The sequence below is a fragment of the Abramis brama genome (assembly GCF_963993115.1).
Source record: "Abramis brama genome assembly, chromosome: 1".
Taxonomy (NCBI): Eukaryota; Metazoa; Chordata; class Actinopteri; order Cypriniformes; family Leuciscidae; genus Abramis; species Abramis brama.
This window is the reverse complement of record NC_139963.1, coordinates 26,038,882-26,253,049: the sequence shown is the minus strand read 5'-3', so window position 1 is coordinate 26,253,049 and position 214,168 is coordinate 26,038,882. Positions and strand designations below refer to the sequence as shown.

Genomic DNA, 214,168 nt, shown 5'->3' with positions numbered 1-214,168 from the left:
CGCCATTTTGAATTTACACATTTCTCATATTTGTGTTATTGCTACTATTTGTGTTATTGACCTTTCAGTAATACAAAAAAAAAAAAGACTTAAGATTATTGTGGGAGTATTTTTGTATTTTCAAAATACTAATTACTTGTATTTTATTTAAATACATTTTTCACATCAGTATTTTGTATTTTATTTTGTTACATTTCATGAGCCAGTATGTAGTTTGTAACAAAATAGTTTTTGATGTATTTGTGCCCACCTCTGTACATTGCGTGCACATAATGAAGTATTAAGTTTGCAGGCACAGCACTTCAGCATCCACTCCCTCACAGCTCAGTTAGCATGCTAGGTGTCTATACAAACCCTAGGGTTCATCGTATCTATCCTTGGCCAGTCTCTGAACTTATTTTGGGATTGTCCTGGGCTAGATTCATGGTGCTCAACACACTAACAGCCTAAGATAGTTGCAGGTTGACAGTGTACCCTGATACTGTGACATGCAAGGACAGATGCACTAGTTTGCATGTCTCGCACTGCTTTGACCACATTCGCCCTCCTGATCTTGCATGATACAGCACTCAAACCTTTACTGGCATTGACTTTTTATAGTGGTATAGGATAACAATGCAGATTTTATTGCTAATCTATGTTTGATTATTATTATTAAATAATGCATTTTAAAACAGCGTTTTACTTGCAGGCAGACCAGTACTAGTCACAATATAATATTGCTAACTTGCAAGGATTGGTCTACTTATGCTGTTCCATATCTAATCAACTAAGTTAACTAGAAGAAGACAGGTCTTCACAATGCATCATGTTGCAGCCATGACTGTAGTATCAGATTATGAAATCCTAGTAAACTCATGCTGGCATTGGTGACTGGTGCAATCCTTGGTTCCTCTGACTCAGCGGCGGTCATCTCATCTCAACTCACCTCACCGTTTTACAACCCACAGCAGCCAGTTTACAACCCCCTAATTGAGTCTAACAGGACTTAAGACGACACAATTATGGCAGTGTTAATTTATGGCACATAACTTATCTTGTATATTCTGACAGAATCAGAAGTTAAAGCGCTTTGTGCTTTGGAGGAAATCAGACATATGAAAACCAATGTTTTTCTAAGAATTACAGCAGGGTTAAAAGTATCAGAGCACTTTGAATATCAGTCCCCTCCCTCCCTCCCTTTCTAAATCAAAGTATAAAATATAAATAAAAATGTGGTTACATTTAAACGAGATATAGGTAAAACTTAATAAAAAATAAAATAAAACTCAAAATAGTATTTACTTGTACAGTTTACCTGTATACTATTTTCATCTCAATGTTTCTTTTCTGGAAAATCCGTATTTCAAACAGCATTGATGGAGGTCTGGAATAAGTGGACCATTTTGTTTTTCTGTGAGGCCAGAGCACCAACATTTGTGCATTAGCACACTGCCATCTAGTGAGCATTGCTTTTCAACAACAAGTCATCACCACCAAAGTTCATAAAGTAAATGGTCTTTGATATCTTTATTCATTTTTATAATTACTACAAGAAAAAAAATACATAACAAACGCATCTGCTTTAAAACAAATTAAGGTTAATGGTCATCACAGATGAGATTGGATGTAATGAAAAAAAGTATATTGAATATCTGTAATTAATTTTATTTTTAACCAGCTAATTTAAGCAAATATCAGACACTGAACTGCTTCATCTGATCTTCATACTGCTGCACTGGCAGATGGACTGTAAACATTGTGAACTTTATGGCACGCTGTACGTTTACAAATAACATTGATGGCAAAAATACCAGTTTAAATATATTAGTTTTAAAAAATAACAACTTACTTTTGTTCCTGCAAATTAGTTGAGCTGACATTTAAGACAATTAAGCCTTATAAACACACATGAAGCTATTGCTCGCTGTTATGCGCAGTGGATTATTGCACTGTGTTAATTATAGACGTCACATTGACAGCATACTAATCGAAATACATTTTTTTTTAAAAATCACAATCTAACTATTGGGAGACTTGAGTCTGCCAATGTCATTCTTTAAACGCTTCTACAAAAGTTCAGTTTAAGGTCATGGCTGCTTGGAAAACAAATTACGCTGGGAAGATTCCAGCAACCAGGCATTTTAGTTCCCTTTTGTAGGCACACTGACGTGACAAGCAGATTTACGTGTTGCAGATATACATGAGATGTTTACTACAGAGATATGGAATGTGTTAGGATGTTTTTCACAGTTTTAAAATGGCTTTGCAATCAATACTGGGCAATTAGGCTAATGACAGGTTACAACTACAGTTTATAGCAGGACAGTAACTCAGTTTTACACCCTCACATTTTAACAAGATCACAAAACATCAAAACAGAGGAAAAAAAAGAAAAGAAATAAAAATGTTACACACAAACAGCTGGAGGAGTGTATATACACATTTACACAGACACACAAACTTCTTTTGACTTCATAGCATACAGGTTCAGCGAGATCTGGATTCGGTCATTACATGGTCATGTGTTCTGGAAGTACATAAGAAATATCATCCCAAGGATGGCGGTACAAACCCTGCTTCAACCGCTTCTGGTCCAGATAATGACCTGCATAAAAAGAGATAAGGTTGTTTAAATTACATTACTTCATAACAGACACATCAGAGATCGAGAGAGAGATCGAGAGAGAGAGAGATCGAGAGAGAGAGAGATCGAGAGAGAGAGAGAGAGATCGAGAGAGAGATCGAGAGAGATCGAGAGAGAGAGAGAGAGAGAGAGAGAGAGAGAGAGAGAGAGAGAGAGAGCGCTCACACACACACACACAAACCTATGAATCCCATGCTGCGTCCCAACACAAAGATTCCATTCAGTGCTCCGATTTCCACAAACTCATCTGCCTCATCACTGTGCAAGAGAAAGAAAGTGCATGAAAGATCAGTCTTATCTTTACGACTATTTACATGAACACTTTTCTTCACTAGTATTATTATTGTTATCTAAAACTATTGAAAATCATTTTCGTTTATTGAAATAAAATGAAGTACGTTTATTTTCTAAAATTAACTAAAAATAGTTAAATAGAAAAATTAAAAAAACTACTAAAAAAAGACAAAAGCACATACAATTACTGAGACTTAGGGCATTTTCAACACCTGGCTTGTTATGAGTGTTTGTTTCCCGTTTAAGCATATAGGAACATGGCAATTGCGCTCGGATACGCACCAAAACAATCGTTCTGAGATCGCCTGAACGAGGTGGTCTCGTGACTCTCGTCCCAATTGAAAACGAGTTCAACAAACCAAGCAGTTTCAATTCATAATGGGAAATGTCATATAAAAAGCAGCAGTGTCTAATTCTGTAAGTGAGCACATTAGGTACACAGTTGAAAACCAAACTTCATCTCATTATAAGATGAAAACCTCTTCATCTTATAATGTTGTTTAATTGCTATTTTATTCAGAAGAAGCCTCCAATCCAGCTCTAACTGCATTATAAATTATATAACTGCATATATATTATGTTATATTTGTACACGTTAATAATTTTAAATCTAATTAAATATATAGAATTTATCAGTTAGAGCAGGAATGACGGCTACATTCGTATTGCGTGTGTCACGACAGCTACAGATGAAGCCACAATAAGCCCACGGAGTGAACTTGTCAATCCATCATGATGGAAGACGCAGAGGAACGTAAACAGGTGAACTTTGACCAATCATTACTCACATGTGACTTTCAATAAACACATTTTGGTAGGCTTTGAACTGTTGCCTTGTGAAAGATAACCGAACCAAGAAAAAAAAAAATGCAACATAGTAACAAATTAAGTCACTGTTTCGGAACAAAGCAAACAATATACAGGTCTGAACCACCCTTAAATGAAAGTAAAAAAAAAAAAGAAAAAAAAAAAAAGCGAATTTAATTAATACTATAATAGTATATAAATAATACAAAAATAACCCTGTTCTTTTACACAAGACGTTTTACTCCTGTTTTACTGACCGAGTGAAGCCGCCACAGTTCCTCAGCAGATCCACAAATGCCACTCCAATGAAACCATCAACATTCAGGATAAGGTTTGGTTTCTGATAGAAAGAGAGATTTTATGAGATTAAAAAAGCAATAACACAAAACGCTATACTTGAATTTTCATCACGTCACAAACAACATTCAATTACTACATTTATTCATATCTTTTTAGCATAAACAGATTATCATCATCTCATGTTGTTCTGTGTTTTTCCTTTTTCCTTGTTTTCCTTTTACAGCTGCGGTTCACATTTGCAGTTGTTCTGTGAATTTTCACTGTCAAAATCTAGCCATTTCAATAGGAATCCATGCATTCGGGAATTTTGTGAGGGCTCGACTCGAGTCACTAACTGCGTTTACATGGACCCTAATAATCTGTTTGTAATCGGTCGAAAAACAAGTCGATCAGGGTTGAATTGGCCAAATCCGGTGGTTGATGCTGGTTTAAAACTTTTCCAATCCGTTCGATAGGACATGTAAACACTTGAACGATCGGATTGAAAATTTAAACTGGAAAGTTCTGTGCGTGTGAAAAAACACAGAAATGACAAAATGGTGCACGGTGCACGGAACGAGCTGTTGTAGTTGAATATAGTGTCATAAATGACTGTCGTGTCACTCTTAAATTCTCCTTCCACTCATCGTCTGTGAAGTGGCGCAGGACAATGTTGTCCCATCAGTCCTTGCTTCGGACTCTCGTCCACAGACGACTTATTTTGGACGAGGGGAGGGGCATTTTACAGATTAATAAATAAAAGCAGCACGATTTGATTTGATTTGAAGCTTGTGACATATAACTGTGCACATCCACCCGATGGCTTTATTTAGTGTTCATGTAAACACGCTGTGGCGATTGACTGTTAATACCAGGTGTAAACGAGATCCAAAGCACATTTGTACCTTTGAGGTGGTGATCTTCTCCACCTCCAGAGCGTAGTCCAGCAGCTGAGTGGCAGGAAAATGCTGTTTCACAAAGTCTTTGAGGATCTGCACCCGCATGTCAGGATTATTGATCTGAAAATCAATCAATCAAGCATGAAAAGCAGTGTGAAATTGACCCATTTGCAATATAACACGTTTGCGTACATTTTAGATTTGTGTGTGTGTGTGTGTGTGTGTTGGTGTACTTACCGATTTTACCCTGTGTCCGATGCCCATAATGAGTTTGCCGTCTTTCTTCATTTTGTTGACAAACTCCATAGGCAGCATGCCACTGTCGAACGCCTTACTGAACTGCTTAGCAGCTGCGTCCAGGGCACCTCCAAAACGGTCCCCCTGAACACAAACAGAACCAGTGATGAAACAGATGCTCTTCTGATGCTAAACAGACTAAATGTGGAAAAGTCTTTCGTTTACGTACAATGGTCAGGAGTCCCGAGGTGAGGCTGGAGATCAGGTCTTTGCCAGCACGTGCACACACAATGGTGTTATGAGCTCCAGACACAGCAGGGCCGTGATCCGCCGTCACCATCAGACACATCTCGATGAACTGACATGCATAGCGCGGCAGCCTGCAATATGCACATGAAAATCATTTAGGACCGAGTAATTATGTGAGGTACTGGTGGTAAAGAGTGAAAGAAATCTAGCAGTTTTCAAAACAAAGCGTGAAACGCACCTCCTCTGAAACCAGAGCAGGCCGAGGGTGCCGCCCAGCCCGATCTCAGACTTAAAGACCTCAGTAATAGGCATGCCGGCGTAAATGAGCTCTTGCCCTCTCTCATCACAGATACTCGTCATGAAAGACGCAGGCTTGCGGATCAGACCCAGCTCCTACAGAGAGAAGGACATACAAATGACTATAAACCACCAGGCGAGACTCTAAGTGAGTGAGTATTTGTCATCCAAACGTATAATCTTCATACTCACGCGTGCCCAGGAATAATCCATCGGCACTGTGGGCGGAGGAACCTCTTTAGCAGGCACGATCACACCCTTGGCTACTAGATTATCATACACAGATCTATAGGATACACAAATATGTGGTTACAGAAGGCCAGTTTAAGTTGTTCAATTCATAAGTAGACACAGGACATACTTGATGAGTTCTCCTAGCTCATCAAAGCTCTTGGGCACAAATGCTCCTGCCTCTTCCAGAGATTTGTTTTTAGCCACTGCAGTCTCAGACGCCTGGTTAGCACAAGCTCCAGCGTGGCCAAACTGGACCTACAAAGTCAGGTTACAGTCAGTTAATTCAGCCATTAACAATTGAAAGAGGTTAAAATCATATTGGAGTCCTAAATAAGTCATTTGACCACATTATACTCAGTGCAAATGCTCAATACGTCATTAACACCTCAGAGGAGAACAGGGTGGCACAGGTTCCGATGCACCAAGAGACCACAGGTTTGGTGATCCTGCCTTCTTTAATGGCGCTGCAAATCTTGTACTCTTCATTTCCTCCAATCTGTGAGTGAAGAGAAGACCCATGAGTGTCATATTGCAGCCAGGCTCTGAGTTTTATAGTGACAGTAAACTCTTATTATGTTTAAAGGGGTCATGACATGAGAAACCAAATTTGCCTTGATCTTTTGGTATATAAGAGGTCTTTGTACCATTAAAACGTCCTGCAAGTTTCATAGTTTCAAGGATGAGTGGCTTTGGCAGAAAACTTTTGTACAAGATAAGGCCGTGTGGACTATTCTGGGCTCAACAACGACGACGCAAACTGTAAGTAATGTAGGCTATTTAAAACGTACTACTTTTTTAAAACGTTAATTGCAGTTTAATTCATTCTGAATAATCACCGTGTTTTTACTTAGTTTAGCCTACTTATTGTTTTCATGACCGTCATGTTCATGCCCCGTAGGCTATTAAAAGAAGTAGGCTGTCAAACTGACAAAATAGTTTCACACTTTCTATGTGGATGGGCTGATGCATTCTTAGTTGTGTTGATGGTTCATTTCCTCTGATTCCGACCTAAAAACATCATTGCAATCGCCATCGCCTCGCACGCATCACCCGTTACTATGGTAACGGTAAACACAGCTCCGCAAAATCCGCACGTTTTGACAAGGGGGCGTTAACAATTCTCAACTCTTAAAGGGGAAACACCCCCAAAACAGACTGTTTGAATCAGAGCATGAGAAACAGGGTGGGAAAAGGTCATAAATCACTCAATTTTAAACGTTTTTTGTCCAAAAAAACTATAGTAATACTATAATTGCACCTAAGGGAACATAATAAAAGAAAAGAAAAAAACATGTCATGACCCCTTTAAAAGGGAGGAAGAATGGTGTAAGTGGCTGAATAAATGGCACACTCACCTCTCCAAGCACAACGATCATCTTGACTCCTGGTGTGTCTTGATACCTCAACACGTGATCCATAAACACAGAGCCTGGATACCTGCAGGAAAGACATAAGCCGCAGGTTTAAACTCTCACGCAAAATGTTAAACTGATGAAATGCATCAAACTATTTAGTATCAAAGAGATGTTGACTTGAACACACACCTGTCTCCTCCGATGGCAACTCCTTCATAAACTCCATCTGTAGTGCGCGAGATGATGTTGTTGAGCTCATTGGACATTCCACCAGAGCGGGAGACGTAGGCCACGCTGCCCGGCCTGTACAGCTTAGACGCCAGGATGTTATCCAGCATCCCACCCGTATTACCAATCTTAAAACAGCCTGGTTTAATACCGCCGACCTACAGCATACACAAATTATTATTATTATTACTACTACTACTAATACCATAAGTTATACAAAAAAATCTATTATTCGTTCACTACTACTACTACTACTACTACTACCATTGTAGAAAAAAAGTTTATGTAAAATAAAAATAAAAATCTGTATTTTTATAAAAAAAATGTGTAGAATAAATATATATTTTACATTATGAATTACCATTATTAGTCATTTAATGACCAATCAAGTCATAAATTATAAATTATATATAAAATCTAATATTTATATAATTATTATTACAAATACTACTACTAATAATAATAAACAAATCTAATTTTGTATGCATTGTAGAATTAATAAAAAATATATATTTTTCTATTATTATATAATAACAACACAAATTTATAAATAATTTTTCCAATTGAGGAATTTCTGGTCTCCTTTAATTGGCCTGTAGATGGCACACAAACCTACCATTAATTCAACCAATTTGTCCCCAAAGTTGTTGTTGTTCTCACACACTCTCACACACACACACACACAGCCAGCCATGTTTATGTGATTTGTGAGGACATTCCATAGGCGTAATGGTTTTTATACTGTACAAACTGTATATTCTATCCCCCTACACTGCCCCTATCCCTAAACCTACCCATCACAGGAAACATTCTGCATTTTTACATTAAAAAAACCCACTGCTTAGTATGTTTTTAAAGCCATTTGAAAAATGAGGACACCCAAAATGTCCTCATATATCACCTATTTTCCCGAGTGTCCTCATTTGCAGGTGTGTTATCATAAAAATGTCCTCAGTTGTCATGAAAACAAACTCTCACACACACACACACACACACACACACACACACACACACACACACACACACACACACACACACACACACACACACACACACACACACACACACACACACACACACACACACACACACACACACACACACACACACACACACACACACACACACACACACACACACACACACACACACACACAGTTTAGAGTCATACCGTTGCAGGTCCAATGATAGTGACTCCCTTTTCATCTGCCATTTTGATGATCTTTCGAGTCATAGCTTCCGGGATACCTTCAGCTATGATCGCTATTGTGCGAATCTGTATATAAAAAACACAAACAATCAGACCACATTGGTTTGTGAACATGTATGGATTGGTCCACTGCTCAGCACAGCCACATGAATATATACAGTCAGCTGATGCTGATCTCAGACCTGTGGGTACTGCATGGTCTCTATAGTGCTGTCATAGGCAGAGCGGAGGGAGGCAAAACTGATGAGCACATCCACTTCTGGATGTTTCTTCATTGCATCAGCCATGTTCTTATAGACCGGCAGCAGGATCTCCTTATGGCCCCAGTAAAACTTCTGCTTATGGTCTCCACTGATTAAAACAGAAATAATGTGTATTAACATTAGATATAGATATGGGGTAAAGTGACATTGTTGAATAGAAATTCACTCAAATACAAGGTTTCCACCACTAGATACCACTCTATAATGACAGCCGTTCCAAACTAGGGTTTTAAATGCATTCATAGGACTCACGTGAAGGGGTAAACCATGGCTGCTACTGACGGCTCCTGACGTGAGCACACATAATCGAAGTCCAGCATGCCCTGCACCGCACGTGTCTGCATTCCCCACACTATGGACTTGGTGTGGTTACTGAACAGAGTGGTGCTTTTGGCTATAGAGATAAAGACAGGAGGACAAAGAGAAGAGAGAAAGAAGAAAAAAAAAACATTACAGTGCATCTGAGAGTATAACAGAAGGGAATGCTTTCAATACAGTGTCATTTCTTATCAACTAAATGTTCTGAGAAAACATCATGAACGTACAGAATATAAGCATAATGTGGGCTTTATAATACAAAATTAATCTGAACATGGCAGAATGTGTTAAAATTTTAAATAAGACATTTTAGGGCCATTTGAAGACCTGAGACTGTGCCATCCAGATTTTACACGCCAGAAGCCACTGAACTTATTTAAGGGATAGTTCACCCCAAAAAATGAGCCCATGATTTACTCACCCTGAAGCCATCCTAGGTGTATATGACATTCTTCTTTCAGATGAATACAATCGGAGTTATATTAAAAAATGTCCTGGCTCTTCCAAGCTTTATAATGGGAGTCAATGGGTATATATTTTTTGAAGTCCATCAAAGTGCATTCATCCATCTGGGGGTTAATAAAGGCCTTATCAAGTGAAGCGATGCATTCGTGTAAGAAAAATGTCCATATTTAAAACTTTATCGACTAAAATAACTAGCTTCCGGCAGACGGTCATACGCAAGTCAACTAACGCCAAAAGAGTAACACTTGACGATGTATGACGTAGATGAAGGAGTAGCGTAAGCTTTGACGCCTCTCGCGATGCAAACAAACAGGGCTGGGCAACCGCGTTCGTCATTACGTTGTGCGTTAAGTTCAAGTGTTACTCTTTTGGCGCAAGTTGACTTGCGTACGGCCGTCTGCCTGAAGCTAGTTATTTTAGTCGATAAAGTTTTAAATATGTATATTTTTCTTACACGAACGCATCGCTTCACTTCAGAAGGCCTTTATTAACCCCTCAGAGCCATGTGGAGCACTCTAATCATGGATGGATGCACTTTGATGGACTTTGGTGGAAAAATATACCCACTGACTCCCATTATAAAGCTTGGAAGAGCCAGGACATTTTTTAATATAACTCCGATTGTATTCATCTGAAAGAAGAATGTCATATACACCTAGGATGGCTTCAGGGTGAGTAAATCATGGGCTAATTTTCATTTTTGGGTGAACTATCCCTTTTGATGATTCGAGATATTTTTGCTTATGCCAGTAACAGAAGGTAAAAAGGTGGGGGCTTGCTTTACCAATTGAACCAATCATATTGATAGAAGGTGACGTGAGTTAAGTCATGACTTAGTCACGATGATCTTATTTGTTGTGTCTGTCTTTATCCTATAAAACCTGATGTATTATTGTTTACTGGTGGGATTCTTTTTTAAATTTGAGATCCTCCGGCCGTGCTTCTTCTTGGGGGAGATTCTCTGAGAACTGCTCGGGAACTCTTCCGGCCGTGATTAAAGCATTTGAAGGACATTTGCTGAAGTCTGTCTGTTTATTATTGCTGCGCAGCAAGTTAGTTAGGGGAACAAGCTATGGATTACTGACTCGGCCGACGTAGACCGCTAGAGTATAAATATTATTGGACGGGGACATCGACTGTAGACGAGACCCAGAGAAATTAACGTCGACTGTAGACGAGACCCAGGTAGACTTAGGTCAGGTGCGAAATAGAGAAAAATATACCACACCATCAATGATCAATAAAAATGTATTAGTAGTAATACGCATATAATAATAATATGCTAAGATGTAGGCCATTTACAGCAATGTAGCAACTTGCCACATTAATTCAGGATGTGCGGCCAGAGTTTACAATGAATGTGTTTACAACAGCTTTGAACATAGGACAGCCACTTAGAAGTGAGAGCCAGAACAATCCATTTTATTATCGAAATGTGTGTTTGACCTGAAGTGGCGCTGCCCAGACCGATCGGTGTATGACATCAAAGTACTGCGAGAGAGATTCAAAAGCATACAGAACTGTCTGCTCTCTAATCACTCTCACAGTACTTTGATGTCATACACCGATCGGTCTGGGCAGCGCCACTTTAGGTCGAACACACCTTTTGTGTCCATAACTGTTTAAAATCCTCCTAACATGGGTCTGTAGGGGGCGCACCAGCCTACCATAAATCTATTCAGTTACAGTGATTGCCTGCTCGTGAGAGTGTGGTCAAATTTGCACTAACCTGCAGGAAGTCCAGCACGAGTCTTTTGAGCTGATGAGTTTTCTGCTCCAGTTTTGACCTCAGAAAAAGAGGCTGATCTGGAGGACGCGGGAGTCTGGGAGCGGGAGAGAGGATAGTAGTAAGAAAGAGAATTATTTATTGGTCATAATGTGATTTTACGGTGACAATTAGGGGCACAAACAGCATATTAAGATGTGATCTCTAAAACCAGTGAAGAAAGACTCAACAGAAAACTTCACTTTACGAGGCTATTAGAGGTTTTTAATGCAAGCACACTGAAGGTAAGACACATAATCACTCACTGTGGTTCCACCGCTAGCGTTGAGAAGAAAGTTAGCGGTGTGGGCGGCACCACGAGGCTGTGTGGCGATTGGCCTGTGACCTAGTGCCATCCCAACAATAGCGGTCATGTGGGTCTCAGTGCCAAAAACATGAATGGGGATACCGGTGGTCTTTCCTGTGCACACACACACAGACAGACACACAGACACACACACAAAAGACATTAACATGAGATGAAGAACGGAACTGTTGATTTTTTTTACACAACGCGCACATGAACAAACTCACCAACTTCCCCCATCACTCTTAAACCTTCCTGGTAGTTTGGGCCACCACGACGGACAAATACAGTGACCTCATGCTCTTTCAGAGGGTCCTGGTAATCTTTGATAGCCCTGACGATACCCTGGTACATATAAAACAGACAAACAAACACATTATGGGTGTGGGTTACAATATTGAATGAATGAATGAATGAATGAATGAGGCACTTATATAGCACTTTCATATGTACTACTGTACACCCAAAGCGCTTTACAATCCAGTCAGGGGATCTCTCCTCAACCACCCTGTGGTGGCCTCACTAACACCTCTTCCAGCAGCAACCTGGTTTTCCCAGGAGGTCTCCCATCCAGGTACTAACCAGCCTCAGCCCTGCTTAGCTTCAGTGGGCAACCAGTCTTGGGCTACAGGGTGAAACGGCTGCTTGCATATCATATATATTCATATTCTGCTAATGCACTGCTAATGCTAATGCAATAATATTCATATTCTGCTAATGCAGATAGATAGCAAAAATGCACATGGACAGCATGAGGGACTCTCTGATCTAACCTTGAATGTTGCTGCTACGTTAGTGAAGTTGGCAATGCTGCCTCCAATGATCAGGACTTTACCTACACAAGAGAAACGAATGGTGACACATGGGATACCACAAATACATGAAACTTCTTTAACATACAGATTACAGAATGTTTCAGGTAACATTTATCACATGCCCTGGAATACAATCATGGTCTTAATTTTAATCAAACACAGTATATAATATATAGTAATGACCTTTTTTTCGTTCTGGTTGAAAAAAATAGATTTTTTAAGACTTAAAGGGATAGTTCACCCAATTTTTTTAATTCTGACATCATTATGGAAGTCAATGGCTACCATCAACTGTTTGGTTACCAATATCCTTCAATAAAAATATCTTCTTTTGTGTTCAGCAGAAGACAGAAACTCATACAGGTTTGGAGCGACATTAGGGTGAGTAAATGATTGACAATTAATTGACAATTTTCATTTTTGGGTGAACTATCCATTTAAGATTGCTAACACAAGTTAGTCTATCACTAAAAATACTTTTTATACTTTTTATTTTCTTATAGAGGAAGAGTTGAAGTCTGAGTGTGGGACAACCCCCCCAAAAATGTAATTCTTTCAAGTGAACAACTTTAACATGTCAACACTAAATATTGATAAAATCGGAAACGATTAAAGACAACCTTTAGACAAGAATTGATGTTAAAAAACACTTTAAAAATCATTCTAATCAGTGAAAGACTAATAAAGAAGCACTTGGACAACAAGACTATAATGAACGTACCATCAGGGTGTTTCTCACGGGTCATGAGGGAGAGGATGGTCTTAGCATAATCATATGTTTGTTGCTCACTAGGAGCTCCAGAATACTCGCCGTAATTGGCCAGTTCATTGACACCACCCAGGTCACAAATTGTATCACTATGAGTGAGGAAAATTATAATAGGTTAAACTGTTGGCTAATAGACACAGACAGACAAAAAAACGCATAACATCAAACATGTGAAGTTAAATGTAATGTCAAAAACATTTATCAGGGAGATCCCAATTAAATCACAAAATTGCAGAGCAAACAGAGCAAGTCAAATTATCCAGTAAATCTAGCATGGTTTTATTAATTTTTTTGTGAGCATAAATAAGAAAACATTTGGTTTCTTGATCCTCCAACTCTCAGAGGACAGCACATACGCATCCTAATTAGTCTTTCTCGCTCTATCTCCTCCCTCCATCCAGAGAGAAGGACAGATGCAGTAGTGAAACATAAACCTCCAGATAATAGTTATCAAGCATGGATGGGTAATGTCATTTAGCTCTCAGCATCTGGCTCAGACAGGTATCTGCTTCATCTCTCAGACCATGAAGCACAAGAGTTCTGCTCATTATACCAGCATTTCCCTTCTAACTGTCTCGAACTATAATTTTGCTATTCCAAGCTACTCTATTAAGATTTAGGATGAATATTTTGTCTGCATGACTTTTTATCTTCTGTGGAACACAAAAGATTATATTTTGAACAATGTCTTGATGTTTTTTTTTTTTTGTCCAAACAATAAAAAATAAAAAAAGTCAATGGTGTCCAATGTTGTTTTGGACCCCATTGACTTTGTGTGGGCAAATGTGTTTTCAAAATATCTTTTGTGTTCTGAAGAAGAAAGTTATACAGATTGAGAATGCCATTTTTGGATGCAATATCACTTTCAATTTAAGCAATTAACACTGAGATTCATCCATATGTGATCCATTTGCATCTATATGCAAACTGGACTTAACTCTTGAGTGATAGGTACCTGTACACAACAGAAGCTCCGCCGCCTGCCACCATGGTCCAGATCCGTCCACGAGGGTTCAGGAGAGTGAGTTTGAGGCTGGCGCCACTCTTAGCATCTAGATCAGCTATGTATGCCTCCTACAGGAAGGTTATAAAAAGGCTTTTATCCTGTACTTTTTTGTTAATTCCCATATAGCTGGGTTTGGTTACATCATTTGGTAAAAAAAAAAAAATCAACATGTAACATGAACATGTCAGTTCAGCAAAAGTGGATATACTAAGCAAATGCCATAATGACGCAAATAATTTGCTCATAAATGACAAAAAAGCAGAAACTTCATAAAATGGCTTGTGGACAGTGTTGGCAAAATAAGACTCTTCTCTGTTCAACCCATATGGACCAATTATAGCAGCACATCAAACAGAAAGGTAACACATTGTACCTAAAGTTATTTATTAATAAGCCAACTCATTTTTTTTTTTCCAGCTAAACCAGTCTGTTATAACAGCTATTGTCTCTGTGTGTGCGTGAGAGACCAATTAAAGCAGCTTTCTGTCAGATAAACATAGCGTCAATACATCCTGCCAACAGTGACGAAGAGCGGGAGACACACCACTATCTCCCAGCAACGACTCGTCACTGTCTGTGTGTGGGGAGTTTGAACGCCATTAATGATTTATGAAAGACTGCTTCCAATTAATTATTAAATCATATTCTTTAGAAGTGAAAGTAAGCAAACGCAGCAGAATACGAGAAGTACAAGCTTCCGATTGATGAATCGACAAAAACAAAGTGATAAAGGCAAGCGATTCCTTCCTGTTCCCTGTTGGGCTTATAGATTAACTCATAAAAATTAATGTTTAGATGGCAATTGAATCACTGGAAATCTACAATTCTATGCAACAAAATACATGTGACAAGTATTGTTACCTCAGGATAGGCCTCTCTGCCGAAGGGAGGGGGAAACTCCACATCACCCCACTTGGCCTTACACAAGTAATCGGCTGTGGCATCGATTTTAGCAGCCATGTCCAGCACATACACTCCATCCTTAGTGACCACTGACAGAAAAAAAGAGAGCATTTGTTCTTACCAGCTTGAACTTCATAAACTGATTGCACTTTGCGTTTCTTGCCTGCCTCAGACAATAATGAATTTGAATGTATTTAAATCTCACAGTGACTGAATGCTTTGGGTTGTGTTGTAGATATGTGATGTTGAGGTGATGGCATGCGTTTTCAGCCACATCCAAGTGTGGCAATATTTTGATATTTATTGGTATATATAATTCTTGAGTCATGCATTCCACTGCATGACAAAGCACTTTTATGGTTTAAAGAAAATGTGAAACTTGTGCAGACAGAGCATATTTTCTAACAGGCCGAGAAGTAGACTTTTCACATGTGCAATGATAAAAATGTGATTTATATAGAAAAATCACAAACAGGAACATCAAAGGAAGTTAGAAACTCAGTTCATAACACAGAAACAGATGCCATAGGGCACAAGGGATTATTAATTAGCGCACTATGAAACATCTCTAGTCACCATCAAACAGCATCCATGTTAATTAACTAGCAATCTATCGCCTTTATTTTCTCAAAATTAAATGTTTCTTCAAAACATTCAGAATTTCTTTTTCTTTTCTTTTTTTTGACACCAAGTTGGATCAGAGTTCGGCCTTTAGTAATGAAAGAAAATAAGCGTAAAATATTTTTAACATAAGACTTGTTCTTAGTCATTCAAACATAATGAGCAAGTAGAACTTTTACTGCCTCGGAAAAGAACTGGAAGTGTTTTGTCTTTGGTCTCCATAGAGCGAACCAACTGTGCCAAGACATTGGGAAGAACTGAATCAGAAGTCTGGCTGACAGCTGAGGTGGGGTGGGCTGCTTTTGTGACTTACCAAGAGGGTTGATCTCCAAGTATGTAAAGTATAAGTCTTCATACAGGTTGAACAATCCCACCAGGAAACTAGTCAACATCCTGCAGAGACAAAACAAAACAAAAAAAACCCTCCATGTAATATTCAATTATTAGAATATTATCGTTACATTAAATACTGTGAACATGTTAAACTGACACAAAGTAGTTTAGTTTAGTTCAACACCACAAAATCTCATCACTGACTTAACACACCCAAAATAAGTATGGATTTGTGGTTTAATGACTGTCATTTAAAACTCAAATAAATGAACAAACAAATAGAAGTACAGAGAGTCTGAAATTAAGCTTTTTTTTTTTTTACTTCATTGGCACTTGTTTAAATGATTTTAGATGTACTACTGTTCAAAGGGCTTACCAAGGCGGCATTCATTTGATCAAATTCATTAAAACCTGCAATACTGTGAAATATTACTACAATTTAAAATAATCGTTTTCAATTTTAATATATTTTAAAGTTGCATTTATTCCTGTGGTGGCAAAGCTGAACTTTCTTATTATTATCAATGTTAAAAACAGCTGTGCTGCGTAATTTTTTTTGTGGAAACTGTTGATACGTTTATATCAGGATTCTTTGATGGAAAAAAAAGTTCAAAAGAACATACATTTATAATGATTTCTGTTTCAAATAAATTCTTTACTGTCACTACTGATCAATTTAATGCTTCCTTGCTGAATAAATTCATATCTTTAAAAAAAAAAAACCTGACCCTAAACCTTTGACAAATTAATAACTTTTTTTTTTGTAATACAGACTGAATTTATGTGATATTGCAAGCAAAACAAATTGAAAACAGAAATAGACTGGAAACAGTAACAACACTCAATTTAATGACAGAATCTGTAACCAAAACAGCTGGTGTTTGGAGTAACGAGGGAAAATAAAGGGAGACATGAGGGAGGAGAGAGTGAGAGAATCATCAGTCATCCACCTCATAAAAAAAAAAAAACTGTGACGGCCCATAGTCCAGAGAACACAAATTATACACGAGAAACGACGAGGAGACAGAATAGCTGGAGGAAGAGGGAGGGCCTCGCGGGATGCCAGTAAATCAGTAAATGTACTTGGTGAAGATGACAAAAGAGAGATTTAGGAGGAAAACATTATCCTTTATGCCACAATATTTGAGAAAGGGAGTTGTGTGCTATTTTTCAAGCTGTAATTTCTTTTCTAAGAGTGTTGTATGCATGTCTGACTGAGAAAGAGAGAGTGAGAGGATGAGTAAAAACAGATGGATGAATCGAAAGAGAGGTGTGGATATCAGCCAATGCTGCCAAACGATCTCCCCGTCAATCTCAATGTCAGCCAAGACAGTGAGGCCAGCCAGAACGAGATGTCAAAGCATGTGTGCGCGTGTGCCATCAAAAAGACAGACAGGGTTTATAGACGTGAATTGAATAATACTGGAGGGTGGGTGGACACGGGGAAAGAGGAAAGAGGAAAGATCTCATTTGTGTAATGGATCAAAGTGCCCACAGCTCCTGCCAGCACAGCTGAGAGCACCTCATTTGATTGTTTTTCCTCCCTTCCTCTTCCACTTCCACTCTCTCATTTTTGTTCACCGTTCTCCTGATATACATGTACCAGGAGGACCAAGAGTTTCCTGCAGCCTCTTGTGTTCAGCGTTACAGAGGGGACCTTTAAGAGGGTTTTGAGGCAATTAAATGATGCTTATATTTCCCCAAGAGTGGTCTTTACAAGGAAGCTAAATCAACATAAAAAATAAAGAGGCGTGTTTACAGACTTTGTTGATTGTCTGATAAAATAAAATAAAGTATACCGCCATATTTAAACTTATTTAATGACAAAAAAATAGAAAATGTAGAGTAAACACCTCAGCACAACAACAAAAAAAACCCACTAAATAAACTATACAAAAAAACTATAGATGACTATAGTTAGAGACTATACATTTCACCCCCACTACAATTTTGGGAGAAAATCAGTGCAGTCCTGCTGAAAGGAATTAAACATGGTAAAATGTATTCATATTCATTCGATATGTTCTATTTATGTATTTGATCTGACTGTCTGACTCACTCTTTCTTATCTGCAGCGGCGTGTGTGAGGAGCTGACTCTTGACTGCGTCCGCGCTGATCTTCTCATCCACTCCCACCAGGAGCTTCATGGCTTTAGAGTCCACGTCACCCACGTCCACACCGCCCTCATGATGGAAGAGCACGTAATCGCCTTCACGTGTGGCATAGATGCACACATAAAACTCCTCCTCCTGAGGGAAAGTCACAATTGAACAATGTTACCTCTCTCTTTCTAAATTTTTCTCATGCCATGCTGTAATCCATTAGCATACATAATAGATATTAAAACCATGTAAATAATATAACCCCTACTATAAAAAATAATAATATAATACAATTAATAATATAATTTTGATACAATACATTATTATTATTAATAAATGCATTCGTAAACTAAGTATAATACAAATATATTAGATGCAGAATTGTTTAATAACAATAATAATACGAATAATAAGAATATAATCATTCTGCTTCTAAAAATTATTATTATTATTATTATTATTATTATTATCATCAGTAGTAGTAAAAAATATTACCATTTAAAATTATTGTTATAATTAAATAAGCCAATTTATTCATGGCCATAGTATATAGCATTTACTGGACAGGCTCACCTGCTTGTGGGCTACAAAGGGCTCAATCAGGAAGTTCTTGAGAATGCCTTTAGCCTTCCCCACCTGAGAGACAGAAAGATTTTAAAAGCTTATGCTTGTATATCAGGCTTTTCCTTAAGGGATTAAACATCAGAAACTGCTTTCGGTCTGAATCTAAAAGCTTTTCCTGATGAAAAACAAACAATGAAAAGAGAATTATGTAAGAGGCAGAAGAAAAGGAGGCCAGGGATGGGGAGGAGGAGGTAGAGAATAGGAGAGCAAGTGTTCAGACAGTATAAAGGCTTGTGCTGTGCACCAGTGATTGTACTTCAGTGTCTAGAGACTCCCTGAGAAAAGTGAAAGATTTGACAAGCAGAGCTGCAAGCCAAACACACACACATACACACACACACACACACACCAATCTCATTTGTCCTGCAGTCACAAAACAGTGGGCCAAAAGGCCAGTTGATATAAATCAGCTAGAGAGAAAGAGGAAGGCGAGGTGACATTTCAAAGAGAGGGAGAGAAAAATAAAGGGATGACAAGGTGGGACAAACAATGAAACGCTCCCTTGAAAGTGGGAGAGTTAACAGGGGCTATGACCAGTCTAGCAGATGAAAGACTAAAATTATCATATAAAAAAAAAATATATATATATATATATATAACGCAAATGTATGTCTTTCTCTCAGCAAAAACGTTTTTGGCCCTCAGGCAACAATGTATGCAGGGGCATGATATATAATATATTGGGATGCAAAAACTGCATGAGGCAGTGTTGGTATCTGTCCTTACCGCTGTCTCCTTCATAAGACGGGGTTTGATCCATTCCTTCACACCCTTCAGATCCAGGTTCACACCCACCAGTCCCAGTTTCCCTCTGCGCTTGATCAGCTGATCTGGCTTAACGACTAACCGCTGGACAGAAACATCAAATACTGATTATAACTTACAAAGTCATGCTGCCAATATTATTGCAAAACAACACTGAATGGAAAATACACAAATGTTACAATCTGTGACAAAATCCAAGGCTGAAGTGAAATGGACTATAAGATCTAAACAGTTAGTTTAATTTTTATTTATTTATAAATAAATCCTAAAAACTCAAACAAACAACAAGACAACAAAAAAAACCTCTAATTTCCAATGTGGTCGCAAACAGAAGGCAGGAGGACGATAAATGAAATTTGAGATCTATATGTGACTTCCTAATTAAACCGTTCTCTATAGCGGTCTCGGTCCGGGAGACGGAGAGACATGAGTCATATCTAATATGATTTTACCCTCTGGGCTCCTCCATAAAGGTGATTAGAGTGCTTTTTCAGCAGAAACTGTCCCTGTACTGTCATTTGAGAAATTCTGCCATGCTCACTTTAGCTGCTTTAATTGACCTGCTAGTGAAGTGGCATACTAATGACTGCCATCCTCTTCGTCCAACATCCTCAATGTCTCTCTATATGATCTCTTTTGCCCCCTCATGCTGAGCCCTCAACAGAACTGCCCTGCATAAAGGTCTCAGAAGTCTAATTAGAAGTGTTGGCAATAGTAAGACTTCACATGATTCTTGAATCATTTGGAGAAACTACTCAAGACTATTCTACGACAAGAACAATCATTGTAACAGTTGCATTATATTTTTATTGCAATTAAAATACTATGTATATTTCCTAATGCATGTTAATATTTGTAAATATATAATTATAATATATACATTTATAATACAATTGAATTAAGATTTAACTGAATTCATAATATAATAATTATAATATAACAATATTTAGGATATGATCTAATTTTAGAAAAACTCACTCAAATTAATTGCATGATATGATGATTTAAAAAAAACAAAACAAAAAACAAAAAACATATTAATATTTGCTGAGAACCCTCCCCCCAACACCCTCCCAAATGAAGATTCAAAGACATTGCATTATTGTGGCAAACAAGTAAACCATTGAATAGAGATTAAAACCAAGTCACTAATTATGGTCCAAGAGCACACAGCGTTTGTAAATCTGTCTGAGACAGACACACAGAACGAGTTCGCTAATTCTACCTGCACTATTTTATCATTTTTGGCCTTTGTACAAGTGCCTTATGTTCATTGATCATGAGGTCTCTGATCATTGAGTTGCACCACATGACCGTATCAGTTTCATCCCAAGCCCAAATGTGATCCCATTCCCAGGTCAGTTACTTCCAACAGCTGTCTTACCTCCGTCAGAAGCCAGGGGTGATCCTGAGCCAGTCGCTCCCAGTCAGTTTCTGCTGTCACGTTAGCATAGCGGAAGCGGTTCTGTACGGCGGCTGTAGTGCAAATGTGTTTGTAAAGGAATTCCTTCCCTGTTTGCTCGGAGATGGCTTTGGCTGACATGGTGCTAGACGACTAAAAAAGCACTGCAGAGAAAGACACACAGCAACTCATTAACCATCAGCCACTTGAGACCAATAAATGAGCAGCAACCTTTCAAAATGCTTTACGAACCTGCAGCGGGTATGCATGTCTGATCAGTGCAATGAATAAATCAATAGAAAGACTAATAAGGCTAAATAAATAAATCAACAAAAAGTAATTAAAATAAATAAGGCTAAATTAACTAGGCTACTAAAAAAGCTAAAAAAAACAACACCACACATATATACATAGTTTCTTCTAGATTTGCTTATGTTAGGTTGGTATGTCTTTAAAATGCAATATACTATATATGATATTTTGCTTTTTCCAGGAAACTGACCAGGAACTTGAGTGGCTAAGTAAAACTAACACACTAACTAACACATTTAGATATTACATCTACATAGCATCCTGCTGAAACAAATGGTACATTTACAAATATTCTGTAGAATGTGTCATTTTTGCAGGCATTTTCTCTTATGCTGGATTACATTTGACTTTGTCACCCAGTTCATCTGCTGGTCTCTCTCTTTTTACCTTTTCCTGAATTAGGGAAGGCAGCTAAAAATAGGCTTGATGCTCACCCTGATTTGATTAGACATGGACTTCGTGCTGTGCCACAACAGAAGCACACTCAGGTACAACTGCACTAATCAACTAAGCTTTCTTAAACCAAAAGAAAAGAAAAAACATCCAGACGGGCATACAGTATAGTATGAGGTAGACAATATTGTATGACACTGACCAATTTCACCAAATCTTATGGCACACAACACCTATATGAGCTAGAAGTTATTATTCCCATTCTCTCAGTCAACAGTGCCAAGCAGTGAAAACTCATACATGAGTGCATTTGTGACAGGCAGGCTAAAGTCCCATTCAGTGACATCACAGCCGCCTGTCTGAACCCTGTCAGGACGTGCAGTAGAACGAAAGTGCCAAGCTGTCAGCGGGGTCAACACACCCTGTTTTTGCTTAAAAAAAGACAAGATAAACCAGTTGACAGAGAATGACAAGCGGGGCCAACTATCCCAATCTGCATTTAGCACTATACTGGCCTAAAACAACACAGACAACATGAACTAATGCTGCAAAAATGACTACACGACCATTCAAAAGATTTTTGGCCATGTGCGTCATAAGAAATGACTAGTTTAACAACTTTAAATTTAGCAATGCATTAAATTGATCGAAAGTTGAAGACATTTACAACATTAGACAAGATTTCTGTTTCAAATAAATTATGTTCTTTTGAACATTCTATTCAAAGAATGTAACATTGTTTCAACAAAAATATGAAGCATCACAGCTGTTTTCAACATTGATAATAGTGATAAATGTTTCTTGAACATCAAATCATCAATTCTGAATGATCATGTGACACTGAAGACTGGAGTAATGGTGCTGAAAATTCAGCTTTGATAACACAGGAATAAATTACATTATTAAAAGTAAAACATAGTTCTATTTTATTTTTATCAAATAAGCCTTGGTGAGTATAAGCGACTTCTTTTAAAACAATATAATAAATCTTACTGACTCCAAACTTTTGTATGGTAGTGTATGTGATATTCTGAATTCATTTTTTAACAGATAATAACATATTTTTCCATATAAGCATCAGCAGCTATATGTTCATTGCAAGATCAAAGGGTCTTTTTAAACAAAAAATACAAACAATAAACAAATAGGCTTCTCACAACATTACAAAAAAAACTTGTTACTAAGGAATGCTCTACATAAGAATGACATTTTATCTTCTTTATGCACCTTGATAAAAGTCTAACTGTTTCTAAAGCTCCCCTTCTGTAATGACAATTAATGTGGATGCATGTGGCGAGGAGAACAGAGTGTTCAGTTAGTAGACAGTCAGGTCCTTGACCCAAACAATTTACTAATGAAGAGAGAGGACCACTCCACCCCCAACATCCTCCCTGCACATCTCCCATCCAGCTCCCATCCAGTGCTGTAAATGAACGTACAGACTGAGAAGAAAGCAAAACTAAAACTAAACCACAACATCTTACAACACCCAACTTCTTACTCACACACATAAATTAAAAATATTTAATGTGCAGCTTTTAAAATGAAATAACCAAATAGAGACAAAGCCGGTATATTACGGAGCAAAGTTATATTATATAGAGTTATTATATGTAATTACATTTTTCTGATTGTTGCTGTAATCTGAGGTCTACAGTCACATCTCCTAAAAAATATACTGAAAAAATAAACACTAAATCTCCAGTAACTTCCTATTAGCCAATTTCATCAAAACAAGAAAGTACTGTAGGATTCTGACAGCTTACAATCACTGACAAAGATCCCATATTTATTAATTACAGTTTTAGGACAATAAGTGCAGTAACAGTGATGGTTTCTGTGGTACATTTTTGTAAGATGGTTGAGCAAGAGAAAAACTGGCAGTGTATCTCTAGATTCAGTAGATAGACTCCACTACAGCGACTGATGGGTCATGTACTTTCCTATATTACTGAGAGCGCTGCGGAGCATTGATTTTTACTGCATGCAGAATCACATCACCAGTGCCCTGATCTGATCCCGTTTACAATGGTGCGGTCAGTCTCAGATGGTAATGGTAATGCCTTTCTGTAAGTGCAGGCCAGTTCCATCATGCACACCAGCTCATACGGCAATGCACAGCTGGTTAAGGGGTCGCGCATCACACTAGTAGTGATGCAGCTGATTTATAACTGCGTTTCCCTCACTCACAAAACAGCAGCAGTATCATTCATCACATAGGAAGGATGTGGGGAGAAGGGGGAGTCACCCTAAAGATATTGATCTTACTACCCTCCACACAAATCCAGCACACGTCTGATCCAAATATTTGTATTAGACAGTTAAATTTGAATAACACTAAAGAAATTGCAATACCAAATCTAAAGTTTATGACTGGCGTTATTAATCTAATTTCTATTCTGATTGATCTACCACTCATCTAAAGCGTAATGGATCCTCCTTACTTAAGCTCAAGCTTATATAATGCTTTATTCAAATTCGGATTCACTTTAATTTACTTTTATTAAATGCCACACTACAGCAATCCCTTTAAACAGTTATTCTTATAAAACTAATCAGTATGTCAGTTGTTACTAGTATTTTTTTTTAAATTGCTAACGAGTAATCCATTTGAGACTCAATTTCACTAGTAACAATTCATTAATTAAATTACTTATTCCTTTGGTACTAGTCACTATACTAATAGAATAGTTATTCAGTGCTACAGGGATAGTGACCAGCAAGAGAATAAGTACTAGGATTTAATGCATAAGTACTAGTGACTAATTGATTGGTCATAACTGCAGTATGCACTAGCGACTAATTGAATAGATACCATTTACGAATAGAATTAGTAACAGTGTGCATGTACTAAAATATAATAGTAACTTACATAGTAACATATGATACTAGTACTAGTACAATAGATACTAGTACTTTTAAGGAATATACAGTATGTTTAAACGGCTTGCCATAACCTGACAAACATCTCTAGACTGCAATTAACTAAAGGAAATGAACATTTGTTTTAATTCTTCTTGTGTGCTGTATTTGTTTATTTGGTTTTTCAAGAATATAACATGCATCTTACACTTCCGTATTCGTGAAAGGTGTTACCACAGCCCTTCAGTCGTTCATTTAAATGACAGGTAGAGACCAGTAGAACCTGTCTCCATACGGCTCTGACTGATATTCATGATGAAAATAACAATAAATGTAACGTTAGATAAGCTACGCTAAGGTTCGTCAACACTGATCTCTACAGCGTTTTGAGCTAAAAGAGCTGTGTCACTGTTGGTTTTATATTCCGTTTCATATATTTCGCTAACGTTACATTAACTCCCAAATGAAAGACTGCTTTCAGTAGTCAGTGTTTGCTAGTTAATGTTACCTTGATGTTTTAAGCCACTTACCGGTCTATGTAAGATTAAGGATAGCAAGTTGTCTCCTTTCAGGGATTTCCTACTGTACGAAGTCTCTCTGAGTGTGTTGACAGTCGAGATATGGTTGCAGGAGGAGACACTTATCCTCCAGACAGCGTGGCTGCTCGCTCCCTCCCTCTCTATCCTTTCAGCCGTTCCTGTTTTCTCTACGCCGACATCTGACGATGGCCTTGGCTGATTTCTTCCGTCTCTGATTGGCTCTCACTATCCGCCGTGATTGGAGGCCACGCCCACTTGGACAGTGAACTATTCATCGGACCAGGGTTTGATTGGCTAATTCCGAGCCGCTCGGCCAATCAGACTGCACCATCAGGCCAGTAAGGAGAGAAAATGACCCGAATGTGCAATGTGGACTTGAGTTTTGAAAGTGAGGATTTCTAAAATTAGTTGTCACAATCATTTCTATTTTGCCAGACAACTAAACAAGCATAGCTAGTAATTGCGTCATAGTCCACGCAGAGTCTGGCCACATATTCAGGTCATATTAATTATATTATTTAATTTATAATTACTTAGCCTAACTATGGATTAGCAAGAAGAATGGCACTTAAAATATTACAACAGATAAAGCAAACCAAAGTATTGAAAAGTGCAACAACCATTATTGTCATAAAATAATATTCACATTTGCCAACCAAAGATCGAATCATTAATCATTATAGCCTACACAAATTCAGAGGCTTTTAAAGGCAGGCTCCCCAGGCAGCGCAATCTTTCTTTTAAAATTAAATTCAGCTCCATATCTAATGCTCAAACTCAGATAAAATCAAAGTGATGCAGCTTCTCAGGTGAATGAATTGGCCTTTACAAAGGGCATTGCAGTACTGGCTGTTGCTAATGCACTGTTTGGCTCCTCTGTCCACGGCAGCATCAGTTAATGGGTTTGAAGGGCTCCAGCCAAGAGATATGACTCAAGATGAATTTACAAAACAGACAGAACAGGCTTTAAATAGAAACATTGCCATTGATCACTGGATGTCACCAGTGTTTGCAGAAGCAAGACTTTGATAAGTCAGTGTGGTATGCAGATCACAAGTTTAACAGCGTGGCATATGAGGTCAGTACCAAGTTGCAAGAAAAGCATTAGAACTATGTGAAAAGTTAGCTATATATATACATATATACACATACAGTATAATATATACATACATATATGTACATATACACATGTATATGTATATATTTATATATATATACACAGTGGGGAGAACAAGTATTTGATACACTGCCGATTTTGCAGGTTTTCCCACCTACAAAGCATGTAGAAGTCTCTAATTTTTTATCATAGGTACTCTTCAACTGTGAGTGACGGAATCTAAAACAAAAATCCAGAAAATCACATTGTATGATTTTTAAGTAATTAATTTGCATTTTATTGCATGACATAAGTATTTGATACATCAGAAAAGCAGAACTTAATATTTGGTACAGAAACTTTTGTTTGCAATTACAGAGATCATATGTTTCCTGTAGTTCTTGACCAGGTTTGCACACACTGCAGCAGGGATTTTGGCCCACTCCTCCATACAGACCTTCTCCAGATCCTTCAGGTTTCGGGGCTGTCGCTGGGCAATACGGACTTTCAGCTCCCTCCAAAGATTTTCTATTGGGTTCAGGTCTGGAGACTGGCTAGGCCACGCCAGGACCTTGAGATGCTTCTTACGGAGCCACTCCTTAGTTGCCCTGGCTGTGTGTTTCAGGTCGTTGTCATGCTGGAAGACCCAGCCACGACCCATCTTCAATGCTCTTACTGAGGGAAGGAGGTTGTTGGCCAAGATCTCGCGATACATGGCCTCATCCATCCTCCCCTCAATACGGTGCAGTCGTCCTGTCCCCTTTGCAGAAAAGCATCCCCAAAGAATGATGTTTCCACCTCCATGCTGCACAGTTGGGATGGTGTTCTTGGAGTTGTACTCATCCTTCTTCCCCCAAAAACGGCGAGTGGAGTTTAGACCAAAAATCTCTATTTTTGTCTCATCAGACCACATGACCTTCTCCCATTCCTCCTCTGGATCATCCAGATGGTCATTGGCAAACTTCAGACGGGCCTGGACATGCGCTGGCTTGAGCAGGGGGACCTTGCGTGCGCTGCAGGATTTTAATCCATGACGGCGTAGTGTGTTACTAATGGTCTTCTTTGAGACTGTGGTCCCAGCTCTCTTCAGGTCATTGACCAGGTCCTGCCGTGTAGTTCTAGGCTGATCCCTCACCTTCCTCATGATCATTGATGCCCCACGAGGTGAGATCTTGCATGGTGCCCCAGACCGAGGGAGATTGACCGTCATCTTGAACTTCTTCCGTTTTCTAATAATTGCGCCAACAGTTGTTGCCTTCTCACCAAGCTGCTTGCCTATTGTCCTGTAGCCCATCCCAGCCTTGTGCAGGTCTACAATTTTATCCCTGATGTCCTTACACTGCTCTCTGGTCTTGGCCATTGTGGAGAGGTTGGAGTCGGTTTGATTGAGTGTGTGGACAGGTGTCTTTTATACAGGTAACGAGTTCAAACAGGTGCAGTTAATACAGGTAATGAGTGGAGAACAGGAGGGCTTCTTAAAGAAAAACTAACAGGTCTGTGAGAGCCGGAATTCTTACTAGTTGGTAGGTCATCAAATACTTATGTCATGCAATAAAATGCTAATTAATTACTTAAAAATCATACAATGTGATTTTCTGGATTTTTAGATTCTGTCTCTCACAGTTGAAGTGTAACTATGATAAAAATTACAGACTTCTACATGCTTTGTTACTGAGGGAAGGAGGTTGTTGGCCAAGATCTCGCGATACATGGCCTCATCCATCCTCCCCTCAATACGGTGCAGTCGTCCTGTCCCCTTTGCAGAAAAGCATCCCCAAAGAATGATGTTTCCACCTCCATGCTTCACGGTTGGGATGGTGTTCTTGGGGTTGTACTCATCCTTCTTCTTCCTCCAAACACGGCGAGTGGAGTTTAGACCAAAAAGCTCTATTTGAAAGATCATCCAGATGGTCATTGGCAAACTTCAGACGGGCCTGGACATGCGCTGGCTTGAGCAGGGGGACCTTGCGTGCGCTGCAGGATTTTAATCCATGACGGCGTAGTGTGTTACTAATGGTTTTCTTTGAGACTGTGGTCCTAGCTCTCTTCAGGTCATTGACCAGGTCCTGCCGTGTAGTTCTGGGCTGATCCCTCACCTTCCTCGTGATCATTGATGCCCCACGAGGTGAGATCTTGCATGGTGCCCCAGACCGAGGGAGATTGACCGTCATCTTGAACTTCTTCCATTTTCTAATAATTGCGCCAACAGTTGTTGCCTTCTCACCAAGCTGCTTGCCTATTGTCCTGTAGCCCATCCCAGCCTTGTGCAGGTCTACAATTTTATCCCTGATGTCCTTACACAGCTCTCTGGTCTTGGCCATTGTGGAGAGGTTGGAGTCTGTTTGATTGAGTGTGTGGACAGGTGTCTTTTATACAGGTAACGAGTTCAAACAGGTGCAGTTAATACAGGTAATGAGTGGAGAACAGGAGGGCTTCTTAAAGAAAAACTAACAGGTCTGTGAGAGCCGGAATTCTTACTGGTTGGTAGGTGATCAAATACTTATGTCATGCAATAAAATGCAAATTAATTATTTAAAAATCATGCAATGTGATTTTCTGGATTTTTGTTTTAGATTCCGTCTATCACAGTTGAAGTGTAACTATGATAACAATTACAGACTTGTACATGCTTTGTAAGTAGGAAAACCTGCAAAATCTGCAGTGTATCAAATACTTGTTCTCCCAACTGTATATATATACATGCTGGAAAATGAAGTCAGCATCTCCATAAAGCTTGTCTGCTGAAGGAAGCATGAAGTGCTCTGAAAATGTCCTGGTAGACGGCTGCGTTGAGTGGACAGCACAGTGGACCAACACCAGCCAATGACATGGCTCCCCAAACCAACACAGACTGTGGAAACTTCACACTGGACTTCAAGCATCTTGGATTGTGTGCCTCTCCATTCTTCCTCCAGACTCTGGGACCTTAGTTTCCAAATGAGATGCAAAATTTACTCTCATCAGAAAAGAGGACTTTGGTCCACTGTGCTTTATTAAATCCAGAGTCAACGCAGCCGTCTACCAGGACATTTTCAGAGCACTTCATGCTTCCTTCATTTTCCAGCAGGATTTGCACCTGCCCACACTGCCAAAAGAACCAAAACCTGGTTCAATGACCATGGTATCACTGTGTAATTACTGTGTGATTTCATGTAATATTACAATTTTTTTGAAATCCTGTTTTCGTGGGTTTTATGAGCTGGAAGCCCAAATTATGTACAAATAAACAACTAAATACTTGAAATCGTTTAAGTTGTGGGCCCTGAATCTATAATCTATGGAAGTTTAACTTTTTGAATGGAATTATGGAAATAAATAAACTTTTCCATGATATTATAATTTTTTGGAAAGGGTCTGTATATATATATATATATATATATATATATATATATATATATATATATATATATATGTGTGTGTATATATATATATATATATATATGTGTGTATATATATATATGTGTGTGTATATATATATATGTGTGTGTGTATATATATATATATATATATATATATATATATACACACATATATATATACATACATATATACATACATATATATATATATATATATATACACACACACACATAGTGGCTTGCGAAAGTATTCATACCTGTACATTTTATTTCACACTTTGTTATGCTGCCTTATGTTAAATCTACACTCCATACACCATAACAAAACAAAACAAAAAAAGATCTGTGATAACTTTGCAAATGTATTAAAAAGGAAAAACTGAAATAAGTACATTGCATAATTTTAACTCACTACTTAGTTAAAGCACCTCTACAGCCTCAAGTCTTTTTGGGTATGATGTGACAAGCTTTGCACATCTGCATTTGGCGATTTTCCGCCATTCTTTTCTTCAGATCCTCTCAAGCTTTGTCAGGTTGGATGAGGTTGTTCCAAACTTCTTCCATTAAGGATTACATGCTTCTGTCAACCTTCAATGCAGCAGAAGAACTTTTTTTTTGTCTTCGTCAGATCTGTGTCTTAATAGAATCCTGTCTCTTAAGCTCAGACAGTTTTTTTGGTTTGGTTTTTGCTCTGATATGCAATTTCAGCTGTTAGACCTTTTATTGAGAGGTGTGTGCCTTTCCAAATCATACCCATTCAATTGTATACTATTTGCCATTTTTATCTGTTTTTGCTTTGTCATTATGGTGTATGGAGTGTAGATTGATGTTAGACAAATAATTAAAGTAGTTTAACATAAGGCAGCAAAATAATAAAATGTTAAAAAATGAATACGTTTGAAATCCTGTGTCTGTGTGTCTGTGTGTGTGTGTGTATAATAAAAGCACCTCAAGCACATTTAGAGAAATGAGACTTGGCAGGAAATTGTCACCTGGGAGGTATTGAGCATGCTGATACAAACACTGTCAAGGCAAGACTTGCATGTCAGAGAGAGATAAATATATTTATACCAAGACTAAACCAGCATATGCTTGCTTCTCTGGTTGGTCAACTCACTAGCTGTTAAGCTACATCAGCATGATTACATGGGCTTCCATCTAGATTCTAGAAGCTTTCAGTGGTGACAATCACCACCTACTGGCAAAAGCAGAACACTGACACATCCGTGAGTGAAATAAGAATGGGAGGATGCACTTCAGATGACTGTCAATAACTAAAACTTGTATATTCACAAGCATCTCAAACCACTGTAGTCAACATTTGAAGTGGACCAAAAAAAGTTAATCAAAGTTGTCCTAAGACAAGAACAGGTATTGTTCAAAAATTCATGTATAACTTTGATGAAAGGTTTTGATCCAAATGTTGACTACTGTAGTTATTTCCCCTGCATTTTTAAGATTTTTAGAATTTAAGAATCATGAATGCAGAAACCGGTGCTGATTAGGAACCAGATGTTAGCTGCGGTTACACAAACTAATTTTGGGCAAAGGTGGAAACTATTTGAGGTGGAATGCACCCATTTGGTAAAATTATTACACACTTAATTAGAACAAGCTAAAGAATAAATTAATGTTCCCAGAAACATGAAGAACATAATTCACTTAAAGCAAGAACAGAAAGCCAGAGTTGTCAGAGCCAAGCACATTCTTTATTAAGTGTACAAAAACAAATGAAAAACAAGGTAAGTGCAAAAATTTAGTGCCTTGATATCAGAGACCTACGAGAAGCATGGCTTCGGCCATCTAGAAACCTACAGAAGAGGAAGGCACCAGACAGATGCTTGTCACAGTATTTAGAGTGCACATTTTTTCAAAACTGATATGAATGAGAGAGAGAGAGAGAGAGAGAGCGCGAGCAAATTTACTATCACATGTGAATATACTGGATTTATGAAAGAGCTGATCATACAGATATAATGAAGAGAAGCACAGGCATGTCTTATCCGACATTATGGGCTGTAAATTCAAGAGGTCTCCGATGGTTTGACCAACACTATGTAAACGGTAAGACAGTTTAGGAGAATGTTCACGGAGACAGACATACACACACTTTAGCATAAAAACGTCACAGAGAATATGTAGTCTTATTGGATAAAAAGAAAAACCTTGGTAAATATTACATGACTGAAAGGAATAATGTGGGTTGTTTTTTTTTTGCAAAAGGCATGCACAAACACACACACATACCTGATCACTATCAGAGGAGTGAGAATATAACAACGGTGCAGAATGAATTCTTGGAAATTATCAGCTCCACAAAGGCAGAAGAGAGGGACACCAAAGAATCACATACTAAACTAACAGATTTATACTCGATACCAAGCCATCCTGTGTTGAAAGATCAAAATGCTCCATTTCCTGAAATAGAAGATCTAGAATGAAAATCTTCTAAAATACAGCAAAACCAGCCTCAAACTGAATTTGAAGGCAGTTCGAACCATGTTTCTGGACTAATCAACAAGAACTGAGCTCGGACAGAGTACAAATCAGTTAATCAAACCAGTAAAGTTGTGCTAAATCTAAGTGTTCTACATGAGTCACGTGTAAGGAAGACCAATCGTGAATGTACCTGTGTAAAGGGAACAGGGATGGTGTGGCGGCCAAACAGCCGTGTGAACGCAAACTAGCTCCTAACGCAAAGTGAGCTTTCCAGCAGAGTGAACCATGACCTTAAGGCAGATACTAAAGCCTCTGAGCTTGTGTTGCCAGGAAAAAGCAAAAAAGGCACCAGCTAAGAGACACCCGGGAGCCAGCAGGCCGCTTTGGAACGCCTGGTCTAACACTGCCTGCCAAATCATCCCAAGCCATCCCTGTGCACACACTAAAGCTGCGAAACATACACGCAATCCACCTACACACATGCAAAAACACAACATCATCCTCAGCCAACCGAGAGCCAGAGCCCTTAGGAAAAACGTCTTTTTCCCCCTCTCTTCTCCTCCTCGTTTTCCACTCACAGGATGGTACACTTTTTCTTTTTCTTCTCTCCATCCTTTTTGCCCTGGTCACTGGTAGGCTTGTCCTCAGAGAAGCTAGAGAAGGTGGTGTCTGCGGTAATCGGTTCCCTCAGGGCAAGGAACCAACGGCCCTCGCTCAGGTAGGACAAAGTACCCAACTCCATCTCGACCTGGGTGCCCTCTTTGCCCTCTTTCTGCAGAGCCAGGATATCCAGCAGATCCAAACCGGTCTGAACCGACTCCACGCCAGCAGAGCAGCCTAATGTGACGTGGGCACGGCTACCCCCTGGGAGAGACTCGGCGCTGGGCAGGAGGGCCGGAGGAACGCCTATCTTGTCCGCTCCCTCGGGCCACAGCTTCATCTGGGTTTCTGTCAAAGCCACACGGGCCCCAAACGTACGAGGGGTCACTATGAGGGCAATGACTGAGAGCTCATCAGACTTGCCAAACGATTCTTTGACCACCTGCAAGAAAAATTATGGTAAAATAAGTACTGTATATTTTGGTAGGACTTTACAACAGTTCAATTTGTTAACATTAATGCAGTTGGTTTCATGAACTAACAATGAATAACAATTTTACAGCTTTTATTAATTAGTCATTCACAAATGTATCCATACACTAAAAAAAAAAAATTCTTCCGACCAATGGTGTTTGCATTTGTTTCCCCATACTTGCATATGTATTACTTACCAACTCATCTTAAACAGTTGATTTTACTTGTGTTATACACACTTATTTTCTGTACAGCACTGTGGTCAAATATTGTTCTGTTTATTTGTGCTTTATAAATTAATGAAATTACAGAGGTATTCAATTATTAGCTTCCATTCTTTCCTACTGTACATCAAAATCTTTTAATGATTGATTCCAACTGTAATATTATAACACTGTAATATTTTATTGTAAAAAAACAAGTATAGACTTCAAATATTCATCCAGAGTATTAGTTAATGGCTATATTATAATTAAGTAGAGATATTCCAAAAACACACCTGTGCACTTACATTTGCACTACATATGAAACATGGAGGAAGAAGGCTTGTGTGAAAAACTGACCTGTAGCTCTGCATACTCTTTTGCACCCTCTGCTTTGCCATAGTCACAGAACTTTGTAGTGCAGTGGAGGGGCAGTGCATTCTGGAAGTACTGCTCAAGATCCACCTCTTTCTCTGCCTCACCAGTAACTGGGAAACCAAAAACAAAATCAGCAACATATCCACAAGCACACAAACTCTGAGAAGAATCATGTGTATGCGTTTACACGGGCAACTCACATTCACTGATGTGTTCTTTGAAGGCGTCCAATGTGTCCAGAGTCTTGAGAAAGTCCATGGTTGCACACTTAATTCGCTCCTCTTCCTCTGGAAGCAGGAACCAGCCAAAGAAGAAAGGCAGCTCCGGCTCTTTCTGCTGGGTCTCGGCCTCTTTTGGAAGCTCGGCTTGAACCCCATCAGCCTCTGGTTCTGCTACCTTATCCTCTCCTCCTTCTGTCTTAGTCTCCTCACCTTTATCGGATTCTTCTGGCTTGGCTTCGTTTACAGCAGTGGGTTTGGACTCTGCCTCTTTAGCAGGCTCCTCCTCTTTCTTAGGCTCCACCTCTTTCACAGCTTCTTCCTCCTGCTTCTCGGGTTCGGAATTCACTTGAACCTGTGGCTCCTCAGACTTCTTCTGCTGTTCTGGCTGAGGGGGTTTCTCAGATGACTCGGCAGCTGGGGTTTCCTCGGGAGATTTCGCTGGAGCCAGCTCGGGTTCAGATAGTTTAGCAGGAGGTGCTTCAGATTCTGTCGCTTTCTCCTTTTCTGGTAATTCCCCAGCAGAATGCTCCATCTCAGAGGCCGCTTCTGGAGGACCTGCTGCTTCTGAAGGTGCCTGAGCCACCTCTCCAGACTTGGGCTCCGGTTTCTCCTCTTGCTGCACTGCCCCTTCCTGTGTCTCAGCAACAGCCTCTGGAACTTCCTGATTCTGTTCAGCTTCCATTGCTTCACAGAAGGCCGCTTCTAAAAAACAAGACAAGTTTGCAATAGTGAGTGTGAATGCATTTTTAAGGGAGACCACAAACAAGATGAATTACATGATCAGAACTCCATGCAAACGTTAACAAAGGGTTAAAGGACAAATCCAGTGAAAAATGAACCTAGGGGTAATTAACACATGGTTACCGAGTCGATCGTTCCCTGCGATGCGTTTTCATGAAAATCGAATGTAAATAGTTTTATCTTTAAAAACAGATTAGCTCATAACACTAGTATATGGGGCACAGAGTAAGTAAAAGTAAATCGCTAGTTAATACCACTAACAAGGCTCAAAATAGCCTCACACTAACACGGTAGCATAATGAGGGTCCCTACATGCAAACCGAAGCATTGAGAACTTTGTAAGTGTACAGACAGTTTAATAAGAAGATACTTTATAAAGACAGTACATTACGCGTTTACAGACAGGAAAACGAACGCCGTGCTAAGTGAGCTGGTCGATAGGAATTACGCATAGTGAAATCTAACGTAGCACGGCGTTCGTGACTCGACTAGTCGAGACTGTTTTCCAAGATGACGCCTGTCTGTAAACGCGTAATGTACTGTCTTTATAAAGTATCTTCTTATTAAACTGTCTGTACACTTACAAAGTTCTCAATGCTTCGGTTTGCATGTAGGGACCCTCATTATGCTACCGTGTTAGTGTGAGGCTATTTTGAGCCTTGTTAGTGGTATTAACTAGCGATTTACTTTTACTTACTCTGTGCCCCATATACTAGTGTTAAGAGCTAATCTGTTTTTAAAGATAAAACTCTATACATTCGATTTTCATGAAAACGCATCGCAGGGAACGATCGACTCGGTAACCACGTGTTAATTACCCCTAGGTTCATTTTTCACTGGATTTGTCCTTTAAAGTGACAGGCAGCTCCAGGAACACTTGGTAAAGATTAACAGAAACTCACTGCAAGCCTGTCTTCCAATTGCCCAAAAATGCAAAGCAATATACACCTGAACATGGTAGTTGAAACGACAACTTTAGACCCTTCACAGCACGTAGACGCTTGGAAATTTCAATTTTACTACCCACAACTGCATATTTCAGTTCTGCAACCTCTGTACTTCAGTCCAGCTCTTGTCCTTCCAAGCAAATCTGAAAACCACTGCTCAGTTTAGACCAGTGCACATTCGAATTCATATGAAATAAAACACCACAGTGCATTTCTTGTGAAATTTGAGCAGCCATCAGACTGCCAATGCAAGAGCTGCTTTTTCTCTGGCTTACACATTACTCTGCTTTTTATCCATATTTCTCTTCGTCTCGCATCTTTAACTCTTTTAAAGAGGCCTAAAGAAACCCACAGAAACTGTATGCTGGAAGACTTCCGTTTCAATGATACTTAGTTTGCACCGTCATATAGCTGTCATCTAAATTAGTAGCTGCTAGATTTCAGAGTAATAAGCAGAAGTACAGCTGTAGTCCAGATACATGATACAGAGTCACCCGATGTCAAATGACATGCTTTTATTGTGAAACCAGCTGTCATCATCTTCTGGAGAAAATACATCTGTTCCCCATTTTAAATGGAGCTATGCAAATCTTTAGAGCTTAATCAAATGACAAACCTATCAGACAGGCAAGACCATTCACATCTCATGGGTTCAAAAGGCACCCATTACTTACACTAAATAACACGAACTCTTCAATGCAGAGGCTGGATTTTAAAAAGTAAGGCTTTAATTTAACCTTGGCCACGGTCCAGATTCTGATGAAAGTGTGTGAAAAGCAGAAGCAGGGGCCTGTTTTACAAGAGCCCAGCAGTGAGCCATGAGACACAAACACCTGCACATAATTTGGGCCACTTCTTTGTGGCTGTGCCTAAATATCAACTGTGCTGCCTACTTAGACAGTATTTCTAGGACGCAAACACATTCTGACTCATTTCAATGCGTCTCATTCCCAAAATGCTGTCTAGGTAGGCAGCTCACTGGATTTTGATACGCAGCCTTTGTGTGATCAAATTAGATTCGGGCACGCCACCTAATCTATGGAAGACAAAGAAAACCCAAAACGCCCTAGATTCACTTAACAGTTAGACAGTAGCGACGAATCAAGCAGAGGTCACGCGACACACGCATATAACTGTACTTGATTTAATGACATTGAGCACACACATTTTAGACAACTTGGTGGCCAATTTGTGCGCCGATTCAAAAGAAACCCAAACTGCACTTCATTCAACGAATGTCTAAATCTACAGAAGCTTGTAAATGAATGATGAAATAAGCGAACTCCGTTAATTAGCGGTAACAATGTAAAGCCAGGGATTCGGGGAGTGGCAGTGCCCGCCACGCTGCATGCAGACAAAACAAATCAGCGTGGCAATGCCTCGCGCAGCTGGAAAATAAAGCACACCACAAACAAATTTTTTGTTTTGTTACATCTAAACCCTTTGTTTTTTTTCGTTTTGTATAAACTTAGATTTGCATATTCAAACTTATTGGTTGCAAATATGATAAACAAGATTAAAAATGTAATAGTCAGTGCACAGCGTAAATGCAACTCACTTGATTACAACGTTGGCAGATGTATGGAAAGCTGTCACCGTTTCCCGAGGCTAAAGGTTCAAAGCACCGTACAGCCAAATTCCACGTTTCTCCAGAGCGCTGCGCTGAAAACCCCCGCCTGGCCGAGCACTAGCAATAATCAGGAAACAAAACGGAAACCACTGGCACTTGAGCACGCTCCCTCTGCGTGCACGAGAGCGCGGACACGGAAGGGAGAGGCAGATAATACAGAACAGAGGCAAATTTTATGCGCGCTCCCGCTACTGCTCTGCACGTCACCAGCCGGAATTTGTACTTTTTTGACATATTACTGCTCATTTTTATGTCTCAAATTATCATATGGTTTAATTCCTACATTATTACAGTTCCATCTTAATTTTAATTTTATAACAATGACAAATCTTAACTCTAAATAGGCTACTGTAAATCTTAACCCCCGGTTTCACAGACAAGGTTTAAACTTAGTCCCAGACTAAAATGCATGTTTGAGCTGTCTTAACTGAAAGTGACTTACACTGGCGTATCTTAAAATATGTCAGTGCCATTGTTTTGTCTCAAGATACACACCACTTTTTCCTTTTTTCTAAGGCATGTTTATAAAAGCTACTTAAATGTCCTAATTGAACAAAGGCCTAATCCTGGCTTAATCTAAGCCGTCTAATACTGTTAGTAGAGGGTGCGAATCAATTATGTGTTGGGAGGGTCACATACAGGGCAGGACTGAGGGCCCCTGGGCTTGAGTTTATGTGTGGGCCCTACCTACACTATGACGTCAACTAGAATATCGTTAAGGAGTAGCACGAAACACACAAAAATTAAAATATGCTTTGAGGTTCCAAGAACAATTAATATGCAACATGCCTTGCCTAGTCAAAGTTTAGAGGTAATATTAAACATTCATTAAATACAATAAAATACATGAGATTCTCTCTCTGTTGAAAGATCGAACCCCTGAAATAGCCTAACACTGAGCAATAAAGCCAAAGAAGAACAGTATTTTTTAATGCACTGTGATATCTGTGTCCTCTTATGTCAGATTCTTAAATTTAATCAATAAATTCAATCAGAATTAAAATACACCTCAATCAGAATAAACCTACAACAACAGTAAAATGAACCTGATGAGGCAATTAGTGAGACAACAACAAACCACCACTTGCTCCACACACACACAAGTATGAACTTGACTTCTGGCAGGCTCAAAAGGAATATGAAGATTGTCAGATTATATTATAATGAATACATTCCAATAATGCATTTTAACATTTTTGAGGTTTTGGAAAGATTAAAAAAGCATCCATAGGCACCTATTATTCTTTGAATGTATGCTTACAAGCCTGTTGTACAAGAGCATACCTAGCAAAACTGAGTACATGTTATGTCTTGCTGATGTCTGTGAGGGACGTGTGAAACGCATGAAGGGCAGCTGAGTGATTATGCGCTTTGACATTGCACTGACAGGTTTTGCAGTTAACAATCGCTGCTTCAGCTTATCATAGTAGAGTTCAGCACGAATGCAGATTGGCTGTGACCACTTTCTCACAAGTGTGTGTGGTGTGTTTACGTAACTAACAGATGTAACCCACACAAATGTACTCTCTCACACAAACAAATTGGCAGCAATTCGTATACGCAATCTGTCAGGGCATATACTTGTGTTCATTTTTGTTGAGCACATATGCAAAGTCAATATTGACTCAATAGATGGAGTGTAAACTTAATTAGAGGTCAAACCTAAACTCATTTTAATGATTTTCGTTCAGACATGTTTGGATTATGAGTATTTCTCTTTATCAACAGAAGGTAACAGCACAAGTGTGTGTCTATAGCAAAACATTAACAGTATCTGGGCAACATCGCTTGGACACTGCATCACAAATATCAAACATGATTTGTTATACTGTAACTCTGAAACTGTGACAGTCTGTTTATGTAAAACTATGCAAAACATATTTTTATCATATGCAAACAAGCACAGAGAAGGCAGTCATAAAGTAATCCTTAACCAATGACACCCGAATGCAATCCAACACAATGTTCCTCAGGCAGATTTTATTCCACTAGTAAGGATGCATTAGTTCTGACTTGTCTTGGAGGTGGATTGCAGACATTTTATTCAGATGGGTTTCTCTTCTTACTGGGTCACTCTGTGTCTTGCATCACGAAGAGCCTGCAGGGCGAGAAATTGAGGAGTTGATTAAAGTGAGTCAGTAAATATGATATTAGAGCAACGGGATAGTCAAGAATCAGGTAACATGCAAAAAATGAAAACATGTAAATATTACAATTATCAGTTCATATTATGACAAAACAACTAGTATTGATAAGAATTCTGTCACCGTGTACTAACTACACACAACACAACAAGATTCCAGTGACGTAATGCATGCAATGTAACATCAGAACAGCTGTTTTCCTGGCATCAAAGATAAAGTTTTCGTAACTTTTTATTTTCATGACTTCTAAAATGCTTCTCCAAGCATAATCTTTGTCATTGCTTTCCTTACGGAAGTCAAGGTGGTTTTGTCATTTAATATAAGCTAATATTTATCAGCTTCCATAATCAATCTCCTTTTATCCACTTTTAATGTTTAATGTGCACAAGCCCCACGAGGTGATGCCATAGAAGTAGAAACTAAGCGAAAAACAAAATGTAGTGTGGCTTGACGGAGTTGCCTGACCATTTAAATGAGTGACTAACAGTTTCAAGGGAATGCTACAGGATAGACATTGCAGAATATTACTAACCAGACTTGCAAGGTGTGAGGATTTAGGTGTGTTCACATTAGTGAAATTTCAGCAAAATTTTGCCGGTAAAAAAGGTCAGTTGTCCATTGTCAGTAGCAATGTATGAAGCATAGGCTCACACTTTCAAACCGAGCAGCTTTACAAACCAAGCGTGACCAATATAAACCAATGCAAAATCTGCACAGTGGAAATCTCTTGTCCTTGCAAAATTTCTGATCGCATGGATTCTAATTGAAATGACTGGAATTTGCCTGCAAACATTTGCCGAAAAATGGTAAATGTGACCGCACCTTTAGTCAAACTGACAATAACTTCCATATTGGTCCTCTGTGACACACAGAAACAATAGCGTGCATCCTGTGTGATTTAGAATCTCAGTCATTTTAATGTAGTTTGAAGGGGACTATAGAAAACGCCGCGAGCGAGATGGATGGTGAGAGGGATGAGGGAGAGAGTGAGAGAGCAGGATAGGAATGTCTGTGTTGACCTTCTGGATGGCTTTGCTGGCAGAGTCGTCCTGCAGCAGTTTTGCCCGGTCCAGTGCTCTCTCAAAGTGTAACACACTGGCCTTGTAGTTACCCAGCTTCACTATTTTAGAGAGAAAGAGGATGTAAAGTGATCTAATCGCACAGCATGGCGTAGATCAAATATACATAACGACCACATTAACGTCCTATTGATTCTGAGCATTGAGGGAAATCAGATTATTCATGGTCACAGAGTGCATTAAACTGCTGACTTCCTGGGATTCTGGGCGATGTAGTTTGGACTCACATTCGGCCTGCGCCATGAGCACACTGGCACTGAGCTGCCATTTCTCATCAGTGATGTCATCCGCTGCCGTGAGCGAGCGGGAGCCATAGTCTCGTGCTTCGCCATAGCGCTTAAGCTCAAGGTAACAGCGGCCGATCTCATGGAACAACCAGGCTTTCTCTAACCCGCCACATGCTAGAGGCACCTTCTCCTCCCAGCTATGCAAACACATACATAAACACACACAGAACAAAATGAAATGACTATTACAATAGACTTGTCTGTGTACATCAACACCAAAGTAAACATTAATTAAAGGCAAATGCACTTACACTTCTATAGCTTGTTGGAACTTGCCAATCCGTGTGCACACACGGCCAATGTTGTCCAGAGCCCTGGATTTACTGTCCGTCAGGTCGCTATGACACGAAGCACAAACCAAACACACCTGATGAATAGTAGTTTATTAAGTCAAGTCACCTTCATTTATATAGCGCTTTTAACAATATGGATTGTTTCAAAGCAGCTTTACAGTGATAATATGAAATTACCGTAACAGATTGTTTAGCCTTTACAACTGCTCTAGGATAAAGTTATTGTCCAGCTAAAGTTAGTTTTGATTGATTGATTCACTTCCGTTATGAAGATCACTAGTTATTAACTTAGGGGCCGCTTACACGACACCGTTCTAACAGGAAAACCCTTAACACGCTCCGGCCGCCCACCCGCACAAAACAGTGCCTGGTGTCTCGAGAACGCACTCCCTGAAATAGGTTCGAAAGTGCAAACAATTATCCATTATCTCTGCACAAACCTCAAAAACGCAAACCCGTGGAAACGTAGACTTCGCGCACATGCGCATTACGTGTTCAGTCCAAAGGTATGCGGTTTGAATATATATGCGTGTAGGCTTCTTTACAAATCAACCCTCAATAAACTACTTGTCTGGCCTTAAAAATGTATAATACAGAATTTTTTTGTCGCGTCTACGTAGCCACACGAACCGGAATTATCCTGACAACATTTTATCTGTACCGAGGTAAAGAGAAGGGAAGGAGGCCTTCACAGGGGAGGGACTGGTTGACACTTCAGGACTGCGTTGTCATCGTGTCCAGGCGCAGGTCCTTCATCAGATCTGGATACGGCCTGGATCCGGCGGACTGCGGTAAACCTTGGATAAACAGAGAGACTAATATTAGCGTAGACGCCATCCTTCTTATTATGTAACAAGGTTCCGGCTGACCTAATCTATGCAGCCTAACATTGAATTATAGAAGTCTATAATGTGTTATGTGTATGCTAGGCCAAAGCTAGGCCGAATTAACCAATTAACCAACCAAGAACAACAAAAGATAGTTTTCCTGCTCTCATGAGCGCTTACCCTTTCTTGGCCAGCTCCAGATCTTTCTCATGATGATGCAGAGCCTTGTCCATATTCCCAAGATCCATCAATGCATTGCCTACACAGAACATAAAATAAAATTTTGTATCTCTGATTCTTGTGCTATTGATATTATATATTTAAGTGTTGGGCAGATGAGATTCCCAGACTCTACCAATGCAGCTGTGCAGGTTCCCAAGCACTTCTCTCTTATTGCATTGCCGGCACTCAAGGCTGCCAATTAAACAAATAATTCTCAATAAACCCAATAACATACAGAACATTTTCTGAAAATGTTTGCCAATCCAAATGTCATGCGATACCAGAGTGTTGCTAAGATTGTTTCTATGAGTCTATTGGAATTTTTGGCCTGTTTTATTGTCCACCAGGCAAAAATCATGTGTCATCTAAAAAATCTCTTAAGGTTGGGTAATTTTAGTAAAATTTCACAGAAGTCATTTTCATTTTCTGTTGGTCAACGTGGTGAACGTGACAAATGTGAATCTCCTGTGAAATTTGTTTCGCCCTGATGGGAAATTCCAGAATGTGTGGACTGGATTCCCATTGAAAAGACTGGATTTCACCCACAAAAATCCACTAAACAACAGTAAATCTGTAGCAGCTTTATAAAAGTAATAACACTTCTCAACAAGTAGACGAATTTGATGTATTGTTCATGTCCATGGCACAAATGGTACACAGTTATGTGCCAAAGTTTCATAGTTATATTTAGGGGTTTGTTCAAATGTCCTTAGCAAGCACTATTAACTTATATTAATAACATTTAAATAATCAGCTGGGGGTGTTATGTATCTGGTCTGCTAACACAAACATTGTGGAGTGACCTAGAGAAAAATTAGGATCATAATTTCAACATTATCTCCAAGTTGTCGTAGGTCAGTCACTCATCAGTTAGCTAATAATCTCTGATCGCCAAAATGACAAGTTTTTTAACTCTACATCCTTGCTTCATTTAGTATATGCAGATTCATGAATATTTCAATTTAGCCCTGCCTCCAGTCACTCACATCAGCTCAGAGACCCACTCAGTCAACTTACTGAGGTAAACGCTGCACAATGATATCGCTCTTGACTTTACAACGTCAGACACATTTTTTAATTTTATTATGTAAAAATGAAGTATTTACTATAACTTTTGATCAATTTAATGCATCCTTTGTGAATGAATAGTGACCCCAAACCTTTGCTAAACATCAGACAATTCAGATGTGCTTTTACTGTGCTTTTTAGAGAGCTTAGTGGCTCCAAAAAAGCCACAGTTAAAAATTCATGAATTTCATTGGATTACATACAAAATACCAATCTAAGTGTCATGTGAAAATCTAATGGTACACTTTCCACAGAATGAACCTCTCTTTTCTTGGCTTTTTAGTGGATTTTCCCCTCACAAGTAGAGTCATGTTTCACCAAGTGTCATTTTTGCCTTGAAATTTTTATTGTTAATCTTAAACAGTATATTCATTCACAAAGTTATATTTGTAACGTTTTGTGTTCGAAAAACGTGCTTGTGATATAAAGGTCACTTTTTCTGAGACCGAATCGTCATCTGATAAAGTATCAGTAAATTCGCCCCCTTCAGGACAAGTGTCTTACTACAGGTATACATACAGTAACTCAAAGCTGTGGCTGCTGCTGGGAACTTTTGGAACAAACGATGAGACAAAAGAAAAAAAGGAAGCTAGGACGGATGAACACACCTTGAAGTATTTTTTGTTGTCTTTGAGGGAGGTCTCAGCGTCTTTCAACGCGCTCTCTGCATCACCTAATTTCCCATAACACCTGGATCTGGCGACCAGACAGTTCTTATCATCCGGCTGTAAACTTACATTTTATCTGTACCGTGGTAAAGAGAAGGGAAGGAGGCCTTCACAGGGGAGGGACTGGTTGACACTTCAGGACTGCGTTGTCATCGTGTCCAGGCGCAGGTCGGATACGGCCTGGATCCGGCAGACTGCGGTAAACCTCGGGATAAACAGAGAGACTAATATTAGCGTAGACACCATTCTTCTTATTATGTAACAAGTACATCAGGATTTATGGGTATAAATAATAATATCCCCATAAATAATAATAATATAAATAATATAAATCATAATAATCATAGGCATACACTGCAGTTAAAAAATTTGGGGTCGGTAATTTATTTTTTATGTTTGGAAAGATAAATAAAATAATCTTTTATTCAGCAATGATGCATTAAATTGATCAAAAGTGGCAGTACAGAAATGTATAATATTAAAAAAGAAAGTATCAAATTTTCCACAAAAATATTAAGCAGTACAACTGGTTACAACATTGATAACAATAAGGAAAAATTTCTTGAGCATCAAATTAGCATATCATAATGATTTCTGAAGGATCATGTAACACTGAAGACTGGAGTAATGATGCTGTAAAAATTTAGCTTGGCCAAAAGGAATAAATTACATTTTAAAACAGAAATTATTTTAAACCGTAATAATATTTCCCAACATGATCGAACAAATGCAGCCTTGATGAGCATACATTTTTTTTTTTAAAAATTAAAAAATCTTACTGACCCCCAACTTTGAAAGTAGTTTAGGATTTTGCATGTGCAACATGAGTATGCAACTAATGCTAAACTTTCTTGTTAGGAACCCAATGCTGTGAACTTTGAACTCTGCAGAGGTTCACCTTTTTCAATATCCTCCAGACTGGTGAGGACATATCGGGTTGGGTCTGAGGGTGGCTTGTGTCGAACCCGGTTCCGCTGCTGCATTAGTTTTTGTAGTGTTGTTGAGGAGCAGAGATGGGCTTATGCTGCTGCCATAATGCTGTCCACGTGTCCAGATAGGAGATACAGCCCACTATCAGGTCTTGCACACGCTTTCCAGTTCCAATCTTACCTTTTATGCGAGCTGTATGGGAGCAGATTGCCATACTTTATATAGAATATAAACTTTATATGGGGGCGGGGGGGGGGGGGGGGGGGGGGGGGTTATATGGATTTCATGTGTTGCGTGATATCTCTGCGCCCAAGTAGCAGTGCTTCGCCTAAGCAGCAGTGCTTCGCCTGTGCTTCCCCCTAATATAGTCCCAAGTCAATATCTGCCTAGGAAATCACCTAGTGTTAATCTGCATCGCTATTTGTACTCGTTGTGAATACGCAGGCCACAATAAGTAATTAGGTGGGTTTTTTATTTTTATTTTTGATCACTTTTACTCAGGCCATGCTAGCTGGCAACAAAGGATTCCATTCATTGTGCTAAGCTAAGCTAGCGCCGACCCTGTCAAACTAAAACAACACATGCACTGAGACAAAAATGCATTTGCCCACCTATCTAAATGTGGGAAAGAAGGTGAATAAGCCCTATTTCAAAAAACGGTGGAGTGTTCCTTTAAATAAGTGGTTCTAAATTATTTTACAGTATTTTTATCAAATGTATGGTCTAATTTATTTCTTAAAATTTGACATGGGTAGCAAGATTGGATTGATTTTTTTTTTTTTTTTTAATTTGTGTGCACTGGCAGGCCAATGCACACAATCAAAATTTGAAAATAAACTAGTTTGCACTAACAATTCAATATCACCAAAATATAGCAACGGAAGGACTGTCGTAATTTTTGAGTATGATAAGGAACCCTTCATTAACATTTTTATACCAGAGGGTATTGCATTCTTCTTTGAACATTAGCTGTCATCTGGGGGAGAACGACCTCACAACCAGTATGCTGCTGTGGGTGCCGCAGGATTTCAAACTCGTTCGATCACTTGTCTCCATGCTTTTCGGTCTGTGGCGACTACTCTTGCCTGCTGTGGGTCAAGCTGCTGGTTCTTCAGATCTTCTTTGATTTGCTTGATCCATGTTTTCTTGGGTGCAGTACGCTGGATTCTCCACTGGGTTGGTCATTTCCTCCAGAGGAGTTGGTCTGGTATTCGATTTGCATCCATTCTGCACACGTGTCCAAACCATCTCAGCCGTCGTTGTTGTATCTGCTCTTCGATGGCTGGTTGTTGTTGGCATCTGGCACGGATTGCGTCGTTGGTGATGCGGTCGCGAATCGAAATTCCCAGGATCTGGCGTAGGCATTCCATGCAATCCACCACAATGTTGAAAAGTAGTGGAGAGGCCACATCTCCCTGGCGGACTCCTGTTTGGATGGAAAACTCACCTGAGAGCTCGTTTCGGATTCGCACCTGGCTGTTGGAATCTTTGTAGGCCTCTTTTAGGAGTGCGATGACTTTTTGTGGGACGTGTTTGGTCTCCAATGCTTTTCATAGGACGGGCCAGTGCACACAATCAAATGCGGATTTGAAGTCGATGAATATGATGACAGTGCGTTGCCCACATCTGGTCCGTTCTTCCATAAGCTGACGGAGGGCAAAAATTTGGTCGCAGCATCCACGTCCAGGGCGAAAACTCGCCTGTTCTTCTCGGCTGGTCTTGTCACGGTGCTTTTGTAGCCTCGATTGGATGATCTTCATGAAAACCTTCCTGATGATGGATAGGAGGCTTATACCACGGTAGTTTTTGCATTCCTGGTTGTCGCCTTTCTTATGGATGGGTATGATGGCAGCTTTCCTCCAGGAATGTGGTATTTGTACCGTGTGCCATATTGTTTGGATGAGGAGATGCAGGCGATTGAGTAGGATATCACCACCGGCTTTGATCGCTTCCGCTGTGACCTAATCCACTCCTGCTGACTTGCCATTTTTTGAGTGACCAGATGGCTGCTTTTAGTTCTTGAGTTGTGGGCACAGTGTCGGTCATGGGAGTTTCAGGAAGATCGATGAGTGGCGGCTCCGCTGGTGCCCCTTGGGGGGCTTCGTGACTGAGCAGGTCCTCAAAGAACTCTTTCCAGCGTTGAAGGCGTTCTGTTGGTGACTTCACAAACGTTCCATCTGCTTTCTTGACGTTGGTCGTTTTAGTTCCAATGCTCCTCTCGCTCGGCCTTTATCTTCAAGCGGACTTCCCGATTGAGCTGGCGGTATCGTTCGTAGTTGACCAGCTTTGTCTGTTTTCGTCTGGCTACACGATCAAGGCATTTGTCAGATATCCATAGCTGTGTTCGGCGGCGGATGGGTGAGCACAGGAGTTTGGCACATTCCATGATCATATTTGAGATCCTTTTTTCATCTTCATCCACCTTTTCTGATGTGCCCAGTGTTGCAAACCGGCTGGATAAGGCGATTTGAAATTCCTGTCTGCGCGGAGGGTCAGCCAGTTGTCTCCAATCCAGCCTGGCTTGTTGGGTCGAGGTTCGCTTGGCACGCTGGAGTTTGAGTTGGATCTTGGCTTGGATCAGGTGGTGGTCAGAACCACAGTCGGGACCCCTCATGGCCCGAACATCCCTCAGCGTTAAGCAGAACCTATTGTTGATCAGAATGTAGTCCAATATGGTAGAGTCTTTGCCAGATGGATTTCACCATGTTGATGCTTGCGCGGAACAGCTGGAAGCAGCTATTACCAACGAGCAAGTTGTTGGTGGCGGCAAAGGACAAAAGCCGCAATCCGTTGTCATTGATCTCTCCATGGCCAAATTTTCCCATCGTTGTTTCCCAACCAGTTCTGTCCGTGCCGATATGAGCGTTGAAGTCGCCTGCCAGGATGATCAAGTTGGTCTGTGGTATGAAATCCAAGGTGTGTTGGAGTGCGTTATAGAAGTCGTTTGCTTGATCAGGATTGGTTTCGGTTGGCGCATAGACGGCAACAATATGAGTCTTGGTGGTACCTTGCACCGTGAGGACTGCAAGACGGTCCGATATAGGCTGGAATGTGGTGATACTGCTGGCAGCTCGCGTCAACCATAAACCCGACGCCTGCTTCTCGTTTGTCACTGCCGGAATAATACAGCGTCATCGTTCCATCGATGCCTGGCGGTTGAACAGTCATTGTTCCAGATCCAGTGAGCCGTAGTTCAGATAATGCCATGATCGATATTTTGAAGGGTTCCAGAGCATCAATTCGGTCCTCTGGAAACTCAGCCTTCTCTAATCTGTCCATGGCTTCCACAATGTCTTGTTCCTTCATACACAGTACTTATATACATTGAGTATATAATCATATATGTATATACTTACAGAAATGATTTTTGAACAACATTGGGAGCTGTTCTCAATCTGACACGTGCCACACTATACGTTGATTGCAAGTGACGTCACAGGCAGCGGAGAGCAGGTGTCGATTGCAAGTGACATCATCCTAGCAACATCCGCTCGTATCCTAGCATCTCTCCTAACAAAACCCAGTGGGGCCAATGAACTGCGTTAGGAACTTTGACATGCCAACACATACTACGTCATTCAATCCGAAACGTATAGGTATAATGTAAATAAAATATATATCGTTTATAAAACGTAAAATATCTCAAATAATATCTCTTAAAAAAAAGAAGAAAAAAAAGAAAAAAGAATTATATATATATATACATACAGACCCTTTCCAAAAAATTTGAATATCATGGAAAAGTTTATTTATTTCCATAATTCCATTCAAAACGTTAAACTTCCATAGATTATAGATTCAGGGCCCACAACTTAAACGATTTCAAGTATTTAGTTGTTTATTTGTACATAATTTGGGCTTCCAGCTCATAAAACCCACGAAAACAGGATTTCAAAATTTTTTAATATTACATGAAATCACACAGTAATTACGCAGTGATACCATGGTCATTGAACCAGGTTTTGGTTCTTTTGGCAGTGTGGGCAGGTGCAAATCCTGCTGGAAAATGAAGTCAGCATCTCCATAAAGCTTGTCTGCTGAAGGAAGCATGAAGTGCTCTGAAAATGTCCTGGTAGACGGCTGCGTTGAGTGGACAGCACAGTGGACCAACACCAGCCGATGACATGGCTCCCCAAACCAACACAGACTGTGGAAACTTCACACTGGACTTCAAGCATCTTGGATTGTGTGCCTCTCCATTCTTCCTCCAGACTCTGGGACCTTGGTTTCCAAATGAGATGCAAAATTTGCTCTCATCAGAAAAGAGGACTTTGGTCCACTGTGCTTTATTAAATCCAGAGTCAACGCAGCCGTCTACCAGGACATTTTCAGAGCACTTCATGCTTCCTTCATTTTCCAGCAAGATTTGCACCTGCCCACACTGCCAAAAGAACCAAAACCTGGTTCAATGACCATGGTATCACTGTGTAATTACTGTGTGATTTCATGTAATATTCTAATTTTTTGAAATCCTGTTTTCGTGGGTTTTATGAGCTGGAAGCCCAAATTATATAAACAACTAAATACTTGAAATCGTTTAAGTTGTGGGCCCTGAATCTATAATCTATGGAAGTTTAACGTTTTGAATGGAATTATGGAAATAAATAAACTTTTCCATGATATTCTAATTTTTTGGAAAGGGTCTCTGTGTGTATGTATGTATGTATATATATTAAAAAAACAAGATCGTGAACATGCCTGGTGACAAAATAATCTAAGAAAAAATAAAATAAAATAATGTATTAATAGAGACAGAGAAGTTAAGTATTTGGTGAAGGGGAAAACAGAAAGAGGCTTACTTTATTTACATTGCTTTTTTTAAAAACGGTCCATAGTCAAGACTGTTCCAGCGGAGTGAGCAGTCAGTGTGGAGGTTGACTTTGAATACACTGAAGATCTTGCAAGAAACGATATGAAAGTATCCAGACAAATGCTTAAATCTTACATTTTAGTACACAGTCAGGTCAAACAAACGAGAATGCTGGAACACAACAAATCTTCAGCAATCCAATGTCAAGGAACATTTAGTTCAAATGGGAGAGATCCCCAAAACATGGCTCACTGATCATGCCTGCAGTTTACATGGATCAATATTACATACACTGTGGAGTCAATAGTATCAAGTCCACAAATAACCAGATCAATTAACTTCTGACATCACTCCCTCCGGAGGCTCTTTAATTCAGAAGTAGCCAAGCATAGTCGCTCCCTGGGTTTAACCTATAAGAGTGCAGATCCTAGTGTATTTCAAGATCATCCGTCCGTCCGAAGCTCACATCCAGCAAATTTACAATAAATATACATATCAAAAAAGTGTGTATTTCAGTTAAAAAAAATTAAACAGTCATAAACTATCAACACAAAGAAACACTTTACATTCCAGTAAAATGTACAATGCAGCAAGGGGTTGAATGGCAACATTGACAGATGAACCTTACAGAGAGCGGCATGGCCAACAGGTGCTCCAATGAACTCACTCTCCCTGAACCTCTGTATGCAGTAGTCCAACAATCCAAATGCGTGCCGGAATCGTCGGACGAGAACTAGCGTTATTCTTACGATGAGATTTGGCATGAGGCACTGCATTCACAGAAATTTGCTGAGGTCTTTAAAATGGTTTGCAATGGTGCATAAATATAATCTGTGTGAATTCTGGCTTTGTACACATTTAAACAATCTATACGTCACTAGCAGTAATGAAATTCCTGTGCTAACCCGTGTTTTTTTCTGACATGCTTTGGATTTGGACGATGTGAATCAGTAAAATGCTTGGGAGAGGGGCTGTCTAAGGGGCTGACAGGAAATGAGATTAGAGCATTACCTACTCCTATGCAGTGTCAGGGACAAACAGCAGATTTGCATTTTCATTGATTTGCATCAATTTGTAGTTTCAGCTTTTGAGAAGTAAAAAAAAAAAAAATCAAAACTGATTTTCCAAATAATAAATGTGAATATGACAATGCAGCCAGGTACATTCAATACAGTGGATTAAAAAAAAAAACAAAAAAAAAACAAACTATAAAACTAGAGCTGTATAACAAGGGCCAAAAAGGGCACTGATCAGAAAGAGAAGTGTGCAATGCAATGTTTTTCCTGGGACAGAATGGGCACGCCCCAGCCGTTGTTGTCTTTGTGCGTAAGCAGTAAAACAAGTCAATGGCACAGACGCAGGTCTGAAGGCCCGTTACACCAGAAGGCAGGGATGGAGGGGAGCAGTCCGGTTCAGGGGAATTCAGGGGTTGTGGAACTACTGCATACATGCTGGTTTCTGCCAAGTTAACCAAACTGGAAGAAGAAATTTCCTGGTCCAGATGCTGCAAGACAAAAAAAATAAAAAATAATTAAGTGAATAAAAAGAAAAGAATCATAAGTGAAGTAAACATTATGAATTCAGATGCTGAGAGTATTTTTTTACTGTTGTCTTAATTTAAGACATGTACAAATAAAAATGTAGGGTCAGTAGGATTTTTTTTTTAAATTAAGAAATTATTACGTTTATTTTGAAATGATGCATTAAATCATCAAGTGAAAGTAACATTTATAATAGGGACGCACATCTGTGTCTGGCCGATACTGCGCTCGTGTACTCGTAATCCACGCAGCGTATGTTTACGTCCAGACAAAGAAAAACTGAGAACTGGGAAAACGGACAGCATATTTGTAGTCATCAGAGAAGGATATTTATGAATAAATGCATTTAATAGAATAAAACTAATTAAATATTCACGCCTATATAGCTGCTGTGCACGAGCTCATAAGTCCAACGTGGAGTGGATTGATGACAGAAAAATGACGTGTGATTACTGTGCCACTGCACTGGACTAGGGGTTAACGACTTCAGATTTTTGACGTCCTCAGGGACTAGTCGAACAAATAAGCCTGAACTCAAACGCAGGTTTCCTTGTGCATAACAATGGCATATGACACCGCACTCAGTTCAGTTCTTTTGTCGTTGGGTCGTTATATTTCCTCACAGATTTCTACTCGTAATCTAAATCTAAATCCGATTTTACATTAGAGAGAGAGCGATTGCGTGTGAAGTGCACCTGGCAGTGTCTCTCTACAATTAGTGAAGCTGTGGGTTTAAGTTACTAAGAAATATATGCTAGAACTTTTTCAGTTTCCAAGCTATTTTATTGATAAATCACAGAACAGTCTTAAATACATTTATGAACGTTTGTGTGTGCACAATATGCACCTGATGTGTGAGCTACTGTCTGTATGCGTGTGCGCGTTACAATGCAGCAGCGCATTAGTTTAGAATGCGATTAACTTACACGTACAAGAAGCTGTTTAAAACGTTGCATTCACCTGATAAATTGAGCATACAGATGGTATATCAAACATATCTTGTGGAGTGCTCTCAGAGCATTTATTTGTCATTTTAACTGTTTGAAACAGAGCATAAGTGGACTTCATAGATTTCTTGTCCTGTTGCGCCCTCTATAGGCCATAGTCAGCGACTAGTCGACTTCAAGCTTAAAGTGTCATGGCAGAGCATTAAAGTCGACTAGTCTGTGCAACCCCTACACTGGACAGGGCTTGAAAATATGGACAATAATAAGAAATGTTTCTTGAGCACCAAATCAACATGATTTCTAAAGGATCATGTAACACTGACAACTGGAGTAATGATGCTGGAGTGATGCTAGCTTTGCCATCACAGGGATAAGTTACATTTAAAAATATATTAAAATAGAAAACAATATCGGGAAATATTTTTATGGTGTAAAAAACATTTTTTGCTGTATTTTTGATTAAATAAATGCTTTCGTGGTGAGCATGAGATGTCTTTCAAACACATTTTAAAATCGTACTGACCCCAAACTTTTGAAACTTTTGTATTTCAATGGTTTATTGTTCAGTCTGAGCATCTGAATAATGGATGATTATGAAGAAGTAAAAAAAAGCACCGCCTTACATGAATTACCTTCGAAACTAAACCCTCCAGGGCCGCCAAAGAACGCTTTGAAGATGTTGTTGGCATCAAAGTCTGAAAGAGAACAAAAAAAAAAAAAAAAAAAAAAAAACACGACATAAAATCATTAGTCAGCACATGCCAACATAGATGCAATTAGTGAAACTCATTAAAAATAAAATAAAAATTGTGTTGACAGAAAGGGAAAAAAACAAGAGCTTGAATGTGTGCTGTAGACAGACCCATGTTCATGTCATCATCCTCCAGGTCGTGGCCGCTGTCATAGCGGGACTTCTTCTTGGGGTCAGAGAGCACAGTGAAGGCCTCGCCCACCTCCTTAAACTTCTTCTCTTCCTCTTTCTGCACCTCAGCACTCGCTCCACTGTGTCGATCTTTGAAAAAATACAACAGAGACTGCGTCAGAGAATCAGAAAGAAAAGCAAACAACCTGAGGACTTTTACATGCTGCCTATAGAACAGATTTATAGGTAATGTCATGGGAATTTGCAGATAGAGACTATACATGGAGAAAACGCTTTGATTCTTTCAATGAAATATGTACCCGGGTGGTGCATCAGCGCTCGTTTGCGGTAGGCCTTCTTGATTTCATCTTCAGTGGCGTTTTTATCCACCCCCAGAACCTTGTAATAATCTTTTCTTTTGCTTTTCTTCAGCTCTAATTGAGCGTTCTTCAACAAGTTCTTGTGTTCTGAAACACACCACAGATGAAATGAGATTTGACATTAAGGGACATGAAAAACTTTTTGACGTCCAATCAAGATGGACACACACCTTTAGTCTTCTCTGTTTGATAAACCTTCTCATAATCTCTGACAGCCTCTTCATACTGCTCTGTGTCCATGTAACTATAATACAAAATGCAGATTAACATAACCGATAAATAACCGTTTAAAGTGCATAGAAAGAACTACAAACGTACCACTGGGCTCTTCTCAAATAAGCCTTAATATAGGTCTCATCCAGCTTAATAGCCTTTGTGCAGTCCTCAATGGCCTGCTCCAGTTTGTTTAACTGAAGACACCGAGAAGAGAGAGAAACATGCGGTAGCACCAAACAATGACAAAAACTGACTGACACACTTGACCCAGTTTCAGAACAGGAAAAAGGTCGTGTTTGGCCTTGTGGGGCACTCCAACACTGATAATGCATTCAAACAAAATGTACAGAAGTACAACTGCAAAACAAGGAGTAAATCAAATGCTGACCTTGGATCCAACAGTGGCTCGGTTGCAGTATAGCTTGGCGTTGGTTTTGATGTTGTTCGGGTCGATGGTCAGGGCCTCAGAGTATAGGTCATATGCTTCCTCATAGCTGCCATCTTTAAACGCTTTGTTGCCTTCCTCTTTCTTTGCCTTTAGGGCTTTAGCATTCTAGAACAGAAACACAGACATGGCACATTTAATTTAAAAACTTGGATGCAATCAGTTTCATACTCTTAAGTAATGCTGCACTTACTCTGCAGGCCAGACGGGCCTTCTCATGGTCTGGTGCCATGCGCAGTGCTTGAACGAAAAACTGCACAGCTTTATCAATGCAGTCTTCATAGTACAGACATAATCCTCGCACGTAGAGGGCGTCACCGTTCGTGGAATCCATCCGCAATATGTCGCTGAAGGTACAAAACAGCAAGTCTTATATTATATTTATATAAAAGAAAATATATTAGTTACTAACTGATATGTATTTTTTAATGGACGGTGAAAACAATGTGGGGGGCAACAGCTGATAACAATAGATATAATATATAGAAACTGTGCAGTCTGAAGATTCAGACTTCAGCTTAGCTGATCAAGCAGTTTGGCCAGCGTTTTAGCATAGTAATAAAACATTATAGACCAACATTTTCCTCACGTACACTGCTAATTTACTGCTCAAGAGAAAAGAGTTCAAAAGAAAAGCACTTGAAATAGAAATCTTTTGTAACATTACAGGGCAAGTTCACCCAAAAATGAACCCATAATTTACTCACTCTTAAGCCATCCTAGGCATACATGACTTTTCTTTCAGCCAAACACAACTATATTAAAATATATAAATCACTAGCTTCCGTATGTCAAGTTCCGGTGGAGGAGTGAACTCTCATCCGACACATAACGTGAATGAGGAAGCACAGAGGAAAGAGCAAAACAAAACATTGGTCACAAATTAGAAGTCTAAAATGAGAATTTTTAAAGAGAAATGTCTGAGGATTTCAATATAAGAGGAGCTTGAGTTTGTTGCCCAGCCCCATTTGTTTGAACCGAGAGAGGCGTCAATTCTCACGTAAAGATTACGCTACTCCTTCATCCTACATCATGAGTCGGGTCAAAGGTCACTTTTCCGTCGGAACTCGACTAAATATGGATATTTTTCTTACAAAAACGCATTGCTTCACTTCAGAAGGCCTTTATTAACCCCATGGATTACACTTATGATGGATGTATGGGCTTTTTTGTGCTTCAAAACCCAAGATACCATTCACATTATAAAGCTTGGAAGAGCCAGGATATTTTTTAATACAACTCTGATTGTGTTTGGCTGAAAGAATAAAGTCATATACACCTAGGATGGCTTGAGGTTGAGTTTTTAGGTGAACTAACCCTTTAATAAATGTCTTCACTGTCAGTTTATAAATTTAATACAAGTACTCATTTCTTTAAAAAAATTAAGTACAATTTATATCTCATACATGGACATTTTGCTTAGTATACCTGCTCTAGAATTTACAGACAGATTTTCTTCTTTTTAATGCCATATCAAAACCAAAGGCTGTTTTACAGAAATAACTAAATGTTTTAAACAATGACAAAATCTCTCACAGCACTGTTAGAAATTAATAAATATTTCAGAAAATAACTTTTCCTTGTGAGCTCTTTTAAAAACATAAAAAATAAATCATACTTTCTCTTTTAATGGGCTTTTAAGAGAAATTTGATGCATGTAATTTGCTATCATTGAACCAGTTTATGTAAACTGGAAAGCTAATGTTCTCTAGAAATCAGTATTGGCATTTGAACAACCCTATATTTGTTGTCCACTACTAAACAAATTCCATAATACTGTAGTGCCATTACCTGGCAACAGACTGTGCCTCTGGGTAACGGCCCAGGAGAGCCAGACACTCTGCTTTCAGCACCTTGAACCGATGACATGCAGATGCAGACTCTAACGCCCGATCCATACAGAACACCACCTACAGAGAGACAGACAGTCACATATTTTAGGGATGCAGCGATATGAAACTTTTGGCCGATACCAATAATTCTTTATATTTGAAACCTGATAACTGATATATTGGCTAATAAATCTGAATCTATATCATTTTTAGGAGCTTAATTACAAAAACAAAAATGTCTCACCATTAAAAGCCATGTCCCAAGCACTTTAACACTGGTTCAAACTAGGCTACTGTATATGTTTGATTTGTGTAAGTTTTAAAACGAATTTTACACTCCAATGGCCAACTTATATATATATATATATATATATAAAAATAAAAAAATCCATTGCCTTACAAATAAATAAAATAATGCAAACAAGTCATTGGACAACATTACTTGCGAATAAATAATCAAAATGCATGTGCCATAGATAAATCAAACGGATTAGCCTCCGCACGGACAATAATTAAATTATTTTAATTAAACCATATTGTTAAAGAAAATTACAAGAAAAATGTAAGTAATTCCAATGAAAACAAATATAGTGAATATCTATGCAAGCCATGCTGTACATTTAGGCCTGTCGCGGTGAAGGAATTTCCCTTGCAGTAATTTTGAGTGAATCAATATGCGGTATTATCGCTGTTTATTTATATTTATTTGTTGCTATATAAATAAGTGTTACGATGTGGTCAGCATCGATATGGACTTTTGGGGGCCGAGGCCGATATTAGGGTGTAAAAAACCCGATATTCATATGTCGGCCGATATTATTTATGTGTATATTGTAATACAGTAGCAATATTATTTGTGTATATTATAGGACAGTACCAGTCAAAAGTTTGGACACTTTCCCATTCGTGTGTACAGACTTTTAACTGGTACTGTACATAGAATACACAGTATACATAAACAGAAAATAAATAAATAAATAAATAAATAAAACACACACACACACATATACAATGATCACTCAAATGTGGTGATCAAACACTTGTGACAAAGATATGTAAAGATATGCAGGGTGAATGATATAATGAGAATGATACATTTGAGCTGTAACCAAACTAGTTTGCATTGAATGTTCCATTCTATATTATATTCTAAATACTGTTGCATAATCTTCACTAAGGACTTTGTCTTAATTTAGTCATGTTATATAAAAATATCTTGTATCAATAAATATATCAAAAGTGTCACTGGCCAAACCCTCTCTTTTATTATTAGTCTTAATTCCTCTAGTAAAAAGATCTGAGTTCTTCCTCCACTGGTAGAGACTAAAGTAAAAGTAAATATAGCTGCTACCAGCCATTATCGGGGCCAAGCGTAAAAAAAGATAAGACATGCCAACATGGCTGGGAGTGTCAGACCAACTGCAGCAAGGAGCAATTAAAGATGAATTAAAGCAAAATGGCTGAAAAATCATATACATTAACTAAAAATACGATTTAATGGATTATCACTTTCGACCAATAGGTGGCATAGTTACAAAATTGATGTGATGTGGTCAGAATGAGGTGACAATGACAAACCTTAAGACCAGTGGCATTACAATAGGCAGATTTATTCAAAGGTTATTAGCATTTTTGGAAATTTTGTTATAACTTTTTACCACAAGGTGACGCTGCCCTGAAACTCTGAGTACCTTCAAGGCATGGTGCCGATGACTCGTACCGAGTTTCGTAACGATTCGCTAATGCGTTCATAAAGTATAGCATTTTATATCACAGTACTGTATTGAAGTCAATGGGAATTTTGTTTTGTTCTATTATAGCGACACCAAAGGGGCTCAGTCCCACCATTTTTTTTATGTGTCCCTCATGTGTCCCGTTTTGTTATTTCTCCCGTGAAACTCCCATTATTTGTATGGCCGAAACGTTGTTATATGAATAATCACATCAATATATTATTCCAAGGTTCTCCAGTTGCCAGATCTTGTATGAAACCCATCCTACTCGTGCAATCAACACATCATACAAATTTCAACCCATTTGTGAGCTCAACCTGGCAACCTACAACCCATGTGCCGTCGATATCTGCGCAGGTAGTAGACGCGGGAAGTTGAATAAGCGGTAAATATTTAACGCAGCATCCGTTTTTTTCTGTCGTCCTTTGGCTGCATGGCATTACATTATATGATGCGCTTTTATTCTTGCTAATGCTTTTAAACCATTCAAGCCATATATTACTTATTTTATAAAACTTTAAAAGCGGAAAGCGCATCACTCATTCCTGGGAATACATTTGACATCGCAGCCTGACCTTGATGGAAATAAATATCCTACGCCAAAAGTAGGCTACCAGAGAAAAAGTCTCAGCTGTGCTCAGATTTGTAAACCGTAGCCTACAGTTGCTTTGGTTTTTCAATCCGTTTCGCCCCGTGGCTCAAAAAGGGACACAACAAAAATAGGGACACACGAGAAAGCCAAAATAGAATGCAAAATTGATTAACAAAATAGAACTACACACACAAAAAAAAAAAAAACTATGTACAAGGTAACAAATTCATCATCCGTGCACGCTTTCGCAATTGTTGTTTTGTAAATTGTTCTTTCGCAATAGTTGTTTGTAATATTCAGTTCCTGTGAAAAATTGTGAAATACTGTTCCAATAGGTGTAACACAACAATATGCTGATTGATTACAATAATATTTGGATGTAATATTCAGTTCCAGTGAAAATCTGTTCCAGTTAATGGAGTATACACAGGTGATGTGTAATATTCAGTACCAGTAAACTCCACCCGCTGGAACAGTTTCTTACAGTAACTGAATATTACACAACATCACCTGTTCAGTTTTGAAAACTGTAGCCTACTCACAGATTATACAGACTATACCTTATTTTAGAAATCTGTTTTTCTGTATATTGATTTGTTGTGTATTGTTAAGATTAATACGACTGTCTTAAAGGGATACTCTACCGTTTTTTCATATTAAACTATGTTATTCCCTTAACTAAGACGAGTTGATGCATACCTCTCTCATCTCAGTGCGTGCACTTAATCGCTCTAGCGCGCGGTGACACTTTGAAAGCACTTAGCTTACCCCAGTATATTCAATGGTATCTAGCAGCAATGAATTTAGAAGTGACCAAACACAAAGTTTTCCCTATTTAAAAACAGTTACACGAGTAGTTATACGACCAAGTATGGTGACAAAATAAAACGTGGTGCTTTTCTAAGCGGGTTAAAAAGGATAACTATAATGTATGGCGGAATAGCACTTTTGGAAGTAAAAAGTCACGCCTGATCCTCTTCCTCTCACTTCTGTCAATAGTCACGCCTGATCCTCTTCCCACTATTGACAGAAGTGAGAGGAAGAGGATCAGGCGTGACTTTTTACTGCGCCACTCGAAGTACTTCCAAAAGTAAAAAGTGTTTGGTCACTTCTAAATTCATTGCTGTTAGATACCATTGAATATACTGGGGTAAGCTAAGTGCTTTCAAAGTGTCACCGCGCGCTAGAGCGATTAAGTGCACGCACTGAGATGAGAGAGGTATGTATCAACTCGTCTTAGTTAAGGGAATAACAGTTTAATATGAAAAAACGGTAGAGTATCCCTTTAACTGAATTTTTCTATGATTTGGCGATGGGGTGTGTTCCTGAGCACAGCGTGTTATTAATCAAATAGTTGTTGCAGCCCTATTCACAACATTCTTTTACAGTAGTGTTGTCATAATAATTGTATGTAGCCTATATGACAGACTGACGTTGCACTTAACTGCATTTTCCTTTTCGAAGTGATTTCAATCATATTTCAAGCAAATCAAAACCTTCATGATGCATCTGTTCTCGGTCTCAGCTGACGGAAATAATCCATAATTCATCGGGCAAATGTTCTTATCGGGTCGATATAAAAAATAAATAAAAACATATCGCCGATACAATTATGGTGGCCGACATATCGTGCATCCCTAATGTATTTATCTGTAAAACAGACCGGCAGCAGCTAGAAGAGCAATCTCACCATCCTGAAGTCTCGTTTTTCAAAGCTGATCTCCGCCATGCGCTCATACTCCAGGATGGACTCTGCGTTCTTCAGCTGCAAGAGAAACAGGAGGTCAGAGGCCTTTTGAATGATACTTGCCAAATCATGGATGTCTGTGAGTGGCATTTATGGTCACTCTACCTCCTGCTGGGCCTGGCTGTTGTCTAGTTCCAGCTCTAGAACCCTCTGTAAGCAGCGGCTGGCGGCCATAGCATTGCCAAGCAGCAGGTGGCACTTGCCCTCACGCATGTGGCCCTGTGGAACAGAACCATAATGATGAGTGATATAAAACGTAAAAGTAGTCAGCATGCTTTTGAGTGCTTTTAACTGTGCATTTATGCATTTGGCATTTTATCAGTTCATGCACTCCAAACTTTTTTTTTGTCAGACAAACCCCTTTGACCAATAATATTAACTAGCGATGCACCGATTTAAAAAATAAAATAAAATAAAGTTTAATAAATTAATTAATCAAATTTGTTTAATGAATCAATTTTATTCAGCCAACACCTAAGTTGTACAAACATTAAAAATGCACATAAAGCAGATTTTATATTTACTTATTATTATTTTTATTTTTTTTAATACTACAATCTGTTGTTGAAATATAATAATTTAAACTCTGTAATAAAATTGGCTGTAATAAAAACTATATAAAAAAGGTCTCTTCTGCTCACCAAGGCTGAATTTATTTGAATGACTTCTGAAGGATCATGTGACCCTGAAAACTGAAATATTATTACCATACTGCCATTATTTCACTGTATTTGTTTTAATTTTGATCAAATAAATTCAGCCTTGGTGAAAATATGAGACTTTTCAAAAAATATTACGGACCTCAAACATTTGAACTGTAGTGTATATTTAAATTAAATTAATTAAATGTCACCGTTTCAGTGAAGGATTTCGGCCTTCCAAAACCATTTCAGACAATACTGAAAAATTGCTGTTTTATCAAAAATGTTTGGTTTACTTGCTAATATTTACTTGCCTAATATTTTGATTGCTGATCAGATTTTACAATAACATTTAAACAATTTAACACATTTACAGCTCTCTGATGTCAGTTAACCATCACATGACATGCAGGTAAACAAATATTTTGGAAAGCGTTTTATTTTTGCTTTTATTTAAAATGTATTTTAATGCTTTACATTTTTATGATTTCATTAATTATTAGCGTTTCCTCAACTCACGTACCCACTGCAGTTCCCTCACAAACCCCAGTTTAGGGAAACCCTGAGCTAGACCATGGCTCCAACTGGAACTTTTTGAGATCCTAAATGCTCAGAACGTCAAAGGGGCTCCAACCCTTGACGTCTCACCTTCATGAAGGAGTCATCTAGTCGCACGGCCTGCTGGGAGTCCTCAAGTGCCTCTCTGTAGCGACTCAGCATCATCAACGTGGCTGCACGGTTGCCGTAGTAACTGGCATTTTTCGGGCACAGGTCTGTTAAAAGGACACAAACCGAAGATGTAGACAGACACTTCAGTAAGAAAAAAAGTGGTATACGTTTTGGTAATCTTTTTCTTTCTAAAAACCAGAGGTTGCATGACAAAATCCTTTCTGGTAATTAAGTTATAGCCTTCAAGGACAACGTGTGGTAAATCATGTGCCTATGAGTGAACATTGAGTCTAATCTGAGGGCAGCACATGAATCAGAAGCGTGTAGGAACAAACCAGCACCATAAAGACAATGCTAAAAATGCCTACAGAAAGCTAGGCAGACAGATAGCGAGGGCAGGATGAGAACAGCATAAACTAGATAGACAGCCTAGCACACTTTTAAGGGTTCTTACCGATGGCTTTAGTGTAGAAGTTGAACGCTTCAGGGTAGTCCTTCTTGACATAGTAAGCATTTCCCTGCTCTTTGAAGCCTTCAGCTTCCCTACAGATTCAACACAAACAAAAATATTACACCGGAACATTCAAATCTGTGCTAACGCAGAACCAGAGAAAGCAGTTATCATGTATAGGTGTTAAACAGCTTCACCAGTAGTCATTTCAAACACAGTATCTTTATTTCTGTGTTACAGATATTCATATTATAACAGAGGTACTGTGATAAAAATTAGTTCAGATATAAACAGATGTCTATTGGTAGCTATCAAAATAGAGCAAATCACCTTTCGATATCAAATATATCGTTACACCAGTAGGTGGCGACAAGTGACTTAATATCCTTGTCATTGAATCATTCATACAAGAAATTCATTCAAAAAGGCTTATTTATCCATTAATGAAACAAGTCAAGTATTTGTGAGTCATTGAATCAAACCAAGTTTTAAAAAAATAATTCAGATTATTTAGGCCAAGACATTTTAAACAGACTGTAGAAATTAACAATTTGCCAGAACCTCTAGTAAAGTAAATTACGTTATTTTGTTTAGTTGTCTCTTCAGAATCTGTTTGAAAATAAAAAAAATTGTGATTCTCAAGTTATCCAAAATCTTGCAGATCTAGAAGCTGTTAGAAAAAAAGATATTTCTAAAAAATTTGTGCTGCAGGACATGCAATTGACACAGGTCCTCACAAAAAACAGAGGATATAGATCAGAAAACACTGCCGGCACATGCATATCACGTCACAAATCCAAGACCTCGGAAAAATGGGCTGCATTGTCAGGACGCAAGAATTAGAATACCTGTCTACACAGGAGTAACAAATACTATAACATTAACAGGGTGTGTGTCTATTTAGTGAATACATTATGTTCTGAACTAACGCTGTCTGGTAGAAGCGTACAAAGTCAGATTAGCCTGCTAAACATAGATCTTTCACTACCAACCAATGGTGTCTGTTTTAAATCAATCAAAAAGACACCACACAGATGTATAGTCAGGAGGGACAGAGTGGTTTCTGGGAAACGATGCAGGGCAGCAGCATACGTTAAAAAAGAAAACTGGAGAACAAGTGTCACATTACCAGCTTTTACTACCTATACTAAAGTATAACATGAGTGGGGCACAAGGACACCATATTTCTTAAAGGAAAAGTTACTGTTATTTTCACAATGAAACTTAAATATATTGAAGAATCTTTGTGTTTTTTGGCTATACAACAATGACCATGTTAGTAAAGTTAAAAACAAAAAAAATCATTCTTGCGAGTCAGTTCTTTTCAAAGACTGGTGATGTGTTCCAGTCCAAAATTGTCATACCCTTCAATCGCTAACTTCCCTCCGTCTCGTTCACTCGGACGTACGTCATTGCTTACGTTGCACGAGTGGCGACTACTGGCGGAAACTGCAATGGGGTGAATTGGAACGTCCTAAGCCCTTGATCACTTGGAATCAGCTGAAGAGTTGATTTATTATTATTTTTATTATTTTTCCTTTAAGAATTTGTTTAATGCAGCATCCAAATATTTACAGGTGTGTTTGGGTTGTTTTAAATTAAAAAAAAATTATAATTAATATATCATAGAGTTGTCTGTTGTGGTGGTGATTAGACGAGATATGTGGTGACATCACAATCGTAGTGCATTGTGGGACATATAGGTGTCTGAAGTGTACATTTGAAGTAGACTCGCTCCCTCGGACAAAAATCGAGGGAACGAGGGTCCATATAAACTTCCCTCATTCACTTCACGAAGTGGAACGCACTTCAAAATGGCGGCAGGGATTCCCCCAAGAGGAAGTGCTTAGGGAAGTTCGCAAGTGTGTGTCTAAAAGTGGACTGGAACGCAGCCCTGGTTGATCCAGCTGATACGTTTCACAGAAGGATCGAGTAATTAAACATTACAAGGTAATGTATAACAAATTATTCAAATGAAACATGCATGGATGGATCATTCACAATAAGATCTATAACATCCATGCTGAAAATAGATTGGGTGAATTTTCATCTGATTCTTGAGCCTTTCTTGAATGCTAGCATTATTTAGTTGTATACAAGTATACATTGACAATGAAGCCATTCAATTCAAGAGCTTTCTTGTCAATCTGGAGTGATTTCTCTAGATTATCTTTAATCTGGTCACACTGGCCAAGAACCCAATAGCATCATGTTTGACTTATTTACAAACCACTGACTAGGACCCGTTGTCACAATGGCTAAAGTCAACATGCCATCTTCCTCAAAACTGGTTTACATTTGACGGCTGAATATTGTTATGTCCTGTGGACGTATTTGTAAAATATGGGTGATTTGGGGAGAGTTATGCTACTTATTGAGAGTGCAATGTGTTGTGTACTTGCTCTCTTCTCTCTCCCTTCTGCTAATCGGGTTCCAGCTTATGTTCATGAGCTGAGTGAATGTTGCAGAGATCTCAAGCCCTATAAGGCTGCATTTACACTTGGCATTAACATGCGACCTGTATCCGGATGTTGTCCACATTGTGATCATCGAAGTACATCGCAAATATACTGAAACGTTTGCCTTCGCAGTTCACACCCGAAAGTTGCAGAACCATTTATTTTCTGTAAAGAACGTTCTCGGACCCATACGTTTCTCTGTACCGTTTCCATTACGGCATCCATCCACATTATTAGCACTTGCAGCCTCTTCATCCTCATTTTGTGAGATTTGTAAAATGTCCCCCGACTGAAAACTGTTTTTAAAAGAAACCCCACTACTTCAGGTCGACTTTGCACCGGAGCCGGTTCACTCTTGACGGCTTCACTCTTTTCCCTTGAACCAGAATTGTGACCTTAGTGAATTGTCTTTGGTGTAAATGTGTACAACTGAAGGCGGTCTTTGTCTCACAACTACGTGAATGAGTTGCATAACCGCTAGCTGTGAGAGAGCTTGCGAACGCTGATTGCGTTCATTTCTTATGTTTCTAGAAATGTTTTGTTTTCACTCTTAATTTGTGTAAAAACTTTTTGAATTTTGAAGCCATAGGGAGAGTGTGCCATTTTCTTTGAACTTTGCTTATATTTATGTTAGACAGGGAGCGAGGTAAGACTTTGTTTTCTTTTTTATAGGTCATTTAATGCTACCCTTGTCAGTTACAATGTTTTGCTTATGTTGACCTGACCCTTTCCTGAAGATTTGCTTCCTTTCTTTTTGTTGCCGTTATCTTTGAATTGTTGTCAAATAAATTATTATTATTATTATATTGAATTAGAATTATTTGCTTAATCTGGTGTTTTGTTGCTTTTCTGGATCAGGGAAATTAAGTCAGTCTTTTTCGTTATATTTATCATTATTTCTTTTAATTTACAATAATTGTTACATCCTCTCCTTCCCCTAGACCTAGACAAACGGGGAGGTTTGTAACAATATTCTGGAATATTCCTCAGGGGAGGTCAACAGTCAAGTCTACTTAAAGGGAAACTTGAAAATGGTCATTTACTCTCCCTCGTGTTGTTTCAAACCTGTATGAGTTTCTTTCTTCTGTTGAACACAAAGGAAGATATTTTGAAGAATGTTGGAAACCAGAGAGTTGATGGCCTTTGACTTCCATGGTATTTTTTTCCTACAATGGAAGTCAATGGCTACTGTCAAATGTTTGATCACCAACATTCTTCAAAATATCTTCTTTTGTGTTCAACAGAAGAAAGAAACTCATACAGGTTTGGTACAACTTGAGGGCGAGTACATTATGTTTATTTTGATTTTTGGGTGAACTATCCCTTTAATTGCACACCAGTGTTCAACCTCACACTCTTCTCTGACAGACAGCAGCTGTAGAGATGTGTGTGGTCATGCAAATATAGTGTTTTATTCAGACTTACAGCAGGATGACGTCACGTTCACACCCTCCAGTTAATCTGTAAGCCAAAACCAGGCTGGTGCTTTCACAGAGAGAATGGTGTAAAGATGTGAATCATTTGTAGAGCAGGTACGTGAGCTGACAACAATTTAGACCGTTGCACAATTAATAAGTCTTGAAACATAGTAGGTGTTTCCTATACATGCCTGTTCACTTTTTCAGTGGCCTTGGTTCCGGAAGTATTTTTTCCCACAGGGATTTTAAAAAGGCATTTGTTAAAGAGCTCAAGCCATGAACCAAACCACCAGGTGAATCGCATTACAAACTTTGAGGGAAAGAGCTGCAATCCCATACTCCAATTAAACACGATGAAGGATACAAAATGGGCATATAAATGCTTAAAAAACAGTTAATCTATGGATAAAGTGAATAGGATTTTTACTTCCAGAACCCAACGGATAACTTTACAGTTTTTATGTTCATGAAGCCCAAATGGCAAATATTTAGAGTATTGGTAACGATATAATTCTACATAAAATAGCATAATAAATTATAGCAATTTTCATGTCAAGTATATAAAGTTCATCAAGAACATCAACAGGTTTGTACTACAACACTACAGTTTTGTGTGACTCGGTGATACTCCAACTACTGTTCGCATGAGGAAAGTTATGAACAAACACGAGGTTGACTTTCTGGCGCGCGTACAGTGATGAGGTAAACCGATCGCTGAGTCAACGTACAAGTTCACGTCACGCGTCCGTCCATAGACATTTCAGACACACCGAAAGTTCTAGAAGTGAACGACTCGATCTAATAAACGAGAGCTCACACACAATGCTTCGGTGTTCAAATTAGTGTCTAGACTCAAGGACTGTGACAGCGTATAGACTAGAATGCCACCTAAATTGGGAATGATTAATATAATCGAAACGCCAAATATATTTAAAGGGACAGTACACCCCAAATTAACAAAAAAAATCGTTAATCAAAGCTGACGTCAAGCATAATGTTAAAAGGAGGGTCTTTCTTTTTTTAAATGAAACAGAACGATGACTGAGGATGTCATTCTCCAGAACGTGTCCTAAATCAGTACTCCGAGTGCGTAAAAGTCAGAATGCTTTCATTTAGGGATGAACTGTACCTTTAAGAGATACATTTTAAAAATCTGCGAGTTTCTAACTTGGACAAAATGTTCACAAAAGAGTCAGCAGTAGTGGCCCCCAAAGTTACGATATGAGACCCGATATGAGGTAGCCTACACAACGTCATTTCCTCTGTAGACTCACTCTATATGCATGTGAATTTTTTGTATTGTAGTCACCTAACTTACTCGGGATATCATTCAACGACTATAAATGTTTCTAATCTAGGATAGAACAATGCCATCGGTGAGCAACTGGATGATTCGGCTGTCATGTGTGCGGGTTTAAGAGCGTCCGCATTGTGTTCTTAAGAGCCTGATGATGTCACGTTGCCTTCAACCTAATTCTAACCCTAAAACTGTGTCACGGCGAACAGCACAGCTGTCGTAATAACACGATGCATGGCACCCTTGATCGTCGCTTTAAAAGGTCAAAGCTCATGCAAGATGTATAAGAATAACAGCAGGTTAATCGCAAGGCACCCCAACACTAAAAGCAGCTGCCTGGCACACTAGGCCATGGACACCCCTTGATTTTCAAGTTATGCGGCAATCACGATCTCAGGGTCTTTATACATCTGTATTCCCGATCGGAGCTTCCCTAAAATCCAGCTCCCGCACGGACGGATCGGCCGGACTCTTATTAAAGTGCTCGATCTTTTCGGGTACCTCTCTAACTCCTCGTCGCTGGTCAAGTCCATCTCTGGATCCGCGGACGAGTCGAAGTCAACAGTCGCCATTTTGCTGTAGAGAGGCGGAGAATGAGATGAGGCATGTGTGCCTTTCATACTGCCTTCAGCTCCGCCTTCCGCAGCCGTGCGCAATATGCCCATAGTAGGTCAACGGATACGAGATCCTGCCAAAAGACAGTGTGGAGAAACATCTTTCAAACATCAACATAACAGTGCACTACGGGTTAACTCAAAGCATCTTGTCTAGTTAATGGCGCAACTTAGTATTTATTTCAAAAACGGGTACTCGTACACAGTTTTCAAACTATACAGGCTGCATACATATCTCTCTCTCTAAATGTGTAATAACTAAAACTTGATGTATTTATTTAAACATAGGCCTACCTACTGGGGATTTTTACAGAGGATTAGAAATCCTCCACTGCATGATCAGTTCGCTCAGTGGTCGGAGGTGACAGTGCGTTATTACACCAGTAGATGGCGACAAATGACCGCATTTTCGATTTACAAGTACAGCCAGCAGGAGGTACATCAGGATAAACAGAAATAATAAATAAATAAACTCAAAAGATAGAAATAAACACATAAAAAATTCTGGAGGGTGGGCAGGGGAGCACCAGTAATCCTTGCATCAGTCCGTTAGTCTCCTGATGTCTTATTTGGTAGCTGAACCTAACCAGACAGTTATGGAAGTGCACAGACAACGACAGCTGAATAAAAATGGGTAAGCAGCTCCTGTGGCAGATTTACATTTATGTATTGGCTTACACTAAATTTACTTAGAGGTCAGCCAGATCATTGAATTATTCATTCAGTCAATTCACTAAAAAACAAATACAGGCTCATTCACGACAGAAACAAGCCTCACTGATATCCTTTATACAAATGTCATTAGATCAGAGAGCGTATTCGTTGTGTAGATCCAATCAATGCTTCTTCACATCCTGCACTCGATATATTGGCTATGACTTTGTAAGCTGTCATAATTTATTATATAGGCTAGATATTGAATTTGATCTATTGTTAACTAAGAAAAATGTGACCGGTTCCTGAAAACAATAAAAGGAATGTTTTTATGATATTGATTTAATCTAGCCTATATTCCATGGTTTCCACATTATTTATTTAATATTTTGATTCAATTCATTATTTTAATATTTTGATTCATTTATTTATAGTGTTTTTAAAGTAATATATATATTTTTAACTCATGTAATTTATTTAATTTTACTATAGGCCTATCCATTTGTTTATTTGTTTATTTTGCTTATGTGTTTATGTGCATGCCTTGTCTGTGTTTTCCCTTGTTTGTTTTGTATCGATGCTCTTTAATATTCTCCTGAAAGTGTTTTTTCATTTCTTTGTTTTTGAATTTTGCATATTGACTTATTATATACGCAGCAATATACCTGTGAGATTCATGCCTCAAGTATTACTTTTGTTCTGTTGAAACCATAGCCTACATATAAAGTGTTACATGTATTTTGCTTAACGCATGACCAAGCTTGACACAGAGGAAGAAATGTGATGTAGCAGGGCATAATTTTAACCTTATTTTTGTTCACCTTATTTCCTTTTTAGTTATTAGATAATTTATTCTTATCGGTTATTGAAAATATGAAATATGTGGTTGTAGCCATTTTTCGGCATGTATTGCTGTCCTCCCGACAGAAGAGGGCGCACTGCAGCTCAACGGGACTGGTGTCAAATCTCGTCGAAGTCTGCATATAAACAGGAAGAGAGTAACGTTACGGTGAGTTCAGCCTTTCTTTAAACGTTTACTTTGGTTATTTTCATTGATGCATTTGATTATATATTGAAGATATAATTTAGTATTGAATGTACGCTAATCTGATGCACTCCGACGATGTAAAGGCGCAGCAGTGTGTAGTGTTATATGCAGGTCACCGGGATTTTGCCAAGAGTAAAAGACGTGTTCCTGGATAAACATATTTTGTTGATCCTGGAGCAACAGGCCTGTCTGGATTTTTTTCCCTAACCTAACACAACCCATAAGTTATATCTAAAATCAGAGGAAAATGATAGCGGAATAACACAGATGTAAATTGTAAAAGCACCTAACCCTGGCCTTGTAAGCCTAAACTTGATATAAACTGTAAACTTGTCTCTCAAATCTGATTGGTTGTTTGGAATGGATCCAGGATCAACAAAGATGTTGATCCAGGAACGTGTTGTACTTGGTAAAAGCACATTCACCTTCACCATGCAAACCACGGAAGCTTTATAGCACATCAGTTCAGTATTCTCCCAATTTTAACAGAGTTCTGCCTTTTACTCTACTTTATCTCTATAGTTGAATGAAGACAGAGCAGCTGTAAGTGATCATGGGCAAGAGCTGCAAGGTGGTGGTGTGTGGCCAGGGATCAGTGGGGAAAACCGCAGTTCTGGAGCAGTTGCTGTACGCCAACCATGTTGCAGGTGAGTGTTATGACAGCTACCCACCTGACTGTAGTTTCTCAAAATCACGACAGAGTCACATAGTACCCGCTTGACAGGTTCAGAGACCATGGAGACACTGGAGGACATCTACATCGGGTCTGTGGAAACGGACCGCGGCTCCCGAGAGCAGGTGCGCTTCTACGACACGCGCGGGCTGCGTGACGGCCAGGAGTTCCCGCGGCACTACTTCACTTTCGCGGACGGATTCGTGCTCGTCTACAGCATCGACAGCAAAGAGTCGTTCAAACGCGTAGAGGCCCTGAAGAAAGAGATCGACCGCTGCCGTGATAAGAAAGAGGTGTGTGCGCTTGCCTTGTTGTAGACGCTATCCTTCAAAAGTTTAGGGTCGGTATGAATTTTCTTTTTAAATATTATTACTTTTATTTAGACAAGGGCGTATTCAATTGATGACAGTGAGGTCATTTATAGTGTTACAAAAGATTTTTATTTCAAATAAATGCTGATCTTCTGAATTTTGTTGTCAAAGAATCCTGGAAAATATCAAAATATTAACTGTTTTCAACATCAATAATAATAAATGTTTCTTGAGCATCAAATTATCACATTAGTCTGATTTCTGAAGGATCATGTGACACTGAAGACTGGAGAAATGATGCTGAAAATACAGGAATAAATTACGCTTTACAATATATTCAAATAGAAAACTGTATTTTTTTAATCAAATAAATGCAGCCTTGGTGAGCAGAATAGACTTTTTTACCGACCCCAATGTATATTCTCTTCTCTAGAGTTTTTATTTTTTTTATTTTTTAGATGACACGAAACAGATGCTGACAAAGTCAAAACGTGCTATTAGAGAAGCGCTAATTAAACGTCACTGTTTGGTCCTTCAAAAGCATTTCATCCATAACCAAAATTTTGTGTAATAAAACTTCACAATATTACTGTTTTTACTGTGTTTTTTGATCAATAAATGCAGCAGTTATCTTTCAATTTGTATTTCATGGCTGAGAAAAGCTTCCATATTAAAGGGCTCAAATAATGAGAGTTATTTGATTTAAGCTAAAAAGCTTTTACTAACATATTACAAGTGGACATTATGAAAAAAAAAAAAAGCCGTTGTCTTTCCGTCTCCTAGGTGACTATTGTTGTTGTGGGTAACAAGTTGGACCTGCAGGATCAGAGGAGAGTGGACAGCGAGGCGGCTCAACAGTGGGCACGGCAGGAGAAGGTCAGGCTGTGGGAGGTCTCTGTGACCGACAGACGAACGCTCATTGAGCCCTTTGTCCATCTGGCCAGCAAAATGACTCAACCTCAGAGCAAATCCACCTTCCCACTCAGCCGCAACAAGAACAAGGGCAGTGGATCCCTGGACAGCTAGAGATCAAGAAGATGGCAATAGAGCTGGCAGAATAACGTAAAGATGTGTTAGAAGGGAGATGTGAGGCAAATCTACATTACAGACACTCAGTTTTAAATTTTTGGAACATTTTTACTTGGAGTGCCATTATAAGCTGCACGTGTTCAGCGCACTGTATGAAGTTACTGTTTTAATGAAGTTTTATATTGATAAAAAAATATAGAGTTCATATGTTGCTGTACGATATTTATGTCATGCTTATCTTAAAACGATTGACTGACAAAACAAAATACTTTTACACTGAAAAATATATACCTCTACATTGCAAAAAGTTGTTACATCCTATGTGAAAGCAGCTAGGATAATTGGTCTTGTTCGATAAGATTTTAATGATATTTGAGTTATGATAACTGCTATTTTTGTGACATCAACTTGACACAAGAATGTCTTAATTTAGGTAATGCAGACTGGATGGATATTTGACTTATTTTGTGAGACAACACATTCCTATTTCTTAAAATGTTTACTGATTTATTCCATAAGAATGTCTCTCTAAGTAAGTCTCCACTAGTGAAATTGTATCCATATGTTTGTTTGATTGTGTATGAGTGAGAGAGTTAAAGTATCACCACTGTGCCATTCTATTTTTTTCCCCTAATGACAAAAACAGTTTGCTTTCAGTCGAAACTACTCTGGGTGTTTTTACATGGGGGAAAAAAAACTTAGCTGAGATTGCTTTCAAATACATTTTGACATGTTTGTTTAAAAGCATCATAACCATTTTTGTCTGAAAACAAATACTGTATGTGCAGCTTTTGAAACGTTTCAATAAAGATGCTTGCCTGGATTTGTTTAATCCTTGTTTAATGGTCAAAAATGTAGATAAAGTCCTGTAAAGCATAGATCCGTACATACAGTAGTTCAAAGCCTGTCTCTTAACAGCACAGCAGCCATCACGACTGAATAAACCCGACATAACGGCAGCTTTCTCAATCTTTAGAAGGAGTAAACGGGAGAATTGGTTTTATTTGCCCTTTATCTATCTTTTTATGGAGTAGATATTTCATTTCGTTCATGGCTAGATCTGCAGTGACCTTATAATAGAGGGCTCTTCTCCACTTCTGCCAGGGAGAGAGAGAGAGAGTGTGTGTGTGTGATGAACAAAGTCTGAAGTTAATGCTTGCTTTAAGCTACCCTTCATTTAATGAGGCGTGTATCAGTGTGCATCAATAGCGTTTACAGTTCACAGATCAAAGATTTCGCATTATGCAAATTGACCATTTTCAAACTTCACTCAACATATAGCGTTTCAAAAATGTCACGCTCTCAAAAGGTCTGGGAACTTCAAAAATTGCATGCTTTACAACCAATTAGCTGTAGAATGTGGAATAAGATTTGTGCCAAATGTTTTGAACGTAACTTTTCAAAAAACTAATACAAATATAAATTGAAAATGGATAAAACTATTCGAAACTGGACAAAATATATTGCAGACAAAATTCATTTGTAAATGCACTGCATTTTTGCTAACTGTTCTTTTCGTCCTTTCACTAATCTGAACTTACAAATGTGCTGTCAGAGTTCTCGCTTGCCTTTCTGGCACAAATCCTTATGGAATTAAATTTGTGCCAAAAAGCAAAACTAATTCCATAAATGTACTGACATCCCTTAAACCGAGCAAAAAGTACTTGTGAGATGTGAAGGGGGCTCACTAGCCTATAGTAGCTACAATATATAAATATTTCTTTTTTTATATCGTTTTATATAACTATTTAATAGTAAGTGAAACTTTTATTTGTATCTGAATCTCGGAGTCCATGGCAATTTGTAACCAGTAACAATCTAAACATACTAGTGAATAGTGAAGTAATTACTATTAGTAGCTTCAAAGTAGCAAATGTAAAATGTTTTATGAATGTAGAGGTTTAAATGACTTACCATAGTTTGTAAAACTTGTGAACATACATAGAATTATTAGGGTGCACCTGTCAGTGCCCGCTTCAATCTTCTTGCTGTTCTCATCTTAATCACAAGGTGGCGCATGATTGTTAAAGCTGAGGCGAACGATTTGAATGAGAAAGTGTGCTTTTGTGTAGTGTTTCACATAGTGGGAAACAGATGATAGACATTTGCCTATTGCGCCTGGGTTTTTACAAAACTGAGAAGTCTCGACATGAATGTCACTATAAAGCAAGACTTCATGACATGCTGTCATCCTCTCGTCAATAACCAGGAGTCCCATAAGCCCTCAAAAGAACAGCCAGAGCACTGGGGTGGAAGATCTAATCGATTTATTTCTCTCTCTCATTCTCTGCTTTATTTCTTTTTTTTTTACGCATTCACACACACCCTATACAGAGAAATAGCAAACGAGTCAGAAAACCAAGACGCAAAATCCTATGAAAATACGTTTCCCTTTGTGTCATCTGACAGGTCAGATCAGTGTTAGATCAGTCACAGACAGAAATGTATTGAGCACAAAGAACAAATACCATATATAATGTCTTTCAATATTTAAAATATGCAATACTGGCCATGTCCCTATTTAGTATTACTGAAGTTGTCTCTTCTTTGTTCATGCCTAAGAAACATCTAGTTGGATTGGACACAATTCACGTTTTTCAGTTCACACGCACACATGCACATTTTCACACGAGGCTCCATGGTTTTTAAACACATTGATGGGAGAAAGTTTTTGTGTGTGCTTTTTGATCATGTGACAGTTTTTCTGTCTGGTATGTGCAGTGATTATCAAAACAACAACAACAACAAAAAAAACATACAACCTTCAATTTGGCATTTAGTCATTAATGAGAATATATATTTTGGCACAAGGCAGGCAAACTAGTGCAGGAAGTAAAAGGGAGTGTGATTTGAATAGTAAAATTAGCCCTGAACCAACACAGAAGAAATGGAAAATGCCATCCACTGTCTCGTCACTGCTGGCAACGGATGTTTCCATGGCTGTCCTGTGACAAACAGATTCCATCGGTGTATAATAAACAGAGGGAAATGTCAAATTAAGCTTTCCAATGTCCTTCAGATTGGCAATAGAAACACTGTCCACCCTACATCATTAAGAGCGCTCACAACATTAAGAGACAGAGAGAAGAAACATACTCTGAAGATAGAGAGAGAGAAAGAAATGGAATCATCTTCTGTTTTCATAAAAAGGTTCCAGTTTCCGTCATTATTGCTTAAAGATTGAATTTCACTGAACTGAAAAAGCAACAAATAAAAAACAAACAAACAAAAAAAACAAAAACAACTATATAAATATATTTTGGAACTGTTCCTGTTTTGGACAACATATGAAATCATCCACCTATCAGAGACCATCACAGTCATAAGTATCATAACCAGCCATATCTGCTGTATGGACCTCATAAGGACAACACAACTAGGAATGGTGCCGTTACGTTTGTCACGTCTTGTGCATGAAGGTATCCACTGAAGGACCAATGTTATTTATCATTCACTACATGTCTTTCAATGGACCTTATGGAGATCAGTTTGACGTTCAGGAGTTATCAAAACATACACGCACACACAAATAGGAGAATTTGATCCAAGCAAAGTCCTTGTTCTAAAGTGTCCTCAGAAAAAAATCTGAATTTGTCCATGTTGTGCCTCTTGTAGTGTCAATATGGCTGTTGTTAGTTAGCTCTGTTCAAGGCCCCAGGCTTCATTCCCGAAATGGCGAAACGTCCTCTGAAAAGCAAGAGCCCTGAGTGGGCTTGAGACTCACCCGTGACTCCAGGCTCTGAGGCCTTGTCTGGGTGTTCAAGTCTCAGCCCGTTTTTAAGCAATATCTTATATTCCGTCGCCTTCTTTCTCTTGCGTGTGATTCAAAGCACTTTGATTTACAATTTGACATAAAAACTACTTAATCTTATCTACTTTGCAATAGGATTATCTCCTTATTTCAGTATGCATGTCTCTGCAGAAATGGCGACAAAAAGTAATAACTTCATCAAGTAAAGATCGTTCTTATTATCACATTAATTACAATACCCAGATAAAGAATCTACTTTAAACATCTCATAAAATTCTACATATTTACTCTAATTGTATATATTATAAATGTTAATGATTCACTTTTAAAAGCTGTATTCATAAAATATTTACAAAAAGCTCTTTATGCTAGGGCATGTTTAAAAAAAAATAAGACAGATGAAAAATGGCTCTGATGAAACAGCATTGACTTAACAGCAACATCTAATTCTACAGGTCTGGAGTCAGCTGATCAGTCTTAATCCATCCAAAACCATCAGATGACACTAATCTGGGACAAAGCGATGTGACTGTGCATTCTGACAGGAACACTTGTGTACTTGTAGTGGGCGAGTTTAATATATTTGAAATTGAAATATATTAAACTCGTGAATACTTAGTGAATACACACTGATAGTGTGTATTCACTAACCGCCATTATGGTCATTATGTTTTGGCAATGGCTCCTCTCTACAACTAAATCATTGACGCTTCCAGAATCGAAAATGTTGTTCTGAATAAAATCAAAGGAGTAATGAATTCATGACACACACACACACACGCAAATCACATTGTGAGGGTTTAGATCTTAATCAAGATGGGACGCGGACAGATTTTTGACAGGCGTACTGACCTTTGTAAGTCCGTAATAAGGAAATACTGAGAACAAAATATGCAGACATAAAAGGCCACGTCAAACTGTGACAGAACTGTAATCATCTCATCTAAGATTGTGAGTGTGAGTGTGTGTGTGCAATCTCAAATCACCTAATCTGTGCAACAACACTGAGAAAATTTTGACACTGATTGGGAGCGAGTGTGTGTTGCCTTGCTACCAAATTGTCACCTTCGTCTATTAGACTGGCACTCTGTGTTACTCTGTGATTACCCATGACAGAAAGCCTTAGCATCTGATAACTGACAGACCAATGAGGTTTATATTTGTAACAAAAGTCGGTCAGATGAGGTTACTCGAAATGCATGTGAATACACAGACCGACAGCAACGTATTCACGTGGAACGACATGAAAATAGACTAATGACAATTGAAAATACCAAAAAAAAGAAAAAGAAAAAAAAAGCATCAAGTAAAGGGATGTTTGCATTTCCTCACTAAAACAGCTAGCGCAGTTATAGGTCTCTAAAATTGGCTTTCCTCTAATAAATTATTGAATAAAAACCTGATTAATATCTGTATAATGATAAATATCTCATAAAGCAAAGCTAAGTATCCTTCTTATAGCTCTTTCACTCCCTTATCAGTTACGTCCTGTCAATCAAGCGTTCATCTGCATAGTGCATGGTGTTAGCAATGAGGCCCCTCCCATATACCATATATGGTCTTGCTCTCTCTCTCTCTATCTCTATCTCTCTCACACACTCTCTCTCCCTTTGCTGCATAGTTCAAGAGTGACACTCTCAGAGTCACAGTCTTTGAGGAGGATTGGGAACACTATGGTGTTTATATACTTGTGTATACAGCGTGGAGAGAGCGGGAGCACGGACGAAGTTTGCACAGAGACCGTCAATACTGAGATCGGATCGTAAGACTAAATCATGTGAATATGCACCCTTGTTGAAAGAGCGTGTCTATTTCGTTTATGGGTGATCAATAAGGGGAAAATATGATGGGAGTGTGTGTGGCTCTCAGAGGTCCGGGCGCTGGCCTAAAGAGGGCGGGGCCGAGGATCGGCGTCTGAATGAAAGTAGTGCCCGGTGGGTGTCGCAGTGCAAGCGGATTGGCTGCGACTGTGCAGAGGGTGGGCGGAGTCATGTGGGTGGGCAGGAAGCTGGCGGTCAAATTTTTAGCCAATTGCTTCTGTAGAACCAGTTTAGTCTGAGAAAGAGAGAAAGAGAGGGGGGGGGGGGGGGGGGGAGAATGAATCATCATGCAAACAATTTAATATATCACAAAGGTGCAATACCTTTTTTTCGCTTTTTGTCAAAGGTGCAGTGCATAATTTCTGTGCCACTAGCTCAGTGATTCTCAACCTTTTTGACACGAAGGCCCTCCCAAAACTATAGTTATTAACCGAAACTGGGAGTATTTATATCATATCTAATTAACCTATCTAATTATCTAATAATAATCTAATTATCTAATTTAAAAAGTTTTAAAAATGGTTTGTTCTTCTATTATTGAGGGAGAAAAAGATAATGTAAGAGATAATCCAAGGCTAGCTGTGCACTAAATGATTTTAATGCACGACATGGAGGCAAAGAACCACCCGATGCGATGCACGATCTCTGATCTCTGTGTGTGCGAGTGATGTTTGTGTGTGTGCTTCACTGTAAATATAGGTAATATAGAACGGTAATTAAACTGAATGAAACTACCTGTGCATTAAACAGTTTTAATGCACAACTTCCAGCCAATCAGGATCAAGTATTCAGTTCAGACAGACCATGATATAAATCATTTGATATGTTTTTAGGCTTTTTATTTTGGATTAATAAATTAAACCATTATTAATATATTAAAATAATTTAATATTTTTTGTCATCCTGCGACCCCCTTGTAGGTTTGCTGAGTTGAGAACCACTGCACTAGCTGCACCATACAGAATGACTGTTTTCAAACAAGTTTCAAATTCCCTTTAACATTCAGTCCTGACCCAAAGTCAAGCAATTGGTTGATCTAATGTTGTTAAGTGGCGCATAAATTATACACTACATTTTTAAGAGAGTCTAACCATGGATTGTTAGTTGGCTACTTGGCTTTAAGTTCTGTCACTCACCTGTGAGGATAGAGAGGAAAAATTGCATTGGCTGATAACTTTCTTCATCGCAGACATTGCACCACTCGCATAACCGTTCCATCTGACACCCTGCTGCAAAAGATCAGGAGAGATGAGCTGCTATAACAAAGTGTGTGTGTGAATAGAAGACATAAAAATAATTTTAATTATGCAAAATGTATCAGGATGAGCCTGTTTGCTGGCATCCTCCCGTCAGTGGCTTCCACCCCTTCCCATTTCCATTCGGTCATGCTGAGAATGCATGCTTATTATCTTATCCTGTCAGTCATCATCAGTTCTATTGTTTGAAATTAACTCTGGGATTTAATATGTATTTGTACTACATCAGTATATAAGACGTCAGATGCTTTTATCCAAAGTGACTTACACTGCATTCAAGATATACATTTTAGCAAGTCATGCATTCCCTTGGAATCAAACCCATGACTTTGACGTAGCTTGCATCATGCTCTACTGTTTGAGCCACAGGAACGCTTAACCCCAGCAAGCAATAGCCGTCATTTCACATCTCGGTTAACTATAGACCTGATATAGTCCGGCTATGAGTAACCCACTTCTAGCCAAAATAACCTTGAATTTGGTCGTTTTTGCCAAAATAACTTGCGAGATGTATGATATTTCATCATGTAAGCAAAGTCAACAGTGATTACAAGGTGTTTGGTTTCATTTCTTTGACATGTTCGATGCGTTGATGACTAGTCTATTCTTGGGCTATGGTTAGACATCTATTAAATTTTCAGTGACAGCCCAAATTTTGCTTTGTTTTAGCCTAGTCGTCAGGGCTGTGATTGGACGGCTATTAGACGGCTTTTAAACGCAAAATTGCTTGCTGGGTATAAGCATGTAAACCACAGAAGTGTCTTGAGCGTAACCGTGTATTTATGTGTGTGTTTGTGTGTGCTCACCGATGCTGCTGAGGTAGGCTGGCTCTTGGTGTGAGGGTTGAACTTGGGCTTCGGAGGTTTCCCAGCCAGTCTATCCTTGTGCCTTCGGCTGTTCATGTGCTAAACAAAAACAGAAATAAAGGTGTATTTTTAGTGGTGCATTTTCAAGCCTGACAGATTGTCAAAGGTGCTTTTAGCAATAAACAAAATAAGTGCAGCTTTTCCTATTTCCCTAAAAAAATCTTTAACTTTTTAGTACCTTTCACCTCTTTCCCTCCCCTCTTTCTTTTTCAACAGGCTTCATTTTGTTTACTTTACACTTCAGAGACGGCTTAAGGCAAGCGTGAAATACCATTAAATGTCATGTTCCTCAGGCCTGAGAGGACAACAGGCCATCAACAACACACACACTACACGTTAGGTTTTCGTATCTTTGTGGGGACTCTCCATAGACGTAATGATTTTTATACTGTACAAACTGTATAATCTATCCTCTACACTAACCCTACCCCTAAACCTACCCATCACAGAAAACTTTCTGCATTTTTACAGTTTCAAAAACATCACTTAGTATGATTTATAAGCCTTTTTCCTCATGGGAAAAAATAAATAAATAAATGTCCCCACAACATTGAAAAATTACTGGTATTACTATCCTTGTAGGGACACTTGGTCACAACAAAACACACACACACACACGCACACACACACACACACACCTCATTCATGACACACAAGCAGAAAATGTGTAAAGTGTTTCGTAAAAGCATCTTATGTAAGAATGGTTTATGAGATCCAGCATAAACCAGCATGAATTCCATGTTGGTCCAGGCTGATTCATGCTGGCTAGAGCTGGTATAGTGCTGGTCTAGCTGGTGGACCCAGGATGCAAAACATTATGTTAGTGACCAGCAATGCTGGATTTTTCAGCAGGTTGTATAAACACTACAGCAGAAGTAGTTTCTGATTAGCTCCACAATGTCAATATGACAAATTTGGTGCGTAGGAAAACTTCACAGACAAGGGGTGGGTTGCACCAATGAGGATTAATCTTACATCTGGATTAATTCTAGTAATTCTGTTGCACCAAACTTTAAACCTTGTTTAAAAATAAGCAGGTTTAATTTTAAACCATCATTTTGATCCTGGATTTAATTTATATTTAAGATAGATTAACTTTAATCCTGTTGCTCAGATGTAAATCTCAATTAGGTAACTATAAACTTACAGGTGAGGAGGTTTAAATAAAATAAAGTGCACCTACAATTAAAATATGTGGCTGATTGAACAAAGACAGAAAGAGTGTGTGTGTCGTCGGGTCTCAGAGAGGTGTTTATTGCAAATAAAAATGAAAAATAAAGCGCATTGAGTAGGCAGAGTGTGAGGGTCGTTACGCCTGCTATGGACTCCGTCGCTCATCTTGGTGCACCTCGGTGTCATACAAAGAAAAGAAGAGAGGAATATATTTAGCATTTAACGGCACCTCTCGTTTCTCAGGCCCGCTCCACGCGTGGCTGCTGGGCGGCACTCAAACGGACAGGACGGTGCTGTCAAGAGCAGAGAGTCACTCCGCCAATCATGCCAGGTTGTTTTGTCATACGTTATGCTGCCATATTACTCCATTAATTGATACTATAAATATATTTCCAGGCTTATGAAATCCGCATGCGCTGCCGCAATATTTCCATTGCCTGCTGCCTGAGTCTCTCTACGTAGCAGTTTATAAAGACAGCTGACATTCTACAAGTTTATTTCCTTTATAGGCAAGAGATATTATTGTCAGAGAAAGAGTTTCTGGTGGTCAATAAAGAAGGAAATGGAATATAAACATTGCTGCTGTTTAATTAGGTACAATGGCGAATCCATCATGATGGAGAAAATGTATCGTAAATGGAGGTTTTAATCGCAGGTTAGAATTCTAATCCCCGATTTGTTAATCTGTGTTTAAAATTAAGTGGAGCAACACAACTCGATTTAAAATTTAAAACCAAAATGCACTGGAAACCCAGATTAGATCGGTTACAATGACTTTATACTGAGGGTCTCGGACTGATTAGCATATTCCTGGTATACTGAAAATTCAACCTAGAAATCCAAACGAGACAATGAGGTGTGTGTAACTTGCAGAACAAGATACACCTTTAAATGTATTAGTTTATGTTTGAAACTCTAGTACAAGCTTTCCCTAACACAATTATACCAGGTAACAGACCTGGCTGAGGAGAGATGCGTTTCTTCTGAGAAACAGTGAACCTGCCAATAACGACAGGATAAACTATGTGTCTGTTAATGGTGTAGATGATCGCCAGCAGCTGTTCTGTCAACTTCTAGAAGAAAGTCATTTCTGACTGGATCAAATAGCAATCCTGCAATGTAGCTGCCTGATACTCAAAACACAGCTAGGTAGTTACATTATCCTTATAATAGAGAACACACAAAATGTGAACATGCATCTGTGTCCATTTGTTTTGTTACCTGGCTGAGTTGAGTCTCAGAGTTAACATGGATCTCGCAAACTTCACAGTAGAAGCTCTTGCTGGCCACGCCCACACTTCCCTTGCTGGCCAATCGCTTGCTTTTACATGAGGTGCGGGATGACATTGCCTTCCCTCGTCTTCGGGGCAACACACTCTGTCCATCCATCATTAGTTTATGCTTGGTGCCTGTGACATGTAGAAAGGTGAAGGAATTCACATGATGAAGGTTACTTGTTTATGCACAAATACACTCAATTTATGGGGTGAATTTATGGAATTATATTGAAAATGAAAATGTGTAAAACAATTTAGGTAAATGTTTGCAACAAATGTGTTGAATAAGTATGGAATAATGGTCTATAATTAATGATAATAATAATGTTTAATTTATATATCGCCTTCCGGAGCTCAAGGACACTTCACAAAGAGCAAAAACACAATCAGTAATTTCACATGAACAATAATAATAACATTTGCCCAGTCCAGAACAAGAGCTAACGCAGTTGCCTATAGCAGTAATATCAAATTGTGCAAACATTTAAATCCATGACAAAGAACCGTAACATCATGTAGACAATGTGGAAGGTAGACAGTATCAGCATATGAACACGATCTTGAAGCAAAAACACAATATGACTGCTAATGTTGGAAGAACACATTATGACTGATTATATTTGGCGAACAAATAGGTTTTGAGTTGTGATTTGAATTCATGGATTGAGGTACTTGTCCTAAATGTCAGAGGGAGTGAGTTCCATAGCTTAGGTGCCAGAACAGAAAAAGACCTGGCCACCCATTGATGATGATAGGCAAAATCTGGGGACACAGAGAAGTTCACACCCATCGAGAGGGAATATAGGGAGAAAGTAAGTCAGAAACATAAGAGGGAGCAAGACCATTGACTGACTTAAATGTAAGCAGAATAATTTTGTATATAATATGGGATGACACAGGTAGCCAGTGGAGGTTAGATAAGATGGAAGTAATATGAGCAGATTGTTTAGAGTAAGTTAATATTCTCGCAGCAGAACTTTGAATATATTGCAAGTGGGTGAGTGTGCTGGTAGCCCAAAAAAAAGAGTGTTACAGTAGTCAATGTGAGATGTAATAAATGCATGTTCTAATGATTCAGCATCTTTTGAGCTGACGTAGGGATGAAGTTGGGCGATACGGCGAAGTTGGAAGAAAGCTGCTTTGGAGAGTTAGCTGATATAGGCATCTAGGGTCATACCCAAGTTTCTGACTGTGTCAGATGGAAAAAATTTATGTAGCATCAAGGTCAAAGCTAGGAACATTGGTTATATTTTTGTTTAGTAATTAAGATCTCAGGTAATTCACTTATGGGGTTGATGTAGGGGTTTACAAACAAAAAATAAGTAAATACACAAACATTAAAAAGTTTGGGGTCAGTAAGACTTTTCAATGTTTTTCAAAGTCTCTTATGCTCACAAAGGTTGCATTTATTTTAATACATTTTAAAATGTAATTTATTCCTGTGATGCAAAGCTGAATTTTCAGCATCATTACTCCAGTGTCACATGATCTTTCAGAAATCATTCTAATATGATGATTTGACATCATAACATTATATGTCTTTACTGTCACTTTTGAACAATTTAATACATCCTTGCTGAAAATCTTACTGACCCCAGTAGTGGAAACAGTAGTGGAAATAAATAAATAAAGGTATGCACCACTATTGTGAGCTTCCATCTGATTGGTAGAGTTGACTGTGACTTTGCAGATGGGGCAATGCAGATGTTGTTTGGCCGTTTTTTTGGGGTCTTTCTCTGCCGGTGTGTCCCCTGTAGGGCTGTCCTGCTGAGCGCCTGTCTCACTGGTGGCACCGGCAGGATCCAGCAGACCGTCTGGGTGCTGGGAGTGAGGGGAGGAGACAGACAGGTCCGCAGACGACACCTCTGATATAGGAGTCAGGACCACTGAACTAGATTGAGGATCATCCACCCTGGCAACAGGGTCTGGGTCACAGATTGCAGCTAAAGAGAGAGAGAGAAAGAACGTCAGACTGCTGTTCCCCTTCACATATAATTGTACATAATTGTAGGAGCGTTTCTGGATAAATGAATTTTATTCTTTTAAAGTTTTTGGTTTTAAAGAGACAATTGACCCACATAACTGCATAAAAATTATGTCATCCTTTACCCACGTTGTTCCAATCCTGTACGACTTAATTTCATTTGTGGAACAGAAAACATATTTTCGATATAATGAAAGTAACTGTGAACTGGGGCTGTCAAGCTACAAAATGACAAAAAAACACAAGTCCAAACATGCATATTATATTATATTATGTTATATTATATTATATTATATTATATTATATTATATTATATTATATTATATTATGTTATATTATATTATATTATATTATATTATATTAGTCATACAACAGCTCAAGGTTGAATCAATCTGATTCGAAAATGAATCATTCAGACCGATTTTGTGAACGAGAGCAAGCATTTCATTAAAAAGAGGAACTCAAAAAAAACTTCACAAATGGGATATGGTTACATCAATACATCAACATGAACTATTATTTTCAGTTGGTAATTAATACTTTTTTTATGGCTTTAGATTACTTGAAAAATAGCGTACATCATATGGACCAGTTTTGTGGTACTTTTTTCATTTTTATTTCACCTTCATTTTTTTTGTGTGAACTCTCCCTTTAAGAGTTTTAAAAAGCCTGTACAACCAATGAACTTCTATAATGAGATGAATGTGAATACTGAAACGGTAGCTCTCTGCAGGTATTTTAGACCACCATGATTTGAAATGTGTAACAAACAGGCAGACATAAAGAAAGCTCCACAACAGACCATTTGGGAGACATCTGTAAACTAGATGTTGTGTGTATGTGTGTTATTTTACATATTAGCTGAAAATCTATATAACAATCAGTAAGTGCAGGCAGTAAGCCAGCGGCAGAGCACCACTATTCAGCATAAAAATATCCTTTCCGCCCAAACATCTGAATGTCTGCGAGCTGTAATTTAGCTGTGGGCTAGTATCCAAATCGGCAAAAATGTGCAGCACACAGGAACACAAACATAAATACAGACACTTTCAGACAGACTGTTTTCGGCCATGCAACATTACTGAGGCTGAGCTTTTATAGACCGGTGCTCATGTGTTGAACTTCAGAGTACTTTATTTAAGTCTGCCTTTGAAAATCCAGTGTCATGTCCTTCTATTTGATCTGTTCTGTTGAAAAATAAGATAAGGGCCATAGCAGCCTGTGCAGTGAGACATCAAATGAGGTGCTCTCACAGTTTCACTAAGCACACAGAACCATTTTTTAACCCTTCTATTGACATATATAAACCAATAATATAGGGCTACCCCCGACTAAAGATTTTTCTAGTCAACTAGTAGTCATTATTTGACTAATCGCATGTTTATGATATAATATATATATCATTTAATTACTCAAATCTATAGCTGGGGAATAGTACATGTAAAATTGCTAACATTGATCTACAATGCAGAGAAATAATATTGAGCCTTGAGCCAAACCATAATATTGAGCCTTTAAAATATAAATTACGCGCTCAAGCGTGTGTTGGCTGCAAAGATGTAGTTGACAATGCTGACTCATCATCTCTGCAATATAGTGGACGCGCCTATGTAGAGAAATGCAAGTTTAATTCATATTACAGTGAATATTTGTTTTTGATTTGAATTGGTTAATTTAAAAGTAGACATTTCAATATGTGTATAGACATATTTCTCATGTCTGTGAGGCAAGTATACATTGAGTTTCTGTTCACTTTTGTGACACTCTTAAGACACTACAAGGAGACAGAGACGGCAGAAAGTGCACCCTATTTGTTTTCTTTACTTTACAGCACAGAGTTTTGTTATTGTGAGTGTACACAATAAAAGTAAACCCTTTCTAATGATTTCTTACTCTTATCTGTATGACCAAAATTGATATTTTAAGTTATTTCCGCTGTAACAAGAAAAAAATGCAAAGGATCGCACCAGCACATCCGGGTTAGTCCACACGAACACTTGGATATGCGCCAATAATAGCGCACATTGACGTTAAAGCGAGCGGCCGTGTAAAGTGGCAAACGTTAGGCTACTACTTATGAGAGGTGAACGTTTGGATTTCCTGCCCAACATAATGCAATTACCACATGGACCAGCCTTGTTACGATCTGTCCGTCACGGACTGCAGGACTTTTTTCTGTGACTAACTGACTAATTAAAATTTGGTCGACTAAAATCTTCTCAATGACTAATGTTTGGTCGACTATTAGGAGGAAGTCCTACAATAATATACAATAATAATACCACAGTTTTGGAACTGGAACCAGATTTTGTGACCATCTTAACAAACATAATACAATTGTTTACTAGAAATAACTATTTAAAAAACCTAAGGAAGGAATTATGGCTCAAATTTGACCCATATTTGAAGAACCATTGATTGCCATTTAACTTTGGTCTTCCAGGATGTTATGCAGCTTTAAATATTGTGGTAACACTTTACAATAAGGTTTCATTAGTTTAACTACTTTAGTTAACATGAACTAACAATGAACAATACCTCTACAGCATTTATTAATCTTTAGTTAACATTAAATAATGCACTGTGAACTAACATGAACAAATAATGAACAACTCTATTTTTATTAACTAAACATTAATAAATACAGTAACAAATGTATTGCTCATTGTTATTTCATGTTAGTTAATACATTTACTAATGTTAATGAATGAGATCTTATTGTAAAGTGTTACCATTATTGTTTTTGTAAATTCACATTTGCAAAAATGTTGCCTGTGACAACTGTCCTCTTTACAAATTATCGTACTCTACAAATATTCAATTAAAAAAAAATTTGTTGCTTTGGATAAAAGCTTCTGTCGAATGCAGAAATGTAAATTGCCAATTAGGCAGAGGCCTGCATGGGCAGGATATGACACGCTTTCATCCTCAAATAAAAAGGTAAAAGAAAATATGACCAAGACTACATTAAACACAGGCTGAAGGGAGGAACAACATGGTTTGTGCTGATCACAATGTGTTTTCTGAAGTGAATTATTGGCTATTGGTAGCATGATACATACCATAGAAAATCATGAGACATTTAAAAACCAAACACTAAAACTAAAAACTAAAAACAAACAAAAAAACAAGCCTGTTGAGTTTTTATTTAGGTTTCATTCAACAAACATTTTTTTATATGGAAACCTGAAAATCTGGGTACTGAAGCAAAACCACAGAACAAAATGATGATAAATAACACATGCACTATAGCCATTCCAGATGCCAGTAACGTCTGTGTGACAGCCTTGTCATAAAACCAACAACACCTCCCCTAGCAGGACTGCCTCCTACATGACATGACATGTACAGTAATAGGTGTTTGTGAATTTATGACCCATCAGAGAGTGCAGCACTGACCTTTACACTCACTGTAGGAGTCCTAATGCCTTAGTTTTGCTGTGTAATTTAACACAGGATTTAAACACGTGAAAACAGGTATGTGTGAGAAGTGGCCCATAAGGCCTTTTTTATCACACTCTGTTGCATTTTTGATATGTGCACAGATCTGTTGAATTCTCCCATCTGGGGAATCAGATAGACTGATCCTTCTGTGTCTCATTGAGATTTAGATTATACCAATTCCCCTAAAAGGAGGTTCCTGAGGGGGTTGCAGAGGAAGAATGTGAGGAAAACAGAGCAGGGAATGGAAGGTTGTGTGTGAGCACGTGTGTGTGGGAGTTTTGCCTTTACACCTGAAAAATGTGCGAAAGTTAATGAAATGGAGAGAATTGCCTTGGGTAACACTCTGTGCCCATCTCTCTTTGGAGTGTGTGTGTGTCTTGCAGTGGGGCTTGTACAAATGATCTTCAAAGACTAATGTGATCTGAGTCACTCTTTTTAAATCTTTTCCGTTTTGGACATCTCCATCTTCGCAAAGAGATGTGCAACATGAAACAGACGGGGACAGATGTGGAAGAATGGAGTGACGGATAGCGAAGAGAACAGGATAGAGCATGATGACTATATTTAACTCTCTCTTTGTAAAAAACAAAACAACAAATTCAGAAAATGTAAAATACTGCGCTTGTTCATTCTACATCAGGAAGCTAATGATGAAAACGATCTGTGAAATCTGACAGAGAGAGCATTCAAAGAGTTTCAACGGCGGCTATAAAATGGACCCCTTCTTCTAGAAATTTCCAGAACCCCCCTCCCATCCTCCCTTTCCATTTCCAGCATCTCATGGCTGTTAATAACAGCTGACATGCTTGTAGAGTTGTGATTGGCCCCTGCAGCTGCGAGCTTAATGATGGAACACTGCTAATTTCATCAGGCAATCAGCTCAATTTGTGTGTGTCTGTGTGTGTGCGCGCGTTAGCATAAGAGCATTTCAAAATCCACTGAATGATTAGCTCTCGTATATGTGAATGTGAGTGAGACGACACTGGGTTTGAGAGTTTGCTATCTGTTAAATGAGAGCGTTAACCCATCAGTGAGCAAAATTAAACATTGCAACTGACTGATGCACATATGCTGATGTAGGGATGGGTCACAAAACAAAGTTTATCTACATGTTTTTCATAATACAAAATAATGGAACTATGGAACAGTCAGAATATTTAAATTCACCATATAGAAATAAGGTTGTTGAAATTTTGTTTTCTGCAGATGTTACTGTTTTTAATAAGGAACATAAATTGACATCTGCATCCTAACACAAGCCACTGCTCCTGTGAACTCAAGCTACTGTCAAATGTACATTTCTAAGAGACAAAACATGTAATATTATTAATATTGCAGCCTGCACTGCAAACTGTGCTGAAGATCCGTGCCATCAAAGTCAGGAAACACAAACTATCACCCATTAGAACATGCAGAAACTAATACATTTTTCATTTTGTAATGGAAAAATGACTGGGAAAGTGTAAAGAATTAAAAAAGTGTTTGTCGTGTTCTGACAATAAAGAGTAGTTTAAAACCACAATTAACGGTTTGGTCTCTACAACTTTCACTTAGGAGCAAAAATATATCTTTAAACTTGAAAGAAATAAAGATTTGACATTTATCGTGATAATTATCGATATCAACCGACATGAAAAATGTTATCGTGATAATTTTTTGGGCCATATAAATTTGGGCCACGTTTTTTACTTTCTGAAGATCACAGATAATCCACCAGGGGGCAGAAGACATGTAGTATTTTATACAAAAGGACGTATTGATGTAGAAGCCTTAAAAAAGCCACATAGCAAATATAATACAATGGCATTATAGGGTTAACTAGCATGCTAACAGTGTCCCTCCACATGCATTAAGACACGGTGTCAAGTTAACAGTTGTCCAACTTATTAAAAAAACGCATCTTTAGACCCATGCATTCTGTTTTGCAATGCTATAAGTGTGCCTTTGGTAATTACACCCTAAAAAAGGCTTAGTTTGAGGACAGGTGAACCTGAATATATTTCTTTTACGACAGATTAGACATTTGGGCAAACCAGCCCAGCCAGTACATTTTAGAAATATGTATTTCATGCTCATTGCTAGTATGAGGAGTGTGTTGGCATGTGCATGAGAGCTAATCCAAACACAAAGGCTCTTAGACAAAAATGCAACGGCTAATCTTCTCATTTTCCATCTCTGTAGCTCTTTTAAACTCTCTCTCTCGCTCTCTCTGTTCTCTCTCATCTACTCTCCATTTTTCTTCCTCTCTGATTGTACGCGCCCTCTCACCGTTGTTCGCCATGAATGGGGCCGAATATTAAAATGTGATTTGATGAGCTTGGTGTTCTTGTTCTCTATCTTTTTGCCCTCCACTTTCATGTGCTTTCTCTCTCTCTTTTTCGCTTGCTTTTCCCACACTCACGGTCTTGTTGCAGAAAGATGTGGAGTTTCAAACTCTCTCTCTTTTTCTTTATCGTATCCCTTGGGCCCATATTCGGTTTGCTTTTCAAATCATATTCTATAGAGTTTGGGCAGAGGAGAAGAAGAAAAAGTTTAAAAGGGATGAAAAGGTAGATATTACTGGAGAGGGATAGCTCAAAGCTCTCTGTCGGCTTGTTGTTCTGCTCTCTGTCACAGTACTTCCTCATGACAAGAGATGAGGCAAGTCCTTCAGTAAGACATGAAATCCCCTCAATCCACAGGATAGATCATGAAGAGCAGGACTGGAGGATATTCACAGCAGTGAAAGAACTACAGGCAAGCTAATGCATGGTTTTTCTAAAACGCATATTAAAATAAAATGACAAAAGTCAAAATTTCTCCAGACACTTAGTCTCACAATAACACTTATTATAGATCTAGCCCAGATTTTCACTCTCTGCATTTTATTTGGGCCTTTTCAACAAGTCTTTTAACGACTGTTAATCAATAGCTTAATATATAATACTATATTAAAAAAAATGCAATATATTTTATTTAATATACAAGAACAATTTTCATACAATTTCCAACACTGATAATAATAAGAAATGTTTCTTTAGCAGAAAATCATTGAAATAGAATGATTTCTGAAGAATCATGTGACACTGAAGACTGGAGTAATGATGCTGAAAATTCATCTTTGCCATCACAGGAATAAACTACACTTTAAAATATACACTTGTTTTAAATTGTAATATTTCACAATATTATTGTTTTTACTGTATTTTTGATCAAATAAATGCAGACTGTGTGAGAAAAACACTTACTGCTCCCAAACTTTTGAATGGTAATATAAATATAATTTATTTACTCATGTTTTCCAATAAATTACAAATAAGCCTGCAGTGCTTTCTCATGGGCGTTTATACGCAGACACATGCAGCCTATAATAATCACCCCAAGTCCCATCCAACAATATTTTAAGCCCAATATTCTCTGATTCTCTATGCACTCTGAAAGATATCTAATCACAGAAGTTAAATGCTTCCTGTAACACATTTTATGAACGCATCAGGGCACGTTTTTATGCAGTAATGAAAATGCCCACTCACATAGCTAATCGTCAGTGAGTTCACTTACTTCCCTCCACGGCGGTGTCATCCAGCAGAGCAGGAAGAGGATCCGGAGCGCTCATTTTTACTCTGTTGCCGTCTCTCTCCCTGTCCCTCTCTCTCTCCTTCTCTCTGTCTCTGTCTCGGTTGTGATGCGCGTTGTCGAGTTGTCGTCTCTGCTGTTTGTTCTTCTGAGCCTCTAATGCCTTCAGCTTACGAGCATGTTTATGGCCTTTATAATGAGCCTCAGCCTGATTCTAGAGAAAGACAGATAGAGAGAGAGATAGAGTAAAACCTCTCACATTTACAGAAACATGCAGGCATACACACTACCAGTCTACCACTACATTTGAATTTCCTTACAACACTAACATTTAATTAGATATGAAACGAATTATTATCAAATTTGATTAATTTGGAGCTGAGCATACATGAGAAATTAAAAACATCAAAGGATGCACATCAAAAAGTTCAAAGTGTGCAGAACTGTTATTATGGCTAAAAGCAAAACATTTTTAATTTGTTAAAGTCACCATGAATGTTTTAATGGAATGTTGCAGTATTTATTATAAATGATTTATCCATGAATCATTTTTTTTTTTTAATTCATGTGCTCTCAGAACATTTAATCAAAATAACTTCCCCCCTCTCTTGCAAAGTCATCTCTTCTGGCGAAAAGGCGGGACAACCTGTCACTCATATGAGATCACAGCAATAGCAACCGTCCATTCAATTCCTGACGGACAAAATCAAGTGCCGCCCCACATTTTTTCTTGTTCAAGAAGCCAATCCACTCGGATATACACTGATGAGTTAAAACATTATTCTGTGCTTTCACTTTCCTTAAATCCCTCCCTATTCTAGCTTATGATACTCTAAGCAATGTCTGAAACTTTGTATTTTGAGCACTTCTTGTGTTTGTTTGCCACTTCATGATGAATCACTTGCTGTACGTCTGCAAAATTAATACATGTAAAATGAATAATAAAAAATTGCAGGTGGGTCCAACTGGCAGCACATGCATATGCACAAAAACACATAAACATAATGCACATAAACACACACATACACACACACACACACACACACACACACACACACACACACACACACACACACACACACACACAGTAAGAACAGACAGTCTGCATGAGGGTGATAAGAGTAAATGACCAGCAGAAGGCCTGAATTACAATTGCAGGTGTCAAATGGAATACACTATAATTACACTGTTGATAAAGTAGTGTATGAGTGTGAAAGATAGTGAGAGGCATTGTTATGTATTTAAAGACACACACACACACACACACACACACACGTTGGCTAGTATTCTGTTTCAACACTACACCACTTCAAGCTAAAGAGTGAATGTTTCTAGACTTCAGCAATCATCTAGAGCTGTAATCCAGATTCCTGCTGAAATGTACTGTAATAATTCAGCATGTAATTAAAGTGAACATGAGCAGTTGACATGCTGAGCTGTGATTCCCTTATTGCATACTGAATCATTTTACAAATCGATTTGATTTTTGACACCAATACTGTTTAAAAAGCATAGAAATAACATTTCAGATTGTGAATGGAATGACAGTTGGTTAAAGTTTTTCAAATTGGAAATCAAAGCTGACACCCAGTTCATCAAGCAAATCTCGGGCTAATATCAGTGCAGAAATGAGTCTGTGGGCCCAGAGGGAGTAATCAACCCGCTCAAATCCTCTTAAGTACTTAGCAGATGACCCTCATCCGGGGAGGGGGGGGGGGGGACAACACTGTCTTTGAACAGATGAGGAGGCGGGATGTTTATACACACCCCTATATACAGTAGTTATACAGTTTGGTGCCAGGAAGATTTTTCTAAACGAATACATTTATTCAGCATGGACACTGCTAAGGCAAATGCTACCCAAGTATTTGAAGGTTGAGTATCGAGCTCATTGGCTACTGATACAGCAGGAACCAATCAGCTGTGCCCTATAGATAACAATGTGATTATGAACAAGTGAGTAAAAGGACCTATTAGCCTGCACCATCTAGAGTTTCATGCCAGAACGTTACAAAAGATTTATTTTTCAAATAAATGCTGTTCTTTTGAACTTTTTTTATTCATCAAAAAATTCTGAAAAAAAGTCTCACGATATCCACAGAAATATTAAGGCGCACAAATGTTTTCAACATTGGTTATGAGAAATGTTTCTTGAGCAGAAAATCAGCATATTAAAATGATCTGTGAGGTATAATAAATCAAATCTGTAGAGAATGGCAAAACTCAAGAGAGAAAGAGGAGACAAGAAGAAACAGAGAGACAGGCTAACAGAGAAACTAAAGCAGAGAAAGACAGAGAGGTGGAGTGTTGCATGGTGAACCACAAGCAGTGGGAAACTAATGAGCAACTGATAGAGTTTCAGACGTCTAACTGAGCAAACGCTGTTGGGTTTCTCTCTCAGAATATATCTGGGCTAAAAATGCCCATATAGCAGTGAAAACTGAACAACAGAACCAAAAATGACGTCCTTAATCTATAGTTTTTCCACAGCTCATCAGGAACATACAAATACACAATTTTTAGGTGCACAGGTTCGTTTTCATGACTAAAATACTTATGTGAACCACATGTTTCAATTAAAAAAAGTGTTCTGATTCTTACTCATGCGAGACACTGGTGATTAGCCAGGTACAAATGTTGAACATTAACAGTAATAATTTTATACTCTTCTATTCTTCTATATCATTCAATATTCTATATAATAATAATACTGTTATTTTCAGATTTAGCAAACTTACGGAGACATTTTCTTCTGTTATTCTATATATATATATATATTATTGCTGATTGATTATTGCTGCTGCAGAGAAAGTATGACCTTGCTACTGCTAATAGATACACAGACACGCTGCTGTGAGCATGAAAGAGATGCTGCTGCATAAATAGACACACAGAAATCCCCCAACAAAGCAGGAATGTGTGTGTGTGTGTGTGTGTGTGCTTGTTTTTCGATCCCAGTGGGGACCTGAATGCACACTGACTCATGGGGACTTGTGTCACTGTGGGACCTAAATTGAGGTCCCCATGAGGAAACAAGCTTGTAAATCATACAGAATTAGTTTTTGGTTTTTTTTAAATATAAAAATGCAGAAGGTTTTGTGTGATGGGTAGGTTTAGGGGTAGGGTTTGTGTAAGGGGAGAGAATATACAGTTTGTACACTATAAAAACCATTACATCTATGGCGAGTCCCCACAAAGATCCAGACGTGTGTGTGTGTGTGTGTCACAAACTACTCTGAAATGATGGGCACTCAACCTGGCGGATGTGTGTCCTGGAAGCTATTTGGTCAATAGAACATTCCAACCACACTACATTACACAATTGTAAAATTGCTGTGGAAAAAACATAGTGTCTTTCAGCTTTATCACAGGTTTTGAATGCTAAATATTAAATAGTAATTTTACACATTAGCTAGGCCTATATAAATATATAAATAAATAAAACACTGACACTCTTGCATGAGCAACACTGACATAACAGTTCCCCCAAAAATGAAAATACGGTCATCACAATTCTTGCAAACCAGCCTGAAACCGATCAAGTGTCGCTCAAAGGCTGACAGACACTATAAGTGAGTGGGACATAATTGTTTATGACAACACAAGCAGCATGAATCTGGCAATGGAGATAAGAATGCTTTCATTTCTCATGCACATCATCTCATCTGCACGGATCTTCTCTCCTCTCACACATGGCTGTCCAACGCAGCACTAGACTTGCCAGAAACAAAAAGGCAGTTAAAGCTGCACTACACTGTTGAGTCCTCTACAAAAAGACAATCTAAACCCATATGATTTTTTGTTTGCTGTGGAACACACGAAAAGATGAGGGGCTGTTTCCTCGTCAAAAAAGGTATAAACAATAACCATGAAAGTAGTTCTTATGACACACATTACATGTCAAGTTTTCCTAACGATAGCTTTGTTTGAGGAACAGGCTGAAATTTTAGTCATTGTGCAATATTAATCTGAACCTCTGAAATTTTAAAATGGTTCTTGTGTGCTGCAACCATATGTGAATGAGATTTGAGAGCTGTGGCAGAGGGGAAGATTTTCAGTGAATGACCTACATTTTAGTCAGTTCTTCACACAAAGCTTTTATACGACTCAAAATATAGAGTCATATGACACACTTTTATGGGGCTATTTGGTGCTTGACAGCTGTGATCACCATGACATTTTGTTGTATGAAAAAAGAGAAAATTTTGGACAAATAACATCATACAACTTTTGAACAACATGACCGAAAATAATGACAGAATTTTCATTTTTGATGAAGATATGATTTCAATCAAATATTTGAATGAAAATTCCTGTCCTTGATTCCTGACCAATTTTATATAAGCAATAAGAGACTCAAGGCTGTGGTATACTGTATTCAATATACAGTAACACCTTATATTGCTTAATAGGATTTGGTTACAGTTAGTCTGCAGTAATTATAATAATACAATAGAAGTCAATGGAAGTACCATTTAACTGTGTGTGTGTGTGTGTGTGTGTGTGTGTGAGAGAGAGAGAGAGAGAGAGAGAGAGAGAAAGAGAGAGAGATGTTAAAGAGACTGTGATAGTTTCACATTATCAAAGACAAAATGAGAAGACCAAAGAGAGATAAAAAAAATTCCAGAAAGAAAGAAAGAAAGAAAGAAAGAGAGAAAGAACAAAACAAAGGAAAAATGCTGTAAGGTATGAAACAGCTTTTACCCGTCCAGCGTGATGTTCACTGTCTGTCATCACAACTGCGGAGGGTAAAACACACACACACTACACACTAACCGTGGAGTTGAAGCGCAGGTGGCAGATATTGCATGAGATGACCTGTTTTTTCTTCAGAGACTGAGGAACACCAAACGTATGGTTTATCACGGCCTTCTGCACGGGGTCCATCTGAGGGAAGGGTGAGAAAATTATGTTAAAATGGACTGCGAAAAATAATTATTTGTACAAATCAGTTACTTCCAATCAGCAGACTCTCTCTCCGGTCATTCAAACACATTCCTTCCATCCCAGCGGCCCTTGGAGCGACCCTGAACCTGACGCCCGGGGCCGAGGGACTTTCCCCTGACACTCCTCGTCCTCGCCCTGGGAATATACACCACATCACAGTGACTCTGCAGCTGGTCGCACGTCTATTTGTTTTAGAGCCTCGAGAATGTTCTCGTTGTTCATCCGCAGTCATCCCTGACCGGCTGGGACGCTGCCAGGTCAATGTGTGTGTGTGTCAGTGAGTGTGTGTGTGTCTGATGAAGCCTATTGTCGACTCTGAGTACTGGAGAGGGTCAGAAGATAAGCATGATACTACTGCAGGAATGAAGGAGATGAGATGAGAAAGATGAGGGAAGAGAGGATGATGAGCAGAGCGGAAGACAAAATCAGCAGTAAAAAATAAAATGAGATGAGAACAGATCACACAAAACAGGAAGAAAATACATGAGATGAGCAGATGAATCAAGACAAAAGATGCAATAAAGAGATGACAAATAAGATGAGAAGAGCAGAGCGAAGTCACGGGACGTGCTCATGAAGCTAGTCACACTTGAGTAGAGTAGAGCCCCTTTTTTGTCGACAACAAGTGATACGGTTGACAGAATGGCTAACGCTGTAGCACCCTTTGAGGACATTCTTAAAACTGAGTTGACAGCGATGCGGAGTGAATTTGCCTCTCACATGTCAGCTGTCCAGATGCTCGAAACTCGATCTTCTTACAGGTGAGAAGTGCGTTTGCACCAGTTCCGAGGGAAATGAGGGAAGCTGGCATCCAGAATTTCCTTCTTTATCCTGCAATGCTGAATTTCATTCTCAGCCAAGGCGAACCAAAAATGCTGTACTCCCCAGAGGAAGCAAGACACTTTCTCATTTACCATTTAGCCTCTAACCCCCAGTGAACTTCAGCTGGACATTTGCTGTCTTGGAAAATTGGTCTCTTCTCCCTACCACTTTTCATGCTCGTATATCGGTGATTATCGGTATATCTACAGTTTATCCCTATAAACTGAAACATCTTGTTCTTTCGGGGGTTCCATTGAGGCAGAGTAAATCTCAGTTTGTACCTATTGTAACTCATCTCCTCTTCACTTGGAGGGAAGCCGAAAAGCAAACACAACAAGTTACAATCTGGCATAGATATTCGCCAATTTTCCATAATGATATGGGTCTAAAAGCACAATATAATTACATATTTTTTTCATGTATTTGCACATTAGGTTGGCCCTTCGGGCATATGTGGTGCCTTTGGATTGCCATTTACCCATTCACCCTTTGCGCAAACTAATCCTTCCCTCTGAGAACTCTCCCTCTTCTGTTTCGGTTATTTATCTGCATCTTCTTGAGCATTCATACAAACCCTTATGTATTAAAACTGTTTGGGCCAAGGATCTTAATGAGGATGTGCATGTTTTATTTTCAGATCAGGTATGGAGGATGTTTAAGCTGTCTTCAAAGAACCCCAATCATCAAATGATACACTGGAAATTACTACATAGGGATTACTTGACTCCAATGAAACGTTTCTATATGAATCTATCCTCCTCTCCTAAGTGTAATCTTTGTTCCCAAGGTTCTCTAGGCACGTACTTGCACTTCTTTTGGGATTGTCCCTCTCTCTCACCTTTTTGGACCCAGCTCTCACAGGACTTATCATATCTGTTGGACGTTGGTATATGTTTGAACCCACGGCACTTTTTTTTATGATTTTTGGGAACTTACCTTATCCATTCAACAAAGATATTTACTGTTAGCCGACAGCGGCAACAAAAATGCTAGTCAACCGCTGGAATCCTGCTCACACAATGGACAGACGAACATAGACAGTGTCTTTGTTGGACATTATATCCATAGAACTCACAACTGCATGGATCCAATGTTAAGACTGTGAAACTTTTTTTTGTTTTAATAATGTCTACATTCTGTGTTTTTATTTTATTTCTATATTCTCAAAGTCTACCGGGGGGGTGGGGGTGGGGGGGGGGTAGACTTTGAGAATATAGAAATAAAATAAAAACACAGAATGTAGACATAATTAAAACAAAAAAAAGTTTCACAGTCTTAACATTGGACCCAGTGTTGGGTGTTGTTTGGGTGTTGTAGGTTTGTATAGTTGCTTTTTGCTTTTGCTCTTGGCCTATATATAAAAAAAGAAAACTCAATAAACAGTTGTTAAAAAAACGAGAAGAGCAGAGCAAAGATGAGATGAGAAGAAACAAAAAAGAGAAGAGACAAGAAGACCCTAGAAGATAAGAGAGGATATGACAAGAGATAAAAAGACGAGACAAGATGAGACGAGAAGTGGAGCAGTAATATCAAGAGAAGTGTAGCAAGAGACGAAAAAAGACGAAGAAGGTGAGATGAGATAAGATGAGAAGCAAAGTAGCAAAAAGAGAAGAGAAGAGAGGAGAGGAGAAAAGAAGTGAAGAGAAGAGGGAATAATTAGAAGATGAAACAAGACACAACACATCATGATATGAAAAGTAAAGAGACAATAAGGAGACAATATGAGATGAGAAAACAAATCAGCTGAAAAGAGTAAAGAAGAGAAAAACCTAGCAGAGGAGAGCAGAAGAGCAAAATCAAGGCAGAGAAGAGATGAGAATACTAAAGGAGCAGTAAAGAGAAGAGTAGAGGAGCAGGAAGGAAAGCAGTGGAGCTTAAGAGAGGAGAGAGGTCACTGACAGCTACTTTGCTGTAGAGACAGGTGCATTTATCACTCTAGTACACACACACACACACACACACAGAGCGGGAACCAGCACCGGACTATATATTAACAAACGCATGTATCTTATAAAGACGTGCCATTGGTGTCTAAGATATATTATTTTGAGTCGACCTACAGTGTACACATGGAGAGTGTGTAAATGTATGAGTGTGTGTCCAGAATGCAGATATCAGAAGAAAGAGAACCCTGTTACACACACACACTGCCTCCAAAACGGTTCACAGAGAGTCTGAAACTAAATCTAGATCCTAATCTGAGTTGCTGCTCGAGTCTAAAATCTAAAATTACTATCTTATACAATACTCCTCTGTTTAGCGGGCCTTTTTACAAAGATTCTGCACTTTTAAAAATACCCTGCAGCCTGCTGAATCGTTCCTGACATTTAGAGCTGACAATTGGGCCTTTAAAATGTTCTGAGTTAACTTTAAATGATGACACATCTGGGAAGGTGAGGTTTAGAAAATAAAACCGAGAGTGTTGATTAACTCACGGTGTTGAAGTTGGGGAACAGGCTGAGGGGAGAGGAGCCACTGAGCCGGAAGGGCAGGAAGTGTTTCAGGTCCAGAGGGGTCTGCAGCGGGCGACCCTGCACCTGTAATGAGGCCAGCAGGGGGCTCCCCTGAGCAGTTGTACCTGAGAAGAGCAAAGACAACAACTAACACATATTAGAGAAAATCACCAATGTTCAGGCCAGTATTTAAATCAAGCAATTAGTGCACAAACACCATGATCCATGAAGAGAGGGGATACTTAGGCTCACAGTTCAGTAAACCAGAATCAAATGAGTTTCAACTTATCATTATAATGACACAAAAACACAGTGACTGATCTGATCTGATCAGGATTATTGGTTGACCTATTCAGTATTAAGTTAACATTGCAAGAAAAGAAAAAAAAATCAGCCTGAGAGGATTTCTATGAAATCTGAATGTTTACATAAGGAGTAAATTCACATAAATTGGGCCACTTTGTGATATTGACTACAGTTATTTATCTTTTTTTTTTTGTCCTTTTGAACAATACATTTCCATGACTTTTCAAGTTGTTTGTGATTACTTGATAAGGTTTTTTAAAATTTCAATGAGTATTTCATAAAAATTTACATTCATTAACTAGAGATGCACCGATGTACCGGCCAATAATCGATATCAGCCGATAAAAGCTATTATCGATTGTTTAAAAATAGCCGATGATCAGGGCCAATTATATCCTCAGTCAATCAAAAGGGTGCTGAAAAACGTGACCGACTGCAACTCACACTGTGTGTGAAGAAAATCTCTTGTGATGAATTTAGGGCAAGTTAATGCAAAAATAATGCATTAACAGCAAAAAACAGCTACATAAAAGCAGGCTCTCTTTGACCCTATGAATCCCCCATAGTTCAAGCCAGGGTTGCCAGGTCTTCAATTTTTCCTTATACTAAACATTATTTGTAGCTCCTCTCATTTAATAATCGCAAATAGCTCTGTACTTTGTTACTTCTAAAAAGAAACAAAGTGTCATCTTTCAAATTCTGTCCATTTTATTGTGAAATTCAAACAATAAATGCCGTTTTGACACTCTTAAATGGGACGTGACAGATCAATGTAGCGCCTCAGTTCAAGAGGCAGCGCGAGTCTTTTCTTCCACTTTAATACAAATTATATCTAGAAAAACATGCATGAATATCGTAAGTTATTTTGAAAGACAGTACCCGGCGCATGGTCTAAAAGGGTTGTCCCTATTTTCTTATTGAGTAATGGGTGTGTTTTGGGCGTAACGTGCAATAAACCAACCAGAGTCTCATCTCCCATTCCCTTTCAAAGCCAGTTGCGCTCGCGCCATGGCGGATTCGCTATTTACATGGCGAAATTTGCAAGCGGAAAGACTGAACGCTTCTCCAGAGAGGAAACGGATCTGCTCGTGCGCAAGGTCACGCAAGCAGACCATCTACGGGACAAGCCGGGTTCCACCATATCTTTATGTACACAATAATAATCTTTTACATTGTAATCCTTTTATTTGTAATATTTGGCATGTTTGTGTGCTGCTGCGCGTCCCTGCGTGTGTAATAAGCAGAGTGTACGCACGTTGTGCACCCGCCTATAGGTGCATATTACTAATGCGCCCTTTAAATAACAAAAAATATATATACTGCACTATTGACCAGGTTTCAGTTGGTCGCAGTCTATTTCAGTTGCCTCAAAATAGCAATGTGCCAACAACGCGCCCGAACACACATTTTCAGACCAGCACGCCCATGGGTGCACAAATGGGCGCAAATGCATTTGCTATTTAAACAACGTGGCGCAGGATGTGAAAATGATAACTGCGTTGGGCTGAAACTAGTAAAAAACACTTGCGCCTGGCGCCGCATTGTGCCAGGTGTATGATAGGGCCCTATGAGTTTAATTCAACATTAAACATAGCGTAGCGGTCAATGAGGGACTGTATATATATATATATATATATATATATATATATATATATACAGAGGTAAAGTCCAGGTTCAGAAAGTAAAAGTCCTCCTCAGTATTTTGTTCAATCACCTGGATTTGCTAATTAGCAGTTTTTTAGCCAGGAGAAGTAATTAGTGCAATCAGCTGGCTGAGTTCATAGGTGGAATAAACATATGGCAGGACTTTTACTTTCTGACCCCTGACTGTACACCTCTGTATATATACCTTGTCATCTCTTTATTAATATGAAGTTATAAAAACTACATAATTATATATATCTTTTCATATATTATAATTATATATAATTATAACTTTTACACTGAATATCATCCCAACACTTCAGATAAAAAAAAAAAAAACACTTACATATTAGCAAGTCATTTACTCAAAAGTGCTTCAGTGTCGCACATTACCCCCGTCCTAATTTACCCTGACGTACCTAATAACGTCACATTACAAGACCACCTTCCCAATGTCAACACAAACTTTCAAAGTTGTCAAATGTATAAACCACAAACCATATACATTGATATGTAACAAAACATTTCATATGTCATTGGGTATATTTTACACATCAGCAATCTAGTAGGCTACATTAAGAATGTTATTATTAGGTTTGCTTGACCTATAGCTCTCCCAGATTATCACATGACTGTTTATATGGATAAATATTGATAAATACATTGAGAAAAAAAGGTATTGATCAATAATACATACACATAAACACACACATACTACAGTGTAGACTGGCCCACATTGGCTGTGTCTTGCTCAGAGAAATGGACACCATGGGATATGGGATTTTTAATGGTGTGTGTGTGTGTGTGTGTGTCTACAGGGATATCATGTTTCTAATGGAGCGGGGATGTAGAGGTTTCTCATTTTCCAGTTGGCTGAATCTGAAATCTAGGAGCGTATAGATACTTACCCTACCACAAAGATCAATCAGTGTAGTGTACACACACACACACACACACACACACACACACATCACGGAGGCCTGATATCAGTCATTTAATTCTACGTCAAACTGTCACATTTCTGTGTGTGTGTGTGTGTGTGTGTGTGTGTGTGTGTGTGTGTGTGTGTGAGTGAGAGAGAGAGAGAGAGAGAGTACTGAAGCTTTCAACTCACAGAAGTGCAACATTAATCATTGCTCTGACAATTTATTAGAGCAAGTGAACACACATATCTCACCATACACACACGTACAGATATGCTCAAACTGTCAGGATTAGGCCTTTCTTAGAGGCCTTTCTCAAAAATCATATGGTGCCACATTAAATGTCATAAAAAGAGAAATCCTCTGGTCAAAAATATCATCCACTCATATGATTTCCATCTTCCCTGTGACATAAAAAGAGAAGTTTAGCAGAATGTTAAAGATGTTGTTTTTCATACAAAGAATGAAAGTGAATGGTGACCACATGACTTTATATTCCAAAGGCATCTTTACACAGAAAAAGCAGCACAGAAATCAAATCTGAAGCGTTATAAAATCACAAATTGTGCATTTACACAGGAATTAAAATTGCGGGAAATAACAGTTTGAACAGTACTATTTTAAAACTACAGTTTTAACAAAGTGTTATAAAATGAATTTAAAAATAAATAAATGGTAAACAGATAAATAAAACTCGATAACTAAAAATACGGAATTTTTAATTGAATTAAAATTTAATTTGAGTGCTATATCTCACGCTTTGATGTTTGTCTGTGGTACTGATTTTCTATTTCTTAATAAAAATGATCCAGATGGAACAAATGCTACAAATAAATGATGAATTATTGCACCGGGTAGATATAGCACCACCGTAGGATTAAAAGAGTCAACATTTTTACCTTTTTTCTTTTCTTCTTCTTCAAAGAGCCAGAAAGCATGAACAATGCTATCGTTAGCACTTCAGGCAAAAAAATGTAAATGAAAATGAGAAAAGTTGCCCTGGGAACTAACTGACAAGTTCAAATTGCTAAAATTATTTATAAATAAAAATAAAATTAAAACCTAAATAGAAATAAAAAAATAAAAAAGCACATAACAAAATGTTAAATAAAATGTCAAATTAAAACTGAAACTATAAAAAAATAAAAGCTATTTGAATATGGATAATACCAAGTTCTATACAGACTGCTTTCATTTCATGAAAGTCATTTTTGAAGCTTAAGAGACCTCGGTCATCATTCACTTTCATTGTATGGAAAAAAAATCCTGTCTAACATCCTCTTTTGTATTTCACAGAAGATAAAATGTCCAAGGCGTTTTTGAACAACACAAGTGTGATTAAATGATGACAGAATGTTCATTGTTGGGTGAATTATCCATTTAATTTTCTACTCCTTTAAAACACAAAGACTTCAGAGATATTTCAGTGAAGATGCTTCAGTCCTAAAGCCTCATACAACCCCATTCCATCACATTTTCATGTTCCAAATAAATGTCTGTGTGAGTGTGTAATCTGTCTAACTCAATGGAGCTCAAAATAAATGACCATCACGCCCTGAAAAGGCAGACTTATTTTTCAAGTGGTTCCACGCACGCAATATTCAACTAGAAACACATATCCACACAATGAACATCACACACATGCTCTTTGCCTCAAACAGACAAAGCTTTGAATTCAGATGGTGCCACATAGTGTATGCTGGTGTATGAATGTAGTGGACCACAAAACGCACAGAAAGACGAGATTTTTTCCCCTCTCTCTCTTTCCTGACAACATTTGAAAGGCATAATTATGATTCACAAAGAGCTGTAATTAGCAGATCTGCTTCTCTTGCCTCTCCGTCTATCTCCCTCCCTCTCTTCCTCTCAAACATAGCCACAAAATCAATGCAGAGTCCAGCTGGCATCTCGTGCTGTGTATCTGTCACATCACATATTTACACACATATATACACACATATATATATATATATACACACACACATGCATACATACACGTGAGCACCCTGACTGGTCTTTTGCTATGCACCCCCTTTCTATCAGAACCAGCATTAACTTCTTGAGCAGTTTGAGCTACAGTAGCTCATCTGTTGGATCGAACCACATGGGCCATTCACTCCCCACGTGCATCAGTGAGCCATGACCCTGTCGCCGGTTCACCACTGTACCTTCCTTGGACCACTTTTGATAGAAACTGACCACTGCAGACCGGGAACACCCCACAGTTTTGGAGATGCTCTGACCCAGTCGTCGTGTAGCCGTCACAATTTGGCCCTTGTCAAATATACACACACACACACACACACACACACACACACACACACACAGTACCACATTACTAGTTTTAATGTTTTTGAAAGAAGTCTCAAAAATATGCTCAAAAATACAGAAAAAAAAAAAAAAATCATTGTGTATTAAAATTTATGGTTTAATGGTTTTCTATTTTTATTGTAATAATATTCCACTATGTAAATGTGTTTTTTTTTCTGTATTTTTGATCAAACAAATACAGGCTTGATGAGCATAAGATACTTCTTTCATAAACATTAAAAATAGTAATGTTTCCAAACTTTTGACCGTTACTGTATATATACGTGTCACGGGTTAGTGGCAGTAATGAAGCGCACAACAAAGGAAATACTCAAACAGATCTTGAATCTAAGAATAAACACAATAACCAGGAGAATAAGTAGGAGGAATCACAACCACGTACACTTGAGGACAAGGAACTAACTGAAACTGAGGGCTTAAATACACAGAGCAAACAAAGGCAGTAACTAACTAGGCACACACACACCTGAAAAGAATACTCACTCATTAAGTAACCAGGAAAACAAACAGGCAGGGAACGGAGGAGAACAGAACCAATTAACAAACTAACAGCAAATACTAGAACAGGAAAGCTAAATCAAGCAATACAAAACGTGAAAAACTGACTCTGACAATATATATATTATGTATATATATAAATATATATATATATATATATATATATATATTTATATATCAAAATGAACACAGCTCTCTGTGAACAAAACCCTGAAATGTGCGCACAGAATGCCGCTTCTTTTTCAAAATGTACAAAATTACAAAATCAAGCAAAATTCCCATTTTGTATCCTTGTCACAGTCATAGATGAGTTGTGAGAAAATAGGATGTGCCAGATCTGTCAAAGGTCTTAAAGTGACAGCAGCCTAATAAACCTGCTGTTTGTGATTAATGTTAATCAAAAGACAGAGAAAATCACTCACTGCTCTTGACTGAATAACTTTTGTAGCTTTAATAAGGAATAATCTACATTCAATTTATAATTTATGCAGTGAAGACTGTGCAGTGTTTGATTATTCAATTTCTGTATATTTACCTGTAAGACCAACTTGAAAATCTTAATGCACTGTTTACAAGATTACATGGGTCAAAAACAATGAAAACAATAGTTTTTTTTGCGTATTTTAGCAGGGCAGGTAAAAATCTGAACCAGCCCGACTGGGCCAGAAGAAAAAAAACCTTAGGCCGTGTGTCCACCAAAGCGTTTTTAGCCAGCTGGAAAGTTAAGTTCCTGGAACCTCATGTATAAAACCTTTCGTAGGTTTCATCCTAAAAGTGTGCGTACGCACAAAAGCTAGATTCTGCCAGAACCTGCTCAGAATTCCCTTTATAAAACCCAGTCAGCGGAAGATTGTGCGTACATGCATCTCCACCCCGATATAACCATATATGTAGCTTACAATACCTCGTTTTACTATGCATAACTATTCCCATCCACATGCTACCATGTTTAACACAAGACATTAGGAAAATATGAGATAAAGACTATGTGCCGACACATTACATCACTAAAAATCATTCACTATTTTTGCCTTGTTTTAGAATACTTAAATCAATATTGTATAAAATACATTTCAGGGAATGTTTTCAGAGAAGAGTTATTCTCAATCTTTTCCACTGGCCAAATAATAGGGTATTTTTAATTGCTTTTTAGCAAATCAAATTTATGCAATTTTGCCTATAAGGTAAACATTTATTTTAGGATGGTTTATATATTTTTAATAGAAACAGATAGGCCTTATTTTTATTTATTTTTTGCAGCGTAAATAATTGTCTGACATAGAGTGTAACCAAACGTTTTAAAAGAGCTATATGAGCAAGGAGGCTTATGCTTGTACCGTTCAAAGGTTTGGGGTCGGTAAGGTTTTTTAATGCTTTTGTCTCTCCTGTTCACCAAGACTGAACTGATTTGACTGTTTTCAATTTGTAATATATTTTAAAATGTGTGGCAGAGCTGAATTTTCAGCATCATTACTCCAGTCTTCAGTGTCACGTGATCCTTCAGAAATCATTCTAATATGTGACCCTGGATCACAAAGCCAGTCAAAAGTCTCACGGGTATATTTGTGGCAATAGCCAACAATACATTTTATGGGTCAAAATTATCGATTTTTCTTTTATTTCAAAAATCATTAGGATATTAAGTAAAGATCATGTTCCATGAAGATATCTGTAAATATAAATATAAACTACTGTAAATATATAAAACAGTTATTTTTGTGAGTGAATGCAGCACAATCACAAACATAAATGAAAAACTTCAAAGGCCATTTTCTCAATGTTTAGATTTTTTTGCACCCTCAGATTCCAGATTTTCAAATAGTTGTGTCTCAGCCAAATATTGTCCATATCATAACAAACCATACATCAATGTAAAGAGTATTTATTCAGCTTTCAGATGATGTATGAATCTCAAGTTCCAAAAAATTGACCCATGTGACTGGTTTTGTGGTCCAGGGTCACATATGATGATTTTCTGCTCAAGAAACATTTCTTATTGTTATCATTTATCAATGCTGGAAAACAGTTAATATTTTTCTGGAAACCATGATACATTTTTATCAGGATTATTTGATGAATAGACAGCTTAAAAGAACAGCATTTATTAGAAATAGAAAAATCGTTAAAAAAATTTGACCCCATGCACTGCAACATGTTTTTCACTATATTTGCATGTGAATGCGTATGAGTGTGCGTGTTCTCGGAGTTTGGATAAAGGCATTGCCGACATCCCTCTTCCCATTTACATAACGCACAAGCCTACAGCATCTACCACACACACAACCTAAGTTCAGTGTCACACACACACACACACACACACTCACAAACAAACCCTGTAGCAGCAAACCCTGCCTGAGTCCATCTTGAGACGAAACGGAGGGTGACAGGCATGTGCGTGTGTGTTTGTGTGTATGCACATGTATATCTTGTTTTATTTGTGCTTGCCTATTTGTATGTGTGTGTGTGTGTGATGCGAGAGAATGTGACAAAAAGAGAGAGCTAAATTCTGTGTTGCTTGGGACGAGTACATAATGTTTAGCTGTAATGTCCGCATCGTACCTCACTGGAGCCCTTTTTAAAAGCAAACATAAATTCATTTTAGGCCTGATCTGTCCACTAGAACCAGCTCAGACGGTGTGGGGTCAGACCAGAGATCTTCTGATGTTTGGCTTGAACTGATCAGATGGATACAGGACAGTTTAAAACACACACACACACACACTTGGAGAACAACTAGGTGGATATATAAATTGATGATGACAAAGTTTATTAGAGGGAGACCAATATATCAGCTAAAATAATTATGAGCCAACAGTCAATTACCATTTAGTGATTATCAGCATTTGCCAGATTAAAATATGAAGTTCAAAGTGATTTTTTTGTGAATACATTTTGAGTAAATATCAAATTCTCATATCAAAAAAGCATAATATGTATTATTTAACTATATTACAATATATATAATATTTAGACATATAAATATAGTTTTATTTAAAAAATGTGGAAATTGATACTTTTATAAAGCAAGGATTAATTTAATTGATCAAAAGTGACAGTAAAAACGTATATAATGTCACAAAAGATTTCTATTTTAAATAGATGCTGTTCTTTTAAACTTTCTATTCATCAACAAATCCTGAAAAAAAAAGTGGCATGGTTTCCACAAAAATATCAAGCAGCTATATAGGATTTAAAGGGCACCTATTATGCAAAATTCACTTTTACATGGTGTTTGAACATAAATGTGTGTTGGCAGTGTGTGAGCAAAACCACCCTAGAATGATAAAAATCCACCCAGTGGTTTTTTTACAATCTCAGTAAATCATAAGCACTGTCTCAGAACGAGCTGTTCTAAGATTGCTCTCACTGTGACGTAGAATTGCGCAAGCCCCACCGACGTGGTTTGATTGACACTGTGGTTACCCCACCCTCGGTGATCTGTACACCATCGCCATTGTTTCAACGACAGCCGGTAATGTCTCCTAAGAAATGTAGGTGTTCTGTTGTGGGATGTAAGAATGGACATAGTAGTCTTCACTGACATCAGAGCCACTGAAAACACAGCGGATGGATTTTATTTATGAAGAAAAGGCGCCACTTAAACTTCCTAAATACGTTTGCGAGAATCATTTTCTGACTGACTGTTTAGTGAACGAGGGTCTAAGTTAATCCTCAAGTGTGGATCGTTGCCTACTGTTCGCGATCCAACGTCACCTCCAGAAGAAGTAAGTGTATTTTATGATTTTTGAGCAAACAGTCATTTCAATCAATGTCAGCCAGTTCAACAACAAATGCGTCTAAAGCTATTTATTGTCGTCGTCATAGGATGTTTCAACAAACAACGTCAGACAGTTTTATGTCACGTATCATTTTTTGCAGTAATTACAAATTTAAATAAATTAATACCTGCTCTATCTCCATAGAAAGTATATAAACGTCTATCTCCCTGCAGCATTTGTTTTCTGGTTCTGTATAGCCATCTTCTCACATTTGCCACATAAGCACCTGTAGCCTACGACAAGTAATGTCAACATGACGCAACAGCACCCCTCGCATAAATATAATTTAGCAAACGTTAATACTTAGCAAACGTTATCACAGTATTTGTGTGTGTGTAGTTTCAAAAAATTGCGCGAACGTTATCACAATTTGTGTGTGTCTGTATGTGTGTGTGTGTGTGTTGCACATCCATAATTGCAAAGGGGACGCGATTAAAACTTTGTAAGTACATAAATGTATCAAATAACCATTCCGAGACGTCTTGGTCCATTCTCATTCGTGTTTATTCTGTGCCGGACTCTCTTCATCATCTGGGTCCAGCAGGGCGGGGATATGCAGCTCATTTACATTTAAGGTGGTACACACCAAAACAGCTCTTTTTAAAACAGACCCCAAAAATGACATTTTCAAATGGTTATTATAATAAATTAACTGTGGGGTATTTTGTGCTGAAACTTCACAAATACATTCTGGGGACACCCAAGACCAATATTACATCTTGTAAAAAGGGGCATAATAGGTGCCCTTTAATATTAATTTCTTCATCTTAATATTTTGCTGGCTTTTTATATTGAACAGTACTTCAGGTCCCCTTCTGCTGTTTCTAAATGTGCAATATAAATAAGTGTTAACTTAATATACTGTATATTTCGGCATTACATCAGCCATTCATCATCCTAAAACACTTATATTGGTCGACCACTAAAGCATATACCTGTAAGATGGAATAGAGGAAAGAGGGATGGATGTTGATTATACTGTAGCTGTGGAAATGCAAATAGAGAAACAAAGTGGGCTTAATTGTTAATTATGTGTAAGCGGTTCTAAATCTCATTTGCTGGTATCAGGGGATTGACTATTGGCTGCATTCAGATACAGTGAGAGAACAAGAGTCCTAACGCTACACGACAGAAAGCATCTCGGTCTGTGCCTTTCCATTTTTCAGGCCTGTCCAATGCCTCCTTCTTTGAAAGAAATCAAAATAAATAAATAAATAATCTGCATTCAAGGCAGCACAAAAAACACATTTCAATCAAATCCTCACTCTGCACCAGATTGTCAAAACCCTTCACAAACAGTAATCAGGACTCACTCCCAAATCTCTTCAATTCACTCTCCCTCTCTTTCTTCCCATCTCTCTCTGACCTGCATGTCTCTCTCTTTCTGTCCCTCCCTACAACATTTCTTCTCTCTGTTCCCTTCAAGAGAACAATGCGCTAAAGGACGACTATGCTAGTTCTGATTAGATGTAACAGTGCATGAAGAACATAATGAGACAGGAAATGATGGAATGATTGTAAGCTCCACTGAAGCCACGTGTCAGACGGACAGAAACAAGCAAAATTAAATAGCTGCAGCAGAAAGACCCTTCCAGAACACTGAGGTCACAAAACACAGACCTTTAAAACCAGGAGATCTGATTGGCTGATGATGCAAACGTAACATGATGAGCATAATGAGCAATGATTTTATCAATTAAGGATCAGAGAGTGAAAAGACTGCTATTCTGTCCCCAATCTTTCTCCTCCTTTGTTGTTTTTTTGTGTGTGTGTGTGTGTGTGTTCATTTTGCAGTTCACCAGCCAACTTACATGAAATCAAGTACGTAATTAGGGGTCTCTGGCAGTGTGTGTGTGTGTTGGTGTGTGTGTGTGTGTGTGTGTGTGTCCAAACTCACATGGGAGTGAATAATAATGGCTAATGAAACATCATGATGTGTTTACTCATGCGGAATTGAATCTACCCTGAAATCTCAATTTAATGAAGTGCGTTTATGAGCGTATGTGAACGAACAAATGTGCCAGTCTCAAAATAATAGTTTGAATATGTGTGCACCCCAAATAGCCACTTACAAATCATTTATGTTGTGCCAGATCATGTACACTACCATTTTATATTTTTTAAAGAAATCTCGTATGCTCAGCAAGGCTGCTTTTTTTTAATCAGAAATACAATAAAAACAGTAATATTGTGAAATAGCATTGTAATCGATAATAACTGTTTTCTATTTGAATATATTTAAAAATATTTATTCCTATGATGTCAAAGCTGAATTTTCAGCATCATTACTCCAGTCTTCAGTGTCACATGATCCTTTAAAAATCATTGTAATATGATGATTTGTTACTAAAGAAACATATTACTAGTTGGAAATGGAGGCGTTATTTTTTTTCAGGTTTTTTTTTTGGTGAACGTTTGAAGAGCAGCATTTATTTGAAAAGGAAATCTTTTGTAACATTATAAATGAGCCCTCTTTAGGGTCTTTTGGACCTGACCTTGACTGATCTACATTTATGTTCAAATCAACATAGAATATCTGTAATGTATTCTCTGGAAAATTTACATATGTAATATATTCACACGAGATTCTTTCAGTTCCATATTATCTATCTAGCTGATAAATTACCAAATGAATGGAGAGAGAGGTGCAAAGCATGACAAAAAAAAAATGTTGAATGAGCGTCTTTCCTGTTCATTAAGATGGACTATACGCTATTCAAAATAAGAGCCTCTTTTAATAAAATCTTATCTTCTCTGCTTGGATCCAGAAGGGGCCGACACAGAGTTCGTTCAGCCTCAGCCACATTAAAAAGCAGTTTACTGGACATACTTGGAATTAACTGATGTGCCTATAGGGTACATTTAGCAAACACGTGTTCTGTAATATTTTGTTCTAATATATATATATATATATATATATATATATATATATACAGGGCTTGAGATTAACTTTTTCTGCCCACCACCCACTGTGGCTAGTGGTTTTCCAAAGTTACTAGCCAGTCAGCATATAGATATTTTTAATATTATCTCATAATTTGGCAGCAGGTATTAGGGAGTTGCACTTTAAGACCATTATACTGTTACACGTTTTCTTTCTCAACATAACTGACTGCGTTTATGTGAATACTCACCAAGACAGGCATTTTGACATAATTTTTTGTGTATTTGACTGGCTTTATGTGCGCACTTTGCAGTGTTGTGCCTGAACGCGTTCATATTTTGAGTGAACGTGTACTGTATTACTGCCTGATGAACGTTACTGTGAACTCGTTCATTCTGGTGTCTGTGAATGGCACGCTCTCTCAGTTTAACTTCGTTCAATAGAGTGCCAGATTTCTATAGAGCCTTCCAGGCGAAAACCCGGCTAAAACACACCGTAAACCGGCCTTAATATGTAGCGGAAAAAACACCCAATCTGGCAACACCAGCCACCAGTGTCTACTGACTCTCTTGTTCGATCTCGTTCATCAAAATGAACAAATCTTTTTTCGAGTCATTTCGTTCATTTAAGGGGCTTTAAATGTTATACTATTAACGGGCAAATTCCCAGAACACATCCACCTACGCAATCTTGATCATATTCTGAATTAAGAAATCATTATAATGCAGTCAAAAATCGTTTACAGGGAACATAAATAATTACTTTACCTTCCGAGCCACATTTGTCACGTGACAGACGCAATGAATGGATCGTTCATGAACGACTCATCACTTACGTTACAAATCAAAACAAAAAGCAGCAAGGAGGCGTCGTATGATCATTTAAACGAGTTTTATGACAAGGTCGGTGAGGATGGGAAAAAAATCTGACGCATAGCTTCAGTGTTAAAACTGATAAAATAATTGTCTGTGGTTCTATATGGGCTGTGGTAATCATTTTGAAAAATAATATCTCGCAGCAACATGGGGAAAAAAAGAACTATGAACTAGTTCATTTTTGGAACTGTGAACTGAACTTTGAACATGTAGAAAGTGAACTTTCCCAACACTGGCACTTTGTGAGCACAAAATCTGCGGGATTAAGTAAAATTATGCACAATATGCGCAATCACATGGCGAAATTCAAACCCTGTTACACCAACAATATTCATCCGGAGCAAATTAAATGAGTGAGTGAGGGGAGGCAGGTTTGTGTGTCAACTCGCTGTCAGAGAGGTGAGAGAGCAAGAAAGCGCTGCTGGCATCGTGTATCTATTCTGTGGAAAAATTAGTATTGGAAGCGTTTCAGATATCAGTTTCAATATCAATATGTATAGAAAAATCTATATTTTTGACAATACTACATTGCACTTAGTTTATTATTTCAGATGCAGTTTTAAAAGACTGTAATTGAAAAATGTATATTATATATAAAATTAAACCCGCCACAGTGGCTAGTAGGACTTACTGTGTTACACGCCACTGCTGAAATACACCCGCATTTGGCGGGTTGGCAGGTGTTAATGTCAAGCCCTGTATATATATACAAGGCTTGTATGTATGTGTATATATATATATATATATATATATATATATATAGTGTCAAAATGCTTTGTCACTACTGCAACTTAAACTTTAATACAGAGTTGAACAGCATAATGTTATGCTTTCTCTTCAGCTGTGTTCAGTCGAAATTCTGCAGAGAGAGTTTGTTTGTGAAATAAACAAGGCAGGTGGATATTATTTGTTTGTGTTGCGTGCGGTGTGAAGGTACTGCTAATGTAACCTGTACAGGCTGCTACTGAATCAGGATAGAAAAAAAGTGTTAGCGAGCACGAAGGAGACAATAAACGACGTGATTAAATGATAAGATCAGAAGCCAAAGCTCTTGAGCGTGACTAGAAGCCTCAAGTGCGGAGCGCTGCGTGTCAAAATAACATTTAATGTCTTTGAATCATTATTAACATCATAAATTCTATTTATAATTGAAAATAAAATCAACACAAGATTAGCACTGTCATTAAAATAAAAATCATCCTGAAACACCCATAACACAAAAGAAAGCATAAAAAAAGCATTATGTCAGAGGAAATAACTCTTTATATGGAGTTTCCTAACTTATTGTCCATTCAATAACTGCAGACCATATGGCCCCAAAAAACACATTTTATGTGCCATACTGTCAAATAAAGGCTCTTCAGTAGGTGTGTAAGCGTGTGCATTCCAGAGAGAGTGACTGAGAGGGAGAACATCATCAAAACCAATGGTGCAAAGCGGGCAACCCATCTGCCACAAAGGAACAATAAAGCCTAAGGCTTCTGTGTGTGTGTGTGTGTGTGTGCATGCGCACTAGTGTGTGTGTGTGTGTGTTAAACACCCTGAGGCTGCACAGTGATAAATTACTCCTTTTTTCTTTTTCCCCCAGAGAGTCAGGCTGAAGGAAGGGAGGGTGAGAGGTTTGGTACACGATTGCAAATTTCAAATTGATAAAGAGCAGGAATTGCAGGACATAAATATAAAATTAAAGTATCTGTCACACTTCTGTAAACCACAGCGGCACAATGGAAAATGCCATGCAGATGAGGACAAAAAAAACAAGGAAATGGATGGGAAATAGCGAGGAAGTGTGTTCTTATTTGTGAGCGTCATGACTGCAGGGTGAATATATGCAGAGGGAGAGCGCATGCTGTTTTCTTATCTCAATCACACCGTGTGTGTGTGTGTGTGTGTGTGTGTGTGCTGGGAGAGAGCGGGGCTGATTGCGACAGCAAAATCTTGCCAAAGGCTGTGCAGTTGTTACACTGATAAGACAAAGTTCTTTAAAAAGATTTTTGCTCTTTTTTTGTACTATAGAGTTATTAAATAAATAAAAAACTATTAAAAACTGTCAAATTAGAACAGGCATGTAATTTATTACAGCCAACATTCAATCATTATCAATAAGCACTAATGATTATGGAAAATACTCTTCTTTCTACTTTATTATTAATTACACTTCAATTCACAATTTTAATTCTGTAATAATTACATTCAAATTAATAGCTTATTATTTTCATTTATTTTTTTATTTTTTTTATTTCATACATTGTGACTAAAGTGTCCAAATACTGTGTATGTATGCATGTATACACATACATACATACACACACACATATAGATATGTGTCTATGTATGTATATACACACATACACAAATTTAAATAGTTTTGATAATAATATAATTGTATTATAATATAATTGTAAATTAAGCATATAATTAAATTATGATTAGAATACATAAATAATATTCGTAACATTTCAATGTACATTTCAGAATTATTTTCTTTTCTTCTTTTTTCTTTAAATATACAGATTATATACTATACCCAGGAAACCCAATATATCTGAACACACTTGGACACTTTAGACACACATAAAAATAAATGAACTTCCTTGCATTAAATACAAAATAGCAAACCAAGTGCCATTTTAAAATTCCATATACATAGGCTACATGGAAAAAAACTCCCTCCACCCCTTCATTCTCTCTTTCTGTCTGTCTCTCTCTTTTAACACACAGACACCTCAACACAGAAAATGAGTGTTCAATCAGAGCCACTTATATAGTGATGTGGAGTGACAGAAGCTTAGTGGAGTTCATTTCCTGTTTAAATGAAGTCATTTCCTGTATCAGAAGCCACTTAAGGGCTGTGACCTCAAAATAAACATCACTTATAACATGATTAAACACCTTACTGAAGAAAAACACAACGTATACACCCACCCCCAGACTTAGCGAGAGAGATTAGACGTGCTTGATGTTAATGCAGAGGGAGACTGCAGCAGCGCGATAAGGAAAAGTGCTTTTAAAATCTTATTATTCAACCTGTTCAGTGCTTCGCTAAGGATGTGCCTGCTAAGAGCGTGAACATAAATGCAAATGTATGGCGATTATGGTGGAAAATGCGTCACAGAGACAGAAGGCTAAACATATAGTTATTACTATGTATCTGTACTCGTCGCTTTTTTGTCGCTCACCATCTATCTCTCGAACAGCATTGTGGTTCATTAGTAAGCAGGTGTTCAGTTTTTATCTTTTTGCATATCTATTTATGGGTTGAATAGATGCAGCATCTCTTGAAGGACGTAATGTCATTGAAATGTCCCTTCCCACTCGCCCTATTTCCGGCGTGTGAATGTGTTTTTTTTAGTCTGCTTTCGCATTTTATCAGAGATCCTGGCTAATGAGTTGGGAGCTGAATTTGGCAGCAGTGGTCTGTAATTGTTTTAAATAAGCCTCATGCGTCATGCCAAATAATGGCAGTTCAATGAAGACATTAATCTACACAAGCACATCTGTGAGACTTCATTTACCGTCCTCCCCCTCGTGACATCAACCGCGCGCCGCTATAAACGGTCCCCGCGGTCCCTCTGCTAACTGAAGACATGTCGACTTATTAAACAGCCTTTTGGTGATTTAACTGAAGAACCGCACAAAGCGTAACACTTCTGACATTCATTTCACTCTAATCTGTCCATCTCTCTGTTCTTTCTCCTCTGTTCTCTCCTCTGTCCCGATCTCTCTCTCTCTTTTGAAACGGGGAACGTACTGAATGCTAAAAAAGGCATTGCCTTTTTAGCATAAATGAGTAAAATTACAGTGGTATGATTAGGGCTGGGTGATATAATAAAAAAAGGCTTTTCAATATTTTTCAGTCTTTAGATTACATTTAATAAATATCTCAATGCGCATTTCATCTAAAATGACATAAAGGGTCATTTTCCTCCACTTTTTTTTGCAAGCCGAGACCAATAGAGGGAATGCGTCTATTTAGCATTTTGATACAATTCATTTCATTGTAAATTATTTTATCTGCATAACAATTTAAGTAAAAGGCTGTGCTTCAATAGAAGCAAGTATCCAACCTCTTGTACAAAGGAGTTTGCATGATCAGAGTATAAAACATGTTTTTAATTTTAAGATTTCCAATGTGATCTCAGAACCTTTGGACTCCATTATATTATTACTAAAAAAAAATTTAGGCAATTTTTGAGGGATAACAAAATGAATCAAATTACTCAAATGATCGACTTGAACAAATTCACTGAAATGTTTAAAAACAAATTCCCTGTTTAAAATCATTAAAGTGCATTAAAATTATGCTTATATACACACAAACATCAAAATCAATGTGAATATCTGCTTAATCATCCGGGCCTAGAGATGATGACACACACACACACACACACACACACACACACACACACACACACACACACACACACTTTATGTATCCACTGACTGGCCTATCAGTGCTGTGGTGTTAGACAACACAACACAGAAGAGAGGAATACAGAGAGAGGCAAATACACACTTACACACTCACGTACACAGCTGCCACTATCTATTGTATTTGTAATTGGGTAATCTGCTAATCATAGTGCTGACTGATCATCAGTTACTCGAGTTTAACCTACATTTTGGGGTCAAATTAATCAGACACAAAAAGTTAGTCAACTCTGTCTAGATATTAACTCTTTCCCCGCCAGCATAAAAAAAAAAAAAAGTTGCCAGCCATTTTTGATCATTTTCACCAAAATGTTGTGGCCCCCAGAACATTTTGTTGTATTAATATCTGAACATACAATGTATAAAAAAGAATCGACAGAGCTTTAAAAAAAAAAAAATCATTCTAGCTTCGTGCATTCTTTTTTTTATCAACACTTGAATGTGGATGTTTCATTGAAAAAACAAAAACATTTTGAACAAAAAGCTGAGAAAATCTAGTTTTTGTCAAAGACTACGTCGGGATCGAATTCAGAATGATGATCAAAACATAAATGGAGTAGATCATGTCCATCAACACCCCTAAAGCTTGCACCGTCCTATCCCCCTTCATGGGTTCGACATTTCATTCAGTAACATTAGGCAGTTTTGATTTATATAATGTTTAATGTTTGATGATTGCATTAGCTTACATGTGCGTAAGCAATGCTTTTTATCGCTCGTTTCTGCTTCTTCTCCGCCTGTGTTTTGATCTGGAGCTTCTGTACTCTTTCAGAAGATGCGTAATAGCGCCCCCTACAGTATAACAGTGAAAATTTTGTCAATGGCGGGGAAAGAGTTAATAATATGCCTAATAAGTTTTGATTAGGTCAGAGGAACATACAGCACAAGAATATGAAGATCTGAAAACAAGGCAATTTCGAAATGTTTTCATTTTTATATGTACATCACCTCTGGGACCTTGAACATAAAATCAGCAAATGTCAATCTCATGAACATGAAGGTTAAATATGTACATAGATGTACAGAAACACACATGCATAAGTGTGCACATTCACACACACACGCTGTCAAGGTGATGCATTGACTTCACCTTCAGGCAGTAGATTTGGGCAGACAGAGCGCATCAGAGCCAATACAATGCTCACTATAGTGATAGAAGATGTTGTCTCTCTCTTTCTCACACACACTCAACATCAGAGTTTCCTTTTCACCCACTCTATTCTTCTGTAGCCTTGCTGTATCTCAGAGGGAATATATTCCCCACCACGTTAAGTGAAATGACCTTCCTTGTAACAGAGACTCGGACAGATCTAAGCGGTCATATTCTTTTCTCTCTCTCTCTCATATACACGCATTTAAACACATCAAACACTGATAATATCATATTTGGTTGCATAACTAGTACCGGCCAATCTTTATCAGTTGTATCAGATCCAGAACTAAGCCAATCAAGCCATCTCCAGACTAAGAGGCTTATGGGCTTAGCTGACTTAAACCAGACATTAAACTAGACTACATCCTAAGTGACTAGCTGGCTAATTACTTTTCTGTCTTAAAGCTTTAGTCATGCTTCTAAAGAGCACAGACTTTGTAAAGAAAGGCTAACCAATTAACCCTTTAAGGGTTAGTTCAACCAGAAATCACATTTCCGGATTTTTCTCTGTGAAACATTAAAGGAGACATTTTAAAGAATGTTCCTACCATTTTTTTAATTAAGTGAAAGATTTAATGGCCAATCAATCCCCAAAGAGAGAGAAAATTATACCAAGGCTGCATTTATTTCTTAAAAATTATAGTAAAAACAGTAATACTGTGAAATATTTTTTCTTAATAATATAAAGATTTAATATAAGTCTATTTAAATTTTAAGTCTATAATATATTTCAAAATGTAATTTATTCCTGTGATGACAAAGCTGAATTTTCAGCATCATTAATCCAGTCTTCAGAGTGACACAATATGATAATTTACTTATTATTATTATTTTTTTGTAAAAAAATTTGAAAACAGTTGTTCTGTCAAATATTTTTGTGGAAACCATAATATATATTTTTTTTTTCAAGATTCCTTTATCAATAGAAGGTTCAAAAGAACAATTTGTTTGAAATAGAAATCTTTAACGTTATCAAAGTCTTTACTGTCCCTTTTGATTAATTTAATGCAATTTAATACTTGCTGAAAAAAATAATAATTTCCTTTTAAAAAAATCTTACTAACCCAAACATTTATACAGTAGTGTATGTAGTTTACATTTAAAAATGTTTCACAACTTTAAATTTCTCAGCACTATCTAGTGTAATTGCCATCTAGTGGCATTTTCATATTTTAAGTTTTATAATATACCATGTATCAAAAACTAATATTAAATTGTCAACCATTTTATTTTAATTAAGTTTTAGAATCATGAAAATGTATTCAAGTTTCATTTCATTTTTTCCCAGTTATGATAGAATGATATGGTAAAAGAGCAGCGTGAACATTCTTCAAAACATCTCATTTTGTTTTCCACAGAAGAAAGATGGGTTTAGAACGACATGAGGCTGAGCTAATGATAGAGAGGAGAGGAGAGGAGAGGAGAGGAGAGGAGAGGAGAGGCCCGGCCCATGGGCAGTACTGACCTTCTTTGCAGGAGCCTAAAGACAGAATTACCTCTCCAGACCCCCCTCTCCCTCCTGTCCGGAGCCACGGGTGTGATGCTTTTTCTAGGCCACCGCACACACCTCCAGCATCCCACAGTGCACCAATGTATCAATGTGGCCAACACAACAAAACAATGCTGTGTGTGTGCGTGCGTGCACATGACAGAGTGTGAACGTTATCGCTGTTGTTCCCTCCCCCTCCTCCACTCGTTCTCTCTCCAGGGACATTTGTAGACGAAATAGCTGCCCTTCCAAAATCCCCAAATTACCCCCAATCAACCCTGCCCTTCCACTTTCTGATCCTTCTGTGTGCGCATATGTGTGTGCGCGCAATGAGCATACGTGGGCTATTAGCACTCAAGGAGAACTCGTCAGACCCAACACCCCTGTAAAGGGCCTTTAGAGAACACTGGCACCACTGTCTTATCCAGCAGGGGAGCAGTTAGACCTCTTGCTGCCCTTAATGACCTCCATGATCACTATGAGTCAAGGCAAAGCATAGATAACAGTGGCCGGATGTCAAAGTCACCTTCCCGCAAGCGACGGGAGGAACCAAAAAGGCTAGTTGGCCTTGAGGATGGGGACGAAGGGTACTATTTTCGCTATGCTGGCTCGAACTGGTCCTGCGGCAACTCTGTTGCCCCCTCTGGGCTCAGTTACTACAACGAAACTGTGGCACCAAAATGGCTCCCACTGCAGAGACGATGCGAGAGGATAAATGATTTGGCGCTGTGGTGAGGACTTGCTCACTTGTGTTTGTGCATGTGTGAGGGAGAAAGAACTGACAAGGTGACAAAGAACTACTGGCAGAACGTCTCTTAATTTGTCAACATCAATGTAAACAGCTCGATGTTACCACTGGGGCGACAATCTAACATTACAACAAATAATATGCTTGCTTTTATTAAAGAAACAGCTGATATCATTTAGAGTCAGCGTGAATTAAAATTGCCCTATTTATTTTTATAACGGCCTTTTTTTTGGCCTAATTTAACAGTTTATGTTTTTTTTGTTTTTTAAAGGGACAAAATGGTCTTCATTACATTTCATCAAAATATATAAAGTTAAGACAAAACTTTTTTCACTTCTGAAAAGATTATCAAAAAAATAATGTTAACCAATATAGCAAAATAGCTATAAGCATTCTTTTAGGCTGCTGTAATGGGAAATGCAGGCTTTATAAAATATTGGCAATAGTTAACACAGTAATTTAATGGTTATTAGATTAACATTAATGCAATAAAGGCTACGGCAATAATAGCAAATTATAGATGCTCTCGAGGGAGAACTTGACCTTTAGCCTTCATGTCCCATCCACCATCTCGAGCCCCAGCAGCTAGAGGCTCAAATAAATATGATTCCTGGGACATTTCTTCCTCTCCACAATTGACTGCAAACTTGCTTTCAGGTTTCAGGTCTTACTTTATTCTGGTGTGCAACATCAACTTTAAAGGGTGCAATCAATTCCTGATGGATCCAATTCCCAATCTCATCCTAATTTTTTTAAAAACTGAATATTCAGTATCATGCGTAAATTCAATACATTGCACTCTGGAAGTAAAATAGATTGCAAATGCTCTTTCGTGCTGACTTTAAATTTAGATCTTACAACAAAATTCAATTAAATGTGATTTAAATAATTTAAAAATAAAATATTAGCAAAAGTTTGTGGTCAGAGATTAACTATGCAGTTTATGCATTACACTGATCAAAAGAGACAGTTAAGACATTTATAATATTACAAAAAATTACCTTTCAAATATTTGCTGTTCTATTTAACTTTCTATTCATCAAAGAATCCTGAAAAAATCAACATTGATAATTATCAGAAATGTTTCTTGAAGCAGCAAATCAGCATATTAGATTGATTTCTAAAGGATCATGTGACACTGAAGAGTAATGATGCTGAAAATTCAGCTTTGACATCACAGGAATAAATCTCATTTTAAAATTTATTAAAATAAAAAAGCAGTTATTTGAAATTGCTATAATATTTCACAATATTACTGTTTCTGATCAATTAAATGCAGCCTTGCTGAGCATAAGAGATTTCTTTTAAAAACATTATCAACCCCAAACTTTTCAACAGTAGTGTAAAAAATAAATAAATGTCATGATTCATCACATTATTCTAAAAGACCTATACAACTGCTATTCCTTTCTGCTGATTTAAGACCACAGGAACAATGAACCAATAACATCATTACCATACAACAGCAATCCAATTAAATTCAATCCGTAAAAACAAACTAGTTCCTCCCTTCATTATTTTGCGCCATATATATTTTGTTGGACTAGGAAATACGTCACATTACAGAAGTTAAATGCATTGCAGATGCTGTTTCATGCCGTTTTAAATGGTTAATTCAACGTTTAACTTAATTCAGCCACTTCATCTTAAAACGTGATGGTCAGTCTAGCAAGTAAAAGCTGAATCTCTAACCACCCCATTACTGCAGCTCTAGAGTCTAGACTACACACCAGACAAACACACACAAACTTACACAAACAGACACTATTGTTGTGGTTGGGCTAGGAAAAACTTAATCCTAAAATCACTGTGCGCACATGGGCGTACACACACACACACACACATTCTCTTAAGCTGGGATGGAAGAAGCCGATCTACTGTGGATGAAAGACATTCCTTATCATCAGCTGCCTCATAAAGGAACTGGAATAGAAGGTATTTACTCAGCGAGACAGAGAGAGAGAGAGAGAGAGAGAGAGAGAGAGAGAGAGAGAGAGAGAGAGACGCAGCACTGAGCTGCTTCAAAGATTGTCACACTCTAATCAGAGAGAGAGAGAGAGAGAAAGAGAGAGTAAGTTCTTCCATTTCAGGTTAAATCCTTGTTTCATCCTGCATCTCTCTGTCTCTCTCCCCGGGTCATGAAGTCAAGTGCCGTATGAGTCCGTGTTCAGCTCATCGTTTGTACATATGTTTTGATAAACATTCACATACATACATTGATAGACGGTCATTTTTGGTCTCGTAACCCCTGCTGAGAGCATATGCCTTACCCTCTTGTCATTGTGACACACACACACACTTACACACAAGCACTTCAGACGAACTGACAGGCCAATCAAGCCCATGCTGTCATTTCATTTTAATGACTTGCCCTGTCACTCATTCGCTGTTCTACAGGGAGCAGACGCACACTCACAGTCACTGCGTCACTAAATAGATGAGTTGAATATAACCTCCATTACCGAAGGAGAGGCTCCGGCGAGCCGAAAAACAAAACCCAAGAAAGGAACGCGGCTTTCAGACTGTTTGCTCTGGATGTCGGTTTAACATGACGCATCAGTGCTCTACATTGTGTGTTCATCGACTGATAAATTGCGGGGTGGTAAATATTTGGAGGACACGCTGAAAGCCAAAATGTAAAAAGACCAGAAAACGGAAATGTAACAGTGTCGGAATTTCCAAGGTGCTGATTTTGATGAGGGCAGCAACAGCAAATTTATAGAAATGCAGTAAGTCTTTGAAGAATGGTGCAAGAATCTGGATCAAATCTCTATCAAAAAACTGCATAACTCAAACTCTAAAATCTGATTGGATGAGCCACGTTCAAAGTCACTAAAAATTACTATATAAAGACATGACGTCACATTCCATATTACACGTTCACTGTAAACAACCTTACTATCAAAAACTGTGGCAGAAAAAAATCACAGCAATTATTAAAAATAATTTTGACAGTTTATTTAACATATTTTCCCTCATAACCAGACCTTTAGGAACATTAAATTACTCTCTGTTTTCATACCGCAAATATTTTTTCTAATAAAAACAATATTTGTGAATAAAATGTCTTACATTGAGTTTGCAGTGTTTCAGTAGGGCCTTCCTATAGAGTGCTGTAGTAATATGCGGCTGGCAAAGAGCATTCGCTTAAAGGATGGTATTACCGCATTCCCCACACTTACAAACACACGGGCTGGGGCGCTGCCACGACAACTGAAACCATGACAGTGAGAGGGGGGTTGAGAAAACAGCCAAAAAATCCAATGATCACGGTGTGACTTCGGCCCAGAGAGAAGCACACACTCGCATTCGTACACCTCCATAATTACAGAGGAGAATGTTCGAGACAGAGACAGACAGATAAGATTTTAATTAGCAGCTGATTTATGCAAAACATTCTGTCGTGTACATTTTTTTTTTTTTTTACAATCGTATGCCAAAAGCACATAAAATACTGACCAAGCTAACACTAAGAAGTGATGGTCAAGGTATAGCCAATGCATGTAATTTAAATAAAATGTTGTTCCAGACTGTTAAAGAATGTCAAGGGCATGACCTTTGTCCCCATAACCTGAGCTACATTCACAGATAATTCACGCCTGAGAGTAGGTGATGGATTATTTACATACAGACATGTCCGCTTGATGCTGATCATCTATAAGTGCTGATTTCAGACTAACTGTGAGTGAAAGCTTGTGCCATTTCATGCTGCAGCTTTCTCTCCTTTTTCCCTCCTCTCTTTGTCTCCATCTTCCTTGGATTTAATCTGAGCGTCTTTATTTAAACAGCTTTGTGTTTTCGGTGTAACTTTGTGTAGCTGTGTAACATCTGTGTGTCTTTTTGTCCGTGTTGCTAAGCGGACAGGGCAGTGGTATCTAGTTAATAATGAGAGCAATTGAGAGCAAGGAGGTGAGAAGGACATTTAAATCTTTCCTGCTTCCTTTCATTTATATTTACAAAAGCCTCGCTCACAAAAACCTAAATGATGGATTCTAGAATTAAAAATTACAATTACAACAAAAATGTCAAGACACAGCAATTCTGTGTAAGTGACATTCAATGAAAAACATAAATACAAAAATAACTCCAATAGAATTAAAACACTTTTTTTTTTACAAATAAAAACAAAAATAACATATACAAAAGACAATAAAAAACAAACGATATATTTTTTAAAAATACTACAAATACATCTAAAGCACACAGTTTATTAAAAACAATTAAATCACCAACAACGAAATGGAAACCGTGCACCGTGATGAAATGCATAAACAAATGGCTTCGATCCCAACGAAATTCATGACCTAAGAAAAATAAAAAACTCAAACGATTTCCTTAAATGAGCTGCGTTATTGATAAAGCATTTCCAGCGCGTGCAGGATCAATCCTTTATCATTTTTAATTTTCCGCTCCGCTGCTTTGAGCTCTTGTGAGGAAGACCAGGTGCTTTGAGATTCAAAATGCCCTTTAAAGGAGGATTTTAAAGAATAAATTATTTTAGCAGAAAACTATTTTTTTGTTGTTGCATGAATTAAAAAGAAAAACATCTTAAAATAAGATAAGTTGTGATTTGTAGCCTACAGGATTTAATAGTGGCGGCGAATAAATGACATCTTATCAGGTCGTTATATATTTTTTAAACGCATGTTTGTTCACAAAATATTTTCACGATGCGTAAATGAAAAAAATATAATTTCTGCATTGCTGTAGTAGCTACCTCGCTGCAGGACCAGTGAGCGAGAGAGAGAGAGAGAGAGAGGAGAGAGAGAGAGAGAGAGAGAGAGCACAAAAGTTTTTTTAATGTCATTCCAATGCGCTCGGCCGTGTCACGAGAGATGAACAAAACTTACACAGCATTCTCTTTATCATCCCTCGTTCGCTCATATTTTTTTTTTGTCTCAGTGCATCGGTCTCTCGCACTACAGAGGTCAACTGTGAAGGGAAACGTGTGTTTGAGGACCATGGCACCTGCTACTAATTAAACCGGGATTGCGGGTCCAAAAATATTTTAGTTGTTAAAAGACCGGGCTTTTACAGGTGTTGACTGGACCAAACGTCACTCTAGTTAAGCGGCTAACAGACACTGAAGGCCGTTTGATGGCATGCGTATGACAGTCGCACGCGCATCTGCCAGCGTCTCGTGCAACCAAATATGCCACACACACAATCACAGATCTCACACACTCACTTCTGGAGCTTCTCGGCTTCTAGAAAATTCTACATCGTCTGCCTTATATTTCTTGTGAAGTTTTCGTTTTTAGCCTAATTTCGTATCGATGAGGCAACACCTCGACTAAAAAGCGTTGCGCGTGCCGGTGGTCAGTGCGCATACTAGAGCAAGGACTTTGGGCACGAGAGGCATCTTCAACGCAGAACAAGCGTGACACTATTACCACATTTAAAGACTTATTATACAGAATATGCCACGAACACAAATACAATAATATCTCTATTGGAACTGACTTACCGATAAGCATGTTGTGGAAAAAATATCCTGGTTTCCAAAAAGAAACCAACAAAAAGACAAAAAAGCAGCGCAGGAAAATCAGAAGGGTTAATAAATATTCTCCGACAGTTCGATATGTGACTTTTCCCCTCAGATTTCTCACTCTTCGATGAGTCTCACTCTTGTTTCTGGTCCTAGAGTTGATGTGTCAGAAGGAACGTTACACACGCGCGCAGTGCTCCGCTGATCTGCGCGCCCTCGACGAGGAGGAGGAGGAGGAGGAGGGAGAGTATGATCGACAGTCTTTTACCCCCATCTACACCCCCACCACCTTCTCTCTCTCGCTCTTTTTGCTGCCTGCCGCTTAACCTGAACGAACGGCACAGATGGGAAAATTAGCTGGTGCTATTTTCTCCTTTCATGGTCCTTGATTTCGGCTAAATAATTCTGTGTGCGTTATCTGTGAAGGGGGTGGTATTTTTCTACCTACAATGATTCTAGATAATTTAGTAGACATAGGATACTCTCAATGATACATTTACATGGATTAAAACTAAACCATAGGCAATTATGAAGAAAAAAATATGTTTGTTTTGTATTACATATCAAGTGGGATACTGCATTTATACAACAATCATGTAATTGTTTCAGACAAAACCCGGACGGTTAAGGCCTGTTCACACCAAGAACGGTAACTGTAAAGATCACTATAGCTTTAAATGGTCACTTTAAATGGTAACACTTTCCAATAAGGTTCATTAGTTAACATTAGTTTGTCTTAACTAACATGAACAAACAATGAGCAATACATTTGTTACAGTATTTATTAATCTTTGTTAATGTTGGTTAATAAAAATCCAGCTGCTCATTGTTTGTTCACCATGCATTAACTAATTTTAACAAATACAAACTTTGATTTTAATAATGTATTAGTAAATGTTGAAATTAATATTAACTAATAAATGCTGTAGATGTATTGTTCATTCTTAGTTCATGTTAACTAATGTAGTTAACTAAATAACCTTATTGTAAAGTTTTACCCTATAAATTAACCATCTCTTTAAAGTTGGGTGGATTCTGATTGGCTGTCAATGTTTCTATCTTTCAAAAAATCGCTCTGAAAAGAATGTTCCAAAAGAAGCCAAAGTATCAAGCTGATCAAGCCAGTCTGGAACAGCATGTGAGTGGAGCGGCAGAGATTCACAATCACGTCATAAATAAACAGGTACAGGTATAGGCAACATTTAATAACTTACTTTGCAATCATTAAGAAATAGGTTAAGTACGCATATGTGTAGTATGAATACAATCAAGAGAAAGTACATTCAACATGTTGCCACTATAATGTGATCTACAATGACAGTCAGATTGCTTCACTAGCATTTAAAACTCTCCCTGAACTCATGGGATGCTCTGTTGAAAATGCACTGTACAAAAAACAACAACACCCTTCGCCTATGTTTCATAAATACTGCAAATTCGGACATACAACTCATGTCACATCTTTTCACCTACTATACAGTAGGGAAATAAGCATATTTAGACATTCTCCCATCTCAAATCAACCACTCTCCACAGAACAACCTGAAACACATACTTCATCTTTCAGGAACATTCCACTCCCTGTTCTGCACAACCGACATACTTTGATATAGAACGTTGTGAGGACAAACAAGTGAACTGAGACAAACCGTGAACCGTCAACCACCTGCCTGATCAGAAAAAAATTAACCAGTGTAGTCTGTGAATGATTGAGAGAGAACAGAAACCAAACAGGAAATGTTTCCGGAAATATTTTAGACCATATTCACATTACAAAATATGGCTTTATTTTTTCAATAAATCTGATGGCATTACAGCATGGTATCTCCATCAGTCCTCTGGGGCATTTTGGACCCCCTACTGGTGCCATAAACACCTCTCCCAGAGTTTCCCCTGGAGGTCTTTGTGTCTGTACTGGAGAGTGGACTGGGCTGTATTTGACAAATGACTAGAAAGAAAAGAGGTGCTCTTCATCTTTGTACAGATTATTCAATTATCTCTTTTTCTTTAACATACAGTTAAATCCCTGAAATGACCTTCCTGCATCATCTTTGCTTCCAGGTATGTACTGTGACCATGACTCCTCTCGCTCAACATATTACGTAATATTGTAGATATAGCACAAACAGTGATCCGATGTATGCCGGTTCTGTGTGCATATGTGTATGTGTTTCATTTTGCTCAGCCTGAAGCTCTGAAGCTCTGAGACATTAGCGGTGACAGCAGAGACAGCTGTGCCCTCTTCCTGCCAAAATACTTCCGCCATCCATCCATCCATCCATCCACACACACACACACACACATAGATTAGTGTTTGTCTGTGTGTTGTGCTCAAGTAAGAGAACAATTTAATATAATCAAATAAATGATTTGGCCTCTTTAAGAGCATCAAATTAGCATTTTCATCTCTCATTTTAGATAAAAGAACAGTTCGTCATTATTTATTTACCCTCAAGTTGTTTAAAAAATGTACTGTTATTCTTTTCCATGGAATATACACAAATAATTTGTGAGCTGTAGCGGACGTGCATGACTTCAGAAGAATCAGAATATAGAATCTCAGGTTTTTATCGTGTTCTAATAGTGTTTTTTAGTTCCATTGGAAATATGGAAATATTCTTTAGAAATTATTTTTTGTGTGTTTCAGCATTCAGATTTGGAACGACACAAGGGTGATCAAATGATTCCAAACTATGCCTTTAAACTAAAACCACATTCAAAAAAACATGTCTCAAGACCTGTAGCCACACAATTGCATGAGCAAATTGTAGAGAACATTGAGTACTTGTCAAAAGTTCTCAAAAGTCAAAACTGTTCCTGAATAATTTGAATAATTCAGCAATTAGTCTTCAAGCCTTCAGTTTTCCAGAGTGCAGTAGGGCGTATTACAAGAGGTGATGGGCAGGTGGAGGAGGAAGTGATTTACTCCTCCAGTAGCGTTAAGAGTCTATTACAGCTGCAGACAGACATTCAGAGCAGTATCATGACCTTAGCGTAGCGCTCAGTGGAAATCCTTTCAGCTGAAAACATAGCTGATGTAACTAAAGCAGCCTGCCAATCAATCCCATCATTCAGAACCATTGGAAAACATACAAACGCCATACATGCGCTTTTGCCAATACCTAAAATACAGTGAGCATTTCATTTCAAAGGGTCCTACTGCTGTGAGCTAGTCTTTGTTTTCTTGTTTCCTCTCATAATTTACTTGCACCTTTATTCCAAATGGCTGCTACGAGCACATGGTAGCGTCTCACTGCCTGGTAATGCTAGCCTCCTCCATCTGCCTCCTCAACACTTGCACAGGTCCAAGCGAATCTGACTAATAACACGGACTGTCAAACAGAAAAACTGCTGATTAAGTCAAGAGAGAGAAACTGGCAGCTTGAGATTTTCCAGGTTGATAAGATCCCATTTTGCTTAGGGAATGATAAAGCCGGACTCGCTGTTTTTTTTTACTGCCGTTCACCAGTTCAAATCGAAGCGTCTGAAAATTAATGCATCTGTTTGCATGGATTTTTTTTGGTGAATCGATCTATTTTTGTTTTTTTATATAAATTATATTACGAGACAAATTTACTATCATTATAACAAGTGCCTATTTAGAGCAGTACATACAAATATCTTAAAGTTACCCTGTAGTCAATAATTTTATCAATTAAAACTCATCTTTGATCACCAAAATGACACATTTAAAAAAATATTCCTTGAAAAAACATTCTTGCCTTGAAATAGCTTGAATGTAACTTTACACCCTTGCCTCATTTAGTATGCGCCGTTCTATGAATATGCAAATTAGCCCCGCCTCCAGTCACTCGCACCAGCCTCAGAGATCAACTCGTTGACGATCACACGTTGACCTGATTGGTTACAAGGTAATTTGTGACAGAAACACCAGCGATTTGAAACCGTGTTTTTGAGACAGTATTTGGTTCACTGCAGTTTTAAGGAGAAAATCCTCAGTAATGGTGTTGACTCATGAATTTGTACATGGTTTTCCTTTAGCGAATTAAAAATACCACATAGACATATGATTTTCACCACAGAGGGACTTTAATATATAAAGAGTTCTATGCAGATTATTTCCTTTATTTGCATGATTTTATTATTATTATTATTATAAGAAACATACATGAAGAGATTTGTGTAGATTTGAATTAGCAGCCAATGAATGCAAAACATTTGCTGTAATTAAGTGAATGTACATTTTGAACAAAACAAACTAAGAGATTTAATGCCACTAGCAATATGAATATCCGTGAGAGAAAGAGTTTTCACACACTTAACCTGGAAAATCGAAGTACAAAAAGGCTTACAACCTAAAGCAAACAACATCCCACAACTGTTGGCGCTCCCGCTGCATGACACTATGGAATAATGACAGGGGCTGGGGGGAGGACAAAGAGAGTGAATACATATGTGTATTTAGGGAGAGAATGGAAAAGAGAATGGAAAGAATGGAGTTTGAGTCTTAAGCACCTGGGAAAGAGAAGGAGAGAGAGAAAGAGAGACTGGAAAACCAGTAAAAAGAAGTCCATAAAGCAGAGGAAAATATGAGAGTAAAGGTCGAGCAAAGGAATGACTCTTGCAATCGTGCTATAAGACATTTGTTTTTGAGAATTTCTCTTGTGTTTAAGAAAGAAAGAGAAGGTCATACAGGTTTGGCATGGCATGAAGGTGAGTAAATGATGACGGCATTTTCATTTTTCAGTGAACTATTCCTTTAACTTCTGAAAAAGACTATTTGTGTGTGTGTGTGTGTGTGTGTGTGTGTGTGAGTGAGAGAGATTTATCACAGTCATGCGCAACATTACCCTACTTTGATTAGATGCTGAGATATATCCAACACACAGAAGCACACACACAGATAGGCTGTCTGCCAACATAGTGTCATATGGAGCTTGAGGTTGCTTCCTGCACATCATTTCCTGTGCTGGCCTGTCACTGCCCATCAGAGCACTGAAGAGATCTGACACTGACAAGAGCTGACAGAGGAAAAACACACACAACACAAACACTCCCTGACACCAACACACACATAAACAACAACACACTGAACACACACATACACACAGCACAGACCCTAACTCACACTACAACAACATATTCAAAACCCAACACAAACAGCATACACAAACATGTCAAGAAAAATCAAAATGAAGATATTATGACAATAAGCAACATCTACTAGAAGGTAATATTTTGATTAGAGTAGAGATGTCAGCAAAAATATAAAAAAAATGAAATAACATTACATTATATATGACATAAATATAAAACATATATATTAGAAATTTAAAGATATGAAGATTTCTATTTCAAATTAATGCTGTTCTTTTCAACTTTCTATTCATCACAAAGTCCTGAAGATAATTTATGTTTGTATTTCACAAAAATATTAAGTAGCACAACAATTTTTTGAATATAAAAAACTTTTTAATTTTTTTAAATAATAAGAAATGTTTTTTTGAGCAGCAAATCAGCATATTAGGATGATTTCTGAAGGATCATGTGACACTGAAGACTGGAGTAATTAAGATGAAAATTCAGCTGACATCCAAGGAATAAAATTACATTTTAAAATATATTCAAATATATAAAATATATTTTTTATATATTATATAATATTTCACACTACTGTATTTTTGACCGAATAAATGTAGCCTTGGTGAGCATAAACATTAAAAACAAAATGTCTTGACACGTCTTTCAAAAACATTAAAAAATAAATATTTAATAAATATATCAAGTATTTTTGTAATATACATATTTTTTATGATGCAGTAAAAGATGTACACAATATTATAAAAAATAATATAACAAAATAAATAGACATAAAAATAATTATGATACAAAATTATTTAAATAATGTTACACAATAAAACATGACGAATTGTGTGTCTATGGGAATTCAAATCCTTTCTCCAACATTCAAATGAACTCCCCATAATATGAGTGTCACAATGAATCTGAAGTGATTTGCTGAGAATGTAAAACCTGAATATTTCACAGCAGCATATTAGCCTGAGTCAAACACATACACTCCAGTGACCTGCGCTCAATGTCACACACAAGCACACACACTCGCACTGGACCCCTCTTTGTTCTGGGGCAGCATCTGTTTGGTCTGATAAAGGGATTAGGACATCCATTCCCCTGACCAGCCAATGGGGTTTAACCACACTGAGAATAACAGTGTGAGTTGAGTGTGTGTGATAGACGGCATCAGAAACAGAGAGGAAGACTAGAATCGTGCTGTACACAAGACTGTAATGTTTATTCTCACAGTGTGTGAGTGTAAATCCAGATTGTGCCATTTTTCGCCTGAATGAGAGAAATGATGAAATCCTAATTACACGCTACAGACATCACCCCAAGCAAAGTCTCGCTCAGTCAAGCGCTGCCCAATAAAACACGCGCTCAGAACCTTTAGCCTTCTCGACATTTCGCTCTCTGTCCTTCCTCTTCATCTGCATGAAAAGAGTTGTTGCGCAGCTAAAACATGAGAACAGCCATATGTATAATTGGGAAAATAATTCGATGTCAAGAAAGACACTCGCACACAAACTCCACTGCATACACACTGATGAACGGTAACGTGTAATAGAGTGGAGTGAGAAAGGCGTTTGTGATTTGTTCACTGTCGGTTTAGGGAATCATTGGCAGAGTTGCTGACAGGACACATTATATGCCCTTGTGATTTAAAACACAGATGATGATGATGACGGTGATGAGGAGACTGATGACAACAGCCATGATGTTGATGTTGATGATGTTAATGCCACTGTGATTTTTTTAGTAATAAATACTACTTCCCCCTCTCTCTGTCTCTTTCACCCTCTGTTCCTGTCGTTCTGCCATACTTTATCATTAACTGCAGCCACCCGGAGCAGCCAACCGGAAAATTTCCATCATGAAACACTAACTCATCTGCATATTACAGCCCTATTCGCTCACTACCCGTGCATAAATTAATACATGAATAACAATGAAAGACCCAGTGTCTCTCTCTGAACCGAATGTGACGTTCCTTTGGTAAAATGTTACGCTGTAAAATCTCCTCATGCTTGAATGTGCTCCAAGGTTGAATCCATATACTGTACTTTGTGTGTGTGCGTTGTGCTTCATTTGTCCGACCTCTAGTTTTACATCTTAATAATCCGCAATTGTACAGGACACTACATTAAAGCAGACGTGTGATATTTTTGTGCCATTAAAATGCTGTACTTTTTGTGCACAGTAAGCTATTGTTGAATTCCTGAAGACTGTAAAAAGCTTTGCTGTTTGTTGGCAGTGGCCCAACCCAGCAGCACTGGATCAACCAATGGTGTGAGTTTGGGGCGGGGCTACCTGTTTGACAGACCAATCGCAGATAGGGGGCAGTAGGAATGTCATAAATGTAGAAATTCTGTTTGATGGTGTAAATAAATAAATACAATGAAATCACACACAGCAGTTTTACCAACAATTCAAACGTTCTAGAATAAGAAAAAGTATAAGTTGTTATTATTTCATTTCATCAAAATTAAATCATTATTTTTGTGGCATTATTATAGTGGCACAAAAATTACATCATCTTTAAAGAAAAAAATTGTTGGACAGAGAAAAACAGACTAGTAAACTCTTCCATCTTGCTCTCAGAGAACTGACAAGAGACCAAGTGAAGAGTAATAGGGTGAAATGATGAAAGAGAGAAGCTGTGAATAATCGAACGAAAAATGGTGATAAAAGAGGAAAGTCGGAAGAAGAGAGAGAGAGAGAGAGAGAGAGAGAGAGAGAGAGAGAGAGAGAGAGAGAGAGAGAGGTACTTTGGAATGGCAGAAAAAACGCAGCTGTGCAGACACACTCATGCAGAAAATTTCAGACTTTAATAAATCACACACACACAGTCACTATAATCCAATACCTCATGCTGCATTAGAGGAGACCAGAGACGGACATCATGAAAGACAGAGAAAGACAGACGCTGGACCAGCATAAACATGCAAAACACAAATCCACAACACACACAGATGAAGCACTGTACCAAAAAATACCAGCATGTGTTCACTAAAACATTGGTATAAATGATACACACACACACACATGCGTATATATGCTATTTAGCAGACGTCTTTCATTCAAAGATCTTCACAATACAACACACAATTCTATACCCTTGAAGATTCTTCAGGTTAAGGGTACTTGTTAAAGGTCACCATTAGTAATTTGGTTTTTCAACAACCAATGCAAATACCAATTTCAAGAGAGCATGGTGGCTGATGACAATATGGCCAATATGGCCATGACATTTAAAGTAACTATTTTATAAATAATTAATAAATTGATTAATATTTTTCAATGATCAAATGTAGTAATTTAATAAAATTGTATATAGTTACTATTACAATACATACAGTTGTGGTCAGAATTATTGGCACCCCTGGTAAATATGATCAAAGATGGCTGTAAAAATAAATCTGCATTGTTTTTCGCAAAAATCTAACCTTTCATTGAAATCAAATAATTGAAAGTGGGGGGGGAAAAGTCACATTATGAAATAAATGTTTTTCTTCAAAACATGTTGGCCACAATTATTAGCACACCTAGAATTTCTTATGAGTAAAATATCTCTGAAGTATATTCCCATTAATATTTACATTTATTAGCACACCAGGGTGACTAGGAACATGAAATTGTCTAGCTATGACTTCTTGTTTCACAGGAGTTTAAATATGAGGAAACACAAAGGCCAAATTCCCTTAATCATTCATCACAATGAGTAAAACCCAAGAATACAGTTCTGATGTGCAGCAAAAGATTGTTGAGCTTCACAAAATAGAGAGTGGCTATTAGAAAATAGCTAAAGCATTGAACATTCCCATTTCCACAATCAGGGCGATAATTAAAAAGTTCAAATCAACTAAAGATGTTATGAATCTGCCTGGAAGAGGAAAAGTGTCTATATTGTCTTAATGCACACAGCGAATAGGAATGTTTGAGTGGCCAAAGACTCTCAAAGGATCACAGATGGAGAATTGCAGAGATTAGTTGAGTCTTGGGGTCAAAAAAATAAAAATAATAAAAATAAAAATATATATATACACTGTAAAAAATTTCCAAACCTCCCAAATCAAACATTTCAAGTGACTGATAACATCAAATTTTTTCAATTGGCCCAAGTGAAATTCTTGTTGCAATAGTCTGTTAACATTGGCTCAATGAGAAATAATACGTCAGACTAATTGAAAAATTTAGATGTTATCGGTCACTTGAAATCTTTGACTTGGGGATGTAATTTTTTTTTACAGTGTATATATATATACAAATAAATATAGCTGCGAGCAGCGATTGCGGGCCCAAGCCGGTGGCACCGCCACCCTGGTGCCTTTAGTTACACTAAAGGCACCGGGGTGGCGGTGTCACCATCTTGGGCCCTCCATCGCTGCTCGCAGCTATATTTATTTGTATATATATATATATATATATATATATATATATATATATATATATATATATCAGACAAGTAATATTCTCTGTCTTGTCACTTAGTACTTCACTCACGTTCCAATATTGAAGGGAAAAATTATCCTTTTCACATGCGCAAAAATGTGTCACACAATGTGTCACAAGTCTGAATAACCCTCACAACCCTAACATATTTATATATAAATACAATAGGCCTACCTGATTTTGAACACAAGAGGGCAGCATAGCACTATGAATGACTTGATTTATTTATTTTTTGGACTAAACAACTATTCTGGCTGTTTTTAAACTTAACTTAAACATAATTCTTAAATTTAAAAAAAAAAGAATAAAATGGGTTTAGTTCTGATATTTGTATAATTTTATATAGAAATAAATGGTGTACAATTACATTTTTAGAAGATATGAGGCTTTTAGTGTTTCCTTTTTTGACATTCCTTTAAACCCTCGCCATAGCAAAACCGTTTGAGATATTTAATATCCGTTCACAATTTAGCATCATAATGTATTTTCATCATGTTGAAAAAGTTTGGTGTGAATAAAATAAACCACTAAAGCCTTGGTTATACTTTCGCCTGGCTCCGCAGCGCGAGTCTCCGCAGACTGCGCGCGCACCTCCGCAAACGGACGAGGCGTTTATACTTGACGCGCTCGCCGTTGTACTATTCTTTGAAACGACAGGGGGCGACTCGAGTAATTGTCCTCTAAACCATCAGGAATCAGCGGTGAGAAGAAGAAAGCTATACACACGTGACAATGTTTATTTTACACCACTACCAATACCACACTACAAAAAGAATCATGTAAAACCCAGTAAACCCTGAGATTATTACTTGTGACAATAAAACAAAATATATGGATATGAGAACTAAATTAATCTCTTACATATTTTCTAATTTCACTAAACATTTCATTAAGTTTCGTGAACATTTTTATTAAACATGGACCTTTATGTTCATTAAAAATACTTTTTATGCTATTGTATGCTCATTTTTTAAATGTAATCAACTCATTTAGACGTGCAAACTGGGTGCCGGTGTGGTGAGACGTTCGAGCTCGGCCAGATTCGGCTCGAAGTCGTTCATCTTCGGATGCGCGCCGCGCGCGTTGTTACAAAAAATATCGCGCACACCGCCAGGCGAAATTGGGTCTTGCGAACCCAACGCGCACGACCGCCCACACCGCAATGACGTCATTTTTGCCGCGCGCACCTTCGCGCTCGTGTGGACGCGTCGAGTATAAACCAGGCTTTAGGAGGAGTAGCTAAAAACTTAGAGTATGAAATATCAAAAAAAATCTACATTCAAACCAAAATATCTGACTTCCTGTTGGTCGGAGCTAATGACTGTAAATTAGAAAGTTGTCCGGCTCGATGAGACCAATATACGTACAGATTTTTGTAACTGTGGGTAAAAGTAACCCCCCCACTTTTGTCAAAAACATTTTGAAAGTGACACACTTCCTGCTACCAGTTGGTGGCGCTATAACTTTGACTCACAATAGTTACATCCATCTGATCGGCCTCTTACTACGAACACACTGCTGAAGTTTCATCAAGATCAGTTAATGTATGCAGAAGTTATACCACTTCGTGTTTCTCTTTTCTCGCCATAAATTCGTGTCCCCGCCACGGCCAAACCGTTCAAGATATCAAAAATCCGTCCGCAATTTAGCATCCTCAATGTCTTGACTTCATGCTGACCGAGTTTGGAGGCGATTGGATGAATTCTCTAGGAGGAGTACATCAAATTCCACAGCATGCGTTTTTCAAACAACCCATAATAGGCGACTTCCTGTTGGGCTGGCGTAAAACTTGACCGAGGGAAAGTTGTTCGGCCCGATGAGATCTATATGTGTACCGATTTTCATATTAATTCATGCAAGCGGGTTTGATATAAAAAAATAATAATAATCCTTCCGGAAACAATAGGGCCTTCGCCCTTTCAGGGCTTGGGCCCTAATTAAAACAACCCCTGCATCGCCACACGTTGTTTGGGAGGGTTCCCAAACAACATGTGGAAAAATGCTCCTCGCTCATCCAAAAACAAACTCCAGCACATTCAGTTCTCAGACACGACTGGAACTTCAAAAGGGACCGGATTTTATGGTCAGATGAAACTTAAGAATAGTTTTTTGGCAGAAAACCCACCAGATGGGTTTGGTGCAAACAGGGATAAAAAAAAGTACCCCATGCCCACATTTAAATACACTGCTGGATTTTTAATGTTGTAGGCCTATTTTTTTTGCTGGAGGTCCTGGACATCTTATTCAGATACATAGTATCATGGCTTCTATCAAATACCAACAGATAAAAAATCAAAACCTGACGGCCTCTGCTAGAAATCTTATAATGGGTCATGGTTGGATCATCCATCAGGACAACGATCCAAAACAAACATCAAAAACAACAAAAAAATGTGTCACTGAGTACAAAATGAAGCTTCTGCCATGACCATCCCATGGCATGGTCTCTGATCTCTTGTCAGGTGTTCTCCAAACTCATCAGGCATTATAGGAGAAGACTCAGAGATGTTATCTTGGCAAAAAGAGGTTGCAGAAAGTATTAAATAAAAGGGTGCAAATAATTGTGGCCTACGGGTTTTGGAAAAGTATTTATTTCAAAATTTTTCAGCTCTTAGTTGGGATCGAAGCTGAAATTGTTGTGTTAGCAGACTGATCTTTACTCACACATGCACAGCAGAACTACTATGTACCACTATTTAGTGCATTTGTCCAGGGGCAGCCTGAGAAAAGACTGCCAATCTCAGCAGTCATATTACCTAACATACCCATGATGCACCTTTCTGGGGATTAGGTTGGTGAGGGTATTGAGATAAGGGGAAGGACAGATAAGAATGAGGTGAAATGAAGAATGAGAGAGAAGAGTTGGAAAATAAAGAGAAAAGGGTAGAAGGGGAAATATGTTTTAAAATGGATGGGGTGAGGTAAAATGGTCTGTCAGCTAGAGTGGACCGTTAACAGTGTGGACAAAAGCAGATGCTCTGAGGGATTTAAACAGTACAGTCTTATTAGCAAATGTTTATATATGCATACAATCCAAACACAAAAAAAATTAAAAATTAAAAGCTAAGCTAATTTTGGCACAAAATAAAAGATAGACATGATGCCCTCTGCATGCACATATCGCGTGTGTGTGTGTGTGTGTGTGTGTGTGTGTGTGTGTGTGTGTGTGCAGTCATGCTGATTATGTGGGTTTCGGTACAGGGGCCTGGAGGAATCAACAGAAGGTGAGCAGTGATAAGACTGTAACTGTGTGTGTGTGTGTGTGTGTGTGTGTGTGTGTGTGTGTGTGTGTGTCTCCGTAAATCAAGTTTCCAGGCTTTTGCCTTTCCCTACTGACATGAAAGTGAAATAAACACACACACACAAACATGTACCAACACAAATGCCTTTAATTCTTCTAAAATTGATTTCCAGTCTTACCATAGGCAATCTAGAATGTAGTTTTAATCGCTGACAAGTGGAATGATTTCTAAAATGTTTTAAGTACACTACAGTGAACTCTAGAATGCTACAGTCCTAGAACGCATATCAGTTATAGGCCCGGTTTCCCAGACAGGGTTTAGATTAAGCCAGGATTAGGCCTTACTTCAGTTAGGACATTTAAGTAGCCTTTATAACAGTGCCTTAGGAAAAAAAAACATTACTGGTGTGCATCTTGAGACAAAACAATGGCACTGACATATTTTATTATCTGTCAGTGCAAGTTGCTTTCAGTTAAAACAGCTCAAACATGCACTTTAGTCTGGGACTAATCTTAAGCTATGTCTGTGAAACCGGGGGTTAGTATACTAATACAATGCACTCATTTATTCATAAACTTTGTATATTATTAAAGTCCCTTTTAAGGACTTTTACTTGGCGGCCATATTTACAATGCCTCCGGGCAGCTATTTTGGGCATTCAAGACTATGGGCCCTATCATACACCCGGCGCAATGCAGCGCCAAGCGCGACGCAACTGTTTTTTGCTAGTTTCAGCCCGACGCAGTTATCATTTTCTCGTCCTGCGCCACGTTGTTTAAATAGCAAATGCATTTGCGCCTATTTGTGCGCCCATGGCGTGCTGGTCTGAAAACGAGGTGTGTTCAGGCGCACTGTTGGCGCGTTGCTATTCTGAGGCAACTGAAATAGACTGCGCCATTGACCAACAAAAACCTGGTCTAAAGTCCATGGCGCAGTTTTTTTAGTTTGTTAAATTTTTAGTTTTTTGACATAAACTGTCCCTTAAATGCTGTTTCTTATGCTCAAATAGCATTAAAAAAGCTTATCTATCAGCCAATGCACACGGGCAGTCCTAAGTGCGAGTCTCAGGTTTCTGTGGGAACCGGAGCTTCTAACGGCAGCTGCAGAGACGCAAAGACTTTTATTTAGAAGGAGGGACTAGGGGTGTAACGATACCCTCGTGTCACGATTCGATACATATCACGATACGATATTTTAAGACAAATGGTAAAAGGTTAACAGAAAATGTACTTTTGCTAAAAATGCTAAATTAGATTTTGCATTGGGTGTGGAAATGAATAGGCTTGGACTTTGTGCTGGTAACCCAATGCACAGGACAATGGTGACACCAGAATAAAAATATTAATGAGTAAAACATTATATAATAATCAACATTTTCTGGACCCCCAAATATTCCCCCATTGCATTTTTATACATTATATTCAACATTATAGTAGTTTAATGTAATACAGTAATTTTTATTTTGGGTGAACTATCCACAATACATATTGTTGCATTTTTGTATTGCGATATATTGTGACGGGATATATTGTGACACGATATATTGTTACACCCCTAGGAGGGACGTATCCTGCCATATTGCGCATTGCAGTTTTTCCCATTTATAAATAATAGGAGTGAACCGTCTTTCTATATCTATAGTCTTTGATATTATACAACAGTTCTCATGCGGCATCCCAGACAAGCTTCTGAGTCGGACTCTTTCTGCAGGTCTTTCTGAGTGAACCATTGAATAATTCACTCAAACGATTCATTCAAGCACACCGATTCATTCAGGAACGAAACAAGGCTGTGTCTAAAATAGCAAACTAGGTAGACATTTTTTTTCTTGTTGAATAAGCACTTTGTGACTGACAAAAAAGTATATTTTATATAGTATGCATGAGTGTAGGACCAATGAAATCCAGGGGTGCTTCTCAAGATCCCTCCTCGTCTCCTCGCTCCTCCGTCCTCCATCCTATGACCCGGAAACCGATCGAGCTCAGCCATCTTGAAGGACATATCAATTCTCTAATTGCACCGCACGGAGGCGAGGAGTGAGGAGGCTTCATGAGGAGTCATGAGTGAGGATAAACAGGTGCATCCTTTGCGTAAGAGCTTTATCGACTAAAATGTGACGCACGTATCAATTCTCCTCCCCCTTCACATCGGTCACAATCATTTTAATTTATACTTTACCTTTGCAGTTTATATAAACCACACATCTCACATATTTCAACAGGGTATCTTGCTTTATTATTATTTATTATGAATTTCTTAAATAACCAAACTAATACAACATAAGGGCAGATCCTTTGAGTGCTGCTGATGACGCTGTGAAGTGACGCTTTGTTAAATATTGTGAAGTATTCCAATGTATAAATAAGCTTTCCTTTGATTCCTCCGCCCTCCTTTTCTTTCCTTGCAGCCTTCCCTCTCATCCTACAGGGGGTGGAGCTGAGACGCGAGGAGAGAAAGCGAGGAAAGGAAACGAAGATGCACAAATAAGAATTGAGAAGCACCCCAGATATACCTAATCCGCCATGTTGGCTTTGTCATTTGAACTACAAGTGTCAGCTGGGTCGCTTCACGGCAATTCACAACTACTCTCCCATGGCCACATCCATTGCACACTTCAGAACCTCTCTGGAAGTAGAAGGTCAGCCTACTGTTTTATGAATACTGTGAATTCAAACATACAACACTTTCACGTACTGTTTTTCGACTACTATATAGTAGGGAAGTAAGCATATTCGGCCGCAGCCCAATTGATTGTCTTTATGAATTAATCATTTAATCATTCAATCAAATAATTAGTTTAAACAGATTTTTTTCAGGAATGAAACACTACTACTATGTGTTGCTCCGAGACATGCAGCGTCTTATGATGCTTTGCCTTCGTTTGGAAATGTATTTATCGGCGGAACAAAAATAGACAAAGTAATTGGCGATATTGTGCCTAAAATGTAAGCTATTGCTTAATTAAATGCTTAACTTGCTATATTGTGTGACTGGATACTGAACCCTGCTGTACAGTGTTCTCCACTTAAAATGAAAAACACATATACAAGTACTGAATCAGTCAGTCACTGTTTTGTGCATGTGGGGATGTGTATGCAAGCAGATGTGCGATACAGTATGTGTGTGTGGTTAGGCTTCAGGCATTGTTGTATGCTCATGGGAAAGGTTGTCCAGTTTAATTTGACTTCTATTATGCTGTCGGACACTAGCAGAATGGCTAATCAATGAGCCTTTATATCTTTGTGCTTGAATGCAAACACGCACACTCACACAGTGTGCATGTATGCATCTCAAAGGTTCTCCATAAACGCCTTGCACAAATGGGATCGGCATAGAGCTATCCCATTTAGAATCATGCTAAAACCCTGACACACACACACACACACAGCATAAAATCTAGCTGGCTCCGAGACTGTGAGTGCCTGTACCCCGTTGCTGAAGGGGGCGTCGCCACGTCGAGCATTTCCATGGTGAACATGTTTGGTTGCTATGTAATTATGATCTATTTGTATGAGAGCCTGCACCTGAAGTGGGTCTGACTGCTGCTCATATGATTGGCCGTGCATGCGTGTCTTTTTATGTGTAAGAATCAACAGCATGGAAGTTAGCTTTAATTTCACATTTGCATTACAAGAGAAGGAAAATTGTGTTTGTAGGCCTGGATTTGGAGTGTGGCATTTGCATGTGCTTGCTATCTGCGCACGATTGTGCATAGCTCTGTTTTTGTGTGCCAGGACGAATGAATTGTGCTAGTGGATTATTTCACTGTTGTTCAAATAAATCGACGAATTCCACCTCTGATCATAAGATTCTGTCTGACTCCGCCCATTTCTGTGGAAATGAGGCTGAACGACACAAAGCTGCCACCAGCTGCCTCGCTTTCTCTCCTGCAATTATCTCTAGGCCGACATGTAGACGTACAGCCCCGTCTTTACCACCATAACTACAACAATCAGCATCTCACGGACCTTTGAAATGCTCCTTCCTGACCTATCAGCTGGGCTTTAAAGCTGCATCACCATGGAAACATAAAAGCCAGTAGAGTCAAAATCACATATTAACTGCAGATGGACACAATGAGGTCTAAGGGTATGAATTACATGGAGATGCCTGTCAGACCTCAGCTGACAACATGATGATTGTTGATTATGTTTTAAAAGCCATTTGCATGTCATGTATATGTTACCGGCAAAGTGTGAAATCCCGGTATTGTATAGAATGCCTAGGCAATGTATAGAATTCCTGATGTTTTTTGCAAAAAATACATTACCTAATTCTATACATTACCTAGGCATTCTATAGAATGCCGGAGTACACACTTTGCCGGTAACATATGTATGACTTTGTCAATAACACCAATTTGATGCATCTTTTAGCACTGGCAAAGAATTTCTACACATTTATTACTAATATTAGGAAAAAATGTTAGGTTACCAAAAAAAATCAACACACAGCATTTATATAATATTGTGTGTTAATTTTTAAACATGAATAGCATTACATGATTGAGCCAAGTTGGACATGTTCCTGGGTCAACATATTTTGTTGGTCCTGACCTGAAGCAACATTGCTATCCTAATCATATCCCATATCCCTTTTATATTTTAGTTCATTATCACATTTGGAGACTGTGGAGTCAAAAAGTTTGGAATCCCCAGCTCAAACCAACCCTTGAAATTCCAGAGGGAAATGATTGGCTGATAGTTTGGTTCTCTTGGTTATTTCGGTCCAGACCAAAAAAGAAAATGATACACTCAGTACTGGTTTGCATAGCATTTACACTGTCATTTTTAAAACTGAACCTAAAAATAAAATAAAAATGATGACGTATATTTTGCAAACATACAAAACAATGCTGTGTGTTGGTCTAAACGAGCTCATTGAACAGTATGTGTATACGTATTAGAGCTGCATGATTAATCGTTAAAAGATCGCGATCTCGATTCAACCACCCACGCAATCTTATCCCTATAAGACAGTGATTCGGCTAAGTCTATTAAACCTTCAACATTCAAATCTGCGTTGGCTGAGAGCAGTTGTCATGTATAGGGGTATGAAACAGCTTCACAGTCGTTTCAACTCCACAGTATCATTATTTCTGTAACAGTAATTCAGAGAAGTACTGGGATAAGAGTTTATAGTTCGAATAAAAACACTGATGTCTACGGTAGCGACCAACAAAGAACAAATCACCTTTTGAAAGCATCTTGACGCTTCAAATAAAGACTGTATCAATTACATTGTTACACCAGTAGGTGGCAACAAGTGACTGTTAAAAAATGTATTTGTCATTAAATCATTAATTTGTTTTGTTCAAAAATGCTGATTCATCCATTAAGGGGAGACATGGCAGGAAAAAACATCGGTTTGTTTTTTTCACTGGTCAATTTTGAGATTTTGGCCTATTTGTCTTCAATAACATGTCTTCTTTCAGACTTGTGGTGAAAAAAAGTCCAAAATACACATTTAGGTCTTTATTTTACTACACTTTGTCTATTTGCGTCTGTAGATTTCTCTTAAATTCAACAAAAGTTGGCTGTCTGCACCCTGTCATCACATATTCCGTTGGAAAGCTCTCTCTCTCTTGTACAATGTTGTCAGATCCAAATATGGTCATTTCTTTTTTTATCAGAAACCAATTGTGAAAGTACAATGGGGCATTTAACCAATTATACATGGGACCGTTTGTGTGTGTGTTTTTACTGTTTTTTACTGGGGTTCTGTTCAGTTGAAGGCCATAAATGCTGTGTTATAAGTTTTGATGTGTTTTAGGTGGTTTGTATTGTTGTTGCTAATGATTTGATAAGATATTGTGTCTGTAAATAGTTGTTTCCACTAAAAAAGTATGATTTTTTACAATACAAATCTTTAAAGGCCATTTTCTCAAAATGTTTTTTTTCTCATACTCTGAGCCAGAAATCTCCACTTCAGCAGCACTTACATACACCAAACTTTCCAGTTGTATTCCTATCTATATTCTTAAGGTTTTTACAGAGGGGTTTGTTCATATATCATTCAGATTCTGATTTATGCAACATTTTATACCTAAAAACGGGGCGAAAATGGATTTTTTTATGGCTGTTTGACAGTATGGCTGTATGACAGTTTTTACTGATTAATGGAGTGATAAAAAGAGATATCCAAAATCCCCTCTGTAAAAACCTTTGACTCTAATATGTCAACAAAATGAAACAAGAATTTTGAATCTGGCTTTATCTAATGTTCATATTTCTCTTCTGGAAATATATGCAAATTAGTGCATATTTAATGAGACAATACCTAATTTGCATATTTAAACATAAATATTCTAAAAACTTGTAATACAAAAGATATTTATCTTAATGTTAGTAATCAACTGGGGAAGTTTCATGCTGATATCTATTAGTTATTTTTTTCCCTATTCACCTGGGGTGTCTCCCCTTAATAAAAAAGTGGTCTTCATAAGTGAGTCAGATTTTTTTTTTTTTTATAATTCAAATTAATCAAATATTAATTTGCATCAATTAACATTTTGTCAGAATCTTTAGTCATTTACATGTTATTTTGTTTAGTTGTCTATACAGAATCATCAGAGTGTCCTCTATTCTAAACAACACAATTGTGATTTTCAGTTTATCCAGAATCGTGCAGCTCTAATACATATGATGGTATTTTTACCAGCTGAGAACTCATGAAGAGAAAAGAGTTAAAAACAGCACCAGGAATATCTCCGTTCATATATCAGTCAAACCTCACCATAGTTTATTTGAAAGCAGACCAAGACCCTCTGAAAAAAGTTTGGATGGCAGCGTTAACACTTATTCAAATGAGCCTCACTAACCGGACCAAAAGTGGCAAATATGAACACATTAAAATCTGATTGTTGATAGCAATGTTGTCCTACTTGAATAAATCATACACAAGAACATACACAACGTGATTCACCCCAGCAGGACATGTTCCAAGATAAACATCATCTGCTGGCTCCGGAAAAACCAATCAGTACTATCCTCAAAATCAGAGGGCACTGATTGGCTTCAAAGTAAGCATTTCCAGGACTAATAAAGGATGTTGATCCAAGAACATATCCATTTTGGGTGGATAATGTTAAGCTAGAAGCTCCAGTCTTTGAGCACCGATTATGACAGGAACACCAGAGAAAGACACACATATCATACCTGTGTTGCTGTTGTTTATGTGTTTGAGTCTTTTCTGGTGTGTTTTGCCATTGTAGTGTATCTGTGCTTGTGCTGCGGAGTTCAGCTGAATGTTGCACACTTCACAGAGTGTGTACGACCTGTGTTTGCGCTCCCGCTTCGGACGAGGGTTTATAGATGGGGAGTCCTGTCTGGTAAACTCCACCCCATCAGAGGATACACCCTCATGCCCAGTCTGTTCAGTCAGTCTATTCGATCCGTCTTCAACAGGACTAAATGGACGCTTCATTCCTAAAGAGAGAATAAAAGTTTAAAGTTCTTTCATCTGAAATATTTTAGGCATCTGAATGGCCAAGTCAAGCAGTGGCAGAAGTGTTCTGCAGTGTGACATGCAATGCTCCATCTGAAACTATTTTAAATCACATTTTTCCAATTGTATATTAATATTAAAACTTTATGACTCGATTGATAGACGACATGAAAAATTTGCACTTTGAATTTTTTTGTCACATTGAAGGAGTATTATAAACTGATGTGGTGAAAAATTACAAATAGTTAAAGAAATTGTGCTGCTTAATATTTTTTTGGAAACCATGGCACATTTTTTCAGGATTCTTTGATGAATAGAAAGTAAAAAAAACAGCATTTATTTATTTATTGTAGCATTATACATGTCTTAACTGTCCATTTTGATCAGTTTTATGCTTCCTTGCTGAATTAAAGTATTAATTTCTCTCAACAAAAAAAAAAAAAACCCACTGACCCCAAATTCTTGAATGATAATGCATATTATTAACAACATATTCTTTTTACATTATTGACAACCTCTGGGGATTAAAGCAGTGTTACTGACCTCCACTAGGGGGAGATGTTCATCAACAATGTCCAGAAAGTTTGGAAATCCTGCATGTTTGTTAAAGTCATACATTTTATATGAAACTTTCATCAATGCTCAATTTTTATTTGCTTCTTCATTAAAGAACATTTATTTGCATGTAGCATATCATTTTGTGCACTACTAGCTTACTATAGCAAACTCCATCTCTGGACTTGTCTATCAAACACACACACACACACATACACATACACCTCACATGTACTAATGCTAGAGCTTTTTTAAATACACATGCACACACATGTTGGGTTTTAATTTTTTATGGGGACATTCCATAGACAATGATTTTTATACGGTACCCACTATATATTTTATCCCCTAACCCAAACCCTACCTCTGAACCTACACATCACAGAAAACTTTCTGCATTTTTATATTTTCACTTTTTTTTTTTGATTTATAACCTTTTTTTTCTCATGATGGGGACCAAAAATGTCCCAACAAGGACAAGGATTTCGGATATTGCCATCTTTGTGGGGACATTTTGTACCCATGACGTAGGGTATACCTGAACCGTACACACACAGGCCCCATTGATCCTGCGCCTCCTTCTCCAAACACCACTCCCTGACCACAGAGCACAAACACACATCTGTCTTTGCTGCCCAAATACACTGTAAACCCACCCCTCCCAACTCACAACACTCCAACTATGAATGGTCAAACATGGCAAGCAAAACAGAATGCAAAAATAAGTTAAATAGTCAAACAAAACACTATTTAATCAACATACTGGTTCAGATTGATTCTGCAAGGATTTTGTTTTTAAAACAGGGTGATAAACTGTAACCAGGCAGTTTCATAACGATATTCCTCAGAAACTGCTGTCCCATTAATGACGGTACCATTGATACTGTCAGCCATTTAAAGCTACAATATGTAATTTTTTTCGCCGCAAGGGGTCGCTAACCACTTACAATAACAAAGGCGTAGATTGATGACGCAGTGATAAGCGGATACATGGAACTTGTCGTCATGCTGATGGATCTAATAATGTTTATGGATGAGTGAATACATTCATGTTTTTTTGACATGACTGTGGTATGAAGCAGGGGTGCGATTGCTAATAAGAGACAGATATCAGCGCCACACGCGAGTCCCGCGGATATAAAGGAATGAGGACATTTCATTCTACCAAACTACCCGCAAGTGCTGAATTAATACTCACACAGGTCAGTTTATTAGACGAATTAAACTTGTGAGGTAACGCAGCGCTGTTTCACACACTTGGTCTACACTGTCACACTAAACTGCATTTGAGTGTGTTAAAAGATATAATGTTATTCTATGTGTTAGTTTGTTTTGAGACTAGCAGTAAGCTAGATCAACATTAGAATAACATACTGATCATATTCTAACATTTCATCATGTTGAGCTATATAACATTGATTTGTTTTATGTACATTTGCTCACCTGTCTAATAAAGTACATGCAAGAGCGGCGTCTCTGTCAAGTCCAAGTTTGCCCCGAAGCAAATATTGATCCTCGTTTGTCTTTTGTCCCAAAGTCTGCTTGCCATGATCCATAATGTTGGAACCAAACAACAACAGTGTGCTACTAAACATTACGCAGTTGTCCACATCTGTCGCTATGGTTACTATGGCAGTACAGGCGGAAACAAGGTATAACGTGGATATTACTGTACGTCCATTGACAGGCGACAAGTTACAAGGGACGGGGAACTATTTCAAATTGTGAATTTCTCTGAATTTACAAAATTCCTGGAAACATTTAGGATAATGTAAGTACATAATTGAAAGAAATATAACACTGTGCAAGTGGTTTTTGGATATTTTGATACAAAATTCTTACATATTGTACCTTTAATCTCTTTACTCCAGAGCTCCACAATAAGGATGGCAGGGGCCAGTGTGAGAGAGTTTATTTTTAGGGTTAAAAATAAAATGTATAATTTTTGTGGGGGTTTAGTTAAAATGTTGGCAGGGAAAGTAAAAATAAATAAATACAGACCTGTCCAAACCAGCAGAACAAAATCATTATTGTTGAGCCCTGTCACTGTTGGTCATGCTGACATCATGGAACAGTTGAGATTCATTGAGCTCCTATTTGTCTTAGTTAAATATCTGAAAAGAGCCCTGAGGTCACCCTGTCGTCTCGACACACAGCTGAAGGAGTGGTAGTGGATCAAGGACAGGGCTGTTAGTGATGTTAGCGACCTTCTGTGCTGTCCTGCCGGGTGTCTTGTTTCATTTCTTCTATCCACGTCTCCCCATGAGACTACATCAATCAGTGCACAGATATCCTGCTGAAAGTCACTCGTATAGGGACATATGTGTATTTCTGTCACTCTTGCTCACACACGCAAACAAACAAATGCACAAAGAGCAGGGCAGATTGTTCAGAGCTCCAAAAATACTCAACTGCAACATGACATGGTCAACTTCTGAACAGAGCGCCCTCCACAGGTCAAGTAAATATAGCAGTCCTTCAGTTACTGATCGGATCAGTCAGAGTGAATGGAGTAAAAAAATAGGCAGAGTAAAACTAAATTTTTTTTTTTAAATAATTATAATATATTATTATTATCGCATATATTTTATTAAATATACAATTAATACATTTCATTTGTACAGGCACCACCACATAGGCACCACCACAAAAATATTATCTTAATGTGTGTAAATTGTGTAATATGTGAGTAAATAAAAGTAAAAATGGAAAATAATAGACCAGAGATATGACAAAAATGTTTAAATGTGTATATACACACACATATACATATATATATACATACATATACACATACACACACACACACACACACACACCACATGTGGGTGCACAAATTTGAATTTGCTATTCTGATTCCACTTGTCACTCCAAACTCTGAAAGGTTCGTCTGATTTCAGCAGTAAACACCACTTTCATTCCAGCCAAATCAAAGGTAAGTGGTCATAAGTGGTGAAAGTGAAGATAAAATCAGCTCTGGAATGCCACAGTAATATTTACTATCAGACACAATAAAGATGTGCCAGTAAAAATACAACGTCTGCCAACAGTTTCAAACTCAATCTAGCAAATGGAAGCTACGGTAGTTGTGTGCGTAACATTATTAGCCACTGGCGTTGTATGTTCAGATGAATCTGTAATAGGCTGGCTGAGCTGGAGTGATGAGTCTTCTGTTGTTTTTCCACTAAAGTGATGCTGTCTGGTTTGGAGACACAGCCCTGTGGAACACGATGAGTTGTGTGAACGGCTGACTGCATGCTCTCTCCCTAATAAGTTTGCTGAGGGCCGCTGGCATTACCAGTGGAGCTGGGTGTGTTTGTTCAGGCCATGCTATGTGTGCGCGTGTAATGTGTGTGTGTTCAACTCAGTTGGGACAAGAAGAAATTTCATAGCTTTGTAACATCTGCTGTCTGTTTCATAACGTCAGTTTAATCCATGTTAAATGACTTTCTGTATCATATGAGGTGTGTGTGTATTGCTGTGTATACAGCCTCTGAATTATCCTTATTAGGGGGCTTTTCCCATCTCATACTGAAATAAGGGTCAAATACATAAGAGTGGCCACGCTTAAAGCTCCAATATGTAGGAATTTTGTAATAAAATTTCCGAAAATAACTTGGACAGTGTGATATATTTCCTCCAGTTGTGTACTTAAAATATCTCAAAAGTCTCCAAAGATTTTTTATTTCAGAGAAATTCCGATTTTAAATAACTGGCCGTCCCGGAAAAGAAATGTCGCGCCTCAGTGACGCAATGTCCGCTCTATCCTTTTTTTCCGGTGTGGACCATGTGATAGGATATTCCACCACACCGGATTTTTATTTTATTTTTTTACAACAACTTTATTGAGTTTTTTTTTCTTATCACAATAAACAATAAAGACGTCTGACAAAGAATAAAAAAGAATAAAATAAAAAATATGACCCACCACACCGGAATATCACGGTCAAATGCGGAAGTGGTGGTTATAGCGTTATTGCCATAGACTGTATGGTTATAGCTGTTATGGATCACGATTACTCTTTGGCGAGTATTGAAGTGCCAACAAAACGAAAGCGTCCATATTCGGATACACGCGGAGTCACGGACTGTGTGACAAACGGAGGAATAAAACCCGGATAAATATCGGCAGGCGTTTTCGAGATGGAGAGAGCTGCGCGACTATCTTGGACTTGACAGAGACTCTGCTCTCGCGAGTGTATTGATTGACAGGTAAGACATGCAACTGTCAATAATAGCACTTATAAACAAAGTTATATTGCTCTTTGTACTTCGGTAAGGCTTTTTATCACGTGTGGTGACCGAGATTATGGCAGTACAATTAAATACAATCGGATATGTTGTTAAAAAATATATTTAGTCATTACTTGCAAATGTTCGTTCAAATTTACTTTTAGATATTGGTTTGAACACGTTAAACAACACGACATTAACCATAAAAACGTAAAACTGCACAACATAAACCAAACAAATCATTTGACAAATAGCTGTATGTTGTAACGGGATAATATAGCATAACATTTCACGTTCCTTGCAGTTCATTAATTATGATGACATAAAATAATATGATCAGACATACAGGTAATACAAAAACGAATAAATTACCTCATCCGTGATCATGATTCATTAATTCCATTTAGATACATTGCTATGGTGAAAACGCATTAAAAACGACATCTCCCATCGTCACCTCCTTCATAGCGTCATCAAGCTTCGCCTTTGTTATTGTTGGAAACTGCGCCCTCTTGTGGTCACATACAAAAGTTACATACTGGAGCTTTAAAGGCACAATATATAACTTTTTTGCTTTAAAAATAACAAAAATCACTATATCTATATTATATATTTTTTTTAGTTGTGTACTTACATTATCCCGACTGTTTCCAACAACTTTCAAACCAGGAGAAATTTGTAATTTAATTCGAAGACACGTCCCGTTTCTTTATTTCCGTTTTGTCGCCGTCAATGGCGTCATATCCGCGTTCTCCCTGGTTTCCGCTCGTACTGCCATAGCAACCAGAGCCCTCTGATAGTAACCAAGGCGACAGACGTGCACTGTGTAGTTCGCAATGTCTATTTGCACGCTGTTGTTGTTTTGTTCAAACATTATGGACCATGGCAAGCAGACTTTGGATAAAAAAGGAGAACTAAAACGAGAATCAATATCAGCGCGGTGTTTTCGAGATGCCGAGAGCTCCCATAGACGGTATATAAACGAGAGCTCCACGTCCGAGACTTCGACCGCTCCTATGTACTTTATTAAACAGGTGAACACATTTACATAAAACTAATCAATGTTATATAGTTCAACAATGATAAAATGTTAGAATATGATCTGTATGTTATTCAGTGTTTCCCCTACAATGTATAAAGCAGCGGCGCAGCACCGCCGCTGGATTTTCAGCGCCGCTGCAAAATCTTCACATGATCAGTGCGCTCATAGCGACGCGGCGCGCTCGTTTTCTCAGACGTGATCTATGTTGATCTAGCTTACTGCTAGTCTCATACATACAAACTAACACATACATTTCAACACATTCAAATGCAGTTTAGTGTGCTAGTGTAATGTTAGACCAAGTGAAACAGTGCTGCGTTACCTCACAAGTTTAATTTGTCTAATAAACTGACCTGTGAGTAGTAATTCTGCACTTGCGTGTAACGTTAGTTCGGTAGAATGAAATGTCCATATTCCTTTATATCCGCGGGACTCGCGTCGCGTGTGGAGCTGATAGCCGTCTCTTAGCAATCCCGACCTGCTTCATATCACAGTCATGATAAAAGCATCGATGTATTTACTCATCCATAAACATTATTAGATCGGTCGGCTTGACGTTGACGACAAGATCCATAATTCTTAGCAAATGTTGCGTCATCAAACTACGCCTTTGTTATTGTAAGAGGTTAGCGACCCCTAGCGGCGAACAAAATTACATACTGTACGTTTAAGAAAAGGAAAAGTTTTTTAAAAAACCCTAACTATTTTCAAGAGAGGTTTAATTTTTCTTAGAACTTTTTAGTTCTTTTTTATCAAGGATGCATTAAATTGATCAAAAGGGACACTAAAGACATTTATAATGTTACAAAAGATTTCGATTTCAAATAAATGCTGTTCTTTTTAACTTTCAAAAACATAAAATCTACTGAAAAAGTGAAAAAACAATCACGATCTGTACATCACTGTACGCATGTATTGGATGTATTTTACATTAATACAAAACGGGTGTCTTGTCATTGGCACATATGCAATTATTTAAAATCTATTTAATTAGTAAGCAGATAATGTAACTAATTCAATTTGAATTTGTATTGATAAACAGTTATTACATTTTAAAGAGCAGGCATGATCCAGTGACACAGCCAGTTCTGATTATGCTAACAGATGCTGTATAGACTATGGAGGTTCGTGAAGAGCACGATCTGTCCAGGTCTCCTGTCTTTGAGCTGTACAACACTACAGAACATCATTATAAATTCAGAATTATGCAAGTGAAGTCAAATAATAGCGGATAGCAAACTCACAGTGAAAGAGGCGGCCGGCTGATGGTATGCATTAGCATAACTCAACATCAACCTGCACAGCCTCTTATCTCTCTCTCTTTTGCTCGCTGACAGTGCCATATTTTCCAGTGGGGGAAGAGATTGGGCTGTGCTTTATGTGTCTCAGTGATAAGTGAGTGTCCGTGAGATCAGGGAGAGGACGTCTGGGGACTGCTGAGCATTATGAACAACAGATCACTAGGGAAAATGATCCAGAAAACTCAGTAGAGAGGTCAATTAACCTGCAAGAAATAAACTAGGATAGAAAAACGGTTATTCATCTCAAGAGAATGCGGCGGAAGGCACGATGCTAGTGAACTGGTATCAATGAGGCCTCTTTTTACTGATAATGACTCTGAAAGTAATCTTAAAACCTACAAAGCAGGAATATGAGTATCTGTGGAAATCTGTTACGGTGTCTTTAGGTATCGTACTCAACCATAACAATACAAAAACGACAGGCATGAATCGATTCTCTTGAATAACCACTTAAGTTGCTTTGCTCCGTTCACTAAGTGTAAAACCATCAATATTTACTGGTTTTTATGATATATTTTATGCTATAATGAATTTTCTGTCACCAAGTCGAGTGCACGTTTCTTTCGTTACAAAGGTTGCTAAAAGGCACAATGCTTTATACAATTCTGGCACTCTTTCAAACACCCACACACAATCACCTAATGCTACACACACACACACACACACACACACACACACACACACACACCACGCACACACACACACTTAGCAGGTCAATCAGCTCCCTGACACCTGAGGTTGATGTACTGCATCATCAAATAAATGTGTGAGCATGTGTGTAAACTAGCTCCAGTCAAAATATATGAGGAACAAACACTCACACATTCAGAAGGCTGTTTTACCAAATGCATGAAGAAAATTCAGATGGAGGAGGAGAATGAGATATGACAATATTCTCTTATTCATGCAGTGCACCCACCCACAACCATGCACATTGCAGACATTTTGAAAGCAGGTCATTAACAGAAAAAAAACATATAAAAACCATCATTACACAGCCATTAACAAATTATTCTAGCTTTCTGAGCTGTGAGGAGCAAAAAGAACATCGTTGTTTTGAAACTGATGCATGACGTCAGGTAGGGATGTCATGTCACGATACCAAAATTCCAGTAGTCGGTACCGATACCATTAAAATTTTACGGTTCTCGGTACCAATTTCGGTACCACAGCAAAATCTGTTGGAACTATTTTTCTATTTTATTTAACTATTTGAAAAAAATATTAAATTCAATTCAATGACTTTATTTATGATGGTAATTATGAGTAAATAATACATATAAGCATTAAAGGCTACATGCTGTTTAAAAGTTAATATTGCTTATAAAAAAATCCTATGGAGACGTAGCTAAATCTACTGTACAGTAGCCTAATATAACTATTTCTGTCAATTTCTTCAAGTTAAACCGAACTTTTATTTTGACGGGTTGCCGTGAAGACCTTTGAGTTTCTGTGTGTGTATGATATGACGATAGTTTTTCTAAAATTAAACGGTAAAATGCTCATGAAGTGACTCTCAGAGTGGCTCTGGAGATGAATTTCATCATGTCATCATATCGTGAGGCAGCAGAGACTGAAAACAGCGCAAGCGTCACTCGTGCTTCAGTGTGTGTGTGTGTGTGAGGTAAATGAAACCGCGCATCTGCGCCATTCATTCACACAGAGACAAGCAGAGCATGCAGGGTTATTATTTAAATAGTCTTTTTGCAGTTTAATATACACAGACACTATATATATCGTGGTATATATCTGCTACAGACAGTGCACCCAAAATATAGGTACACACACACACACACATTACTTATACAAGTTATCCTAATACAAGAAAAGATAATGACTGAACAAATAGATAATGATAATGATAATGACAAAAAGAAATTTTTGTTTGCAATATTTTTATAAACGACTTGTTTGAGAAAAAAACCCGGTCAGTAGATGAGGTACCAACGTTCCTCTCGATGGTAGCTGAGGAGCGGATTTTGCGACCAGGAAAAAAGTTTTTCAGCAACTTTAACGAGCAGTCTATAATCCCACCCACTCTGAAGCGGTACTAAACTGCAGTGGAAAAGCAAACCGAGCCGAGCTGAATCGTATCATGCAGTGGAAAAGCACCATAATATACAGTCTGTACAGTATAAAAAGGTTTATTTACAGTTTTATTTAAAGGGGTCAAGTTAATATGATTCTTTAGGGTCTAAATGAAAAGTTTGTAATATACTTTAATTAAAAATTCTCATTAGTATTGTAAGAAAACACTCATTTTACCTGGTCAAAAACAGCTCTGTTTTCAGCACGCCATTTCAGTGCATGTGTCTTTAAATGATAATGAGCTTTGCTCACCCCGCCCCTCTGTTCTGTGGGACGTTTTGACACAACACACGTGGAGTGTTGCCTTGACAACAGTTGAGGGTATATTTTGGAGAAAGAATGGCAGTCTCTGAGGACACATCTGTGCAACCGTATAAATTTGAACCGGAGTCGGACCCGGAACAAGATGACGGCCCCGAAGAAGTTCGACAATTAAGGCTCGAACAGGACGTTTCTGAATGGTTGGTTAACGTAATGTCACTTTGATCTATCTTTGTATGTACTGGCAGGGTAGAGTAGTGAGATACGAACGCTATGTGTTTACTGATGTATACGTTAGTTCATTGACAGATTGATGTTACAGCTAATGGTCATGAAAAACTTTTTTTCGGTAAATGTAGGCTTGTAACATGTAGGTAACACGAATAGTTTGTACCGATCCTTTTTTCAGGAGCAGCTTCTTAGCAAAACCAGCTTTATGCTGACCCTCGTTTATAAAGCAGTCTGGTGAGAAATGATTTGCGCAAACATGAAAGCATTGATGTTGATCGTGGGGAATATTCCCTTCAAAAACAAAACTCAGCCACTGCGTCTTCAGCGGTTCGGATTTAGGAACATCAAAATGATGCTGTGTTCGTTATTACAGCCAAGAACAGAACACCACAATCGCTTAGACGCCATTCTGCTCCAGCGGATCAACAATGACGGACTATGATGACAGCTCGCTCAGGGCGGGTCTGTGTTGAAACGCTGCTGTCAATTAACAATCGTGGGAGGGGCGTGGGAGGAGATTAAAAAAAAAAACACTGGATGGATTTTTATCATTATATGATGGTTGTGTACAGGCACTGCCAACACACATTTCTGTACAATCAACTTGTAAAAGTGCATGTACCATTATATGACCCCTTTAACTTCATTTTACATCATTTGCTTATTTTGAAAAAAAGTTTAAAAAACATAAATGTTAGATACACAAGAATTGCAACACACACACACACACGGAATAGCACCCTTATGTCATTCCACCAAAACTTTTTAGTTACCAACCTTCTTCAAAATATATTATTTTATGTTCCAGAGAAGAAAGTAATACAGGTTTTTAAATGACACAAAGGTAAGCAAATTATGACAGAATTTTCTTTTTTGGATGAAATATACCTTTAAGACAAGAAACACATTTCTCAAATTTTTCAAAAGCGCTGGACTTCAAATAACGGGTGGCCACATTTTGGATAAACGCATCTCAATCCATCAAAATCTGTTGCTTCAAAGGTCACAGAAATAAGACTGATGCAGTCGCACATTCAATATTACATGACATTTGCATTAAAAACATTGCCTCTCCGAAGATGGTGGTGCTCAAATCCCAGTTGGCATTACAGTCTAGAGGAAAAGGAATCTGGAGAAGGTTCAAAAAGGGACTTTTGGATGAGCTTTGGTCAGGAGAACTATGGCAAAAGTACAGTTTGTTTTATAAAATCAATAGTTTTACTGGTTATGAGATCACTCTTATGACACTGGGCCTCATTCATGAAACACGAGCAGAACGATTTTTTGAGTAAATCGTTCAAAGCCACTCTGACCTAAATTTTTTACCCAGCCGTCATGGAGGAGGGGCGGGACGAATACACCGACCAACCATCCTCCTTGTACAACGACTGAACAACAGTAGAAAAGTTAATATGGTTACTGCATTTTTTTTATTCAGTAATATTCTTCAAAATAAGACACGTAACACATTGGTTTCCCAGCTGGAAAAACGCTGTGCCACCAGCTGGCCGTTTTCAGAAAAGCACCATGCAGCTGTCTAAAAACGCTTTGGTGGACACACATTAATCGAATATTTATTTTATGCATATGGCCTATTAGTGTCTTTTGCATTTATGCAATATAATGGAGCCAAACCCGAGAAGGGAGTCTGCAAGATTCCACAGCGTTCCTGGACACGTAATTTGAGTAGTTGTAATTCATAGGCGGGGATTATGCCAATTGTGAATAAGTGTGCACGCGCGTCCTATTTACGAATGATTGCACTGTAAAAAATTATCGTGATTTTAACGGTAAAAATGCTACAGTGAAAAACTGTTAATTGGTTAACAGAAAGTTTCCGTACTATATACGGTAAATAACTGTGATAGATCTAATGGTACATGTAATGTAATTTTACTGTAAAATACCGTTAAATTTACAGTTTTTGAAAGTGAAAAAGAACAACAACTATTGTATAATTTACAGTGAAAAACCCACAATTCCCTGTGTGACACTTCACATTTGATCTGTTTTTGTTCAAATAACTATGTTTCTTCATAGTTTTCTTAGTTTGTTCTAATCAGTTATGTACATTAGGGTTTTATGTTACATTTAATGTTGTTAAATTAATGTTTATTGCATTTTTAAAATTTCATGTGTGTTACCATGATGGTGTTTAATGTTTGTGTGAATTACACTGTGCAGCTTCTATTATATTAGTATTATATTTCTTGTGGAAGAGCTGCTTGTGATGAGCTTTGATTGATCATGTGACTCTCATCAATGCTGTGATTGTTGGTTATCAGTGTATTACAATGATACAAAACAGATATTAATACTTCAATAGGACGTTAAATTCACATTATATCAGATAATGAATTACGGTTTATTACTGTAAATTTTAAGTTAAGTCTGTAAAACCAATAACGTTGCTACCGTATTTTTGACGGTAAAGTACTGGCAACCACAGCTGCCGTTTTTTTACCGTAAAAATCACGGTTTAATTTTTTACAGTGTGGAATTCATTAACAAATACACATTTAACTATCAAATCTGATGTTTAAAGCTACACTGTGTAGGATTTTCTCCCATCTAGTGGTGAAATTGTTTATGACTACCAACTGAATATTACTTTCTAGCCCCTCCCATTCCGAGGGCGTTTTAACTCCTACGGTGGCCGTATTATATAAAATCTGCCGGCAGTCGTGAGTAATCTCCCCCTCGCATTCGTCACGGTGCCACTGAGTTTAAAAACGCGAAAGGCGAAGTTTGAATTTCCAGGTATGTCCCTCTTTGGCACATGTATTTTCAAGATGGAGGCGCAACCCATACACAAAAGAAATATAATGAAATTTATTTTAAAGTGTCAAAAATGTATGTGGCATATATTCCAAATACATTGAAATATATTTGCATTGTTGTTCACTTATATTTATAATTTTGAAATATATTCTGAAATATAACAAAAATATATGATGTTAAGTGTGAAATATATTTACATTTATAACATGTAATGTAAAATATATGACAAAATATATGGTCATAAAATGTTTAGCTTGCTAAAGAAGGGTCGAAAATGTATTTTGATCATAGTAATTCCTCTACCTTTTCCCCTATACACAACAGTAGGCTACCATATTTCACTACTGTATTATGACACACAGCTATAATAAATACTGTACTTACATTTAAATGACTGCAATGTAAAATGACAGATAGTTGATTTCCTAGGACTATTAGGCCATATTAGGTGGCACGTACCTAACACTAAGTGCAATTATTAGATTTATTGTTGTGTTTTATTGACATCTTTCCTGAAGTCATTTAAATACTGAAAATATGCACAATATTTATGATGCAAGTATAACAGTGACACTCCAACAGTGAAGTGCACTTAAACAATAGATAGAACTCAGTGTCTAACACTGCATACACACACTATTAACTGTTAACTATTGTAACTGTATTCAATTCTGTAAAAATAGGGGAAAAAACTCTGCATTCTGTGTGTTATTTCCTACATAAAATTGTCATTTTAGGCCAATAAAGTCAGTAAAAGGGTAGCCGTGGCCTACTGGTTAGGGCTTCGGGCTTTGGGCTTGTAACCGAAGGGTTGCCGGTTCGATCCCCGACCAGTAGGAAAAATGTGGGCGGGGGAAGTAGTAGAGCACTGCTCTCCCATGCCCACATCCACGGCTGAAGTGGTCTATCTAAAAAATAAACTGAAAATGTGTTGTTTGTTTGTGAAAATGTTAACTTTTTAAATTTCAAAATATATTTCAAATGAAACAATTTGCAAAAGTTAAAACATATATTAACATATATGTAAAAATATATGAAAATATATTTACATATATTTAACTAAAATATATTTATTGGGCCAATATCAAATATTTGCATATATTCCAAAAATATATTTTGAAAATATATTTCAAATATATTTCTTTTGTGTATGGGAACATGGCTGCCGCCATTCGAGCGACTCGCTTGTATGTATTCTAAATGGCAGATTCAACGCTTACAAGAATACTTGATTAGTTGGTAGAAGTAATTACACATTAATGAGCACATATCATTTTGAAAGAACAAAGTGTTTTTTGCTAAGAATCAACTTAAAAAATTACACAGTGTAGCTTTAAGAAGTGTTTGTGAATCCGGAGAGTTTTCGGGAAGGACCATTTTAAGCAGAAATAACTCAGAACTTACTCATATATTTACGAAAGTTTCATGAATGAGGCCTGTTATTTCTATTACCCATTTTGATGGTAAAAAAACAAAAACAAAACATGACATCTCTCCATTATCTCAAATGTTTCTCTAAGGCCCCGATTAGACAGAACGTGTTTTTCTGGCAGCTAAGACATTAAGGGCCAGATTTACTAACAGCACTCTTTTGGCATTAAAAACTACTGTCAGGATTTACAAAAGACACGCAGTGAAAAATTAGTGCTGAAAAGGTATGGTTATTTTTGCGGCTGACCTTATTGCATATGAATTTGTAGGAGATTCACTTTCAGATGCAAAATTTATTGGAGGAGAGTATTTAAATGAATCATGCAAAGGGATTTACTAAGGTTTGCGCTAGTCAATTTACTGGTATTTTTATCGCCCAAAAAACCCAAAACAACAGCCGCTAATTTGCGTCTTCAGTAAATCTGGTCCTATATGACCTGCCTTAATTTTCTACTCAGAAAAAGATCTCAATAATATCACATGCATCTCTTTGCCGAGTTTTCAGACCTTAAAATCTCAAATTCAAGATCGCTTAAAGGGATAGTTCACTCAAAAAGGTTATATACAGGTTTGGTACAACATAAAGCAGAGTTAATGATGACAGAATTTTCATTTTTGGGTGAACTATCACTTTAGGTTCCAATTTGTCAAAATACCAAAGTCAACAATCAAAAGAAATTTTAATATGAATGAACTGGAATTCATAGACTTGCACCACATAAAAGCCTAATAAATTAAAGTGTAAAACAAATAGACAGAATGAAGTGAACAAATAAATATAGGCCTATAGGATAAATAAAAATATAAAGTATTATTACTTCATTAAATTATACCCATTCAGAAAACAGCTTAATAAACTGACTAAATACTGTCTAAATGAAAACGTAAAAATGCATAAAAGTATCTATAAGTGTCATGGTTTGGGGTTGGTGGATAAAATTACCATTAGCTTAGTACAAAAACAACAGAAAATCCCCACCATGACTGAAAATGAAATGTATGTGTGAATGTGTAAAAGAGAAAAGGAGAAACACTGAGGAGGAGGAGGAGGAGGAGGAGGAGGGAGGGAGGGAAGGAGGGAGGGAGGGGGAGAGAAAATGATGCTCCATCTCTATTAAGTGCAGGGATTTGAATGGATTTGGTAGCAGGCCACCTCCATTCCAGCACAAGCAGACTAGTTTCGTAATATAATCATCAAACACTGTACTACACCTACTCAGCAGCACCATTCTCAGTAGATGGTTTGAAACTTTTACCATCAGTTGAATCCGTGAGCTCAATGCTTTTTTAAAAGGTTTCCACATGTTGGCACTGTGTGTGTTGTTTGGATAGTGAGGTGGGCTATTTGCAGCTTCACACACACACACAAATTCAAACACAGCAAAGCCCTTCCAAAGCAAACAAGTAAGTTGATTCGATGTCACTAACACTAAGGGCAAACTGAACCGGCCTTTTGAATAACCCCTCTCACTCCTTCCATCTGTAGATCTGTGTGCGTGTAGGGCAGGAGGGCTAGATTAAACAACAGAGGGCTTAGTGTGTAACTAAAAACGTTTTCCATCACATTTGTACTCACTTTAGCCCTAATCCATCCTGATTACCCTGTCAGTCACAACGAAAATACACCTGCCACGTTACGACACACACACTCAGACTGATCAAATGATAGAAGCATACTGCCATGCACTTAATAGATCAAGCTGCTGGACTATATAATTTTATTTCATAAATGACACAAACATACACTGTAGGCTCGGGATGTATAAAAGGAAGCGATAAAGGCATGGTTGTTGATCTTCCTGTTTCCAGTTATCCTGTATGGCATATTTCGAATAAACTTTATTTAAAGCCTTTATGGATGCAGCGTGGCTTAAAGCTCAGAGACCAAACACACATTCCAGGAATGACGACCACATTTCTAGGCATGGGTTAACCGCAGTGCCATTTGATCATCGCACCCCATCATGAACCCCTGTCATCTCTTAAATAGCCTGTTTATTTTATGTACATTTAAGACCTATTAAACAAACACTGCTTGCCAGCATACGGATCTTTAGATGACATTAGGTGTCACAGAATTCATTCTCATGTCAGCTTAGAAACATTTAAAGGTGTCGATTTGAACGTGACTGTTATTCCGGGGGGTTGGGTCACATAAGCCACAGCCTGTACAATGCAGAAATAAATATCCAAACAAAACCAAGAAACAAAGCTTAATGCATTTAAACCCATTTAAGCACTTATGTGAGGCTGCACACATTTACACAAAACTCATTCAAATACAGAGATGTGATTGTGAGCGGTATACCAGGAGTTCATTCTGAAAAAATTACTTGCGCAAACATGCATCACTAAAAACACCCACTGAAGTGTGTGTGAGAAGGTTCTGAAGGGGTTATAGGGTATAAACCTGGCTTGTTCTGTGTTAAGCTCACCAGCTGACAGGCTGAATATGGGGAGCTCTCTCTTTACTTCAGTACAGCTTAATCAAGCCATCTATCCATCCATCCATACATCCAGTCATGTATCTATCAACTATCAGTCCATCCATCTATCTATCAATCTATCTAACTGTGGGGTGTTTATTGGACCCAGAGGGCAAAAGTAATTGTCGTTACACTCTCTAACCATCCAATATACACACACACACATTATGTTGTACACTTTCCACATTACAAGAAAGGGTAAAAGTGAACGAAATCAATTAGAGGAAACAGGAGGGGAAAAGGGGTAAATAATTGTCTGCTGAGAGCAGAGAGACAGGGTTCTCCACATTCCTGTGGCGGTTAACCGCTTTGGTAGCGAGTAGACTCCCCAGAGGAGCCGTGGCAACCCAAAACAGTTTAGGAGCAAACAGGTGTCAGGATGAGACATGTGCTCGATGAGGAGACACAAGTCACCCTGACACACACATACAAAACAACACATACTTGTCACGTCTGCCCACCTGCTTGCATTTTCCGCAACACTGAGCACCTCAAAATATTTTAATGAACCTATATTTGCACACACACACATACACACTGAGGGTGAATCCTTATAACCCTGAATAATGTCCGTCCGTTTCACATGCTGGCATCCTCTCAGCATGTGTTTACATGCTCTTTCACACATTAGATATTCATCAGTGCCATTTACACAGACACAAAACACACACAAATACATTACACAGAGAGAGGTGATGCTGGCAATGTGGTACTGCAGAGGAAACAAAATTGCACTACAGATAAAACTGTGAGGAGAGACATGTACAGTACAGGTCAAAAGTTTGGAAACATTACTATTTTCAATGTTTTTGAAAGAAGTTTCTTCTGCTCGTCAAGCCTGCATTTATTTGATCAAAAATACAGAAAAAAAAATGTTATATTGTGATATATGATTACAATTTAAAATAATTGGTTTTCAATTTATTATACTTTATCATTTATTTCTGTGATGCAAAGCTGAATTTTCAGGATCATTACTCCAGTCTCACATGATCCTTTAGAAATCATTCTAATATGATGATTCATTATCAAAGTTGGAAACAGTTCTGCTGCTTAATATTTTTTCATAACCTGTGATACTTTTTTAGGATACTTTGATGAATAAAAAGTAAAAAATAAAAAAGTAAAAAAAATTAAAAAAAAGAAGCAATTTTTTTAAAAATAGAAATCTTTTGTAACAACAATATACACTACTGGTCAGTAATTTGGGGTCAGTAAATTTTTTTCTTTATTTTTTTTAAATAAATCAATACTTTTATTCAGCAAGGATGTGTTAAATTGATAAAAAGTGATAGTAAAGAAGAAAATATTTTTTTATTTTGAATAAATGCAGTTCTTTTTAACCTTTTATTCATCAAATATATTAGGCAGCAGAACTGTTTCCAACACTCATAATAAATCAGAATATTAGAATGATTTCTAAAGGATCATGTGATAGACTGGATGTCACATGTGACACTGAAGACTGGAGTAATGATGCTGAAAATTCAGCTTTGCATCACAGGAATAAATTATTTTTTAAAGTATATTCAAATAGAAAACTTAATTATTTTAAGTTGTAATAATATGTCACAATATTACTGTTTTTTCTGTATTTTTGATCATATAAACGCAGTCTTGATAAGCATTAGAGACTTCTTTCAAAAATATAAAAAAATCTTAATGTTTCCAAACTTTTGACCTGTACTGTATATTATGCAGATTTATAAAAAAAAACTGTGAGACAGACAGACAGATAGATAGATAGATAGACAGACAGACAGATAGACAGATAGACAGATAGATAGACAGACAGACAGACAGACAGACAGACAGATAGATAGATAGATAGATAGATAGATAGATAGATAGATAGATAGATAGATAGATAGATAGATAGATAGACGTTCAGATGGATAGACAGACTGCATGTGTGATGGTTGAAAGCAAACCCATACAAACGCGATGAACACTTATAATCACACACACTTCCTCCTGCCTAAGAGGACACTTTGCAGGTACTTTCACTTTGTACGTGTGTACAGGTCACAGCTATGCCTGGCACGGTTTTAAACCTGCAGCAACAATGTCAGTAATGAGAAATGGTACAGGAGCTCTGTGTGTGTGTGTGTGTGTGTGTGTGTGTGTGTGTGTGTGTGTGTGTATGCACCCGTCTGTGAGATATTCCCCTTCAGGGAAATCGGTGGGGGGTAAAAAGCGAAAGTGTCTCACTTGGCCAGGTTAAAGAGAACATTTAAAAAGAGAGAGAGAGGACAAATGAGACAAGCACACAGAAAGACAGTCAAAGCATAGGATGGAGGGCTGGAGGAGTCTCTGGAGGTTACAGCTATTCTACACCATCCTCGCTGTCAAACTGACAAAAGTAGCAATCTGGCAATAGCTATTTCACTTTGTGCAGATTATAACACCGTAGTGTGCTGTGTCATCCGCAATTTACAACATAATGGAGGCCAGAGCTGAGACTTTGTGTGCCATCTTTCCATCAGCTGTGTTTGGAGTGAATCACACGTCACAATTAACTGAAGGAGATAATGTGTGCCAAGGTCAAAGACAGGCAGAAAGAATAATTAAAAGAGCATTTAATAGGCCATTCTGATGCTATTTATACACTGATGGAAAGAATGAGTGAGAAAGAAAAGGATGGAGAGAGAAAGTAGAAAAGATAAAAATGTGTCACAAGCAGTGCATTTTGTATGACACCGGAACAATAGAGGAATACAACTAAGAAAGACTAACAAACATAAGATGTGTGTGTTTTCGTAGATCTTTAAGGAAAGAGCTGTTCCTTGAAGTAAGCTAAATCTGATAAAACATCCAAGGGTTTAAAAAAAAATAAAGCATTCGCCAAATGCCAGTAAAGAGGCCCGTAACCTTATTACATGATTTAAGTCAACTTGTAGAAATAATGATCATCCAACCCATTATGATGTAAGTGACGTGCACAAATTAAATCAATCACATACACATCACAACATTATAAAGTACAGTAGGAGAAATATATAGGCCTATTCATTTTGAGATTTATAAAAGAATACATTTACAAGTGTTATTCATTTATTATTGTGTTTAACTGACTGAGCACAAATATAGATGACGGCAAAGTAATCTAAATGCAAAAATAAAGAGAAAGATCATGAACAAAATAAATCCCAAATTGGTCAATGTACATCCACAAAATACTAATAAAAATATATTTTAAAAAAATCAGCAGATAACCAAAACATCGTACATCCCCACAGAAAAGAAATTAAAATTGTATTATTAGTTTATTTAAACTATTTTATATACTATTCAACTGCCACTGATGTAGCATGAAAAAAGTTCATTAATAATATTTTTTTATTATAATATTACAAAAGTTTTATAATTTTAGAATAAAAACAAATATTTTTATTATTATTAATGAATTATTTTTTTACTTTTAAACTCAAAGTTTTTGACTTTGTCCCTATTAATTATAATTTGCTTTTTACAAAACCAACAAAAATCTATATGGTAAGTCCTCATTTAGCATATGTACTGTGTGTGTGTGTGCATGCGTGTTTGGGTAGGTACAGAGCTCCACTGTATTCCACCCTCTCATCCCCTGCACCCATACCTCCTCCGCACCAAACCCAGATCGCCATCTAAAACACAAACACACACATACAGGAGCACACACACAGAGTGGTCTTGTTCTAAGTGTTGGCTCTATGTGTGTGCCACATGGCAAAGGGAATATTTAATCATCAGGTAAAAGGAAAGTTCACTCACTGACCAAACACACACACAGAGCACCAGTAACATCCCACAAAAGCAGAAACATATACACACACACAAGTACCTATTCATCCACTCCTCTCATGAGCTGATATGAACATTCAAAGCGGCTCTCCTGCTCAGAGTATGAATCACTCAGTGTTGCAGCTCAATCTTTAATCACCCACTGTGGATTCTTCATGGCTATGTACCAACATCACTAAACCCCTGCAAAAAATAGAAATACAAAAATGATAGAAACCTTCTCATGAAACCCAAATACGCGGCTCTGCGTGCTCTCCTGCTAGGAAGTCATCAGGAAAAAAGATCAGGAGATATGGAGACACAGAGGAAAGTAAAAATAGATGGATAGAGGAAGAGAAAATAAGAGATAAGAGGATATAAAGTCAAGAGTCTGCCTCCTCAGCATGAGTCAGCCGGTCCAGACGTCACCATCTCCTCCAGAGCCCGCTTCACAGGCATGCCGCCTGAGGTGGAGATGGGAGTGGGCCGGGAGTCACACGGGGAGACCTGGAGGAGCAGGGGTGTGTTTTGTCCTTGAGAGCCTCATTAATGTTCCCCACTGCAGCACCTCCACAAATAAACAGCAAACACATCAAGGTCTTGAGGTGATCTTTGCCTCTTTGTTGTTTCCAATGATGCAGGACTTTTGATTTTGTCAGCAATAACAAAGACAAGGCATGATGAAATAGTTATTTCAAGATCCATTTCAAGATTCCAATAATTAAAATAATAATACGTGTTTGTTTATGATGAGAAAAGATAGGCAGTGTCCATTGACACTAGGGCACATAGTCAAGCATGCTGGCAGAGGCTATTTTCACTAATAACTCCGCCCACTACTGTTCAGACAATTTGCCCTTAGTAAAAATAGCATATCACTTCTATTTACACTGTTCACTGTGTGAATAGTATCTATTCTCATTTGACACAATTAAGCAACAAGCTGTTTCTTGGCATTAATGCAGTACTTGGTGCAAACAGTAGGCCTATCTACTGCTATTTACTCTTAGGCTAAATAGCAGCTACCTTCTTTACACAGAGCAAGCTAAATAGCAGTTACCAAAAAAAACAAAAAAAAATCACATCAAGATGCACCACCAATGTATTTACAAGAAGAAAAAAAAAGAATTTATTCAAATAATCCAAGCATATCTTGGGATATATATATTGGGTCAGTAAGATTATTATTTTTTAAGAAATTAAACAAATAATTATTTTAAAGGATGCATTAAACTGATCAAAAGTTACATTTAAGACATTTATAATGATACAAAAAAAATATTAAGCAGCACAGCTGTTTTCAAAATTGATCAGAATTGTTTCTTGAGCATCAAATCAGATAGAATGATTTCTGAAGGATCACCTGGAGTAAGTAACAGGACTGGAGTAATGATGCTGAAAATTCAGCTTTGCCATCACAGGACTAATAAATTACATTTTAAAATATATTCAAATAGGAACAAATATTTTAAATTGTAATAGCATATCACAATATTACTGTTTTTACTGTATTTTTGATCAAATAAATGCAGCCTTGGTGATATGTTTTAGTCACATATCTAAAAATGCATACAAAATCCATTTGCAGGTGCAAACAGTGCATGTGTGACGAGTGAATACACATGCGTGAGTGACACTCAGAGAAAGCATGGGAAGGGATTAGTGTGAGTGCAGAACAATCACTCCCGTAATCTCAGCTTTAATCAGAGCAGCGCTCGCTATAAGCCATTACAGAGGCAGAGAGGTTAGTCTGGAGGTTCAGGAGGACCTGAAGATGGAAGGAAGCAACAAAACTACAGCAAATTGGAAGGTTCAAGAAGCTCTTTGATCATGACACAGCTAAACTTCCTCTACTACAATCAGTCTCTGGTTTCTGTCTGTCTCTCCCTCTCTAACACACACACACACACACACACACACACACATCAAAACATCAGAAGAGTATTGATGCCATCAGAGAGTGCTATAACATGCTAATACAGCTGATTCTGAAGTTTATTTGACAGCCTCTTTACCATGGCAGAAGCCTATTGGATCCTATAGCCTGATGCACTTGACTAACACCTATCATTTCTCTCAATACACAGGGATGCTGGCTATTCATGCCAGTTTCATTTACCATGATGCATTCTCTTTGTCTATTTCTCTCTCTCTCACACACACACACAAACACACACACACGTCAAGTACACACAAGCATTTTCGCTGTTGTTCTAAACCTCATTCTACTAAGAGACTGATACAGTTCAAATGAAGGCTTGCCTTTCAGCTCCACTTTCTTTTTCAACACAACAATATAGCTCATTAAACATCTAATGATTACACTTACTTCTGCACAGCGGTTGGGATAAAGTTATACCAAATCATCAGCATTCACAAACACATTTGAGGTTTTGAAACTGATTTAAACTGATGAATAAATGTGTCATGCCACTTCAGAGGCACATGAAAAACAATTCATAACGCAGCTTCTCTACCACTTAAACACTACTATGGTGATAAAATAGATGAAACGAATAAAACACCAATACCAATTCAATAGACAAGTAAATTCAATTAAGAAAACCAATTGCAACTCAGTATGCAAATATTACAATGATGTCATTTCTGAAGGTGAATAGACTAACAATGGAAGTCAATAGGAGACTTTAAAACTATTAAAACTGTATAACTATTAAGTTTACAAAGACCAAATTAGAAAGCAGACGTGCAAAAACCTACAAAACAAAGTTTAATGTTAAGCTGTTCAAATAGAAATAGAAAAAAATAAAAAATTTCTAAATAGAAAAAAATTGAGAGAAAGAATAAGAAATATTTCCGACTAAATATATACTACAAAAACTACACAATTTGGGTAAATGGGAAGTGCCTAGTACAGCTTGAGAATCGTTAAAAGAGTCTTTTTCCATTCTGCTCAGCTTCAGATGTGAAATCTCTCAAGGGTGAACCCCTTTTCTCCAGATATCTACTTGCGCCACGCTGCTTGGCATTTACAGACCCACACACACATAGCTCACCTTGAAATACTTTAATGAGAAGGAGTGGCTACTTAACACTCCACTCATTCTGAGAGGGAAAAAAAAGCTTCTGGTACTCACACACACACACACACACACACACACACACACACACACACACACACACACACACACACACACACATATACTCATAAAAACACTGCTTGCTAAAAGGCAAACAGTGGCCTCATTTACATTAAGACAGGGTTGAAGGTGCCTGGGAAGAAAAATGCCAACCTGTTCCTATACACACTCCATCTCTGTTCACAGAGTGTTTGTTGGCTCCCTGTCAGCCAGTGCAAAAAGCAGGCCAGTGGTTCTCAAATGGTTTTATTGCAGGACCTGGATTTGACATTAAACATCCGTAGTGACATAGCATAGTACCAAAACTGTTTATCACAGGAAAGTAAAATAAATAAAAAGCTAAATTGAACATTAGAATTACTATAATCGGCAAAGACCCAACAATTCACAAAACATATTCACAACACACGAAAACTAACAGTTCTGTAAATGAAAAACAACAGTAGAAATGTAATTTACATGTGTAAATCATAACTATGCCTTATACTATGATACAGTATATAGTAGGGGTTTTCAAACTTTTTCATGCCAAGCATCCTCAAATATTATGAAACCCTTGTGAGACACCCACTTCCAAAAATGTTACCATTTATTTTATAATATATTTTTATACATTTATACATTATATATATACTGTATTCAATATTTTATTGAATATTTAATACATATAAAAAAATCTTGTAAAAAAAAAAATATATATATATATATATATATATATATATATATATACCAATCCAGATCATTTCAGCAGATCAAGTAGCAGATCATTTTTCTACACTATAGTCATGTTAGATGTTTACACCAGGACAATAACAAATAATAATGAATTTTTAATCACATGGAATTAAGCACCTGGTACCCAGACACCAGTTCCCTACCAGAACAAACCCATTCTTGGGTCACAACCAACCACTGAGAATCAGAATCACTGTCCTAAACCAGTAGAACACTAAAAACAAGAGCAGTAACTAGAATCACACAGTATATCTGTGAGTGTGTGTAGTTGTTTGACCCCTTGTAGGATCCAAACAGTTCCTGAAACTCATCTATAATCTGTATGTGCAGACATCGAACACTTAAATATATACAGGCTGTCTGATTTGTGTCTCCATATGTATGCATGTCCTGTACAGTAGTGAAAAGAGAAAGGCAGCGGTAGCCACCGGCTGTCAGGTGATGAGAAATGAGAGAGGTCACAGTGCTGTAACATTAACCCACCAGACCTCTCGCCCCCGCTGCGAAGAGGCCAGTTCCCGCTGACCGCAGCCTAGAGTCGAACACTCACCGGCGGGGAGCACAGACAGCATGATGAGGGGGTGCTGGAGGCTCGCTTCAGAAAAGGGCAGGTTGTGTGCCCTTGGGGCCTAGACAGCTGTCATACACCATAGTATACACGGCACAGAAGCACATGTACAAGGACACACTTATACACAGGGGGAAAGTGCAGCAGAGGGTGAGAAGAACAGAGCTGGGGCTACAGGGAAAGGGGAAAGAGAGCTGACAGGGGCTGTCCCACTTGACCGCTCTGTCTGCTGAAGTGATGAAAGCCACCAGGACTGTGTAGGGTGTAGATATAACATGTGTGCACATACTACACAACTACGTTCCAGTGACAAGCAATTTGTCTGTCTACACTGAAAGAGATTATGCTGTATGACGTGGCACACGTACCTATTTTTAACCTACATTTAATATTCAGTTATCTGGAGTGGGATTTTTAATGAGATGTGAAAACATGTAGGTAGAGCTACAGAAAATAAAAAAACAAAAAAATAAAACCAACAGCTTGTTGCGGCTGGTTAGGACAAAACAAAGTACATGGAAGAGGGTTAACTTTCAACGCTTTTGTTTTATCATGTCATGTCTGATTGTCACATGTCTGTCAGCTCATTTAAAAAAGGAATGTCCAATAAACTGCCCACTTAAATTTCTCAGTTTAGCTGAGTAACAGCTGAGTTGATTTATTGATGCTATTTGAAATGTTGTAGGAAAGCAGAGATAGTAATTGTAAAATATAAAGAAGAAAAAATACGCTAAGTTTGACCCTTTTAAAGGGTCCATGTTTTATACTTCTGGGGTGTTCGATTCTAGAAATCCATCTAACACCAAAAACTGTCCAGACCATTTTAAACCCTCTTTCTGGCCTTTAGAATTAAATAGCCTATTCTGGCTATTGAACATACAATTGTTTAACATGTTAAAGTATGTCTGCATAGTGCACTGAAACTCTAACTCTAATGGCCCTATCTTGCACCCAGCGCAATTGACTTTGTACACCGACGCATGTATCATTCCTATTTTGCACCCGCGCACAGCGGACTTTTCCCTCCACAGACGCACGTCGGTAAATTAGGAAATTAACTTGCGCTCCCGGGGGTGGTTCAGCGCAAAGAGGAGGCGTGTTCCAGCGCAAACGTTCCCTGGTGCTATTTTTTACATGTTTAGAAAACAATTCCACCACTGACCAGGAAAAACCTAGTCTAAAGTCAGTGGCGCGTTGCGTATGTTATTCATATGCTATTTTAAGGGCACATGCTTGGCTGGCCATAATCAATGTAGCGTGTGCACAACACGCATGCACTTTGCTTATCTCATCTACACACAGACGCAGCAGTTCTCATTTTTAGAAAACCATACATTATTACTAGAGCCCGACCGATATGGATTTTTGGGCGCCGATGCCGATACCAATTAAAAAAAAGCCAGATACCGATATATCGGCCGATATTATTTATGTGTATATTATAATACAGTAGCAATATTATTTATGTGTATTATAGTACAGTAAGTTTGGACACACTTTCCAATTGGTGTGTACAAACTTTTGATGGGTACTGTATATAGAATACACAGTATAACAGAATAAATACATAAATGGTTTGCAATGATCACTCAAATGTGGTGATCAAACACTTGTGTGACAAAGATATGTAATGGAGGCAGGGTGAATGATAGAATGAGAATTTGAGCTGTAACCAAACTAGTTTGCATTGCATTTTATATTATATTATATTATATTCTAAATACTGTTGCATAATCTTCACTAACGACTTTGTCTTTTAATTTAGTCACGTTATTTAAAACATAACTTGTATCAATAAATATATCAAAAGTGTCACTGACAAAACCTTATCTTCTATTTTTATCTTAATTTCTCTAATATCTACCAGTGGAGGAAGAACTCAGATATTTTTAGTAAAGTAAAATTAATAATATCATAATGAAAACGTTTATAATTACATATGTACAGTAGTTTTATACTATTTTAAATAAGTAGTAAGCAAAATGTATTAAACGTGAAAGTAGGCTATAGGGCTGGACCCGAATATTCGAATATTCGTTCGGTGGGTTGGTATTCGATTTGAAAATTTGACATTCGAATATTCGTTTTTTTTGTTTGTTTTTTTACATCTGGGATCCCCCGCGAAACGGTTCTCATTCGCGCTTGAATAAGGCCGGCGACACACTGACTGCGTGGCATGGCCATTTTTATTTCGGCTCCCATGTTAACAGGTTGGAGTTTGCACACTGCCTGCGTGGCGCGGCTCGAGCCACGCAGAAAACACATGCAAGCTAGAAATAGAACCGACGCGCAAGTGTTCCAGCAACGGGAGTGTTCTCTGGCTAGAGCGCAGAACAGCGGAGTTTGTATGGACGAAGTGCATGTCTGAGCTTGTGTTTTGGGTTAAGCTGTGTTGCTTTGACATTGTGGAAAATAGAATAATAGAAACAAAATGTATTAGCCTTTTTACCCGTTATTATCAATCTAAATTAATCTCGTTTTTAATTTAACTTAATTTCGTTTTTCTTTATTTAAATTTCGTTTTTCTTTATTTAAATTTCGTTTTTCTTTATTTAAATTTCGTTTAATTTCTTTATTTAAATTTCGTTTTTCTTTATTTAAATTTCGTTTTTCTTTATTTAAATTTCGTTTAATTTTTTTTTTAAATTTCGTTTTTCTTTATTTAAATTTCGTTTTTCTTTATTTAAATTGTTTAATTTCTTTATTTAAATTTCGTTTTTCTTTATTTAAATCTACCCTTTACTGTGTCAGTAATTTTGTTAGTCAGAAAAATATTAGACTACCTTAAAAGTATTGCTTAATTTAACAGACCTGTGTGTGTGCGTTTTATATCACTAATGCAGTGTCCATTCTCGGACGCTGTTCTCTGCCTGTGAGGTGCGCCGCTTCCCGCTCGCGCTGTTCTGTAGTTTACTAAAAGTGTATTAATTCTGAACGTGTCGCGTCTCGCATGTCCATCTGGCTACTCTTAATGCAAAATGGCACTATATAAAGTGTTATAATTACATAAATTATTGGAATATTGCTTGATGTTGTAATGTAGCAGAATGAGCTTTAACACTGTGTCTACACCGGACGCGGCCGTTATTTTTTTGCCACTTTTGCCAGTTCTTTGTGACAGCTTTTAGGTGCTTTATTAGCAGCGCCAGCGCCATCCTTACATAAATCACTGCATCGCTGCATTTTTTTAAATATTAATTTATCGGCCATTATAAATGCCGATACCGATAGTTAGGAAAATGCCTTATATCGGCCGATAATATCGGCCCGCCGATATATCGGTCGGGCTCTAATTATTACAAGGAAAAATATTAACACACGAGGGAAATCATTGTTGTGTCCATGAAGATGTGAAAAAATAGGCATAAATCTAGCTTGCACATTTACCCAAATTTTTATATGCCTGTTTAACCGAAGCTAATTTGGGTGGGTTTCTCCCATCCCCATACAATGTCACTTCTCTGTCTTTTACGGCCCTGACGAGAACGTCGGTCTCCTCGGCTGTGAACCGCTCCTGGCGTGCGCCTGGCAAATCCGCCGTTATAATAGCAATCCGCTATAGAACAAGCGCGCCTGCTCTTGAAGGGAATGTGAGATGTCGCTCTGATTGGTTTATTTCACGTTACGCCCAAACCACACCTATGTATAATGAAGCTACTTCAGACCAACCCATTTTAGATTTGCGTCGGGCGCAAGAGTCATTTATCCCGCCAGTATAATAGCAAAAGCGCCCAAGACCCGCCCACAAAGTTACTTGCGTTTCGCGCTTGATACTTGCGGTTCAGATCGTGCAAATAGGGCCCTAAAAGTATTTTGTTTTCCATATTTCACAAGGTGGATCGATGGTTAAACAAACAGAACAATATTGAAAGAGTCATAGTCATTTTTAAAATAAATTATGAAAAAAAAAAAAAAAAACGGTTCTTCCTTTCTCTATTTTCTGCATTTCCCTTCTGCTCAAGCTTGTGTACTACTCTCATACTTGGAACTTGGCATTGTGTACTACAAATATTGTTGTGTTATTCTTAATTTGTTGGTTGCATCTGCTAAATGACTAAGCATACAAGTAAATGTACAACTGTAATGTGTGTGTTGCTATTGTGTACTCTAAACCTAAATTTGTATTGCAAATAATGAATTTTCTCTCTTTGTTTCTCACCTTTCATCTCTCTCCAACACCAGCTATGAAAATAGAATGATTGAAGAGGTCATGAATGATTAAGAGAGAGTGATGAGCTGAGAAGAGTGAAATGACACAGAGAGAAAATCCTATATTTGAAAGCAAAGCATTCAGCCCAACAGTTTACGTTCCAGCGCAGCTATTACCCGACAGGTGTCATCACCCTCATGCCCTTCAAAGCTTAGAAACAGATCCACACAACTAAACACACATACACATACTACTTTCTGTCTATAATTAAAGTTCTTATCAGTCTCTCATGCGTGCAAGTAGAAATGGAAGCTTGCGTGTTAATTCAACCAGAAATTAATTCTATACCAGAAATTCTACTATTCACTCATTGATCAATCATAATGTAGCTTGGCAAATTTGCATTCACTCTCGATCAACACGAGTCCTGTTTGTAGAATATAACAATTTAAATGGACCTTTTCAGAAGAATCATGAATGTTATTGGATTAATGAAAAATAAATTTAATGTGAAATATTATATCAAACCACATCATTACACTAAGCTCTTGAAGCTTTTTTGCCTTTTGGACGGTTTATTAATTTATCTTATTAACATATGGAAAAATAGAAAGATAAATGTAAACAGCCCTCCTTTTGTTCGTTTAGGCTACACGTCAAAACTCGTCTCACTGTTTTTCCCACATTTGCCGAAAACAACACCTGACAAAGGAACTGCACTGTAATCAGAAGTTGAATGGGTTCAGAAAGAGCAGTTCATTGATAGAAATCACATTCAACACCATTTTTGTACTACTGAGAAGGTAAATACTGCATGCAGTTATACTGGCAACTTTCCCAGAGTAGATGTTGGACTCAAATAACTGGTGTAAACTGGTTTATTAGTCTTCGCTCAATCAGAAAAGGCTAATAAAAATAGTAAAACAATGTACTTATACGTTATACGTACGGTTGCGCTGTTTCTGCTTCATACGTGAGAAACACAGATTTTGCTATGTTTCACAGAACCAAGATGCTGTTGTTGTATAGTAACAGGACTGTATTGAGTGTCATTGAGCATGTTTCCATACACACCAGTACACTGATAACTCACAAAAATCAGCTTATTGAAATAACCTGTTGTTTGGGTTTACATGCAAACCAATAACCCGACAAGGCAAGTAAAACGCGTTTACAAGACTTTATTAATAAATCAGGTTATTTCCCGGTAGTGACTTCAAAGCTTAATCTGTGCCTCTGACTCAGTATTTTGAAATTATAATTTATGTAATGTCAGTTGTGATGTTAAATAAAGCATTAAAAACCGAAGAAGACTATTGCAACATGTCAGCGGGTAACTTAAGGCTCATTATCATCTCATGCAGTTACAGATGCAGCATTTTGACTGTACCACTTCTTCTGCTGCACGTGATGAGCACTCACAATTTTTTGAGTGAGTTTGCAATACATTTTCTCCACTCTTACTGCAAAACACTTGCTCTGTCTGGATGAGCTTAAATTCACAGTAAGGACGCTTTCCTGTCACACATATCACACATGCGCACTTCAATAAGCCAAGAGAAAGCAGGTTGATGCATTTACATGCTGGGCGAAATCGGCATAAGGGGCGATCGGTTTATGCATAAAGCTGCTAATGACCTTACTCCGATAAAGTAAAAAAAGGTTACCGCGTTTACATTATCATGTGCATGCTTTGTTGGTTTATTAAGCATAATCGGGTTAAGAAAGTGCATGTAAACGTACTCAATGTTTGTCTGGAGTTGCTGTGCTGCTGGTGACTAACAATGAACTCTTGCTTGAATATACTCTTGTGTACTGTATGTTCATTTCTTGCTCTTCTTTGTTGTTCGTTCGTACATCTTCACTTTATTTTTTCGAGAAGCATTATTTTGCTTCATTTCAGCTACAATAAAAAGACATCCCATACAGAAAAAAAATATATTGAAATATATTTTAAAGTGTCAAAAATATATGTGGCATATATTCCAAATATATTTGCATTGTTGTTCACTTATATTTATCATTTTGAAATATATTCTGAAATATAACAAAAATATATGATGTTAAGTGTGAAATATATTTACATTTATAACATGTAATGTAAAATATATGACAAAATACATGGTAATAAAATGTTTAGCTTGCTAAAGAAGGGTCGTAAATGTATTTTGATCATAGTAATTCCTCTACCTTTTCCCCTATACACAACAGTAGGCTACCATATTTCACTACTGTATTATGACACACAGCTATAATAAATACTGTACTTACATTTAAATGACTGCAATGTAAAATGACAGATAGTTGCTTTCCTAGGACTATTAGGCCATATTAGGTGGCATGTACCTAACACTAAGTGCAATTATTAGATTTATTGTTGTGTTTTATTGACATCTTTCCTGAAGTCATTTAAATATTGAAAATATGCACAATATTTATGATGCAAGTATAACAATTTGCAAAAGTTAAAACATATATGAACATATATGTTGTTAGTAAATATATTGACATATAAATATATTCACATATTTAACTAAAATATATTTTCAAAAAAATAAAAAAATATATTTACATATATTTAACTAAAATATATTTATTGGGCCAATTTCGAATATTTGCATATATTCCAAAAATATATTTCTAAATATATTCTGAAAATATATTTCAAATATATTTATTTTGTGTATGGGATGCACTTGCGTATGTCTGTTCATTTGGGGGGTGGAGAAATTAAGGAGGGGTGTGTTTGTTTGGGTCGATTTCAAATATCAACAGTGTTTCTCAGAAATCACTTACTGCACCATTAAAGCAATTCTCTGTATTATACCTAAAAATAAAACAATGGCAAGCATTATACTGTATGGCACTGGTTCCATTTTTCTATTAAATGTGCAGAAGTTTTATGTTTTCTCTAAACAATCAACCAAACAGCTGTTGTAGATGTGGAGGCCATGGAAATGTGTGGTGAATTACTGTCCCGGCAAGTAAGAGAACGATCAGTTCAGACTGTAATATTTCTCGATACACAGCACCTTTCAGTTTTACTTGAAAAAAGATGAGACCGATCTACCGCATCTAAATCATTAAAAAAGAGACCCAGGCAGAATGTCAAAACATAAATAAGCATATCACTTATTGCCAAAATATAGGAGACTGTTATCAGATATCCAATGTTATACACTGATTGGAGGAGAATGTGAGAAAATCCAGCCTTTCCACAAGCCTGTCCTGCCAACAGAACCAACTGCTGCCTCTTCACGCTATATCCTGATAGCTGGCATACTCACTTGTGTGGTCATTTGAAACTGGACTTTTACAACCCCTTGCCAACAAATCAAAAAGCATATTTGTATTCATAAATCAGTTCTGTTCATATTTTATAACTGAGACCAGTTGCAGGACTGAATCTACAGAACAGGAGAAAGCAAGGTGTAGTCACAATCGCTGCAGAAAGGGCAGTGCATAAACATCATCTTGCCCCAGCTGAGCGCATTTCTTCCCGGTGTGATTTATTTGTTTGCGCCGCCGGCCGCAGCGGCTGTTCGGATAACAAGAAGTTTATCAACATCCAGTAAACGTCAAGACAAACATAGCTCGCCTTGGAGTAGGAAAGTGGTTTGTTAAATAAAACTTAAAGAATCGATATAATGAAACCTCAAGAGTAAACTGCACAATGATTATTTGAGTTTATATGCTCCAATTTAAAGGGGTCATGAACTGAGAAATAAAATTTCCCTTGAGCTTTTTACATAAGGGGCAAATAAGAATATCCTGTAAGTTTCAGAACTGAAAACTTCCTTGTTGGTCCAAAAACAACTTTTATTGTTACCAAGCCCAGCGATTGACTCGTCCTGGAATGTGCCTCTTTATGATGTAATAAGGTAGTGAAAGACAGCCTTTGCAGAAGAAAATCAACGTCTTTTGTTCATCGTCGCAACTTTGGCCCCGCCCACTGGCGTGTTGAGATGACGAGAGGAGAGCTATACAGGATGGACCACAAATAACATTAACTTCCAAAAGATCCTAATACTAGGAATGTGGTAATTTTATTTATTTTCAACAATGTGAATGTCTCAGTTGAGCATTATTTATTTGTATGCGGTATATTTCACTGTGGATTCTTTGGTAAAACAGTCGCAATTTCGGCACAGGCTTTGCAAACAGACTTTTACGATATAGACTCAACAGTAATGCCACAACATGTAAGTAACTGTTAATTCTAATGCCTGATCTGTGACCAGTGATTTCTGATATGTAATGATTCATGTACAGTCAGATGATCTTTGTGCCAGTAAATCAAACCAGTGAGTGACTTATGGTCTAATGTGAACGGTCTTCACATTGTTTCTCTTAGTAAGATGAAAAAAAATGTGTTATTTAAAAAATCATAATAACATTATAAATGCACCACAGGAAACATTATAAAACAATGCAGTTCATGACCCCTTTAATGCTGAGCAAAGAACCTCAAATCATCTTCTTAGTGTTCACCCTGAAGCAAAGGCCTTGAGCCTATAGAATGAAGCACTTTCTCTCTTAGATCAAAATGTGGCATTCACTTGGAGTCAGGCAGCTCGAGGAGAAGAGGTGTATTATGTTATTTAGAGTTATTGTGTTCCTCAAAATGTCTGTGCTTGAAAAAGCCCAAGCACTGCTTTAAATTGTGAGCAGTTTACTTCCTGATAAGTAACACAGCTTTTTATGTTCAATATGTCCGTGACAGACAACCCACCTTCGCACGTTTCATGCTTAAAGAGTGAAATAGCAATGTTAAATAAGTATGGTATTGAAAACCTTTTAAAATGGTCTAACCCTTCAGAGTGGACAAATAAACTCAACTGGCTGACTCTATGCATCATCTCTCATGTTGCCTCAAGAGACAGATGAGCATCTCTGATCCGCACACCTGCTATGTGATGCTTTCACTCTCCCACTGTGAAATGTGGAAAAAAGGTGTTCAGGAATTTCAAATTATGATTAAAGATAATAAGTGAATGAATGATTTGAAATGTAAAGGGGATGCATGAAGTCATCGGCATCACCACAGAAATTAACATTTCTAATCCAAACTAATTCACCTAAATATAATCAAAAGCGAAGACAGAGAGGCGCTCATGCACCAACCAAATACACATTCCAAAGTGGACATAAGCAAATCAGAAAAAGGTGATCGCATTTAAATCCTTCCGAATGAATGTTTTTGCTCATAGACGACTCATCCCAAGTGAAGAAAGAAAACATGCAAGCAATGAGAGTCAGACCCCATCAGTGAATGACCAACCCGCACTATACGTATCCTTGTCATGGTTTGGTTTGAGGTTGGGTTGTGGGTTAGTCCCGTCTCTCAACTCCAGGACAAGTTGTGCAACACCCATTTTCAACACATTTACTGGAAGTGCCCAGCTTTGTTTTCTGCATGATGAGATGAGATATGTTGTAATTTTTAAGATAAGAAACACAAAAGGCAAATCACAGAGTTCAAATTTGATAAACTACAGTATGAAAAAATATATTAAAATACAGGTTTTATTTTTTCTTAAATTATAAGTTATGATGGAGAAAGCAAGACCCTCCTCTTATTTCCCCTTAATGTGCTTGAACTAAAATCAACGAACTGAAAAATGTGATAAATGTCAAGGCACATTCATCATGAAGGGGTAATACTGCTTGTCTGAAGCAATGAGATTGTGTGAGCATTCACACGAAGTTTCATCCATTTGCAGGATGCCAGAGGAATATTGCCTGTTTTGACAGAGTAAACATGGCAATTCTTTATCACAAGCTCGGCGAAGGAACGACAAAAAAATCGATTTATTCCCAAAATAATTCCCTCTCCAGTTATACTTTTTATAGGCTACATTGTTTCTACATTCTTGCGATACAAGTTCATCACAGTCTGTATTTGATAACACAAATATGATTGATGAGTTCGTCAGACAGCATGTCACTCGCGCATCCAAACTTATCCTCCTTTCGGTTTGGTCCCACACCTGCCGTTTCAATCTAAACTGAGAGGCATAATTAAAGTATTGCGAATGAATGAAAGGGTGCTTACCCGTACCGTTGCGTTTGCGAGTCTCTCCGTGGTCCTCTGAGCCCAACATTACTACCGTACTTCTCGCTCTCCGGTGTTCCCGTGCTGAGCTGAACCGATACTGAGCAGTGAGCACCTCGCGGCTCGCGCAGCTCAACGGTCTCACCCGTGCGTCACAAACCAACGGCTCTCCAGGAAAGCGCGTGGCATTCACACTAACGGCGGCGCGCGTGAAAGCTCTCTTCTTCAGGGGAACTTTCCAGACTTATCTTCTTTCTTAAAAACTATCACACAATGTTGTAGCTACAGAGTAGTGGTGTGTGGTGGTGGTCTTTTGAAATGAGGCAGAACTCCCCTTTCCCTGTTTTTGTCCAGTTTAATTTTTCCAGCCAGACCCGCTTGATGTTTCTGGATTAAAGACTTTTATAATTAGCCTATACAACAAGCTAAAATTTGATTAAGGTACTATAATATAAAACCTGGTTATATATAAATATCACGTTTTAAACAAGTGTTCGACTTTTATTATTAATCACCTGACCTACTCTTTTGGACCAATAATGCTGCCTTTCCTCGCTTGACGTTATGTGGTCGGGGACCATTGTGTAGCGACGGAGTCTCCTCCCGCCCAAATTTATTCACTGTCCTCAATGTAAAAAATAATAATAATAAAAAAAACCTTAATAGGCTACCTATATATTTTATGTATTACCGATTTGACAGATCATTCATGTGCAACCTCCAATGCAGCAACTGATAGGCTATAACAATTTCGTGAGCACGTGAAGGTTTAGGCCTACTTGTCGCAGGTAATATGGGTTAAGTGATCACTAAAACAAGGAAGTATCAAGTTCATTTTAATTAGGTTTGACTAAAAACGGTCATATCCAAGTGGGTGAGTTTAGTTTTTACACAGACTGTCCATTTTAACTCTTAGCAGTTTTCTTAATAAAAAAAAAGACATTAGTCAGGATAGATGCCATAATGAAGTTTACACAGATGAAAATAAGGCTGTGAGGTATAGACTTACAGTCTTTACAATGGCATGCATTGTATATGAATAACGTAATAATTTTACTAACTTTAACTGTAACTCACAACTCAAAATATTTTTTTGTCTGTTGATAGTGTTTTGGGAAGATGTTTTGTCATTTGAAATTTTGGCATGTTTTTAAACAACATAAAATCCATTGATTGTACTTCTATCCCTCACAGCCTTGTTTTCATTCTGGTCAAAAATGAAAAGTGCTACCCTGACAATGTAACATGTATTTCAATGTCTGTTTAGTTTCATTGTGTTTTGGTTCTGTTTTTCCTGTTCCTGTTTGCCTGTGTTTCGTGTCATTGTAAGATGACCTAAGGTGCGTTCCGATTGACAGGGTCCCTATGCAGTGTTCACTGCTCCCTACTCCCTGAGCATTGGATATCACTGAAGTGGACTTTGCTAACAATAATCATTTATTTGAAATGCCCTGCAACGTCATCAAAGAAAGGCAACGACGAGTTCGCGCAGATTATAATATAACATATTTTACTTTACTTTCAAATTTAAAATAATACAAAAATACACATTATGTAGGCTACATAATAAATATAATAAAAAATTATGTGTATTATATACTTAAAAATTAATTTACTATTTCTGCTATTAACTGACCATTAAAGTCCCCATGAAATCAAAATTTAAGTTTTATGGCTTTTAGTATGAAAATGTTAGCCTTACTGTTACCTATAAGGTAGTTTGCTCCAAAACAATGATAAAATTCACATTTAGGGGATATAAGCATTCAAATCTTACAGTCTCTCACTTTCGTCAATATGAATCAATGATTTTGATGACATCACTCTGCGCTTCAGCTCAGATTTTCTGAGCTGTCAGCTCCGCCGAGTTCCCCTCGTCCCTCCGGCTCCGCCTTGATCAGACGTCATTATGTCTCCCACCGTCATTCCCACCCTGGTCACTCCCTCCCTGTCATCTCCCCCGGTTTCCTGCACTTCGCTTGCTCTGTATCCTCCTCCAGAGCTCCCACACCAAGCCCCGGGGGAGTATAATGTAACGTGCGTTTATCTATTAGTTTCATTGTGTTTTGGTTCTGTTTTTCCTATTTTCCTGTGTTCCCTATCATTGTAAGTTGATCTAGTTTCCCAAGTGGGTATCTGCAGGTTGGAATATTGGGCATGACAAAAGGTCTAGTTTCAGCCCTAGTTTGTGCCAGTTTGTTTCCCTTTAGTTACTGATTACGTTCACCTTTTCTATTTAGTTACTTCATTTACCTCAGCTTGTGTATTTAAGCCCTTAGTTCTCCTCATTGTTTTGTCTTGCGTTAATGTTGCATGTTTGGTTAGTGTTTATTAGTCATGTTCATGTATTCTTAAGTGTCAGTTAAAGAAATATATGTTGAATTCTCCGCCGTAGTGGTTACTGACCAGCATATCGTCACAGACTATAGGTCTAACATAAAATTTCCCAATGTTGTTGTTTTTTAAGTTTGTATAATTTTACAAAATGCCTTCTGCCTTCATGGCCTCCTTAGAAAATGCCAATGCCACAGCAGACAAAATATAATACATACAAAAAAGGTAGATACACATATTGTAAGCACAGTTAGTCAATTTCATTTCAAGTTTTGTTTCTCAATTTAAATGTTAAAGATGAGTTTAAATTAGCCAAGTAAATAAATAGGCCAGGGCTATATATTCCCGACCCATCAAATGTGTCAGTAGCAGAATGACACCTCCGGCTCCTCCTGCTGAGTGGTCTGTGCCAAACTTTCCACATGCTGACCTGTTGGTGGTCATAAATTAAACTATGCATTCAATGTAAGCCCTATCAACACCCTAATTCGCCTGGAGTCGGTATGGCAGGGTTTCCTCAAAACTCCCACCTCAAGGACAGCAAGATAAGCTGAAGAGTGTGTCGATTACAAAGACTATCCCCACACATCCATAAAGGGCTCCCCCTGCCCAACTGCTGTGTGCCACTGCTTTGTCTGTGTTTAATGACCACAGTGACAACAGTTTTAAATTGAGCTGCTGAAAATGATATTTGTCACAACTGCTATAATCACCATGCTGTCAACGTTGTCATAAATCAGAATCTGATCATTTTGTTGAGGTCTGCCTACCGTGATTAATTTGTAATCTTAATATTGTGGGTGGGCCTACTCTTAAACAATGCATTCTGAAATTGTTATTGCTTGGCTATCAACCTTATCAGAGCTCATCAAGAACTTTCTGAGATGTCCAAGGGAAAAATATTTATTCTTGCCTTTGCAGAAAAAGCCCCTTAAAATCAGAGTAGTATAAAAATTACTTCAGATGCCCATGTTAAAATGTAGATTAAACAACAAAGAGGTTGTGGTTTACTTTATATTGTATTTCTAAAACTGGATAAATCAAAATTAGGCAAATCTAAAGCTCTATTTATACTAACAATTATTTTATTTTTTTTTCATAGGCTACTTATGGTCTTGCCTCAGGTATCTTTTGAGGATAAATATTTGAATGCTTTTGGATCGTGGTAGAATATCGTAGCTGTTTTTTTTGTTTGCTTATTTATTGCTTTCAGCACTTGATGGATCTTATAAACACACTTAGAGCTTCACTTTTCTCTACTTTGACGCTCTGATTAACCAACAACAAGCAGCCAACCAAAATAAAACTACAGTCCCAACATGGAGCAGGACGAAACAGAATATCACACACCACCTAACTGCACAATGTCAGCAAAATCAAAACATATCCAATCAGTATTGGTTTTCAAACCCAATCCACAGTTTCCATTTGAATCACCTGGTTTCTATGGTAACTGACAGTAAAGTGCACATCATGCTTTCAAACAGTGGGGACTTTCAAATTTAGAGTTGAATGGAGCCTTTTGATGGACTGTGAAGAGATTAAATTTAATGGATTGAAGGAAAAGTGAAAGAACAAGACAAAGACAATAGAAGCAGAAGTCCAGCACTGTCTGGGTTGAACAAGGTGTTATATTGGTTTGATATAAAAGCTCTATGGTTGGGAGGAAAAACAGTTCTCATCTGAATGTGTTTTTCTATGCTTTGTGAAAGTTGTTGGAAACTAAAGGATTGTTATCTGTCCATAAACCCTTGTGACTTAAATTTTTCTGTTACATCTTTATTCTCCTATGTAAATATAAAAATATATTCTATGCTGTAATAAAATAAGCTCATAGGAAAAAAGACAGCATTGACCAACATTAAAAGTTTGACTTGAAAAATGTGTTATTGTGTTATTGTGAATGTAATGGCTGACAACTAATGAATGGATGATATTAAAATTCAATGCTTTGTTGCTGAAAAGCAAAACACACTGATTTTTTTTTTTTTTTTTGCTGCTTGTTCAAATTGCTTAATTAAAATGAGCTTAAGCAACACAATTGCTATACACTTTGTCCTAACTTAATTTGATTGTGTTCAATCTGCTTAAATATATGTACAATTTAAGTTTACTTAATCCGTTTGTGTTGGATTACATGAATGATTTGTGTTGCATTAACTGAAACTTACAATTACATTGTAATTACAATGTACAATTACATTGAAACTTATTCCAATTACATTGGAATTATTAGAACCATTAAAATTACAGTGGGTTACCATTGTGGAGAAGAGTGAGCATTTTGTTATAGGCTGTGGACTGATTCAGTTACTTTCAACTGCTTTGGCCGAAGGAGCATGTAAATCTTAGCATTTAAGATGCTAATATGTCCACTACTTTCTTTCTTTCTTTATACAGCACAAATAAACACAACAAAAGTTGACCACTGTGCTTTACAAAACAAAAGTCAGGAAACATGAAAGGAAGAGCAAAATTCCACTGACACAATGTAATAAAACCATAATTGAGATTTAGTGAAATGCCCGGTCAAAAACGTACAACTTTAACTTAAATTTAAACTCATATAAAGAGGACAAGGATCTCAAGGATACGGGGAGGCTATTCCACAGCCTAGGACCGACAACTGAAGGCACGATCCCCTCTCGACAGATTACTGCTAGCAAATAGCTAGCTATAGTCTATCAATTAAATTGTGTGTCACTAAATTAAATGAAATCTTAATGGATGAATGAATATATAAATATGAATACCTGAATCATGTCAGGGAGTCTTTAAAAATTCACTTTGAGACTACTTAAATGGGTCGCTTAAAATGACTTCATTCCATGATGTTGAAGTTACATGAACAAATTATGTTTGTTTAATTTAACCCAGTTATGTGGAACCTGTTGACATAAAAAAGTTAATTAAAGCCAACATATCATTTTTGTGAGTGCACTAAAAACTACAATCAGTTTTAATTTTAAATGCTGCAAGTGAATTTAATAATCACAACATCAAAAATGTACATTACAAAATTCATTTTGAGATTTGCTAAGATTACATTTAAGAGTATAATAAGAATATAATAAGTATTAGAATAAGAACATTTTTAAAAATTAACTTTTGACGACGACAAGGGTAATCCAAATAGGGAAATAAAAAAGGGGAAGGACAATATTATATAATACGCACAATTAAATATCCAAAATCAACTTACACAGGTAAATAAAAAAATAATTGTTGAAATTGTATCCCTAATATTTATGTAGTTAGCAATACATCAACTGTTGGTTGTGAATGCTTGTAAGAGAAATAAAATACAATTTGTTGAGACCACAGAAAAATTATGCATCTCTTCTGGCATTCCTTCATCCTTTCCTTCCAATTTTCTAGCAGACTTCACTCTCCTTCACTCCCATGTTATTTCTCAGCTTCCTTTTCAGAGAGGTGTAATCAATGAGAGAGCAAACTGATGGAATGCACCCTCCATTACGTCTCTTAGAAAGAGAGTGTTTATAGAGAGAGAGGGAGATGATTCATTTTCCTCATGCTTAAAGTCACTGCAAAGAATCACTGTCCCCAGTTTGAGCACATAAGCACACACACAACTAACTGTTGGTTCCAGCAGACCAGAATCCTTGTAAACACTTGAAACCACTCAGGCCCCCATCACCCTCTAACTCTCCTCATTTTGATCTCCATCCACCCTATTCCATGATTATGGACAACTACTTAGACACATAAGTTAGGTTGAGTTAACTGCATCTGATCATGAAATCACCACTGCTTCATAAAGCAGCTGTTGTCAACCAGGGGCCCGGGGCCCATAGGGGGACTCAACTAACTTCCAAGGGGGCCAAAAATATTTTAAATGAGACAAAACCAGCATTAAAATAAGGCTAAAATAATTGAAAATCAAGATATCGTGTTTTTTTTATTTTTTTTATTTATGAATATACATCTTTCTAGTTATGCCAAGCTCTTAAAAAAATATATTGGGTCGAACTTGTGAGTGGGGGGAGGAGGGAATAGGGGTATATTAGAGGTATAGGATACCACATATAGATGTAGTGTAATAAAATAAACCCTAAAATGTGTATTTTGGGTGTATTTTTCCACTAGTCTTAAAGGAACACTCCACCCATTTGCATTAAGCTTTGCATTGTTAGAAACCCAGTCATACTATTGAATGGTCGTGCAACACTCTCTCATTTTCCCCTGAGACGGGAGAAATCCGTATTTACCTCTTAACACTTCCTCCCACAATGACGCACAAATCGTCATTTTGCGTCATTGTCGGAGGATGTGTAAGAGGGGGGGATTTCTGTTGAGACTACAAGCACTAGTTCCCACCCTTTCAAACCCGCCCATAGGGGGTTGGACCTAATGCGCTAACAGACCTATCACAGATCAGTGCCAGTGCGTTTGATTTCCAATGCCATCCTCTTTTTCCCGGACATGTCCAGCCGTCGAGATCGTCCAAAATGTCCGCGATTCGGCTTTTGCTTTCTGCGGTCGCCATTCATTGTTAACATGCACACCTTTTGTTTCAATCTAGCTGAATTCATTCCGATTGGTGAATCTGAATGTAGTGTTTACATGAACGCTAAACAAGTGATCGGTTGATGTGCGTTTTAACATTGCTAAGAAAATTCCCACTCATCCGTGAGAGATGCGAGACCGGTGCGTCTCAGTAATGATGCCACCGGCCTCGCGCCGTTCTCCCGCGCCCCTCAGCCTCGTCCTGCTCGCCACAGTAAACATGATGAATGGCGACTGTAGAACGCAAAAGCCGAATCCCGGACATTTTGGGCGATCTCGAAATCCAGGGCAAACTCATCACTGAGACTCGCTAGTAGCTTAGCTTTGTTGTTGTCAACTGCCCTCTCTTACCGGTAGGCGTGGCTTGGGAGTGGCCTCGTAGGGCAGCGAAGCAAGTGCATTCTGGGAGTTGTTGTCTTTCATCCACATAAGCCAAAAATACATTTTCTTAGTCTAGAAAGCTCCAAATTCAAAAATAATTTCACATTTCTTCTACATAAATGACCTATTTTAAATACACATTCATCTTTCCAGAGGTAAAGTGTCCCTTTAAATCTATTTTGTTGTTTTTTAAATCTATGCTGAAAACACTGTGGCATACAATTGCCCTATAGGTACACTGATCAGTGATGTAGTTGTTGTGTGTTTATTGAGTAATTTTTAGACATGTAAAGCACTTTGGTCAACTTGTGTTGTTTTTAAATGTGCTCAACAAATAAATGTTGATTAATTGATTGATAGTCTAATAGAAGATATGAAAGAAAAATAGCCCAAAATCTGCAGTGAACAGAAAAAAGAAAAGAAAAAAGGTTTGCCTGTAGTGTCTAGCCTTAAAAGAAGTCTGTGCTCCTGAACACAAAATGAGGTGGAAAGAGAACTACACTTCTTGGCATTATGACCTAATTACACACACATTAGAGACCCTTTCACTTCCACTTTGCAAACCACGACAAAGACTTTCCTTTAGCAACACACATGTTAATAATCACCCACTAAGGCAGGAAGCGACCGTCTGGCTAACAAATCACATTTTGTTTATTTTTTCTTGTTTTTTGTCTTGGGTGGAGTTTTTTCATGTATTGGAAAATGTACTTTTATTATTACTGGGCTAAATTTATACATGCGTATATATAAATACAGTCACGTGCAGGCAAGGCGAAGGCAAGGAAGAGGTGAGGTGGATAAATAACAGCCGTTGTAACTTTATTAACAAAAACAAAGGCAAACCAACTTGAAAACAATCCACAGGAGATAACCAACAGAACAGCTTTACCAAAGCAAAGATAATACTGACAATGAGTAGAACTAAACTAAGAGCAAAACTCTGAATATATTTCAAGATTTGATTCTTCTACAGATGTTGTATGTGTGTATACACCATACACTATAAAAAAAAATAGGTATATATACATGCTGTAATGGTCTGGGGGGTATGGTCCTTTAAGACCCATGTTTTGGGGTTTCCCCCGGAGCCCAGAAGTCACGCAGAGTTGTACAGAGGCTGATATATGCTGCGCCATTCTGTATTCATTTTGCGTTTTCCTCTCAATTAAATATATTTGTTCAAGGTAACCTGTGTCGAATGCATCCTTACAACAATGTGTCATGTGTTAATATGATCTAGCATTGTAAATAAACCCATGTTTATTGTGTCAATGATGCTTCTTTGAAATTGTAACCTTATGGGATCTATATCCCTGTGAGAGACTGTATAGAGTAAATAAATATACTTCAAACACATCTGACTCTTATGAAGAGCATTTGTTTGTAATTTGTTCTAGGGAGCTGTCCTCAAGCCAATAGACTCCAGTCCATTCATTTCACTGACTGTGTGGCTCTTAATTATTTTGTATTTAATCAATAAACCATTAAGGTGTACAGAGTGTAATCGAAAGACCCTGGTCACCTTCACACCCCAATGAACGTCTCATGAATGAATACACAGGTCCTGTTCAGCCGCAGTTATCGCTTTCAACAATTGCATCATTTCTTTGATCAGCAAGATATGAGGTGCAATGCGTGTCAAAACGGTATGAAAATAAATCAATATTGTGATAATGGCATCAGTGTTTTTTAAAAACACAAAGTAATCGCTCACTCTCTCATGTATTTTTATTCCCTGAAATGCACTATATTATTTCTCAACTGATTTATCATTCAGGTTACTAATAGAACAAAGGTCACCCATCCTCAATTCCAAGGACCCTCTATGATCACTGTGGCCATTTTAAATAGGCTATATAATGATTCATTAATTCAGTCCACAATTACATAATAATACATGCTTTTTGTTCCTTACAATGCTACCAAAACATCCACACACACATCAACATATACTGAATATAAATTGTAGACCCCTTTAGTTTTCTATACTCAGTGTTATACATGAAATGTGAAGGAGTGAGTCATTGTTGAGTGCTGATATGAGTGTAGGAGGGAGTAGAAAGAACAATTTAAATCCACAAACACACACACACAAACAAACAAACAAACGCACACACACACACACGCACTCACGCACACACACACACACACACACACACACACACACACACACACACACACACACACACACACACACACACACACACACACACACACACACACACACTCCAACCAATTACATATTACATTCTTTCTCAAGCTTTATATTCATTGTTGCTCAAATTCATTCAGGTGGTCTGCCTTGATATGAGTATAGAATTAATCATTTAGAATCATTATGCCTTTTTGTTTAAACTTGCTTCTTTAATAATGGATTTCCTTTAAATATTATTTGTCTGGGTAAAGAATGAATGTAAAAATGAGATTTTTATATATACACTTAAATAATATAAAAAAATAAAATAAAAAAAGTTTATTAAAAATAAAAGATTGAGTACACTTCAACAAACTAATATAACAGAATATGGCACAAAAATAATCTCGATTATCTTGTTTATATAATCGTTGGAGGCCAAAATTGGATCACACTGTATATTAGGTGTCTTTAACCACTATGTACTTACATCAATAAATAAGTACAATATACTTCTTGTGTTCATATTGGATTGCAAAACACTTTCTCTGCTATTGAGGTGGGATCCGGGTAAGGGGTAAGGTTAGGGTGTAAGGGATCAATAGTGTAATTATAGAAATTAATTACAGATGTAATTACATACAGGTATTTAAAAAATATAGTACAATATAAAAACATGTATGTACACAACTGAATTACAAAGTGAATTTTAACTAATTATTAATTGAAATGTTAGAACATAGTAGTTAAAGTAACCTATGTAAAAAGTATAGGACCCAAAATATTGTAACTGAAAATAAAAATGTATTAATGGTCAAGTTGTCCATGTTGATACTGACATCTCTTTAGGGTGATTATAAGTGAAGCTTCTGAAAGATGTGATGGTGGAGAGAGGCTCTTAAAATGACCCAGACCAGAGGAGAGAGGCTGAATGTCACCCAGTGATGATTCGCCTTTAGCGAGATACTCAAATGATAAGAGTCCTTGACTAGAGGCGCAGCTGAATGGCTTTACCTAATCCACCCACACAAAAGCACATTTGAACTTTACAGCACATCAACAGAAAACAAACGGACACTTACATGCACACAGATATTCACACTGTTTACATATAATGGACATACATGCACAAACCCATTTAGGGCCTACATTTCACTGAAAATACATGCACTCACAGTTGCATCAACAAACACAAATCTTTTTCTCATTGATTAATCATGTAAAGGCAGCTGAAGTATTCAAGTGATCTGAATACTGAAACTAAGTTAACTGAATACTTATGCATTTTAAATGCTACATAAACAGACAAAAACAAACAAATCGCAGGCCTATTTCTTATACTTATAATATAACTTATAGCCAACTCTTTTGTTAACTTTGCACTCAATGGCAAGCATTAGTCTGAAAAGTTTTAAAGTCAGCATGAAATATAAATTCACCCTATCTTTTTTCTAAAAAAAAGGGCTTCCTACGAGTCCGCACTTTTGGGACTTAAAGGTTGTATCAGTGATTTCAGGCCCCCCAAAAAACGATCACATTCATCTAATCTTTCCTAACGATCCACTAGCTGCCCGCCCCATAAGCATGCTGTCAAAATAACGCGTCTCTGTAGGCAGCCTAGGCTCTGAGATCTGCACACAAAAACAATTGGTTTCACCAACCACTCAAAACCCCAAAAAATAGTGTTCCAACCAATCACCGACAGGGGGAGGGTGTTGTGAGCTTTTGTGCCCGTGCACGGCCAGAGCCCGTCTACGGAGAGCCTTGGCACTCCCTATTAGCCCCATTGTATAGATCTTGGTTGCAGTTCCATTAGAATTCCACTGGAGGTGATCGCGGGCGAGTGCAGACTGAATGGGAGTCTATGGGGCTATATGGCTAAATGTGTATCTTTCACCCGATTCCTATTAGACATTCTCTGGCACGGCTGCACGCGAAGTCGGAGCTGAAGAAGAAGCTGGCTCAAAACCTCACAACACCCTCCCCCTGTCGGTGATTGGTTGGAACACTATTTGTTTTGGTTTTGAGTGGTTGGTGAAACCAACTGGGGCGGGCAGCTAGCGGATCGTTAGGAAAGATTAGATGAATGTGATAAAAAAGAAATTGGGCCTGAAATCACTGATACAACCTTTAACATCGCTTTGACAGTCGTGTAGAAGTCTGCAGCAGAGCTCGCATCAGTGCGGGCTCTGCAAAAGTGTGCATCGAGAGCGCATATCGACCGCGAAGGGGGCGCTCTCGTGCATCCTTCTGACACCTAAAATGACAAATGGGACACTATCGTGGATGCGTCCGAAACCGCATACTCACTGAGTAGGTACTTAATTTCAATAAGTACTTACTTTACGAGCGCTAAAAGAGTAGGTACTATATAGCCTGATCTCGTTAATTATGAATGCAATCCGTACATCATCCGCCATGTTGATGTTATCATGTGACGTACGACGTTATCACAAGCGCAACAGCTTAAAAGATATGAGTGACAGGTTTAACTCATCTATCTGTAAATATCTATTGATGAAACTTGCTCATTGTGGTCTTGTTGAAGAAACAGCTGCCCATTTATTTTGTGATTGTAGTAACCAATCAATTATGGGTTGATTTAAGTTCTTATATTTTTAACCCACAGTTTTATCTTTAAAGATATAACTTTTATTACGAAACCCCCAAATCGTCATCTCTTGAATATGTTGTTAATTTCTTCATTTTAAATGCAAAAATGTTCACCCACAAGCAAAAGTCGCTTAAATCGCCATTGTTTTCCTCTTTTTCTTGTTGAATTTAAACCTTGTTTCATCCCTCAGGCTTATAAATAGCAAATAAAAAATGCATTTTCTTTATGTATTATGATGAATTATTCAAAGATATTTAACCTTGTCATTCTGCTTTTTTCCCCGTGTATATAATCTTATATTATGATGTACACAAACCCATAATAATTATGTTTTCTGTTTTTTTGTCATTATGATTGTTCATTGTTGAAAGATACAACCATGGTATCTTTCCCTGATCTTTATGTAACTATAAATTCTGCAATAACAAAATGACATGAGTGACAGGTGCACTAACATCAGTAACTCGACAGCCCTACCTAGAACAGTTTCCTCAGCGTTTGTAATGTCTGTACAGGCAGCTGCGAGAAGATCTCACCTTTGGAGAAAACTTCATTTTATTCAGGGAAAATTCAAGCATCACTCCTTAAAAATTAAGATTACCCCAAAATGAATGGCATTACTAGTCCACCCCAACACTTATGCACAATAATAATGATAAATGCTGACCAATACTTAATTATATGACTTTTTTTTTTTTAACTGAAAATTATATATTTTAGTAAAACAAGCAAAATGTAATTTGTTTTGTCATATGACATAGCTATGCATGAATACACACTAGATAAATACAGTGAACACATCTCAATTTTCAGTCAAGCAATGAATTAATGCATTTTATTTACTGACAACAATAAGCATGAATAAATTAGTAAAAGATTGAAAAAAGTAACCATCACAATAAATAAATATATATACACAAGTCAACAACACATGAAACAAAGCTTTATTCAAACTTATTGTTCTAACAATCACATATTTACATGTGGTGAAACCTACATCTTACTGCCGTCTCAACACAGCGGTTCTCATTCTTCGGCTTTATTCTGATGAATCAGCTGAAAACCGTTCCTACCTTCATGGATGGGAAAGGGACATGGTGGCTATCCTTACCTTAGTGCACTGTCTGCCTCATCACCTCATACAGAGCCTGAACATAACCCTGTGAGGCTTGTCTCAACAGCAAACACTCCTGTGAGCGAAGCATATAGAGTGAACCTTTGGCATGCTGAAAACACACTGGTGCTCTATTTTCTTCACAGCCAGTGCCTTCGTGCCTGAGGTTGTTGCGTGATGCGCTGTGCTTCACAATCTGAGGCAATCAGTTCAGGTGGAGTGATGGAGGGTCTCATCCATGGCACCATTTCCAGGATTCAGCTCTGGGCTCCTCATCCTCAGTGCTCAACACCAGCCGGCAAAGATTTCAGATCCTACAAAAATGGACAAACATAATACAAAAGCAGTCATTTTAACAGCACAATGTCATGTGATTTCTGTATTAGAAGTAACAAAATTATTTTACTTTATATTTTTATTTCAGGTCCCCCACAAATGCACAGATATCAAGAATCAGAAAAGTGCTGTAATAGCTCTGTTTGAAATTACAATGATTAAAATAAACTACAACTTAAGATTTAAATAGATTTTGTCATCAATTTCTGTAATATACTCACTCAAAGCCTTTGATGGCAGCATTCCTTCATCAACCACTCTCCACCGGATAAACACACATCTGTTCAGCTGTCCCTGTAACATCCAGACAAGATTCACGTTACGTCTGTGATTTATGTGCTCAATACTACATTTACATGTTGAGGTTGTTGCTGATGTGTTAACTCACTCTTTATCCAACATAAATGTTCCTCAATTTATCAACAGTAGCCTACTAATGGACAAATAAAATAGATAACTGTTTAGTTACTTTATAGATTAGTTTATTTACCGCAGTAACAGACCGTTTATCTAATGTAAACCGTGTTGACAACAGTGAATTCTACATAATAGCACACATTCATCACTCAGGTGTCTATTTCATGTCATTATAGTCCTTCATGTTTATTGTGATCTCAAAATTCCAGCCAGTTGATAATAAGCCTACCTAGAATATCAAAATCGACTGCTGGCGGTAGATCCTTTTCCTATTCAGCACCAAATCTTTGGAACAGTCTTCCTAACATTGTCCGGGAAGCAGACACACTCTGTCAGTTCAAAGCTACTGTTAGGCTGCATAGATCAGGTCAGCCGGAACCTTGTTACATAATAAGAAGGATGGCGTCTACGCTAATATTAGTCTCTCTGTTTATCCAAGGTTTACAGCAGTCTGCCGGATCCAGGCCGTATCCAGATCTGATGAAGGACCTGCGCCTGGACACGATGACAACGCAGTCCTGAAGTGTCAACCAGTCCCTCCCCTGTGAAGGCCTCTTTCCCTTCTCTTTACCTCTCTACAGATAAAGCGTTGTCGGGATAATTCCGGTTCGCGTGGCTAAGCAGAAGCGACAAAATTCTGTATTATAAATTTTAAGGCCAGACAAGACGTTTGTTGAGGGTTGGTTTGGAGGGAAGGACTACACACATATATTCAAACGCACATACCTATAGACTGAACTCGTAATACGCATGTGCACGCCATCAGCGTTCTCACAGGTTCGCGATTTTAAAGTTTGCACAGAGAGAACTTAAGAGTTTTATGTTAAAACGGTGTCATGTTAGCGGCCCTAACAGTTAAGTTAATAACTAACGATTGTTGCGACGGAAGTGAATCAATCAAAACTAACTTTAGCCGGACAATAACTGTATTCTAGAGCTGCTATAAAGCCAAAACAATCTCTGTTACTCTAATTTCCTATTATCACTGTAAAGCTGCTTTGGAACAATCTACATTGTTAAAAGCGCTATATAAACGAAGATGACTTGACTTGACTTGACTTGACTTGACTTGACTTGACTTGACTTGGCTTGGCTTGACTTGACTTGACTTGACTTGACTTGGCTTGGCTTGACGTGACGTGATGTGCTCATCTGCAATATGTATAGAATATTTTCCTGTCAGATGTAAATAGACATTTAAAATAAGCTCCCCTTATGATGTATCCTCTCCCGTGGCCTCCTGGGATAGAAAAGTATCCATCGATGGATGCTTCAGAATCTGAGCTGAAGCAGTAAGTCATCCACGAACTTCTCGCCTACTCTTTATGAATATGATATTTCGGACATACTCCTTTCACGTACTGTTTTCTCCTACTATAAAGTAGGTAAGTAACGTTAGGCATATTCGAACGCACTATAAAGGTGATGATACACAGGGCAACTTTTTGAGCAATGTTGCTGGGCAATCTTGCTGAGCGATTGTTGCTTGGGCACTTTCCCATTGAAAATGGGCAATACATTTCTATCTGGATAATTTTTATCGTGGGCCTTGTGTCTCATCTGGTTGCCCGTTGACGGCAACATTGCCCAGCAACATTGCTCAAAAAGTTGCCCTGTGTATCATCACCTTAAGTATACGAACGTCCGAATCTCGTGAGAATTAGTATGTCACCCAGGTAATTCTCCTACTCTTTTATTGATACTAAGGATTCAGACATACTCATCTTTAAAGGTTGTATCAGCGATTTCAGGGCCAAACATGATCACATTCATCTAATCTTTCCAAACGATCCGCTAGCTGCCCGCCCCATAAGCATGCCGTCAAAAAAACACGTCTCTGTAGGCAGCCTAGGCTCTGAAATCTGCACACAAAAACAGTCGGTTTCACCAACCACTCAAAACCAAAATAAATAGTGTTCCAACCAATCACCGACAGGGGTGGGTGAATCAGCCGCCATAGGCAGCCGTGCACGAGCGCAAAACCTCACAACACCCACCCCTGTCGGTGATTGGTTGGAACACTATTTATTTTGGTTTAGAGTAAATAGTACACGATAAATAGTACACTAAATAGTACACTATTTATCGCTGATACAACCTTTAAAGTCGGGTCTCAACACACAGTCCATAAAAGATACAATACTGTTTTCCTGCTTTTTCAGGGATGCAAACCAGTGCATAAAAACATATGCTTTTAGAATTTATATCTGAATGAATCTTTTTAGAAATGTTTATATGACATGCACCAATATGGTAAATGCAATCAGTAGCTTAGCTATACCCATTCAGGCATTTAAGAACATGGACACGAGTATAATCATCTAACATTTCACCTTATTCATCCTCTTTGTAGTTTGTACACTTCAAATAAATTCCAATTCACATTTATAGCAACTTTTCACAATACATATTTACAGAAAATACATACTTTACAGAAAATGCATGTGTCTACATTACAATTTAGAGTGATCTGTTATCAGAGGTGACTGTGTCTAAGTTATATTTCAGAAATGTACAATCATACAGTTAGCCGACAATGTATAAAAAAAAGCAGTCAAAGGAAATGAGCTGGGACCTAACTGATATGATCAGTGGACCAGGGAAAACCACTTCCTTTCACATTGCTCCAATCACTGTGGCCACTCCTCACGGCTAGTGGGAAATCATGGAATAATATCAGGGTTGGATCCTCCAAGCACCCTGATTGCCAACCCATTAGGAAGTGTGCCATTGTGAGGGGCTGTCATTACCTAAACTCACCGTTAAACAACGAAACCTCCTGATCTGCACCTGCAACACATTTAACCCATTAAAATGCGTTAATGCTGAATCTGTTGCCAAAGATCCGTTTAGCACATAGCATGCATATCCTTTCTAATTATTGACCCACAGTAACGGAGCAGAACTAGATGCAATACTAACATGCACCCACGAACTAGTCATCCAAACCTAATTTCATCCCTTAATCCTCTCTCTCTATCGTTCTCTCATTCGGTGCATTTTTCATTTTCAATCCAAACGCCCCAGAAAAGCAGTAATCCTCCACCGCTCATCTGATTGAAAAGCATCAGAGGCACATTCAAGTTAATGGTTTGTTCACACAAGAAGTTACTCGGGGTCACACTTAAAATGCTGGTCAAATGAGGTGGAGCAAGTGCTTTTATGCAACAAATATATAAACGTAAAACAAACAAATCGTAAGAAAAGAGAAACTTTGGAATGGATTTAAAATATAAGCACTGAAAAAGAATTAAGATGCTATTTAAAAAATATATATAAAACAAACAAACAAAAATAAATAAATAATTAGCCTACTGTTCAAAAGCTTGGGGTCAGTTAGATTTTTTTCTAAGAAATTATTAATAGGCTACTTTTATTCAGCAAGGATGCATTAAATTAATAAAAAATGTCACAGTAAAACATTTTCTTACAAAAGATTTCTATTTCAAAATGCTGTTCATTTGAACTTTTTATTCAAATAATCATGAAATTTTTTTATCACGGTTTCCAGAAAAACATTAAGCAGTGCAACTGTTTTCAACATTTCCAAGCCGTTTGGATTCGAGAATCGATTCCAAAGGGGAATCGACTCCTCTTTAAAGGTCCCATATTGTCAAAACTGAAATTTCCTGGCTTTTTTCATGATAACAGAGGACTAGGGGCTATGAAACTACCATATAAGTTTCAAAATAGTCAATCCACAGACAAATGCACACAGCCTGCATAAAGCTGTGCCTTCTCACGAGCCGTTGTGACTTCCGTATAAATGTGATGTCAGAACTACTCGGTCACCGCCTTCAGTCACCACCCCGAGCACTGCCCACCGTCAGGAAAACTACATCATTGCACAGGCTTCTAAACAACATAAATATAAGAGAACAGTGGCTAATGTTTATTTATTCAGAAACGCCACAGCAATTTAGTTCGACATTAAACGTCTGTTCTGCACAGTTCACAAGTGGTTGCTTCGTCAATCAGGCTCAGTTCAATGCTGTTTTTTCAAAGAAGCTCCTCCTCAAAGATGCTGCAGTCCCTACAGTTCATAGTTTTACAACTTTACCTTGGGCGTCAATTGCAGCATATGTTCTCGCGTTATATGGGCATCTTTGCACATTTACCACTGTATGGAAAGCAATAGTTACATAGCTTACTGCATTCAGTGTCTGTCTGCTAACGTTACATTATAAAGCAGTTAAGTGTTTCAAAATCAGTGTATAACTAGCTATTAACGTACATATTTTGGAGATTTAAAACAAATTTGACAAAAAAAAGTCTGAGTTTGTTTACAGACAGTTTAAATTAGCGTTAACATTAAATCTATTTAAATTGATGTAATGGTAATTATAATACTCTTACAATAACGCCGAAAGTAAGGAGGTGGTTGCTTGTCTCCTGTCGTCGCCGATTCGGGGTCTGAGTCCATCTCGAACATATAAGGCCAGATAACATTTCACTCAGCAATGTCTATCATTACAGGTGTTTTATTTACCTTACTTGTAAGCATCACCAAGCCAAGGCCTAGTTACCTGTGGTTGGCCTGGCCGTGCGTCACTCAGAAAACAACAGGCCGTTGCTCATGAAAATTAATTAGAAAGGCCAAAATCGACCTGTTCTTAGCAGAGCTCCTGAGAAAGGAGCTGTAAAAATGTATTGGGATGGTTTTTGGTACTTATAACGCAAATATATATTCTTAAGGACATCAACACCTAAAATAAAACTTCAGAAAGGTGTACAATATGGGACCTTCCTTAAATCCTTAAATGAGTTTTTTTTTAAAGCACATTACTGCTGGGCTATGGGCCATTTCAGGAGCATCCATTAATTAAAATCAATCAGAGTTATTTAAATGTATCTTCATTTTACAAATAAAGCTTCAGAGAAGAATACTTTCTACATCCTTATATTCTGTGGTCACTCCGGGGCTAAGTTCCTCTGATCTTTCATTGAAAAAAAAAGCTATATAGCCTACTCCAAATCAGCATATTATGATTTCTGAAGGATCATGTGACTGAAGATGACAGAAGTTACAGTAAAAAGTGTGGTGAGGTGACCATCCCTAGTCCACTTATCACTTTTGCAATTGCAAAAATGTGCAATGTGCAAATGTTTTCCTGGCCGAGAGGGATAGCACTTTATTTTACAGGACTGTTTTGCATGTACATACATATATACATATTGTAGTAATGACACTAACTGGGTAACTAGGTACTAACCCTTACACTCAGTATTTTAGTGGGTAATTACATTGAAAGTGCACGTACTGTGAAATAAAGTGCATCCCCGAGAGGACAGATTTGCATATGGAAGCAGAACTTGGACTGCGTTGAGTTCTGTGGAGGTGTGGGTTGACCGGGGCCAGTGTGGAGTAGAGGTGGGGTGGAAGTAGGCAGCTTTGAGCCAGAAGCTACTGAGAGAAACACTGGGCTACTTGTTTAATACAAGTGTGGCCAGTTGAAATGCTCTTGCATTTCAAAACAACCACTTCTTTCTGTTTTTCAGACAGTATTTTCTATCCATCCATCTTCTCCTCAACTTCCTTCTTATGACTCCGTACAACACCAGCGCACCTTCCTTCCCCGCTTGTTTCTCACTTCTTTCCTGTCCTTTCAATGGCTTACATTGGCTAGTGAAGGTTGCCTATGCCTGCAGGGCAGTGTGCATTACTTGTCTGTGTGTGTGAAACAGAGAAAAAGCATATGTGTGTGTGTCACTCCATTTGCAGCTACATAAATAGCCATTTCCCGCCAGAGCAAACCCACTTTCCCAACATCCACCTTACACACGAGTCCCAGCACGCACACGCACACGCACACACACACACACACACACACACACACACACACACACACACACACACACACACACACACACACACACACGCTAGACTGATTGCTACAGAAAAGAAAGTTATTATAATACATTATCACAGATTCCCCAAGTCTTTCTCAGGTGATTATTGTGATACATGTATGACAGCCCCTTTAATCCATTTAACCACACAATCCACACAAACAGTAAATCAAATGTACACCTTCACAACTGCATATACACAATTTGAGAAATAAAAAGAATAGATCAGAGAGACAAAGTAGGAATTTAGAAGAAGGCAGAGGAGTTAAAGAGCTGTTGCATATTGTGTATATTCCCTCTGCAGAATATTATATGGCTGACTGAAGTGATATAAACTTTCTTTACTGAGTATTAATTCCTAATTATTAAAACAGGTAATATGATGCTAAAATCTGTCAAATTAAAAATCTCCCTTTGTTTGTTTTCCATTATCCTTCAGTTAGTAAGCTTAGCCTACTATGTTAGCATAGTGCTAATTGGTTCTTTTGATTACTTAGAACAAGCTAAATCAAAATAACCCTACTGTTTATGAGATTGAGGAAGCGGACAGGATTCTAAGTGTTTTTTTCTCAACAGTGGCTCATATTAATAACGTCAGAGCAAAGAAATGAATCAAAACATGAGGTAAGAGAGCAACGCTGTACACATTGCATCTCAGGAAAACAAAAGCACTAATAATTGTGACAAGTATTGTTTGTGCTTGATTACAGATATTTTATTGGGATAGCAACTTACTGTTTGACTGTTTATTTGTGCGTCATTATCATGTGGACTTCAAAAGTAGCATAGGCCTACACTACCATTCAAAATGTGGGTCAAGGGAAGTTTGCTCACCAAGTCTATATGTATGTGATCAAAATATAGTAAAAAGTAATATTGTGAAATATAAATGCAATTTTCAATAACCTTTCTATACATTTTAAAATGTAATTTATTTCTTTACTTTGCTCCAGTCTTCAGTGTCACATGATCCTTCAGAAAGAAGTCTAATATGCTGATTTGGTGCTCAATAAACATTTCTTTCTATTATCAATGTTGAAAACGTTGAGTTGAGGACAACACAAATAAAACAAAGGCATAAGAGTAGACGTAAATGTATTGTACACGGTCAACACTTTTTTTGGCACAAATGTAATGCCATACATTTAAAATACAAAAAAATTGTAGCATTATAAATGTCTTTATGTTTGTTGATTTTGATGGATTTAATGCATTCTTTCTGAATAAAAGTATTCATTTCTTACAGACCCATACATTTTGTTAATGCACAATGTCTCGTTGTGGACTAATAAGTTGAATTAATAAATGCTTGTTAATTTAAAGTCAATATTTGATTATCTTTGCAATTGTTCATCAAAATTTAATAACTTGCTCTGACTCTGAAACAATTTTATTTTTCGGCGGATGCCACAAAATCCATCTTATGTCATGTTTTATCCACTGGGCCATATTCTGGTATATAACAGTCACTTTTCGCTTTCCAATCAACCCCGGATGCATAAAATCAAGTCGTGTCCTATATTTTTGAGTTGTGAAGGTATTTAATGTTCAGTATATGTTCAACCAAGGTATTGTTTGAATGTGTTTGTGTAGTTTGGTTTGCATGTGTTGTCCAAACAAACTAAAGAACTGTGTGCTTTGTTTTCCAGTATTACACATTGTACTGTGCTTAGCAACCTCACTCACACACACAGTCAAAAACACACATGCTAACACACACCTGCCTGTTTGTCGAGAGCTGGCCTGCACAAAAGCCAGATAGAGGTTGATTGAACACAGCAGATGTGAAATTACCCATACCCCATTTGGGCCAATTTCCTTGTCTTTTACTGGCTGTTACTGGCTATCTGAAGAGAGTCAACACATCCATTCAGTCTCTCTTTTGCGCACACACGAATACACAATCTATGCACACTGTTCTCTCTCTTTTTTTTCAGTCTCTTCAGCATGGTAAATAAAAAAAAAATAAAAAAACAGCCCAGTCCACCTGATCATTAATACACAGCATCTTAGCAGAGAAAATAGGAGCCTATTAACTATAAAATTGGGAGAATAAAAGAAAACAAGATTGACAGGGTGTTTTTCATAGAAGCCTGAGAGAGATGGACAAAAGGAGGAGGAGGGGAGGGAGAGACAAAGACAGCAGGAGAGAAAGAAAGACTGAAGGAAAAATGGTAGACAGTGCGACTGTGCCGATAATGACAGACACACAGCACGTTGAAGAAAAATTAGTTTCTGGCATTCTTAAAGGAATAGTCAGCCTAAAAACTAATTCTGTTATTATTTATCAAAGTCATTCAATGACTTTGTTTGAGGAACAGACTAAAATTTAGGTCATTACTCAAGGAAAGTCTGTTGAGCTGTTAAAAACATAGTCAGGGAGTGGAACTCAAGAAGAATGTTCACATTTATTTTTTGCCTCTGTAAAGCAACATAGAGTTTTGAAGTCTAGATAAAGCATATTATTATTTATTTTTAATCCAAATACTGAATTAATCATTCTTTTGAGTCAGTTTTTTTTTTTTTCAATATCCCCCAAAGATCCTTTCAGTGAGCAGGGGCCAGTTGCATACACTTAGCCATTATGTTAAAGCTGCAGTCGGCAAATCTGGCAGATTGGGTCGACTTAGCCAAAATTTTGAATGTTTACAACTCTCATGCCCCTCCCCCACTACCAGCGAATCGAGGTCGTGCTCGTGCATGTATGTGTACCTGATTTTCTGTGAACGCTCAGTCTCTTCAGCATCGATCAACACCATGGACTCGGAGGTAGGCTGCCCTGGCTAATCTATCCATAGATAGCAATAACCGAGGAAATGGAAGCTTGTCAGTAGATTTTCTCTCCGCCATCACGCTTCGTGCAATCTTCAGGCGTGTCGTGTGCATGTGATATTGTAACGTGCGCGCCGCGAGGGAGGGGGGATCTGTGGCTTGTGCACGACCTGTGATTGACAGCCAGATCTCATACCCCCCTGCGCTGATTGGACCCAGTGTTGCCAGATGTACGATAATTATCGTATTTGTACGATAATTTTGACCTCTGTACGATGTACGATCAATAATGGGAAAAATCCTATAATGTACGATAATTTCAGAACTGTGTGACACTTCAAATGATGGTCGTTGTAATCATAGGTTTTCTCATTGATCTAGCTGTTGATTCTACGTCTACCGGGATAAGAACGTATAGAGAGAGGGAGCGAGAGACCTTGCGTGTGTGTGCTAGTGTGCCTCACGAAGCGCATGTAAGGACCCAACCAATCAATTGTAAGAACCGAACCCCCCCATCAAAAAAATGTTGCCGACGGCAGCTTTAAGACTGTCTTAAGATCTAGTATGACCTGCTAGCAGTAAGTCAGTCTTACTTTTCAGTATCAAATTAGACCAATGTATGTTTTTATGCAACTGACTTAAAAAACAAATTGATGACTAACTTGTAAGACTAGTCTTGGCGGTTTATGCAACTGCCAGGTCTTAAAATAAACTTCTTCTTTTTTTCTCAGTGTGAAGAACATCTGAATAACCCTGCATTCAAAAGGTTCTATGGATATTAAAGGTTGTTCATGGAAACAACTCACTGGAAAAAAATAATTTTAGTGAATTAAATTTCAGTTTTTATTCAAAAGACTTTGGGGATATGGCACATGATTCTCATGTTTGGGCTCTTCAAAGATCACTATGGTCAGGAAAAGACTTGTTAACATTATTTAAAATCATTTTGTGCTCCATGAAATAAAGGCAGAATATGGGTTTGGAACAACATGAGGGTCAGTAAGTGAAATCAACTATTCCTTTAATCACTCCACTTTTATATACCAAACTATATACAGTCTCAACATGTTAGTGTGGTGGGATGGTTATATATGGACTGAAATAACTGGGTTTACAAGCTGGACACAAAAAGCAAAGCATATGTCTCTGAATAGGTTCGCTTTTGCATGTGAGCATCAGTAATTAAAAACCATGTTTAGCTACATAGAAGGTGGAAAGCAATTTCGGAAATATAGATTTGCTTTACTAGACAAGTCCGTATTTACATGTAATTTTGTTTTACAATGCTTTTGAACTGACCACAACCATTGGGTAGGAATTTTTATAACATTTGGTTTTGATTACAGGCTCTTTGTTGGACTAAGAGGAATGTCTCTCAGTCTCTATATGTGTGCTGAGTCATTTTAAACTGACGGCAGGAGAAATATCTGGTTTTGTCTTCTTGGCGGAGTCCATTCATCCATCTCCATTCCTTCGCCATCTCTTTTGCACCTGGGTTTCTATGGACACACACACACACACACACAAACAAAGGAAGAGCTAGAGAGAGACGTACACAAACCCAAACACACCTATGAACCCTGCTGACATGATTAATCCTGTCTGATAACGTCAGACTAGAGCGCACACACACCAACAACATCTGCGCCATGCGTGCTTATGTGCATGCTGTAGTGTTGTTTATATTTCTGACCCATAGCTAGACTCTTTTTAGGGTCTTTCACCTTAACCCCCCTAAAATCTGTGGTTAAGCTGTATGATCTCTTTTCACGTTTGCTGAAAACAGCATCTGCAGTAAACTGTCTGAGTCGGCTCCCTGAACACTTGATTCTGATTGGTCGGTTGCGGCTTTCAGTGTCCAAATGTTATTGTACATTGACACTAACTGTATATTGTTGCCCCTGGCAACAATCTGTACACAGAGCTAGTTATATCACACCTCTTTCTACTCACATAATTATTACCATTTATTTACTTATGTGGTAAATAGCCATATAATAAGCAGGATAATGTGCTGTAATTATTGTCTGTTTTATTCTTACAGGGTTGATTGTGTTATAATAACCTTACACAATGGATACCTATATAAAGTTTATAATTCTGTAAGATTGGGTTCAACCAAGTCCACACCACAGCTATAATTATAATGACGCAGAGGAGCAATATTGTTGGAATCCCTTTCAGAATGATTATTCAGCCGATCAACGATTAAAACGTTGAGAGCCAATCAGAATCCACTCGACTTATAATAAACCAATCTGTCACATTATCACCACTACGCACAGATAATAACTGACTGATTATTTGACTACTAAAGTTTAAGCATGCCTAGGTGATGTATCACACACAAAAAGCAAAAATAACACATACAGACATGATAAGAAAATCAAAATGCTAAGGAAGTCAGTGTTAGCAGAAAACCGAGTGAAGGTTTGTCACATCTGTGATTGAGCTCTTCCTGTCTGTGACAGAATTTTAGCTTTGACTTTTAATGTCCTTGCTAAAGTCTGTGTAAATGAGCAGCATGTGTACGTGGATGCGTGTGATTCTGTGGGCATTGTGTGTGCGTGTGTGTTTAAATGTGTGCTGTGGGCATTGCTGAAGCACTGATCCATGCAAAACCACACTGGCACAACACTGCCCTTTATGCCAACCCCAGGCCTATGGCTCTGGCTCTCTTTTGCTTTGATTACACTGAATAAAACATTAACACAAGAATCTATCTATCTATCTATCTATCTATCTATCTATCTATCTATATAAACTAATAAATAACCCAATTTTCAGTAATTAATCGTACCTAACATTAAAATTTACTACTCCATTAGATTCTCTAAATTAATGCAGCTAAAGATATTAAGACGGTATGTTTTAAATATTTGTTTAATGGCATCATTTTACTTAGTAGGAAGCCCAGATACTGCTACTGATGTCTTTGTTAAATAATGTAATCAAAAAAAAAAAAAAAAAAAAAAATCTATATATATATATATATATATATATTTTTTTTTTTCAAATTGTTAATTAAAGAATCAAATTGTTAAAAAATAAATGTGTATAATTACCAAACACAGTAGTGGCCAAAAATGATGGCAGGAACAAACATCTTCACCCTTTATTCAAATATTTGTTAAAGATTTTTTAAGAATATTATGTGCTTGGAGACAATTGTTTTATTTGTGATAATGCAATGAAACCCCATTGTGCGGACATTTTTTTGGCCAAGCTGCCATACAAAGAAAGTATGAATGCATGCAAAAACAACAGAAACCCAATAAAATATTAATAACTAATTATGTTGTAGTTATTGTGTGCTTTTTCTTGTGAGCTTTTTGTGTTTCTATAAAAAAAAATGCCAAGTAGAAAAAACCTGTAGCTTTAGTTTGCTTGTTTTGCCAAATAATTTTGTCAGATAAATAGCCTAAAGGGATAGTTCACGCAAGACTTTCGTTCATCTTTAGAACACAAATGAAGATGTTGTTGATGAAATCTGAGAGATTTCAGTCCCTCTGTTGGGAGCTATAGTATACTGACACTTTGATGCTTCAAAAAGTTCACAAAGAGATTGTAAAACTAATCTATATGAATGAAGTGGTGTACTCCACATTTTCTGAAGAGACACGATTGCTTTATATGATGAACAGATTGAATTTAGGCTTTTATTCACATAAACATTAATCAACTCACATAGGCTATCAGTTGTGGTAAACGGAAGTTCAGGCACATTCGCTTGACATGTGAGAACAAATGAGGTGCATGTGTGTTACACAGCAGTTTTTAAATGTGAATAAATGGAATCTGTTCATCATAAAGCAATCGAGTCTCTTCAGACAATTTGGACTAATCCTAAAATGTTCTACATAATTTGACGGTTTAATCGAACAAATACTTTTTTTATATTTATATTTACACGTCAGCACAATACCTTTTATGCTGCAGTTGTCCATCACATGGCTGGTGGTTGTCAGCCTAAGGACAACAAGGCTTTTCTTTTTCTTTTGCATTTAATATATATACAGTAGGCTATAAAAAACGAACTGAGCAAAACTGACCTCCAAAATATCCAGGTAGTTTTGAACCCACGTGCAGACTATATAAGGTGGCTAGTGACTTTTACAATGACGCCACTGTCTATAGGTTTGACTCACAGTCGCGTAGAACAAACCCAAGAGTGTTCAAGTAAGGCAAATCACAGGTGCATACAGTAACCTATTAACTAAGGGGAAACTCACAATTAACAGAAAGAAAGCAAAACTGCGTGGCGCCATCTAGTGGCTGACACAAAATACGTTTGAAAATCTATCAATCTGAGATACTCCGCATCGTGAAATAAGAGCTTATCTTTAACCTTTGCTTTTGTTGTCTTCTCACGCTAACATACAGGTTCATAACAGTAAGTATCCACTTGTGAAGCAATCATAAGGACGAAAACACATCACATACAGAGCATAATTGTTTTATTTATTTTAAAAATGTATTACAGATGCAATATACAGAATCTCATGTGTTAATGTTATGTAGAAATTTAAAACTTAAAGAATATTTAAGACATATATTTCATAAGACATATATTTTCTTTTTTTGAGAAATATATTTTCTTTTTTTGAGAAACAGTTTTAAGTACTATAAACAAACCTAAACTGAGTCTATAAATGAAGGCTCAAAGTGTGTCACTTATGTTAAAAGCATCTGTTAAATGAATATATGTAGATGTTCGAGAAATCTGAAAGTGACGGTCTGAGCAGACTACTGTACTGTGCAATGAGGGTCATTAAGAGCTTGGAGTGCATTTATAGACATATTGCACAGTCATGTAAACAATAACTAATAATCATAGAGCAGCACAGTCCTGATCCCTGAGAGGGACAACAGATAAATCAATGAAAATATGTTAAAGATAAATATGCTGTCAAAACATTTAACACACACACATGCACACACCTTTCTCAGACAAAAGCAAATAAAACAAAACCCATAAATGACAAAAACTACTAAGTAAATGGTAGAATTTGAAGTACAAACATTTCAAGTTTACAAACAGCTATATTGTTTTGAACAGAGGTTCCCAACTGTATTTTGACTATCACAATCAACCACAAAAGCTTCTATGGCCCCCCCAACATCCATGAATAACCAAGATGTAATCAGAATGGATAATTTCATTTTTAAATTAAGCTGATAAATAATTTCATTTAAATAATTTTTAGGATAAACAGCAATCAATAGTTTACCAGATGAAAGCCACTGTTATAGAAATGCTCACTGCAGACAGAAAATCTGGCACAGTGAGGGTTACAGGGATCTGACTGAGTTTAGTTGTGTCAGTCGTCTAAGTCCAGGTCAGGGAAACTGCTCATGAAGTCAATAAAGTCAAACTCTGTCACCTGGAACTCAACATCCTTCCAGTACTTGCGAGTGACTTTGCCTTGAGGAGTATTCAAGAAAAAGTTCTTTATTTTCAAACAGGGGAGTATTGCCACCTTCTTGAATTTAATCTCCAATCCCCAGTCCTGAGAGAGAGAGAGAGAGAGAGAGAGAGAGAGAGAGAGAAAAGTAGGTCACTCACTATTCTGAAGAAGTTCTTCCTATGTTTATTTGGATAATACAATGTGATCTATTCTTCTTTTTTTCTTTAACCTTTTCACAGTTACTGCATCTGATAACCCGTCCAGGCTCCCAATCTTCAAAAGTCCTATCCAGAACCACTTGCCCACCAGTTCTATAATGCCTCCTACGAAATAGACAAACACAAACATGTTTGTGTATCATCATAGTAGGAATGATGTAAATGATGTTCTTTTGAACTTTCTTTTTATCAAAGAATCCTGAAAAATTGTATTACGGTTTCCACAAAAATATTAAGCAGCACAACTGTTCTGAACATTGATAATAATAATAATAAATGTTTCTTGAGCATCAAATCATTATATTAGAATGATTTCTGAAGGATCACGTGACACTAAAGAACTGAGTTATGATGCTGAAAAAAATTCAGCTTTGATCACAGGAATAAATAACATTTTAAAACATATTCAAATACAAAAATTGTAATTCATATTTTATATGATTCATATTAGCCGCTTTGGTGAGCATATGAGACTTCTCTGCAAGATTGTGTATGGTATGTCATTAAAATATTCATCACTGTTCTACATTTTCCAGAATGATTTGGTCTCTGATATTGACTGTGATGTACTGAGGACTAACTCACTTAAACTCAGGCTTGATATTGACATGGTGTGAATTCTCTATCTTTCTTATGTCTTCTCCACTGCAGACCTGAAGGAAACATCCTCTGCATTGAAGCTGAACCTGAGCAGGACTGTAGCGCTGCTTCCTCTCATCCTTCTTCCTCTCGGCTTGGATCCGAATCAGAACAGATATTTGTTGGAGCTCATGTATCTAACAAGCAGAAAGAGAAATGTTTTTTAGGCAATGAAATTGGAATACTTCGAGTTTTTCTATTATATGAAATGCAAAGCCAGGTTTAAATAGCAAACCTTGAGTCTGAACTCCCTGGGACTCATTCTCTGTACTTGTTCAATAGCTTTTGAGGTCAGACTTTCTAGATACTCATTGGTCAGTTCCCTGCGCAGTTCACGCCCACCTTCTTCAGCCACCACTGAGTAGACGCTGTTCGCAGCTCGAGCCCGCCCACTGGCCTGCTGCTGAGCGATCTCATTGGTCAACAGCCCGTAACGTACAACTAAGTTGCATTCTGGAATATCAAGTCCTTCCTCAGCCACACTGGTAGAGATGAGGAGGTTGTGGATTCCTCGTCTAAAAGATGCGATGGTACCCTTCTGTTCACACTAAGAACAAATACAAAAAACAGACACATACTGTATACCAAGTAGATAAAGTTATTAGCAGATTCAGAATTAGTCTGGATTCCCTTCTTACTAGATGTTTCTCAACTAAACACGACCAACAAATGCTTTTAGAAGATCTAGGGAAACCATTCGAGATGTTTTCTTGCTGTACCTGGGTCATGTGGGCGGCACCAGTACCCGTTCCAGTGAGAATGCCAGCAGTGATATTGACCTTCAGCAGCTCATGGTTGGTGTTCACCCAGTCATACAGACAATGTGTGCCCCTGCGCGTCTTCGAGAAGATTATACCGCGAGACGTTTTCTCTCTAAACTCATCCAGCAGCGTGAGCTGCAACTGGGCAAGTTTGGGGTTTTCATAGCGGGCATCCGAGGCCAGTTGTTTTAGCTCCACACGGTTCTCTGAGTAGGAAGAGCAGAAAAATCAGCTTCGTGATCAATAGTGCGACTCGTTGAGATTTTATCAGCTGATTGTTAGTAATGCAAATTTTGGACTTAACACAAGACAAATGAATAATGCAAATAAAGCATAGTCATGTGGAGCTTTTTTGCACCAATAATAACATTCTGGCCAATAATTATATCCATGTTATGACAGATTACCCATATAATATATTAAAATTTGATGCTATTTTATCAAAATAAATTAAAAATGAAACTAAAAACTAAAAACAATGGTTTTAAATGCTACTTGTGAATTTGGACATCACAGCATTATAACGTACAATATTAAAATAGTTATCCACTTTGAGATTTGCTAAAGATTACATTTAATAGTGTTAAATGATTAGTATTTTTTTAAGAAGTCAGTGTTAGATGACAGAAAGGTAATCAAAATGTAAAAATAGGGGAAATGAGTAGGCACAAGTAAATATACAATATCAGCAGATATATATATCCAATACTGACTTGTGCGATACAAAAAGTATAACACTAGCCCATAACCGATATGGTGCAGACATATTTTTGTCCTTTTTGAAAATTAACAGTGCCACAATTAAATACTTTCATTGTATGAAGAAAATATTTTTGGAAAATACAAGGCATAGGCCTACAGTTGAAAAAAGTAAATGTAATGCCCTTTAAGAGCATCACAATAAACTACAGCATAGTAAAAATCCACACCATCAAAAAGTCCCTGGAGAAAGAAGTCTGTTCCATCCAGCAATTTGTTTTTCCTTGAATTGTAGAACTCGTCCAGAACATTGAACGCGTCCACCATGCGAACGGTGTCGTTAATGAGAAGAGCATCGTTGTATTGCCGCAGATGCAGCGCACACTGAGCGATCAGTCTGTTCTCTTCTATTACACCTGATCCAAAAACACACCATCAAATCAAGTCTTTTTTTTTTTTTTTGTGGGGGATTTGTAATGTACAACTCAAGAGTTGTAGTTGCAATGACATCTAACCTGCTTTCTCTAGTTCCACCACATCAGCTTCATATTCCTGTGTGCCCATATCCCGCAGGCTACGGCTCACCGTTGATGGCATGAACTCGTGAATCATTGACATCATTAACTTCAAGTGGTCGCCAAATGGATCCTGTTGACACAAACAAACATACACAGATTTTGGTCATTCAAGCAGTTGTGCAGTAGAGAATGGCATTATGACTGAGGTGCAGTCTGGAAGCGAACGGAGAACAGTACCAGAGCTCTTTTTTCAACAATGTCATATTGCTTTTTGGGTCTAGGGACGACTTTCTTGAGCGCTGGTGTATAATCCTTGGTGGACACAATTACTGAATCCAGATTGGCACAGATCTGAAAATGAGAGAGAAATAGTAAGAATTATTTTATTCATTTGGTAACACTTTACAATAAGGTCTCATTTGTTAATATTAGTTAATGTGTTAAATAACATGAACAATGAGCAATATATACTTTTACAAAAAAAATTGTAACCTTTGTTAATGTTAGTTTATAAAAATGTATTAATGAAAACAGATTCAAATTTTTATGTTAAAATGTTGAGATTATCATTATTAAAGATGAATAAATGCTGTAGAAGAACAATTGAAACCTTATTGTAAAGTGACACCATTAATTCATAAAGCAAAAAAACTTCTGCTGGTTTTTGTATTAACGTGCACTAGGGTTGTACCACCATCTAATCGAATATTTACAAAATATTTGCAAAAAGCCATTTCAGAGCAAATACACAATTATCCATGTTGATGATCGTAATAAGATATAGTCATTTTAGCTGTATCTTTTGAGCTGTATCGTTCCTAATGTGCACATGTGCACACACACACCTGCAAGACATGTTCCACAGCTTTATCCAGTGACTTATTTCCTCCTGTACCAGGTGATGCTGTGAGGCCCAAAACCTGGGGCAGCTTTCCTTCGTTTCTCACTTTCTTCTCCACATAGCGGCCCATAATCTTGTTATAGACACTTTCCTTTTGCGTGTGGTGACATTCATCTATGACCAGCAGGGTGAAGTCTAAATAGAGACAATTTATTTAGAGACTATTTATTTTTGTAAGTAACAGGAAGAAAAGGAGACAAAACATTTACAGTTGTAATCGAAATTATTCAACCCCCATTGCAAATCAGGTTTATTGCCAAAATTGACAGATTTTCAGCTGTTTGCAATTAACAAATCAAACAAAAGTAATTGAAATAGCTCAAAACAACACATTTTTCAAGTGGTTTCCCCAAATTCAATTGAAAATGCAACTTTTAATGACTTCTGCAGTCTCAAAATTATTATGCAAAACAGGGGTTGTCTCAAGAACACCTGATGCTACTAATCAAGGGCCTTATTAGTTGCACTAGGTGTGCTTGAGCTAGAACACATGAAATATCTGAACTGGTTTGTTGAGTGTCACGTTTGACTGCATGTTAGAAATATGGCTAAGTCAAAACAATGAAAACTACAAAGGTTTTTTTTGATGCAGTCAAGACAAGACCTGTACAATGGGGGTGCTGTACAGCTAGGGTAATGTTCTATTGGACACAATATTCATGTAAAGAGCCACTCTTACATTTATGTACTAAAAATAGCACATAAATCATGTTGTGGTGTGTCTTACAAAATCATCTGTTACCTGTGAGATCCACGTGTTTTTCCTCCTCGGTGCTGTTCAGGGCGTTCTCCAAGATCTGAGCCGTGCAGATGACCAGGTCTGAGTCCTTGACCAGACACCCAAATAAGTCCTTGTCACCGCTGTCCCCACTGATGGCCTTTATCCTGTATCGCCTCCCAAGATAAGGGCTGAATTCTTTGTCAAAGTGCTGGTCTACCAGGTGCACCTGAGAACAAAGAAAATATCAACTCAGCATGCAAATCTAAAGAAAAAGATCCAAACAATATTATGCACAGACCCAGTGTAACTGAGCAGTGATCTGGCTTCACCTTGTTGACGAGCACTGCCACTTTGGCATTGGCTGTAGTCTCCAGGTGTTTCTTGGCAACATAAACTGCAGCACGGGTTTTCCCTCCACCGGTGGGCAGCCAGATGATGCTGTTCTCCCCCTTTAGAGCCGTCTGCACCACTTCCTCCTGGTATGATCTAAGAGTGATCTCCATCTACATTCACACACAGTCACCAAAACACAGTGGAAGCCATTTACTTTTAATCAAAAATGGTTAGTGTTTATGTACACTTTCCAATGGGGTTCTATATAGAACCCTAGGGTTCTTGACTCAATTCCATAAAGAACTCTCTGTTTAATTCCTAAAATTTTGTTACACAATAACTGACACAGTTCCTGCTGATTCGGGCACAAAAATGCATCTAGTCACGTGCTGTAAAGTTTACCAAGTAATAATTTCCCTGTTACTTTCTGGTAAAAAAAAAATCTGGATTGCAGTTATTATGGTAAATTTGTAAAAAAAAAAAAAAAAAGCAAAAAAACAAGAGAAAGTTTTAGACCTTTTGGCAACTTTCAAACATTTAAAGGTGAAATGTTACTAGTAGCTTTACCTGTAATGTTTTTGTGCTCTGTTAACTACTTGTGGTCTAATCATAAAGCTAATAATGAATATTCCATGTTAAAAATATCAAAGCTACTTCTCTGCTTATGGTTTTGTACGAGACTACAAATTAGATCAAATACATTTCTGAACATGTCAGTAGATTCACTCACCGGTGCTGATATCACTGTGGTGGCGAGAGGTCTGTGCTCCTTTGGAGAGGATAAACCTTCTTTTCTCTTTAAAACGTCCCTTTAGCCTGCTGAGCAGAAAAACGAAACCAAAAACAGAGAAAGGGCCCAGGAGGAGGAGACGAATGACATACAACAAAAGACGGGCTACATTCAATGACAGCAGGTGTCTGTAGGCTGAGAAATGAAGTATAAGAAATGAAAGAAACTTTTTAATAAGCAATAGGGTGCTTTTGTTCTTTGATTGTCTCTTGGACACCAGTAATGTGGACATCTAAAACAGAATTTGATTTGTAAATGTGAAGAGAAACACAGGCAGACGCTGCACTGAGAAAGTAATGGAGAGACCTTGATGGGGCCCCATTTTGCAGTCAGTGATGTTAGGAAATGAAAACTGAAGAAACCGTCTTTGTCATTTGCCTCTTAGTCATGCTCAGATACAAACAAACACATTATGGAAACTGAAACAATACCGTGTGGAGGTTCTAGATACTCATTGGTACTAGATACTGTATTGTAAAGGTTGAACCCCTTTAATTTATCTTTAAACACATTCACCTAAAAATCTTATTTTTCAATCAAATTTTTTATTTTTCGACTTTTTTTTTCAAATTAAGGTCAAAAAGATTAA

General features: G+C 37.8%; 7 protein-coding genes and 1 long non-coding RNA gene across 10 annotated transcripts; 1 reads left to right on the top strand and 7 right to left on the bottom strand.

The window, feature by feature from the left end:
• Positions 1 to 1,481: 1,481 nt before the first annotated feature.
• On the bottom strand, positions 1,482 to 25,471 carry aclya (ATP citrate lyase a). Its single transcript, XM_084135858.1, has 28 exons — positions 25,272 to 25,471; positions 21,157 to 21,338; positions 19,734 to 19,856; positions 18,957 to 19,019; positions 18,340 to 18,530; positions 16,261 to 16,340; positions 15,285 to 15,415; positions 14,373 to 14,491; positions 13,370 to 13,506; positions 12,607 to 12,668; positions 12,061 to 12,178; positions 11,793 to 11,947; positions 11,491 to 11,584; positions 9,231 to 9,372; positions 8,898 to 9,066; positions 8,677 to 8,781; positions 7,467 to 7,663; positions 7,278 to 7,359; positions 6,308 to 6,418; positions 6,050 to 6,177; positions 5,881 to 5,974; positions 5,630 to 5,784; positions 5,372 to 5,522; positions 5,143 to 5,286; positions 4,912 to 5,025; positions 3,985 to 4,067; positions 2,808 to 2,884; positions 1,482 to 2,587 (listed from the first exon to the last, which is right to left on the bottom strand). Exons 2-28 carry the CDS (start codon positions 21,313 to 21,315, stop codon positions 2,493 to 2,495), a joined length of 3,279 nt encoding a protein of 1,092 aa, XP_083991984.1. The 5' UTR covers positions 21,316 to 21,338; positions 25,272 to 25,471; the 3' UTR covers positions 1,482 to 2,492.
• Positions 25,472 to 31,422: 5,951 nt separating this feature from the next.
• cnp (2'',3''-cyclic nucleotide 3'' phosphodiesterase) lies at positions 31,423 to 37,485 on the bottom strand. Its single transcript, XM_084086839.1, has 4 exons — positions 37,297 to 37,485; positions 34,030 to 34,752; positions 33,812 to 33,939; positions 31,423 to 33,216 (listed from the first exon to the last, which is right to left on the bottom strand). Exons 2-4 carry the CDS (start codon positions 34,730 to 34,732, stop codon positions 32,749 to 32,751), a joined length of 1,299 nt encoding a protein of 432 aa, XP_083942965.1. The 5' UTR covers positions 34,733 to 34,752; positions 37,297 to 37,485; the 3' UTR covers positions 31,423 to 32,748.
• A 1,579-nt stretch (positions 37,486 to 39,064) lies between these two features.
• Positions 39,065 to 44,105, bottom strand: odad4 (outer dynein arm docking complex subunit 4; the record flags this gene model as incomplete). Its single annotated transcript, XM_084111536.1, has 7 exons — positions 39,065 to 39,466; positions 40,532 to 40,632; positions 40,819 to 41,015; positions 41,130 to 41,216; positions 42,179 to 42,257; positions 42,354 to 42,412; positions 44,026 to 44,105. Coding segments are annotated over 7 exons (639 nt in total), but the record flags the coding sequence as incomplete, so codon positions are not given.
• A 5,546-nt stretch (positions 44,106 to 49,651) lies between these two features.
• dnajc7 (DnaJ (Hsp40) homolog, subfamily C, member 7) lies at positions 49,652 to 67,892 on the bottom strand. Its single transcript, XM_084125007.1, has 15 exons — positions 67,835 to 67,892; positions 67,428 to 67,614; positions 61,756 to 61,844; positions 61,281 to 61,405; positions 60,097 to 60,210; positions 59,935 to 60,009; positions 55,879 to 55,997; positions 54,281 to 54,434; positions 54,031 to 54,195; positions 53,745 to 53,836; positions 53,597 to 53,670; positions 53,367 to 53,513; positions 53,047 to 53,196; positions 52,817 to 52,879; positions 49,652 to 51,200 (listed from the first exon to the last, which is right to left on the bottom strand). Exons 2-15 carry the CDS (start codon positions 67,589 to 67,591, stop codon positions 51,163 to 51,165), a joined length of 1,569 nt encoding a protein of 522 aa, XP_083981133.1. The 5' UTR covers positions 67,592 to 67,614; positions 67,835 to 67,892; the 3' UTR covers positions 49,652 to 51,162.
• A 1,221-nt stretch (positions 67,893 to 69,113) lies between these two features.
• On the top strand, positions 69,114 to 72,078 carry nkiras2 (NFKB inhibitor interacting Ras-like 2). Its single transcript, XM_084125016.1, has 4 exons — positions 69,114 to 69,203; positions 69,765 to 69,889; positions 69,967 to 70,208; positions 71,010 to 72,078. Exons 2-4 carry the CDS (start codon positions 69,796 to 69,798, stop codon positions 71,250 to 71,252), a joined length of 579 nt encoding a protein of 192 aa, XP_083981142.1. The 5' UTR covers positions 69,114 to 69,203; positions 69,765 to 69,795; the 3' UTR covers positions 71,253 to 72,078.
• Positions 72,079 to 73,505: 1,427 nt separating this feature from the next.
• Positions 73,506 to 180,246, bottom strand: znf385c (zinc finger protein 385C). 3 transcript variants are annotated; one of them, XM_084124974.1, is made up of 10 exons: positions 180,110 to 180,246; positions 145,041 to 145,310; positions 98,586 to 98,728; positions 95,158 to 95,268; positions 90,367 to 90,595; positions 83,039 to 83,341; positions 81,343 to 81,530; positions 78,889 to 78,987; positions 77,963 to 78,055; positions 73,506 to 77,061 (listed from the first exon to the last, which is right to left on the bottom strand). In XM_084124974.1, the coding sequence occupies exons 1-10, from the start codon at positions 180,156 to 180,158 to the stop codon at positions 76,834 to 76,836; spliced, it is 1,713 nt and encodes a 570-aa protein (XP_083981100.1). In that variant the 5' UTR covers positions 180,159 to 180,246; the 3' UTR covers positions 73,506 to 76,833. The 3 variants fall into 3 exon arrangements, with proteins under 3 accessions (XP_083981100.1, XP_083981101.1, XP_083981102.1); XM_084124975.1 differs by having other exon boundaries at positions 180,116 to 180,246; XM_084124976.1 differs by lacking the exons at positions 145,041 to 145,310; positions 180,110 to 180,246 and adding an exon at positions 125,132 to 125,362.
• A 12,724-nt stretch (positions 180,247 to 192,970) lies between these two features.
• Positions 192,971 to 202,691, bottom strand: LOC311090960. Its single transcript, XR_014607979.1, has 3 exons — positions 202,532 to 202,691; positions 193,774 to 193,846; positions 192,971 to 193,530 (listed from the first exon to the last, which is right to left on the bottom strand). It is a non-coding gene; the product is annotated as an uncharacterized lncRNA (long non-coding RNA).
• A 4,340-nt stretch (positions 202,692 to 207,031) lies between these two features.
• dhx58 (DEXH (Asp-Glu-X-His) box polypeptide 58) lies at positions 207,032 to 213,644 on the bottom strand. The gene is made up of 12 exons (XM_084134592.1): positions 213,520 to 213,644; positions 212,786 to 212,959; positions 212,478 to 212,682; positions 211,680 to 211,870; positions 211,072 to 211,185; positions 210,832 to 210,964; positions 210,547 to 210,732; positions 209,576 to 209,823; positions 209,092 to 209,403; positions 208,803 to 208,993; positions 208,229 to 208,322; positions 207,032 to 208,101 (listed from the first exon to the last, which is right to left on the bottom strand). The coding sequence occupies exons 2-12, from the start codon at positions 212,957 to 212,959 to the stop codon at positions 207,913 to 207,915; spliced, it is 2,037 nt and encodes a 678-aa protein (XP_083990718.1). The 5' UTR covers positions 213,520 to 213,644; the 3' UTR covers positions 207,032 to 207,912.
• Between the last annotated feature and the right edge of the window lie 524 nt (positions 213,645 to 214,168).

Bases quoted from the DNA above. Each gene is read 5' to 3' on its own strand.
- aclya (XM_084135858.1), bottom strand. From the start codon at position 21,315: ATGTCAGCCAAAGCCATCTCCGAGCAAACAGGGAAGGAATTCCTTTAC. The intron at 14,492-15,284 runs GTAACAATACTT...ACCTTCCTGTAG, and splicing joins GCAGAGAGGCCTATCCTGAG to GAGGCATACATAGCTGATCT. The intron at 11,585-11,792 runs GTGAGTGATTAT...TCCCGCTCCCAG, and splicing joins ACGCTAGCGGTGGAACCACA to ACTCCCGCGTCCTCCAGATC.
- cnp (XM_084086839.1), bottom strand. From the start codon at position 34,732: ATGGAAGCTGAACAGAATCAGGAAGTTCCAGAGGCTGTTGCTGAGACA. The intron at 33,940-34,029 runs GTGAGTTGCCCG...TTGGTTTCCCAG, and splicing joins CAAAGAACACATCAGTGAAT to TTACTGGTGAGGCAGAGAAA. The intron at 33,217-33,811 runs GTCAGTTTTTCA...TTTTTCTTGCAG, and splicing joins AAGAGTATGCAGAGCTACAG to GTGGTCAAAGAATCGTTTGG.
- dnajc7 (XM_084125007.1), bottom strand. From the start codon at position 67,591: ATGGGCATATTGCGCACGGCTGCGGAAGGCGGAGCTGAAGGCAGTATG. The intron at 53,671-53,744 runs GTACGTTTGTAG...TTTGTATTATAG, and splicing joins TATTTGAGAAGAGCCCAGTG to TTACATGGACACAGAGCAGT. The intron at 53,514-53,596 runs GTGTGTGTCCAT...GGTGTGTTTCAG, and splicing joins TCAAACAGAGAAGACTAAAG to AACACAAGAACTTGTTGAAG.
- nkiras2 (XM_084125016.1), top strand. From the start codon at position 69,796: ATGGGCAAGAGCTGCAAGGTGGTGGTGTGTGGCCAGGGATCAGTGGGG. The intron at 69,890-69,966 runs GTGAGTGTTATG...CCCGCTTGACAG, and splicing joins GTACGCCAACCATGTTGCAG to GTTCAGAGACCATGGAGACA. The intron at 70,209-71,009 runs GTGTGTGCGCTT...TCCGTCTCCTAG, and splicing joins GCTGCCGTGATAAGAAAGAG to GTGACTATTGTTGTTGTGGG.
- znf385c (XM_084124974.1), bottom strand. From the start codon at position 180,158: ATGTTGGGCTCAGAGGACCACGGAGAGACTCGCAAACGCAACGGTACG. The intron at 95,269-98,585 runs GTGAGTTAATCA...CCCTTCCCTCAG, and splicing joins TGTTCCCCAACTTCAACACC to ATGGACCCCGTGCAGAAGGC. The intron at 90,596-95,157 runs GTTAGTGTGTAG...GTCTTTCTCTAG, and splicing joins ACCTGCGCTTCAACTCCACG to AATCAGGCTGAGGCTCATTA.
- dhx58 (XM_084134592.1), bottom strand. From the start codon at position 212,959: ATGGAGATCACTCTTAGATCATACCAGGAGGAAGTGGTGCAGACGGCT. The intron at 212,683-212,785 runs GTGAAGCCAGAT...CTTTGTTCTCAG, and splicing joins TGGCAGTGCTCGTCAACAAG to GTGCACCTGGTAGACCAGCA. The intron at 208,323-208,802 runs GTGAGTTAGTCC...TCTATTTCGTAG, and splicing joins AATATCAAGCCTGAGTTTAA to GAGGCATTATAGAACTGGTG.